The following is a 275,840-nucleotide window of genomic DNA, read 5'->3' on the forward strand; positions in this document are numbered from 1 at the left end:
ATGTGATCTTCTCAAAATGACTAAATAAATTAAGAGGTGCACATCAAAGGAATACTCTGTGTATTTGAAAGAATGAGGTAGTTCTCCATGTGCTAATATTGAACAATCATATTCAAGAATTAAGTATAAAAAGCCAAGGGCAGAGCAGTGTGGATAGTAAGCTATCATAAAAGAAAAAATGTATATGCATATATATTATTATATGTAATATATATATGGAAGACTGTCTCTGGAAGGATTGAAAGGGAAACTGATATCAGTTGCCTTCAAGAAGGAAACTCAGTGGCTAGAAGACATGGGTGGAAAAAGGTTTATTTTTTTTTTACTGTATAGCCTTTTATATCTTTTTAAAAAATTTTGTAAGACACTCATGAATTATTTCAAGGACTAATTTTTAAAAATTACAACGTTATAGTTAGTGCCTGCCTAGTACATACATTAGGTTATTTCCAATTATCACTATTATATGTAACGCTTCATGCCACACACCTTAGTAGCTAAATCTTTGCCTATATTCTAATTTCCTTCAAATAATTACTGTACGTGAACTTGCTGAATCCAAAGGTGGGAACAGTTTTAGGCTTTTGGATATGTTTTGCTAAACTCTCCAGAAATGACTGAACTTAACATATTTTATTTCGCTACACCCTCACTAACAAGAAAAAGGTTCTATTTCTTTTTACTTTGATAGGATAAAATATAATATAGATGTGTATATTTATTTATTCCATTATATTTTATACTATATATACACACACACACACATATATATGTATAATTATATGGTTTGTTTTGCTTCATAAGGAGCGCATGGATGGTAAGATTTAAGTGCTTGCATATATGAGTACATGTTCATAGTTTTTATCAATTATAGATTCTAGAGTCAGAATAATTTCCTCTCACAACTGTGAAGACAGGGCTCCATTATCTTGCTGGTCTTAAGTCTGACACTGTCTGACTTGGACCCTTTGTAAGTTACCAGATCTCTTTCTTCCCCTCTGGAAGCTTTTAGAGTTTGGGCTTCGTATTAATTGGCTTTCACTAGATTATGCTGCGTGACAACCTCAAAATCTTAGTAGCTGACAACACCAAATATTTATTTCCTGCTCATGTTACTGGTCCGTGACTGCAGTTTGGCTGCTGCAGCTCTTCTCCAGGTGGTGGATTGAGAATGGGCTCGTGTGTCTTCTCGTTCAGGGATCGAGGCTAAAGGAGTGGCTCCCATAGGGGCTATGCCCCTCTCATGGCTGAGGGCCCAGGAACAAAACGCCTGGGGGAAACTTGCAGTGCCTCTAGAATCTTCTGCTCAGAAACGGTACAAGTCACGTCTGCTCACCATGTGATGCTTAAGGCAGATCTCTGAGCCAAGCAAATCACAGGAAAGGGGGTGGTGAATAAGCCTTCTCCTTGGAATTCTCAATTTTCTTCTAGGAAGTGTCCAGACATAAGTTCAGCTCCTTAAGTTTTACAAAAATTTGACTCATCTAAAGCAATTTGTGGGTAATAGTCTTTACTAAGCATTGGAAGAAAATGAGAAGGCAGAGGTGGGGTATTTATAGCAGTGGCACAAAAAAAGTTCAAATTTGAATCTGGACATTCACGAGCATAAAAGTCCTTTGACTCCCCTCCCGCAGGGGTCTTTTTTCTCCCACCTCACCCCATGCAGCAACCGTACATCTTGCTCTCCCCTCTGTCCTCCTATCTCTCCTCCTCACCCCCTCCCTCTCTTCGGTTCTTGGAATTTGGGGATCGATATTCTGGAACTTGAGCAGGAAGCAGGTGACCTGACAGAGGAAGATTAAATGTGCCTGTCTCAGTTATCTTTTGCTGCCTAACAAACCACCCCAAAACTTAGCAGCTGAAAACAGCCCTTTTATTATCTCTCCCAATTCTGTGGGTAAGCTGGAGCCCAGCAGGATGGTGATTTCTGCTGGTCTCAAGTGGGGTTCTGATGCTGCTGCAGTCAGATAGCTGTGGGGCTGGAACCTCCAAATGGCTCCACTCACATGTCTGGCTGGGAGGCTGGGCCCAGGTGGGCCTCTCTCTCTACCCCTGTAACACCAGGCCCTTTCTCTCTCCAGGTGATCTCTCCAGAAAACGCCTCCAGCAGGGCAGCAGGCCTTCTACACGTTTCTCAGGCCTCCAAAATATGCAAGAGCAGAAGCTCCCAGGCCTGCCTAAAGCCTAGGCCCAGAGCAGGTAGGCTGTCACTTCTGCCACTTTCTGCTGGTTAAAGTGAGTCCCAGGGCCAGCCCAGGTTCAGGGTGGCAGGGAAAGCACAGAAGCATGGCTGGGGGCCACCTTTGGAGAAGAACACCGCAACGCCTAACACAGCAGCTAATAGGATTCATGCCTTTGTTAAGTGTACTTATAAAGTAGTAATCAAAGTTAACAGCATCTTAAATATTATTAAATATTATTAACTATTAAAGTTATTGATATTAAGCTGAATCTTAGTAGCTGACAACACCAAATATTTATTTCCTGCTCATGTCACTGGTCCGTGGCTGCAGGTTGGCTGCTGCAGCTCGGCTGCTGCAGCTCTTCTCCAGGTGGTGGATTGAGAATGGGCTCGTGTGTCTTCTCGTTCAGGGATCGAGGCTAAAGGAGTGGCTCCCATAGGGGCTATGCCCTTCTCATACTTACTAAATATTAAAGTATTGATATTGGGCTGAATATTATTACTTTGTTTTTGTTTGTTGACTGAAGATTTTGATCCCTTTTATCCCTCATTTCCACCATCCTTCCCTTCCAAATAGATACAACACGATTTAGTGCCTCTGCTGGATACCTTCATACCTTTAATTGATTTTTTTAATCAATCAACTACACTCAGTTCATAAGGTGAGAGATGTTTATTGCAACATCATCTCGCCTCTCTTTACCTAACGTCTGTCTGCTGTAATTTGTAACATTGAGGTTGATAACATTTACCTGTTCTGCAATCAGACTTGTTTTCCATGCCTCTCTGTAGACTGATTCTAAAAGTTCAAAAACGGTAGGCAGTCAGGGCAGGTCTTGGGGACCACTGCCAGAACTCGGACTTGGACTTTGAATGGGATGAGGAGTCCTTCCAGTCCTCTTCTGCTGTGTCCTCAGCCCTGACTCTGCTGGCCACCTGCAGTCAGTGTTTTCTAAATGAAAGGAGGGGAAGGAAAGATAGCGGGGGGAGAAGGGGGGTATCTGTGGCAATTTTAATCCACCACACCTGCTGCGGAGAGGGTGGGAGTTCCAGGTGTGACGATCTGACCAGGAGTACCATGGAGGACCATACCATACTGCCCACTGTACATCTGAATAGAATGGTATGACTGCATTTCCTTTTTCCCTAAGTGTTGCATGCAAAAAAAAAAAAAAAAAGTTTTACTTTCATTTAATTAATAGCTAAGTATGCATAGAATTCTGTATTAGAAACACCTTCCCCCATAATTTTAAAGGCATTGTTTCATAGTATTCTAGCATCCAGTCATGCTGACAAATTGATCAATTTGATTTTCACTTCTCTACAGATTACCTGTTTTTGCTTTTGTTTGTGAGTCTGTTTCCTCTGTTTTCTCAAAGTGTTTAGTGCTCCTCTCTTTACCTTTAGTCTTCAGAATTTTTACAGGGCTGAATCTAGGTGCAGGCTTGTATCCTCCCCTTCTCCCTCCCTCCCTCCCTTCCTTGTTCTTTCATGTCTTTCCATATATGGGCAAAGCTTGTTGACTGACAGGTTTCCTTGAAGGCGAGCAGCTGAGGAACAGGCTGGAGTTCCTAAATGCCGACAGGACACGTGGGGCTTTGTTCCATTCCATTAGAGGGACCCCCTGTGCTTTGTGTCAGGGTTGGGTGGGAGTGATAAACGCTTGTTGCCAGGTGTTTCTGCGAGGCTTCGGGGAGGTAGGTGCGCGGGGCTGGCTGCCCCACGTGCAGACGGGAATGAATACCAGTCTCTCCCGTTCCCCATCTTACTGCCTCTTTGTACCTGGAATTTCCAAGCCACCTTGCCTAGGTTCTTCAAGGCATATCCGCTTTCTCCAGAGCTGTATCCCTTTGTCCGTACTCCACGCTGTAACTCTTTCCACATTTCATCATTTAGCCTCTCCTTATACGTTAGCCATCTTCTGTAGACCTGTTGAAATCTCTCATCTGCTGTGGCTTCCCCTCCAGTTCTCTTTGTTATTTCAGGTTTCTTTGAAGCTACTCAAGCAGAAAGCCTGAAGTCTATCAATTTCTCTGCTTCGGAAGCACGATGTCATATAAAAGATAAAAGGGGGAAAATATCCACTATTCAAGAAACCTTTTTCTTCCTCTCCCTGTGTTCCTTTCTTGATCCCTCAAATAGCATCTATGATCTTTTGGGAGAGTGGAGGATGAGCCTCCACCTTTCCTTCCACCTTAGCTCGCCCACTCTTTCTAAAGAGGAGTAATCGTCTGATGGGTGAGGTCAAGAAAAGGGTCTTGCGGCTGGACCCCTTCTCGTCTTTCTAGGGTCAGCCTGTCCTTAGCAGACCTGAATTCTCTCTCTTTAGCCTATTGTGTCAGTGAGTCCAATGTTAGCAGAGAGCAGTGAAACAGCCCTGGGGTTTGTCTCCTGAGGCGTTTTCTCCATCTAGAAAAGAAAGTGATATCATTACCCATTTCTGATGGCATTACCCTTCAATTTTATTAAACCTGTATTAAAATATTATTAAATATTTTTTATCCATTCGGAACTTAAGTGCAGAGTGCTTACAAGGAGTGTATTAGAATGATGGATGGATTTCTTGGTTTGGGGTGGGCTTGAGCCAAAAGAAGTGTGATAACTTCCAAAAAACAGAACACAAGAGTTATGCAGAGTTATCTCCAAGTGGTTCTGGGTGTATTTTATTATCCACAAAATGGACATAAATATTTTCCGAATGCAGAAAAAGCAGAATGTCAAAACACAGTGTAACAAGGTAACTTGATGTGAGATTGAACCTCAGAATGTTTTGAACTCTTAGGGGAGAGAGACTGAAAAAGAATAGACGGAACTTGGTTTAGGCTAACAAGGGCTTTTGGTGCCTCAGCGTAATTTATGACTAAATAACTCAGACATTGAGAAATATGCTGACATCACATTTATTTTCCATTGGCTTTTGCTCTCTGTTTGGGGGGAAGAAGATTTCCCGTAGAGGAAATTGATATTCCACTATTGACCATCTTTACATCAGATAAAGAAAGGCCCAAAGTGCTTTCATTATAGGGTGGAGCCGTAGAAGGGGTAAAGCAGGCCAGCAATAAAGCAAAGCAAGGTGGGCCTGGTATGGGCACTGCAGACTTATCTGCTACGCTGCTGCCTCAGAGCAATTTCCTTCCTTTGTCCCCAGATGGTCTGTAATGTCTCATTAAAGATTGTAGCCTGGTATTGATGTACAGTGAAAAATTAGAGAACTTTCATATAGATGTGATGGGGCAGCTAAGGAAAGAACAGTCAAGGGGTAATAGCCAAAGTGACTGTATTGGAGTAAAAACCTAACATCTGTAAAGAGAGACTCCAAAATCCAGTGGTTCAAACTACATTTAAGTTGACCTCTCTGTCACATAACAGTCCAAGGTGGCAGTTCCAGATTAGTGGACATCTCTGCTCCACACAGACACTCAGGGACCCGTGTTGATGGGGGCTCTGCCATCCTTTACATGTAGCTTTCAAGGTCAGTCTAGTCATCACCAGTTAAGCCAAAAGGAATGGTGAGGAGGGAAAGTCCAGTGCCAGGAATTTCCTCCTAAGTAAGGGAGATGGAACTTCCCCACATCACCCTTACTCTTGTTCTATCTGTTGGAGCTTCGTCAGAACATCTAGGAGCAAGGGGGGCTGGGCAGTGTGCTCTCTGGATAGGCATGTCCAGGCTACATCTCTTTTCCGTGGAAGAGAGGGTACTTAGATCTTGATGGGCAACCAGCTTGCTCTGCTACTGTGGTCACAGCAGAGACCAGATGATGCCTGTGGAGTAATGAGCTCAGCAAGGGGGCTGTGATGCCAAAGGGGCAGGGTGGTTGCTTGAAGACTTGACTAGAGCAGAAGACGACAAGAGAAACCTATTCAGGGACTTGCCTGAGGCAGTAAGAGCTGGGAAACACTTTAAAGGGGGTTAATTTCATGCAACGAAGTTGGTGGGGATTCATCATCCTCATTGGAATGACAAATGATTTTTTTTCCTTTGCTTTTATTGAGAGGCAATGTGAGAGAGTGGAAGGAACAAGGGGCTTGGGATCAGAGGCTGGGCTTAAACCTTAGTTCTACCTGCCACTTAGCAACTTCGAGATTAGAAGTTGCTCATTTTCAGTTTCCTCATCTGCCAACTGATAAGACCCTTCCTCCTTAGCTTGCAAGATTGTTGGGAGAGTCAAGTGAAACAGGATTTTAAAGTCCTTTGTAAACAATAAAATATCATGCAAATATAAAAGGACTTATAATAGTAATAAACTTAGTTGGTTTATCCTGCTATGAAATAACATAATGCAAGAATCTAAGCAACAAAAGCCTCAAAACCCATAGACCTTTGGCAAACTCTACTCTGCAAGTGAGTGTCCTGGGTTGAATTTAGTAGTTCGTAGTTTTCATGCTGCCTCAGACCCATTTTGGAATGAGGGAAGGTTTATATAAAAATATTAACCAAGGATCATAAATCTGAAGGAGCTGAGACATAAGCCTTTTTGCTTCCCATTTTTTGCCATTTGGATATGTGGCCAGAAGGTATGCAATATCTAGCAGCATTGTCTTGAGCCTACCAGAGTCTTCCTTTCGCAGGTCTTGGGTAAGGAAGGAACTTTAGAAGTGGTAACTTCACCGTTCATCTTCAGCTTCTAATGGTCATCTCTAAGAAGCAGAACCTCTCTGTATATTCAATAAAAAAGGCAAAAGAGGGCTTCCCTGGTGGCGCAGTGGTTGAGAGTCCACTTGCCGATGCAGGGGACACGGGTTCGGGCCCTGGTCCAGGAAGATCCCACGTGCCACGGAGCGGCTGGGCCCATGAGCCATGGCCACTGAGCCTGCACGTCCGGAGCCTGTGCTCCGCAACGGGAGAGGCCACAACAGTGAGCCTTTTAAATTCTGTCAAAGCTAAAAAAATACTTCAAAACAGTATGTAGAAATATATTATTGGCTAAGTTTACTAAATCATAATACTTCTTTTTCAACCCTATATAATAATTATATCAATGTTTTATTGAAATTTGGTTAAGAAAGTTTTCCATTTTCCCTAAGGTCAATCAGTTATTCTTAGAAATTAATTGGATATTGTCAAATTCTTATTTTTCACAAGTAAATTATAAAACCTATTGAAACTCTTCCTTTTTAAGATTTTTAAACATGTTAGAAAGTTATGTTTCCAATTTTTTCATGTGTGTACATATGCAGGTTTTTATTTAAAGGTATAATTATATTGTTTGAGGTATTTAAAAAGTCATAAAATGACTGGGACCCACTTAAATGAGGTACCTAGAACAGACAAATTAATACAGAAGGTAGGATAGTGGTTACCAGAGGCTGGGGGAGAGAGGAATAGGGAGTTATTATTTAATGGGTACAGAGTTTCCGCTTGGGATGTTGAAAAAGTTCTGGAAATAGAAAGTGGTGATGGTTGCACCACACTGTGAATGTACTTAATGCCACTGAACTGCGCACTTAAAAATGCTTAAATGGTAAATTGTATCTTTTACCACAATAAAAAACAAAAAAGGAACAAACTACTGATACATGAACAACACAAACAAGAGACTTGTCATCTCAATGACATTATACATTATGTTGAGCAAAAGAATCCAGACACAAAAAGGAAAGTACATATTGCACGATTCCATTTACATAGGTTCAAAACAAGTCTATCTATCTAACCTATGGTAATAGAAATCCTAACAGTGGTTGCTTGGAGTTAGGCTGGGGTGAGTAAGATTGATTGGAAGGAGGCACAAAGGAACTTTCCAGAGGGATGAAAATGCTCTATACCTTGATTGGGTTTACACAGGTGTCAACTTAAAAAAAACACACAACCAAAAAGTTGAGAGTTATGTTTTATTTGGGGACATTACTGAGGACTATATAGCCCTGAGAATCAGCCTCTCAGATAGTTCTGAGGAACTGTTCCAAAGAGGTAAGGGAGGAGCCAGGCTATATAGGAGTTTTTGCTGAAAAAAACCAAAAGGAATGGGTAGTAGTCGAACATCAAAAGATTACTGCTAATCACAAAAAACAGACATCTCAAGTTAATGATTTTAGTGTTTTTCTATGTATAGAAAGATGCAAGAGTCTGGGCTGTCAATTATTCCTTTGATACGCATCTCAGCTACCTAGAGCCCTGTTCAGTTTATCTCCCCTCAGGATGCTGACTGGGGGGTGGGGTGGGGGTGGGGTGGGGGTGGGGGTGGGGGGCCTGCAGTGGCTGATGGCTTGATGGAGGGCATAACTCATTGTTTACCTGAATGGCAGGCAACAGTCTTTGTTTACTGAAATGACAGACAGCATTACTTGTCCACACAGGTGTATGCAATTGTCAAAACTCATGGAACTGCGCATCTAGTATTCATGCATTGAGTTCTATGAAACAATATGATGAAATAAAATAAAACCAAATTAAAATGTTTTAAACTGAAAATAAAATTTTAAAGATAGGGGCTTCCCTGGTGGCGCAGTGGTTGATAGTCCACCTGCCGATGCAGGGGACACGGGTTCGTGCCCCGGTCTGGGAAGATCCCACATGCCGCAGAGCGGCTGGGCCCGTGAGCCATGGCCACTGAGCCTGCGCGTCCGGAGCCTGTGCTCCGCAACGGGAGAGGTCACAACAGTGAGAGGCCCGCGTACCGAAAAAAAAATTTTTTTTTAGATAGAGTTGTGAGACATTACAAAATAAAATGGTACTGGAGGGAAGGGGGCAGGGCACAACCTTTAAAAGAATGACATCGCCCAAGGACATGACATAAACTGATTAGAACCAAATAGGTCCAAGATGGCAGACAAGTCGACTTCCACTAGACCTTAAGCCTCAGGATACATTCATTGTAACACACCAGCATGATAAATGACACACCCACCGGCACCATGACAGTTCCAGGGCAGACCATAAACGTCAAAAAGTGGGCAGTGGCCCAATTCCTGAAAATCCCCACCCCTTCCCCAAAACAGCTGGAATACTCCTCTTACTCATTAGCCTATGAAATTACCCACCTCTATAAAAACTGACATCCCCATACCCTGGAGCCGCTCTCTTCTCCTGAGATGGCCCACACTGCGTCCGTGGAGTGTATTTCTCTCTAAATAAATCCACTTCTTACCTATCACTTTGTCTCTCACTGAATTCTTTCTGTGATGAGACATCAAGAACCTGAGCTTCATTAAGTCCTGAGACCTTGTGTGTGATCTCAGTTAAAAGACCATGGGTTCATGTTCCAATCTGGGTTTTGGCCGGGCTCAAGTCCTGGCCTCTGGGTTCAAGCCCCAGTCTGAGATGCATGGTTTCAGTACAATAAAATACTGCTTCAAGAATTTAGGTTTTTTTTAAGTAGCTAGAGCTCATCTCCTCAGTGCTCAGGGGATGTCAACATGAAAAATCCACAGATCTCAAGAACTTAAAATATTTTCCATTGTGTTTTGTTTTTGTTTGTTTGCTTTAGGTATTGAGATGACTTAACATTCATCAGGAAAAAACTGAACTAGTCGAGAATGTTAATCTCAACTCCAAAGTACAGTATTCCCCCATTATCCACGGTTTTGCTTTCTGAGGTTTGTCCCCAGAGGTCAACAGTGCTCTGAAAATATGATATGGAAAATTCCAGAAACAAACAATTCATAGGTTTTAAATTGTCGGCTATTCTGAGTAGTGGGGTGAAATCTTGTGCCCACCTGCTCCATCCCATCCAGGACATGAATCATCCCTTTGTCCAGTCTATCCCTGCCTGTTAGTAGCCATCTTGGTTATCAGATTGGCTGTGCGGTATCACAGTGCTTGAGTTCAGGTCACCCTTATTTTAATTAATAATGGCCTCAAAGCACAAGAGTAGTGATATTGGCAATTGGGATATACCATAGAGAAGCTGTGGAGTGCTTTCTTTAAGTGAAAAGATGAAAGTTCTCCAAATAATAAGGAAAGAAAAAAAAAAACTTATCCTGGTGTTTCTAAGATCTGCCATAAGAACTAATCTTCTATCCGTGAAATTGTGAAAAAAGAAAAGGAAAAAGGAATTCGTGCTAGTTTTGCTGTTGCACCTCAGACTTGCAAAAGTTATGGCCACAGTGCATGGTAAGTGCTTAGTTAAGATGGAAAAGGCATTAAATTTGTACAATAAGATATTTTGAGAGAGAGACCACATTCACCTTTTATTACAGTGTATTATTATAATTCTTTTATTATTACTTACTGTTGTTCATCTCTTACTGTGCCTAATTTATAAATTAAACTTTATCATAGGTGTGTATGTATAGGAAAAAACATAGTCTATTTAGGGTTCGGTACTACCGCAGTTTCAGGCGTCCATGGGGGGTCTTGGAACATATCCCCCGCAGTTAAGGGGGGACTACCATATTGCTTTCCCAAGTTATCTCCCTTATGGTCCATGGATTCTTGAGAATTTTCTGATTTTAGAAAAATACTCCCTTACATACTAGTTTTACTCTGTGGCATTCTATTTAATGGAGTTTTAATTTCAAGAAAAAGAAATTTAGTCAGAAAAATATTCTGCTTGGGTTTCTCCCGAAAAAGGCCTAAAGGATAGATTAACTCATCAATGCAAACTAAAATGTAAATCCCAACCAAACCTTCTGGGAACCACACCCAACTTCCTGGGTAGCAGGGCAGAGCCTGGGGAAATGGGGCAGCCAGGACTGCAGGGGGTAGGAAAAGAGAAGGGGGAAGGGGATCGCATTTGTTGAACCCTTTTCCAGGACATACAGTATTTTAGGAGCTTTACTGTAATTGTGTCATTTAAAGAATATAGACAAGAGTATGGAAAAGGGATTCAAAAAGAGGTTAAAAAAAAAATTCCTTGGCTATCTTTACCTACCAAGTAGAGTCATATCTTAGCAGAAGCCAACAATGACAGATTCCAGGAAGGACTGGGTGGAAGTGGCTGCCAAGAAGAGTCACCTGCTAGGAACTCTAGCACCTCCTCACCATGCCCCACCCTCACCCCTCCAAACAGGGGGCTGAGCTTTTGCAAGACTTGTCTAAACAGCCAATAAAAGAAAGTGTGTGTTTAATTTTGGAGAAAAGGCCTGCTGTTTTACACGATTATTTTTAATTAGCTATTTTCTGGAGGTTGATTAAATTTGGAAATAATTGAATCTTGGGAACTATTTAAGAACCTCAGATTGTAAACCCAGGGCTGCCTCGGGAATCTGGGGATGCATTGTCACCCTGTGACCAATTGCCAGTCCTGAAAACAAGCATCTTTTGTCTACAGAAGAGATCGTGGTCATGCAAATTTTTCTAGTTCTTCTCTGCTTAGAAAGAGAATCCCATCTGGCTGACTTCTCTTTTTTCTCCAGTTCTCCTATATGAAATATGCAAAACACAAATGCCTGAGCCACCAGAGCAGCAGATTATGTCGCCTGTATATTGAAGATAAAATTGAAACATGGCAAAAATTTAAAACCTGCCCTTGGGAGAAGCATGTAAAAGATACTTTATTTGCATAATGATATAAAAATTTTAATAAGTCCAGGATAGAAATAATTATGGAGAAGAGAATTATCAGTTTGAAAAATTCAGTCATAAGTGAACAATAAGAGAAATAGTTGAAGAATCTAGAATATTTAAAACTAGGATGTGAACTCATTTTAAATTTTAAAAAGTTAAGATTTTTTTATATTGTTAAGATTATATATCTAATCCAATTTTCAAAGCATTTTCATACCTAATAATTTTCATATTATCTAACATTCATGCCTATGGGGTAGAGAGAGACATTATTATTAGACTTATTTTATAGATGAAGAAACTGAAGCTCAGAACAGTTTTGCCCAAGGTTATACCTGAGTTGTAGTTGGAACCCACATGCAGGTCTTGACATTCAAAATTCCTGGGCCCTTGTCACAGTATCCCACTGCTTCTGTTGTCTTCCTAAAAATATTATGAAACTAAATAATAAGTTAATCATAGAGCAAGCTCTTTAGTTAATTATAACAGCAACAACAACAAAAATCCCATTTACACAGTCAGAGGAACTGAATAGACATTTTCCCAAAGACGACATACAGATATCCAACAAGTACAAGATGAGATGCTGAACATCACTAATCATCAGGGAAATGCAAAACAAAAACCACAGTGAGCTATCCCCTCACAAGTGGCTATCATCAAAAAGACAAGAGGTAAGTCCTGGTGAGGATGTGGAGAAAATGGAACTTTTGTGCACTGTTCATGGGAATGTAAATTGGTGCAGCCATTATGACAGTGTGAAAGTTCTTCAAAAAATTAAAAACAGAACTACCATATGATCCGGCAATTCCACATCTGGGTATATATTCGAAAGAAATGAAAACAGGATATCAAAAAGATACTTGTGCTCCCATGTTTATTGCATCATTGTTCACAATAGCCAAGGTATGAAAACAACCTAAGTGTCTATCAATGGATGAATGGATAAAGAAGATGTGGTACATACACATAATGAAATATTATTCAGCCATGAGAGAGAAGGAAATCCTGCCATTTGTGACAACATGTAAAGACCTTGAAGGAATTATGCTAAGTGATGTAAATCAGAGAAAGACAAATACTATATGATAACATTATATTTGGAATCTAAAAATGCTGAACTCGTAAAAACAGAGTAGAATGGTAGTTATGAGGGGCTTGGAGTGGGCGAATTGGGGAGATATTGGTCAAAGGGTACAAACTTGTGGTTAGAAGATACGTTCTGAAGATCTGATGTACAGCATTGTGATTATAGTCAACAATACTGTGTTATATACTTCAAAGCTGCTAAGAGACCACACCTTAAATGTTCTTACCACAAACAAGAAATAATTATGTGACCTGATGGAGATGTTAGCTAACACTATATTGCAATATTAAGTGTATCTAATCATATTGCAGTGTATCAGATCAACATGTTGTATACCATACATTTATACAATGTTATTTGTCAATTATATCTCAATTTAAAAAAAAGAAAAAAAAAAGAAGAATGCCAGCTAATAAATGTTCAATGGATGATGGAAATTTACCATATTGCAACCCCAGTGTTATAATTCATCCAAGCAGGGATTATCTAAATCAGTTCTCAAATGTCAGTGTGCTGCAGAATCACCTAGACACTTGTTAAAACACAGATTACTGGATGCCATCCCCAGAATTTAGAAGGTCTCGGGTGGGGCCCAAGAACTGGCTTTTCTATCAAGCTCTCAAGTGATGCTGGTTCCAGAAATATACTTTGAGAACTACTGATGTAAACAATTGGGGGATGGGTTGTTGAGAAACAGGTTATTCACACAAACAAGGGTTATTTAAAACAGAAAGTACTTAAAAGGAAAAAAAAAAAAGAAATGAATCAGAGTGGGAGAAATTACCAACATCTTTTTCTGACTAAATTCAGTTACTGTTCACGTTGTTATCTGATTCTGGAATCTCGGGATCTGAAGAGGGCAGGCCTTCCCTAAAAAGCCAGGCAAAATCACATCTAAACTTTAAGAGCTTTTTAGGACCAACGATTCTATTTCTATTTCCACTATTAACAGACTTGTTTGACCTTGGGCAAGAACTTGGCTTTTCTTTAGGCTCTATCTAGTTTAGTTTCAAAATTAAGATCTTGAACTAAGTGTTTTCCGTGGGCTTAATGGCAGAGTGTTACAAAGCCTGAAGAAATTACGCTGGAAAAAATGACTGCATCCTGCAGCTCTGAAATCAGAAAATAGCAATACAGAGACACCATCTCTAGTGAAAATTATTTTTATAACATTGCATCAGGGATTTCTTTTTCTAAGAAAGATGCTTATCTTAGCATCTTAGCAATATAGATTTTAAAGGAATGTGAACAAGAAATATTGTTAGACAAGTTTTAAAAATCAATGTTGCTGCAGCCAGTCTGCATTATATAGGGGGTTAGAAATCACTTTACTCTGCAGAAATAAATAAGTAAATAAATAAATTGCCACTTTCTTGCTAGATGTAAAACCATAAACCACTCTTGTAAAAAGTTTTGTGCAGTAGTGAGGTAGCTTAAGGGAGACCTGATCAGGAAAAAAATATGTTTCTTTGCTACCAACTCTCTGTAAAAAGCAGCTCATTTATAATCATTGCAGTTTAGACAGGTCCCAGGTTTATCTCCTTTATAGACTCTCCATTCCAGTCTTGAGGCCATTCTGAGGAATAAATGGAGTTGGAGCTATGATGGTCATCATTTGAAGGGTCCTCAAAGACCATCTTCTCTTGACCACAACAAGGAAAACACTGCAAGGACCACCAGAAATACACAGTGACGCACAGTTCCCATCCCTGAAGTGTAGTGCCAAGCGTGTAGAAAGCTGGAAATACTGAGACTTTGTAAGGTTGACTACCTCAGATTTGCTGTGCTCATTGTGGACTGCATGTGGATCACAACTTCTGTGTAAGAAGGTTATAGCTATTAAGTGTTGATGTGAAACTTGAAAGCAGCTCTGCTGGATTCCTATCAGAAATCCTGCAGAAAGTCAGCCACCTGGGTTCTAATCTGCTGTAAAAGATGAAGATTTAGTTGACCTTAATAAACCTGTCCTGTGTCCCATCCATGAGGAATGCTCCTAGTGGGCTGTGGCTGTATCAGACTTCCTGGAACGTGCTGCTCTCAAAAGAGCTGATGTGTTCAGGTAATCTGTGTAGGGCTATGATTTATCATTTAAACTTTCAGTTGTATTCTGAGGTAACCACAAATTAAATTCAACCAAACTCGGGTCCACCAAGTGGGAAAAGGGGTGGAGGAGGGAATAATCTTGTTTCTTTTAGTAATTTTTTATTTGGGTTGTGGTTTTTTCTGTGTTCCATATTAAGGCCTTTTTTTTTTTTTTTTTTTTTTTTTTGCTTTGACTTGGAATAACTTCTCAGAGCATATTGCTTGGTTAAGTAACTTGAAATAGACATTAGAATTGCAAAGTGTCTCATGAATTTGCCAATCCCTAGATCCTAGAGTGGAACCAAATAGCCTTAATGTAAAGGGCAGTGAATGCACGGGGCTCTACTTAGGAGCTGCTAAAGCCTCCTCTAAATCAGGTCTAAATTGTATAGAAAACCATGGTGGAAAGAGTATGGTTTCTGCTCAGGCCAAGGGACTCACTGACCTGTCCTTACAAAGTCAAAGCAATGTGAGCAGAACCTCAACTAAAACCCACTTTCGTTTCATGGATCTTGCATGATCTTTGACAAGAATTCCAGATACACTTGTGCCCAAATGTTTAAGGTATTAGACATTCTGTAGATGCAGTGATTGACTAGTGTAGCTCTCTAACCAACCCTCTGGTGTGTCTTTATGTTGTTCATTTGGAGAGTCAGGGGCAAAAGAAACAGATGTAGCACTTCTGTTTTTAATAATTACGCCTTAAACTATCCAGTAATTTTTAGTCCTGAAAAGGCACATGAGGAAGCTATCCAGAATTACTGAAAAGTCTTTCCATTATAATGAGATAGTCTGGTAATTTCCTAGTTTTGTATCTTTGGTTCAATAAAAATATTTCAAAGTGGCATGGGACCACTTCATGCAGAGTCTGGGTTTCTCTATAATAATTTCTTTTGCCAAATGCAGGAGTTGCAGGCTTGCTCCTGGCAAGAGTGAAGCAAACGGGTGAGTTGAACTATCCTGATGTGGGAACATTTTCCTCTAGGAGTTCAGTCTTGATAAAAGTGTCAGTGCAGGAATCACACTCCTTGGGAGGGTTACAGTATCACCTGACAGGACCTGCCATATCTGGGCAACAGTGTCGGCATTATTTGAAGTGGCAGGCAGGATGCCTACATCCTGATGTGTTTGTGTGAGCCAGCCAAGGAGAGGTCGGATGATTGAGAAACAAGGGATTCTTGGTTAAACAGAAGACTTCATTTGGGAACCAAAAATCTTAATAAATAATCTTTTGGACCTTGAGCCACATATTTCCCCTGAAAAGTATGCATTTTTTTTTCTGCAAAATTTTGTTGGGGGTTATGTTATTGAGGGATGAACTGAGATGAATATGTGGAACTGTTATTTCATGGCATACTGTCCTAGAAATCTGAAGACCTGCAGGAGATTTGAAAATTCCAGCCCTTGTTATAACTTTTGAAAAGACTGAAATTATCAAAATGCACATGAATCAAGTTTTAATATACTATATAATGGGTGGATGAGGCTGTCCATTGTACCATTTTTTTCTTTGAATTCTCAGGCATGGTTTGGCAGTGCAAGAACTCTGTAACATTTACAAATTCAGTAAAAAGTAAATATATGGGAAAAAATACCATCATCTCTCTAGCTCCTAGCTTTTTACATGAATTTCATCATTTCATCCGCCAGGAAAGTGCAGCTCATCTTGATGAACATGCAATGGGGGAAGGGTGGTTCCCAAAGGAAAACTTTCACCGGAAGAAGCTGGGAAAGAGACTGGACAGGCAAAAGTAAGATTGCATGGTTCTGTGAAATTAGAGTCTCTGAGGAAACAGGAGTTTGGAGTTAGGCCGTAAGGCACTTGGGAAGTAAGACTTGGGTAAGGAATAGGGAGGTAGATCATAGAGAAAGCCAGGGGGGAGTGAGGTTGTGGGCAGCTTGAAGGCAGAGCCTGTCTGTAGGATGACCCAGAGAAACTGGGCTTGCTTTCATTTTTCCTTATGTTGCAAGTGGATTATAAATATCACTTTCAGAAAAGCTGATAAGGCCGAAATGATGCAGTTCTGGGAAACACTTTTGTGAATTTTTACCACATGTTCCATGAATTTTTACCACAAACAACTTCGTGAATTTTTACTTCCACCTCCCGCTACTTCACACTCTTCTAACCCAGCAAGATACCCTTTTGTCACCCTCTGTCATAGCCATATGTTATAGAGCTAGGAAAGGAGGGCAAAGCCAAGCCCTAAACTGTAGACCCACTCTTCTCGGTCTGCAGGATCCTTAGCTTTCATCTCCAAGGGGCCTTGGAATTTCCAAAGTCTAGTTGGGCTGCTGCCTTTGAAATAAAAGCTCGAACCAGAGGTGCCCGATTGAGAGCCCAGGGGGAGAAGTGTGTCTAGTCTTTGGCTCACCTGCATTCCATGATAATTATATTACAACAGAAACACATAATTAAAGACATTCCAAAGTGCACTGACACATAGACATTTATTTCTTTGACTTTAAGAAAATGTTCTAATATTTCAAAATCGAAAAGATTTCTAAAATTGTAGAAGATGGCGTTTCTTTTCTCCTTCTGATGGTGTTATACCATGCTAAATTGACTTAGCACGGCTCTCATTTTTGTGAGACTCAGTGCTGGTCTCATTTTTTAGAGCATATAAGGTGCCCCAGTACAGAGTGGTACCTGCATAGATCACAAACATGGAAATGTGGTTTTGGTTTCATGAACTTAGGCCAAGGATCCACTTTTCTAGTACTGAGTTTTAAAGGTAGGAGTTGAATTGTGACTAATGATCCTATTTACCGCCTACAAACAAAATGCTGAAGAACAAGAATGGGATTGAGCAAGGGGACCTCTTCAAGTCAGAGCCTGCCGGCAGCCCAGCTGGACCTGACAACAGCCTTACACACCGGTGTCCTTCAAAAGATTAAAGAATTAAGCTATTGGAACTTTCCTCTCTTGAACAGTCTCCTTTTTCAAAAAGATAAATCTGAAACAGCAGTGTACACCCAGTCCTTGGCATGAGGAAACCGGGACCGAGTGAAACAAGTATTGACCTTGGAGTCAGCTGACCACTTTGCACTGGGTGATGGAGAGGAGTGCACTCACACTAGCTAAGCCTCAGTTTTCTCCTCAGAAAAGTGGGGATACTAACACCCACTTCATAAGCTAAAATATAAGTAAGGAAGCTAGAAGGTTGGAAATGCTCTAAAAGTGTTAGTTTCCTTTTGCCTTAGCCAAACCAGTTCTTCGAGAGTGGAAGCTCAGGGTGATAGAGCATGGTCGGAGCATTCAGAATGAAGGAGAAGGATATGGCAGAATGAGGGAGCTCCAGGTTGATGGTTTTGATTTTCTTAATAAAAGTCAAAATTAAGAGCAAAAGGGAAGTGGAAATGGGTGAGGGAAATAAGGTATAAGAAAAGAGGGAAAGGTGTAAGTTAGGTGTTCTGAAGATTGATGTATAGAGTTTACAAGAGATTTGGTAGACTTCCCAGTGACAGTGAGTGCCCTTTGGAGGCTTGTGATCCTGAAATGAAGGTGACACCTGCTATACAATTGTATGGTTCTGTAACACAGCTCAAGTGCACATGTGCAGACACAAACTAGTGGATGTTTGGGGTTATCTGAAGCCAGACTTTTTGCAAGGCAAGTATGGTAAAAGGAGAGAGGCAAGGCAATGCAGAGTATTTTCAAGGGAGTAATCACAGTGGTAATCATGGAATTTAAGCTAAATAAGGAAAGAAGAAAAGACAGTAGGAGACTTCCCTGAAAATGCAATGGAGCAATATGGATATTTATTCCACTTCTGGTATGAATTATGTTGCCTTTACCCTTAGAAGGCCAATTTTATTTTAAAATAATAATTTTTTTAAATCTCCCTCACATTAGCAAACTAAATCCGGAAGTTTATTAACAGAATAATACAACATGAGCAAGAACAGTTTATTCTAGGAATATATGAGTACTTAAATATTACATCAACAAATGAAAGAAAAATAACCAAATGACCACATCATTAGATATGGTATCAGTTATCTATTGCTGTGTAACAAACCACCCCAAACTTTGTAGCATGAAACCATTTTGTACACTCATGGATTCTGAGGGTCAGTAATCAGGACAGAGCACAGCAGGGACCATTTATCTCTGCTCCACAATGTCCAGAGCCTGACTGGGGACGCTCAAAGCCTGAGATGACTTGATGACTGAGGGACAGAATCATCTGGAGGTGTCCTTACTTGTTTGGCACTTGATGCTGGCTATTGGCTGGGACCTCAGCTGGGCTGTCAGGTGGAAAATTTATACCTGCCTCTCTGGGTACTTTCTCCATGGGTTAATCTGAGCTTTCTCATAGCATGGCTGATGGGTTCCAAAAGTGAGCATCCCAAGAGAAGAATATAGAAGCATGGAATTTTTATGATCCAGTTTCAGAAGAACATAGTATCACTTCTGCCATACTCTATTTGTCCAGGCAATCACAAAGATCTTTCCAGGTTCAAGGAGAGATGATATAAACCCCACAACTCAATGGAAAAAGTGTCAAGCCTGTGGGATGGGAGATAATGTTGTGACATCTTAAAAAACATAATCTGCTACAGATATTAAAAACTTGTTTTCTCAAATTCAGCATCCCTTGCCTTTTTAAAGCTCCTATCAAAGGAAATAGAAGGATGGTTCTATATCCAAAATAATTGAAAGAAGGATCTCAAAAAGATACTTCCACACCCATGTTCATAGTAGCATTATTCATGATAGCCAACAGTTAGAAGGAACCCAAGTGTTCACTGACAGATGAATAAACAAAATGCGGTATATACATACAAAGGAATACTACTCAGCTTTAAAAAGGAAGGAACCTGTGACATGCGCTACAATACAGATGAACCTTGAATTCATTATGCTACGTGAAATAAGCCAGTCACAAAAAGACAAATACTGTATGATTCTACTTATATAACATAACTAGAGAAGTCAACCTCATAGAAACAGAAAGTAGAATGATGGTTGCCAGGGGCTGAGGGAAAGGGGAAATGGGGAGCAGTTATTTAATGGGTACAGAGTTTCTGTTTTGCAAGATGAAAAGAGTTGTGGAGATTGATTTCACAATAATGTGAAGATACTTAACACTACTGAACTGTACACTTAAAAACGGTAAATTTTATGTATGTGTATTTTATCACAAAAAAAAAAGAAATAGAAGGGGACTTTCTGGCTATGCTAAAGAATACTGTGGCAGATATTGCATACTGGTACGTTCTAGAATGAATGCACAGATGGAAGATAAACAAATCTGTTTCCCGGGCTCTCTTGTGGTGAGGGCTCAAGATGTGATTTGGGTCCCATCAAACAGAAGCACTCATGTGAGGCTTTGATTTGGAACTGAATCCTCTGTGGGGAAAGGTGGTGTGCAGAGCATCTGCTTTGTTGATGTCGACTGCAGTAGAGGTGGCAAGGTTCTGGAGCCAGCTGCTATAGCAGCAGCTTATTAATTTGGCAGATGACTTCTTGATTCAGCAGCTTTCAACATTGGTGGTGGAAGCATTCCCAATTTTGGTCAAAGCAGAGTGGTTATGGGGTCCAGGAGTTGCCTGGATCCTGTTCCTCCCACCTTTATGAAAAGCCTGGAGGCAAAATCATCATGGTTTGCATATAAAATGATTGTAAACAGAATCAAAGACACTGAGTTAAAAAGAAAAGTATTGGAACTAATGAAAGAGTTTAAATAAGGTAGCCAGATTGAAGTCAACTATATTTTTTAAAAAAAGCTTTTTCTTTAACTCAACAATAATCAAGTAGAAATGTAATTTTTAAATCCCATTCCAAATGACAATAAAAGTTAACAAGAACAAGGAATAGACGTACAAGAAATGCGCTAGACCTGTTCAGTACATGGGTTCCCTTTTGGTCCTTTTTTCTCTGTTTCACCTTCAGAATATGTTCCACATTCTCCTAACTAAAATTAATAAACAACTAAAAGGAATATTATAACAAAATACTTCATGAGGACTGTTTCCCCTGAAGTCTCAGTCATAAGAAAACCTATTTTTCCATGATCAGCTGAGCAAATTAAAATTCAATTCTTCTTTAGTTGTTATTGTTGTTTCCTATCCCTAGGTTTTATTGCTTTGTTTTAACTTCTACACTAGAGTTAAGAAAACAAAAACTAGACACACCGTAAATCAAGGCTAACTTTTTCATGTTTAGACAAGGGAGGTTAAGAGGAAAACAATTCTGAAGCAGCAGTGCTTCTGCCTCAGGGAGAAAAAGTTTTAATATAATCCTTATGAAACTGTGGTCCTGGCATTCTCTTCATAAGTCATGCATGTATAAGTAATTTTCAAAGATTTAGGGAAATCAACCATTGCACAAAGGATGATGGGATGTGTTATTTTGTTTTTGTGGTTTTTTTCTCTCTCTTTTTTCAGAGTTGCTCGTAGTTTATTGGACAAAAAAATGAAGAGATTTTTCTCATTATTTCTTCTCTGTCAGAAGCAGTCAAAGAAGAAGGATAGATCTGAGGAAGTTTGGAAACCTTAGCTATATGTTTCAAAAACTCTGTTTAAGGAACATAATCAAAATTAGGGTAAACTGCAAGCTCTTAGAGATTCAGAGCTATATTAATTTCTGCACATATTATGAGAAAGAAATCAGTTTTGAAAATTATCGATGTATTTCTAAAATCAATGAATTTCACAGCTTATATGGATGCATCATGATTTAAAATATCAGTTGATGTCCTTTCCATTTTTTTTTTTTTTTTTGGCCACACCATGGGGCATGTGAGATCTTAGTTCCCTGACCAGAGGTTGAACCTGCACCCCCTGGAGTGGAAGCATGGAGCTTTAACCACTGGACCACCAGGGAAGTCCAAAGGAGTCCTTTCTTGAAGGGACATCTGAGCTACACAACATCTCCATGTCTGCCACAACAAGTTAGCATCAGTGTTACATACAAAACAAATTATGTGCTGCATCCTTACAATTTTTTATTTTTAAAAAATGATATGGATGTAAAACCTATAAACAACATCAGTTTTTAAGAAATGCCAACTGACTAATTGACCTGATTTGTTCTAACATTTGCTTTATATACATTCTTGGAAGAAAACAGGGCTTTTGTAGGTCATGTGTGTTTAATAAAATCTAGAGTAACTCCACTAGTATGGCAGATCATTAAGCTCTCAATGGGGTAACAACCCTGATATACAACGAATTGACAGCAGATTTATTTGTGTAATAAATTTATCTGTTGTAATTAAGCTACGTGCTATACAAAATGAACATGGAATAAGACAATAGTATTTAAAAATCACTTGTCTTATATAGTTCATAAGGCACTACCACCTCAAGGCATGAGGTATGACTTCAGAGAAACTCAAAACATTGATTCATAGTCCTTATAGATACTAGTATAATAGGAATAGTCACTATTCGGTAACTAACTAAAATTTTCTCCTTTGTCTTATTATTACTATACCACTCCTAATGAGCACCTCTAAAGACATTAAGAACATTAAATAATTAGCCCTCTAGTTTGTCAATATTTATCAAAATTGCAAAATACTTTCCCATTGGCCCAGCAGTCCTTCTTCAGGGAATTTATCCTCAGATATACTTGAATACAAGCAAAATAATTTTACTTATTCCACCACTGTTTATAATCAAAAGTTAGGGGAAAAAACCCAGATGTCCCTCAGAAGAAAATTAATAAAATAAATTATTGTATATCCATTTAATAGAATTATATACGATAAAAACATGAGCGTGTTCTCATGTATGGATTTGGAGAAGTTTTTAAGATAAATCATTAAGTGTAGAAAAAAGGTGCAAAAAAGTGTTTGCTATGATTTGTTAATAAAAAGGGAATGTAAGAGCATATATTTTTAGGGCTTCCCTGGTGGCGCAGTGGTTGAGAGTCCGCCTGCCGATGCAGGGGACACGGGTTCGTGCCCCGGTCTGGGAGGATCCCACATGCCGCGGAGCGGCTGGGCCCGTGAGCCATGGCCGCCGAGCCTGCGCGTCCGGAGCCTGTGCTCCGCAACGGGAGAGGCCACAACAGTGAGAGGCCCGCGTACCAAAAAAAAAAAAAAAGAGTATATATTTTTAGACATAATAAATGAGTTTAGCAATGTTGCAAGATAGATAAAATTTTAAAAATCAGTTGTATTTCTATATACTACCAATAAACAATCTGACAATAATGTAGGAAAACAAGCATTTACAATAAGATCACAGAGAATAAAATATTTAGGAATACATTTAACAAAAGAAGTACAAAACTTATACTGCGAAAACTGCAAAACATTACTAAAAGAAATTTAAAATTGTACAAATGGAAAGACAGCCCATGTTCATGAATCAGGAGAGTCAATATATTTTTTAAATTAATTATATATTTATTTAGGCCGCGCCGGGTCTTAGTTGCGGCACACAGGATCTTCGTTGCAGCATCAAGTCTTAGTTGAGGCATGCATGTGGAATCTAGTTCCCCGACCAGGGATCGAATCCAGGCCCCCTGCATTGGGAGCATGGAGTCTTACCCACTGGACCACCAGGGAAGTCCCTCAATAGTAAGATGGCAAGTATTGTATCTGATAAGAGACTTGTATCCAGAATATATAGAGAACACAACTCAATAACAAAAAGACAAATAACCCAATTAAAGAATAAGCAGGGGCTTCCCTGGTGTCGCAGTGGTTGGGAGTCCACCTGCCGATGCAGGGGCACGGGTTCGTGCCCCGGTTCGGGAGGATCCCACATGCCACGGAGCGGCTGGGCCCGTGAGCCATGGCCTCTGAGCCTGCACGTCTGGAGCCTGTGCTCCGCAACGGGAGAGGCCACAACAGTGAGAGGCCCACGTACCAGGAAAAAAAAAAAAAAAAAGAATAAGCAGAGGCTCTGAATAGACATCTGTCCAAAGAATATACGAAAGGTGAATAAGTACATGAAAAGATACTCAACATCATTAGCCATCAGGGAAATGGAAATCAAAAGAAAAATGACATACCACTTCATATCTACTAGGATGCTTATAGTAAAAAAGATATACAATAACAAGGTGCTGGTGAGGATATGGAGAAATTGTAATCTTCATACATTACTGGTTGAAATGTAAAATGATGTAACCACTTTGAAAAACAGTCTGGCAGTTCTTCAAAAGATTAAACATAGGGGTACAATATGCCCCAGCAATTCTACTCCTAGATACAAACCCAGGAGAAATGAAAACATATGTTTGTACCAAAACTTGTACACGAATGTTTGTAATGACATTACAACCAAAAAGTATAGTATAACCAAAAAGTATAGCCAAAAAGTGGAAATAACACAAATGTACATCAACTGATGAATGGATAAATAAAATGTGGTATAGCCATACCATGGAATGTTATTCAATACTAAAAAGAAATGAAATACTGATATATGCTGTAATATGAAGGAACCTTGATATTATGCTAAGTAAAAGAAGCCAATCACAAAAGACCGCATTTTGTATGATTACATTTATTTGAACTCTATGGAATGGGCAAATCTATGGAGGCTGAAAGTAGATTATTGGTTGCCTGGAGCTGTGAGAGTTTGGAGAGAAATGGGGAATGGCCGCTAGTGGATATGAAGTTTCTCTTGAGGTGATAAAAATATTCCAGAATTGATTGTGGTAATGGCTGAATAAATTTGTGTATACACTAAAAATGCATCGATTTGAATGCTTTCAATTGTGAATTGTATAGTATGTGAATTATATCTCAATAAAGCTGTTTTTTAAAATAACTTATGTTTGTACAAGTTAATACTATTACGAAGAGTGAAAATAACTTTATATTGGAGAAACTTGGTTGACTCCACCTTAACCAAGTAATCAAAATTAGCATCACTACTGATGGGATAAACTGTCATCATGTACCCCCTGATGTGATACACTCAGGATACCACACATTTGCTATTCGTATCCAAAATACAAAAACCTGAATCTTATCATTGGAGAATTTCAGACAAACTCAAATTGAGGGACATTATAAGACAAAATGGCCTGTCATCTTAAGAAATGGCAATACCATGAAAGACAAAGAAAGTCTGAGGAACTGTTCCAGATTAGAGGAAACTAAAGAGACACAAAAACTAAATGCAGTATATGATCCTGCACTGGATCCTAGACCAGGAAAAACAGTCTCTGTAAAGAACATTGTAGGGACAATTAGTGAAATTTCAATAAGGTCTGTAGATCAGATGATAGTATTGAAACCATGTTAGCTTTCTGAATTTAATAATTTTATTACAGTTAGGTAAATATAAGTCCTTGTTCTTAGGAAATGCACACTGACTCACTGAAATGCTTGGGGTAGAGGGGGATGATGTGTGCAAATTGGTCTCAAATGATTCTGAAGAGATATTAGACACACACATTTATGTATGTGTGTATATATGTATGTGCGTATGTATATATGTATGTGCATATGTATGCATGTATGCATGAAGAGACAAGGACAGAGATAGAGACAGAGAGGAAATGATATAGCAAATGGGGTAAAATGTTAAAAATTGGTAAGTCTGCATGAAAGTTATATGGGAAACTTTGTCCTGTTTTTTTTTTTTAAATAAATTTATTTATTATTTTTGGCTGTGTTGGGTCTTCGTTGCTGCGCGCGGGCTTCCTCTAGTTGCGGCAAGCGGGGTCTACTGTTCGGTGCGGTGCGCGGGCTTCTCCTTGCGGTGGCTTCTCTTATTGTGGAGCACGGGCTCTAGGCATGTAGGCTTCAGTAGTTGTGGAGCGTGGGCTCAGTAGTTGTGGCGCACGGGTTTAGTTGCTCCGTGTCATGTGGGATCTTCCTGGACCAGGGCTCGAACCCATGTCCCCTGCATTAGCAGGTGGATTTCTAACCACTGTGCCACCAGGGAAGTCCCTCTGTCCTGTTTTTGAAACTTTTCTGTTAAAATATTGTATTTGTGTTTGCAGCAACAAACTCTGGAGGAATATATAAGAAACTAACAAAAAATGGTTACCTGCTAGGGAATTGGAGGGAAGCACTATAGCTGATGGGCAGGGTGAAAATGAAGACACTTCATGAATCACGTGGATGTATTACTTATTTGAATTTTTAAATGCCAAGTTATTTTTTAAAATTAACCTTTGAATATCTTTGAATTACATACCATGGTTACTCATATTCAGATATTGAACTCCTTATACAGTGGGTGCTTACCTGATGAGGTTACTTCCTCTGGACTCACATTATACAAGTTGTTTTAATAGATATTAAGCAACTTGCTTAAGGCAACAAAGAGCAATAAAGGACTTGAGTTGGTTGACCTGAGTTCAATCCAAAATGTAGCCCTTATTCTCACTCTTCAGTTGCCTTTCCAACCCTTAGTATCTGAGACTGAGAAGCTTTGGAGATGTTAGCCTTTTGCTGCTGCGGAGAGGAGGAGAAAAGAGAAACTGGCAGTCAGTACAGATGCTTCATGTGATTTGTCTTTAAACTACTGCCTACTTGTGTCTACTTCTAGCCTCTTCCAACTCTGATCTATAATTAAGAGCAGGTAGATTTTATTTCCTAAGTGCATTACTGAGATTGTCACAGTCAGTTCAGAATTGTCTATGAAGCCACTGTGCTCTCTCTCTATTGGCCCATTGTAGCCACCACCCCCCTCCTCTGTGTGTAGTGTGTGTTTGTAACATATTATGCATACAACAAAGAGTGTATGTGTTTAAATTTTAAAATAATAAGATGAATAGTTGTGTACCTACTACTCAGGTTAGAAATAGACCATTACCAGTATCTCATTAGAACCTTGTATAAAGCCTCCCCAGTTGCGAACACTTTCTACGCTATTTTTTCCTACAATTTACAATATATCTTAAAGATCTCTCCATGTGCATACAACCTTCACAAGAACCATTATGAATTCAGTATTATTTTAATGTTTTGTTATAATTTGACCGCTTATGTATGTATCCATAAAAATATTAGTTTTCTAATGTTGCATAACCCATTATCCCAAAACTTAGTGGCTTAAAACAACACACATTTATTATCTCATAGTTTCTGAGAGTTAAAGATTTTGAAATGGATCATCTGAGTGCTTCTGGCTCAGAATCCCTAAAAAAGTTGCAGTCAAAATATTAACCAGATTTCAATTATCTGAAGCCTTTACTGGAGCTGAGGGATCTATTTCCAAGACTGTCAGTGAGGGCTTCCCCTAGAGGGTTGCTTGGGTGTCCTCAGAAAATGGCAGTGATTTCTCCCAGAATGAGAGATGAGAGAGAGAGAGACAGTAAAGTGACCATGTCTTTTAAGACTTAGGCTCAGAAGCCACATACATAATTTCTGCAAAATCCTATTTTTGCAGGTGACTATTGCCTAGGATTGTCTATTCAACATGGGAGTGTTATCTATACTGGGGAAGGAATACCAGGAAGTAAGGCTCATAGGGCCGTCTTAGAGGTTGGGTATCACAATAAATAACATACAACTCAGTTCTACTTTTTTTGTTTTTTTTTGCACCTTATATAGTGAATCATATAGTGTGTAGTTTCCTGTGTGTCTTGCTTAGTGGTTTTTTTGTTTGTTTTCTCTTTTTTCTTTTGGAGGTTCACAGGCACATTTTTATATTATCAATGTTATTTTTAAAGGATTTACCTATGTTGATGTGTGTCTTAGGTCTTTTGGGCTGTTATAACAAAATACCATAGACTGAGTACCTTATAAACAATAGAAATTTATTTTTCACAGTTTTTGAGGCTGGGAGGTCCAAGATCAAGACACCTTCAGATTAAGTGTCTGGTGAAAGCCTACTTCCTGGTTCATAGATAACAGTCTTCTCTCTTGTCCGTACATGGTGGAAGGGGAGAGGCTCTCTCTGCAGTCTCTTTTATATTGGTACTAACCTCATTCATGAGGGCTCCACCTGCATGTCCTCCCCACTTCCCCAAAACCCAATCTCCACATACCTTCACATTGGAGATTGGGATTCAACATATGAATTTTGGGGGGAACATAAACATAAACTGTGGTTCCTTCATTTTTGCTGCTCTATAGTATTCCACAATTTATTTACCCATTCTACTGTTTATGCTATAACAAACAATGAAGTGAGGAATTTTCTTTGGGATATATATGCTATGGGAATAAATCTATGCCAGTTTGTATAGGACATGCCCATATTCATATTTCAAGAAAAGAAATAGTTATCTAAAGTGGTTCTTTTTCTTTTTTTTTTTTGCGGTACGCGGGCCTCTCACTGTTGGGGCCTCTCCCGTTGCAGAGCACAGGCTCCGGACGCGCAGGCCCAGCGGCCATGGCTCACGGGCTCAGCCGCTCCACAGCATGTGGGATCTTCCCGGACCGGGGCATGAACCCACGTCCCCTGCATCGGCAGGCGGACTCTCAACCACTGCGCCACCAGGGAAGCCCTCTAAAGTGGTTTTAATCATTTATTTTCCCATGGCAGTGGATGAGGATTTTAATAGCTTTACATCCTTGCCAAAGCTTAGCATTGTTCAACTTCTAAGTTTTTGCTAATTCAATGGGCATGAAATAATACCTCATTGTGGTTTTAACTTGCTTTTCCCTGATTACTAGTGAGGTGAACATCTAACCATCATTATCTCCTTTAAAGTAAACCACCTGGGGACTTCCTTGGTGGCACAGTGGTTAAGAATCCACCTGCCAATGCAGGGGACATGGGTTCGTAGTCCTGGTCCAGGAAGATCCCATCCCACATGCCGTGGAGCAACTAAGCCCGAGCGCCACAACTACTGAGCCTGCGCTCTAGAGCCTGTGAGACACAACTACTGAGCCTGCATGCCACAACTACTGAAGCCCGTGTGCCTAGAGCCTGTGTTCCGCAACAAGAGAAGCCACCGCAATGAGAAGCCCGTGCACAGGAACAAAGAGTAGCCCCCGTTCGCCGCAACTAGAGAAAGCCTGTGTGCAGCAACGAAGACCCAATGCAGCCAAAAATAAATAAATAAATAAATTTATTTTTTAAAAAATAAAGTAAACCACCTGTCCTGGATACTAATTCTTTTTCGGTTGAGTTGCAACTACTTTCTCCTACTTAATGGCTTGTGCTTTCACTTTTTGTATGCCTTATTTTGATTTACAGAGGTTCTTAGTTTTAATAAAATCAAATTTATCAATATTTCCCTTTATGGTTTGTGTTTTTTTTGTGTATTAGTTGAGAAATCTTTTCCTACTTTGAGCTCGTAAAGATATTCTTTATTTTCCTTTCACAATTTTATAATTTTGTTTTTTACATTTAAGTCTTTTATCCACATGCAGTTGTTTTGTGCCAGGTGTGAGTTAGGGATGTAATTTCACTTTTCTACATGCATTTATCAGCTGTGCATATTTCATTTATTGAGCACTATACCCTTTCCTCACTCATCTGCAATGCTTGCTGTGTCATGAATTGTTTCTGTGTATTTGGTCCTCCACAACAAGAGAAGCCACCGCAATGAGATGGGTCCACTGGTATGTTTGTCTGTTCCTTTTCTGATACCACGTTGTTTTAATTACTCTAGCTGTGTAATGTCTTCATATCTGGTAAGTCAAGTTCCCCTACCTTGCTCTTTAACAGAAGAACTTTTTTTTTTCTCTTCCATATACATTTTAGAACCAGTTTATCAAGTTCCATGACAAACTGTTGGGAATTCAATGAAAGTTGAATTGGATTGGGGTGCAATCAGTTTGAGGAGCTATTACCACTTGAATCAACTGGAAAAAGACTTTTGCCAAAAACAAGACTCTGCCGGGTTCCAGGAATAGTCCTAAATATCTTGGAGAGCTTTTGATCATGTCTTCTAATTGTACCTACCTTGCTCCCCACCATCTTTGCCCGAGAGAGAGAGAGAGAGAGAGAGAGAGAGAGAGAGAGAGAGAGAGAGGTGGGGCGTGGGGGGGAGAGGAGGGAGGATCAAAGTATTAACTAAAGATGATAAAGGATGGGTAGCCAGTGGTTTTATCAGCCACTGCTTTCTCTGGTGTATTTTTCTGGGGACATAATTGGAGAAATGGAACTGAAAGGGGGATTGGGAAGAAAGACAGGGTGAGGGGAAGCATTGAGAGGATATGCTGCTGGAAGAGAAGACCTTAACTTTATTGATGGCTGAAACCGCTGTTTCTTATGCCTATTGGACTCTAAAGTTTAAGGGTAGGAATCCTAAATGCGGGCTGAAAAAGACTTCAGAAAGAAGGAGGCATATGTGCTGGCGGCGGCAGCGTGGATAAGAGTTTCACGGTGAGCGTGTATATGGGAGGTGGGTGAAGCTGTGGTGGGATTGGAGGAAGATGATGAAGGGCATTCTAGGCAGATGGAACAGAATAGGCAAGAAACGAGACAGAAATAATGGGTTTATAGGAGGCAATAGTAGTTCATTTTGAGTGAGTGACATACCTGGAAAGATAAGTAGTGGCCCCATTGTGCAAGGCCGTGAATACAAAGCTAAGGACTTTGGACTTTATTCTGGGATGACCGTGGAGACTCGAACGGGAGAGAGTAACTGCATCTGAAGTTTGCTTCAGGAAGATCGTTGCGGCTGCACCCAGGCAGGGAACCCTGTGACTGCGTCCTGCTGCGGCGCGAGGCAAAGCGCTTAGTGCTGCACTCCCACCTGCAGGGGGCGCGCCGCCAGCCCAAAAGTCCTCCCCGCCTCCTTTCCCGCTGACCGTGTTCTGACTCGACGCGCTCAGAACTCGGCTAGCCTGCTTGGACGCTCCCCCTTCGGGCCTCGGCTAGCCTGCCTGGACGCGCCCCCGTGCGTCACGTCCGCTCAGGCTCCTGGCTCTTTAGAGTCGAAGGTGGGGCGCGAAAGGAATCTCTGCGCCTGCGCCGCGGGGCCACAGTCAGGGGTTGCAGCTGAGGGGCTTACGGGGCTTTCGCGTCTCCAGTAGCAAGTTCCTGAGTCCGCCACGGTCGTCTTCTCTCGCAGCACGCCCATAGGTTTTGATTTGGCCCAAGAGATACAAGCGAACGATGTAGAGGGGCTCGATTGCTCCCTGACCTTAGCGGCGCCGAACCCAACACCACTCCCCTTAGGTCTCTCAGCTGCGAAGAGCCGAGTCTCTTCTCTGCAGTTTCCCTCCAGCTGCTTGCTGTCAGTCTGCAGCCAAAACGTCCATACTAGTGAAAACCTGCACCGGCCGCTAAGCATGCCCAGCCGGGCTTTAATACATGTTTCTAGGGCTTGTTTACCTCTGCAGTCAAATCAGAGACTCGGAGTTGAAGGGGACCTTGGAGGTCATCAAGTCCCACCTCTTAACCCTCCCCGTCGTCCCGAGTGAGCGAATGTACGGTTTTTACTTGCACACCCCAGAAGATCACCCGTTTCTTAGGACAACTCTGATTACGTAGTCTTCCTGAAAGTTTCCGCCATTCAACTTTTATACCTTCAACAGTATTTATTGAGAACCTACTATGTGCCAAGTGCTGTAGTTCCTGGGGATACAATGATGAGCTAGAGTGAACACATAAGATTGTTGATCTTGGAGTTTACATTCCAGACGGTGGGGGCGGCGGTGGGGGGAGACCAACAACGAAAAATAAAGGCCGTGATTTATGCTTGCGAAGAAAGAAGCCAAGGCTTATGGGAGAAAAGTATAGGTGGAAACTACTTAGCGTGATCACCGAAGGCCTCTTGGAGGCGGTGACGTTTATAACCAGCCAAGTGAACAGGAACAGAATGAGTTACAGGCTGAGAGAAGAGCAAAGCCCTTGAGGCAGGAAAGAGGATGGTGTTTTCTAGGAATAGACAGAAGGCCAGTGTGACTGGAATGTGGTGAGCCAACGTTGAGAATGGTGAGAAAAAGTTGAGAATGGAAACAATAGCCAGATGCATGTTTTGTGGGTCATGGTAGGTAGTTTGAAAAGTATTCTAAGAGCAGTAGGAAGCCCAGGAATAACTTGGGGCAGAGGCTTGATCTTAATTCAATCGTTTAGAATCACACAAAACCCCATCACATATCATATATATTTTTTCATATCATTACTTTAGAGATTTGAAAATGGCTGTCATGTTTTCCTCTGAGACCCCTTCTCCTACCCCCAACCCCTCTCTAAGCTATGGTTACTTTACCTCTTTTTACCCAGAGGATTTATGGATGATTTTCAAAATGTCATTCTGAACACTTTGAAAGTGTGGAGAACTTTTAAATGTAAATCATATGTGTACATCTTTAAAGGAAAGGAACCAAGACTTTTATGAGATTCTCAAAGAGGTCCCGTAGAGATTAAGAACCGATGCTTAAACATTTCTCATCTATGTGATTCTGGTTATTGTTCTCTGAAATAGCAGGGTACAGTATCAATTTCAACTCAGGCTGGTTCTTTAAACTGTGATGCAAAAACAATAGGATTGCTCCGAGGATTAAATGAGATTATGCTCAAAAAGTGGTAATGGTAAACCATGAGGCGCCAGCCACCCAGTGCTACTGTTAAAAGCAAACACCTGCATCCCTGGGATGGAGGAACAATTAACAGATAATGCTCCTTTAGCATTCCACAAACATTCACTAAGTGCCTATTCTGTGTAGAGCCCCTAACCCTGGTGAAAAAGATCTGCCTTCCAGGAGTTTGTTATCTAGTTGAAAGGGCCTTGTAGAGATACAAAACACGTTAAGCTAAATGCCCGGAGAGAGGACTGAGTAAAGTGTTCCTGGGTTCTGGGAGCTGCAGGAACGGTGTCAATTTCCACTGGTGGTAAGTGGTTATTGGAGTTCATATTTGAAACGGGTTTCAAAGATGAACATATTGCATTTAAAAACACACACAAAATCAACATTACACGTACACATTTTATTCTTGGTGATGTGGAAAGACCGATTGGAGACATTGCGATCACTTCTATTATGCCGTAGGTTTCGTGAGAAAGGCACCTATCTTTTGTCCAGCCTGTTTACTATACATTGCATGCTCTGGGCAGTCCTTATCTTCACGCTCGGGAACAAAGTACACAGATACACACCCCTTTCCGAAACGAAAGGCCCAGGGACTCCGAGAGAGGGGTGGGATCCTTCTCGGCCCAACCACACAATGGGGGTCGCTGCACCGTAGCTCGCACCCCACCCCGCAGGCCCCACTCGGCCGGGGGTTCGACCGCTCGGGGCCCTGTCGCTCCTCCCCCTGCAGCCCTCGGGGGCGCAGCCACAGCCCGGCGGGGCGCCCTCCCTCGCTCGCTCGCGCTTCCCTCCTCCTTGGCTGGGGAGCCGGAAAACCCGGAGCGAACCGGCCCTGCCCGGCGACGCATGCTCAGTAGCAGGCAGGTTCAGTTCGCTAGTAGGAAGCTCTAGCGCTACACCGGCGTCGGCGGCGGCCGCGGCGGCACCTCAGGCAGCCGGATTCCCCAACAACGACCTCGGGCCTTTCCCCTCCCCCGCTACACCCCGCGCCCAGCCCCGCCCCGCCCCGGGTCGCTCGCGTTTCGGGGTCCCTGCCGCGCGGGCGCCGCGGCCGGAGTGTCTGTCCACACGCCCTCCCCCAGCCGCCGGCTCCGCCGCGGGGCCAGGCCGGGCCCGGGAGCGCAGCCCCGGCGGGCGGGCGGGCGGGCGGCGACCGCGGCGGAGGGCAACCCGGGGCGGCGCCAGCGGGCCGGGGAGGAGTGGGGGCCCGGCCCCGGGGCGGTGGTGCGGGATGCCACCGCCGCCGCCTCCGGGCTGCGTTCGCTCTTCGCGGCTGGTGCCCGTGTCGGGTGGGTGGCCGGGCGCGGGCTTCGCCCCCCAGCTCCCTCTCCGGGGCTAGCCCGGCCGCTCGGCGCCCCGAGGGGGCCGGGCCGTCCGGTGGTGCCGCGGCCCTGTTCCGCGCTAAGAGCTCGCCCTCTCGCGGCTCCCCGGCCCGGCCGCCGCCGCCCCTCTCCCAACCCGGAGGCGCCCCGGGGGCACCATGCAGGCGCAGCAGCTGCCGTACGAGTTTTTCAGCGAGGAGAACGCGCCCAAGTGGCGGGGGCTGCTGGTGCCTGCGCTGAAAAAGGTGAGGAGCGCGCGAGACCCCGCTTCCCGGCTGCAGCCCCTGCGAGGGCGCCGGGCCGGGGCTGGGGAAGGGCTGGGAGGCGGGGCGCGCGCGGAGCCGTCTTTCTTCCCGGTCTCACCGCCTCCCAGAAAGGACGGCGCACACCGAGAGGTTCCCTCACACTCGCTGGCTCTCCGTGTTGACATTCGCCCGGTGTGGTGTGTGGGAAGGCCGCAGGGAGCCTGGGAGAGTTTGTCCGAAGAATCCCACCGCTGAGAGCTTACTGCCCTGCCCCTGGTTCAGAGACGAGAGTTGGAGGAGCCTCCGTTTTCAGTGGAGGTCAAAGCAGGCCACTTTTCCGCCTTCTCGGTGCTCTCCCGGAGCTGCTGTCAGCCTCCGGTTTTAGGTGTCCAGTCTGCTCGTCTAAGTGGGCTCCAGAATGCTCTGGCCATAATGCTTGCTCTAAGTAATTGCAGAGCTCGCCTGCCAGCGGGAACAGGGCCTGCTTTGCTCGCCCTCTGTAATCACTCTTCACTCCCCTGAATTCCCCGACTCCTCCGATTCACAGAGGCGGGTGCGCATGCCGCTGGCCTGCCTGCCTTCCTTCCTTCCTTGCTTTCCTTCCTTCCCTTTCTCTCTCTTTTTCTCTCCCTCCCCGCGCCCCCCCCCCCCCCCGTGTCTCTCTCTCAGAATCTTGGTACTGTCATTCGGTTTGTTGATTAGAAATTTTAACATTTCTGTGTTTCTTCGAGTTTGCCACATTGTTATCTAAAGTTACATACCCCGTGATCTGTACTTTTACACGTTTTAGTATAATTAGGAAATGTTGTTACATTTTCAGAGCTTCTGAAGCAACGTTGTGACTTAATAATACACTAAAACATCAGCAGCTGATCTCTGAATGAATATTAAAAACTATCAGATTATTTTTTGTTTTCCTTTTACCTTTTCTTATAAATATAGGGATAGCTTTACTCTTTTAATAGTGTTTCTAAATCCCCATTTCTTGTTGCTCGAAGAATGTTTCATGTTATCTGATTTAAAAATATTTTTACTCCTCACTGAGAGTTGAGATTATAGTGTACCTTTTCTTTTAAACATTTATACTTTAAAAAAACTATGTTTTAAGAGGTATCTGATATTTCTCAAAGGCCAGCAACTTTTACTTTCCCTTTTGCGATGTTCTCCCTCTCCCTCTCTTGGTAGCTCACAATGGAACCTATTTGGTTTGTTAGTAGAATTTGCTCATATATTTCAAATATAAGTTCCTGACTTTTTTGCTCAGGTATCTGACTAGTCACAGATATCTCTGTGATAATGGTTTTCTAAGAAAACCAAATCTTTGCCATATGCCTTACCTGCTTTATTCATTAGAAATCCTGTCAGGCTCTCACTCTGTTTACTTTTGCTTTACCTGCAAGCTTGCCATCTTAGGTTGAAATAGAAGGGGAGTAGGAAGTCTCAGTGATGCTAGAAGCAGGTATCCTGACCAGGGTGGGGAAGAGACAAAAATTATTGAAAATATATAAAAGAACTAATAAAGCACTATCAGTTTGGGGCTGTTTTGCTTGGAAGCAAGCAGCTCCTATCCCATGGGAGTCACCATGAAACCCTATCAGTTGAGGGTCCTATGAGGTAGTGAAAAGAGCACTGGAGGATTTAGCACACCAGGTCTAACTCTGCCACACTGGTGGCCCGTGCTGAAATCTGTCCACAGAAGCATTTTTTTTGGCTGGCATAGTGTTGTTTTATTTTTAATGTAATCAGATGCCAGTATTTTCAAATGGGAGATATTACATAAAATCTGAATTTTGAGCTTTTCTTGGAGAATAGGAAGATCTCTCCACATTGGGCCAGCATTCAAGCAAGGCAGTAAGCTGCTGGAGCTGAGTAAATGGCTGCCCTCTTTAAACAAGGCATCTATCTATCTCAGATTTTCCACAGTCCCCACCAGTCCTCTTTGCTTATTTATATAAACCCGCTTTGACTTTAAGCAGAGATACCCTTGCTTGACAGTAGAAGTGATGGGAGAAGGTGGAAGTGTACACAGTCTCGCTGATGTGTGAGATTCTCCCGATTCTTATTTAAAGTATCCACTAAAGATGATTTTAAGCCACCAAAGACAGGTTGAAAATATATTTGGTAGCTCAAAACCTGCATTTTCATCTGCTTGTTAGACATTTCCTGTGGATATCTCCATATCTTCTTTTAGACTTATTGTACTTATTGTACTGTTTGCAGATGCATCAACTTGTGTTATCTAACCTGAGGCTCTTTGAACATCCAGGTTTTCTTCACCTGGACGGCCTTTTGCCTGGCCTAACACCACTCATCCTCTGGACTCTCTAGACCTCAGATCTTTTCTCAGATCCTCAGGCCTGAGTTGGATAGTCTTTCTTTCAATCTAAATATTCTTTTAGCACCCTAGCCTAGCACTTAACAATTAATTTTAAGGTCCTATTTCTTTCCTGTTTAAGTTCCCCACCCCAACTAGATTGGCTCGTCTTTGGGAACAGGGATGATATTTTACCCTCGTTTTATCTTCCATGTGTACAGTGCCTGCCACCTGGTTGGCACTTAAATTTGAATGAAAGGGTAGGGAAAACCCAAACAAAATGATCAGCTCCCTCCCTTTCACCTATTAAAAAAAATTCTTCTTGATTTATTAGCTGTATTATTTTATTTGACTGGTTCAAAACTTTGGAGTCATCTCTGATGACTTATTACTGCCCACACCCAGTCAGAGCCTGTAGCTTCATTCCCCTTGACACGTTCTTTTAATCTAGTCCCCCTACTCCCACTGCTCTTGAGTCCCCTTTCCCAGACTGCTGCTGTAGCCTCTTTACTGAGTTCACTGCCCCTCACCTCTCCTTTATCTATTTTTCAAATTTCAGAAGTTATAGGACACTTCTGAATGTGTCACACTCTTGTTCAGAACCGTTGATGTCTTTTGAGGGCATAGAATGAAGTGTATATTCTTTGGAATAAATTTGATGGTGATCTATGGTCTGGCTTCATCCTGCTTTTCTGGATGGATTGCTTACCATAGTCTTTCATATACTTTATGCTTCAGCCAGACTGGACTACTACTTTTCCTGAAAATCCCCAGAAGGTCTCAATATATCTGTTAGTCTAAGTCCTACCTTATCTATTGCATAAGCATATTGTGCCTACTGCAGACCAAGTATTGCTCTCAGCACTAAGGATTAAAAGGTAATTGACATCATCCAGAAATGACTAAGTTCAAACATGATGGGAAGTGGCAGAAGATGAGTTTGGAGAGGAAACTGATTTCTAGAGGATTTTTTGTATGTTAAGCTAAGGAGTATGAATTTTATCTTGAGGGGATAGATGGCATTGAGGAATTTTAAATAGGGGAGTAACATAAAATTTCAATTATAGAAAATCCACTTTGGCCATAGAATAGAAAATGGATTGGAGAATAATGAGACCCAAGGTAAGGAGAAAAGTTAGAAGAAGGCTAGGGTTAATAGTCCAGCCAAGAGATGATATGCATTTGAATTAGGATGGACGTGTGGAGATGGATTTTATTTGAGAGATGTTTAAAAGGTAGAATTGACAGGATCTGGTAACTCACTGATTGATTGGGGGACATGGTAAGAGTAGGAGGATTCTTAAGTTTCTGGTTTGAGTGCCTTTAGTCAGGATAGAGAATGTAGGAGGAGAACCTGCTGGGGTGGAAAGAGTGGCATTATAAGATGAGTTTTGAACTTGTTGATTTAAAAGTCATTTGGGGTTATCCAGGTGGACTTGTCAAACTGGCAACTGGTTGTTGTTATCTGGTGAAACAGATTTGGGACTTCCAGGTGTGTGAGTAGAGCCTGAGCATAGACGAAGCTTATATCCTATGAAAGACTTACATATGAATGTTCATGGCAGTTGTGTTCAGCAAAAAATTGGAAACAACCCAAATGTCCATCAGCAGGTGAATTAATAGACAAATTGTGATAGCCATACATTGGAATACTTCTCAGCAGTAAAAAGGAACGAACTATCGATATACAAGACAACGTTGCTGAATCTCAAAATAATTAAGCTGAATGAAAGAAGCCAAAGAAACCACCCCCTGCCCCCTCAAAAAAACACCATATTATATACTATAAATGTCTAGAAAATGCATCCACAGTGACAAAAAGCAAGTCAGTAGTTATTTTGGGGGGAGGCTTTTATGTTCATTTGTCTTGATTGTACCAGTAGTTTCAGGAGAGTATACATATATTAAAATTTAACAGATTATACAGCTCAGATATGTGCAATTTATTGTATGTTAATTGTACCTCAAAGAAGGTGTTAAAAAAAGTAGATGAGGCCACCCACTGAAAATAATTAGAGATAAGAATGAAATAAGGCTGACATCAGAACTGGGGAAATAGAATGGACAGTAGGGTGTAGGGGGAGAGCAGAGGGAAAGGCATGAGTAAAGGAGATTAAGGAGGAAAGAGTCAGGTAGAAAGAATGGGACCCTAGTGTCTGAGAGGCTGAGAATGGAAGGAGTTTCAAGAAAAGTGTCATTAACTGTATCAGGCTATAGAAAAGTCAAATAAGGGGCCTGAAAAGTGTTAGTTAGATTTGCCAGCTTAGGGGTCACTTATGTCCAGGCAGTTTCGGTGTGAGGATAGAAGATGGAAGAGCATGGAAAAAGAATAGCAAGAACAGATGAGTTTCTTCAGATTTTTTTTTCCCCCCTAGAAGCTTGGAAATGAAGGGGAAAGAGATACTTCTGTGACAAGAAGGGGATTCAAGTTGGGGAGGACACTTGTTTTTTATTTGAAGGTGATGGAAACTTGTGTACGTTAGGAGGCTTTGGGGAAGGAGCTGATCGAGAATGCTAGTGAAGATACTGAACAAGATGAGCTCAGGAACACAGCAGTGGGATTTGCCTTGAATTATTTGCCAGGTACTATTTTAAGTGCCTTGCATGTGTTCTCTAATCCTCACAGTATACTATTATTGTCTCTATTTTATAAGAGAGAAAACTGAGGTTTGGAAAGGATAACTTGGTTACAGAGTCTGCACTTTTAAGCAGTATTGATGATGATCCGCTGCCTCTGGCAGGAGTGACGACATCCTTTCTTCTGAGGTGGGAGGAGGTGAGATAAAATGGGTTTGTAGGTTGGGGAGCAGGTAGTTCATGCTCGGTAGCCACTATGTTCATGATGGAATGAAAGGCAAGATCCTTTACGTAGAGTGAGGAAAGAGAAATGAGTAAGGAGTTTAAGGAGCATAATCCAGTTTTGGAATTGCTGCTGTGGAGTCTGGAGAAGGAGCCAGCCAGTGAATGAGAAAGGAATTGCTCAGCAGTGCTGAGTGTGGAAGTTAGAAATTTGGAGTAGCATTCACTGGTCTAGTGGTTGTGAGATTTTCCTCGGGCAGCACTCATCAGTTTAGGTAAATGGGTAGAGAAGGGTAGTTGGTTGCAGGTGGCTGCAGTAGAGACGAAGAGAATAGAGATATTTCAGATGATTGGAAGTTAAGCTATAAGAGACATAATGGAGGTGTAAATGAAAGCTCCATGGATTAGAAATCTCAATGAGTTAGAAGATGAGGGTAATGGGAGCAGGTAAGGAATTATTTTACAATTTACACCTGGATTTTATAATTTACATTTTACTGTTTGCTTTATCACATGCCTATCCATCTCTCTATCCATCCACCAATACATCTTACGTTTTGATGGATTTCAAAGTTGTGGACGTCGGTACACTTTACCCCTAAACACTTCAGCATGTATGTCATTAACTTAGAGTTCAGTATTTGTTTGCGGTTCTTTTTGTTTTTTAGGTAAAATTTACATATAATGGAATACACAAATGTTAATTGTACCACTTAATGAATGCAAATGAATACAACCTATGCCTCTACCAAGATATCGAGACTCCTGAAATTTCCCTCATGTGCCTTCTCAGTCAGTTCCTGCCCCCAACCTCCAGAAGCAACTGCTCTTCTGATCTTCTATCATCCTACCATAGGTTAATCTTATCTGTTCTAGGATATCATATAAATAGAATCGTACAGTATATATTTTTGGAAAGGCTTTTGAGATTGTGTTTATGAAGAATTCATTCCTTTTTTCTATCATATGAACATGTCAGAAGTTTATCAAGTGGATGTATACCAGGGACGTTTCCAGTTTGGGGCCATTATGAATAAAGCTGCCATGAATGTTCTTATACAGGTTGTGTTGTAGAAATGTTTTCATTTCTCTAGGGTAAATATCAGGAGAAATGGCTCATAGTGTAAGTGTCAGCTAGTTTTATAAGAAACTCCCAGACCTTTTCTCAAAGTGGTAATACCATTTTATGTTCCCACCAACAATGTATGAGAGTTCCAGTTGCTCTACATCCTTGACAGTATTCAGTGTTATTAGTCTTTAATTTTAGTCATTGTGGTGGGTGTGTAGTGGTATCTCATTGTGGTTTTTTTTTTTTTTTTTTTTTGCGGTGTGCGGGCCTCTCACTGTTGTGGCCTCTCCCGTTGCGGAGCACAGGCTCCGGACTCACAGGCTCAGCGGCCATGGCTCACGGGCCCAGCCACTGCGCAGCATGTGGGATCTTCCCGGACTGGGGCACGAACCCGTGTCCCCTGCATAGGCAGGTGGACTCTCAACCGCTGCGCCACTAAGGAAGCCCAGAAATATTTTGTTTTTTGATGCTATTGTAAATTGTTTTAAAATTTTATTTTCCAGTTGTTTGCTACAAGTATATAAACAATACGTGAAAATTTGGAGAGCAATAAAGAGAAGTTGCAGGGTGACAGATGTGCCCAGGCCTAGAGAGAATTTAGTCCAAATGGGAGATGAAGTAGAGAGACTTCTAAGGGGAAAGAGAGAGGGAGTTTCAGAAATTTTATATTGTTATCAATTGGAAGTCCTTAAATATGCATTGAGTCCTTCAGTATGCTGAAAATGCATGAAAAAGAAAGGCATTATGAAACTCAAAAAAGTTGTTTAATAAAGATGATATATCTGAATAAAAAACAAAAGCATGTAGCTGACTTTTGTATATTGATCTTGTATCCTTTGACCTTGCTCGTAGTTGTTTTGTAGATTTTATAGAATTTTCTACACAATTATGTCATCTGCAAATAGAGTCTGATATTTATTTCTTTATTTCTTTTTCTTATTTTACTGACTAGGACTTCCATTACAGTGTTGAATCAAAGTAGTGAGAGTGCTCATCCTGCCTTGTTCTCATTTTTAAGGGAAAAGCATGTCTTATTTCACCATTAAGAATGATGTTAGTTTTCATTGATGCTCTTTATCAGATTGAGGATTTCCCCTTCCACTTGTAGTTTTCTGAGAATTTTGGGGTTTTCTAAAATCATAAATGGATATTGAAGTTTGTCAAATGATTTTTCTGTGTCTCTTAAAATAATCATAAGGTTTTTCTCCTTTATTCTGTCAATATTATGGTAAATCACATTAATTGATTTTGAATGTTAATGTACATTTTCTGGATAAGCCATAGCAGATAGTATTTTATTGATATCCTGCTTTGTGTCAGTATTCTAGGCACTATGCTTGGTACTTTACTTACTTATCTCTGTTCTACCCATTGACTTTTCAAGGTGGTGATTTTTACAGCTGAGTTTTACAGATGAGGAAATGGATCCTCAGGCAAATTGCTCAAGATCTTGTGACTAATGAGTAGAATCAAGATTTGAACTTAAGTCTGTTTAACTTCAAAGACAACTCTTTCCACTGTACTGTGTTTCTTCCTTTGGGTAGGCAGTATAATACAGACAATGGTGTTCTAATTGTCCTGCACCTTAGGTTTTAGGGAAGCAGTGTCTTAGGAGGGAAGGAGGCTGAATGAAGAGGGTTTTGAAACTCCTTGAGTTTGGCTGAGAAGCTTAACTCTTTTACATATTGGGGCTCTGTGTAGAATTGCATTTGACAAAAGGATTCTGCTGTATAAAAAAGTAATAATTTTAAAGGTGGTAGTTAATGAAAAGACAGCATAGACCATAAAGGAAAGGGCTGAGAAGTAATGGTCTTGGGATGGCAATAGGAAGCTAGGAGACTATCCTTGTATGTTTATATTTGGGAGTGAAGGAAGTGACATTTTAGTGGAAGTGGGAGTTAGCCAGGTGAGGATGAGGAGGAAGTGTGTTCCAAGGGTTTGTGGTCCAAAGAGTCTTTGGAGTCCAAGAGGAGCTCAGCATCTTAGGAATTCTGAGTAGCTGGAGTCTGGAGCGTGGGGCCAGGTCTTATGAACCAAATTGTTGCATTTTATCTTGTGAGCAGTGAGGAACCACTGAAAGATTTTAAGCAGGATATTGATAATTAGATATGAATTTTGAAGGATCACTGTCTGCTCTGTGGAGCCTGGATTAAATGGCAGCAGAACTGTAGGCAGGAAGGTAGGTTAGGGGACTTTTGCAGCAATTCATGGAAGGGATGATGGTAGTCTTGACTAGGGCAGTAGCTGTGGGGATAAAGAAAAGTGGACAGATTTTTTAAAAAAATTTTAATATTTTTTATTTTTTATTTTTCATGTTTAACAATCTTTAATTCAAATGTGAAAGTTCAATACAAGCCGTTCGTAGGGCTTGGGACTCGTTCTTTAAAAAACAAGAATGGAGGAATGCAATAAAATGATCTTTCCATTTGTTCTTCAGAAACTTTCAAGGAAAGGATAGATCATGGGGCCATAAAAGATCCATTTAAGTCATACCCACTTTCTCCCCCTACCAATAGTCTTACACCCATTCCATAATCTTAATACACATTCCTGAAGGAAGATTTACAGTTCAGCTTTGCTTACATAGCCATTTAAAAATACTTAGCACCGGCTTGCTTCCTATAATGCCAAACAAATCAAATCATGAAACTACTTCAATATGCATTTCTTCTTTTTAAAACAAGGGGGTACTTAAATGTAGAAAGCAATACTTAGCCTACAAATACATTTCCCAGAAATGGCATATGCCACTCAAAGGCCTAGACACCCTTATGCTTTCCAAGTGGAATACCTAGCCTAATGTGCATAGAAGCATGAATGGCAAAGTTGAAGATCAAAATCTTAACTATTTTTTCTATTTATTTGAAGCACAGTAAAAAAAAAAGAATTGGTACACTGTGGAAATCAGTGGCACAAGGTACACTGCCATAAATTGAGGGACAGTATACAGTTAAAAAAACAGGAAAAAAAGGAAAAAAAAATCCCACTTCAAACACTGCATTCATTACATAATTTTACCTGCCCAAATAGACCATTTACAAATATTAGGTCAATAAACTGCTAACATCCATAAAAAGGTAGCTTTCTTACTAAAATGCAAGAATTTAAAAGATTGGTATCTAAACAAGAAAAGACAAAAACAAACTGGAATGAAAGCCTAGATACCACATTGAAAATTGGGGATTTTTGTTTGGGCCTTCATACTCTTCTCTCCCTCTACCATATCCTGCCGGAGTTCCAGGCCTCATTCCTCTAGGACCTTGTCCACCCACAGGTCCCGCACCTCCCTGCCCAAAGCGCTCAGTACGCATGTCGCTTCATCATGGAACCACTCATTGTTGCCGGTGGAACTCCAGGATTAGCTTCATAACCTATGCCACCACCACCACCTAGAGGTGGAAATTTCTGGCCTCCTGAACCATAGGGATCTCCCATGTTCATTGCTCCTCCACCACCCATTCTCGTGTCTCTTTCTCTCGGATCCATGTAGCCCATCCGGATCCATGTAGCCCATCCGGCTATAACTTTCCTCTCTTTGGCGTCTCATTTGTTTTTCCATCTCACGTTGACGAATCATCATCTCTTCTTCCCTCCTACGTCGTTCCTCCTCTTGCCTTAATTGCATCTCTTTACGTTTCTGCATTTCTTGATTGTGAAGTTCTTCCATGCGTCTTAATTCTTCCTGGCATCTCATCAGATCTTGACGCAAAAGATGTGCCTGATGCTCATGATAGGCATCTTCCATTTCAAAAAGTGGACAGATTTTATTTTATTTTTATTTATTTTTGGCTGCGTTGGGTCTTCATTGCTGCGCGTAGGCTTTCTCTAGTTGTGGCGAGCGGGGGCTACTCTTCATTGCAGTGCACGGGCTTCTCATTGTGGTGGTTTCTGTTGTTGCGGAGCGCGGGCTCCAGGCGCGCAGGCTTCAGTAGTTGTGGCATGCGGGCTCAGTAGTTGTGGTTTGCGGGCTCTAGAGCGCAGGCTCAGTATTTGTGGCTCACAGGCTTAGTTGTTCCGCGGACTGTGGGATCTTCCCCGACCAGGGCTCGAACCTGTGTCCCCTGCACTGGCAGGCGGATTCTTAACCACTGCACCACCAGGGAAGTAGTGGACAGATTTTAGATTTAGAGGTAGATTGGTAGTTGAATGACAGGGTAGTGAGAGGAGTCAAAGCTGATTCCCAGGATTATGGCATAGGAGTCTAAGTGGTAATGGTGATGAAATGGGGGATAGTGGGAGAGGAACACCTTTGGAGGGGAACTAGGAAACCATCAGTACTCTGGGAATGAGAAGGTGAGAGAGAATTGTGATAGGAGGAATTTACACATTGTGGGTAGTCAAGCGTGCAAGCATGGAAGGCATCTTTGTTGGATTGTCCTTATTAATTACAGGCAGGTACAACGTGAAGGCCCTGATGATGTCTTTCAATGTACATTTCAAATACCATCTCCTCTACAAAGGCTTTCACAATTCCATCCCCTAAATAGAATGAATCTCTCAATTTCTTTAGTACTTTATACTTCAATTTTAGTACTTAATGATAATCTACCCTTTAAAGTTTGTTTGTATCTGTGGCTTCTCTCCTCCACTATATTGGGAGCTATTTGAGAGCACGATAGGACCCTACTCACCTTTGTATTCCCTGTAATGCTTAGCATATTTCTCATGTATAGCAGGTGCTCAGTACATATGTTGAATTGTATGAAGTTCTGATCTTGTCCCCTCAAGAATATACTTACTAAGGAGTTAGTTGAGATCTTTACCAGTCAAAAGGCATTGGAATTGTCATGTTTGGTGTATCCTATTTTAGCAAATAGGGAAACAAATAATTCATTTGAAATGGCAAAATAGAAAAAAAAAGTAATGCTGCAAGGGAGAAGCAGATGCCAAGATGGGATTAAGCATGCAAGAAATTTATTAGGAGAAGTGCGTGTGAGAGAAAATGAAGACAGGCAAGGAGAGTTGTCAGACTGATGTAAGTCTGACTCCAAGTGAAGGAGAGAGGTAAGGAAAGAAGTCTGGGTGAAAGTGTCATAGTTCTAAGGAAGTTCACCGAGACCTCAGAAGTCCTTGAGCCAGAGTTGCCTATCACAGAAATTCCTCATCTCCCAGGACTAGGGCTGCCTCAGTATGCCTGTGGTGCTCTTTGACTGGCAGCAGCCAGTGAGAAGTGTGGCCTCCATGCACAGTGATAGATTTCAGAGTGCAGCAGCTGGGGCCCACAGTCAAGTATTTCCCCTGGAGTCAGAGATCTGAGAGGCTCATTCTCATAGCCAGCCAGGGTCATGTCTGTGGCTATAAATTGCCTGATTTGGGAGAATTTAATTACAGTATTCCCTCAGTTAAAGTGGTAATTTGTTCCCCCCAAACCCCTTAAGCTTTAAGAAAAAAATACCTTAGAATGAGTTCTAAAAGTCAAAACTTAATTGTCATTGATATTAATAGTACACAGTTAGCTTTAGTAGTTATCAAATAAAGTTTGCGTTTCATATTCAAGTTTATTTCATAATTAAACCTTTAATGTACCAAACCACAAAGCAGTAAAGATGAAAGAAAACAATGCAAACGATACGTGTATTATTACTATATGAACTAGTGAACCAGGAGCACTTCAAGCACTTCAGCAGTACCTTGAGTAGTCCAACCATCCAGTTATGAAGATGAGTGCTTGTTGACTTTCCTTTCTAGACTGAGCTACCTCAGGCAGACAAACACAAATCAGTAAAAGAAATTACTCATAAAGTCAAATTCTGGAAATCTCCCATTGGAGTTGGGGAAGGGAGCATACACTGGAGAAAAGAAGTAATTTAAAGTTTTGGTTTTATGGACCCTGAATTACTCAGATATTATTTTTAAAGTAGGTATTTTAAAATTGTAATGGGAAGATGATTTTGAAAAGAGTTTCAAAATTTTCCTGCTGATTTTGACTGGTTTGGTTTTATTCACCAAATTTGTTGAGTATTTATTGTATGGCAAACATTATGGACAACTAAAAAATGAAACATAATTGTTGCTTTTATGAAACTTGTATATGGTGGTTAAAAGAAAATCTGTAATCTTCCCATATGTGTTAAAACACTCCAATCCTAGTATACAGAAAGTTTGGTTCAGGGTTAAAAATAAAAATTTTAAAAATAGATAAAAAATAAATAAGTCTTGGAATTAAAAAAAAGTTTTTTAAATTAGCAGAGACTTTTTGTAATAAGCTAACTTAAATTCCAGTTATTCTTTTATAATTCCTGAAACAAACTTTTCCCTTTCTTGTCCCTTATAGACAAGTCCCATTTTCTATTTTACTTACAATCTAAACCATTTGCAAGTAAATTGATTTCTGTGTATGGCTCAGTAGTTTGTAATGGAATGTACTTACTGATAATTGCATTCACAGCTGTTTTGTTTAAGGACTTTGATAGGATTCTGATTTCTGTCCATGTGTTTAATAACTTTTTCTCTTATTTATTGTGGTAAAAAATATATATATGTATAACATAAAATTAATCATTTTAGCCATTTCTAAGTGTAAATTCAGTGCCCAAAACTGCATGCATAAAGTTGTGCAACCATCACCACTATCTATTTCCAAAACTTTTCATCACCTCAAACAGAAACTCTGTACATATTAAGCAATAACTCCTAACTTCCCCCTCCCCCAGCCCCTGGTAACCTCTAATCTACTTTCTGATTTTATGAATTTGCCTATTCCAGATATTTCATGTAAGTGGAATCATACAATATTTGTCCTTTTGTGTATGATTTATTTTAGTTAGCATAATGTCTCATCCATATTGTATCAGAATTTAATTCCTTTATAAGGCTGAATAATATTTCATTGCGTGTGTATACCACATTTTGTTTATTAATTCTTCTGTTCATGGACACTTGGGTTGTTTCTACCTTTTGGTTATTGTGAGTAATGCTACAGTGAACATTGGTATACAAGTATTTGTTTGAGTTCCCATTTTCAATTCTTTTGGGTATATACCTGGAAGTGGAATTGCTGGGTCACTTGGTAATGCTATGTTTAACTTTTTGAGGCACTGTCATACTGCTTTCCACAGCAGTCACACGATTTTACATTCCTACCAGCAATGTACAAAGGTTCCAGTTTCTCCACGTCTTCACTTATATTAGTTATTTTCTGGGTTTTTTTTTTTTTTTTTTTTTTTTTTTTCTAATTGCCATCCTAGTTGATGTGAAATGATACCTCATTGTGTTTTGGTTTGTATTTCCCTAATGACTAATAATGTTGAGCATCTTTTCATGTTCTTAAAGGCCGTTTGTATATCTTCCATGGAGAAATGTCTGTTCAAGTCCATCGCCCATTTTTAAAATTAGGTTGTTTGTGTTTTTGTTGTTAAATGTTAGGACATCATTGTATATTCTTGATATTAGACCCTTATCGGCTATATGATTTTTAAATATTTTCTCCCATTAAAACACAACCAAAAAGCTGTCTTTTCAGTTTCTTGATAATGTCCTTTGCACAAAAGTTTTAAATTTTGATGAAATTCAGTTTATCTATTTTTTTCTTTCATTGTTTGTGCTTTTGGTGTCATATCTGAGAATCCATTGCAAAATCCAAGATCATGAAGATTTACCCCTAAGTTTTCTTCTAAGAAATTTATGTTTTAGCTCTTACATTTAGGTCATTGATCCTTTTGGGGTTAAATTTTGTATTTGGTGTGAGTTAGGTGGAACTCACACCGAATACATGTGGAAATCTGTGGAAAATTCATTTCCACAGATGTGGAAATGAATTCATCCTTTTGCATATAGATATCTGGTTGTCCCAGCACCATTTGTGGAAGAGCTTGATCTTTCCCCACTGAATAGACTTGGCATCATTGTCAAAAATCAATTGACCGTAGATGTATAGATTTATTTCTGGACTCTCTATTCTATTCCATTGGTCTATGAGTCTGTCTTTATGGCAGTACCACACTGTTTTGATTACTGTAGCATAGCATTAGTAAGTTTTGAAATTAGGAAGTGTGAGTCCTACAACTTTGTTTTTCTTTTTTATGATTCTTTTGGCTATTCAGCAATTCCATATGAATTTGAGAATTGGCATTTCCATTTCTGCAAAGAAGGCTATTAGAGTTTGATAGAAGTTGCATTGAATCTGTCGATTATTTTGGTTAGTATTGGCATCTTAATATAAAGTCTTCCTACCCATGAACACAGGATGTCTCTCCATTTATTTAGGTCTTCTTTAATTTTCTTCAGCAATATATTGTAGTTTTCAGGGTAAAATACTTCCACCTCTTTGGGTAAATCCATTCCTAGATATTTTATTCTTTTAGATGCTATTATTCTTTTAGTTGCTAAATGGAATTACAGTCCTAATTTCCTTTTCAGATTGTACCTTGTAGGTATATAGAAACACAACAGCTTTTTGTGTGTTGATTTTTGTTCTGCAACTTTGCTGAATTAATTTACTAGCTCTGGTAACTTTCTTATGGATTCTTTGGGACTTTTCTACATATAGGATGATGTCATCTGCAAATAAAAATAGTTTTACTTCTTCCTTTCCATTTGGATGCCTTTCATTTCTTTTTCTTGTTTGATTGCTCTGGCTAGAACATCTAGTACAGTTTTGAATAGCAGTGGTAAAGTGGGCATCCTAGTCTTATTCCTGATCTTAGGGTGAAAGCTTTCAGTTTAGCTGTGGGTTTTTCATAGATGCCCTTTGTCATGTTGAGGAAGTTCCCATCTATTTCTAGTTTTAGGAGTGTTTTTATCACGAAAGGATGTTGGGTTTTGTCAAACGCCTTTTCTGAGTTAATTGAGTGATCATGTGTGTTTTCCTTTATCCTATTAATGTCTATTATATTGATTTTTTTTTTAATGTTGAATTGCTTCTGCATTCTTGGGATAGATCCCAGTTGGTCAAGGTGCTGTTTTAATATGCTGTTGGATTCAATTTGCTAGTATTCTGTTGAGAATTTTTGCATCTATACTCATAAAGCATATTGGTCTGTAATTTTCTCGTGATGTCTTTATCTGCCTTTGGTATTAAGGTAATGCTGGCTTCACAGAATGAGTTAGGAACTGTTCCTTCTTCTGTTTTTTTTGGAATTCTTCACAGGTTGGGTAAAATTCATCTGTGCTGCTGTCTGGTCCTGCATCTTTCCTTGTTGGAAGGTTTATTTATTTATTTTTTAAAAAAAATTTTTGGCTGTGTTGGGTCTTCGTTTCTGTGCGAGGGCTTTCTCCAGTTGCGGTGAGTGGAGGCCATTCTTCATCGCAGTGCGCGGGTCTCTCACTGTCACGGCCTCTCCCGTTGTGGAGCACAGGCTCCAGACGCGCAGGCTCCGTGGTTGCTTAGTTGCAACTTAGTTGCAACCGCGGGCTTAGTTGGTCCGCGGCATGTAGGATCTTCCCAGACCAGGGCTCGAACCCGTGTCCCCTGCATTGGCAGGCAGATTCTTAACCACTGTGCCACCAGGGAAGCCCTGTTGGAAGGTTTTGATTAATGAGTCAGGTTTTGATTACTGATTTCTTGTTATATGTCGAGATTTTAAATTTCTTCTTGAGTCAGTTTAGGTTAATTTGTGTGTTTCTAGGAATTTGTTCATTTATTCTATATTATCTAGTTTTTCGGTGTGTAATTGTTCATAGTATTTTCTTACAGTCTGTTTTATTTCTGTGAGGGCAGTGGTAATAATGTCCCCACTTTCATTTCTGATTTTAGTTATTTTTGTCTTTTCTTTTTCTTAGATGGTCTATAAAAGTTTTGTCAATTTTGCTGTTTTTTTTCAAAGAAGCAGCTTTTGGTTTCATTGATTCTGTCTATTGTTTTTCTGTTCTCTGTTTCATTTATCTCTAATTTTTATTATTTCCTAGCTTTGAGTTTAATTTCTTTTCTAGTACCCCGACATGTAAAGTTAGGTTGTTGATATCTTTTTTCTTTTTTTTTTTTTTTTTTTTTTTTTGCTGTACACGGGCCTCTCACTGTTGTGGCCTCTCCCGTTGCGGAGCACAGGCTCCGGACGCGCAGGCTCAGCGGCCATGGCTCACGGGCCCAGCCGCTCCGCGGCATGTGGGATCCTCCCAGACCGGGGCACGAACCCGTGTCCCCTGCATCGGCAGGCGGACTCTCAACCACTGCGCCACCAGGGAAGCCCTCTTTTTTCTTTTTTAACGTAGACATTTATAGTCATAAATATCCATCCAAGTGCTGCTTTTGCTATATCCTGTAAGTTTTGGAATGTTGTGTTTTTCCTAAGTATTTTCTAATTTCCCTTAGGATTTCTTCTTTGAACCTTTGGATGTTTAAGAATGTGTTGTTTAACTTCTACATATTTGTGAGTTTTCCAGTTTTCCTGCTGTTGTTGATTTCTATCTTTATTCTTAGTCAGAAAAGATTCTGTCTGATTTCAATCTTTTTAAATTTATTGAGTCTTTGTTTTGTGGCCTAACATATGGCTTATCCTGGAGAATGTTCCATATGTACCTGAGAAGAATGTGTATTCTACTGTTACTGGGTGAAGTGTTCTGTATATGTCTGTTAGGATTATAGTGTTCAAGTCCTCTACTTCCTTATTGACCTTCTATCTAGATGTTCTGTTACTGAAATTGGTGTATTGAACTAATATTTCTCCCTTCAATTTGGTCAATGTTTACTTCATATCTTTTGGGGGTCTGTTGTTTATGCGTATATATTTATTTGTTTTAAAAAAATTTTTATTGAAGTATAGTTGATTTATAATGTCGTGTTAGTTTCAGGTGTACAGCACAGTGGTTCAGTTGTGTGTGTGTGTGTGTGTATGTATTCTTTTTCAGATTCTTTTCCCTTATAGGTTGTTACAAGATACTGACTGTAGTTCTGGGTGCTATACAGTAGGTACTTGTTGGTTATCTATTTTATATATAGTGGTGTGTATATGTTAACATATATGTTTACAATTGTTTTATCTTCTTGATGAATTAACCCTTTTTTCAAAATAAAATGTCCTTCTTTGTCTCCTGTAACAGTTTTTGATCTAATGCCTATTTCGTCTGATATTAGAATAACCACACTAATACTCTTTTGTTTTCTGTTTTCATGGAATATCTTTTTCCATCCTTTCACTTTGAAACTATTTATACTTTTGTGTATAAAGTGAGTATCTATAGGCAGCATATAGTTGGATCATGTTTTTTAATCCATCCTGCCAATCTCTGGCTTTGATTGGAAAGTTTAACCCAATTAAATTTAAAGTAATGGCTGATAAGGAAGGACTTCTGCCATCATTTTGCTTTTTTGTTGTGAAATTTTATACCTTTTTTGTGGCTCATTTCCTCCATTACATACCGCCTTCTTTTTTTTTTTTTTCTAATTAGTTTGTTGTAGTGAACCATTCTGATTTCCGTCTCATTTCCTTTTGTGTGTATTTTTAAAAAATATTTATTTATTTGGCAGCTCTGAGTCGTAGTTACGGCATGCAGGATCTTTAGTTGAGGCATGTGGGTTCTTAGTTGTGGCATGTGGGATCTAGTTCCCTGACCAGAGATAGAACCTGGCGGAGTCTTAACTACTGGACCACCAGCGACATCGCTTGTGTGTATTTTTTAGATATTTTCTTTGTGGTGAATTACATTTAATGTCCTAAATTTATAACAGTTTAGTTTGCATTGATATGAACTTAACTTCAATAACACAGCTCAGTCTTACCCCCTTATGTTGCTGTCATCACAAATTACATCTTTATACATTGTGTATCCAGTATCATGGACTCATAGTTATTTTTTATGCATTTGTCTTTGAAATCCTATAGGAAATACAGCAAAGTTAGAAACCAAATGTACAGTAATACTCGTTTTTATATTTGCCAGTGTATTTACCTTTACTAGAGACCTTTATTCATCATTTGACTTTGAGTTGCTGTTCAGTGTCCTTTCATTTCAGCTTGAAGGACTATCGTTAGCACTTCTTGTAGGGCAGGTCTGATGGTAGTGAATGCCCTCAGCTTTTGTTTATCTGGCAACATCTTAATTTGTACCTCATTTTTTTTTTTTTGCGGTACGCAGGCCTCTCACCGCCGTGGCCTCTCCTGTTGTGGAGCACAGGCTCCAGACCCGCAGGCTCAGCGGCCATGGCTCATGGGCCCAGCCCACTCCACGGCATGTGGGATCTTCCCAGACCGGGGCACAAACCCGTATCCCCCGCATCGGCAGGCGGACTCTCAACCACTGCGCCACCAGGGAAGCCCTGTACCTCTTTTTTTTTTTTTTTTTTTTTTTTGCGGTACATGGGCCTCTCATTGTTGTGGCCTCTCCCACTGCAGAGCACAGGCTCCAGACGTGCAGGCTCAACGGCCATGGCTCATGGGCCCAGCCGCTCCGCGGCATGTGGGATCCTCCCAGACGGGGGCACGAACCCATGTCCCCTGCATCGGCAGGTGGACTCTCAACAACTGTGTCACCAGAGAAGCCCTTGTACCTCATTTTGAAGGACAGTTTTGCCAGATATAGAATTCTTGGTTGACATTTGTTTTCTTTCCACACTTAAATATGCCATCCTACTGTATTTGGGCCTCCATGGTTTCTGATAAGAAATAAGCTGCTGATCTTATTGAGGACCCCTTGTACATGAAGAGTTGCTTCTCCTGCTGCTTTTAGGGTTTTGTCTTTGTTTTTGACAGTTGGATTATAATGTGCCTTGGTGTGTGTTTCTTGGAATTTATCCTACTTAGATTTTATTGAACATTTTGAATTTGTAGATTAATGTATTTCATCAGATTTGGGGTGTTTTCAGCCATTATTTCCTCAAATGTTATTTCTGTCCCTTTCTCTCTCTTCCTTCTGGGACTCCCATAATGCATGTTCTGGTCTACTTGTTATCTCACAGGTCCCTTAGGTTTTGTTTACTAGTTTTTAAAAAAGCATTTTGAGCATATTTAAGTTAGTTGTTTGAAAGTTTTTGCCTAGTTAGTCTGATGTCTGGGCTTCCTTAGCCAGTTTCTCTCAGTTAATTTTGTTCCTTTGAACATGCCATACTTCCCTGTTTTTTTGTATGCCATGTGATTTTTTTTCTTTTTTTAAAACTGGGCATTTGAATACTATAATATGGTAACTATTGAAGTCAGATTCTTCCCTTTCCCCAGGGTTTGCTGTTTTATTGTTTGTTTTTATTTGGTTTTGTTTTTGATTGTTGAAGGCTATCAATATGTTTGTTTAATGACTTTCATAAGTGATTGTTTTTTTCAAACACAGTATTCCTTGGTGTGTATAATCACTGAAGTCTCTGTTACTTAGCCTGTGTTTCCATAGTATTTTGACAGAGATTTCTTTGCGCTCCAGGAGCTAAAAAAATCAACCAACCAAACAACAACAGAAACCTCTCCCAGTCTGTACAGATTGGCTCTGTGCTGGTGCACTCTTGTAACACCTTGTGAATTGCCAGTGGGACATAGCACTAATAATTAGAGTAAAATTTGGATCTATATCCTGAGATTTGTCCATTGTGCTGTGTAAGATAAAGTTTTCTGCTTTTCACAAGAAAATAATTTCTATTTGGTTTAAATTAGTTGTGTCATAGTATTTGGTTTTTAAAATTCTTAGTTCTTGACTTAACAAGCAGAAGGTACTTTCAGAACCCTTGTTACCCTGTTCCACTGGAGAACCCAATTAAATTCAAGAAATATTTGAGGAGCTTCTGTATGCAAAAATCTTGTGATTGGCTTCATAGGGTAGTAAAAGGATAACCAAGATTTTGCATCAAAGTATTTATAATATAGTGAATGATAAGACAGTTCCAAATATAGATATCATTTAAAGAACTAATATAGTATCTTCAAAAAAATAATGCAGCACAAATGTGTAAATCTTTTAAATCATTGGATAAATGGTTGAATTAACTATGTTCTAGATATATACACATACATAACATAACTTTGAGGAGCTAAGGCTAGGGTAAGAAGTACTCCTGAATAGATATAGGCTGCTTCAGTATTTCTTAAACATCTTCGTTTTTTAAAGTAGTAGTCTGTGAAATTCTATCAATTGTACTTTCATTTAAATTAACAAATATACTTTTTTATAAAATCACAAATACGGTTGTCCCTTGAACAACACAGTTTTGTACTGTATGGGTACACTTATACATGGATATTTTTCAGTAGTAAATACTACAGTACAACACTGTTGTTGGTTAGTTGAATCTGCAGATGCAGTGGAACCATGGATATGGAAGGCCTGCTGTTAAGTTACATGTGGACTAAACCCCGAGTTGAATGGCCACCTGTACCTTTAGGAAAATTTAAGCTACATGTTATTTACATTAGTTTATTTAGAGTGCCTTTCTCAATATCTGTAACTGAAATCACACCTGTTCATGAGAGATTGAGAGTCTTAGTGGGTGGAAAGGGAGACAGTGGGTTATTTAAGCACATTCAGTGTATTTTGGAGGGTGGCAAGGCTTTGGGCATTTAGGACAGCATGACAAAAGGGATAGAGAGAGGAAGGTGAGACATTGATATCAAAGATGACATTTACATTGTTGGAAATTTTGACTAAGGTCACCTTATATATGGGAAAGGGGAATAATATGCTCTTACTCCTCCCTCCCTCCATTCCTTCCTTCCTTCCTTCCTTCCTTCCTTCCTTCCTTCCTTCCTTCCTTCCTTCCTTCCTTCCTTCAAAAACCACAGAATTTCCTGCTCTCAGTTTCTAGAATTCAAAGTTCTATCTTAGAACTTTGGTTATGTTATATAATTTCATTAAGTAGATTATAATTTCCTTAAGTAGACTTTTCTGAGATTCTGAGGATTTAATCTCCATTTTATAGCATATCTGTGGGTACATGTGTTCTCACCATCAAACAATCTCTAGGAATAGCAATCAGTTTATAAATTTGAAATAATTTTGAAAAGATAACTTCCATTAGAAAGTTTCTACCTTAAAATAAGCATTTCAACAATTAGTATCAAATTTACGTAACATTTTTGTTTCATATTGTATACTACAGTGTTCTTTTTTAAATTATTTATTTATTCCTGGCTGCATTGGATCTTTGTTGCTGCACGTGGGCTTTCTCTAGTTGTGGCGAGTGGGAGCTACTGTTCATTGCGGTGAGTGGGCTTCTCACTGCAGTGGCTTTTCTTGTTGCAGAGCATGGGCTCTAGGCGTGCAGGCTTCAGTAGTTGTGGCACATGGGCTTAGTTGCTCCGCAGCATGTGGGGTCTTCCCAGACTAGGGCTCAAACCCATGTCCCCTGCATTGGCAGGTAGATTCTTAACCACTGCACCACCAGGGAAGTCCCACTACAGTGTTCTTAATTGCATTGCTACTTTACATTTTTACACTTACCTGTTTGCTATTGAACTCATCAACATTTAATAATCCATAGTAGCAAATTCTTGAAAATACAATTAATTTATAAACTCATCTTAGTCTTTGGTAATTTTTTCAAATGTTTTTCATATTTACATTTTTTATATAGTTAATATACTTTTCAATATTGAACATGACAAATATAAAAAGTATCCTGTTTCATTTTTTAAATTAAAAACCATAATGCTTTTAAAAGTGATTTTAACTTATAGAACACAATCACAGAATTCAAAGCTCAAAAGATTATACAGTGAAAATCTTCCATCTCCTCTGCTCCACTTTTCTTGCATTCTACGCAGGGGCAACCAATTTACAAGTTTCTTGTGTAGAGATTTTTCCATGATAAGCTTGTGTATGTGTATATATGTGTGTGGTGTGTGTGTGTGTGTGTGTGTGTGTGTGTGTGTGTGTGTGTGTGATACACCGTTTTTTAGTACCTTTGTTTCCCCCCCCCTTTCAGTATATTTTGGAGAGCATAGCAGTTAACATTATCACCTTTATGCTTTTCAATGGCTACATACTGTTATTTAGTTGTACTATAATTTAACTAGTCTCTCTCTCTTTTTTTTAATTAGGTCATGTCTTTTATTAACTAGTGTGCAATTACTTGTCTTCTGGTTTGTTGAAACAATAGGTAAGACAACATTTGCCACAATACTGTGTGTCAAAGTGGTTCACCATAAAAACTCCAGCACCACGTTCATCTGAAGGGCGCTCCTGATGAAGGTGACTGATTTTGCCATTCTCCTCCACCTTATAGTATTTCAGAACAGCCAGCTTAACCTTCTTTCTCTTATGCTTGTTCTTCTTGAGAGTGGTGTAAGACTTCTTCCTTTTCTTAGCACCACCATGAAGTCTCAACATTAAGATGAAGAGTGGACTCCTTTTGAATGTTGTAGTCAAAGTACGTCCATCTTCCAGTTGCTTGCCAGCAAAGATCAGTCTTTGCTGGTCAGGAGGAATTCCTTCCTTATCCTGGATCTTGGCCTTTATATTTTCTGTTGTATCTGAGGGTTCAGCTTCAAGAGTGATGGTCATCCCCGGAAGGTCTTCATGAAAATCTGCACCTTGGCAGCAGTTCTGCCGCAGATGACAGATCCAAAAGCTAACTAGTCCCTTATTGAGAAACATTGAGGTCACTTTCTGTCTTTTTGTATTATAAACACTTGTAGCAAAAACTTGTATATATGTCCTATCACATATGAGTGAAATGTTTCTTCATGTCTCTTGCCCATTTTCTAGTTAGATTGTTTGCTCTTTTACTGTTGAGTTTTGAGAGGTCATTATATACTTTGGATACTAATCCTTTGTTGGGTCTGTGGCTTGGAAATGTTTTGTCCCACTACTTACCTTGTCTTTTTATCCACTTTCCAGGGGCTTTTTCAGAGCAAAAGTTTTAAATTTTGGTGAAGTCCAATTTATCAGTATTTTACTTTAAAAAAAATATTTATTTATTTATTTATTTTGACTGCACTGGGTCTTAGTTGTGGCACACGGGATCTTTGTTGCAGCATGCGGGATCATTTTAGTTGCAGCATGCGGGCTCCTTAGTTGTGGCATGCGGACTCTTAGTTGCAGCATGCACGTGGGATCTAGTTCCCCGACCAGGGGTCAAACCTGGGTCCCCTGCATTGGGAGCGTGGAGTCTTACCCACTAGACCACGAGGGAAGTCCCTGTCAGTAATTTTCTTTTATGGGTTGGTGTCAAGTCTTAAGTACTCTTTGAATATCCATGGATCCTGAAATTTTTTTCGTGTATTTTTTCCTAAAAGCTTTATAGTATTACATTTTACATTTAAGTCCATGATACATTTTGTGTTATTTTTGTATAAGGTATGAGACTTAAGTTGAAGTGCATTTTTTTGCCTATGGATGTCCATTTGCTCCAGCACCATTTGTTGGAAAGGCAGTCCCTCCTTCATTGAATTGCTTTTGTACTTTTGTCAAAAATTGGGCATATTTTTATGGGTCTATTTCTAGGTTCTCTCTTCTGTTCCATGTGTTTCTCTCTATCTGCCAATGCTACACAGTTTTTATTACTATAGCTGTAAAATAGGTCTTGAAATGGGGTAGGATGGTTCCTTTCATTTTATTCTTTTCCCAAATTATTTTAGTAATTCTAGTTACTTTTCCTTTTCATATAAATTTTAGAATAATCTTGTCAATATCTACAAAAAATCTTTCTTGGGATATTGGTAGGAGTTGTGTTAAACCCATTTATTAATCTGAGGGAGTGGGAGAATTGGCATCCTTACTATGTTGAGTCTCCCGTTCCATGAACATAGAATGTCTCTGCATTTATATTTAGATTGGTTTTCTTCATCAATATTTTGTCATTTTTAGCATACAAGTCTTGTGCTTGTTTTGTTAGATTTGCACCTAATATTTTGGGTTTGTGGGGTTTTTAAAATTTTTATTATTTTATTTTGTATGTCCATGTGTTCATTGCAAATAGAGTTGATTTTTTTACATGTTTACCTTGTATCTTATGACCTTACTGAATTCACTTATTTGTTCTAAGTTTTTATTTTTTTGATTTTGTAGATTCTTTGCAGTTTCTACCCAATCACGTAGCTGACAAATAGGGATGGTTTTATTTTTTCCTTTCAAATTTGTGTTTTTTATATCCTTTTCTTGTTTTATTGCACTGGCAAGAACTTTCAGCACTATTTCAATGAGTATGTTGAGAGTGGACATTATGTCTTTTTCCCCAGTTTAAGGGGAAAGTATTCAGTCTTTCACTCTTAAGTGTATCTTAAGTATACGTTTTTGTAGATGCTCTTTATCAAGTTGAAGAAGTTCCCTCCTATTCCTCTTTCTCTGAGAGGTTTTTTTTCCTGCATGAATGGGTACTGAGTTTCGTCAAATACTCTTTTTTTTATTTACCTCAATTGAGATGAATTATGTGGTTTTTTTCTTTAGCTTTTCAATGTGGTGGATTACATTGGTTGGTTTTAGAATATTGGTCTAGACCTGCATCCCTGGAATAAACTCTGCTTGGTCATAGTGTATGATTCTTTTTGTATATTGCCAAATTTGATTTGCTAGTATTTTGTTAAGGATCTGTAATTATGAAGGATGTTGGTCTGTAGTTTTCCTTTTTTGTTCTGTGTTTACCTGTTTTTTGTGGGTTTTTTAAATCAGGGTAATACTAGCTTAATAAAATGAATTTGAAAGTATTCCCTTCAATTCTATTTTCTAGAAGAGATTGTGGAAAATTGGTGTTAATTCTTTAAAAGTTTGCTATAATTTTCAATGAAACCATCTGGACCTGGAGAGGTTTTTGGATGTTTTGAAATTACCAATTCATTTTATTTATTTAAGAGGTATAGGACTATCCAAATTATATTATTATTATTATTATTATTTTTTGTGGTATGCGGGCCTCTCACTGTTGTGGCCTCTCCCGTTGCGGAGCACAGGCTCCGGACGCGCAGGCTCAGCGGCTATGGCTCACCGGCCTAGCCGCTCCATGGCATGTGGGATCTTCCTGGACCGGGGCACGAACCCGTGTCCCCTGCATTGGCAGGTGGACTCTCAACCACTGTGCCACCAGGGAAGCCCTATCCAAATTATTTACTTCATATTGGGTAAGTTGTGGTAGTTTTTTGTTTTGTTTCGTTTTGTGAGAAATTGGTTCATTTCTTCTAAATCATCATTATATGTTGGTGATGAGTTGTTAGGATTAGAAAGCCTCCCCTAGACACCCGAACAGTATAAGGATGAAACATTCTTCATGGTTTTATGATGAAAATTATAATCTTTTAGCTATTATGGCTCTCTGAAGAAAATGTTCAATCAAAAGATTAAATCATACAAAGCATTTAACATTTTCAAACAGTTGCCTAGTCACAAACTTTTAAAAGAGATTATTCATAGCAGTAAGTTATGTTTATCAAATATTTGAATAGTGTTTCCTTACTGTCCTTTCGTAGTTGCAGGGTGTGTAGAGATATTCATGTTTCATTCCTGATTTATTCCTTATGTTGGTAATTTGTGTCTTCACTTTTTTTTTTGTCAGTCTTGCTAGATGTTTGTTGATTTTTTTAAAATTAATTTTTATTGGAGTAGAGTTGCTTTACAACTCTGTGTTAGCTTCTGCTGTATAGCAAACTGAATCCGTTATACGTATACATATATGCACTCTTTTTTAGAGTTCCTTCCCATTTAGGTCACCACAGATCATATATGGTAGGTTCTCATTAGTTATCTATTTTATACATAGTAGTGTATATATGTCAGTCCCAATCTCCCAGTTCATCCCACCTCCCCCTTTCCCCCATGGTAGCTGTAAGTTTGTTCTCTACATCTGTGACTCTTATCTCTGCTCTGTAAATAAGTTCATCTGTACCATTTTTCTAGATTCCACATAAAAGCAATTTTATACGATATTTGTTTTTCTCTTTCTGACTTACTTCACTTACTTCACTTTGTATGTCAATTTCTAGGTCCATCCACATCTCTGCAAATGGCACTATCTTGTTCCTTTTTATGGCTGAGTAATATTCCATGGTATATATGTACCACATCTTCTTTATCCATTCTTTGATCAGTGGTCATTTAGGTAGCTTCTATGTCTTGGCTGTTATAAATAGTGCTGCAGTGAACATTGGGGTGCATGCATCCTTTTGGTTGGTTGTCAGTTTTTGATATCTTAAAAGAACCAACTGTTTCACTGATTTTTCTCTGTTTTTCTGTTTTCAGTTTTATTGATTTCTACTGTATCTTTATTATTTCCTTCCTTTCTCTTGCTTTGCTTCTAGTTTGCTCTTCTTTTTTTGAGATTCTTGAGGTGGGAACTTAGGTTATTGACTTGTGGCTTTTCCTTTTGAGGCTTTTCCTTTTTTTAAATTTCTCAGCAGTTTTACCTATGTCTCACAAATTTTGATATGCTGTATTTTCATTTTTCTTTAGTTCTGTTATATGTATTTTTAAATTTCCCCTGATAATTCCTCTTTGATCCATAGATTATTTATATAAAGTGTGTTGTTTAGAGAGCTGAGTGGCGGCCGTGGATACTCTGGGTGCCTGCTGTGCATGTGTGTGGCCACCTGGTGTGCACAGGCTCTGGCAGCAGCCACGGGCTGGCCAGACTGCGGCAGTTTTCTGGATGACAAACAATGGCCCAGCACCGTGTCTCAGTACAACCAGGAGGCCGGACAGTGGAACCAATTCTGAGCCGCCTGTTGTCAGGCCTGAGCTCCTGTGGTGGGAGTGCCAAGTCCAAACCACTGGACTAACAGAGAACCTCAGACTCCAGGGAATATTAATCAGTGTGAGCTCTCCTGGAGGTCCTCATCTTGACACCAAGACCTGGCTCCACCCAACTGCCTGCCACCTCCAGTGCTGGATGCCTCAGGCCAAACAACCAGCAAGACAGGAGCACAGCCCCACCCATCAAGAAAAATTAGGTGACAAAAAAATATGGTACAGACAAAGGAGCAAGGTAAAAACTTACAAAACCAAATAAATGAAGAGAAAATAAGCAACCTATCTGAAAAAGAATTCAGAGTAATGATAGTAAAGGTGATCTTAAATCTAGGAAATAGAATGGAGGCATGGATCAAGAAAATACAAAAAATGTTTAACAAGGACCTAGAAGAACTGAAGAACAAACAAACAGTGATGAACAGCACAGTAATTGAAATGAAAAATACACTAGAAGAACTCAGTAGAACAATTGAAGCAGAAAAATAAGTGAGCTGGAAGATAGAACGGTGGAAATAACTGCTGAGGAGCAGAATAAAGAAAAAATAATTAAAAGAAATGAGCACAGTCTCAGAGACCTCTGGGACAACATTAAACACACCAACATTCAAATTATAGGAGTCCCAGAAGAAGAAGAGAAAGAGAAAGAGTCTGAGAAAATATTTGAAGAGATTATAGTCGAAAACTTCCCTAACATGGAAAAGGAAATAGTCAACCAAGTCCAGGAAGCACAGAGTTCCATACGGGATAAACCCAAGGAGAAACATGCTGAGACACATATTAATCAAACTAACAAAAGTTAAATTCAAAGAAAAAATATTTAAAGCAGCAAGGTGAAAAGCAACAAATAACATACAAGGGAATCCCCATAAGGTTATCAGCTGATCTTTCAGCAGAAATACTGCAGGCCAGAAGGTAGTGGCAGGATATATTAAAAGTAATGAAAGGGAAAAACTTAAAACCAAGATTAGTCTACTCAGTAAGGATCTCACTCAGATTCGATGGAGAAATCAAAAGCTTTACAGACAAGCAAAAGCTAAGAGAATTCAGCACCTCCAAACCAGCTTTACAACAAATGCTAACAGAACTTCTCTAGGAGGGAATCACAAGAGAAGAAAAAGACCCCCCCCACACAAAAGTCCAAAACAATTAAGAAAATGGTAATAGGAACATACATATCGATAATTACCTTGAATGTAAATGGATTAAATGTTCCAACCAAAAGACACAGGCTGGCTGAATGGATACAAAAACAAGACCTTTATATACACTGTCTACAAGAGACCCACTTCAGACCTAGGAACACATACAGACTGAAAGTGAGGGGATGGAAAAAGATATTTCATGCAAATGGAAATCAAAAGAAAGCTGGAGTAGCAATACTCCTATCAGATAAAATAGACTTTAAAATAAAGATTGTTAAACTGTGACAAAATGAGAGAGTGGCATGGACATATATACACTACCAAATGTGAAATAGATAGCTAATGGGAAGCAGCCACATAGCACAGGGAGATCAGCTCGGTGCTTTGTGACCACCTAGAGGGGTGGGATAGGGAGGGTGGGAGGGTGGGAGACGCAAGAGGGAAGAGATACGGGAACATATGTAAATGTATAACTGATTCATTTTGTTATAAAGCAGAAACTAACACACCATTGTAAAGCAATTATACTCCAATAAAGATGTTAAAAAATAAAATAAATAAAATAAAATAAAGACTGTTACAGGAGACAAGGAAGAACACTACATAATGATCAAGGGATCAATCCAAGAAGAAGATATATAACAATTGTAAATATTTATGCACCCAACATAGGAGCACCTCAATACATAAGGCGAATGTTAACCTAAATGGGGAAATCGACAGTAGCACAATAATAGTGGGGGTTTTTAACACCCCACTTACACCAATGGACAGATCATCCAGACAGAAAATAAATAAGGAAACACAAGCTTTAAATGACACAATAGACCAGATAGACATAGTTGGTGCTTATAGAACATTCCACCCGAAAGTGGCAGAATACACTTTCTTCTCAACTGCACACCAGACATTCTCCAGGATAGATCACATCTTGGGTTACAAATCAAGCCTTGGTAAATTTAAGAAAATTGAAATCATATCAAGCATCTTTCTGACCACAATGCTATGAGATTAGAAGTCAATTACAGGAAACAAAACTATAAAAAACACAAACACATGGAGGCTAAACAATACACTACTAAGTAACCAAGAGGTCACTGAAGAAATAAAAAAGGAAGTCAAAAAATACATAAAAACAAACTACAACAAAAACATGACAACCCAACACCTATGAGACACAGCGAAAGCAGCTCTAAGAGGGCAGTTTATAGCAATTCAATCTCACCTCAAGAAACAAGAAAAATCTCAATCTAACCTTACACCTAAAGCAACTAGTGAAAGAAGAAGAAGAAGAGGAGGAGGAGAAGAAGAAAAAGAAGAAAAACCCCAACATTAGTAGAAGGAAAGAAGATTAGAGCAGAAATAAAGGAAATAGAAATGAAGAAGACGGTAACAAAGATCAATAAAACTAAAAGCTGGTTCTCTGAGAAGATAAACAAAACTGATAAGCCTTTAGCCAGGCTCATCAAGGAAAAAAGGGAGAGGTTTCAAATCAATAAAATTAGAAATGAAAAAGGTGAAATTTCAACTGACACTGCAGAAATACAAAGGATCATAAGAGACTACAATAAGCAAGTATAATGCTAATAAAATGGACAACCTGGAAGAAATGGACACATTCTTAAAAAGGTACAACCTTCCAAGACTGAACCAGGAAGAAATAGAAAATATAAACAGACCAATCACAAGTAATGAAATTGAAACTGTAATTAAAAATCTTCCAGCAGGGTCTTCCCTCATGGCACAGTGGTTAAGAATCCACCTGTCAGTGCAGGGGACACAGGTTCCATCTCTGATATGGGAAGATCCCACATGCTGTGGAGCAACTAAGCCTGTGCAGCACAACTACCGAGCCTGCACTCTAGAGCCCACAAGCCACAACTACTGAAGCCTGTGTTCCTAGAGCCTGTGCTCTGCAACAAGAGAAGCTACCACAATGAGAAGCCCACACACCACAACAAAGAGTAGCCCCTGCTTGCCACAACTAGAGAAAGCCCGCACGCAGCAACGAAGACCCAGCACAGCCAAAAATAAATAAGGAAATTAAAACAAAAAATCTTCCAACAAAGAGAAGTCCAGGACCAGATGGCTTCACAGGCAAATATTATTAAACATTTAGAGAAGAGCTAACACCTGTCTTTCTCAAGCTCTTCCAAAAAATTGCAGAGGGAGGAACACTCCCAAACTCTTTCTACAAACCACCATCACCCTGTTACCAAAACCAGACAAAGATATCACAAAGAAAATTACAGGCCAGTATCACTGATGAACATAGACGTAAAAATCCTCAACAATATACTAGGAAACAGAATCCAACAACACATTAAAAGGCTCACACACCATGATAAAGTGGGATTTATCCCAGGGATGCAAGGATTCTTCAATATACACAAATTAATGTGATATACCATATTAAGAAATTAAAGAATAAAACCATATGATCATCTCAATAGATGCAGAAAAAGCTTTTGACAAAATTCAACACCCATTTATGATAAAAACTCCAGGAAGTGTGCATAGAGGGAACCTACCTCAACATAATAAAGGCCATATATGACAAACCCACAGCCAACATCATTCTCAATGGTGAAAAACTGAAACCATTTCCACTAAGATCAGGAACAAGACAAGGTTGCCCACTCTTGCCACTCTTATTCAACATAGTTTTGGAAGTCCTAGCCATGGCAATCAGAGAAGGAAAAGAAATAAGAGGAATCCAAATTGGAAGAGAAGTAAAACTCTCACTGTTTGCAGATGTCATGATACTATGCATAGAAACTCCTAAAGATGCCACCAGAAGACTACTAGAGCTAATCATTGAATTTGGTGAAGTTGCAGGATACAAAATTAGTGCACAGAAATCTCTTGTATTCCTACACGCCTATGATGAGGGACTTCCCTGGTGGTCCAGTGGCTAAGACTCCACGCTCTCAAGGCAGGGGGCACTGGTTCAATCCCTGGTCAGGGAACTAGATCCCACATGCTGCAACTAAGAGTTCGCATGCCGCCACTAAAGATCCCACGTGCCGCAACAAAGATCCCGCATGCCACAGCTGGGACACAGTGCAGCCAAATCAATCAATCAATATTTTAAAATTAAATAAAAGATAAAATTTGCCTGTATACTAACAACGAAAGTTCGGAAGGAAATTAAGGAAACAATCCCATTTACTATTTCAACAAAAAGGATAAAATACCTAGGAATAAACCTAGCTAAGGAGACAGAAGACCTGTATGCAGAAAACTATAAGACACTGATGAAAGAAATCAAAGATGACACAAACAGATGGAGAGATACACCATGTTCTTGGATTGGAATAATCAATATTGTGAAAATGACTGTACTTCCCAAAGCAATCTACAGATTCACTGCAATCCCTATCAAGCTACCAATGGTATTTTTCACAGAACTTGAACAGAAAATTTTGCAATTGGTATGGAAACACAACAGACCCTGAATAGCCAAAGCAATCTTGAGAAAGAAAAATGGAGCTGGAAGAGTCAGGCTTCCCAACTACAGACTACACTACAAAGCTACAGTAATCAAGACAGTATGGCACTGGCACAAAAACAGAATATAGATCAATGGTACAGGATAGAAAGCCCAGCGATAAACCCACGCGCTTATGGTCACCTAATCTATGACAAAGGAGGCAAGAATATCTAATGGAGAAAAGACAGTCTCTTCTATAAGTGGTGCTGGGAAAACTGGACAGCTACATGTAAAAGAATGAAATTAGAACACTCCCTAACACCATACACAAAAGTAAACTCAAAATGGGTTAAAGACTTAAATGTAAGACCGGACACTACAAAACCTTTAGAGGAAAGCATAGGAAAAACACTCTTCGTTATAAATCACAGCAAGATCTTTCTTGAACCACCTCCTGGAGTAATTAAACTAAAAACAAAATAAACGAATGGGACCTAATTAAACTTAAAAGCTTCTGCATAGCAAAGGAAACCATAAACAAGATGAAAAGACAACCCTCAGAATGGGAGAAAATATTTACAAATGAAGCAATTGACAAGGGCTTAATCTCCAAAATATACAAAACAGCTCATGCAACTCAATATCAAAACAACAAACGACCCAATCCAAAAATGCACGGAAGACCTAAGTAAACATTTCTCCAAAGAAGACATACAGATGGCCAAGAGGCACATGAAAAGATGCTCAACATCACTAATTATTAGAGAAATGCAAATCAAAACTACAATGAGGTATCACCTTATACCGGTCAGAATGGCCATCATCAAAAAATCTACAAAGAATAAGTGGTGGAGCGGGTATGGAGAAAAGGAACCCTCTTGCACTGTTGGTGGGAATGTAAATTGATAACAGCCACTATGGAGAATGGTATGGAGGTTCCTTAAAAAACTAAGATAGAACTACCATATGACCCAGCAATCCCACTCCTGGGTGTATACCCTGAGAAAACCATAGTGCAAAAAGACACATGCATCCCAGCGTTTATTGTAGCACTATTTACAATAGCCAGGACATGGAAGCAACTTAAATGTCCATCAACAGAGGAATGGATAAAGAAGGTGTGGTACACATATACAATGGAATGTTACTCAGCCATAAAAAGGAATGAAGTTGGGTCATTTGTAGAGATGTGGATGCACCTAGAGTCTGTCATACAGAGTGAAGTTAGTCAACAAGAGAAAAACTAATATCATATATTAACACATATATGTGGAATCTAGAATAATGGTACAGATGAACCTATTTGCGGGGCGGGAATAGAGAGGCAGATGTAGAGAACGGACATGTGGACACCAGGGGAAGGGGAGGGTGGGATGAACTGGGAGATTAGGATTGACATATATACTACCTTGTGTAAAATAGTGGGAACCTGCTGTATACCACAGGGACTTCAGCTCGGTGCTCTATGATGACCTAGATGGGTGGGATGGGGGAGGTGCATGGGAGAGAGGTCCAAGAGGGTGGGGATATATGTATACCTATAGCTGATTAACTTTGATGTACAGCAGAAACTAACACAACATTGTAAAACAAGTATACTGAAATGAAATGAAATGGGTTGTTTAGTTTCCAAGTGTTTCAAGATTTTCCTGTTAACATTCTGTTATTAATTTCTAGTTTGTTTCTGTTGTGGCCAGAGAACATATTCTTTCTGATTTCAGTTCTTTTAAATTTGTTCAGATTTGTTTTGTAGTCCAAAATATATTCTATCTTATTTTGTGTTGCTTGGGCACTTGATAAGAATGTGGTTTCCTCTGTTGTTGTATGGAGTGTTTTATGAATGTTGAATAATTCTTGTTGGCTGATGGTGTTGTTGAGTTCTTTCAAATTCTTTGTGATTTTCTGTCTAGTTGTACTAATTGTTCAGATAGGGGTGTTGAATTGTTCAGCTGTAACTGTTGATTTGTCTCTATATTCTCCTTTCAGTTCTATCAGTTTTTGCTTCACATTTTAGAGATGTGTTGTTTGGTGGATACACATTTGGGAATGCTATGTCCTCTTTTTTTTCTTCCATAAAGTAAAGCCTTATTTCTTTTTTTGTTTGTTTTTACTTTATTTATTTATTTATTTATTTATGGCTGCATTGGGTCTTGGGTGCTGCACATGGGGTTTCTCTAGTTGGGGTTTCTCTAGTTGAGGTGAGCGGGGGCTACTCTTCATTGCGGTGCGCGGGCTTCTCATTGCAGTGGCTTCTCTTGTTGCGGACCATGGGCTCTAGGTGCGTGGGCTTCAGTAGTTGTGACTCACGGGCTCTGTAGGTGTTACTCGCGAGCCCAGTAGTTGTGGCTCATGGGCTCTAGAGTGCAGGCTCAGTAGCCGTGGCGCATGGGCTTAGTTGTTCTGCAGCATGTGGGATCTTCCCAGACCAGGGCTTGAACCCGTGTCCCCTGTATTGGCAGGCAGATTCTTAACCACTGCGCCACCAGGGAGGCCCATGGGAATGCTGTGTCTTCTTGATAGGTTGACCTTTTCATCATTATGTAATGTCCCTTTCTGTCCAATAAATTTCCTTGCTTTGAAGTCTACTTTATCTGATATTAATATTGCCACTTCTGCTTTCCTTTGATTAATGCTTGCATGATATATCTTTTCCTGTTCCTTTATTTTTAACCTATTTATATCACTATATTTGAAGTGACTATCATGTAGATGGTACATGGTTAGGTCATGTTTTTTAATCCACACTGTAATCTCTGCTTTTAATTGCTATGACCATTTTCATGCAGTGTAATTATTGCTATGTTATGGCTTAGCCTGCGGGGGGGGTTTTCTGGTTTTTTTTTAATGGAAGTATAGTTGATTTACAGTGTTGTGTCAATCTCTGCTGTACAGCAAAGCGACTCAGTTATACACATATATACATTCTTTTTTTATATTCTTTTCTGTTATGGTGTATCGCAGGATATTGAATATAGTTCCCTGTGCTATACATTAGCACCTTGTTGTTTATCCATTCTAAATATAATAGTTTGCATCTACCAACCCCAAATTCCCAGTTCATCCGTCTTCTTCCCCCCACCCTTGGCAACCACAAGTCTGTTCTCTTATGTCTATGAGTCTGTTTCTGTTCTGTAGATAGGTTCATTTGTGCCATATTTTAGATTCCACATATAAGTGATATCATATAGTATTTTCCTTTCTCTTTCTGACTTACTTCACTGAGTATGATAATCTCTAAGTTGCATCCGTGTTGCAAATGGCATTATTTCTTTCTTTTTTATGGCTGAGTAATATTCCATTGTATATATGTACCACATCTTTTTTATCCAGTTGTGTCGGTGGACATTTAGGTTGTTTCCATGTTTTTAGCCTGCCATTTTAGATACTATTTTCTGTTTGTTCAGCTTTTCCTTTCTGTTTTCTTTTTCCTGCCTTACTGTGGGTTACTTGAACATTTGTTAGAATTCCATTTTGATTCCTTTATTGTGTTTTTGAGTATTTCTTTGTATCACTTTTTGTGTGGTTGCTCTGAGTATTACATGATGTATACAGTCAACCCCTGAACAAAGCAGGGGTTAATCTGTGCATAACTTATTGTTGGCCCCCAGTATCTGCTGTTGCTCCGAGTCTCCAGGTTCAATCAACCATGGACTGTGAAGTACTGTAGTATTTACTATTGAAAGATATCCCCCTATAACTGTGGAGAACCATGCAGATCAAATCCACATTGTTCAAGGGTAAACTGCATAACTCATCACAGCTTATTGGTATCATTTCATCAGTTTGATTGAAGCATAGAGAAACTTTATCTCCCTCCCTTTATGAGATTCTGTTTATAGGATGATTGCCTTCGTATAGAACCACATGAGACAGTATTATAATTTTGCTTCAACAATCAAACATAATTAGAAAAGTGAAGAAGAGAAGGAAAGCCTATTGGATTTACCTATATATTTTCTTATGTGTTCTTCCTTCCTGGTGTTCTGAAATTCCTTCCTTTTGTTGTTTGCCTTCTGTTTAGATAACTTCTTTTAGCCATTCTTTTAGGGTAGGTCTGCTGGCAACAGGTTTTCTTAATTTTGTTTCATTTGAGAATGTTTTGATTTCCTCTTCATTCCAGAACAGTATTTTCATTGGGTATAGGATTCTGGGTTGATGGCTCTTTTCATTTAGCACCTAAAAAATATTATTTGACTTCCTTCTGACCTCCCTGGTTTTAGATGAGAAATCTTCTGTTATTTTAATTGTTTTTCTAATGTAGGTAAGGTGGTTTTTCCTCCAGCTGCATTCAAGCCAGTCTATTTAGGAAATCTACTCTTGCATGTGTGTATGATTTTTTTGTGTGAAAAAGAATTTTTTTCCCAGCTGAAGTTGTATTACATTGCTCTAAAATAGAAATGACTTAGAAAGTTTAGTAAAATTATTTCATAATGAAAGTACTACTTTTTAGATGCTAATGGTAGTTTTACTTAATTCTTCATAGCAGCTATAGCTACATAAACTAACTCTTAAAAAGAAGGTCTCCAGTGAAGTAAAAAAAATTACATTTATCTATTACCCACCCCACCCCTTTCTAAGCCAGGGTACTTTATATTTTCAGATTCTATTAGCAAAGGTAATTTTTCATTCCACTGACCCTATTTGAAATTTGGAATCGAATATTTCAGTCTTTAATATATGTACTGTAAAATTACCAAGGCTTGAAAGTAGTGAAATCTCTTTATGACTATATTTTAAGTTATCTGTGTTATATTAGCATTTTACCTGAGGTAGTTTAAAACTTTGCCCGGTCGGAAAAGTATAAGTAACCATTTCTGGTTCTTATTTTCAGATCTATATAATAAACCAATTCTAGTTTGCTTTTGCTTTCTTGGATTTTTGTCTTCTATTCAGTATTTAGGTTGAACAATTATGAAGTTGGTAAAAACATAACTTAATGCTCTTATTGATACCTATTAACAGTTGTATGTGGAGTGAATTCTACCTTTTAGAATGATTAAAGTGTTAAAGGACTCAACTTTTTACAGAATTTATTTTGTTGTTCTACCATTAAGTAACTCTTAATTTTTTCACATAGTCACCACTGTGGAAAAAAAATATCATGCATAAATGAAAACATTTCTTCTGTGGTTTCTTTTTTAGAGTTTGAGTATGTGATGCTTTTTAGCAATTCATAGTACTAAGCTGTTTTAGTCTGGATACTTCGGTTACAGCAAAAATACAAGTTTAAAAATAAAAGTATTTTAAAATACAAGTATTTTTTAAAAATAAAAGTTTTAAATGGTTTACATTTAATAGCTGATATGTTGGTAACTATGGGCATCTTCATATTGGTTTTATAACCTTCTTAAAAGTAAAAAAATAACTTAAAAGATTGAGACCTTCCTGTGACTCACTTTGTGGGATCTTGTTCCCTTTTAAATAGTAATAATCGTTCAGTATTCAAATTCAGATAAAAATAATACAGATACATTTGAAATAAAAGTGAAAATCCCTTCCTCTATCCCACCAGGCTTACTCCCCAGAATCTACATAGCCTAATCTTTTATACTTTAAAACCCTTGTTCTTTCCTCTCAGTAATGAGCTCTTCTCCCTTTTAAAAAATAGAAGCAAACAACAAAAAAAACCAAACAAGATCTTAAAGAAAAATTCAGTATATTACAGATCACAAAGAAAGTTTTTCTCTTTTTCAGAGTCAATGTGTAGAATTATGCCTCACCTTTACCTGGTGGTACTTGGAGAATCCCTGGGGAAGCACTCAGTTCTGTGCTCATAATTTGAAAACTCCTGCTCCCTTTGTGCTTCTGGTAATTAAAAGCAAGAAATTAGTTGAACATTTTATGAAGGAGACATACTTCTGGTTTTTAAAAACATGTATTTAAAAAGTAGCCTTATATTTCTAATGTAAATGTTGCTTTGTCAGAAGTGTCAATATTTGGAACAAACTTTGGTAATTAATTTTTAAATAAGTAAGATATAATTCAAACCAGGCTTAGTTAGGATGGGTTTCCAGAATGCTGTCAGAATTCATATAATGCTACATATAAAGTTATTTTCTATATTATCTAATCAGTTGTTTTAGGCATACTGCTGAAACTACTCCAATGAAAATATATGTTTTTCTTGATTCTTTTCATTCTTTCTTTTCTTTCTCTCTTTTTTTGGGTAAGAGCTTTACTGAGATATAATTTGTATATTATACAGTCCACCATTTAAAGTATATAATTCAGTGGTTTTTAGTATATTCACAGAGTTGTACAACCATCACTACATTCAATTATTAATCCGTTTCATCACCTCAGAAAGAAACATTGTATCCTTCAGCTGTCACCACCACCCCCCAGCCCCAGGCAACCATTAAGCTACTTTCTGTCTCTATAAATTTGCCTAGTCTGGACATTTCATATAAATGGAATCATATAATACGTGTGTTCTGTGACTGGCTTCTTTCACTTAGCAGAATGTTTTAGGTTCATCCATGTTGTAGTATGTATCAGTATTTCATTCCTTTTTACAGCCAAATAATAGTCCATTGTATGGATATACTACATTTTATTTATCTATCCATCAGTAGTTGGACATTTGACTTATTTACATCTTTTGGCTGTTAAGAATAATGTTGCTGTAAACATTTGTTTAAAAGTTTTTGTGTGGATGTAATATTTTCAGTTCTCTCAGAGTGGAATTGCTGGGACATGTGGTAAACTTCATGTTTACCTGTTTGAGGAGCTGCTAGACTGTTTTCCTAAGTGGCTGTATCAGTTTGTACTCCCACCAGCAGTGTGTAAGGGGTCCAATTCCTCCCCAGTCTCACTAACACTTAATTATCTTTTTGATTCTAGCCATCCTAGTGGGTATGAAGTGATATGTCATTGTGATTTTTATATGCATTTTCCTATCAAATAATAATGTTAGACATCTTTCATGTGCATATTGGTCATTTGTATATCTTCTTTGGAGAAATATCTATGCAGATTCTTTTCCCTTTTGTTAATTGGGTTCTCTGTCTTTTTCTTGTTGATTTGTGAGTGTTCTTTGTATATTCTGAATACAAGTTCCTTATCAGATATATGAATTGCAAAATATTCTTCCCATTATATGAAACAGAGCATTCTTATAACATTGTGATTAATACAGAAAAAATTAATTTAAAGCTTATATAAACATTTAATTTTCAGTAAGTGAAAATGTTTAGCACTTGAGCTGTTCTAATCATGGGTTCATCATTAATGTTTCAGTTTACTTCAAGCTTGTGCCTTAGGTCAGTTGTTCTCAAACATTATTAAGCATTAGAATCTCTTAGGGGGTTTGTTTTAGTACTTTGCTGGGACCCACTCCCAGAATTTCCTAGGTTCAAGAAGGTCTTGTGTAGGGTCCAAGGTTTTACATTTCTAACAAGTGATGCTGATGCTCTTGGTTCCTGAACCTCTGCTTTAATGATCTCTATGAGCCATCATAAAATATTAGAGAAATACTGATAAGTAGCAATTTCTACTTGTCTACTAGATAAAATTTAGATTTACCCTCCGTATTTGCACATATAATTTGTATATATTTGCATATACATAGTTTCTTATACTATTTAACTATGGTTAAATATTTAACCATGGTTAGTGGCTGAATTATTTAGTTTCTTTCAAAATTCTTGCATACATAAAGTATACTTTTCTTCCTAGGGTTGTCTCCCTACAGATCCTCACAAATTTCCCTGAACTTAAGAAAATATCTAATAATCAAAGAATGTTAGAACTTAAAGGAATTTTAATCATCCAATTAATCCCTTCTCTCCTTGCCTCAGGTAGAGATTAATTAACTCACTTGATCCAAGATTACATAGCTAATTAATGGTGCATATAGGTAGTTCTTAGTGAATTTATTTCCAATAATTCTTTTTTGTTTGAAGAAAAGTACAAATTTATATCAGCTCATATATTTTTAGTGATTTTCAAATATAGATCTCCTTGGTAACATTTCTTTAGATATTGATAATAAAAAGCTTAATATTTTTGAAATGACTTAAAACTTGATTCTGTGCTAAATGGTATTTTATCACTTTACTATATACCAAAAACCCCACGAATTTAGCCTGACAGATAATTAGGCTTTAAAAGGTATGATTTATAGGTGTTTTTGTTTTTTCTTTTTCTCCCAGCTTTATTGAGGTATAACTGACAAAAACTGTATATATTTAAGGTGTACAATGTAATGTGATGTTTTGATATACATTTACATTGTAAATGATTACCACAATCAAGCTAATTAACATATCCACAACTCACATAATTATCCTTTTTTGGGTCGTGAGAACATTTAAGAAGTACTCTCTTAGCAAATTTCAAGAATACAATATAGTATTATTGACTGTAGTCACTGTGCTGTATGTTAAATCTCCAGAATTTATTCATCCTTCATTACTGAAATTTTGTACCCTTTGTATAAGGGGTACATTTCCCCTTATAAGTGTCTTCTCTCTTCTGATTTTAAGCAAAGGAAGCATATGAGGAAGAAGATAGATGTTAAAAAATGTGTGCTAATGAAATATGGGACAAATTTCCATGAATAAATTCATGTAAAACAGTACAGTGAGCAGGTTAATTATTTCTTGGAGACATGTTACACCTATTAGAAAATTCAGAGGAGTGTTGAGAAAAGGACATGTAATAGAAAAAGTATAAAGCTGCCTGCCCTGTGCCCTCTCCCCATCTCCTCCCAGCGCCCCTCCGTCCCAAAAATCTCCCTGGCCAAGTCTGCTTAAGGGAAAAGACAGTCTTGCTTTCACCAGTCTAGGTTATAGGCTAGTAAATACTCACTTTAATAATTACAGAAATACTAAAATCTTTTTTTCATTTAGCCCTTCACCTTAATAGTTAAGTTTTGGGGGGGTTGCCCCCAAATTAATCTGCATTGTGTCTTTTTTTTTTAAGTTTTAAAAAAATTTTATTTATTTATTTATTTATTTATTTATTTTTGGCTGTGTTTGGTCTTCATTGCTGCATGCAGGCTTTCTCTAGTTGTGGTGAACGGGGGCTACTCTTCTTTACCATCCGTGGGCTTTTCATTACAGCGGCTTCTCTTGTTGTGGAGCACAGGCTCTAGGCATGCGGGCTTCAGTAGTTTTGGCACGCAGGCTCAATAGTTGTGGCTCACGGGCTCTAGAGCACAGGCTCAGTAGTTGTGGCACATGGGCTTAGTTGCTCTGCGGCATGTGAAATCTTCCCAGAATGGGGCACGAACCCGTGTCCCCTGCATCGGCAGGCGGACTCTCAACCACTGCGCCACCAGTGAAGCCCCAGTACTATTTTTTAATTAAAGTATAGTTGATTATGTTAGTTTATATTTACAATATTAGGCATATAACATAGTGATTCTATATTTTTATAAATTATATCCATTTAAAGTTATTATAAAATATTGGCTGTATTCCCTGTGCTGCACATTGTATCCTTGTATCTTATTTATTTTATACATAGTGGTTTGTACCTCTTAATTTCCTACCCCTATCTTGCTTCTGAGAGAACCCCCAATACAGTACTATTGTTACTTATTTTATTGCTTAGTTGTTCCAGCTTTGGCCATTAGGAGCTCTTTCATGTTGGCTTCTGTTGAAAACTGCTTTATGATTCAACTTTTTCCTCAGTTCTTCCCTTTTTTGAGGGATGCCTAATATAGGATCAGTGTTTTATGAAAAGTGGGGTCTTCTGATTAGCCACCTATATCAGAATCATCAAGGGTGTTTAAAAAAAACAAAACCACATTTAACATCACTAATCATTAGGGAAATGAAATTGAGTACTACAGTGAGATACCACTTCACACCCACTAGGATAGCTATTATCAAAAAGTCAGAAAACAATGTATTGGCAGGATTTGGAGAAATTGGAACCCTCTTGCAGTACTGATGGGAATGTAAAATGGTACAGCTGCTGCGGAAAACATTATGGTGGTTCCTCAAAAAACTAAACGTAGAATTACCATATATTCCAGCAATTCTGCTTCTAGGTGCAAGCATACCTTGGTTCTAGATCACTGCAATAAAGCAAATGTTGCAGTAAAGCTAGTCACATGAATTTTTTGGTTTCCCAGTGCTTATAAAAGTTATGTTTCTATTACACTGTGGTCTGTTAAGTATGCAATAGCATTATGTCTTTAAAAATATACATATATTAGGGCTTCCCTGGTGGCACAGTGGTTGAGAGGCTGCCTGCCGATGCAGGGGACACGGGTTCATGCCTCGGTCTGGGAAGATCCCACATGCTGCGGAGCGGCGAGGCCCGTGAGCCATGGCCGCTGAGGCTGCGCGTCCGGAGCCTGCGCTCCGCAACGGGAGAGACCACAACAGTGAGAGGCCCGCGTACCACACACACACACACACACACACACACACACACACACACACTACATATATATATATATATATATATATATATATATATATATATATACACACACATATATTAATTAAAAAATAATGCTGTTGGGAAAATGGTGTTAACTCCACACAGGGTTGCCACAGACCTTCAATCTGTTAAAAAAACAAAAAAACACAGTATCTGCTAAGCATGATAAAGTGAGGTATGCCTGTATATACCCCAAAGAGTTGAAAGCAGGGACTTAAACACACATTTGTACACCAGTGTTCATAGCAGCACTATTCACAATAGCCAAAGGTAGAAACAACCCAAATAGTCATTGCTGGATGAATAAGTGGATAAACATAATGTGCTATGTACATACAATGGAATATTATTCAGCCTTAAAAAGAAATGAATGAAAAAATTAATGTAACCTCTCACATCGCTAGGCTAAAGAAGAAAAAAATCACATGGTGATATCAGTAGAGGCAAAAAAAGTATTTGACAAAATCCAACTCTCATTCATGATAAAAACTTAGTAAACTAGGGGTACAGGGGAACTTCCTCAACTAGATAAAGAATAGGTACAAAAAAACCTACAACTAACATCATACTTAATGTTGAGAAACTCAAAGCATTTCCACTAAGATCAGGAACAATGCCAAGATGTGCCCTCTTAACACTGTTTTTCAGCATCATACTGGAAGTCCTAGCTAATGCAATTAAACAAGAAAAGGAAATAAATGGAATGCAGATTTGGAGAGAAGAAATAAAACCATCATTGCTTGCAAATGACATGATTGTTTATGTAGAAAATCTGAAAGAATGGACAAAAAAACAACTCCTGAGAATGGACAAAAAAACTCCTGGAACTAATAAGTGATTCTAGCAAGGTTGCAAGATATAAGGTTAAATTACAAAAGTCAGTCACTTTCCTGTATATCAACAATGAACAAGTGTAATTTAAATTACATAGAATGTAGAACGTATAAAACCAAGAGTGAACGCTAAGGATTTTAGGTGGTAATGATGTGTCAGTATAGATTCATCAATTGTAACAAAGGTACCACTCTGATAGGGGGATGTTGATAACAGAGGAAGCTATGCAGGTATGCAGGCAGATGGTATATGGGAAATCTCTCTACTTTCTGCTCAGTTTTGCTGTGAAACTAAAATTGCTCTAAAAAATAGTCTTTTGATTATTAGGAGTTATCAGTTTAAAAAAGAATGAAATCTGGGGCTTCCCTGGTGGTGCAGTGGTTAAGAATCTGCCTGCCAATGCAGGGGACATGGGTTCGAGCCCTGGTCTGGGAAGATCCCACATGCCGCGGAGCGGCTAGCCCCGTGTGTCACAACTACTGAGTCTGCGCGTCTGGAGCCTGTGCTCTCCAATGGGAGAGGCCGCGACAGTGAGAGGCCCGCACACTGCAATGAAGAGTGGCCCCCACTCGCCGCAACTGGAGAAAGCCCTCACACAGAAACAAAGACCCAACACAGCAATAAATAAATAAATAGATAGATAGATAGATAGAATGAAATCTGATATATGCTGCAATGTGGATGAACCTTGAAAAGATTTTGTGAAGCAAAAGAAGCCAGGCACAAAAGGATAAGTGTTGTATAATTCCACTCATATGAGGTACCTACAACAGTCAAATTCATAGAGACAAAAAGCGGTTACCAGGGACTGAGGAGAGGAGGGAATGGGGAATTATTGTTTAATGGGTACAGAATTCCATTCTGGGATGATGAAAAAGTTCTGGAGATGGATAGTGGTAATGGTTGCAAAACAGTGAATGTGCCTAATGCCATTAAATTGTGTACTTAAGAATGGTTAAATGGTAAATTTTTTGTGTATTTTACCACAATTTTAAAAAAGCAAAAAACCTCAGGTAATTGTTAAGCATGGTTTCGGTTAGAACCACTGATATATGGGATTATATAATGCAAAGTGGGATAAACTGGATTTTGTTGGTACTATATCTAAAGAGAAATTTGTCAAATTGATGAGTTCACGTACATACAATCTTCATCTGTTTTTAATGTTCAACTGCTATAATTTGTACCTCACTGCATGTGGTAATGTGAATAGTGACTACTTACAATTATTTAGCATTCTACCATTTAAAGTACTTCTCAGTTATATGACTTCATTTGATCAAGTGTCCTCTGGAGATGGGTAATGATATTGCCTTTTTCAGGTGAGAAACTTGAGATTTAGGAGATAGGATTTACCTAAGACAACAAATACGTACATACATACATACATACATACATACATACATACATACATACATACATACAGGTAAAGTCAGACCTCCAAGATAGATCTTCTGACAGCAACTCTCATTATTTCCCCCACTGGCAGTCTCCAAGAAAATAGGAGGTCTTGTTTAAGTTATTAGAAAGATCCCATGGATTTAATTGTTTTGTGAACTGAAAAAATGAAGTTTTTAAATGAATCATAAGACTTAATACTTTATTTTGCAGACTATCATTTGACAGCTCTATTGTTCTTACCATACTGCTTAATATTTACAAAATCAAGATACACTGCTTCTATATAAGGAAGTATTTTTATGAAGCAAAAACATGTGATACTTTATAATAAATACTAATTAATGCTAGTTATCAGGAAATCTGAAGCAGATCTATCATTCTGTGGTACTGTTTTCTTCTCTTGCATTGAACTAATCTCTGTACCCAACCATTTGTGCATACTATGCTTTTCATTATTCTTTTAGACCTTCCCTGTGAAGAATGTATTCATCACATTTGAGCCCAAGAGTCAGTAGGCTCCCTTCTTTGCCAGGGACATTTAACCATGTTCTAGAATAGTAGAAAGATGTAGGGAAAAGCCATTTCTGATATTCTAGTTTAATACTCATACCCCCATAGCCTTCCTAGCTACCATCATGGAATTGGTGTGGTAAGGGAACTGTGGGCTACAGTTTTCAAAGCATTAAAAAATGCCTCTAGGGGGCTTCCCTGGTGGCACAGTGGTTGAGAGTCCTCCTGCCAATGCAGGGGATGCGGGTTCATGCCCCAGTCCAGGAAGATCCCACATGCCGCAGGGCGGCTGGGCCCGTGAGCCATGGCCACTGAGCCTGTGCGTCCAGAGCCTGTGCTCCGCAACGGGAGAGGCCACAACAGTGAGAGGCCCGCGTACCGCAAAAAAAAAAAAAAAAAAAAAGCCTCTAATTTCTGCTGGATAGTATGGGATCTGTAGGAGGAAAAAAAGTTTTATTGTTTTTTTGTGACATTTTTGTTTTAACAGTGATCTGATATTTACTTCTTGCTATTTTCAGAGGAGCACAATGTGATAAACTTATTAAAAATAAAATTCCAGGCTTGTTTACCCATATATTAAACTGATTGTTTGCTAGTTTCATATCTCAAAGATACCTCAAGCATAATGAAGTCCAGATCATCCAGATTATCATATAATCATCTCAACAGATGGAGGAAAAGTGTTTGACAAAATTCACCCTCCATTTATGATAAAAACTCTCAACAAAATTGGTATAGAGGGAGTGTATCTCAATATAATAAAGACTATATATGACAAGCCCAGAGCTTACATCATACTCAACGGGGAAAAGCTAAAAGCTTTTTCCTTAAGATCAGGAACAAGACAAGGGTGTTCACTTTTGCCACTGGTATTGGTACTGGAAGTCCAAAGCAATGAGATAAGAAAAATAAAAGGCATCCAATTTGGAAAGGAAGAAGTAAAACTGTCACTCTTTGTGGATGGCATGATTTTATATTTAGAAAACCCTAAAGACTCCACCAAAAAAATAAAAACTGTTAGAACTAATAAATCAATAAAGTTGAAAGGTACAAAATCAATATACAAAAATCTATTGCATTTTTATACACTAACAGTGAACTATCAGAGAAACTAATAGAGTAATCCCATTTACCGTTGCATCAGAAAGAATAAAATAGCTAGGAATAAATTTAACCAAGGAGATGAAAGGACCTGCACACTGAAAATTATAAGACATTGACAAAAGAAATTGAAGAAGACACATGTAAATGGAAAAATATCCTGTGCTCATAGATTGGAACAATTTTTAACATATTGTTAAAATATCTATATTACCCAAAGCAATCTATAGATTCACTGCAATCCCTATCAATTCCAGTGGCATTTTTCACAGAAATAGAGCAAACAATCCTAAAATTTTTATGGAAGGAACCACAAAAGATCCCAGATAGCCAGAGCAATCATGAGAAAGAACAAAGCTGGAGACATCACGCTCCCTGGTTTCAGAATTATATTACAAAGCTATCATAATCAAGACAGTATGGTATCAACATAAAAGCCATGTAGATCAATGGAACAGAATAGAGAGTTCAGAAATAAACCCCCATATAGATGGTATGTTAATTTGCAACAAAGGAGGCAATAATATACAATGGGCAAAGGACAGTCTCTTTAATAAATAGTGATGGGAAAACTGGACTACTAACTTATCATACACAAAATTTAACTCAAAATGGATTAAAGACTTGAATTTAAGACCAGAAACCATAAAACTCCTGGAAGAAAACATAGGCAGTAAGTTCCTTGACATTGCTCTTGGAGATATATTTTTGGATCTGACTCCAAAGGCAATGGCAACAAAAGCAAAAATTAAAAAATGAGCTACATCAGGGTACCCAACCCCCAGGCCACGGACCGATACCGGTCCGTGGCCTGTTAGGAACCAGGCCGCACAGCAGGAGGTGAGCAGTGGGCGAGTGAGCGAAGCTTCATCTGTATTTACAGCCATTCCCCATTGCTCACATTACCACCTGAGCTCTGCCTCCTGTCAGCATTACGGTGAGTTGTATAATTATTTCATTACATATTACAGTATAATAATAATAATAGAAATAAAGTGCACAATGAATATAATGCGCTTGAATGTACCACTCCAGCACCCCGGTCCATGGAAAAATTGTCTTCCACAAAACTGGCCCCTGGTGCCAAAAAGTTTGGGGACCGCTGAGCTACATCACACTGAAAAGCTTATGCACAGGAAACCATTAATAAAAGGCAACCTAGTGGATGGTAGAGGATATTTGCAAATCATATACCCGACAAGGACTTAATATACAACATATGTAAGGAACTCATACAACTCAATAACAAATAAAACAACCAGTCTTATTAAAAAGTGGGTAGAGGGTCTGAATAGACATTTTTCCAAAGAAGATACACAGATGACCAACCATGCATATTAAAAGATGCTCAACATCACTAATCATCAGCGAAATGCAAATCAGAGCCACAGTCTGACACACCTTATACCTGTAAGAATGACTATAATCAAAAGGACAAGAAATAACAAGTGTTGGTGAGGATGTAGAGAATAGGGAACCTTTGTGCACTGTTGGTGGAAATGTAAATTGGTGCAGCCACTATGGAAAACCGTTTGGAGGTTCCTCAAAAAATTAAAGATAGAACTACCATATCATTCAGGAATTCCACTTCTGGGTATTTATCTGAAGAAAATGAGAACACTAATTTGAAAAGATTCATGCACCCTTATGTTCATTGCAAGCAAGATATGGAAACAATCGAAGTGTCTATCAGTGAATGAGTGGATAAATAAGATGTAGGATGTGTGTGTGTGTGTGTATTCACACACACAATGGAATACAATAGCCAAGATATGGAAACAACCGAAGTGTCTATCAATGAATGAGCAGATAAATAAGATGTGGGGCGTGTGTGTGTATACACACACACAATGGAATACTAATCAGCCATAAAATGAATGAAATTTTGCCATTTGCAGCAACGTGGATGGACGTTGAGGGTTTTATGCTAAGTGAAATAAGTCAGAGAAAGACAATTACCATATGATTTTACTTATATGTGGAATTTTAAAAACAAAACAAATGGACAAACAAAATAAAACCAAACTCATAGATACAGAGAATGAATCTGTGGTTGCCAGAGGGGAGGGGGGTTGAGGGGTGGCAAAATGGGTGAGGGGATCAAAAGGTACAAACTTCCAGTTACGGAGTAAAGTCACAGGGATGTGATGTACAGCATGGTGGCTGTGGTCAGTAATGTATTACAAACTTGAAAGTTGCTAAGAAGGTACATCTTAAAAGTTCTTATTACAAGAAAAAAGGTTTATGACTTTGTATGTGACATATGGTAACTAGTCTTATTGTGGTGATAATTTCACAATGTATACAAATGTTGCATCAATATGTTGCACACCCGAAACTAATTTAATGTATGTCGATTATACTTTTAAAAAGAAGATATCAAGCATAATGAACTGAATTCTTAATCTCCTTGTCCTCGCATTTACTAAAAAATCTGCTTCTTACAGTTTTCCTCATCTTAGTAAATGCATCTGCATCTGGTGCATCTGGCCAGTGATGTGGGCCCTACCTAACCAACCCTCTCTAATTTCATTTCCTTCACTGTCCCCTTCATGTCTGTACACGCTGTTCCCTTTGCCTAGAATATCATTCCTCTCACTTCACCAATCCACTTTTTACCTAAATTCTACTCACCCTTCAGGTTTCAGCTTTAATCTTCATTTCCAGAACCACCCGGTTAATTTAGGCCCCTTTTGTAGCTTCAGGACATCCTTTAATAAGAATACCAGTAATAGCTGCAGCTAACATTTAGTAAACCTTGACTGTGTACTGGTACATAATATTCTCAGAAGGATTAAGTAATTTTTTAGGGTTACTCCCTGATAATTTAAAGAACTGAGTTTGAATTTAGACAATTTACCCCACATTTAACCTCTTCACTACTCTGCCTCTTACTGTGTAGTTACTTTTGTGATTACTTGTCTTGTTCCCCTCTTGTACTTCTAAGCTCTGTGAAGGCAGAGACTATGTCTGTCTTATATTCCTAGTATCTAGTTGAACATATGCATAAGTGCATTGTCGTATTTGAAATGTAGCCTCATTTACTCAGAAAGTCTGAAAATGGTTAAAATTTACAAGAATGTCACCTGGAATTCACAGATGACATTGACCATTTTACCTTGTAGAAATGAAAGTATAAATGTGGAGAAATCTATTTAGTTCATCTCGTAAATCAGTTTACTGTTAGTGATTATACATCAAGGAACCCGATCTATTTGGAGAAGATTGAATTTGAAAAAAAATTTCCCCCTGCTTTTGATTCACTAGATTTTAGAATCTAATGCTTAGAGCTTATGGGCAGTCAATTGGTGAGTTTTATTAGATATTTTAGTCACAAACTGCCATCTGTTGGTATTTTGGGGAAAACTGTCAAAGAATAGACAATAGACACACATGTGTTATGACTTGGTATTCCAGCTTTAAAGATGCCTCTTAGAGATCAAAACTTAAAGTAGAATAGAATGAGTGGGAGCCCTAGGGTAAAAAAGACGGGAATATTATAAAGAGCTCCTACCTGTGTCAGGACATCACTGATAAGGGATTTCTCTTTTGGAAGATTTTTGAGTGTGAAGATTAAGGAAATGCTTTGAAGAAGAGCTAAAACTCCATCAGAGATTCTTTTCTTGAGTCAGTTCTTTGTTTTATTGATGGGAACTCTGTTATCACAGAAAGTAATAAAAATTGTCTAGGAAGGCCATACTCATTGTTTTTAAAGCAAAATAAATGAAAGATGATGTAAACTTGGCACTTGACAGGTATTTGGAATTTGATGTGCATAGTTATTTTCTGTGGGAAAGGACTTTGAATGTTGTCTTTCCCATCGCTGATGTACACAGAGCAGAAAAGCAATCATGAAATTTTTTATTTAGATGAAAAATAAAATGAAAAAATTTAAATCTACATTTTATATTTACATGAAGTGTTACCAAAGTGCATAAATATGACAGTTATTTTCAGTACAGGTTTTTTTGGGTTTTTTTTTTTGAGAGGGAGGGGTAGTTTGTTCATTCTTCCCCCCTTTTTCTTCCCTTTCATCCACATTCCTGCCCTGCCAGGTCCTTCTAACCCATATTAATAACCTAGGTTATATTATTCCATAGTTTTCTCCATGTTGTCATGTTCATGTACAGATGTATATAATACATTATACATACATACAAGTTTGTATGTGTTTGTATTGTATGTTTGTGGTTTTTTGAGTGTTCCTGTACTTTAAAGTTTTCTGTCTTACTCAAGAACACCTTAAGGAAATCTGTTAAATGGCAAAGCTCTCATTTATTCTTTTTAACAAGTACAAAGTTGTATTAGTTGACCAGGGCTGCCATAACAAAGTACCACACACTGTGTGGCTTAAACAACAGAAATGTATTTTATTACAATTCTAGAGGCTAGAAGTCCAAGATCCAGGTGCTGCCGGGGTGGATTTCTTCTGAGGCCTCTCTTCTTGTCTTATGGATAGCTATCTTATCCCTGTGTCTTCTCCACAACCCCAAAAATAAAATATAATAAAAATCACTTCATAAAAACAATTTCAACTTTGTTTCCTTAGGTATAGTACAAGAACCTTAAACTAAGGTGTTAAACTTGAATTTCTTACCTTCCTAAAAAATATTACCCTCTTCTAGTATTTCCTATCCTAGTGAAATTAGTGGTTCTCCCTCATTGCTGTTCTCACTACCCCCAAAATAATTATCCAAACTTACCTCCTCACTTCTTTTACATCTGCCACTGCTTCTACATTGTTTCAGGCCTTCATTGTATCTTTTTACACAGGCTGCAGCATCCTTCCAACTAGTTTTGCTTTCTTCACTTTCATCTTTGTTTTAACCCATCCTTTATACTGACACCAGAAAGATTCTTCAGCAAATAGATCTAATTATGTCAATGTCTGTTTGAAACCTTTCTATCATTTTCTTCTGCCCTGATCACTTCTCAGCTTCTTAGCATGACACACAAGCCTGCCCTTTCCAGTCTTAGCTTTTCCCAGGTGCAGTCTTTGATCCAACTCTTACAGTTTCCCCAATACATCATTTTGTCTTGGCCTCTATGCCTCTTTATATGTTACCTCTTTTAGTAAAAGCCCTACTTCCTTTTCTGCTTCCCTGTTGCACCTTATTCATCCTTTATAATCCAGTTCAAGTGTGTTTTACTTGTGAAGACTTCTGATACTCCTCACACACCATCAGCAAGGATCACTCTTTTTTTTGGTTATCATTGTACCATAAATATAACTCCATTGTAACCTCATAACACTGTGTTAAGTCACTTGTTGACATGTCTAGCTCCTCTGTGAGCTGAACTCTTTGAGGGCAGATGTCATGTTCTCATTCGTCTTCGTGTCCCCAGCAATGAGAGGAAATCGGCGGGGGGTGGGGGGGAGAAAAATGTTACATACATGGGGCTAAAGGCTAATTAACAAGCCGTAAGAAATGCGAAAATATTTTCAGTCAATTTTGTTTTTGGAAAAAATTTAAGTTCTCTGATTTGTTTTATTATTGTTGCTTTTAATTTTTTTTAAACAAAGGCTTTTTTGCTTTGATTTTTAAATAAACCTCAAAATGAGGAGAAATAAGAACCTAAACATTGACTAATTGTAACAATGAGAAATTGATTTAACAGTCCAAATCTTTATTATTTGCTGTGGTAAAGGTTTTGAGCATACCAGTTTTATTTCAAATTCTGTTATATGTTTAAATAAAAGTAGCAGATCTGGGCTCAAGATGTGACAAAGTACAATCCAGAAGGTTTCTAATTCTTCAGAGAGCCATTAGCTAGAAAAGGCTATGAAAGATTCATCAGAATTCAACTTAGTGTTTTCTAGCAGTTTACCCAAGGGGTTCCTGAATACAGTTAGAGGACTCATGAATCAAACAGCTAGGAACTGATACAGATCTAATCCCTTTGCTTTTCCAGATTCCATAAATCTGACAATAATAGCCACAAAGTTGCTTCTGAATTTGTTAGAAATTACTAGAGACAAAATGAACTGTCAAGACAGAAGCCAGCAGTCCTTAAGAAATGTTTAAAATTCAGTGGGTGGCATCTTTAACTGAATATGATGATTATTCCTTAATCGAATATGATGATTATACCTCAAAAGAATTACTGTCATGATCATATAAAATTCTTATTCATGACTATCATTCATTTTTTAGTGAAGTTTTTGCATTTACTTTACTTAAATTACCTAAGATAAGTGCATTTAAAGAAGCATATGAAGTTTTCTATGTCAGTAAACCTAAGTATAAAATATAATGTTTTTGAAAACTGCATGTAAAGGAAAACCCCCATCAACTTTAAACCCAAGTCTAAGTGCATATTATAATCGCTCTCATGCACACACCCTTAGTGAATGTTAGTTGTAGATAGCTTCTAAAGGCTGTCATAAAATTTGGCAGTGTAACCTATTCTGTATAGTCCTGAATAATTTGGATCATTTGATCTATTAAATATCTTTGAGTACCATTTAGATGGAATGGAACACTTTAGGTGTAACACTATCTCATAGAAGTGTTTTTTTATCCTATCTGTATAAGGAAATGGAATGCTACATCTGTCTGCTCATTAAAGAAATCTCTTAACAGCATCTTCCTTGAAAGAATAAAGAGCAAAGTCTGTATTTCAGGAATTGGTGTTCTGCTTGTCTTTAAGCATTTACCATTGTACATGTTTTTCAGTCAGAGATTTTGAAGTATTGTTTTTAGAGAATTAAAATAATTTATTAGTCTCTTGTATGAATGAACCTTATGATTCTGATTTGACAGATTTAAGATGTGATAAAGGTTAATCTCCAGAAATTTAGGTGAACATATGGCATCATGCATTATTTTCTATTTAAGCCTAATTCTTTGTTTGATTTATTTACCTGATAGGTTTTATTTGGCTATTAGTAACCATCAGTGAATAAAACTGAATTTGAATTTCTAAAATTTCGTGTATCATACAAGGTGTCAAGCTTAACATTTTAACTATAAGTGATAAGCAGTATCAACGGTTTTTGGTTTGTTTTTTTAAACCATAGCATTTCACCACTGTATTTATATACAGTTCATTTGATTCTATGTAATAAACATTGATTTTAGTTCTGACTGCCTTTATATGTTGAATGGTTTCTGCCGTAAGGGTTTATTCTTCTGAAATCAACCAGACTTCTAGCATTACCACCACCCCTTTTCACTCTTAATTCTGAGGAAGAGATATTTTCTTCTTTTCACCCCTATAACACAGAGGCTTTGAGTATTCCCTGAATGTCAGGGGTTTAGAGTGAAAAGCAAAGAGAAAATGATTCTGTAGGTAGATAAACAAGGCCTTGCGTAATGGGAGCATCAATAGAGGAAATAGACAAGGGAACATGTAATTATAACTCAGTAGGACAAACCCAATAACAAAAATGTGATACCTAGTACAAGGATTAGCACAGCGGAGTGTAAGACCCATAGAGCAGGGGCTGTTTTTTATTAATCTCTATATATCCAGTACTTAATAGGTTCAATAAATCAGTTAAATGAATGAGATTAATTCTGCCTTAGAAAGAGACAACAAGCAAGAAAATCTACCCAAATGACACAAGATCTGGGGTTTGAAAGTCAGATAGGTAGGCGAAACGGTAAGAGAATGAATGATAGTCATGGAGAACAGTGTGCGTGAAAACTGCATGCCATGTTTCACAAACTGTGAATAGTATGAATTGCTTCAGCATAAAGTGTAAATTGAAGAGCAGCTAAAGATGGAGCTATATTAGTAAAGAATTATACAGTTTCTATGGGTTTCTTTGAAAAACATTTAAAAAATATAATCTGATCAATTTACATTTTCTTGAACACTTTCTAAAATGTTTTGAGGTACCTAAACCACTTCCTCAAAAGGCTTGATATTTTTTAAAGTTAATTAGAATTATTGTTGATTAAATATTTTCATCCTTTTTATATATATATAAATATCTTTATTTTTTGGCTATGCTGGGTTTTCGTTGCTGGGCATGGGCTTCCTCTACTTGTGGTGAGCAGGGGCCAGTCTTCGCTGCAGTGTGCTGGCTTCTCATTGTGGTGGCTTCTCTTGTGGTGGAGCACGGGCTCTAGGTGCACAGGCTTCAGTAGTTGTGGCACACAGGCTCAGTAGTTGTGGCTCACCTGCTCTAGAGCGTAGGCTCAGTAGTTGTGACGCATGGGCTTAATTGCTCCGCGGCATGTGGGATCTTCCCGGACCAGGGCTCCAACCCGTGTCCCCTGCATTGGCAGGGAGATTCTTAACCACTGTGCCACCAGGGAAGTCCCTAAATATTTTCATCTTAATATTTATTATCTCTAGCAATTTAGCTTTATGTCAGATTTTTAGTATATTTACAATTTTATGTAATACATGGGATCGTTTGTGTAATCAATGATCATTTTACCCATTTTGAATGATTTTACCTTTTCAGATGATAAGATTTATAGTGCTGCATTTACATTTATGACATGCTGATGTTTCTTAAAGTATGACCGCATACTTCAAGCCAAGCTTTAGGGACTTCCCTGGCGATCCAGTGGTTAAGACTCCACACTTCCACTGCAGGAGGTGTGGGCTCGATCCCTGGTTGGGGAACTAAGATCCCATATGCTGCGTGGTGCAGCCAAAAGAAAAAAAAGCGAAGTTTTATATAGAAGCCCACTATATAAATAGATACAGTTCATGGACATTCTACTCCTTATGCTGATGGAGCTACTAGGACTCCTCCAAGTTGACAGGGGTTTAGTGGAAAGAGCTTTGGCCTAGATACCAGGAGGCCCAGGTTCAGCATTACTAGTTAGCTACAGGATTGTGGGTGTCTCCTTTTTATTATCTACTAAATAAAGGGACTGAGTGAAATGACTTCTAAAGTCTCCTTTACTTATAAAATTATGTTGTTTTATAAATCTGTAGCTATATTTTATGTGACGCTGGAGCCTTGAATAGGAATGTAACCCCAATTATAGCTACATTTTCCAGGACTACATCTTGGTGAAACCAGGGGCTGTCTGTACTGTTTTTCATTTGTGAGATATAGTTTCTCTTGTTCAACATTTATAATAAGTTCCTCCCCACTCCCCCGCCCACCCCATGTATAGTTGAGATTTTGGTAGGTTAGGTGGAGATATCTAGCAAGTAATTTGGTATATGGGTCTAAAAGTCAGGAGAAAAGTCAGGACTACAGATTTGGAGTCATCCATGCAGGTGATAAAAATGTGGAAGTAAATGAGATTAGTTGCGAGAGAGAACAGAAGAAGGGAGCAGACAGACAAGGATGGACTCCACATTTGAGGGGTGAAGGAAGATATGGAACTCTATAAGGAAAAAATGGAAAAAGAAACAAGAGAAGCAGAATAGATTGTGTCACTGATAATAAGAAAAGAGAGTTTAAAAAAGTCGAGAGCCCTCCACCAAAAAAAAAAAAAAACCCACCATGAAGTGTTAGGATTCACTTTTCATAAGTCAACCATGAAGGTAAAGGGTATCTAAGAAAACAGTTTAAGCCAATGAGGGCATGCAATTCAATGGATAAAAATAAAACTGCTGTCAAAAGTTCCAGGGGGGGTTTTGTTTTGTTTTTAAAAGGTTTTTTAAAATTATGCTTAGTGTTGAAGAGGAGTCTGTTTACAAGTTTCACTGCCTACACAGATTAGTCAGAATGTGATGACCTGGTGAATAGAAAGCTGAGAAACATGAATTCTGGGTTCTAGTCCATACTGCATTCATTATTTTAACTGCTCAACCATTCAGTCATCTCATAGGGTGAGAGATTTGTAAGCAGATCAGTTACAATCAGGTTGGTAATAGCTATACCAAAAATGACAAAAAGTACTTGGGCAGATGATTTAAGCCTTTTGGGGCTCAGTTTCTTCACCTGTAAAATAATAGTAAATTGTTTTAAACATCAGAATTAATGTAGCACCCCTCACACAGTTCTGAATTGTCATGTTATTTGCCTCTAAAATACTTCTCTTTAAAAAGTATTATAAGTGCATATATATGTTTATATGCATGTCTATGTACTTTTAATATATATTTTAAAATTCATTATATGGTATACTTTATAATAAAATTTCTCCATACATTGAGGCTGTCAAACCCTCAGCTAATGAGGTGTATGTAGTAGGACAGACCATACTAAATGCTCTTGGCTAGTGAGTACTGTATACTTTGATCCAATGAGAGCTCTGAGAGCTCTACCGGCCTTTAGAGAGTTGAGCATATTTTGAAACATGTATTGTTTGTCTCCTGAAACTGATTTTTCTGCCATTTTTTAAAGTAGGGAACAGTTTTGACCCATAGTGAATGACAAAGGAATGCAAGTAAAGACTATCATGCTGGTTATTAAAATGTAAATTTTACAAAAACCGGTGGCCTAAGATGCCTCCGAGAAATGGTCGAGGAAAATGAAGGTAAAGATTATTGGGCATTTATGAATGAGTGACCATCAAGTTATCTTCCTGAAGCATAGACAGTCTCACATTGTCAAAAGTGCCCATTTTGTGTCCTTTGATATAGGATGACTTTGTGTTCAACAGACATTTATCAAGCTTGTATTATGTGCCATGTACAGCGCTGATGCTGGAGTTACTTTGATGAATAAGATATATCCCAATTCTTTGGTGAATAAGATAAATCCCTCTTGGATTTTATCATTGTGTAGGAAAGATAGAGTTAAACAAGGGACCCATAGGAGGTCAATTTTGCCCAAGCACTATGTTGACTAAGTGTTCTAACTACCACTGGTTCTTGGCAAAAACCATATAAACTGCATCTTTTATCCCCAGCTCAGCCTCTCCCTCCCTCTCTATATTCCCACACTCCAGGATAACCATGGTTTAAGAAAAAAAAATGGAAATTATGCAATTAAGTATCTGAATCTCTAGAAACATGTTAATAAGCACGTATGGTGTGCGTGGCTGGGAAAAAGGTTAAGAATTCCAGACTTGGGTCATAACATTCAAATCTGTATTTGCAAGCCAGACCATGTTCTTGAATACAAACCCACACTTAAAAAAGCAAACTTATGGGCTTCCCTGGTGGTGCGGTGGTTGAGAGTCCGCCTGCCGATGCAGGGGACACGAGTTTGTGCCCCGGGCCGGGAAGATCCCACATGCCGCGGAGCGGCTGGGCCCGTGAGCCATGGCTGCTGAGCCTGCACGTCCAGAGCCTGTGCACTGCAATGGGAGAGGCCACAACACTGAGAGGCCCACGTACCACAAAAAAAAAAAAATTATTTGTTTCGTTTGTTCAATTAGATGAAACAAGCCTACATTTTAATTACTTTGCTTTTTGTTTATAGGTTCAGGGGCAAGTTCATCCTACTCTTGAGTCTAGTGATGATGCTCTTCAGTATGTTGAAGAATTAATTTTGCAGTTATTAAATATGCTATGCCAAGCTCAGCCCCGAAGTGCTTCAGATGTAGAGGTATGATAAATTTTGCCTTGTGTCTAATATGTGTGTTTATTGTAATGTCAGTGAAGGGGGAAAGAGTTTGCTTTTCAGTTCCACAAAATATATATATGTATTTTAAAAATAATGACTGGATTTATTTTAACTTTGTATTGAGTGTATGATAGCTTGTATATGTTTTTGCTGTCAAACTATTCCATTATTTGCTTTTAATTTAAAATGAACTTTTATTGGCCTCTAAACACTGCTTCTTGATGCTAGAATGACAAATATACCTTTAAGAGTGGAATTTGTCAAGTGTTTTTATTTGTTTGTTTTTTAAAGCCAGCTATCATTTCAAAAACATTTCAATTAATCCTTTGATCTTCAGTTGCTAGGTGTATTTTAGATAGAAGTGTACCATTTTCCACCAGTTGGAAGGGAGGGAAACATCTAAAAATCTAGGAAGGAAGTTCTGTAATCTCCTACAAAGATGACATGGCTCCTCTTTTTTTAGGGCTTATAGTTTAGTGGAGATACAGGTAGGTATATGGGTGATAACGTAATGTGATGTACTATGAGAAAAGGGTATGTGGGAAACGAAAAAATGGGTAAACTAATAACACAGGCTTTGGGGCTTAAGGTTAGCTTCTCAGAACAAGAGCCATCTAAATGGAGTTCTTGAGGAGTCAAGATTGAGAGAAGAAAGGAGGTTTGAGTACCAACTGTAGAAAACGGGAGATAGAGCTGGAAATACAAAAGGGGTTTTCTGGCGATGATGAAGGATCATTTGACTTTAAACACCTTGAATGTATAGTATACAAATCTTTGCATTTCTGTGACATTTCTTTTGCAGTACTCGTTTGGGCACAAAAAAGATGGTTGAGTTGAATGGCATTTCACCATGGATATATAATGGCAGAACAGTAGGGCAAGAGAATTGTGGAAATTGGTAGTAGCAGTGCTTTACAACCCTTTTCAGGACACAACACAGTAGAATGTAATCATGATTTTGCAGTACACAGTGACTGGGGAGGAGGTGTATCTCTGTCTACCCCAGGCCCTGCTGTGTTCCCCTGAGGGGTGAGGGATTGGTATATAGTTATATTCAATAGGAAGCTCAGCTGTGAAAAGAGCATCAGAGAATCAAATTGGATAAGGAAAAAAGTGAAATTTAAAAACAGCTGAAAAAAAAAACAGCTGATATTTGAGTGCTTGCTATAGTATCATACACTGGTTTAAACACTTCCATGTTTATATAAGTTTCATTTAAAGTTTTTAATAACCCCATGAAGATGTTGCTGTCTTTTCCTTTAATAAGATATAAGGTCCAGAATATAAGGTCTTGTTCACTACCAAATCCCCAGCACCTAGAATATTGTCTGGCACTGAGAAGGCGCTCAGAAAGTATATGTTGAATGAATTAGTGTGGAAACTGAAGCACAGAGAGGTTAAATAAGTTGCCCATGGTTACAGCTAGTAAGTAGTGAAGCCAAGACTCCAACCCAGAAAGGCTAAGCTTTCTGAGCATAAATTCTACTAAACTATTCTGCCAGGTAGGAGAGGGGAAGGTAGATTGGCAAAACGTGGAGGGAACAGTATTGGATTTCCCAATAAGATCAGAGAGCTGATAACACTAGAATACCTGAGTGATAGAAGTAGAATAGATTGAGATCAGAGACAGAGTTGTTAGAATTTAGGATTTCTAAAGTAACATAGTTACAAAAGCAGGATGTGGCCATGTAGTGGTAGCTAGACTAGACATGAAGGTCCCTATAATGAAGTGTTCAAGGAGTTAAGAGGTCAAAATATTTTATGTGTCCTTAATTTAAACAACAAAGTCACACAGGATGATGGCAGGACTTTACATGAGAGTGGAAGAGTGATATTCCAGAATCAGCTTGGGGAGTGGAAAAGATGCTAAATCCACCTTCATGTGGGTTTTGGGACAAGGGCATTTCCTGCTCTAGAAGTCTTTAGGGGAGATCCAGGTTTCAATTGAGGCAAAGAAATACTAAGCAACACTAAGTTACAGAGGTTGTGGATGTAGAAAAGATTGTGTACTATGGAATAGTAATTCACTTTGATTTTTAAAGTAATTCAAAGTAGGTTTATACATTTTTATCCCATTTTTCCATTGAATTATAAGTAAAATACCTTTTATTCATAGTTTCCTTTAGGCACTTATTAACATTGGGCTTTCAGAGTAGATCTTGAATAGAAATGGTTGCCTGACTCTCCTTGTTAACAACTCCGTTTGATCTTTTGGACCCTGATTAGGTTCTCCCACAGTGTTCATAAAATGTAGCATCCAATCCTATATGTAGTGTATTAGAATGGGGTTACAGATCGTATCATCATTCTGATGTTAGTGTATTCCAGGTATTTGCTAGTTTGAAAACACTACAAACCGAAATTCAGCTCTTTCCAAATTATGTTGTACTATACCTGTGTTTATCTAATTTTCTCCTTTTCATTAATATAAAAACTAACATAATTTTCCAGTATTGAAGGAGATCTCCATGAGTTCTCAAAAATTACTAATGAGTCTCTCAGTCTTCCACTTGCACAGATTTAATCATTATGTAGGTACTCACGATTCTAGATAATAAGGGATATTTCATGGCTTTTTAATACTCAGAAAACTTCTGAGATATTGAAGATATTTACCCTCTGCCCTGTTGTGCTATTTTTAAGCAAGTAACTTGGACGTTTAAAATAGATGTAGCCATGGGATATTCCAGTGAGCTGATGTTTTGGTTGGGAATGGACTTTTTGAAAGAGAATATATGACAGTAATAGAAGTAGCGATCAGTTGTGTAATAGGCTTTGTAATTTCAAAGTACTGTTATAGACATTTCTATGCCCTTCCAACAACCCTGTGGAGTATAGTTATTGTTCTCCTTGTTTTATATATTAGACAGTTAACCCGCAGAATGGTAGAACGGATTTTTTAAAAAGATGGAAATCTAGTTCTTTTCCAATCAATAGTCAAATACCCTTCTTTGTGTACCATTCCTGGAAGGGTATTTATTTAAGAATATGGAGATTGGAGATATTTAGATGAATATAATAGTGTCTTCAGATTCTTTTATCAGGAAATAATTTTCTTTAATTTCTCTAATGCATTTATGGAACTTTCTTTTAAAATAATAAGGGCCATGACTTTAGCAAGCCCTTCAAATAAATTTTGAGATAAGGGATAATTCATAAAAAAAATTAATTTGAAGGCCGTATAAAAAATGTGCTTTAAGAAATAGAGCAGTCTGATTTAGTGGAATATGTGAATTTTATTTCTGAAGAATACATTTTGATTACTTTAAAGTATAAGCATAATTCAAAGTAGGGTGGCAATTCTTGCTTAATATTCGGCCCCTAGGGGATTTGTTTCAATGAAAAAATAAAAGTGATTTTTAGTTGACCTATAGTTTTAGGAAAATAGATATTTCAGAAGTGCTTGAAAACTAATGGGTTACATACATATCTATAATCTTGCTTATGCTAATTTAAAAGTTTTGATAAATTGTGCTACAGATTATCACAGACTATGAACTATCGTAGTTCAAATGAATGGGATTTTGTTTTGTTGCTGTAGCTAATGTTCACTAATCCATGGCACCAATATTTGAATATCCACTATTTGTCAGGCAGTGTTCCAGATGAATAAGGTAGTATATATAAACTCCCTGGGAATGCAGAGAAGGGGTATATATTATTTGGTCCTGTCTTTTTAAAATAATGTTTTAAAAGATAGTGTATAAAAATTCCTCCAATCTGGTTTGCTCTCCCTCTCCTCATTTTGTATACTTAGTCATTTTAAAAGTAGAAGTAAAACCAGTAGTATTTTTTCTGATATATCCCTGATAAAGTATATTTTTATTTATTTATTTAAAATTTTTATTTTAGTGGAGTATAATTGAGTTACAATATTATGTTAATTTCTGCTGTACAGCAGTGATTCAATCATACATATATTGTTTTTCATATTCTTTTCCATTATGGTTTATTATGGGATATTGAATATAATAGTTCCCTGTGCTGTACAGTAGGACCTTGTTGTTTATCCATAAGTATATTCTTTTTTTTAAAATTAATTAATTTTTGGCTGCGTTGGGTCTTCAGTGCTGCTGGTGGGCTTTCTCTAGTTGCGGCGAGCGGGGGCTACTCTTCGTTGCGGTGCGCGGGCTTGTCATCGTGGTGGCTTCCCTTGTTGCAGAGCGCAGGCTCTAGGTGTGCGGGCTCAGTAGTTGTGGCTCGTGGGTTTTAGAGCACAGGCTCAGTAGTTGTGGCGCACGGGCTTAGTTGCTCTGTGGCATGTGTGATCTTCCCAGACCAGGGCTCGAACCCATGTCCCCTGCACTGGAAGGCAGATTCCTAATCACTGTGCCTCCAGGGAAGTCCCCCATAAGTATATTCTTTTAAATTTCTTAAGTCTTATTCTTTCGTAATTGTACTTGTTCTTTATTTCTCTCTGGTTGACTAGACTGATTTCCATTTGTAATATCTTTTTTTTCCTGTTTCCCTTTCTCGCCTGTGTGTCCTGTATTTAACCAACTTTAATTTCTTAGGACACTGATACATTTTTCCTCTCATTTAACTCAGGCTTTCTTGGACTCTTTTTTTTTTCATATATATATATATATATATATATATATACTCTTTCAGATTCTTTTCCCTTATAGGTTATTGCATAATACTGAGTATAGTTCCCTGTGCTATACAGTAGATCGTTGTTGGTTATCTGTTTTTTTTTAACATCTTTATTAGAGTATAATTGCTTTACAATGGTGTGTTAGTTTCTGCTTTATAACAAAGTGAATCAGCTGTATGTATACATATATCCCCATAACCCTTCCCTCTTGCATCTTGGTTATCTGTTTTATACACAGTAGTGTGTATGTTAATCCCGGCCTATTAATTTATCCCCACTCTCACCCCCTTTCCTCTTTGGTAACCATAAGTTTGTTTTCTGTGTCTGTGAGTCTCTTTCTGTTTTGGAAATAAGTTCATTTATGTCTTTTTTTCTTTCTTTTAGATCCCACATATAAGCGATATCATATAATTGTAATTGTCTTTCTCACTTAGTAGGATAATCTCTAGGTCCATCCACGTTGCTGCAAATGGAATAATTTCATTCTTTTTTATGGCTGAGTAATATTCCATTGTGTGTATATATATATATATATATATATATACCACATCTTTATCCATTCATTTGTTGATGGACAATTAGGTAGATTCCATGTCTTGGCTATTGTAAATAGTGCTGCAGTGAACATTGGGGTGCATGTATCTTTTTGAATTAAGGTTTTCTCTGGATATATGCCCAGGAGAGAGATTGTAGGATCATATGGTAGCTCTATTTTTAGTTTTTTGAGGAACTTCCATACTGTTCTCCATAGTGGCTGCACCAATTTACATTCCCACGAACAGTGTAGGAGGGTTCCTTTTTTCCATACCTTCTCCAGCATTTATTATTTGTAGACTTTTTGATGATGGCCATTCTAACCGGTGTGAGGTGGTACCTCATTGTAGTTTTGATTTGCATTTCTCTAATAATTAGCGATGTTGAGCATCTTTTCATGTGCCTTTTACCCATCTGTATGTCTTCTTTGGAATAATGTCTATTTAGGTCTTCTGCCCGTTTTTTGATTGGGTTGTTTGTTTTTTTTGATATTAAGCTGTATGAGCTGTTTGTATATTTTGTAAATTAATCCCTTGTCAGTCTCATCATTTGCAAATGTTTTCTCTCCCATTCTGTACGTTGTCTTTTCATTTTGTTTATGGTTTCCTTTGCTATACAAAAGCTTTTTAAGTTTTATTAGGTCCCATTTGTTTATTTTTGTTTTTATTTCCATTACTCTAGGAGGGGGATCCAAAGCGATACTGCTGCAATTTATGTCAGAGAGTGTCTTGTCTATGTTTTCCTCTAGGAGTTTTATAGTATCCGGTCTTACATTTAGGTCTTTAATCCATTTTGAGTTGATTTTTGTGTATGGTGTTAGAAAACGTTCTAGTTTTATTCTTTTACATGTAGCTGTCCAGTTTTCCCAGCGCCACTTATTGAAGAGACTGTCGTTTCTCCATTGTATATTTCTGCCTCCTTTGTCATAGATTAATTGACTATAGGTGAGTGGGTTTATTTCTGGGCTGTCTTGTTCCATTGATCTATATTTCTGTTTTTGTGCCTGTACCATACTGTTGTGATGAATGTAGCTTTGTAGTATAGTCTGAAGTCAGGGAGCCTGATTCCTCCAGATGTGTTTTTCTTAAGATTGCTTTGGCTATTCAGGGTCTTTTGTGTTTCCATACAAATTTAAAAAAATTTTGTTATAGTGCTTTGAAAAATGCCATTGGTAATTTGATAGGGATTGCATTGAATCCTGTAGGTTGCCTTGGGTAGTATGGTCATTTTGACAATATTGATTCATCCAGTCCAAGAACACAGTATATCTTTCCATCTGTTTGTGTCTTCTTTGATTTCTTTCATCAGTGTCTTATAATTTTTGAAGTACAGGTCTTTTGCCTCCTTAGGTAGGTTTATTCCTAGGTATTTTATTCTTTTTGATGTGATGGTAAATGGAATTGTTTCCTTAATTTCTCTTTCTGATCTTTCATTGTTAGTGTATAGAAATACAACAGATTTCTGCATATTAATTTTGCATCCTGCAACTTTCCTGAATTCATTGGTGAGCTCTAGTTGTTTTCTGTTAGTGTCTTTAGGATTTTATATGTAGAGTGTGATGTCATCTGCAAACAGTGACAGTTTTAGTTCCTTTATTCCAATTTGGATCCCTTTTATTTCTCTTTCCTTTTATCTTAGACTTTTTTCCCCATGAGCTGAATCCTTAATTTTAAAAGTTTGCTTTTCCTTTCCCATTCATTTTTTCTTTAACTTTCTTTCTTTTCCTTCACACCCTAAAGAATCTTTGTAATTTCTAATAAGTTTGCCATTCACATTTTGATTTCCCAAGTGATTTCACAATATTTTCTACCCTTCTAGACAGAAAAAAAAAAAATTCTTCTACACATTCTAAGCCTTTATTACTATTAATAGCACTTCAAAAGTACCTCCAGGTCTGAATATTTACACTGAAGTGTAGGAATTTTTATAGATCCTAGAATGTTTCTATTGGAACTGATCATCAAGATTATCTATTTAGACACCTTTATTATGTAAAGGAAAAGACAAGGTTCTGTTAATAAGAGACAGAGCTGAATTGCAAACCTAGCTCTCTATCTTTTATTTTTCCCAAAGCCACTAAATATCAATCAAGGTGGAGTTTCTCAATTTAAAACAAAACTATTAATCTTGAAAGTGGCATCTTGAAAGAGTATCTTGAAAGAGTAATAGACTTTATTTAATTCATGAATCTTTCATTGATCATTTCTTCTTGGGCTTCTTTACCTTAAATTATGTAAGATAATTATAAAAATAAATTTTATTTTGCTCTAAAATTGTAATTAAATTTGCCACTACAAGAGACAAAGTATTTCTTTCAGTCTGGCCTTTCCATATTCAAAGCATCTTTTTTGACCGTATTAATCTTTCCCATGACCTTTGGTATTACCTCATAAATATACAGTCCAGTAATACACTAATAAGTAAGTTTAAAATGTTTTCTTCATCATTATTATTTTCCTTTTCTTGCCTTCTCTTTTAGCATTCCTGACTTTCCTTCCCCTTCTTTCTCAAAACAATAGATAAATTCAGAGAGTTAGGTTGATAAAATTGAGATGGGCAAGGATTGTTGTTCTGTTTTCTTTCTCTTCTACCTCAACCCCTGCCTACAGTTTGCCTTGTAATACTACTGATGATTTTTCTTCAAAGATGTATGTTAAATGTATTTAGAATTATTAGATTGAGTTCAGCTTCTGTTCTGTTCTGCTGCTTTCTATCACCACTATTCAGCAGTGCTTTTTAGATTCTGGGTCATCACCCCTTATGCCCAACTAACATTTTTATAAGTGAATAGGAAAAATCAGTACATTGCCTGTAGTAAAAGAAGGTCTTGTTTTATGAAACTTTGTTCCAGTGTACTATGTATATGATGTATAAGGATGTAATGTAAAATGTATTAAGAACTTACTATTTCTTACTATGCATTGAGGTCCCCCCCACCAAAAAAATGTTAGTCAGCCATAGGGCTATACTATTATAAGGTTTTAATCATGGTTATACCTATTTATTCAGTTAACCATGGGTTAAACCCATCAGTATGAAATTTTTAATTGGGAATCATGGTAAAGTTAGTCCTAAATCTCTTGTCATTTTTGGATTATCAAGTCTATAGTATTGACTTGGAAAAAAGGAAAAGAATTCGTGTTTTGGACATTCTTTTCCACCCTTTTCCTCCTTCCTTTATTAGTCCTTTTTTACCTGCCGAACTCCCCCAGTATTTTGGACCTTTGTATTGCCTTTATTATATGAGGGTATAGTGTCCTAGCAAATAGCTTTTCAACTAGACATTTGAAAATGTTTGTAAACTCCATTTTTAACTACAATAATTTCTGTCATTAGATTTAAAATGATCACTTCTTATATTTAGAAGCTGACTTATCCTTGAACATAGATGAAGAGAAAATTTCTTAAATTTGAATGGGTTAAACTATTTTCAGTTTATAAATTTGTTATTAACATGTCCTGGAATCAATGTTTCCTTTCCCTCCACAGAATATCACATAGCAATCTCTTTTTCATTTTCCATCTTAATAGCAATAGGAGTGATGTTAAACAGTTTTTATATATTACTAACTAAATACGGAGCAATTTAAAATACATGTTAAAATTGTGTAATAGCGACCTCTACTGGTTTTAATTATGGTATCCTGAAAGTGGATTTTAAAAACTTCAGAGCATGAAAGTACCTTTTGTTTGAAGTGAATTATATTAGTTTATTAAAGTCGGGAAATTCAGCTTTTACATTAACATGAGTTCTTTCACTTTCAATGGGAATTCTAACTGGATAACTGCTGGATTAAAATGAAATATCTTGATAAAAATTAATAACCTGTGGAAGATTCAAACTCTAATGATAAGCTACAGTGGATTAAAGTGCTGTTGCTAATGTAAACCCTTGATTTCCATGATTTATAAATAGTTTTGAAGTCAAGTACCTTTGCATGATGGATAAAGGAAAAAATTCTTAGACGTTTCAAGTAGAAAATGCTATTTTAGCTTGTAATTGGTGTTGAAAGAAAGGACAAATGAGAACTAGATTTAGATATTTTCTTTTTGAGCTTAGGTCTTGTTCCTTGAAATTTTATATAAGTAATGTTTTAAATAGCGTCTACTCATTCTTGTCATTAGCTTTATCACAGTGAAGTTGAAATTCAGAATGTGATTTTTCCCCTAGTTAATAGAAGGAACATTAAGTCTCTTAATTGCATAATTAAGAAACTAGTACATTGGCAGTTATGGTTTTCTCTTAGCTTAGGTATGTTTGTAGTATAAATTATACTACATGTGAAAGCCTGCTTTTGGTATTCTTTGATTTTAAAAGTAAATTGTAAGTGAAGAACACTATTTAATATATTTGTTGCTTAGTTGTTATTTTCCTATTTTCCAAGGAACGTGTTCAAAAAAGTTTCCCTCATCCAATTGATAAGTGGGCAATAGCTGATGCCCAGTCGGCTATTGAAAAGAGGAAGCGAAGAAACCCTTTATCTCTCCCAGTAGAAAAAATTCATCCTTTGTTAAAGGTAAAGCTGAAATACTGCCTTCTTGCCTTTTAAAAGCAAAATAAAACCCATGATTTTCAAACACAAAGAGTATGTTTTATGGATAATAGAGTCAATTGAAGAGTGACATTCTCTTGTTTTAATTTTTCCAGGAATTTATGTCATGGGGAGGGATGATATAATAGGAAACTATAAGTTGGACAACATGACTTAAAGTAATTTCATACCAACAGTAATAATCAAGCAAATTGAAAGCACTAAGAAAAGTTATAATTGTGGATTTTGTTCATCTCAGATGTTAATAGAACCTCAAAGAGAACTTGTAAAACTCCTTTTTTTGTTGGCTAGACCTAAGTGTCCCTATAAATCCTTCACATAGTTAGATGTGTAGGGACCTCTGTGAGACTGCCATAGGGCTATGTGTAATCTCTGAACAAAAATTCCATAAAGATCACCTATACTATTTAGTCCTATTTGTCATTTATATTAGTCAGTCAGTCAGTTGAGTCTCTCCAGAACTAATAGAAAAAATAACTGCTGGAAACTCTAATAATGTGATTTCTTTTTTATTTAATACAATGGACAAACTATTGATTAACTCTCACATCAAAAATATAGGTATGATAATAATTAAAACCTTAATAATACTTCTCTGATATCAATAATTTTATGTGTACTATAGTACAAGTTAAATGCTAATGCTTGCATACATTATCTCTAGGTTTTATTATTCAACAGAGTTAATTATTATCATCCCCACTTTGTAGATGAGATAACTGAGGCAGAAAGTGATTAAGCAACTTTTAGTTCACAGGACTCTAAGTGAATAGCATTAGGAAATCCAAGTTTGTTTGCTCTTGTACAAGATTTAAGGCTGAACACTTGGGTGATTAAGACTATCAAAAGGTTACGTTTTGTCCTTTGTTGTTTGAATAGGAATATCTACCTATATCTTACTAACTGGTCTGAGGAAGTAAGTTCAAGTTATAGAAAATTACTAAGCTGTTAGTCATTGCACTTCTTTATAATTCTCTTTTCATGATTTTTATAGCCATACATTGAATTATATTCTAAGAGAATTAACAAATTGAGGTATGTGCATGCTGTATTAATGATTCTAAATGTTGCATTTTAGGGTTTAATTGTGGGTATCATTTCAATTTATTAATATATCCATATCACTATAAACAATAGTTTTTACATATTCTTGAAGGTAAATGCAACCTGTTCCCAACTTATAAGTAAACTTTTTTTTTTTAAGTATAGTTGATCTACAATGTTATATTAGTTTTAGGTGAACAACGTAGTGATTCAATATTTTTATAGATTATACTCCATTTGAAGTTGTTATAAAATATATAAGTAAACTTATTATTTTGAAGTTTTTTTCTTAATTGGATTGTTTAGAAAATAGAATTTATTTTCCTATAGGAATTGGTCGGCCCCACAAAAGCCCATACTCTCTTTGAAGTCTAATAATAGGACTATTTAATGTGCCCTTAATAACCACTGTTGTTCAGCAAGACATAGCATGAATTTTTTTCCATAGAAACAGCCCAGATACCAGGAATGAATGTACCACTAGGGTTTTTAGGAAGCCCAGGTTCCTTTGGAAAGAAGGATAGAGGTATAAGGATAGTAGATATTCCCAGATACCAATAATATATTAACTCTTGTTCTGCATAAAGGAAAAAACCCTCATTTGTCATTGTTAATTCCAGGTATTCTGAATTAGGTAACAATGAGCATTTTTCCCCTCCCCCAAACTTGGGCTTCCCTTCCTAGTTTAGGGATTAGCTATTTACTTATCTGTACTTCTTAAGTATTTTACATGATCATAGGTAATTTTGCCTTACCTTTTCTTAGTTTACATTTTCAAATAGCAATATGTATGTTATTCATAGATGAACTACTTAAAATTAAATGCTATTAATAATCACAGGCCTCAGTAAAAGTTAAGCTAAACTGTATACACTTTTAAAAAAATCAGTGTGTCAAATTTATAGTAAGTAATTTTAAACATGCTTTTCTTTTAATTTTTCAGGAGGTCCTAGGTTATAAAATTGACCACCAGGTTTCTGTTTACATAGTAGCAGTATTAGAATACATTTCTGCAGACATTTTAAAGCTGGTGGGGAATTATGTGCGAAATATACGGCATTATGAAATTACAAAACAAGATATTAAAGTGGCAATGTGTGCTGATAAGGTAGGATACTGATCTATGTGTTTTGTTCTTAAATTTTTATTCATGACATACTGGGTGCTAACATACTACTCAGAATAAAATTATATATTGTTTGTTAGGGCATACTTTTAGTAATCTAATGGCAAGAACTCCAGATATCACTTTATGTAAATAAAGTATTATATATATAGTATTAAAATGTGTTTAAGTATGTCATGTAGCTTTTCTTTTATGTGTTGCTGCATGTAAGGTTAATAACAATAATCTCTTATTAGTGAATTTCTTAAATTTTTATTTGGATTGGAAGACTTAGAAGATTATGGATTTACTTGAAAAGAATATTCAAAAATGTAAAAATACTGGGTTGGCCAAAAGGTTCATTTGTAAGATGGCTCTAGTAGAGCTTAGTTGTCTTTAACTTCATTCGAAACTCTTTTGTTAGATTGTATTGTGACAGCTGTCATTTCAGCGTGCATTTAAAAAAAACTTATCAAAATTGGTGGATTTTTGTGTAGCCATTTTAATATTGAAGATGTAAGAAAAACAACATTTTTGGCATATTATGCTGTATTATTTCAAGAAAGGTAAAAATGCAACTGAAACACAAAAAAAGATTTGTGCAGTGTATGGAGAAGGTTCTGTGACTGATTGAACATGTCAAAAGTGGTTTGGGAAATTTCGAGCTAGAGATTTCTCTCTGGATGATTCTCCACGGTCAGGTAGACCATTTGAAGTTGATAGCGATCATATGGAGACATTAAATAAGAACAGTCAACGTTATACCACGCGGGAGATAGCCGACATACTCAAAATATCCAAATCAAGCATTGAAAACCATTTGCACCAGCTTGGTTATGTTAATCGCTTTGATGTTTGGGTTCCACATAAGTTAAGTGAAAAAAATCCTTCTTGACCATATTTCGGCCTGCAATTCTCTGCTGAAACGTAATTAAAACATTCCATTTTTAAAACATATTGTGACGGGCGATGAAAAGTGGATACTATACAACAGTGTGGAATGGAAGAGATCGTGGGGCAAGTGAAATGAACCACCACCAACCACACCAAAGGCCGGTCTTCATCCAAAGAAGGTGATGTTATGTATATGGTGGGATTGGAAGGGAGTCCTCTATTATGAGCTCCTTCCGGAATACCAAACAATTAATTCCAATAAGTACTGCTCCCAACTAGACCAACTGAAAGCAGCACTCGACGAAAAGCATCCAGAATTAGTCAACAGAAAATGCATAATCTTCCATCAGAATACCGCAAGACTGCATGTTTCTTTGATGACCAGGCAAAAACTGTTACAGCTTGGCTGGGAAGTTCTGATTCATCCGCCGTATTCACCAGACATTGCACCTTCGGATTTCCATTTATTTCGGTCTTTACAAAATTCTCTTAATGGAAAAAATCTCAATTCCCTGGATGACTGTAAAAGGCACCTGGAACAGTTCTCTGCTCAAAAAGCTAAAAAGTTTTGGGAAGGTGGAATTATGTAGTTGCCTGAAAAATGGCAGAAGGTAATGGAACAAAATGGGTGAATACATTGTTCAATAAATTTCTCGGTGAAAATGAAATATGTATCTTTTATTTTTACTTTAAAACGAAGGAACTTTTTGGCCAACCCAATACTAAACTCTTGAGAGTTTAATTTCATTGCCTAGCTTTCTTTAGATACTACTTGTATGGTTTTACTATGATTATGTTAAGAGCAAACATTTATTGAAAGTTAAGCATATATGCGACTTATCTCATTTGGTCCTTATGATATCCCTCTAAGGTAGATGCTCTTATCTACATTTTATAAAAGGGAAACTGAAGTTCAGAGAGATAAAGAAATTGGTCTAGAATTTTCTGAGAAGTTTCAAAGCCTAGACGTGAACTCCAGATCTGAGTCTTAAATCATTGCACTGTACTGCCTCAGTAATTTTATTTTATAAAAATGAGTTTTCAGAAAAGAAAATATTTTCTGATGAAACGTCTCACTCCCTTTTTTCCAACTATTATTGATTCGGAATATTCTTTCTGATTGCTGAATCCACTTAAATATATTTTAGTGTATTTGTTCTTTCAGAATGTGAAAATCACCTCATCTGAAGGATTTCAAATGTTTTTATTTTTTAATGCATGAGTATTTGATTTTAAAATAGTTATTTTTCAATGAATATAAAATATTTGATACTTTTAAATGAATTGATAAAATATTTCTGAGTATGTAGTACGTACTCACACAGAGAAGGGATGCAAGAGGAATATAGAACGAGACTGTAGATTTGATGAAAGGGTACTTATATTTGTGAAACAAGCAGAAAGTAATACAAGATAAAATATTTTATTGTGTTATAGGGATAATGATGTCAAAGTTCACAGGAGGGAAAAGTTAAGGTTTAGCAAGAGTAGTAATAGTAGACTTCTTGGAAAAAAACAGGACTTATTTTGATCAATCACCAACAAATGTAGGAATTATTCAAATATGAATTATGTGAGGCCCTGGAATGAAGTGGTGATGTCAAGGTTAAGAAACAGAGGAAACTAAGAGAGAAATCCAAGACAAGGTTTGGAAACAAATTAGAAGTAATACACGGTTAACAAGAGAGACAGACAGACAGACAGATACTTGTATTGACAGAGAACTTGGAAGAGGCAGTTTGTGATACCTGATGTAGAATTTTGTCTTAGAGAAGCTGTGGAGGGGGAAATGGCATTATATCCGAGAAGAGGTAATTGTGTGTCTGCTTATTATCATTTAAGAACTGTATTCAAATAATAGCTTAGGGTGCTTAACTTCAAGTTGGACTACAGATTGATATTTTATTATACTTTTTTTCTATCTGACTGTAGGTATTGATGGATATGTTTCATCAAGATGTAGAAGATATAAATATATTATCTTTAACTGATGAAGAGCCTTCCACCTCAGGAGAGCAAACTTACTATGATTTGGTAAAAGCATTTATGGCAGAAATTCGACAATACATAAGGGAACTTAATTTAATTATAAAAGTTTTTAGAGAGCCCTTTGTCTCCAATTCAAAATTGTTTTCAGCTAATGTAAGTATCATTGAATAAATGTATATCATTGCATGTGTTGTTAATTTTACATGACCACTCAAATTTGAATTTATATAGCTCATGATTGCTAATTGGTCCATTTTTTAAAAGTAGTGGGATTTAATTCATCATGAGTGTGATCAAAAATAAAGTTGCTACAACAGTTTTGATAAATTAAACATCAGAAATTAAAAGACAAAATCTAAACTAGACTGATTGTGTAAGTACAAATGAATTCACAGACTCTTCCATGTACTCCAAAGAATAAAACCTCTTGTTTAGGTGGAAGATTTCTATGTTTAATTTGGCTCATTTGCATCATTGAACCAACGCTTCATCAGGGCTGCCTATATTTTTGATGCCATACTTGGCAATGGGGATTCAAAGATGAATAAAAAACTGTTTCTTCTGTCAAGTTTAGTCCAGTCAAGACAGAAATGTAAACTTTAAATTAAATTGCAATACAATGTGGTAATTACCATAAACAGAAGTATGACAACAGTATTTGGGGAACACAAAGGAAGGTGCCAATAACTGAAAATTAGAGAAGGGACTTCCTATCTTACAGTAGTAATTAAACCAACCTGATTGGGTCCTGGAGAAATGCTAAATGAGAACAGTTGAGATTGTCTAAGGGAGTTGCATTCTAGTAATTTCTAGAACTGTAGCTACATAGTCACAGGTGACTGATGGAGAAGTGGTGCTCACAACAGAGGCTGAGACTGGTATTCACTCACTGTTATGGCAATGAGCAGACCTTAAAAAATAAAGGAGTAGATTTTGAGTTGCACAAGTTTGTAAATATAGTAAAAAACCATTGAATTGTTCACTTTAGGATGAATTGCATGGTATGTGAATTATATTTTAATAAAGTTGTTTAAAAACAGAAGGTGGTAAAGAATAGGCAAGATTTCTTAGGACACAAAAATCAAGAACCATAAAATTAAAAATTAATGAATTAGACTTCATTAAAATGAAAAAAACTTTTGCTCTTTGAAAAGCATTGTCAGAAAAATAAAAATGTAAGCCACAGATTGTAGGAACCTGTTTGAATTACATATATCTAACAAAGAGTTTGTATTCAGAATATATAAAGAACTTTTGCAGTTCTCAATAATAAGAAAAACAGCCTGATATTTTAGGTGGGCAAAAAATTTGAACACTTTATAAAAGAAGGTATACCAATGACCAAAAAGCACATCAAAAGATGCTCAACATTAATAGTCATAAGGCAAATGCAAATTAAGACCATAATGAGACACTACTACACACTCATTAGAAAGCTAAAATTAAAAAGACTGACAGGGCTTCCCTGGTGGTGCAGTGGTTGGGAGTCCGCCTGCCGATGCAGGGGACACGGGTTCGTGCCCCGGTCCAGCAGGATCCCGCGTGCCGCGGAGCGGCTGGGCCCGTGAGCCATGGCCGCTGAGCCTGCGCATCCGGAGCCTGTGCTCCGCAACGGGAGAGGCCACGGCAGTGAGAAGCCCGTTGTACCGCAAAAAAAAAAAAAAAAAAAAAAAAGACTGACAATACTGAATGTTGAAAAGAATGTGGAGCAACTGCTTTTGGGAATGTAAAATTCCCACATTGCTTGTGAGAATGTAATCTGGTATAAATATTTAGGAAAAGAATTTGGTAATTTCATATAATATTAACCATAAGCTAGCCATACAACCTATCAATTCCACTACAAAATCACAGTTGGGTAAAACATCCATTCAAAGTTCAAAATAGACCAGTGGATTTTAATGTACAAAATTTATATAGTTTCAGATTCTACGTTGCATCTAACCTTTAAGAAACTACCATTTATTGACTTGTATAATATCATAAAAAGATATTCACTCCATATATATGAAATTTCCAGAATAGGCAAATCCATAGAGATAGAAAGTGGATTAGTAGTTGCCAGAGACTGGGAATGGGTGTGTCGGGGAAGAATGGAGAAGGCTACTACTGGATACAGCCTTTCTTTTTGAGGTGATGAAGATGTTCTAGAATTTGATGGTAGTGACGATTGAACAGGCTGTGAATATGTGAAAGTACACTTTAAAAGGGTGGATTTTATGGTACGTGACATATCTCAGTGAAGAAACTATGCAGAAAAAGAAAAGGGTATCCACAATTATTTGAATAGACTCCTCCCTTTTCCAACTATGTGTCTTTGTAAACCTAGATTTTCTTCATATGCTTTAACCAAAGCAACGTATCACAACAGATTGAATGCAGAAATATACATGAAAAGCCAGCTATCTTCTATTAAACTAGGTGTTAAGAGATTTGCAAAAATGTAAAACAGTGCCATTCTCCTCACTAAGATTTTTGGTTGTTCTAGAAAAATATAGTTACTTTTCATAAAAGAACTCTTTATTGTTATTTTTAAATGAATTAAATGTTTTATAATTTTCTTGGTTTTAATTTCTAATATAGTAAATGTTGATAGTAAATAATTTCTAATATAGTAAGCAAAAGCCCTTTGGAGTTTTCAATTATTTTTACGAGTGTGAAGGAGTCCTGAGAACAAAAAGTTTGAGAACCAGTGACCTAGAGGAATGTGTTTTGCAAACTGTACTTCATTTCCAAAGGAATTCTTTGTCTTTTACTTATATTTGTAAGTTGTTAAAATTTCTCACTGTATCTGCCATGTTAAATTTCATGATTATAAAATGACTTGTTGGCTCAAAATTTGTTTTATTATACCACCTAACTGAATTAATGTGTTTTTCATCCCAACAGGATGTAGAAAATATATTTAGTCGTATAGTGGATATACATGAACTTAGTGTAAAGTTACTGGGCCATATAGAAGATACTGTAGAAATGACAGATGAAGGCAGTCCCCATCCATTAGTAGGAAGTTGCTTTGAAGACTTAGCAGAGGTAAGTAATTATACACCAAAAAAATCTGCATCTAGAAGGCCGGACATTTGAATTAAAATTGGAATCTGAATTCTTGTTTCCAGCTAACATAGACATTAACTGCTGACTACTCAACTATATTGCCTCTTCCTCAAAGGGTCATTGTCAACAATTGTTTCCATTATCTCACGAAACTTAGAAAAGGTAGTTTCTCATCATTCTCATCATTATAAAAAACAGATCCCACAGCTGACACTTAATTGGCTATCTTATCAATGAAGAGGCCACAGAACTTGGACCTGAGGTCAAACTACTTGTGTTCCAGTCTAAAATCTGCTACTTAGTAGTTGTATGTGTCCGTGGGCAATTTACTTCATATCTCTAAACCTCTCTATCTATATTTGTAAAAGAAAGATAATAATAGGACCAGGATTTTTTGAAACTTAAATAAAATAACTTTCCTGAAATATTTAGCTAACCAGCTTCATACAGCTACTCAATATATGGTAACTGTGCATAATTATTTAGAATAGGAGGGATGAAGTGAAGAGGAAAATCAAGTCCAGGACCTAGATGATTCAGATATCATAGGGGTAGAAAAATGGTAACCTTCTCCTTGATATTTCAAGTGCTAAAATATTGAGTTAGCCCTTATAAGTTAGCATTGATAGTCATTCTGAAGTTTCTAGCTCTTGCTTTGTTCTCATTCCAAAATCAACTATATCTTTTATTATAACTCAGGGTCGAGTTTGTAAAACAAAAAATTTAAGACTTTCAGGCAAAATAATATGCTAAGTTTAAGCTTCACTACAGCGCCTCAGTGTTGCTTCAAACATACAGAAGTCATAAAGTATAAAAAGGAATATACATAACTAGACTCAAAAACAAGGATGTTCTTCAGCAAGAGGGAAAGTTGTACTCAGAGGAAAGTTGAGGAATACAAGAACTAATGCTGAGAAATGTAGTAGTAAATTTTATAAGCTACTGATTTTTTTTTTTTTTTTTTGTGGTATGTGGGCCTCTCACTGTTGTGGCCTCTCCCGTTGCGGAGCACAGGCTCCGGACGCACAGGCTCAGCGGCCATGGCTCACGGGCCCAGCCGCTCTGCGGCATGTGGGATCTTCCCAGACCGGGGCGCGAACCCGTGTCCCCTGCATCGGCAGGCGGACTCTCAACCACTGCGCCACCAGGGAAGCCCTGAATATTTTTTAAATAAATTTATTTATCTTATTTATTTATTTTTGGCTGCGTTGGGTCTTCGTTGCTGCGCGCAGGCTTTCTTCTAGTTGCGGAGAACGGGAGCTACTCTTCGTTGCGGTGCACAGGCTTCTTCTCGTTGTGTTGGCTTCTCTTGTTGCAGAGCACGGGCTCTAGGTGCATGGGCTTTAGTAGTTGTGGCGCACGGGCTCAGTAGTTGCAGCTTGCGGGATCTAGAGTGCAGGCTCAGTAGTTGTGGTGCACAGGCTTAGTTTCTCCATGGCATGTGGGATATTCCCAGACCAGGGCTCTAACCCGTGTCTCCTGCATTGGCAGGCGGATTCTTAACTGCTGTGCTCCCAGGGAAGCCCGAGCTACTGAATATTTTAAAAACCAAACTGTTTTTTTTAATTTAAAAGGGAAGGTAAACTAAACTTCTCAGCACATAAAATGGGCTTGTATTCAGAAGATAAGAAAAACTAAGCAACTGTAAACTCTCTTTAAAATTTAGAAAAATTTATAGATAATAACAAACTATATTTGATTTTAAAACATTGAGGAAAATCACCAAAAGAATAGAAATACTACCTATATCTTACAATGTACAAGAACTATAGGAACACTTTTTAATCTTTTCCATTGATAATAGGAAAGAATAATGAAGTAAAGAAAAACAGTGATAATGAAAACAAACTACAGTCATCCCTTGGTATCCATGGGGGATTGGTTCCAGAAATCCCCTCTCCAACATCAAAATCTGTGGATGCTCAAGTAACCTCATTTAAAATGGCATAGTACAGTTGGCCTTCTGTATCAGCAGATGTGGAACCCACAGATACAAAGGGCTGACTGTAATATGATACAAATAAATCCAGCTACATTATACTACTATGTTTAGTAACTCAGTATATGTAAACTGATGAAACTCGCCTATTTAAAAAAAGTACTTATTTTTTATTTTTAAAAGTCCATTTTTTGCAGCTTGTAGAGACACACCCAAAACAGAACCACAGAAATATTCCCTGGTGGTGCAGTGGTTGAGAGTCCGCCTGCCAATGCAGAGGATACGGGTTTGTGCCCTGGTCCAGGAAGATCCCACATGCCACGGAGTGGCTAGGCCTGTGAGCCGTGGCCGCTGAGCCTGCACGTCTGGAGCCTGTGCTCCACAACAGGAGAGGCCACAACAGTGAGAGGCCCGCGTACCGCAAAAAAATAAATAAATAAAAATAAAGGGATTGAAAAGTCAACATATGAAAACAAATAAAAGGAAGCTAGTATATAAATATCAATTGATATAATTAGGAAAAGTAAGCTTGGTGGGGAGGACATTAGAGTAGAGAGGAACACTACCTAAATAGGAAAAGGGACAATGTCATGAAGATATAACAATCATGAATGTATGTATACCTGATTATAAACCCTCAAAATATAAGAAATAGAAACTGACAGAATTACGAGAACTGGAAAAAATTTTACTATTATGATAGGAAATTGTAGCACATCTCTATCACAAACGGAAAAAAGATTAAGGCTATAGAAGTTAAAATAAGAAAACAGGTTTGATTATGTATATATGGATGATTCTAGATTCATTTCAAGATACCAGTTATATTTACAAAAATTGGTTATAGTATTAGATAAAAAAGGAAGTCTCAAATATTACAAAATAGCATACAAACCATCTTTTCTGACTATATGAAATTAAATTAGAAATCACAATAAAAAGTTTTTAAAATACTAGGAAATCTTAAAAATGAATTTCTAAATATCTCATGGATTAAAGAGGCAGTGACGATGAAAATTACAAAATACTTGAAATTGAGCAGAAGTGAAAGTACTATATACAAAACCCTGTAAGATGCAACTAAAGCAATGCATAAAGAAAAACTTACAGTTTTAGACATATATTTTAAAAAGTAGATATAACTAAAAATAAATGAGTAAAGGTTTCAGTCCAAGAAACAGGAAAGATAAGTTAAATTTGAGAGATGGTAATAATAGAAACAACATAAAGGAAGTAATAGAAGAACAGGATTAATGAACTAGAAAGCACACAACAGATAGAACAAAACCTCTGATAATGTTGATCAAGGGAGAAAAAAGGAAAAGCATAAATATTAGGAAGAAGTTATAACTACAGATTGCAACTTTTTTAATCATTCAGGAATGCTGAGATCCATTTGAAAATTTTTGAGAACTGGGATGGAGTAGTTTTTAAAAAATATAAAATAGGAAAATTGACAAGAAATAGATATCCTAATTAACTTAAAAACCATTAAAAATTGAATAATCAAATCTATGTTTCAACAAATGACATGAGGCATACACTAAGTATTAGGAGTTTTACCAGTCTTCAAGAAACAGGTAATCTTACTCTTGAAAACTGTCCCCTGCTCCATTCAGTTTAGAAATAGCACCATAAGGTATTCAGAAGTAAACCCAATAAACCTATGCAAGATTTTTGTTAAGAAAACCACAAAATAGATTCATAAGGAAGATAAAAAATAGGGACACAAAGGGCAACTCAATTTTTTAGGATTATATATCAATACATATATTATCAAAACTGGATAAGAGTAATACAAGAAAAAAATATGAACCACTCTCACTGACACAACTGGCAAAGAAAATTAATCAGTTTATAATCTAAATAAAAACTGTGGCCAGTATGATATATCTTAGGAAGTTTACTCTTAAGTGGTTTGAAATTTTTAAAAAGTTAATGTAATATTTCACATTAACATTAAAATCTCAACAAATAAGAAAAAGCATAGAAAAACATTCATTCAGGAATTTCTTTAAAATGTTGAGCCAAGTAGGAATAGAAGGGACCTTTCTTAATCTAATAAAGGATATCTATCAAAAACCTATAAAAGATATATTTAATGACTACGCTGTAGGAGAATGCCACCCACTACTTCTTTTCAACACTCTAATAGAGATACTAGCCAAAAGACAGAAGAAGAAGAGAAAAGATAAAATTGTCCTGTTTGTAGTCAACATAATTGTCTACACAGCAAATCCAAGAAAATGTATATAGTGTTGTAACTATTAAGCAAGTTCAGTATAGTTGCTAGATAAAAGACCAACATAAAAATTGCTAGCATTACTATACTCGGTTCCAACCAAGTGAATGTATAATATTAAAGGAAAAAGGCTCCATTCTCTCTAGAAACAAAACTGTAAGGTATTCAGAAATAAACCCAATAAACATATATATGCAAGACTTTTGTTAAGAAAATCATAAAATAATGATATTCATAAGGAAAATCTGAATAAATGGAAATACCATGTTCATGGAAAGACTCAATATTGTATTGATGCAGTTGTCCCCGAATAATCTATAAATCAGCAAGCTGATCGTAAAATTCATGTGGAAGAATGAAGGGACAAAAATAACAATTTTGAGGAAGAACAAGTTGAGGGGACTTGTCCTATCAGATTTTAAGATTTATTACAAAGCCACAGTAAATACGATTTATTACAAAGCCACAGTATTAGCTGTAGATATAGACAATTAGTGGAACAGAATAGAGCACCCTGAAAAAAAATACACATACACACGATATGTGACAGATTACATTTTAATCAGTAGAGAAATAACAAACTAATTAATAAATGATGCTGGATCAAAACTGGTTTTCCATGTGGAAAGAAAATATTCCTTCCTTAGCTCACATCATACAGGAAAAACTCTAAGTAGTTTAAATAAAATCTAAAAATGAAAAGCAAAACTTTAGAAGTTCGGAAGAAAATACAGGAGAACATATTTATCACTTTGAAGTAGGAAGGGTTTCTTAAAGAACACATAGAAAGTACAAACCATAAAAGAAGAGATTAAAAATTTTAAACTTCTGTTCATACACAAAAAAACAAAGTTACGAGAAGCACTAAAGAATGAAATTGAACTCCTTACCTCATACCATATATAAACATAAGTTCAAAATGGATCAGAGACTTAATATAAGAACTAAAATTATCAAACTCTTAGGAGAAAGCATGGCTAAGTCTTCATGACCTTGACTTTGCAAAGGATTCTTAAATATTACACCAAAGGCATGAGTGAGAAAAGAAAAAAAATACATAATTTAGACTTAAAATATAAAACTTTTGTGCTTCAAAGAGTACCATCAAAAGTGAAAGGACAGCACACAGGATGGGAGAAGATATTTGCAAATCATATGTCTGATAATATCTGATATATTCAGTGTATATAAAGAACTCTTACAAAAAAGACAAACAACTCAGTTTTTAAATGGTCAAAGGATTTGAATAGGAATTTCTCCAAAGAATATATAAAAAATGGCCAACAAGCACATAAAAAGATGTTTAGCATCATTAGTCCTAAGTAAAATGCAAATCAAAACCATTATGAAATACCACTTCACACTCACTAAGATGGCTAGAATTAAATTTTTAAAATGAAAGGAAAATACCAAGTTTTGGAGAGGATGTGGAGAAATTAGAACCTTCAAACTTTGCTGGTGGGAATGTAAATAAAACGGTACAATTGCTATGGAAAACAGTTCTTCAAAAAGTTAAAGAATTACTGTATGATCCAGCAATTCCAAAAGGTTGCATACTGTGTGCTTCCTTTTATATGGCTTTCTTGAAATGAAAAAACTATTGAGATGCAGAATAGATCAGTGGTTGCTGGGGGCTAAAGAGGCTATGATGGGAAGGAAGAAGGTGTGGCTATAAAAGGGTGGCAACAAGAGCCATCCTTGTGGTGATGGAAATATTTTATACTTTACTACATCAATGTCAATGGCCAGGTAGTGATATTGCATTATATTGTACTATTGTAAGAGGTTACCGCTGGGGAAAACTGGGTAGTGTGCAGACAGACAGAATCTTTTCGTATTATTTCTTACAACTACATGTGAAATCTAAATTATCTCAGAGTAAAAAATTTACCTAAAAAAAGATATATTTATACAGAGTTTAAAATAAATGAACTGTAAGGAACTATATGAATCAAATTGGATAAATCATTAAAACAACTTTGAATATAAAAACCAAATTGCAGAAGAATTTATTGTTACTATGTACATTACAATATTTATATAAAATTTGAAAACATTGCCTTGTTTCTTGATACATATGTAATTATGATATAAAAATATACTTGGAAATAATAAAATTCAAATTCAGGATAGTGATTTCCTCTGGGGATTAGCAGGAGAGGAAATTAGCTTCTGAAAGGGAGCCCAGGAGGATCAATTACATCTGTACTGTCTTATTTTTAAAAAAAAAAAAAAAAAAGTGAAGTGTTATAAAATGTTGAGCTTTTTTTGAGCTAGATGGTGAATATGGTTGTTAAACTGTTTTCTGTACTTTTCTGTATGTTTGGAATAGTCTATATTTTTAACTGTTATTCACAGTTGTGTGTATCAATAATTAAATTTTTAAGTGAATCCTATAAGTATTGCATTTAACCAGTAAACTGATCATAATATCATCTATTAATTTAGACGAGGATTCTTAGAAGTGCTTGCCATTCTACAAATTTATCAAGAATAAAACTACGTGATAAGAGCTTGGATTTCCAGTTAGTTGTCAATTTTTTCTCTCTCAAAATTAGCTATTTTAGAATGATAATACTAGATACCATTTATTCACCGCTTATTATGTGCATATGCTATTGCAAGCACTTTGCGTGTATCTCACTTAATTCCTAAAACAACTCCTTGAAGTAGATATCATCTACATTTTCCAATGAGGAAACTTGGCTTAGAGTAAATGTTGATAGTTTGTCAGAGGTCACACAGCTAGTAAGTACTACAATCAGAAGTGGAACCTGGGTCTCTCTGATGCTAGAGTCATGCTTTTAAGCCACTACACTGTCTGTATAGTCTTTACTTTATATGTGTAATTGTCATAAAAATTCTATAATAAATTAGAGTTTATTGAAAGGGGAGGAGGACAGACATTATCTGCTCTATATAAGTTCATGAATTCAAGAGACCCAAGATATAAGCATCCAATCACATTTTTATTCCTCTCTCCCATCCAGTCTGTTCATAACCTGACTCTCTCCTGCTGTTATTGTTGGAAACCTACTATCCATTCCTGTAAGATCTGCAATGGACTGCAATTTCCATTGTTATATTATTACAGAAATGTTCAGTTGAGAAGACAGTTGAAGGAATTGAAATGGCTCAAGGAATTTAGGATGACTTGGAACTTTATATCCCTATTGCATTTCACAGAGAACAGAACTGGGGTCTTCTGATTTCTGATCTTGTGTTGTTATTATTGAATCTTTCCTTAAAGAAAACAGTCTGAGAAACAACATAAAGGGTAATTTTAAAGTAAACATTTGTTCTGTCATTCACTCCTAACTTCATTCTTCTGCAGTCCTCCACTAGATGTCCTCTTCCTCTTTCTAGAATTACCCTTCATAGAAATGAGCTCTTGCTAGAATCTATAACACCATCTTCATAATAGTTTGGGGGTTTTGGCTTTTTATTTTTACCTGGAATAGAGCACAGGATGACGGAGAGTAGAAATCCTACCTCCTGATAAAATCACAATACCTACTCTTTTTTTCCTCAGGAATCATCAAAACCAGTAGATTCTAACCTTTAGAATTGTTTAGTTTATTAATGATTGGTGATGGTAAAATCTTTTGGCAATTTGGATTAAATTTTTATTGTTTTGTGAAAAATATGCCAATGAATTTTAGATGATATAAACAGTTACCTCTGGCTTGCAGAATGTGTTAAGTAAATCTATGAACAAGAAATAACCATGAGAAAATAAATGTCTGGCACCAATATTCTAAATGTTTATACTTTACCTGTTGTGGATATTTATGTTCTTTATTATTCAGGCTACACTTAGTTTTCCACATCTAAAAATCCCCCCATTCTTTTGACTATGTTTGTTGATAATACTCTACTAGAACCCTTTCATGAGAGGTGTCATATAAGAATCCCATTACTCATCAGAAAGAATTGATTTACTTTCTTAATTGAGAATATTAGGTTTATTCTGTTAAAATTAACAGCAATGTAATTTTGTTTAGAGGCTTTAAAAGAAATATATAATTGTGCAGGCATAGGTGTGCCCATAATTTAATCTTCTTGTGTTTATGGTGGTAGGTCATTTATACTTTACCTTGGAGAAAGATTATTTATGTTTTGCCTTCTTTATTTTCTAAGGAACTGGCATTTGATCCATATGAATCATATGCTCGAGATATTTTACGACCTGGTTTTCATGATCGTTTCCTTAGTCAGTTATCAAAGCCTGGAGCGGCACTCTATTTGCAGGTATAGTAGTTTTTAGATCAAGATATATGATGTCTGAAAAGTAAACTTAAAAATTAAATCACTTTATTTTCTAGTCAATAGGCGAAGGTTTCAAAGAAGCTGTTCAGTATGTTTTACCCAGGCTACTTCTAGCCCCTGTTTACCACTGTCTACATTACTTTGAACTTCTGAAGGTAAGAAAACTTTCTTCTACTTATAAAATATTCAAGTGTGTTACAGTTTTTTACCAGTTCATTTGTGTGTGAATCATTATGTGAGCGCTCATGAACATGTCTGTATCTATTTTCTTTTTCTAGTTAAGAAGCAAATGTAAATGAATCTACAGAAGAGTGGCATATTTTCTCCAGTTTCAATAGTGAATTTTAAAGCAATCATCAGATATTTTTATCTTGTGCCCTTACTTTTTGTTTACATGGTCGAATGTTTGGAAACAACCTTGTATTTATGCATCCAAGTCTCCATTTTGGGACCTCAACAGATTCAGGGACTTAGATAAGGAACCAGTGTGGGGATAATGCCAAAGTAATGGAGAAGATTAATCACCTAATTTTCGTAGCTTAAGTTTGCAACTGTGTCTATAGAACTGCTTACTGTTACTTTAGAAGCAGTGAACTATAGTAATCCTAGTAAAAAATTCCCATTTGATTAAAATACTCAATTTAAAAAGCACCAAAAAGAAAAAGTTGTGCTTTTTTCCCCTCTTTTCCTATTATGCACTGAAACTAACTAGGGAAAAGGGAACCTTAGTCTGTATAAATTATAATTCAATAGTGTAGCTCCAGGTGATTTACTTTTAAATATCTTATGTATCTAATGATGTCTGCTTTGGATTATGGATAATATGTCCTAAAAAAAATGAAATGTTTTTCAAAAATTTTAAATAATGAATGAGATAATAAAGATATTCTATTTAATGAACTAACCCCATAAATACAAAATAAGACATGCATTAATACTATTATTTCTTTAGTTTTTAAAAAATGTTTTATTAAAGAAAAATTCTGTTTAATATCATGATTTTGTTATGAAGCATGTATTATTAGAAATCAGATTTATAGTTTGCAGGAGTACATGAAGGCTCTCTATAATGAATCAATGAATGAATAGAAAGCCTGAATTTAGCAAACTGGAGGAACTCAGATTCTTACATTTTCCTTCCATTTTCCCAGGTCTCTCTACATTGTAGTAATTTGGAGTTCAGTTAGATTTGTTAAGTAGGAATGTTTGAAGTTGGAAAGAACTAAGGAAGTTAAAGGACTTGATCACCAGGCAGAATTATGGAGCTCTTAGCTCTCTGTTCTAGGCTGCAAACAGAATACCATTTATGGTCTTCGGTAATATAGGATGATTATTTTAAGAGGATAATCAAGAGGAAGCATTTGGTGTGTAAAATCATTCTTTATAAAAATTCATTATGACAAATCATAACCTCAGAATGGGACATTGGCAAACAAGTTTATTATATAGATACCTTCCTCATAATGGAATCTGTAATAATGAGATTTTTACCTGAGACTACAATGAAATTCTGATGGATTAAAGGCCATATAAAACCTTGAAGCAGTCATTAATTAATAAGTAAGAACAAGAAGCTTTGATGAAGTTTCAGAAGGCTATAAATCCTAACCATCTTAATGGTATAAGAGAAATTAATTATTTACTCCCCCAAGTATAGGCAATTAAATTTTTAAAAATTATAAGTTATGGTAATAAAACTTTTTTAAATTAAATTAATTCATTTATTTTTGGCTGAGTTAGGTCTTCATTGCTGTGTGCAGGCTTTCTCTAGTTGTGGCGAGCGGGGGCTACTCTTTGTTGCCGTGTGCAGGCTTCTCATTGCGGTGGCTCCTCTTGTTCAGAGCATGGGCTCTAGGCGCGTGGGCTTCAGTAGTTGCAGCACGTGGGCTCAGTAGTTGTGTCTCATGGACTCTAGAGCGCAAGCTCAGTAGTTGTGGCGCTTGAGCTTAGTTGCTCCATGGCATGTGTGATCTTCACAGACCAGGGCTTGAACCCGTGTCCCCTGCATTGGCAGGCGGATTCTTAACTACTGCACCACCAGGGAAGTCCCCCAAATTTTTATTTTATAATTGCGTCAATCAGCAACTTAAAAGATTTCTACTGGTAAGCACATGTATTCCTAGTTCATATTACTGCCTAAATTTCATTGCAAAATTAAACAGTATATTGAGCAGGAAACTTTTCCCGATTAATTCCACAAATTGTCATTTCTCCTTTTTATTCTGCATTCCCTCAGCACTAATGTACTGTTTGTATTTATTATCTTTAATTTGTATTTGTTGGTATGTTGCTTAAATAGTTTTATTGAGCAGTATTTCAAAGTGTATTCTATAGAATGCTAGTCCCATAAGATACTCTAAATTAAAAGTTTGGGGGAAGGAATTCCCTGGCGGTCCAGTGGTTAGGACTCCATGCTCTCACTGCCGAGGGCCTGGCTTCAGTCCCTGGCTGGGGAACTAAGATCCCACAAGCCACGCAGTGCAGCCAAAAAGAAAAAAATGTTTGGGAGGAATGTTCAGTGGTCAGATATGTTTGGGGAACACTGTATTCTTAATTATACTCCTAGAAATTTTCAGTGTACATTAGAATATTAAAGGCTTTGTGAAATTGTGCAATAAAGCAATCTAAAGCAATTAATTCCCAAATTAGACCATGGAACCCTTTGAAACTGTAATGTATTTCTGGAGGTTACTTTGGGAACCTATCGTAGAATTCCTCCATCAGAAGAACTGAAAGACCTTCTAACACTTAATGGTCTAAGATTTTTTCCAGTAACATGATTCTCACTAACTCTAAATTTTTTTCCTCTGGGTATTGTCATAACTTCAAGTGCCATTGTGGACTAGGTGATTCTGGACTCAACAATGATTAAATAAAATCAGCTCAGTGGGAAGCAGCAAAATGCTAAGACGTCAATGACAATTGGAAACTAACCATAATTTATCTATGGCATGGAGTGGCTTTTGAAAGACTAGATAGGACTCTGATTTTTTTTCTGACTCTAGCCTGGTAGCCTACTAGCTGAGTAGCTTGTAACAAGTCACCTCACCTTTTGAGCTCTGGTTTTCTTATCTGTGAAATGCTCTTATCTCACTGGGTGGTTCTGTCAACCAAGAGAACGTGTGTAAAAGTACTTCATATGCAGTAAAAAATATAAATACTGAGTATTGTCATTACTAGAAAATTTTCTTCTTGTCTTGCAGATATCTTAAACTAACATTTTACTACCTTCATCTTTCACCATTTCCCCACTTCTCCTGCCTGCCCAAATTTGTATTCCATTTCTTTGCTAATCAGCTCAGATCCCTTCACCAGAAGCCTCAGTACCATCTTTGATTCTTCTCAGTCCCTTATTAGCAGAGCATCATGATTAGATTACAGAAATGATTCTGGAATCCAGTCTATCCTCCCATTCCACTGACACTGCTTTAGTCCAGACCCTCAGCATGTCTTTCCTGGGTTACTGTAGCAGTTTCCTATATGGTCTTTGTGTCTCATGGAACTCCCAGTTTGAAAAGTGCAGTTGGTGCCCTGTGAAGTGGGACACAAAGTCTAAATTCTTTAGCCTCTCTCCAGCCTCATCTTTCAATATTTGATGTTACTTACCTTATGCTTTAGTGATAAAAAATTTCCAAGCAGCTCTGGTTATGTCAAATCTGTTCAGGATTCCATATCTTTCTTTTTTTCTATTTTCCTGGAATTTCTCTTCTATTTCTACCTTCCCGTTTCATCTGAAAAATTCCTGCTTGTCAAAGAGTTTGTTCAAATGTTGGTTCTCCGTCAAGTTTCCCTTGGTTTCCTAGGCTGATCCTTTGACTAAGCTCCTTTATTCTCTTCGTATCTCTTTATAGAACATGTCCCATTTTTACTGTCTACCTTGTCATTAGACTGTATACTCCATAAAGAATGGAACTGAGCCCTATGTATCTTTGAATTCTCATGCCTAGTAGTGTTTGGCACTTAGACATTCCATAAATGCTTGTTAAAAAATGAATAGCAAAAATAAACTAAGTTTTCCTTACAATTCCTATAAATGTTTTATATTTGTAGGAATAGTTTAACTGTAACTATAATTACATATATGTATATAATTACATATATATTACATATATATACATAATATGTATATAATTACATTTACTTTGGAAACTTAGAATGCCTTCAACTTTACAAATTCAGAAAATAAAAGTTTAGTTATTAATAGTATGACTTTAATGCCACTGAAACTGGAAAAAAGAAATACTCCCTCCCCCCCCACAGCAAGTTAGTTTGCAGTCAAGTCTTTGGAACCTTTGATTAATTTTTTTTCACATTAAAGCTAATTTTTATGAAGTTAAAAAAAAAAAACTTCCTTTGTGTCCTTTTGAAAACCTCATTGTTCCAGTAATTTGATTTTCCTATGTGAAGTTTAATTTGCTTTATTAAACCAATTTAGAGTTGTTTCTTGGGGCTAAGTAAATATGTTGACCAGTATTTTGAAGGTTACCAAATCAGTACATTGTTCAGTTCATCAAAAATGTTAACTTTTTCTTTGTTCTTTAGATATATTATTTTATCCTCTTAGGGTATACTCAGACAAATGTTAGAAAAAAATCATCCAGGGTGATTTTGAGCCAATCAGTTCCCTAGAAAATTACCTGTTCTCTTTCCAATTTGCTGGGTACATATAACCTAGGGGAAAGTAAGTCTCCCTCAATTTAAAAAATCAGGTTCAAATCTATATTGTTATTTGTGCATTAGTGTGTTAGTTTCCGAGGGCTGCTAGAGCAAAGCAACACAGACTGAGTGGCTTAAAAACAACAGAAATTTATTCTTTCACAGTTCTGGAGACAAAAAGTCCAAAATTAGGGTGTTGGCAGGGCCATACTCTTTATAAAGTCTCTAGGGAAGAATCCTTACTGCCTTTTCTTGGCTTCTGGTGTATCCCAGCAATCCTTGGCATCCCTTGGCTTATAAATGCCTTCACTTCAATCTTTGCCTCCATCTTCACATCACTTTCTTCATATCTTCACATTCTTCTCTGTTACCTCTGCATCCAAATCTCTTTCCTTTCTCATAAAATGCCAAGTCAGTGGATGTAGGATCCACCCTAATCCAATATGACCTCATCTCAACTTGATTATATCTGCAAAGACCCAATGTTCTTTTTTTAAAAAATTTATTTAATTTATTTATTTTTGGCTGCGTTGGGTCTTAGTTGCTGCGCACGGGCTTTCTCCAGTCGTGGCGAGTGGGGGCTACTCTTTGTTGTGGTGCGCGGGCTTCTCATTGCAGTGGCTTCTCTTGTTGCAGAGCACGGGCTCTAGGCACGTGGGCTTCAGTAGTTGTGGCTCGCAGGCTCAGTAGTTGTGGCTCGTGGGCTCTAGAGCACAGGCTCAGTAGTTGTGGTGCGTGGGCTTAGTTGCTCCGCGGCATGTGGGATCCTCCCGGACCAGGGCTCGAACCCGTGCCCCTTGCATTGACAGGCAGACTCTTAACCACTGCGCCACCAAGGAAACCCAAGACCCAATTTTCAAATAAGATTATGTTCACAGGTACCATGTGTAGAACTTCTTTGGGGAACACAGTTCAACCCATTACAGTTAGTTTTTGGTATACTATAAAAATTAAATTCATTTTTGTTTTTCTGATTCTCCAGTGTATATTGGCTTTCTTAAACCCATAAAAATATATTTTTTGCGTGGGCCAATTAATCATTTCCTCCTGATCTTAGATTTTAACATTTAATTTCAGTCCAGCAAAAATCTAGTGAAAAGCCAACAATTGCAGTATTTTTCAAATAGATGTATTATAAGCAGCTAAAAACTCATGGGAATTCAAAATTACTAACAATCTTCTGAATAAGACTAAATGTACATAACTGAGGTTGGGGTTATCATGTATGCTTTCCCTTAAATGAAAAAATAATAGAAAATTTAACACTTAAAACCTCCATACCTTTCTTAGGTTTCATTGATAATAAAAAGTACAAGATTAGGAAAATAATTGAGAGAAACATGTCCAGGTTTAATTTTAACACATCACAACAACCCTCTGTTTTTAGGTAAGATTAAATTAAGAACCAATGGAGGGCTTCCCTGGTGGCGCAGTGGTTGAGAGTCCGCCTGCCGATGCAGGGGACACGGGTTCGTGCCCCAATCCGGGAAGATCCCACATGCCGCGGAGCGGCTGGGCCCGTGAGCCATGGCTGCTGAGCCTGCGCGTCCGGAGCCTGTGCTCCGCAACGGGAGAGGCCACAACAGTGAGAGGCCCGCGTACCGCAAAAAAAAAAAAAAAAAAAAAAAAAAAAAAAAAGAACCAATGGAATAGTAAATATTTTAGTGGATGTTAATTCGTTATAACAGTGCAGTGCTTGTCTTGATCACAAGCTTTACTTTAGAAAATAAGAGACACTAAAGACTTTAATATGAATGTTCACATGGTTAGACACTTGCTATATGTTAAAAGTTAACATTAAATTTTCTAATATTCCTAGATTTTTGTGTACTGACTGACTTGAAGAATAGTCCTTAACATTTCCCCTTAGCATCATAAATATTGCCAAAATTGTAGCCCCAAATGCTTAAGTACAGAACTGTGGGAAAGGTTACAGATAAGAACTTAGAACTGAATGGTGCAGTGAGTGGGAAACTTAGGCTTAAGAACTGAGAAATGTTAAAAGTAGGAGACATTTTTCCTCGCAGAGTATTTTTTTTCAGTATATAAAACAATTGGAAAAGGCAAATATAAATTGTGCTACATCATTCACTTTAAACACCCACTAATGGCCTTCACATAGTGCACCAGAAACTCTTTGTAAAGAAATATGCTCTGAAGACCCCTACTACAGGTATCTTGTATGCATTTGTTAATGGCTTTGGTTTGTTGCTTTTTCAGTTTGGGAGCTGGACAAGTATCAAACATCTTCTACTCTAGATAATGTTTTGTCTACTTTTTTCATGTTCTGCATCTGGTTTAATTGCTGTATGTTTCAGACCATTTTTTAATACTGCCCATGAGCTGATGCTTAATACCAGCAATAAGATGAGATTTAGAAAACATAGCTTCTCTCTGAGTATCATAAAAATAAGTCCAGAAGAGGTCTGTCTAGCTTCCATTCCTTTGAACTAGCTTTCTAAATTTAGAAATTCTTTTCCAGAAACCGTGGGCTCAAAGCAGTGAGCTAAGTGGTATCATATCTGACCACAGATGTTGAATGCCTAAAGTTAAACATAGAATAGTATAATTCAGGAGCCATTATAAACAAATAGCTGACTAATATATTACTCCAGCTTTAAAATTTTAAATCAGCTAAACTGCTGTGAGGAACATTCAGTTTTGGTGATTTTTTTTTTCTCTGATAAGAAAAGAGAGATGGTTTTGAAAGGTATTTTATTCCATAAATGAGATTATCCTAACATTTTTTTAGGGTTGATTTCCTGTTTAAAGTTTCAAACTCGCTTCACCTTTCAGATTTTAACTTGCTTTTACATTACTGCATTTTCTGCCATTTTTCTCTCATTTCCTCTTTCTGGAACTCCAGTTACATGTATGTAGAACTACTTTATGTTGTCCCACAGATCTCTGAGACTGTTCATTTTTCTTAAATCTTTGTTCTTCAGAGTGGTAATTTCTATTGATCTGTCAATAGAATTGTTAGTTACTATACTTACTCTAGAATTTCCATTTGGATTTTGTTTTATAGTTTCCAGAGACTCCCTATCTGTCCACTCAATAAGACCATGTTATCCTTTGATTTTTTGAATATGATCACAAAAGCTACTTTGAAGTCTTTCCTAAACCACCCCCCATCTGGGCCGCTTGGAGTCAGTTTCTATTAACTGGGTTTTTTTCCTCAAATATGGGTCACATTTTCCCAGTATTTTTGCTAGTTAACAACTCTGGATTCTGTTGTGTTGAGGATTTCTGGGGTTCCCTTTGTGGGTTTTGGTTTTTGTTTTGTTTTGGATTGTTGGGTTTTTACTCTAGTAGTAGACAGTTAACTTTTCTGGACTCAACTGCAAATTTGTCTCTTCTGCGTTGTGCAGCAGCTAATATCTCTGTATCACTTTTTAGGATTTCCATACGCTGCTTTTTTAGCTTGACTCTTTCCTGTCTTCCTTACACATGTATGATTTGACAGACTAAATGTTTGGGCAGAGATAGTGTTCAAATTTGGGGGCACAGTATCTGGTTCCCTTACACCTGGAGATTCCCCCTTAATTTCCAGCCACTCTGCCAGCCTCAGGCTCTATTCCCTGGCACCTTAAACCAGTAACTCTTCAGCTTAATGCTCTCTGAGCTGTGTACAGTTGGGGAATAAACTCAGTTTAAGAAAAGCAGAACTTACCCATTATAGCTCTGTCTTTCAAGAGTAGATTCCTCTTTGGTCTCTGCCTACTTTTTTGCTAGACTCCTTGGGGTCTTTTCATGCATGCAGAGTTTAGGAGTCAACCAGGCATTTGAGTAGAGTTTATTCTCAGATTTTGTGTCTCAACCCTTCTGCAATTCATTCACTTCCAGATTTCCCCCTTCAGTTTCCTTTTAAATTCTGCTCTCTTTCATCTCTAGTCTGTAAAACTCCTCTTCTTCTCTCCTTCCTCCTCACTGTCATCATGGGAGGTTGGAGAAAGCCCTAATCCCACAAGTGTACACTTTCTAGTTGCAGCTTTTCAAGAGCAATAGTATTTCTGGCTTATGCTTTCTTTCAGATTTTTTCCAGTGCCTATAAATATTTTTAATCTCTTGTTTAGATTGAATAATTGTTATCTACAGAGGGTTCTCCAGACTTCTTCACTTCACCACCATTACTGGAAGTTCTTGCATTTTTATAGCTCTTCTTCAGTATTTGTTATGGCTTTGCTGTCTGTAACAATAGGAAGGGGGTACAGTGAAGGGCTGCAACTCATATTCCACAAGTAGGCAAGAGAACTGCTAATGTTAGAAAATGTATTCTAATAGATTTAAAGATATGAGTAGCTGGATCCTGTTTAAAATACAGTTTGAATATTGGGCATGTTTAAAAATCGGTTGCACTGATTATTTTTTTAATTGCTTTATTTGTTCTTAGATCATCCTTTATCTTTTTCCTCACCTAGATGACTTGCTTGAGCTTAAAATATTCCCATACAGAAACAGTACACAAATTTAATCCAATTAGCAGGAACTCTAAAAACTTTTTACAATTATCTAGGATTGTTACAATCTGAAAACATAATAGTGATACTTAGAAACATATTTCCCTGTTTTACTTTTTTTGCTGTTGTGTTATGACTTCTTCATCAAATAAACATTGTGGTATTCAACTTTTTTTTCCCTTTTTTAGCTGGAAATTCACCAAACTCTCTCTTCATTAAAAAGCTAAAAATAAACATAAATTTGGCCTTACTGTAAAAAAGTGATTCTAAGTCACAATGAAAGGAGCTTGGTAACGTTATTCACCAGCATTTTGGCCTTTCAGTTATAGTGCAGTTTCTTTCTTCTTTTTCTTTTTCTTTCTTTTTTTAAGGTGTAAGATCTTTTCTTTCATTAAGTGCTTCAAGTTTTCAGGGACTTCCCTGGTGGTCCAGTGGTTAAGATTTTGCCTTCCATTGCAGGGGGTGCGGGTTCGATCCTGGGTCAGGGAGCTAAGATCCCACATGCCTCGCAGCCAAAAAAACAAAACAAAACAGAAGCAATACTATAACAAATTCAATAAAGACTTTTAAAAATGGTCCATATTTTTTAAAATCTTAAAAAAATAAAAGTTTCCAGAATTTCTAATACTCTAATATTTAACTGGTAATTAATAGATAATAGTAAATAATACTTTTATCATTATCTGTCTCTATCATTCTTTTTTTTTTCATAAATTTATTTATTTATTATTTTATTTTTGGCTGCATTGGGTCTTCGTTGCCGTGTGTGGGCTTTCTTTAGTTGCGGTGAGCGGGCTTCTCACTGTGATGGCTTCTCTTGTTGTGGAGCACGGGCTCTAGGCGCACGGGCTTCAGAAGTTGTGGCGTGCAGGCTCAGTAATTGTGGCTCATGGGATCTTCCCAGACCAGGGCTCGAACCCATGTCCCCTGCATTGGCAGGCAGATTCTTAACCACTGCACCATCAGGGAAGCCCCTGTCTCTATCATTCTTTTGATCATATATACTGAAAAACTTTTTCATAGACAGTTTTAATTCCTATTATATATATTTAAATGTTTATATTAATTGCAGTTTTCCACCTGTCTGGATAGCAAAGAAAGACAAAAGAGATTAAAACCAATTTAGCAAAATCTTAAAAACTGCCAAATACGGATGAAGTATATGAGTATTCATCATTTTATTCTACTTTTAAGTATTTTGTCAATTTTTATAATAAAAATTATAAATACTCATTTTAATTAATTTAAGAAACCCCAAATAAAACTATATAAAATAACTATAAACTTCAGCTAGTATTAAAAAATTGTTTTTTAATTACAAACTTTAAACTCACTGAATCAACAGTAAATATTTTGTTTTCCCTTTTCTTGGTCGAATATTTTTAAAATTAATATTTGAAATCTCAATAGATAAAGTATGATGCCATTTACTTTTTAAAACCATAAAATCTTGTCATATGATTTCTTTGGTAATTGCACATTTCAGACTAGAAACTGAACTTAGCATCAGTCTGATTGCTAAAACCATTAGAAGCCCATTTTAAGAGAGAAGATACTCTGATAGGTACAGTATACAGAAAGTTGAAGAGCAGATATTTAGCTAAAAGCATTAAATTATTACTTTTTAAAAAAAACAGCTTTATTGAGACATAATTTACATGCCACAGTGTTCTCTATTAAAATATGCTTTTTTTGTTTGTTTGTTTTCAAATTATTTCTGCTCCCAAGTACCTGTAGGGGAGAAAGTTTTTTCCTCAGCCCTCTTAGAGTCTCTGGCTGGGTCTGAAAAGGAAACTGACAAAGATTAACAGGAGAAAAGCATACAGATTTATTTAATGTAAGTTTTACATGACACAGGAACCTTGGCATACTGAGTATTTTAAACTGAAGGAACTTGACAAAACAGAACCAGGGAGGTCACTGACCTTCTCCCTCCCTCCTGCTGTTTTCTCAAACTCCTTCAACTTAAAATATTTAGTATGCCAAGGTGCCAAATTGGGGAGTAGTGTGTCCTGAACCCTATCACACCCTTCTCCTCCCCCACTCCCGTCCTATCATTTACTCATGAAGTGTATCTAGAAAAGCAGTGACCCCTTTGCTATCAGGTAAGAAACCTGTCACACCCAAGGTTACTTTTAGCAGCGCATGAAGAAAATCAGGAATTTTGCTGGTCTCAATAGGATTAAAGAGATTCAATGAAGAGAGGGGTATGAAAAAGGAAATGGGGAAATGTAGACTGTTTATTGTCCAACTATCTTTTGAACTACTCTACTTCTTTATTGTGTAAACAAATCAAGTTCACTTTCCTGAAAACTTATCTTTCCCAGCAAAACTATTCTTTCTGCACTCATTCACTCAGTGAAGTGGTCCTACTATCCATCTGGTTACTCAGAATAGAAACCTGGAAGTCCTCAACTCTTCTCTGTCATTCTCCACATCACATCCACTTCGTCACCAAGTAAGTCCTTTTCATTCTTGAAAAGGATCTTCTTTTGGATTCATCTTCTGTTCATTTCCTCTCAGTACTCTTTGAGGGCCATGATCATCTCATCTCCCTTCAGTCCTGCCTTCCCCATCCTCACCCCCACCATTTGCTGTTTCCTGGGTAACCAAACCAAAGCCATCTTTCTAAAATGCAAATTTGATCACATTAGTCACTAGCTTAAAACCCTTAATGGCTCCGCATTGACCCAGGTTAATGTTCAAGTTCCTTATAAGGCTTGCAGTCCTGACTTGGTCCCTGTTGACTTCTCCAACATCTTAACTCCTCACCTCTCCCCACCCCCATCCTTCCCAGCCACCAGGTTCTACTCTTCAGCCAGTTTCTCTCAGCCTTGGTCCTGAATAACTCTTTGATTACACATGCTGTTTCTTCTTCCTAATATATTTTTTGTACCTCTGTTTCCCCATACCTAAACCATTCTTATCCTTCGAACCTTATAGTCATTTCCTTCTGGAGGCCTTCCTTGCTATCATCTCTCCCTTTATTAAGTCAGGGGCCCTTGCTGTGTATTTCCAGAGTGCCCTATATTTTCCCCATTATAGCACTTTGTCATTCATCTGTCTTCTCTTTTACACTCTAAGCTCTAACAGCAGTGACCAGATTTGGCTTGCTCACTGTCATATTTTCATTACTTATAAATAATGGATGGTTAATTAAATATTTGTTAAATTAATTCTGATTGGAACTTCACTGGCTTCCCCTGTAGATCTGCCCTTTTGAGTTTCATTCAGCTACTATTAATATTCTAAATAGTTTCTAAAAGTGTACAAAAGACCATTTAATTATCTCAATAGAACTTGTGACTTTCCTCAAAAACTTAGAGAAGTTTGCTTTTATTTCCTAATAGTGAACTGTAAGTCAGGTTATAATTTATATTTTAAGATTTCATTTTTATATTTTCAGCCATTGGCTAATTTAATAAAGATTGTTTCATTTAAATTACAATTATGGATTATGTATAGTGTTATACTATTTATTTCATGTATTATATACCACCTTGGTAATGGTCATCTCCTTGCTTGTCTTGGGGGAAAATAAGGGTTAAGTAAAAGAAGATCGAATTCTGTTAATATCATTAACATCACATACTGGTTGAAATTTTATATATTTTAGGAGAATTATCTGCATATATGAAATCACTTTAACTCAAAAAATAACATTTGGGGGAAAGGAAGGAACTAGTTATGAAATTTACTTCATGATTCCTATCTTTGCTTGTGTTCTCACATTTTGCGATGAACTCATATATGTACACAATATTTAAGATAAAGATAAATCTTTATTTTTATGTTCCAAATCTTAGACAATTATAGTGTATATTTCTTTAAAAAAATTTTTTTATTGAAGTCAGTTGATTTACAATATTGTGTAACTTTCAGGTGTTCGGCACAGCAATTTAGTTATACTATGTTTCTTGATTATATATTTTGTCATCCTTGTGCATTGCAATTTACCTATTTGAATGGAATAGGTTTTATTTGGTGAATATTTTCTAAACAAGTATTTCAAGTCATTTCAGTTCTTTGGGTAGTATATTGAAAAGGACTGAGAGTTGGGAATCCTGGGTTCTGGTCCTGCCTGCCTCCATCATCAAGTAAAATAGCAGTTTCTTTATTCTATAGTATTTCTTGTTGGAGAAAACTAATTTCTAGAAATAAAAACATATGGATTCAAGTTTGTTTTTAAAGAGAGGAGCCATTATATGTTTGTGAATTAGTTGAACTCATATAAATTGCATCAGGTACAACACTTTATTTTTTTATGTGTAAACCAATCTTGAGTTTTATTTGTCTCCTATCTTTTTCCAGTTTAAAGCTTCTTAAATTTAATACTATTTATCTCTCAGGGTTTCCTTTGGGCATGCAATATACCATATTGACTACTGCCCCTTCTACTTATTTCAAAAGGACCCCCCCCCCAAAAAAAAAAACCAAAAAATTACTGGTAAAAGTGGCTCCTTTCTTTTGAAAATGTAAATTTTATCATCTCTATAGATCATATGATTTACCATTGTGCTTTAGAATATGATGCTTTGGGTAAGTTTTAATACATTCTCATATACGGCAATGTAATATCAGGACTTGATAATTTTTTTGACTATTTAGTAAACAGCATTTGTAAAATTAAATTGTTGCTGTTACATAATGTTATTAAATAGGCACCCATGAAAAGCATGGTATTGAATATCACTTTGGTAACAAGAGGATGCTGCTTTGTGGAGTCTCATTTACATACTAATTGCCATTGCTTTGTTTCTGTAGCAACAATAAGCCACCCCTTTGATGGTGGTTAGCTTGAATTATTCTGCACCAATGCCCTGTTTAAATCAGCTATGTTAAGTAAAAGAAGCAAAGAATGCTTATAAGGAAGGTCATTTATTACATTGAAATTTGTTTTAGATGCTTGACTAATGCTGTGAAGGTAAATATTACATTTAAAAATTATTTCATCAGTAAAGTTTTATGGTTTTTAAAATAGACTTTGGGTTTGTGCTTTTAAAATATATTAAAAATATTTTTGAGATACCAGTATATTCTGTATGTGAAATGCTATAGTTAATGATAGATAAATGACCCAGAAACTTGAAACATCTTTAGAATAGAAAATCAAATGCATGTCTAAATGGATTTGTTACTTTCAGAGTTCTTTTTATGTGTTAGAATTGTGTGTTTTGTATGACTAGCTATGTTTGCCTGAATTAATAATATTAAAAATATCAAAGGATAGAATGTAAAGGACTCAATAATATTCTGTTGTTAGTGTCAACTCTTTTTTTTTTTTTGCTTTGTACCATATTGACTTAAATATTGAGTGATTAAATTCTGAAACAACTCAGTGAAGTAGTTTACTCTTTAGTGGTACTTTTATTAAACCATCTAGAATTTTGCCCTTTCTTACTGAATATTGCTTTCATTGTTAGATTGTCTGCTGCCTTTGAAGCCTAAACTTGATAAAGTTTATGGTAATATTTTATTTGTCTCCAAAAATTCTGCCATATGAGAGGTAAATAGTTTAGAATCATAGAGATGGAAGATACTTTTAGAGATTACCCAGAGTCCAGCCTTCAGCCTACCATTAATATCCATTAACTAAAAACCTAGTATCTTTCTTTATGAATACTTGGCCATTGGCTTTCTTTAATCTAGCTGGCCATGGTGAAGAGAAATACTATGAGTAAAAGATATTTGCATATTTTTTGTAAGGTAGCTATTTTTAAGTCTCTTATCCTTTAGCAACTGTCTCCCTCCCCCAACCCTTTTTTGTTGGAAATTATGTGAATAGATTTTTGTTTTACTTAACACAAATGAGACTGGATATTTTTCTAAAGAGTACAGATTATGCCTCAGTGAGTTTTAAATAATGGATATAAGAAATCTGAATAATAAAACCTGATTGTTAAATAGATATTACAATATATTTATTACTTCTGGAATATTTGAGCATTAAGATATTTTAAGCAAATTATTTTTATAAAAATTGTCTGGAGCATTGAGTAAGAATATGTTTACTTTTCATAGGTCATCAGTACACGTGTGTGTGTGTGTATGTGTGTGTGTGTATAACCTGTATCAGTTGAAACAAAAAAGGAATTTATTGTTAATCTTTAAGAGATACCTCTCCAAGAACAACGTTCTTAAAGTACTAATGGATAATGAAGCTCTTTGAAAAGTAAACCTTTGTAAATTACTATTTTTTATGGTTTTATTTCTCAAGTCTTTTTCCTTTATGACCAAGAGTAAGTGTTCTTAAATGTTGCATGAAAGCTCTATTAATAAACGTTATTTCTTAACTTTTCCTTTTTGGTGGCCACAAAGAGATTTATAAGGTTACTGAATTATTGTCACTTACTGTCACTCATACCTCAGTTAATTGCTTGCTTGAATTACCGCCACCTAGTTGCATTGATGATTAGTAGTTATTGATGACTCAATTCTTGTTAAGTACAGACTTTCTGTCTGGCACATGTGGTATCTTTAGCCACTAATTGAAAATGTGCTTGAGTTTCACTAACATGTATATTCCTAGTTTTACTCAAAATCTTAACATGTGAATACTGACAAAGTTCTTCATGATACCAATGTTAATTCTGTAGTAGAACTACAAAGGAAAGCAACTTACACCTATATTGTATGTTACCATTTACAAAGTGCTTTCATTTTTAATAACAACCCCACAAAATAGGCAAAAAGTGCTTTCATTTTTAATAACAATCCCATAAAATAGGCAAAGCAGGCGTTTTATAAGCCTCATTTGACAGATAGGAAAAGCGAGGCTCAAGTCAAGTAATTTGCCCCAAGGTCACACAGAAAGTAGAGTCAAATTTTGATCTTAGGTTTTGTGTCTTTAACTTCCTCTCCACTATATTGCATCCTTCTCTGTATATTTATCTTCCTCGGCATTCCATTGCTTACAACCATAATGTGGGAATCAGAAATCTAAGACCAAATTACACACTTCAAAAAAAATCTCATCTGTGTGTCTACCGTGGTGCCAAGACCTATGATAGTAAAAAGATAATTTATGTCCCTCATTTCCTTTCAGTAATATTTATCTGAGAAGCTGCACATTACTGCCTGTCAGAAGGTGTGACATCTGTTAATACTGTTTCTACATTTTTTGTTTTTTTTAATGTAGAAAACTTGGTTGCATGTTGATATGGATAGTAATATAAAGGAAGAAAAAGACTTCTAAAAAGAATAATAGGGACTTCCCTGGCGGTCCAGTGGTTAAGTCTCCACACTCCCAATGCAGGGGGCCCGGGTTTGATCCCTGGTCGGGGGACTAAGATCCCGCCTGCATGCCTGGCACAGCCACATAAATAAATAAAATATATCTTATGACAGGTTTAAAATTTTTATTGTGGTAGAAAGAGTTAATCAATGTTATCTTTATCCTTAAATAAAATGGGATTATTATTTACTTTTGGCCAGAACTGTTCTGCTAATTCAGATTTGTCACTTTTTACTTTGCAGCAGTTAGAAGAAAAGAGTGAAGATCAAGAAGACAAGGAATGTTTGAAACAAGCAATAACAGCTTTGCTGAATGTTCAGAGTGGTATGGAAAAAATATGTTCTAAAAGTCTTGCAAAACGAAGACTGAGGTGAATATTTTCACTTTTTTTATAATCCTCCTTTTCACCCTGAATATTGTGGTATAAATTCAGGGATCCCAGTTCCCTCCTCAAGTAAACAATGAAGAAAATACTTTTAGTGACAAGCTTGGTCTTTCAGAGGAAGTGACATCAAAGCCAAGAGAATTTGTTATTGTTTGAAAAACCTTTCATATTTGTGCATTTTCCTTGCATACTCCCAGACAAGACCTCCTGAGAGTCAACTGGTAAGCTAAAGGAGAGATAGAGCAAAACGTATTGGGTAGATTTATGTCAACGTCATTGTTCTGTCAAAGTAAAATTAGTAGTGTCTTTTATTTTAGGGATTATGTAACTCAAGGCATTAATTCAGATAATATGCTTCCAGTTTCCTAATTATAATATATACATGGTTTTTAGCTTTAGGTATTGTCTACTTAAGCATTTCTAGATAAATTTTTTAATCTTTCTTTTTTTTCACTATATTGGGCTACTTTTTAATACTTGTCATTCTAAATATTTCATAACCATGGTAGAAATAATCATTCTGTAGCTAAATTTATAGGGTAGAATTTTGTCAATTGTCAGTTCTTTTTAGAGCACTAAAAAAATGCCTCCACTGTGTTGCTTTAGTTTCCAAAACTGTGCAATTTTGTAACACTAATATATTTGGAGAAATAGTGAAAACCTTCTCAGTGCAACTTTTTAAAATATACTTTTGCACTGTCATTTATTTACATGAATTGTAGATTCCCTGTCATCTTTGTACTAACCATGTTTTTTCCTTTATCTTAGTGAATCTGCATGTCGGTTTTATAGTCAGCAAATGAAGGGGAAACAACTAGCAATCAAGAAAATGAACGAGATTCAGAAGAATATTGATGGTTGGGAGGGAAAAGACATTGGACAATGTTGCAATGAGTTTATAATGGAAGGAACTCTTACACGTGTAGGAGCCAAACATGAGAGACACATATTTCTCTTTGATGGCTTAATGATTTGCTGTAAATCAAATCATGGGCAGCCAAGACTTCCTGGTGCTAGCAATGCAGAATATCGTCTTAAAGAAAAGTTTTTTATGAGAAAGGTACAAATTAATGACAAAGATGACACCAATGAGTACAAGCATGCTTTTGAAATAATTTTAAAAGATGAAAATAGTGTTATATTTTCTGCCAAGTCAGCTGAAGAGAAAAACAACTGGATGGCAGCATTGATATCTTTACAGTACCGGAGTACACTGGAAAGGATGCTTGATGTGACAATGCTACAGGAAGAAAAGGAGGAGCAGATGAGGCTCCCTAGTGCTGATGTTTATAGATTTGCAGAGCCTGACTCTGAAGAAAATATCATATTTGAAGAAAACGTGCAGCCCAAAGCTGGAATTCCAATTATCAAAGCAGGAACTGTTATTAAACTTATAGAGAGGCTCACATACCATATGTACGCAGGTAAGGAGTATGAACTTGCCTGTCACTTTTATCCTCCTGCTTCAAGCTGATTTTTCTTTGCTGCACAGGTCATTATGCCTAAAATAGAAAGCAAACTGACAGCAAAAGACCTCCGCATTATCAGAGTTCATTTTCCTTTGACTAAAAATACCGTCACTTTATATTTCTTTGGAATTTTATAATCTTTCTACCACATTTACATATGTTACTTTTAACTTTGCAACCAGAATTATAAATAAAGTTACTGGGCTAAATTTACCCAGTTAGACAGTGGCAGAAACAAGACTAAAAGTAGTGATAAATCAATCATCACTAGGGTCTAAAAATCTTTTTAGTCCTTTACCTCTTTCTTTTCTTTCTTTTTCATTACTGAGATTATAAAATCAGTAAAAATTCTAATTGATATCCATTACCAAAATTGTGCCGGTAGTACATTATATATACAGCATTGCTTTTTCTTAATTTCCATTCCTAAAATTTATTAAATTTAGCAATCCTGGGAGTCATTTAAGTTTTCAGTGTTTTTTGCTTTTTACAACTGATGTTATTTAGAGAACAGTTTCACCTTAGCAGGGCAATTTTTAGAGACAAACATAGGAGTTTGGAGGATTCCTAGGGGGTTGAGACATGTTTGTCTTTAAATAGGCTGCATCAAATATAGTGTTTGAGAGTAAGGAACAAATAGAATGATCGATTTTTTAAAGTAATTTTATTTCTTCTAATAAAGTAACATGATAATCCAGTGTTCTTCAACTTCCCTACATAGTAGGAAGTTTGAGGATTGTAAAATACTGTGGAAAGAGCACTCACTGAATTTAGATTCACACCTTCACTCTATCACAGTTCCTTAAGGTTTTAGAACCATCTCAAAAATCAACATCACAACAGCTGTCTTAGAATATTGTTGGAAAGAATAAATGAAATATTATGTGAAAACTCTTTATAAATATAAACTTATTTTCAAAGAATGCTTTTGTTACAAAGACATATAAAATCAAACACAACTCTTATAAGTGCTATTCTTAAATAGTTGAATGTGTAAGTTAACTTCCATCCCCCAGCTTTTTGCTTAAATATATTTCTATCTCTAGGATATGTGTGTTTCTGGGGAAATTTCTCCAGTTTTTAAAGTCCTTCAAATGGGTTCTCAGTTTTCTCTGGAAACTATTCTGGCACCAGTTGAATTTGGTAGTTCTTTTGCTAGTCTTTTCCATAGTGAAATAATAGTGTTTTCCATAGGCTACTTTTAAAAGCACTTTGGGCTCTTTAAGCGTATACCATTTGGTAGTAGCGGGCAGTAACTGAAACATGTTGAATATAATGAAAGAAGATTCTGGGATTCCAATTTTACTATTGATTTTTCACCTAGAAACTTCTGTAGTCAGTGTATTCATTTTGCTGACCCAAAAATTAAAAATAAATCAAAGTACAGAAAATTTAAATAAGCTGCCGAGGATTCTACATGAAAAATAGATTATTCTGTCATCTTTTTTTACATATGAAACATTTTGAGAGGTACAATTTTCAGTAATTAATATGACCTATCTATTTAGTTGATGACCATCAGCTTCTTTAAGATCTAGAATACAGCTTAAAAAATGTTTTTATTCATTACCTGAAATTTGTAGTTGCAAAAGTTATTTCTTTGCTACTTCTGAAGGAATTTTTAAGGTTATAAAGGTTCAGGTTATTCTTCTTGCCACATTATTCTGATTTTTGTGTCTTGGAAGATTCACAGAACTTTTTATCATAAACATTCTAAACTATTCATCGTTTTATTTTAAGTACCTTTGTTTTGGGTTCTTAGACTATTTAGAGTAGAATTAATCCTTAGATTCTTATCTATGTGAGGCAGAAGTTTGTTTTTTTTTTTCTTTCTGTAGAGCAATACAAGTGGCAGGTGCTAAAGAAGACTTACTAGTGTTTACTAGTGTTTACTATTTGATTTGGAAAATATTTTCAAATTTCAAAATTTTTAATATAATTGTTTCTTTAAAACTCCTATTGTTAATGATAAAAATTTTCTTTACTGCTTGCTTTATTTCACAAAACTGACATGATTATTAATAAGCAGTTATAGAACTACAATTAAATGTTTTTTTTTCAGGGGACTGTGCCTTTTATTTATTTTTTGAATGAGGACACTTCAAAACAAGCAAAACTAGAACAAGCATAGTTTGATAGTTTTTCTTTAGTCTTGGCAGTCTTTTCTCCTTAACGTACACAATGCTAGCCATGTCTGTAGACACAGTACTTTTGCTATGGTGTTTTATTAGTTACTTTTGATAGTTGCTCTCATTTACATTAATTTTTAGCCTTTGAATAGAATAACTTAAATGGTTTTATTTCTAGTTAATATAAAACAATTTATAGAACTTTGCAAAGTTAGGTGTATTCAAATTTAAATTGACAAGATTTTTTATTTTTAAAATGTTAAAATTTTTCTAAAAATGCCTTTCATTAGTTTCTTGAGGAATAAAAAGCCACTGTTGGGTTCAGAAGTGTTGTAGCTAAGTTTTTTGACATTTTTCTTTCCTATCTTATTTTGAAGCTTAATTGAATATTTTAATTTGTCATAAATATATTACTAGTGTAACTAAAACCCATAAGCAGCTTTCATGAATTGTGATTTACCATACACACGGTATGGCTAATAATTAATAAGTATTCATTATTAGCTTATTTGACTTCTGTAAGGTCTGTGACTGAATGTATTACTGGCAATATAGAATGTGTTTTTAATAGACCATGTATGAACTTGTAAAACGTGAAAGCAGCTATTTTTTAAGGTCTTTTCCAGCTCAGATGGACTCTTAGTCCTCACTACAATGATAATAGATCAGCTATTTGTTTAAAGAACTGTTGGTCTGCTCTATTTAATTTTGGTTCAGTTGGTTGATACGTATTTTATCAGAGAACATACAGTGCAAGTTGTGGCTTACTGAAACAAAAACTAAAATTTAACTTGCATATTTTTATTACATTGTATAGAATTATAATAAAAGACATTGGCTGTAATAAATGAGAAAAATCCAATAACTAATAAGCACTACTTTCAGACATTATCATAAAAAACAGAAAACTTGTTTAACCTTACTTAATTCAGACTTCATTGTGGCTTCAACCAGCTTGATCACTCAAGTGTTTTAACAGTAATTTATGAAACAGAGCTATAGATCTTAGATGATCAGCCCTTCACTTTATAGACCAAAAAACCCAAGGCCCCTGAAGTTTGTGATTTGCCAGAAATCATATCAGTTAGTTGCAGAAAGACGACTAGAAATTAGGTTTCTTGACTCTTGAAATAGAGTGTACTTTCTACCATGTTACGCTGACTCATGAATTTTTTCATTTTTAGAATATAATTTTTATTATGTATATTGAATAGTAAAAATAAAGAGAATTACTTTCTTGGTTTGAATTGTCAGTAATATAAACAGCTTCTTCACTTATGGGCAAACACAGGTCTACTATGAAGATATAGTCAGAGTACTGTTATCTTTCTTATTGAAATAGGTAATAAATTCTGACTATAGATAACTTCTATTTTAATGCATAGATTTTAGTTTATATTTAGATGTTGGTCATTATAATTTTAGTTTTTAACAAAATCCAGTCAGTCTATTGGTGGTGTTTGCTCTGTAAATTTAGATGAATTAGAAGGTGCTTAACTGTTGCTCAAAAGAATTGCGACAGGGTTTTATGTGGGATCTAATTTATAGTGCCTCAGGTCCAGTGTTTCTGGACATAAAATAATTAGTTAACTACATCAGAACTTCAGAATTCATCTGAAATGGTGTGGGGGGAAATTGTATAGTTAGGTGGATCATTCTGCATCTGGTAAGGATGTGAAGAGACTTTTACCTACAGTAAGAAAGCACAAAGCAATATACATAAAAAGCAGAAGATGAAAGTAGGAATTTCACTTCTGTTACAGAGTTATAGGAAATAATTTAGTGCAACTTAATTATTGAGACTTTAAAACAACATGGGTGAAGAAATATGGTATGTCTGGTTTTGATAGTCTCTCTTAGAGAAATGAGATGACTTTGCGGTAGGGGTCTTTCAGAACTGACATATGGAAATAAAAGCTTTTCATACTGAATTGTGGGCAAAAGGTGTTTCCCATGCATGGTGAATTTCTCTTTTAAAGAAAATGGTATTGAAAAAATTTAAACCAGTTGATATTTTTCTTTAAAGTATTTACTGCTATTTTATGCCCTCATGTAGAAAATTTGCAAAAAACTGCATTAGATTTCTTTGGAGTTTGTGTCCTGTATAAACTCAGTTCGGGTGTTTTAACTTTAAAAAAAATCTTTTGAACAATTTTTGATCTATAGGGCAGTGCTGTTCTATTTTTAAACTCTCTGATTTTTTTTTTAAGTGTTTGTGCGTCAGCATAGCGTCTGTTTCCTTTTTTAAGGAATTCAAGAGTGATTGTTTATAAATCCTTGTTGAGGAGCTTATTGTTTCTTGTAGCGTTTTAAATGGCTGTATTAAAGGGAGAATTATCACATGAACAGACATCCTGATTAACGGTGTTTCACTATGGTGGTTGGGGGAGGGGTATTTACATAAATAACTCTCTATGTAACAAATATTTCATAAATTTATTGACCTTGCCAATAAAACTGTTAAAAAAGGATTAAATTTACCACCTCAAATCTAGTATGCTGTATTCTGAACATTAATGTAAATATACTCTAATTTCCTAAGATTTTGAAGAATTGTACAATAAAATATTATCAAAGAAAATAGCTTTAGAATGAGGGAGACAGGCAGCTAGAAGGCCAGCAGAAAATAGAAAACACGGCTCATATTTGAAATAGCCTGGGCCGAGACCGGGGACTTGATGGTAGAGTTGGCAGGTACTTGTACACACAGAGAGGTTGGGTAGACGGAGGCAGAGCAGCTAGTGAACATGGTGGACATCTGAGTCCAGGGCTTTGAGAGTAGAAAAGAGTGTTACCTAAAATGGTGAAGAAGAAAAACCACAGAGGATGTTTTTGCCATTGCTCGTATTGAAATCCATTAGGGGTTGTGTTTGAGAAAGAGGTTTTGTGGAATTACATCCACTAGCGATAAACAGAAAGAGGAGAATATCGAAATAGTTGATTTTCATTTTCTCCACAAACATTTGTGCGTATGTTTTAAAACCAAATCAGCCTGGCTTTTATATTTTTAACACATTTGCCTTCCATCTGTCTCTAAAACATCACTTTATAATACAGGTGGATAACAGAGGCAGTGTAAAACTTAGCTATTATCATTGTCTGATAAATGTAAGTAGGTACTTTGTTTTCCTACAAAATTATATAACCTGTCCTTATTGACGGGTACTTTTAAAATATCTAATTATCTTAGTCCTTTGTATCATCAATAAGATAAAGGTTTCCAGTGGTTAGTGTGACATTATATGTGTCACTATCACTGAAATGGGGAAATCAATAGAAATAAAAATAGCTTCTGGAATATGGAATTTTGTGCAAAATTTCAAATATAGATGTTATGTCCTCTCTTAATATAAGTTTTTCATTCATTAGCAATTTCCCACTGCTTTAGAAACTAGAAATAGAGCCTAAATTAATACAAGCCTGGGAATATATGCAGCCTTTAAGATGTTTTTTGAAAGTACTTAAACTCTTGCCAATTTTTCTTGGTTTATTTTTAGCTTCTGCTGGTTTTTTCTGTTGGCAAGACTGCTCTAATTTCTAATGAAGCTAAAAACAACTTAAACTTGAGTCACTTTAGAAGTTAATACAACAGTGATGATTGTGGGAGTGTTTATTTCACCGCCAGCTTCAGAAACTCCTCTTCTGAATAGTGTACAGGAAGGTACAGCTGCTACTTCCTAAAATCTGGAAGAAGGCTTAACAAGAATTACAGAATCACAATTAGACTGCTAATTTCTCAATGACTTTAGTGCCTTTAACCAAGACTAGCAGTTTACAGCTTCATTCTGAATCATTTATGTAAATTTCTGCAGTGATTATGTAACTCATGGATTCATTCTTTATATTTAGCTCTCACAGCTTTGGAAACCTTAACAGATCCTTTAATCCAGGGAGGTCAGGTGATATGGCAGAAAAAAGCAGTAAATCAGAAATCACACAATCTAGATTCTGGTTCCATCTCTTTCACTCTATTGTGTGACTTTAGATAACTCTTAGTTACTTCTGTCATATGTAGAAGGGAAAAACAGCAGCCGCCCTGCTCACTTCACAGAAATCATATGGAATGAATTATGTGAATGCTCTTTGAATTCATTACGTAACAGACATCAGGAATTGATGTGATCCCTTTTGACTGATGTGGCACTGAGGCACATCATGACTTTCCCAGCATTGTCATCAGTTAATAAAGCACTGAAATGGCCAGAAGTTTTGGTAAAAGATGAAAAGGCTGTTTTAAAATAGTTTGCCTTTAAAAATAGCCAGTTTTCTTAAAACATACTTTAATTCACTTAGAACTTGCTTTTATTGTTTTTCAACTTAAAAGTATCTTTGATATCCCACAACTTTTTAGCCTGACTTAGGTGGCATTTGAGAAGAAATGGATCTGGATATTGATTTTAGACTTTTAGACTAAAATAAACTTTTCTTTTAAAAAAGGGAGAGGTTACCCTTAATTTTGGAACACAGCTCAGGAATATTTGGAGCATTCTGTACTAAGGGTCTGGCCTCTCCAACAGTGACAGCTCAGCATCTCTACAGTGGCCACTGCTTTTGCTTCCTAAGTACATGATGTTTTGAGTAGCCTCACCTTTACATATAGATTTGCAGAACAGGAAGAAGATTCTTGAAAGGGAGGATTGTGATGAAACCGATATAAATCTCTGTTTTAAAATCTTGTACAGCCTTCTGTTTTAAAATCTTTTCTTCTGGTTGAGACATTAGTCTTTAACGTTTGAGGAACTCTGTAACTGAAGACAAACAATAAAATACCAACAAAGAGGAAATTACTAAAGGATTGTATCTATTTAAATCACTTTTATCAGTAACCCACTCTAGCCTCAGAAGGTATGAAGCTAAAGGAGAAGAGGGCCATTTAAAACCAATATATTTTTATTATGTAAATTTTTCTTTAACTTAAAAAATTATTATAATCTTAAATTGAAGGTTGTCTGATATTTAAATCAATTCATTATCTTGATGACCACATATACCAATAGATTGGAAATAGATTTCTATTTTATGATAAATCCATGAATTTGACTTTGGCCGGGGGGGAAGTTAATATAGTTATTTTATTTTAATGCTCAATTTAGGGTGATTCTTAGACAGAATCAGACTAAATACAGATTTTCCATGCAAATGAATTTGATTCTTGCTAAATCCTATGCTAATAACAGACATTGTATTTCTTATAAAGAATCCATAGTGTGTAGCCTAACAAAAATAAAGGTAGTTGCTACTCTCAATAAATTTATCATTAAATTAGAGCTTACCATTCCTTAGTGATGTGAAGCAGGAAAAGGATACTCCCAATAAAAAAACTCAAGTTAATGAATTCTCCCCTCCTCCTTTTTAAAGACTCTTACAACTAAATGTGGACCTTGATGAAATTTGAGTTACAGTGAGTGGTGAGTGTTTTTTTTTATTCCCCATCATGGGAAGATGTCTCCTGCCACCTCCAACTCCCTTTATGCAGATGATAGCCCAGGTCTCTTGTGCTGATGACAGCAGCCTTTCTCCACAACTCTGGGAGAATACTGTCAAGGAGAGACTCAAGTAGGCAGGCCTGGAGAGGTGATCACACTCAGTCAGCTTCCTGTTTTACTTCATGAAGTATGAATGAAAAGCAAATCCTCTCATGGACGGGGTTGAAGACTCCCGCTCCTATGATTGAACTCTCATTGCGTCTGCTGGCAATTAAAGTAATTAAAAGTTGCGAAGAGAGCCAAATCAACATATTCTTACACATTTAATAGTTTTAATAACTTATAGGTATTTATAAGCATCTTTTAGCAGTTTTAATTGACTTTTAGCACATAAAACAATTTAGAAACTATTTAACTTAATCTACATTATAAGATCCAATTTCCAGTTGTATGCTCTATTAACATGATTTAAAGAAATCCAGGTAACTAATCCAGATAAACTAGTCTGAAGAGCAGGAAAAGTAATGGGTTATTGCTGTGGCCTTTCTGTGTACAAGGGAGATAAACCAACTGGTGATGTTCTGAGATCCATGTAGCACATGGAAGCTTGCTTCTATGCTCTGCCTTTCTTCCCTTTGTATTCCTGTGGCCAGTAATGAGTTTAATATCAGCTAGTCAGAGTGTGCAGAGGTCAAGAAATAAGTTGATGTAAAATTTTAGTATCAATGATTTTGCCACTAATTTAGGAAGAAACTAAAGTTAGCAGTTGATTTCAAAGTCCAAAGCATTCTGTGTGGTCAAAACATTTTGAGACTTTTAAAATTGACTATTTAATCTCTTTTGAAAATGTAAATAGTAGTTTTAATCATTCTGAATAAAAGATTTTAATAAGATATTTTTCCTTTTTCTTCATAGATCCCAATTTTGTTCGGACATTTCTTACAACATATAGATCCTTTTGTAAACCTCAAGAACTACTGAGTCTTATAATAGAAAGGTCTGTCAATTTAAAATGTTTAAATTCTTTGTTCTTTTTTTTAATGAGATTGAGCTAAGATATGGAAATATATTGAATGAGCTTTAAGTTGTCGTTCATGAATACTTTAAGAAGAAAATCTCTTGGATGACCATTTATTTTATAATAATATGTTAGCTTTGATTATTTAAATACAAAAATAGGCAGACTTTTTTACATGGAAACTCAGTATGTGAAATTTCAAATTTACAGAATTAATCAAGTTAAAGACTATAAAAATGTAGAATTTAGGCTCTGGAAATTCAAATTTTAATAATTTAAATGTTTTAAACAATTTTTCAAATATACCACATGTTGAGGAAAATAGAGTGAACAAGTACTGTAATCAAGAAAAGTGTTTCATGTACCCAAAGAGCAGTCAGCTTTTCAGAACTTACCCTTAAAAAGTTTTATGTTGGCTGATTTAGAGTAATTACACAAGCCAAAAATGAATATCATTCCCTTAACTTTATAATCACACTTATTTTTAGACTTTGCGTGTATTCTTTATTATATGTCTAGTTGGTTTTATTTATATTGGCAAGTATTAATTTCTTCTTAAAAAATTAAATCATTAGTCTTTACATTATAGAATCCTCACTTGTCTTCACTGATATGTATATCCTTAGTATTTTTTACAGTGCTCTCTTGATTGTGCTGACTAGTGAAAAGATTTGTCGTTTTCTGTTTGCATAATTTGATATCATTGATCTTTTCATTAGTTTGTTCTGTTTTATGTTAGGTTTGAAATTCCAGAGCCTGAGCCAACAGAAGCTGATCGCATAGCTATAGAGAATGGAGATCAGCCCTTGAGTGCAGAACTAAAAAGGTTTAGAAAAGAATATATACAGCCTGTACAACTGCGGTAAGCATTAAATAAATAACTGAAGTAAATAAGCTTTTGTTTAATTTTTGTTTCAGAGTTAAATAAGGATGTTTCCCAAGCAAGGAGGAAGTAACATGTAAAATGAGTGAAGTAAAGAGGAATTATCAGAAATTACTGTATAAGTCTTAATTAACGTAGAACTTTGAAAGTGGTAAGCCACTTATAAGATTAAAGTTGACCCTTGAACAACATGGGGGTTAAGGACACTGACCCTTGGCACAGTAGAAAATCCACAGTCAGCCCTCTGAATCTGTGGTTCTGCATCCACAGATTGAACCACCTGCCTAGGGTGTAGTACTGTGGTATAGATTTAGTGGAAAAAAGTAGTACTGTGGTATAGATTTAGTGGAAAAAAAAAAATCCAAGTATAAGTGGAGCCATGCAGTTCAAACCCTGTTATTCAAGGGTCAGCTGTATTTAATTTGGTAAGAGTTACTCTGTTTTCATTTATACCACTCCTTGTGATAAATGTTTATGTCCGAGTTCCCATGTAATTTGATTCTTCTTCTGTGTTAATGCCACAGAGTATTAAATGTATGTCGGCACTGGGTAGAGCACCACTTCTACGATTTTGAAAGAGATGCACATCTTTTGCAGCGAATGGAGGAATTTATTGGAACAGTAAGAGGTATTTTTTTTTAAGTGCCTTAGTTTTATATGTAATAAAAGTATCAATATGGTGACTATCAACTGACATCACTACTGCTCAGTGTAGTTAAGAGGTGTTTGTAATGATGCCAGCATAACCAACTGGAAAAGTTAAAATTTTTTGCCATTTTTGACCTACAAATTGTTTAATAATCATCCTGTTGATCCAATGAATTTTCATTTAGTAAATCAACTTACTGATATTTTGGAATTGGATAGAAAAAGTCTCAATTTATGCTGTCTTAACACATCTGAAAATATGTGTACCAAAGGACAATTAGGAACTGTTGTGCCATTACAACACCACGATGAAGGTTGACTGGGACACAGTTAGGTGACTAGTGCATAACATATCAGAGAGGCAGCAGAGCGTACTGAACTGAGAGCCGAGAAACAAGAGTTCTCTTCCAAACACTGCCACTCATTAGATAAATGACTCTGGCAAAATCATTTTGATTCTTTATACTTCAGTTTCCTTTTCAGTAACATGAGGAGCTAGGCTTGATGATCTCCAGTTCCCCTTCTAGTTTTAAAGATACTTTGATTGTATAGGTCTAAGGATGTCCTAGACAAACTTGTTTCTATTTCCATCATACACTTTAAATGAGAATCAAAAAATAAAGGGTTAAATAATAGTACTTTCATGCATAGTACAGAATGAAGCCACATGAAAAGCTCACACAAAATGAAGGAGTCCTCTGCACTGTTTGGTTTATAAAATGCAAAGTTTGTTAGATTAACAGCTAATGTTGTAGGATCTTTCATTATAAATCTTATTTGTGCAAGATATATCTTTTTTGGAGAGGATTATAAAATAATATTTTGAACTGAAGTAGAACAATAGAGGTGAAAAGTTTCTACAAATAAATTACTTTCTCTTATTTAAAAAGGATGTGAAAGAATATATACCAAACTATTAACAGTGGTTATCCACTTGAAGAAAACTGAGATTGGGATAGGGAATAGGGAAATGGTAAAAGGGAACTTCATTTTTTAATTTTGATCATTTGAACTTTTTATAGCAAAGATATATTCAGGTATCACTTATACGATTTTAAACTATTTTTTAAAAATAAAATATTGACTAAAATGTTTAAACGTTCTTTTTAATGTAATGTTATTTCAGGTAAAGCAATGAAAAAGTGGGTTGAATCCATCACTAAAATAATCCAAAGGAAAAAAATTGCAAGAGACAATGGACCAGGTCATAATATTACATTTCAGAGTTCACCTCCCACAGTTGAGTGGCATATAAGCAGACCTGGGCACATAGAGACCTTTGACCTGCTCACCTTACACCCAATAGAAATTGCTCGACAACTCACTTTACTTGAATCAGATCTATATCGGTATGTAATTTGATGTTCAAGCTGAAAAATCCTTTCAAATGAGTTAACTTTTAAAATGAAATTTCTGCCATTTAAAATGATTTCTGCCATGTAGGATTGTTATAAGACATAAATGAGATAGTATATGAAGTGTCTTGTAATAAGGCCTGATGTATGGAAGGCTCCTCTTTCACTCCCTCATCCTCTTTGCTCTTATCTGGATTTACAGCTTCTCTCTTTCTGCAGTCACCCTTAGTTGGTAAAGCTAAGTTCAGATCCTGGCTTTACCAATTGTTGGCTTGGTATCCTTGGGCAACTTTAACCTTCTGGTGTAACTTTTATCCCTCTGCTGCTTAGTTTCCTCAAGAGTAAAATGGGGCTAATGATGGTACCTACTCCTGGAGCTGTTGTGCAAGGTTTAAAATAGTCCATATATTTACAGCACGTAGCACATTGCGCAGCACAGAGTAAGGGCTCAATGAGTTAGCTACTGCCATTGTCATTGAGAACTTAAGTCATTGCCATTTAGCCTTTTATAGTTTTCCTACATTGATATAATTACTATCTCAAAAAAAATGTTTCTAGTTTTAAAGTTGGACTATTTAGATTTCAAACTATTTAATTTTGTAAAAACTAAATGAAAAATGGAACTAAATTTATAGATCTCCCACCAAAAATCATCACTGTTCCCAAAATCAGTGTTAGAATGTATTTTATTTCTTTCCCAGTACCCTTCCCAGGAGGGTTTTTTTCCCCCTCCTTTAGGAGGGGAAAAAAAAAAAGATTTATGAATGCAGCGATTACTATACCCTCATTGGACTGATTATTATAACATTATCATTTATTTAAAAGAATTATCCCAAACTACTTTCTCACCCTAATTTGTTAGATAATATTTATAAGTGCTGGGAAAGATACTATGAAGAAATCCCAACCTTGCCCAAAGCAAAATGCTACAGTAAAGCAGTAAAAAAAAAAAAGTACACAGGTACATGCATACAGAGTTTTTTTAAATCTATAGAAAAACATGCAAAATTATAATGTTTTTGTTCTTGTTTTCATAAACCTTTTATCTCATTTACTTAATAATACAGTATACTAGAGGGGCAAGTATCACATAGAATTATGTCTTGATGATTTTAGAGCTGTACAGCCATCAGAATTAGTTGGAAGTGTGTGGACAAAGGAAGACAAAGAAATTAATTCTCCTAATCTTCTGAAAATGATCCGGCATACCACTAATCTCACTCTGTGGTTTGAGAAGTGAGTATTACTGATCTTCTTACATTTCATAGCAGTTATGTTATAAATTTCACTGCAGTTCTATTTGTCTCATGTCTTGTTTTGTTGTTGTTGTTCCTCTCTTCCTCCTTTTTTTTTGCACTGAGTGAATAATTTTCTAATGCAGGTTGGTTTTTTGGTTTTTTGGGGTTTTTTTTGCAGTACGCGGGCCTCTCACTGTTGTGGCCTCTCCCGTTGCGGAGCACAGGCTCCGGACGTGCAGGCTCAGGGGCCATGGCTCACAGGCCTAACCACTCCGCGGCACGTGGGATCTTCCCAGACCGGGGCACGAACCCGTGTCCCCTGCATCGGCAGGCGGACTCTCAACCACTGCGCCACCAGGGAAGCCCTCTAATGCAGCATTTTAAGTTACTTTATTAATGATTGTTTTTAGGTTTGCCACATACATCATAACAGAATTAGCTTCAGATTTATGCCAGAATTCTAGTGATATGTAGAAATGTTACTCCTCTGTGGCTCTACTCACTCCCTCCCTTTTGTAGTATTGTAATATATATGACATATAATTAACGATATAGATCTAACAATACATTGTTATAATTATTGCTTTACTACCATTTGCCATTATTTTCTTAGCCTGTTACAGCTTTGCTCTCACCCACTCTTTGTGTAGTTATTGGCAATGTATTTCACATACATTACATTTCTCTATGTTATAGGCCCAACAATATATTACATACACATTATTTTATACAATTGCTTTTTAAATCAGTTAAGAAAAGCAATAAGGAAAAAAATAGGCATTTATAGTGTTTTTTATAATCATATAATTACCTTTATCAGTGCTCTTTGTGTGGATTCATATTACCATCTGGGGTCACTTGCTTTCAGCTTGAAGAACTTGCGTTACAATTTCTTGTATGGTGGGTCTGCTAGCAACAAATTCTCTTAGTTTTTGTTTATATGGGAAGGTCTTTATTTTGCCTTCATTTTTTAAACAATACCTCTGTCTTCAAGTTTAACTATTTTTTTCTTCTGCCAGTTCAAATTGACTATTGAGTCCCTCTAGTAAAATTTTTATTTTAACTATTGTGCTTTTCAGATCCAGAGTTTCCATTTGGTTTCCTGTATAATTCCTGTGTCTTTTAGGATCCTCCCTATTGGTGCACATTGTAATCATACCTCCCTTTACTTTTTAAATCATACTTTCCTTTAGTTCTGTGAACAAATTCAGAATGGCTACTTTGAAATCTTTTTTTGTTAAATCTGACGTATCAGGTCTGTCTTCCAGGCAGTTTACTGTTGCCTGTGTTTTCCCCCGGTGAAGCCTGACATTTTAGAGGTCAGAGGGGTAGGGAGCCCTGTGTTCTTAGCTGTCTGGGCTAACTGCCCCCCCACCCTACCCAACCCCGCAAGGTTCTCTGAGGAATGAGGGTAGAGGAAGTCTTGGTTCAGACACCACAAACTCTTGCCTCTCTTACTGAATTGTTGTACATTTTCCTGACTAGATGTTTCTCTGTCTTCTTTTTTATTTATTTACTTATTTGTGGCTGCATTGGGTCTTCGTTGCTGTACGCAGACTTTCTCTAGCTGCAGCGAATATGGGGCTACTCTTCATTGCGGTGGCTTCTCTTGTTGCGGAACATGGGCTCTAGGCACGCAAGCTTCATTAGTTGTGGCACGTGGGCTCAGTAGTTGTGGCTCACAGGCTCTAGAGCACAGGCTCAGTAGCTGTGGCGCACGGGCTTAGTTGCTCTGCGGCATGTGGGATCTTCCCGGACCAGGGATCGAACCTGTGTCCCCTGCATTGGCAGGCAGATTCTTAACCGCTGCACCACCAGAGAAGTCCCAGTAGATGTTTCTTTATTTGCCATTTGCTCTTAGGGCCATTTCCAGAGACTGCTAGAACTTTATATATATAATTATATATATAATTTTCACCAGTTTCCCTGAGGAGTGAGTAAACAGAACTTCTCACACTGTCATGTCAAAAGTCCATAATCTCAATACAATTTTATAATTGGAGCCAGATATTAGAGTTTTATGTATTGGCCATATTTTTTATGATCTTGACCCATATTTTATAAGGGTGATATGAAGTTTCCACAGATCATATTGGCATTATCAGAACACAAGACCAGTGACATAAAGGAATGACTGGAATGTGAGCTAGCGTGTGGATAAAGACCAGAAAGCAATTCCTAATGAGAAATAAGTCATCTGAAAGTTAGGACTTCCTTCTATTTATGTTATTACTTCTTAGCCTTAGCCTCTAAAAAGTAAAACTTTGGAATTTGCCCACTAACTGTTGCTTCCTGATTTCTTCTTTATCAAGTCAAATAACTACACTTCAGTTGCAAAAGCGCTTTTCCATCATAATAATTAAAAATTATGTCTATAAAGAGGAAACATAATTCATAAGACATACAGACCATTTTCATTTCTGTCCTATTTTTTAATAGATTACTGAGAAGGCGACCATTTCCTGATCTTTTTCCTTTCTCTTTTTGCTTTTTTTAATTGTGGTAAGATTTTTTTTCAGTGTACAAATACAGTATTATTATCTATAGGCATAATGTGCAGCAGATCTCTAGAATTTATTTATCTTGTGTAAATAAGTGCTAATCAACATGAAAATTTATACATGTTGATTAGCAACTCCCCATTTCCCCCTCCCCCAGCCCCTGGCAACCATCATTTTGTTCTTTGCTTCTGTGAGTCTGACTATTTTAGATAACTCATATATGTAAATCATGCAATATTTGTCCTTCTATGACTGGCTTATTTCACTTAGCATAATGTCCTCAGTGTTCATCCATGTTGTCACATATTGCAAGATTTCCTTCTTTTTTGACTAATATTCCATGGTACATATATTTCTCATTTTCTTTATCCTTTCATTTGTAGATGGACATTTAGGTTGTTTCCACATTTGGCTATTGTGAATAGTGCTGCAATGAACATGGGAGTGCTAATATCTCTTTGAGATTACAGTACTTTTGGATAAATACCTAGAAGTGGGATTGCAGATCATATGACAGTTCTATTTTTATTTTTTTTTTGAGGAGCCTCCATACTGTTTTCCATAGTGGCTACATCATTTTGCATTCTCACCATTAACATTGTACAAGCGTTCCAGTTTCTGCCTTTTCAGTGGAAGAGGTTCTTGTTCATTTGCCACAGTGGTTTTTAGCCATAGATGTGCATTAGAATTGAAGTCACTTCTGGATAAATCATACCAGACTTACCTGGTTTTTATAAAAAGCTCCACAGGTGATCTCATTGTGTATACCTAGTTAATATCAACTGAATTAAAAAAAGATGTAAACATATTATACTTGTATCTTACCTTTTAAAATGTCTAGATAACTAGATAGCTGGTATGTGATTTGTAGACATCTAACGCTTTAATGCATAAACATGTTATGTTTAATTTGATAATAAGGCAAATTTATTTTGATAGTTTTGCAGTGTTTTGTTTTTCACTGTTAGATCAGCCTCACCAGGGAATAGTGTAATCCACAACTTTACATTTTTGTTAATGTTTAATATTGATTTATATTTATTTTTTCCATATGTGTATTTTATTTTTTCTTAGATTGAGTTGTTTACTATCACATTATTGAAAACCAAGTTTAAAATATTTTCTTTACTGATAAGTGATTAGTAAATAAAAATTTTTCTCAAATATTAGAAATAGAGAATAAATGCTCACTGAGGAATTCTTTTTTGAGCATAGCTTCCTTTTAGCTATTTACTTGGATATATATGTACTTTCCAAGGATTCTTGGTATCTAAATGTAAAGAGCTTTTGTTTTCATTGACTTTTTTATTCTTTCTAAGTAATTAAAAATTTTTTATTCTGAATGGTGGTAAAATATTTTCATTCACTTTTTAACATTATAGTGCTTATCTAAAGAGCTGTTCTTAGAAATGTAGGTAATTATTTCTGTATGTCAAAGAAAGAAATTAAGCACTAATCACTAAAATCTTACAATTAGATGAAGAATAAGAGGCAGAGAATTCTTAAATTTGAGAATAAGTTTCCCTAGAACACACCCACATCCTAAAGACCAGCATACATTCAACAAGATGATAGACTGATCAGAGAATTCCAATACTGAGAGAGAATGCACCAAATATAATAGGAAGAATGACTGACCGGTTGACTGTATCAGTCTGGAAGACAGTGACAAGCAGCATGCCTGACTGAAGGCATTGCCTTCTCTTCCATTCACCTACTATTTACCTGCCATTCTGAATATGTATTCTCTACTGTTACACTATAGCTGCCCTCCATTCCATTTTGTTTGCTAAATTCTTTAAATCATATCTTCGTTGGGAAAACTCCAAATTTTTTAATTCACTTTTTGTCTTTGATTCCCAGATGTATTGTAGAAACTGAAAACTTAGAAGAAAGAGTAGCTGTGGTGAGTCGAATAATTGAGATTCTGCAAGTCTTTCAAGAGCTGAACAACTTCAATGGTGTCCTTGAGGTTGTCAGTGCTATGAACTCATCACCTGTATACAGACTAGACCACACGTTTGAGGTAGGTTTGCTTATCTAAAGGTGTTTTTTCCATTCCCTGTTCCTAGGAATCAGGATGTTAACAATTATGACCTTTAATTTTTACATGCCTCATCTATCTTTTCAGTAACAGCTGAAATGATGGAATTACCTAAATTTTGTATTGAATTGGTTGCTCTTTGTAAATTAGGCAGTCTCATTAAAATGCATTCACAGGTCCTAGCCTAAGTTAGAAGAATAAAAAGATTTCAGCACCTTATTTGTAATATAATGTACAACTAAATGTTCACATACTTGTTTGAGGAATGGCAAGATAAAATAGATTTCTCTCTCACACGCACACTTTTTCTTTAAGTTTGTACTAGGGTCTATGAAGATAGTCTCTTTGAAGCAGTATTATCATTCTTAGCACCAAACTGATACTGTTGTGTTCGGGCTTTACTCTAAGCCTGGCATTTTTTGGCAAAACCTGTGATTCCTTTTGTAAACTTATATTCCCTAAACATTATTTTATTTTTATTGTAGCAAATACCAAGTCGCCAAAAGAAAATTTTAGAAGAAGCTCATGAACTAAGTGAAGATCACTATAAGAAATATTTGGCAAAACTCAGGTCTATTAATCCACCATGTGTGCCTTTCTTTGGTGAGCATTTCTTCTTAAATTTTTATCATGTTTCTGGATAAAACAAGTTATTTCATTAAATGACTGAGTAAACACATGTCTAATATACCAGCAGAAAATACTTAACAAATATTTAGCACCTGAATCCCCTTAGAATTTTTCTCTATGAGGACTTTTTTAAGATGAAGCCCAATATGTACATTCCACTTTTTATTTCCATATTGTGCAGCCATTCAATATTGTATAATGCTTACTTCTGTTTTAATATTCATAGAAATCTTTTTATCGACTTTTAGTAAACCAAACACTCTACAGAAGAGGCATGGCCATATTTACCCATACTTGATAATCATGCTGCTTATAAACAGTCTCACATGGCTAAAAATCATAGTGCATGTGCCTTTGGGCCCACACCTTCTACACATCAAAATTTTACCTATTCTTTTTTCCTTCCCTTCTGCACCAGAGTAAGGTAGTGCGTTTTCTTTCTTTTAAGACTGAAACCTACCATCTGAGTCTTCTCCCTTTCTATAGGTTCCTCTATCTTATCCCATCATTTATTTCCTGTATTTTATTTATTTAATGTCTTTATTGGAGTATAATTGCTTTACAGTGGTGTGTTAGTTTCTGCTTTATAACAAAGTGAAATCAGCTATACATACACATATATCCCCATATCCCCTCCCTCTTGCGTCTCCCTCCCACCCTCCCTATCCCACCCCTCTAGGTGGTCACAGAGCACCGAGCTTATCTCCCTGTGCTGTGTGGCTGCTTCCCACTAGCTATCTGGGTAGTGTTTGGTAGTATATATAAGTCCATGCCACCCTCTCACTTCGTCCCAGCTTATTTCCTGTTATTTTATATCTTCAGTATCTCTTTCACACTGGTTTCTTTTCTCTGCTGGTATGTATGCTCTCATGATTCTTCCTCTAAATACTTAAAAAAAAGTATGCCCTCAATTACATATCTGGTGTTTAGTCTTTTTAGTATGTGGTGTATTTTCTTCTAGCCTTTTCCTCATCTCTATTTATATATTTTCTATATAGCTTTAAGTTATACTGCATGTAACATTCTTATGTCCTGATATTTTTTCAATTGACATTTTTGTTCAGGCTTTATAACCAACCAGTTTTGTACATATACATATTGTATATAGTTGTAATTGTGTGACAGGTACACATTGTTTACTTTTTTCACTTACCATATCCTAGATATATTGTTGTGTTTTATTAGTCTTTATAATTACCATTTCTAATGGCTACATGATATTCTTTAAAGTTGGTATGACAGTTTATTTAACTGTTACCCTATGACCTGACGCATATGTTGTTTCCAGCTTTTTTGCTTTCCTAAATAATGTTATAATGAATATCTTCATATTTATACCTTTTTTATGTATTTGAGAATATTTTCTTGAGCTATCTAGCCAGTCTAACTAGATAATTTATATCTAGCTGGATATTTCTTGAGCTAGATATTTTACCAGTCTGCCTTTTAGTTGTTATTCTTTGAAATACAGTATTTTTAAAATTCTATAATCTGTCCATTTTTCCCATTATGATTTCTATTGTTTCTGACCGTAGAAAGTTCTTCCAGTCTAGTAACTTAACATTCAGTCATATTTTCTCCTAGCTTTATGATTTGACTTTTAAAATTATATTTAACTCTTCAATCAAATTGAAGTCTCTTTTAGATATCATATGAAATATTCAAATTTGTTTCTCCACCAGATTGTTTATTTGTTGACCCACGTTTATTGAATAAGTCTTCTTCATCCCCATTTACATATGGTACCTCCTTCTTTAAAAATATTGTTTCCCATTAACTTTTTATTTTATTTTATTATATTTTAATTTTATTGGAGTACAGTTGATTTACAATGTTATATTAGTTTCAGGTGTACAGCAAAGTGATTCAGTTATACCTATACATATATTCATTCTTTTTTAGATTCTTTTCTCACATAGGTTATCACAGAATATTGAGTAGAGTTCCCTGTGCTATACAGTAGGTCCTTTTTGGTTATCTGTCATATATAGTAGTGTGTGTGTGTTCATCTCAAGCTCCTGATTTATCCCTCCCCCCAACATTTCCCCTTTGGTAACCATAAGTTTGTTTGCGATTTCTGTAAGTCTGTTTCTGTTTTGTAAATAAGTTCATTTGTATCTTTTTTTAAATTAGATTCCACATGTGAGTGATATCATATATTTGTCTTTCTCTGTCTAACTTCACTTAGTATGATAATCTCTAGGTTCATTCCATTAACTTCTTATGCTAGTGCCCCAGTCTTAATGATTGGCACTTTATAATCAGTGATTCTCAACCAGGGCGATTTTTGTCCCCCAAGGAACATTCAGCAATGTCTAGAGGCATTTTTTTGTTGTTCGAGTTGGGGGGTGCTAGAGGCCTCTAGTCAGTAGGGGACAGGAATATTGCTAACAGCCTGCAGTGCACAGGACAGCCCGCACAACAAAGAAATATCCAGTTTAAGAGGTCAGTAGTCCCAAGGGTAAGACGTCCTGCTTTAGGGACTTCCCTGGCGGTCTAGTGGTTAGGACTCGCCACTCTCACTGCCGTGGGCCAGGGTTCGATCCCTGGTCGGGGAGCTAAGATCTCACAAGCCACATAGCTCGGCCACAAAAAAAAGAAAGAAAGAAAGAAATCCTGCTTTATATTTATAATATTTTCATATATAATAAGATTGGTTTGTCAACGTTTCTTCAGTATTTTCTTTGCCAATTTTGTCTCTTTATTTTTCCAAATGAACTGGGGGGGGGAGTGATTCCCCAAAATACAGTTGGAATGATCTATCAATTAATTTGGAAAGAACATTTATGATAATTAGCTTTTTCCTAGGTTTTTTTTTTTTTTTTGCGGTACGCGGGCCTCTCACTGCTGTGGCCTCTCCCGTTGCGGAGCACAGGCTCTGGACGCGCAGGCTCAGCGGCCATGGCTCACGGGCCCAGCCGCTCCGCGGCATGTGGGATCTTCCCGGACCGGGGCACGAACCCGTGTCTCCTGCATCGGCAGGCAGACTCTCAGCCACTGCGCCACCAGGGAAGCCCCCTAGGTATTTTTGATCATGAATGGTATTCATTTTTTAATAGTCAATTTCCCTTAATTCCAATAATTATTAATTTCCTGGGATTTTCTAGATATTTAATCATGTCTACCAATAACAATAGTGTTTTTTGATTTTATAAGATCAAAATCTTTTGATTTTATTTCTGTGTTAGGCCTTACAGCATTAGTCACAACTTCCCAAACAAAGGTTAAACAGTAATAAAAAGAAGTTCTGTTTTCATCTCTGTTTCAGCAGGGATAGGTATAATTTTGCTATTTGCTTGATTCGATGCTATTTATTATGTTAAGACAATTTCTTTTCATAGTTATCTTCTGTGTTTTTGTTGGCAGTATACATTCACCTTTATAGTTTGCTGTCTTAGTGAAAGCAAAATGATTTTTCTTATTTAGCAAATTAAAATTATAGGTTTGCTAATACTGGACCTTTCTGTTAACCAACATTAAGCCTTTTATATTCATGGTTGATTAATCTTTTAAATATATAAATGAATTCTATTCATTATCATTTTATTCAGGATTTTTGCATCCATCTTTATAAATGAGATTGGTTTGTGGTTTTTCTTCTTGTCCTATATTTATCAGCTTTTGTTATTATGGTTATATTTGCTTTGTAACATGAGTTAAGAGCTTTCCATCTTATTCTATTCCAGAATATCATGAAATGATCTAGCCTTTAAACTTTGAAATATTCCAACAGAAAAACCATCTGGGCCTAGAATCTTTTGTAGTACGTAATTCTATAATAACATTTTCATTTCTTCCTTAATTTTTTTTCTATTTCAGTTTTGTTTGCTACACATTTGTCTCGTTTCAGTATTTTAAAAGTACTAGCATTCAGTCTATAAATATGCTACTTTTAAAATTGCTCTTATTTGCAATATGTTTTTCTGTTTCTATTTTTACTTGTTTGTTTTACTGTGTTTTTCTTCCAAACAATAAAAGTTGAAACAGTTATTCTCTCTGATTTTATAGTTTTTATGTCATGTATTACTTTTTATCATTGTTAATTTATTCCGTTTTCTGAGGATTTTTCCCCCTAAATTCTTGATAAAACTGTTGAGTTCATTTATTTTCTCTTTCTGATAAAACACTGAAGTCTATGCATTTACTTTTAAGTGTGGTAACTATGGTGCCAGTTGATACAAGGGAGCCTGGGAAGGACCTCAGTCTGATGTTCATTTCATTCAACCTGTCAACAAATATTTCTTAAGTACCACTGAGTATCAGGGGCTATGTCAGGTGCTTAGAGAAAAGTGAAATATCATAGTCACTCAATACAGTCACTGAACTTATAGTCATGCTACTCATGATATCCTATGGCCCCTGTTACACAGAGGTGAAATGAAACCACAGGGCCTGTTCACTGTACTCATGTTTGGCCCCTGCTACTCCATTATATCACCTGATTGGTGGGCATTTATTCATACAAACGAACTGTATTCTCTTTCAGATCTTTATGAACTAATGTAATTGATTTTCGTTAACATGTTGTTAAGTGAAAAAGGAAATTTCAGACCTGTATTTAGAGTAGTATTCCATTGTTTTAAAGTGAGCCGTATGATTTAGTGAGTGATTGCAAACATGTAGGTGGTTTGATAGGTGCAGACAGCCTGCCTGCCAGCCTTCCTACCCATTTCTGCTTATCTTCCTGATTATTAAGTCCCTGGTCAGTTCTGCTGCTCTAGGAGATTTTTGCTATTTCCAAGCTAAAGGTTAGCCAGGTAGCCTTTCATGGTTCTGACCCAATAGGTAGATATTATTGCTGCTGCTTAGTTCCATTTCATCTATATGGTCAATTGTAGAAACTTCTTCTAGATTCTTATCCTTAAGTCTGGATACTGAATTTTTTTTCCCCTCTATAGGAGGCTCAGGGGTAGTATCTGACACTTACTTTCTCTATCATTTTAGCAGAATTCTTACTCAGATTTTTTGCTGGCACTGCACTATTTACAGAATAATAAAAGTCAGGCAATTTCTCCTTCTAAGCCTTCGCCAGGCTACTGGTCTATTTCCCAATTTTTCTCCATACACTGCAATTCTACTACTAGAATTAACATGTATAGGCAAACTAACATTTCCTCTCAGGTAAAAGGATGTAGATTTCTACCTCAACCAAGTCTCACCTCTCTGCACAAAACTCCAAGCCTGTAACATCAGCTTTGCTCTTTTCCTTTCACACTGCTCTAATCTTGTGTCCTCCTTCTGTTTCTTGTCAGTTTGTTTCATCTCCACTCTTGCTTTCCTGCCATTTTAGAATTGACTGTGTGTCTCTTGTATCCTGGTCTAGTCTGCAAATGCTTTCTTTTCTATTCTGAAATAGTGTGCTGCTTTTATTCATTCAGAAATACCTGTTGAATGCCTGTATGTGCCAGGCCCAGGGCTAGGTGTTGAGAATAGAGAGACAAGTAAAACATAGTCTTATCCTCGGTAAGCTCCCTTGAAAGAGCAGAAAAATAAATTATAGTGCTGTGTAGTAAATATAACACTGTATTGTAGAAACGTGTAAATCAAAGTATGAACAGAGTGCTCTGTGAACCCTGAGCAGCCACTTTTTCCCGAAAAGCTTGGGAAGGGTGTCAGCAAAGAGGTGAAACCTCACCCCTCTTCATCATTTGTCATAATGCTCCGCTTTTCCTCTCCCTAGAACAGCTGTCCCTAGAGCAGGGTATGTAAAATGATCTTTTTTAAAAAAATTAAGCTTTAACAGTTTATAATATTCACGTCTATGTACATATTTGCACTACATTTTTTATTATACATATACACAGAGAGAGAGAGTGCATGCTTAAACATTTTTTTACTGATGTAGTTTATGATCAACAAAGTTTGAACACCACCTCTTTAATTACTTGTTCTCCTTTCAACTAGCCTTTAATTTGTCATAAAATAATTACAAATTTTATCCTGAACTCTCCCAAAATGCTACTTGTAAGCATTTTCACAACTTCTTTCAAGTATACTTTTAACACCTACAATATCCCACAATTTATTATCCCCATGTTCCCCAGGTCAGTCATTACACCACCACCCAGTCAGTCCCTCAAGCACAAAGGTGAGAGTCTTCCTTCCCACTGTGCCTACCCTCTGCCCAAACCACTTAATCAGTTCTTGTGGCATTCACCTCTTAGATATTTATGCACTCCACTCTATCCCTGTGGGCCCTAAGGTAGCCCTCATCATCTCACCAAGATGACGTTTACTCTTATCTGAGCTTCCTGCTTCCAGTCTTAACTCCTTCTAACCCATCTAGCCTCACAGTACAACCAGAATAATCATTCTAGAATGTAAAGATGCTGATAGTCTCCTAATTACCTACTTGGATAAAAGCTAAGCTCTTTTAAAAAGGCTCTTTGTGACCCTGTACGGGTGCTACTACCCACAGACTCTTCATAGTTGGGCCATCAATTTGTGGCCAATATGGAAAGTTAATTTTGGCTCCCATTAAATATGTGTACTGTCACGGACGTTTGTCAGACTGAACATTGAGCTAAGTGGATCATGCAACTTAGTGTAGAGGAGAATATAACCGACTGCAAGTAAAAAAAGCCAGTGACAGGCAGATGTGGAAAATAAAAGAGCCTGTGCTTACTAGAACACATGGTCAATTTGTCTTATGGATATATAATCAAGAGTAGCCTAGGTGCTGAGAAATAGCCAAGTAACTAATACACTGAATAACTGGATGCTTTCTAGAACCAAACAGGCCTTGATGTCTATCGTGTTTCATTATTGCTAACTGTTCACTATTGATTTTGAGTTATTTAATCTTGCCAAGAATGTAGCCAGATATTCTTGTATTTAAAAATTTGCCTCGGGAATTCCCTGGCGGTCCAGTGGTTGGGACTCGGCGCTCTCACCGCCGAGGGCCTGGGTTCGATCCCTGGTCGGGGAACTGAAATCCCACAAGCAGTGCAGTGCAGCCAGAAAAAATCCAAACGTTTGCCTCTACCACAAAACCATTTAGAACCACTAATCTATGATTAGAACTAAAGTGCCTGTTGCTTTGTTCATCCCTCTCCTCATCCAGTGGCTAACCTGCAGTGATGGAGAAGGGATTAGAACTACTGATTCCTTGCCTCTGCCTATCCTCATTTCCTGCCACTCTTCCTCCACCCCACAGATCAAACCCCTAAAGTCTAGCCATTTCTGAGTATGCCTCCAAGCTTCACAAAAACCAGTGCCTTTAAACACGTGGCTGCTTTGCTTAGAATGCCCTTCTATCTTATTCTGCTTATTAAGCTTCTATTCATTTTTTGAGATTTACTTTAAGCATATTTTAATCTGTGATGCTTCTGCTACTCCCAACAGCTCAAGGCAGAGTTAGGCACAACTTGTTTGTGCTCTCATAGCATCTTATGCATTAGTACTAATTAATATAGCACTTACCAAATGGTACTGTAGTAGCCCACATTCAACACTCTGAACTCCTTGAAGTCAGGAACTGTTTGTCTTGTTCATCTTTGTATCTGCGGTCCCTAATGCAGTGCTTGGCGTACAGCAGAGACTCAGCAAATGTGTACTGAGCGAATGAACTCAGATATTCACACTTTTTTTTTTCCCAAAGCATCATAGTCAGTACTTCAGTGGAAAAGGCAGAAATAGGATAGGGCAAAAATAGCAACAACAGTATCAACAATCCCAACCACAGCTAATTAAGCATCTACTTTTGTCAGGCCCTATTCTAAGCCGGTACATAAATTTACTCATTTATTTCTCACAGCAACCCTGCTGTCCTCATTTTAGAGATGAGCAAACCAAGGCTAAGCAACGTGCACAAGATCACAAGAGGAGAAAGCAGCAGAGCTGGCTCCAGAACCTTTATGCTAGAACAGAAAGGAACTAAAATGCCTGCTATTTTGTTCATTCTCCTCCTCATCCAGTGCACAAACTGCAGTGATGGGGAAACAGGAGCTCCCTTACCAGGTTGACAATTCTAAAAGTACTGAAGACCAGAATATACATAAATCATATGCAGTCCTGTGTTTGATAGGCTTGCACATCCGCCCACATTTTCATGAGTCAGCCTACCCAAACAGTACTACCTCTGAATTACAAAGCCTAACAACCTCTTGGGGGCCTCAAGAGCTGAGTAAGCAGAAAATATGATCCTCTAAATTTGACATTATCCTGTTTTGCCAAAAATATGTGTTAATAGTGATGGGTTATTCTTAAAGTTCCTTTAACAAAACCATGACTTATGTTAAATAACATGGGTGTGGGGGTGGAAAATTGGTTATTGCTCCTGAAAATCTATTAATTTTGTTAAACTTGGTCTCCCTTTTTCCTGGGTATTTATAGAACTTAAGTCACAGAAGAATTTGATACTTATAAAAATCTTTCTCTTGATATTTACTTAGCTTGTTGTTTTTCATAGAATGGAACTTTGTGCCTTAATTCTTTGGTTATGATGGTTGAGATGGTACAGTGTAATATGCCTATAATTACTGAGAAAGAAAAAAACTAGCCTTTTCCATTTTTATCCTTGAAATAATTTATTATCTCTTCTAGGAATTTATCTAACTAATATCTTGAAAACAGAAGAAGGCAACCCTGAGGTCCTAAAAAGGCATGGAAAAGAGCTTATAAACTTTAGCAAAAGGAGGAAAGTAGCAGAAATAACAGGCGAGATCCAGCAGTACCAAAATCAGCCTTATTGTTTACGAGTAGAATCAGATATCAAAGTAAGTTGAATTATTTGAGGACACATATTTCTGATTAAGTTTAAAACCACCTGATAAGAGGCAGGTTTATTTCGGAGAAAAAGGAAAATAAAACTTAAATAATTCCAATTTTCTTACGTTAAATGTTTTCTTAAATTATTTTCATGAACTTTAAACTGAATTTAAATATTAATAATTGTTTTTCTTGGCATCTATTTTAGAGGTTCTTTGAAAACTTGAATCCAATGGGAAATAGTATGGAAAAAGAATTTACAGATTATCTTTTCAACAAATCCCTAGAAATAGAACCACGAAACCCTAAGCCTCTCCCAAGATTTGTAAGCATTCATACATTTATATTTCTTTTACATTTATATATTTTTTACAGTTGTCATCTATATCTGGTGGTTTATAGTTTTCTATAAAGGCATTTAGAGATGACGTGCACATGTAATGGATAAAAATAGTGAATAAATGCTTAATAAATATGCTCAGGATTATTCCACTTAGTTCCAGGTAAATGGGCACTAATATTAATGTGAATAAATCCTAATATGATAGATGAAGAAGTTGAGCAAATATGGCCAACTTAACAAAAAATGTTATTCAGTATTTATGTTAAGGGCAGGAAATTTGATAATTTATACTAATTCACTTATAATAAATATATGTACTTATATAAGTACTTTTTTAAAAAAATAATGACTTATGAGAACTTTTAACCATGAATCATTAGCCATAAAAATAACAGGCTTGGCTAAAGATACTTTTCTGGGGGTGAAATAAAGTTGCCATTCTTTCTTATTACTAGTAACTGCCTGGCCAAGTTTATGTACAGTATCATCATCTCACTGTTCTGAATATAATCCCTCTTATTCATAAGAAAGTCAAGAATCAAGAAGTAAACATAAATGGCTTCTAAGTAACCAAGATAAATCTCATAATGTCTGTGAACCAAAGCTTATGAAATTACATCACAAGAAAATTTCTCAAGGCCTAAAACAGTTTTTTAAAAGATGAATTAAAAACAGCAAATTGGAAATAGCTATATAGTCTGCTCCAATGAGACACACTGATATCATTGAGAAATGATCACTCTGTAAGATAAAAAACGCCATAAAACTAACATAAACTGATGAAAACTCAAGCAGTTTAATGCATTTGTAAATAGCTCAAATGATCCTGATGGCATCACTGTATTACAGCATAGTAGGCTATCATAGTTCATAACAATGATCCTGGCTTTTCTACCAAGGTTAAATTAGTTCAGCATAGTCTAAAAAGCCAGAGAAATATACACCATATCTTAGAAAGATTTCCATCAAAAATATTAAAATAACAAATACTCTGGTATTTATAGGACTAAGGCTCAGTTATTTAAAGAAATTAATTCCCTAATAATTTAGATAGCCAAGGCTTTATGGAAATGGGGTGTTAACTCTTCAACTTGGACACTTTGATTTGAATCATTATGTAACTTCTTTATTAGTGCTTTGTGGTTTTCCTAGATACTAATCGAATTTTACCAAGCATTTATAGAAGAACCTTCTTTTCCATTATGGTGTTGTAAGTGTTGTGTTTCTTTTGATATGTCTACAGCCAAAAAAATATAGCTATCCCCTAAAATCTCCTGGTGTTCGTCCATCAAACCCAAGACCAGGTACTATGAGACATCCCACACCTCTGCAGCAAGAGCCAAGGAAAATTAGTTATAGTAGGATCCCTGAAAGTGAAACAGAAAGTACAGCATCTGCACCAAATTCTCCAAGAACACCGTTAACACCTCCTCCTGCTTCTGGTGCTTCTAGTACCACAGATGTTTGCAGCGTATTTGATTCTGATCATTCAAGCCCTTTTCACTCAAGTAGGTGCTCAAGTTTTAAGTGCTTTAAGTAATTGTTAGTATTATATGTGCTAGAGGTAAAAAGGAATCTGTATATATATATATATATTTTGTAAATTTGTAGGTAAATCAAATACCATTTCAAAAGCTGTTATTATAGAAATATAAAATAAATTCTAAACTCCAGCAGTTTATCTGTTAGAACAACCCTCTTTAAATGTATTATACTTTACAGATAGGCCTGGTGATGAAATTGGTAATTGAAATCTCATTTGAGCATTTGTTTTCAATTGGTGAATTTAAAATGCATCTCTAACTTCCGGAGGAAACAAAGATAACTCCTAAAATCTGCATGGAATGTCAATCTGATACTTTAAATGCTGCCTCCAAAATTATATTTGAATACTGCTCAGTAGCTGGTTCCTTTCCAACCAAACTCTGTAGTTTCTAATTTTGCAATGTATCGAATTCAAACTCCTACTTAACACTTTTTCAGTCTACACCACCCAGCAGGTGGTGTATAGTGCCGGCTAATACACTCCTTCCTATGCTTTCAAGCCCAGCCATACAAATCTCACAGACTGCATACTATTGCTCATCCCTTTCCTAGTTCTAAATCAGTGCTGTCCAACAGAAATATAATGTGAGCCACATGTGTAACTTTAAATGATCTTTAGCCACATTTTAAAAAAAGCAAAAAGAATTAGGTGAAATTAATTTTAGTAATATATTTTATTTAACCCAGCATATGCAGAATGTTGTCATTTCAATATGAAATCAGTGTAAAAATTTACCGAGACATTTTACAATCTCTTTTTTGGTTCTAAATCTTCAAAATGCAGTATGCGTCTTACACTTATAGCACATCTCAATTTGGACTAGCCACATTCAAATGCTTAATAACCACATGTGGCTAATGGGTGCCAAACTGTACAGCCCAGCCCTAGCCCTTTGAAGAGGCTACCTTTTATATCTAGAGCACCATGCTTCCATTAATTTTTTAATCAATTTCATGTGGAGCTTTAAATCTCTACTAAGAACCCACAACCTTTTTTCATCTGCTCATTATCAAATCAGAGTTTGAATTCAGTCGGCTTTCACCCTCTCACAACCATTTCCACATGCTCTTCCCATTGGCTGTCCTAGCTCAGTGTACAGTTCAAGTTCTGCCCTAATAGTTGATGTTATAGAATCTAATAGTGAGAGGCAGCATGACGTTATTATTCGGTAGGAGGTTGAGGAGCACTGACGTAGGACTTAGGAGTCCTGGTTTGTCATCCCAGTCTGCTAGTGAGCTTTCTGATTTTCAATAAAATACTTTTTCTGTGCCTTCTGGGGATTAAACTAGATTTTTAAGATTTCTTCCAACTCAGAGAATCTAACTTAAAAAAAATTATTCTTTGGATGTATATTATTTTGAGATTTGGTCCACAATCCTGTTTATTTATTCCCGTGTTGTATATATATTTGTAGTTACCCAGCAGTTTGTCTTATCTTTTTACCACCTAAAGTGTATTTGTTTTAAGAATTACCACACCTTGGCCTTGTTTGGCTACTGAGGATTATGAAGTCATGTTATGCACATAGTAGGCTATCAGATATTTTTTATAAGTTCAAATAAACACCAGGTTAAAAAAATTCCCATTTATTTTCCCCAATTTGCCAACCTCCTAAATTAAGTAATAAAATAAAAGCAGCACTTTTCACAGTATACCTGACTTAAAATCCTTGTTTATTGTGACCCATTTAACGGTTTGAAGGGTGTTTTTCCAAGAGCAGTTGGCTGTGATCTATATTATAAAGATTCCCATGAGTGAATTATTGAAATCACATGAAGGCCATTAATTGCAAATTCTATTTCTCTTAGTTTAAGTAGCTAAAAATGGAAGATGTAGAAAAACAGGAGATAAGCCTACTACATTCCCTACTAGTGCTAAATCTTTAAATTATTAGTCAAACAGGGAAAAGGGAATCATTTTGGAATGCAGTGCTCTGGATCAGTGCTTTGTCATATGTGACAGTGGAAGAATATTAACTAAAAATAGCTAGACAAGTGGAGAAACCTTAGGCTTTGTAATCTTAGCCCTGAAGATTTTTTCAATTTCTCTTCCTTTGTGAAAAAGAAAACCCCTATTACTACTCCCTTTGTTCTTAGTAAAAATTGAAAATAACTGATTTTGAAATTAAGTAAGCCAGTATAATATAAAACCATCTGTATGCTCAGTTAGTCCCTTACTTAAAGTTCATTAGTGGCCTGTATATATTAAAGGTCCTCATCTGCTTTTGACCCCACTCTGCTTGACAGATCTGCTAGTGTTATTGCGGGGGGTGGGGGGCGGTGGATCACCAGCACGTCCAACCTGGTACTCACTGTGTTGCCACTAGAGTGAATACCTACTTCCTTGCTTCCCTCAGGGCCTGGCAGGAAAGAGCTGCTATACTTACATTCTTAAGTCATCTGAACATATTCCACTCCATACAATGAGGCAAAAAGTTCCATTGCTTACGTTTTTCAAAAGGCAGAGTTTGACTAGAATTTTTGATCAGTTATAATAGTTCTTTTTTTGCTTCTTACAGTTTTTTTCCCAAAAATAACTTACTTTAAAAACAAAGATTAATTTTTTCAGCCAGTATCTGTTGCATATCTCATTTCTTGCTAAGCAGTGACACACCTTCTCTGTAAGGGCTTGCAATCTTACTGAGATGTTAAAAAAATAATCATAGTACAAAGAAAATCATAGTTAAATGCTTAACCATTGTTAAGTGCTTGATTCTGTTTGTACTATGATTTTTTTCATCTCTCAGTAAGATTGCAGGCTTAACCAGAGAAGATGTATAAGTGCTAATTTATTAGCAAAATGGTAAATGAGTGGCAAAGACATTAATGCTGTAGAAGTTTACACAAAGATGACCACAGAGTGGGCAAGAATGGTCACGGAAAGCTTTGTGGTGAAGACAGAGAGGGAGGGAAACTGGCCACCTACCTACTGCTGCTACATACATCCTCACATTCAGAACCCTGCTCCACACCTTACCCTGACCAGGTCCACCTCTGAGGTGATGATGACAGTGGCCGGGAGAAGGGGAGAGACCACCCAGCTTTGCATCTGTGGCTATAGCATGGAGGGAGGAGGATGAAGTGCTCTTGGTACCTTCCTGTTTGAAGGTTGCCTGGTCATAAAAGGAAGCCGTAGGTCTGGCTGGTCTGTGTGCTGCAGATGAGCTTTAGCCCCATCCCTTAGTAGGGAAAGCTTTAACAAGAAAAAATGTATTCCAAGCATTTGAAGCTGGAATGCAAGGCTTTTCCTCATAGAAGATTATTATAAGTGATTAGTTTCTGATTTCATACACTTGCATTTAACAGGCTATTGTGAGTTTAAGAAGTTATTCATGATTTATATAATTTTTTTCTATAGGAAAATGCTTATTCCTATTCCAAGAAAGACTCAATTATAAATTGGAGATTATCTTCAATAGTGGCTTCAACCCTGGTTGGACATTACAATCCCCTGGGGAGCTTTAAAAAATACCTATATGTCCAGCCCACGCTTGAGTTAAGACTGGCATTGGCACGTGGGCATCAGTATTTTTTTAAAAGCTCCCTAGCAGGGTCTAATGTGCAGCCATGATGGAGAACACTGATCTGTCTGGGATTTGTATTTAACAAATTGATACTACTTTTTGATTAATTGGTTTTCACTCCTAAGTCATTATCAATAAATTTGTTCAGTACCTAGCTGACAATTCCTAGTATATATTTCTTGATATATATAATGTTTAATTCTGAGAGTTTTTAAATAGCATTTTCCAGGCAATAAGACCAAGCAATTAGTTTGAAGTGACAAATCAGAAAAGTGCCCCAAGTTTACACATGAATCTAAGCCTGTGCTATATATAAATATGATCAAAGCCAAGTCTACATCTGCGTGCACAAGTGTGTATGCATAGGTGTAATCATTCTTTCTAAAAGCCTGCAGTTGGTAACTGTCATGAGCTTTGTCTTTTGATTTTATTCCTGTATTGTACTAAGTATACGACCATGTTCTTGAGGCCTATCTCCAGAAGGCATATTTATTTCCTTTCCAAGAAAACTGGAAAATACATAAGTAGTAAACACTAGAGCAGATAACTCCCTTTAACCCCTATTATGTTAGTGAAGAGAATCTAATTTTTAGTAAACAGAATCTTTGACACAGCAGCAGCATTATTTAATATCAAAGTATAAAAATGAATTTTAATCTTTTGAGAGCTAACTTATTAGAATTAGCTGGATTGCTACCATTGGTAACCAGAGCCTCCAAATGAATATCAGTACATATGGAAAGGAGGTAATAGGATAGTTATTTGAAATTGGAGCTGTCTGGGAAATAAGAACACTGTATCTCTCTGTATAAGCAATCAAATTAATAATTCCGCCCACTGAACCTGGGACATAAAATTATCCTCATTCTGAGCAAAGAAGCTAGAAAAACAACAGCCCTAATTATTTGAGTGATTGCCTATTGTGCAAAAATGAGAGAAACCTGAATTTTTAAAAATCAGCTCAGTCTAGTGCTATAGGTATTGCTTTAGTCTCTTGGATATTATCTGTTCAGTATGTTGGTAATATGAGGCAGTGTAACCTAAACACCTATATTGATTTAGAAGCAGTATAGATCTTCTAGCCTTTGTCTCAGTTTTTCTACTTTAATGCTCTTGGGGCTAGTGTTGCTGAAATTAGACATTAAAAAATTATCAGAGTTTCCTATATAAAATGTGTCTAAGCACCAAAACTGCTTAATGATTTTTTTAAGTGTTTAAAAATATAGAAGGAAAAAAGCTATATCACTTTCAAGCTTGTTTGTAATATCCAAAGCTGTAGTTATTTTGTGATGAACATACGCCCCAAGAACATTTCCAAAACTTTATAATAATTATAGTAGTAAGAAATTTCCTTTTATGTTCACTTTTTATAACATAAATTTATTATTTACTACTTATTTTCACAAGTTTGGTTTTTCAAAATAATCCTTAGTAAATGACATATTTCTATAGGTCCAGCTGAATTCTTTGCTCACATTAGGTTTATACATTTTTTGAAAGTCTTCCTCTAATATACAGGATATTGTATATAGTTTTCTCATGAATGCTTTTCATTTAATTATTATGGCATCAAGTAGTGAATCTAAAAGGAATCTTGAAAATTCCCAATGATATTAATGCAATTTAATTCTTTATCTTTCTCAAAAGTAAGTAGTAATGAGCTTTTGCTAAACTGTTCTACCATTCTTTAAAACTAGAATGACAAAAATAACATTTCTATCATAAATAAATTTTTACAGATGAGTTTGAATATATCAGTGAAAGAAAAAATATATACTTTTTCTTGTTTCCTTTCACAGGCAGCGATACCGTCTTTATCCAAGTTACACTGCCCCATGGCCCAAGTTAGTATATTTGGTTTAAGACTCGTAATTTTCGCTTTGGCTTTAAAGATTAAACCAAATGTAACCTTTCCTGCTAAAACTCTTCTTGGGTCTGGCAGTATTGGTACCTTGCTTTGCAGCATCTTAGAAGTGAGGCCTTCACTTGTGCTATCTTTTGATCATAAATGATTTGCTTAAACTTACATATTTTTCATGCTTTTTGTAAAATCTTTTTTCTCTTTTGAAAGAACATTATTATATGGGTGGCTTCCACATTTAACCATTTCTCATTTCCAACTCTGGAGTTCTAAACATATTTTAATGCTCAACTTTTAAAAAAAAAAAAAGCAAGAGCATGCATGCGCATATGAGAATGTTGGCAGCTACGTGCAGTGTCTAAGTCACTTAGCCTGGGAACAGCACAGATTGTAGGTAAATGACTATTATTTGACTTTAGAACAGCTATCTTATCATTGTACCTATCTGTATTATATAATCTAAATATTCATCACTTATAAGCAAAATAAAGTTCCAATGTAGGTATTTGCTTTTAATTTTAAAGTAAACTAACAATTCACCAAACTATTCCATAAATTTTAAGCTAATAGATTATTTTTTGTTATTCTTCATACAAATGATTTCAGAATGTGTACAATGGAAAATATTCTTATAAGCTAAATTAACTTACATAATCTCTTAAGAAAAAAGGTAGGTGATCAAAATGTTGTTCATTTAAATAATATCAATACACAAAGTACTCTTTTTAAGTTCTATATTGTTATAACATTTAATTGGCAAAATAAAAACTGTCAATGTTTAAAGGAGAAGAAGAATCTGCCAAATATAATTTTGAACGACCATTTAAGTGTTTTTTCATATCTTTTTCATTGTGCTGATAAACTAGTTAACAACTTACATAAATGTTTTTCAAAGTGTAATTATTTATATGCCTATATTAAGTCCTTGTCATTATAAATGTCTGTAAGATATGTTACAGTTAGAGGCTTTACTTACCTTTTTGGTGCCAGTTTATCAACTTACTCGTAAATCAGGTTCACCAGATTTTAGTGTAATTTCTGTTTTTATTATCAGCACTGTCTCAGTCATCTTAAATACCTCCATCACAATGAAAATTTTTGGATTAGAGTATGATGAACCTGACTTTGCTTCCCTGCCAAGGAGAACAATATCTAAGTATACTGCGGAGAGACCTCTCCCCCAGACACTAGATTCTCTCCCTGGCATCCTTTGAGGGGATTGCTGGGAGAGACATTGGAGAGAGTGGTTAAGATCAGAAACTATCCCCAAGGACTATCCAGTGAAGGCAAGAAAATTCTGTACTAATAAAGTCAGAGGAAAAAATGAGCCCATCAAAAAAGCTTAACAGAAATTACCATTCCAAAGGTTTTTAATAGTTTGCTGTCTCTCCCAGAAATCTGAGACTCAGATCCAAATAAAAAATTCCAGTAATAGATTAACAGTGGGAATGTTATTTTGTTCAAGAAACATAATAACAGAATATCTCAGGCAGCTTTTTTTCTGAAAATTCTGCTAAGAAATTTCTGCATGCTTTTATAGCAGTTTGCTTTAGTAAAGGAAATACTATTGGTCGTTGATTTATTGAACTGCTTTTGATACTTCTGCACATTTCTTTTGATAAATATAAGCAGTTTCCAAGTTTTTTCAGGATTGATAGATGAAATAAAATTCCTGTGAACTTTTCAAAAAATCTAACATCCTACAGGATCTGCTTCAGTATCGTCTATAAGTTTAACCAAGAGCACTGAGGAAGTGCCTGTCCCCCCTCCTGTTCCTCCACGAAGACGACCAGAATCTGCCCCAGCGGAATCTTCGCCATCTAAGGTAAAGTAGAAAACCTTGTTATCTGGAAACTGGAATCATTACAGTTACATTAGAATCAATTGCTTGTGTCTTGGTTTAGTTCTAACTGAATTAATACTCAGAGTATTTGGGCTTAATAGAGTTTAAACAAGGATTAAGTATGGATTTACGATGCAGTAACGTTTATTTCCTTTCTTCTGAAAGCAGTTTTTTGGTAGGTTTTCAAAACCCTTGTAAATCTAAATTATGGGTACTGTCAAGAAAAAAGTTTAACCTCTAATGTAAGAGTAATGCAGTCTCAAGCAGTTCTTTAAAAGATACGAGAGAAGGAAAGAGGTCTGAAGCTTGATATGAAAGCATATTTTAAATGAAATGGTATCTTAGTGCTAAATATTACCTATCTGAGCCCTTAATAGGTGAATGTGACATGCTTTTAAGTGGGGTTTTCATGAAAATTCTGGGTCAGAAGAGACCTTAAAGGCTCATAATAGCTCTTTTTTCTACCTCTTTGAATTTCTTTCTTTGCCAGTTGTTAACATGATTCAGTGTTCTCAAAGTGTCCAAGAGCAGAGTACCTGGGCAAGTCAAGACACTCTTTGCAGAATATCATGAAATGTTAATATAGTAAGCTTAGAATTGTAAAGTTGACAGGTAATTTGTGTTAAATGGAAATGATCTTATATTAGATTCATTAATAGATAAGCAGTAGCAAATAACAAAATTTTGAGAAAAATAAAAACTTAACACTGAGGGAAAAATAATTTTTTTAATGAATGAACTGCCGTAACCTCCAATTTAAAACATGGCAAAACGACCTGATCCACATCTAGGGTTCTTCCAATAGCATATTTGAAAACCCTGGCTTAATTCTTAATATATTCATGGTGCTACATAAATTAAATTATTAATAAATGTCTTTTTTTTCCCATTTATGTTAGATCATGTCTAAGCATTTGGACAGCCCCCCAGCAATTCCTCCTAGGCAACCCACATCAAAAGCCTATTCACCACGATATTCAGTATCAGACCGGACCTCTATATCAGATCCTCCTGAAAGCCCTCCCTTATTACCTCCACGAGAACCCGTGAGGACACCTGATGTTTTCTCAAGCTCACCACTACATCTCCAACCTCCCCCTTTGGGCAAAAAAAGTGACCATAGTAATGCCTTCTTCCCAAACAGCCCTTCCCCCTTTACACCACCTCCTCCTCAAACACCTTCTCCTCACGGCACAAGAAGGCATCTGCCATCACCACCATTGACACAAGAAGTGGACCTTCATTCCATTGCTGGGCCGCCTGTTCCTCCACGACAAAGCACTTCTCAACATATCCCTAAACTCCCTCCAAAAACTTACAAAAGGGAGCATACACACCCATCCATGCACAGAGATGGACCACCACTGTTGGAGAATGCCCATTCTTCCTGAGTTCCTCTATACCAGGATGTACATTTTCCTGGCCCCAAATCCATTGCTGGCAATGGATGCACTGAACGTGCCAGCACTGAGGAGTTAAAATGAGAACTCCAAACACTAACGACTCTACTTCAAGATGCAGTATAAGACAATGAATTTTAACCTAGATGTAATTATAAAGTGAAAATGGTGTTCATTTAGAATATGGAAAGACTGATCTAGAGGAAGTGGACAACTGATTGCACCTGAAAATCAAGTAAAGGGAACTTTTTCCAGCCAGTAGGCAGGAGTCCTCTTTTTGTGAAGTGATCTTTATCATTAAAGGGATGAAAAACACAGTCTAGTGTCCAGCAGGCCCACATGATGACAGTTTTTGTAATTCAAAATATTATGCACTTTTTAAAAAGAAATCTTAAACAGGGATCTTCAAATCCTCCTTTGTTTTCCTTTGCTTTTGTTTGTCCTACTTTAGAATATTTTCTTAAAAATCATTCAGAGGACTGTGAGGAAAGGCTGTGGTACCTGACCTTGTTGGAATCAAGGCCCAGCACTGTACTACAGTCCTGTTTACAGATTATTACAGTGAATTGAATGGGTACCGAGGCTTCACCAAAGAGGTACTTTTTTTTTTTTTTAAGAATAATTATACTGATTTTAAGAGCATTCCCCTACCCAGCCTCCCTACACAAACAAAATGTGGTGGTGTTGCCTTCAAACAAGAGAAGTTTTGTGTCATTAACAATGACAGAAGAACTTTTAAAACAATGTAACTGTCGAGTATATGATTTACATTTAGGAGACTGTTAATCTATGCTAGATTGTCATTTTCCCCCCTTTTCCCACAAAAGTTTACTGGTAATCCATGTCATGGCTTGTAGCTGTCCCTCTAACCATACTATGGAAATGCAGTCACCCGGTGTGAAAGGAGTACTTGCTGGGCATCGCTGACACCATTCATGTTTTACTAATAGTTGAGTGATCAGCATATCTAGAATTACCTTGCATTGCCTAAATCATGTGTATATAGTGAATGTTATATAATATACCTGGCAGGTCTGTTTTAATTTAATTGAATAAAGATACAAATACTTTGTTTGGCTGGCATATATTAAATTATTATATGAGAAAATGGTTGATTCTTATTTCTTTCAGTTGAAACACACAAACACTAAGCATAAAAGCACGTATTGTGGTACGCCTTGGTTTCTAGTTCTGGATGTATGTATTCATCTTAAAGAATGATCTAAAGTTGCAGTTTGGCATGTAGGAAAATATTTGGTTAGAATAGGATGGGTATCTTTTAAGCAGAGCTTTGTAAGGTTTTTAATTTCCTAGGTAACATGTATACAGTCTGTTAAAGTTGATATTAAACATTCTACCTTGCTTGAGGTCTTTGCTCTTTCGGAACTATTCGTAATAGAACATCTACCTACATCATTAATATCATAATATGGATTATTCCTGAAGCCTATGTACTGATCTTCTGAGTCTAACAAATACTGTGATTGAAATGCATGCAACTTGTTGAAGAGAAAAAGTGTTATTAATCTCCACTATAGTATCTGTGAAGTGTGCAGTATTCCATCCTTAGAGTCATCAGTTCATCAGTATATGCATGTGTCCTCTGAATAATGAAGCAACATTTCAGCAATTCTGTTAACCATGCCATTAGAGACATTTTTAGAAGTGCTGCATCATGGTGGAAACCTAGTACTTTAATAATTTTCTGTGATATTTATTAGAGCATTTAATGTACATCACAGTAGTACAATATATAGTCCTTTAAGACCAGAGTGTTGGTTGCATCATCATTTAGCAGTCCATCCTGTCATATACTTTATTTATTTGTTAGAGTTGAGTCATTTTTTTTCTAATATTTGTACCATTCCTATTATGGTAGCCACTTTTCTCTTTGTAAAATGTCTCCTTTTAAAAGTCTCCCCCCAAATTAATTTCAAATCTCCTCTTGTATGCAAAGTGTCCATAAGACCATTCATTCAACAAGTATTTATCTAAGCCTACTTACTAGTGCTGCTACAATTAATCATAATACACATTCCAGAATTTCCATGACTTTTTATTAGACCAGCCGCATCGTCCCTAGGATTTCCCTTTATATGTCACTTCTCTTTTTAATTACCCCACCCCCACTCCAAATGAGAACCTGAGAAAAGTCCCATTGGAGCCCATTCAGTATCTCTCTGGCCAGTGTGTTAGCCTTCAACAAGGTAATGACCTCTTTTCAACCTGCCTGACTGTATAAAGAAAAAAACCTCAGATTTGAAGTTCTAATCATTACTTCTCCCAAAGGGAAGCATTCTTCTACCCTTGTGGTTCTAGGCGACCGCTTCACTGTGCATCAGCTTTACATGCATTGTGGATAGAGGATATTTTTATTCTGAAGTGTAAAATTTGGGTAAAAATATTTTCTGCAGTGGTAACTGATTAGAAAAATTCCAGTTGGATGCCCTTAAATGGAGTTGAGAAAACTGTATCCTTGCCTTCTTCACATGTGAAACATTAACTAGCTGGCAAACTTACTCTTTGTAGTAACTAAAATTTCCAGGGACAGGAAGTGGCTGAGAAGACAAATGCATCACCACAAAATTCTGCTTTTGAATTCAGGACATTACAAGACAGTCAATGCAGCGTGACTTTTCCTAAATCACGTTCCAAAATATGGAACGTTTCTTTTAGAAATGAAAGTGCTCTTAGATGTTTCATTATCTTTGGATCACAAAATGAAGAAAATATTTCAAGGTTGAATTTACCTAAATGGGCTGATAACCAATATAATAGAAAGGGAATCTTTTCACATCTAAGTACTTTTAAAAACAGGAAAAGATAAGTATATGTTTCTAAATTTATTGAAAGACAGGTTAATTACTCTTTCTAGATCTCCAAATGTGTTTTAAGACGACAAATTATCAGGAAGTGTGCAAACATCAAAAGTTTGCTTAATTAAAGGTTGTTGGGTATCAAATTATGTGTTTAGTAGGTTACTGTGCTCTAACAACTCAAGAATGTTTTAATGTATCTGAATTTAGCAAGGAGCATGCCATGCTAATTATACTCAAATTAACAGAACAGTGTAGTGAACCAGTACTATTTCAGTTGGAGGCTATATTATGGTTCTAAATTCCTTAATGTGTTTTTTCGTACATCAAAAATTAAGCAAACCAAAAATTAGTTGGTATCTATGATCACAATCTTGTCGTAATTCTCAAATTTAGCTCACATTAGTCATGTACCTCATCATTTGTCTTTTCATGACAGCTTAAATTCAGAGTTTTAAGTGGCTCAGCAAAACAGATAATGGAAATGGGGGGAGGTGTCTCAATTTATTAGTGTTATACATATTGAGGAAAACCTTTTTTTTTCCCTCCAGATTCAGAAAGAAAAATTTAACCATTTATTTCTCGGTATTCTGCTGCTATAGGTAGGTTCACTTATTCTTTTAACCTATATTGTATGACTGTACAAGTGTAGGTCCTATTGTGTTGCACATAAATCTTTACCAGTAAAATAAGCATCACAGGGTTAATACCAGTTTGTCTGAAAGAATTATGCAGTAAAATTATTTATAAGGGAAAGTGATGACTTAGCTTATTTATTCAGTATTTTTCTTTTGAAACATCTCATTACTTTTAAAATCATTTCAAAATTCCTTATACATGAGCCAATGAAATATTTTGAGCACTAGTTAAAAGCATGAAGTCTATGATAAATCTAAACAAAAGCACTTGTAACTTGTTTTGTAAATTTCATGCCTTATTTTCCATTTTTGACACCATAAAGTGCATTTTCTGTCAACTGTGAGCAAATTTCCCTTTTGCCTTTAATGAAAATAGTGCATTAAGTAGCCAATTGCTGCAAAATTATAAAGCAAGTTAGCTAAAGGTGGATCACATTGGACTACCACTCAAAGAAACAAGATGCATAGTGGATGGAAGTCACATGTGGTGTGGCTTTATAGGGAGAGTGCACCTGTGCCAGATGCATGCCACTTTCCGTAGCTGCCAAATGTGCCTTTAATTAAGAACATCTCTGATTTTTTTCTTCAGATCAAGTCAGCATTTGGGGGCGGGATCAGGGCAGGGGACTTTGGGGTGCAAATATCTGGTGAAACCCACCAGAGAAGAAGCCTTTGTTTGTCAAAGTGACACGAATAACTTCAGTTGAAACGTCTTTATGTATATATATGTGTATTTGCCTTTGTTTAGTAGCACGGTTATTTGCTAAAATAATTGTCCAAAAAATTGCTCTGTCAGTCTTACTCTGATGTAAAAACAAAGTTTGGTCTATACATCTAATATGGCCTTTGTACCTAACCATGTTCGTAGGTAATCTTTGTACTCTGTGTGCAGCAGTATTTGGTTTGCATTTAAAGTGAAAATAAAGGCTGTTATTTTTCTGGCATTACTAAGATAAACCGAAAAATAATAAAAAAAAATGCCTTACATAGCCCACAAGTGTATTATTTTTGCATGTATTTATCTTAGGAGGCAATATTTTAATGTCATTAGTGATTCTCATTTTAGCTCATACTTTCTATAGAAATAGTTTGCTCTTAATCATGGTCTTGCTTTGGAGGTGCTTTTTCCTGTATCACAGTACTATAAAAGAAGTTGAATACTTCCTTCTGTATCAAGCTCTATGATTGTAGTGAGTGGGAGGCCCTTGGGATGAAAATTAGTACTTTAGTGACCTTGGGTGTCACCTGGATGAAGCTGCAGGGGAGGGCTGAGGCATTTGTATTTCATAAAAGAAGTTTTAAGATACCACAGTTCCTTGACAGGCAGGTTTTGCTGAGACCTGCTGGAACATGGCAGCCTGACATTCAGCAGTTCTTTCTAGGCTTGGCATAAAAAGATACAGCTTACAGTTGTACGCTGTAAAGAATTATGCAAATACGAGGTCATTCATGGTGAACTACAGAACGTGAAAACTGATGAATCCTTAAGAGATCTAATACCCTTATTTTAAAATTGAAGTAAGTAACATGACTTAGCCAACATCATGTGACAGTCAGTGATTGAGACCACTGACTCAACTTTGATTGCTGGTATTTGGAGGATTGCTTTCAGGAATAGTCAAAATTCATTGTTGTTTTTTTTTCACCCCTGGTTTAAAGACACAAAATCATCAGTTTGTACAAATTCCATTTGTAGGCCACTGTGAAATCCAAGTATGTATTATTGAGTATATTCTAGATAATCAATTTAAAAGCTATAGGAAAATAACAATATTGATCAGTCAGACCTGATTCCAAATTTGCTCTTAAAACATCACTTCTTTTCAATTTTAACCAGGTGGTTTGTTTTTTTACTTATTTTAGTCACTAGCTCATCACAGATTCAGGGCACTTAAGACTCTAGGGTTCAGCCACCAGCAGAGCCTACCTTTTTGCAGATAGATGCATGTAGCAAGGAGGGCTTTGATAGAGTACAATTCCAAAAAAGCAGTTTATAGCCATTCTATTTTAGGGCTCTTGATTCTTATTGGAGGCAAGAAGAAAACTACAGCCCATTTTTAGAAGCTGGTTTCTCTACCTTCATGACTCATCTAGAAAGGAAAAATTGTGGTGGTGGAGTACAACAAGCAGGTGCTTTGGAATAAAATTTCTGTGTTCACATTCTGGTTCCATGACTTACTAGATGTGTGACTTTGGAGAAGTTATTTAAATAATCTGAGTCTGTGTTTCTTCATCAATATTTGAGGTCAATAGATCTACTCTTTGGGACTGTTGTGAGGTTTAAAGGTAATACGTATAAAACCCAATGCCTTTCACAGAGTGAGTGCTTAATAGTAACTAAAGTCATGAGGGATATATTTTCAGAGTTTGCCTGCTTTTAGATATCTTTTAAGAGGTTGATGGTTCATCCTGAAGTTCCCATGATTTGATTCTTTACCATACAGCTTCCTTTGATGTTTACACTTAAATTGGTTTTGAGTGACCTTAGTTATAAGCATTTGTTAAGGGCCCATCTGACTATTCAAATATTTATTGTTTCAGGTACAGTTTTGATGTTAGGAATATAGTGATGAACAAAACAGACAAAAATCCATATCGTGGGATTAATAATCTAGTGAGGAAATGTAGACAATAAGTAATAACAAATAGATATATGTTAGAATGTTGTAACTGCTATGAACAAAAAAGCAGGCAGGACAAGGTGACTGGGAATGTAGGGGCAGGGGAAGTGAAACCTAACCAGGATGGTGAGAGTCAGCCTCATGGAGAAGGGGGCATATGAGTAAAGACTTGAAGGAGGTGCAGGAATGAGACATGCAAGTATCTAGGAAAAGAATGTGTGAAGTCACAGGGAACAGTCAATTCAAAAGCCCAGAGGCAGGAGCATACTTAATATATCTGAGGAATAGCGAAGCTACTGGTATCTGGAGAGGAATGACTGTGAGTGAGCAGGCGGTGCCGTCAGAGGTTTAATGGGTCCAGATCACTTATAATGACTTTAGCTTCTGTTTGAGAGAAATAGAGCCCTTAGAGGGTTTGAGCAGAGAAGTGACATGATCTGATTTACATTTTAATGTTATCACTCTGACTGCAGTGTTCAGAATAATTAGGGGTTAAGTGTGGGACTAGGGAAGCTGGTCCAATAGAAGGCAGATTGGCCAGGGTGACAGCAGAGGAGGTGGTGAGAAGAGGTCACTGATAGACTGGATGTTGGGTTTAACAGAATTGTCAAGGATAACTTCCAGATTAGGGCTTGAGCAACTGGAAGGACAAAGTTACCATTAACGGATGTGGGGAAGATTTGGTTGAAGCAGGCTTGGACATGTTAAGTTCAATAAATATATAAGACACCTGAGAGGTGCCAAGGAGGCAGCTGGAGATGTGGGTCTGGAGTTTGGGAGAGAGCTAGGGGTTGAAGATATAAAATTGGGAGTCACTTTCGTAAAGATCATATTTTAAAGCCAGCAGTCCAGATAAGACCACCAAAGAAATGAGTACAGCCTGAAAAAAGAAGAGATCTAAGCAAAGAGCCCTGGGGCTTTGTAACCTTAAAAGGAGGAGAGAGCCGCCTCACTCCCGAACAAGTAGACCAGGAAGGAATGAAGGAGAAAACCAGCGCCTGTTGCATCCTTGAGGCCTAGTGAAGAAATTACTGATATTTCCGAAGAAGGAAGTGATCAGTGCCTCAAATGCTATTTGATGGGGGAGTAAAACGACTAAGAATGGACCGTTCATTTAGCAAGGGTGAAAATCACCGATGCCCTTGACAAGAGTGGTCAGGGGAGTGCTGTGGGTGGAGTGAGTTTAATGAGGAATGGGAGGAGAGACGTGGAGCAGTTTGCTCTTTCAGGTTTTACATAAAAGGAAGCCGTGAACTAAGACAGAGTTAGAACCATCAGGAGAAGGTTTCTTTTGCTTAAAATGAAAGAAATAAGAGCCTGTTTGTATGCTGAAGGGTTTGCACCACTTGAAAAGGAAAATGTGATGATGAGAAGAGGGGATACGATCTACTGTGAAGTGGAAACAACACACTTAGAAACACAGATGGGATCCACAGCGGTCCTTCACGTAGATCCCACAATCTTCAGCTGAACAGGTTTACGTACATGAGGAAGAAACACAACACATTCAGTCTTCCTGCTAAGAATTAGAGCACTGAATGCTGCTATCTCTGGAGGCAATGAGACAAGAAGAAGGAATAAAAATATCTCTATAGATATTTAATAAGTTTGATAACATTAAAGATTGTACACTAAGCTCTTTGAAAGCAACAGTAAATTTTGGAAAATAAGTTATTTGGTTTAGGTACGAAAATATTGACTATTTTGAATGTCTGACAATTTTCCAAAACAATATTTTCTGCACTGCTTACAGCACATCCTTATGTTCTTGTGTTTAAAACTTAGTCTGGTGTCACACATCAATTTCTAAATTTTTCCTTTAAAATATAGGTGTCTCTCCATCAATTTTCTCAACGTTTTTTTAACCTGTTTCCCTTTTTGAAAAACTCTCACCCATTTTTCTGTCAACCTCTCCCTACCATGTGAGATCCACTGGCCTCTCTGCATAGATATTCGGATCCTCACAGGCTGAGTGGGGCATGCACATCTTTAACTTAAATCAGCTGTCAGGATATGAGAGTCCCATGTGTCCCCAGAGCACTACTGTTTTAGGCCTAGGAAGAAAGTTATTAATGGTGATATTTCAAGAGAAAGTCTAGTCTGAAAACTAGACTTAATTTTATTATACAACTTAATGTAAGACATTCATTTTATCATGTTTCTAAGTGCATGCAATTGATTATGTAGAATATACAGTCAGTTTTACCACTTTATTATAAAAAACACTGATCATGTATATATGTATATTTTTAATCAGAATCTTACTATATATAATAGTAAAGGTCACAGATGGTAAATTAAATAATTGAAAAAGAATCATTTGGGTTTTCATGAACTATCAGTTTTCTGTAACCCAAGGTAAGTATAATCCTTTATTCTGTCCTAAAATTCAATCTATGTTTAGAATCTGAGTGCTGTGGTTTATATACTAAATCATTCAATTTATTGGTCTAAGAAGTAGTGGCTTTAAAATTTCAGTGGGCCAAAGAATCACCTGAGTGCATTAAAAATGCAGATTCATGGGCCCCACTCTGAAATATTCCAGTGGAGTGGGACTGAAATAGTACCCAGGAATCTGCATTTTACAAGTGCCCTCATAGGGAAGATAGATTAGTACAGACTTGAAGGAGGTGAGAGAATATGACAGACACGAGGTGCTATAGAAACACCGTTCAAAGGGTTTTCCCTGAGCAAGAAAGAGGCTTTGTAATTTCAAGCAAACTATGTCATATGATGAAATACCCCACCACATGGAACCCCGGAGTGTTCGTCCGTAAATCCCCAGCTCTCCAAGGTCCCAGTTCTGGCATCAGAAAAGCAGGACAATCCTTGCTTGGGGTTCCATACAGACCCCACAAGAACACAGAAGGGACCTGTGGCCACTGCCAGCCTGTGCAGAAACAGCCACTTCATCTTTTGGTAGAATGCTTCTTTCTGCTTATTCACTCAAACACTTCCAGGAGCTGTCTGTGCTCTCCTTCTCTGGAGGACTGGAGGCAACAGATTTTATCCATTGCCAAGCTCTTTCCCACCCTGACTTCATCCCTAGTGCAACATTACATTAAATATCATTAATCAATATCATTAAATATCCTATCTCCTCTGTCAATTTACAGTACTACCTAGAAAGATTATGAAATGGGTCAGTACAGCACAGAAAAGAGTAGCAAACTTTTTTCTTTTTAATGGAGAGATGTTTTCTAATGCTAGATGCTATGACAGTGGCAGTGGTGCCTTTACCTGCTTCTGAAGACAACTGTATTTTATTTCCTTTGCGATTGATAGTTTTCTTTAAAAAAAAAAAAAATGAAAGGCAGGAAAGTAAAGTTGACAACCCTGAAACTCTTTGGCAAATTATGAGTAGAAATTAATTTCTGTGGCCTCTATATTTTAGAGCACCGACATTAACGTTGGCATCAACCGCTTACTAAGCACCTAGTATTCTAGAGGTGGAAAGAATTTCAAAAGATACGGTACAGCTCCTGCCCTTGCAGAGACTTACATTGTTGTTGGGAAGACAAGACACACAGATCAAAAGATAGACAAGTTACACCACTAGAGGCCACAAAAAGATTAGGAGGCTTAAACTGGGTCTTGAACATTAGCAGAGAGGAAGGAGGCCAGAGTAAAGACATGAAGCAAGAGTGAGCCTGAGCAAGGTGCATGGCTTCCCAGGAAACAGGAACAGCCCAGCTTAGCTGAGGTACAGTAGTTCAGTAGCACTGCAAAGAGGGAGCTGGTAGCCAGAGAGAAAACCTGGAGCTGCACTGGAGAGAGAGAGCCTTGAATGTCAAGTCAAGGAGTTTGGAATTTGACCACAGACAAATCAGAACAAAGAGTTTCACACAAAGCAATATTTGGGAATATTCACATGTTAAGAGATGTGTGGGACTGATGGGGGCAGTTAGAAAGCTACCAGAAAAAAATCCAGATATCAGATGATAGAGACCCAGAGAGTAGCAGCATTAATTATTACTAGTTTTATAGGCTACTTTCCTAAAATATTACTAAATTGAGTTGTGCTACAGATGTAGCATCAAGATTTTTCAAAGGGTGTTATCAAAATGAAACTTTGGGATGTATGTGATATTTTTGAAACCATCCCAGTAATTGATCATTTTTATGATAAACAATATGAAGCGGAAAGAAATTTTGTTTTTCACATTTTATTTAAGAGGTTACTGTTTCACTTTTCATGTCCAGTCAATTTCACACTATGCTTTTAAGCACTGTCCCCCAAACATCTTTGGCCTGATAATAGAGAGAAATCTAATTTCAAAGGAGTTCATTAATTTGAAAAGCTTGGCTTCAAATATTATTGGAAACTCCAAAAAGTTGGCAGTGATCCTGTAACTGTTCCAGACGCCTACTGTTCCAAATGCTAATAGATGGGTTCCTAATTAGTCGTCAGACAAGGAGAAGAAAACTTGTAACACAAGTGAAACTTCCCCTATTTTATCAAACAGTAGTCACTAGAGGAACAGCCTCTGGAGAAGTCAGCTGGAGTACCAAGATTCTGAATGAATAGTAACCTATGCCCCTAATTAGAACTGCTGAGAAATAGAGACAGATTGTTTCAACCTAATTTTTTTCTATTATGATTCTGATGTTTGGGGCGTGTCAAGGATGTGGGCCATCTTGGGCATACCTATGTGGAAAGAGAGTACATTTTATTACCCCATAGCCAGGCAAGCCTCATTGCAATGACTTCTCTGCCTGCACTGTAAGACCTTTCTTTACAACTTACTTCTGGAAAATAGAATAAGGTAACGCTAGTGCTAACTTTTCATTCTGACTTGGTGTTTGTAGCAACCACTGTGTATAAGCCATTGAAGTACTGATGTTGGCGACAAAATGAGTGCTTTTTCCCAATCCATGTGGTCATGAGTGTGTGTGACACTCAGGATCACTGGTGGATCTTTGAATCCTCAGTACTCAATAAAACACCGACTCTGGATTCGTTCCCATCTGCAGCACAACCCACATGAGGGAAAATGTTTCTTTGGCCTCCCAGTTTCTAGAAAAATCACTGTTCCCTGCACTGATTTTCATAACCATAGAATAAGAGGAATACTACTCTTAAGGTTCTTTTCCTATTTGGAGATCAATATGTCTTTAAGCTTTGAACCTTCTGTGTCATGGTTTAAGCACAAATTTTTCCACAACTCATATTTGCAACATGTAAAATACAATTCTATTAACTGATCCTTTGCCTTAGGGATGTTAGGTATTTGCCTTGGGGTTTTTGAAAGACATATGGCAAGACAGAACTGGCCCCTAACATAGTGTATATTAGTGTGAGAACACTGGGATGAATTAATACGCTAAATGCCTAGGAAGCATAAAATTCACATCCATGTTAAATATGAACATGCTCAATATTATACTGGGGGAATGACCTCAAGGTGGAAGTTTCTGTTCTTACAAACGTTTATTTTCCTCCAAATTTATTGTGCTTTTCTGTAATGCTGTGAAGTCTTCATTTCCCTTTTCCCAGGTGGTGTTCAAAAAGCAAGCTCTCAACCACAGACTAATCTTCATCTTTTCAATGTCTTGTCTGTTGATATAGTTTCATATGTAAGTATTTATATTAGTTTTCCTCAGGGATTTATACATCAGTATATATATATATATATTCCTACACAGATATATACAAGCTTTTTATCCTCATCTTACCACTTGACAATACAACTTTAAGTATGTTTTACACAGCTGTTCCTTGGTCAAGGTCATTTGCAAGAGCAAGTCGGTTTCTGAAGAAATCTTGTTTGGTGGGTGAAGGATCCATTGAGGGATTCTCATTAGTTTTTTCCCTGTATTCTGATCCACTGGACCTAAAATCTCAGCACACAGATAAAGTACAGGTTGATTTGGTTTTAATTGTTTTCAAATATTTTATCTATCCAAATTGTTTTGCAATTGTAAAACAGTTGCCTCCTAGATCTGGAATCATTTTTACTTCCCCTGAATTTCATGACTCAGGACATGTGTAACTAAGATTTGCAGTGAACATAAAGAATTTACCTTTCTAATGCTTTATGGGGACAGTTGTGACAATTGTGTATGTCAGTGTGAGAAATTGTGTAATAACATTGTAAAAGGGGAATAAAGGCTTAGAAAATTCAATAAATCCTATTTTGATTCGATCAAGTAACTACTCCACAAATTAGCAAGGCCCTTAAATTTTAAGGGATGGAATTCATTGTTCTCAACCAAGGTTATCGAGGGCCTTTACTTAATTTGGGCATTACATTACAAACTCTTGCTTTTGCTTGTTTTCATTTTAAAATGAAAAATTTATTGAAGCCAACCACACATATATGCTACATTTGGTAGAATGCAGAAATTAGTACAGTAATCAGATTAGGGAGGTTCTATTATCTCAACCACCACATAGGAGGCCAAGCCCAATCAAGAGGCAACAACTCAGAACAGTCCAATGGAGTCCCCAGTCGAGGGTGTATTCTTCCTCTCTCTTGGTTAAGCCAGTTGGGTAATCCATTCCAGCTCTGCACCTTCTCCAGTTTGTTCATGTCAGAAGTCCCTAGAGGGAGGAGGCTTTCTGGAAATAACCTCTGATAAACTAGGCTGGGGCCCTTTGGCTAGCTTAAACCCTGAGCTAAAATGAGTAAAACTAGCCCAGTGACTTAAGAACGAATATCAAAAGACCTCATGCAAGGTGTATGACAGTGACATTAGACATGAAGTTCTTTGTCCAAAGCTCCTGCACAACTGAGCAAGTTCTCCATATGCCAAGGCAGAGTCAGGCATGCTTCCACTATCCACAAAAGAAAGATAAGTTCTTTCACTATCATTGATACGCTTTGAGTGTCCTCATTGTTGCTATTAGATAAGTTAATTACCACTATCATTTACTGAATTAATTGGGCAGAGTTCAGATTCCTTTACATTATTCAAGGAAAGAAGTTGGATCCACACAAAGGCTAAAACCCTGATGTCTGGAAGCCTGATGACTGATTAGATTTTTTTACTTTTTGCCCTGATATTTGGTATCACAGATGAAACCCTAGCTGCCTACCACACTTTCTACATCTGGTCAGTAAGGAGCACTTTTCCGCTATGTCCCAGTGCATATTCTCTATCCAACCCGAGTACATCTGGGTATTCATTCAATAAGATGACAGCTGGGTGGGGTCAAAGTCCTCTTCCTTTTCAGCACAGAAGACCCCTTGGAACTCTCCCTTGAGACCACCTCCACAGGTCCCACCCTGAAGCTCCAGGCCTTCTCTCAGAACTCCCAGCTACCTTCAGTTCAGATCTTCCCTGGTTAGTACACTGCACCCAAAATGTTAGGAAGATAGATTTTTGACCATGTCATTCTTTCCCCATATCTTCTGTTATCCAGAAGACTAAGAACGCCTAAAGTTTGGGGGGCAGGAAGTAGGAAGCAAGATTTGAATCTGGCTGGTGTTTCTTCTCAATTGTTTTCCCACATGACAGTTTCTCATCAGAAAGTCATTGCTCAAAACTTAAAATCTTTACCTTCCATTTCCCCTCTTAGCTACGTCTGATCTCTCCAAAACCCAACAACATGTCATACTTTGATGGTTCCAACATGCAACTGTTTCGTGTTTACCTGGAAATGGGAAAGCTTTGATGTCACCACCAGCCCCAAGGACCACAGAAATCTTCACCAGTTGCGTTCCCATTTCTGAAACAAATGCCAAAATCGCCCTGTCTAGTTTTCAAAGTCCACAAACTCAGCTTAGTTTTTTCTTTAACTGCTCTTCTCACAAACCACCTTCCCTATGTCTGCAGGTGTGTGAATGGCTCCACAGTTCTTGATATTAACTAACAATTTACTAATGGCTAACTTGTTAATCGTTTTCAAAATCCAGCATTCTACTGTAGCTATGACTAAAAGCTCATTTTTATCCTTTTAAAGATATTTTTAACTGATTTCTTTCTAATGAAATATGGCCACCTCAACTCATGGACTCCTCCAAAGGTGTGGCTCTCGAGTAATGCATGCCTAAATCACTGAAACATAAGCTGCAGAATCTAGGAGAAAGAGCTAGTGTATTTGCTTTTATCCCCTTTCTCGATAAAACAGAAATGGCTTTTGAGTTCCTGGGGCCATTTTGGCTGACTGCAGGGCAGACCTGGGAACACATAAAGGGCCAGGCAGGCAAACGCTTGCTGGGTAAGGGTAGGATGGCTACTAGTACATTCCGACACAGCCATCCAAATATTTGACGGAAAAGAACGGACCTGTCGCTAACTTTCCTTCCACTCAACTGACAGAGATGAAGAAAAATCACAAGTTGGGTGGGTCGTACAAGTAGCAGTTTGCTACGGTAAGCCTTAAAGTTTGTTTGGAGCCGGGGAAGGGAGGAGGGCTGGAATTAGTGCTGCAGGACCCTCTGACTTAAGAAGGGTTGGTTTTCCGATGGAAAGACTCTGCCTTGAAAGCTTTAGAAACATGCAGATGGAGAAGTAAGAGAGCAGGGGAACACCCATCCTGTCGGCCAAGTCAGTTGGCCCAGGTAATCAACAGGGTGACAAATGAACGTTCATTTAATGTATATCTGTAGAGAGGTTACTATGTTCTAGGTACTAAACCTTGTAGCTAGGTTACTCTTACATTTGGATCGTAAGCTCCTAATGACAGTACCTAGAACACTGAAGATCCTTAACTTAGTGACTGATTTCAAATGACCTACTGAGTGACATCTGTAATCAGGTTTAAGTAAATGTTATCCCTTCAGCCATCTCCTTCAGTTTTCAAGTTATACAAGGAAGTGAAATAGGAAATGAGAGAGAACCCCAAAGTGGGTAAGAATGGAGGAAGAACTTGACATAGGCTCTAAGGAGGTAGAGAATGAAGGTGAGGGTAAAGTTATCAATTGATTCTTTAGTAGTCCTTCTTTCTATTACATGGTCTGTTCCATAGCCAAGGCTGAATAGATGCAAAGACAGCTGATAGGACACAAAAGAAGTGGACTCACTGACACTCAATCATATGGGCCCCTGGAGAAGTGCTCTCTCTGCAGTGTGTGGTTAAGAAAATAAGAGATTCTGATGCGACTGGTAGAGGGAGGGTGCTGACTGGGAAGGAGACACTCTGAGGCATGTGAGTTACAAAGTGCTAAAGAGGAAGAAATGGGTGAGGAAACAGAATTAATCATTTGGAAGCCATATTCTTTGTCTTCCACTCCCCCCCAGAGTTGAGGATAAAAAGAGAAAGCATCTACATTCCCTGCCCCTAGACTGTTTTACGTAACCCTTTTTCCCCCATGCACACCCCCAACCAAGACTACTTATTAGCCTAAGTGCAAGATTTATATATAAAGATGAAGTAGCATCTGTCTCAGACTTCAGGACACTCTAGATTTAAGTTTTTGAAAGCCTCCAGAGAGATCCTTGCAGAATGGGATAGTCTGCCTACCGTCCTGCTCAAAGGCAGGGGGGCAAGGATTCAGTCCAGCATCAGTCTATCACATTAGGTCTGCTCCTGTCTTCTAAGAATCGTCATTGAAAACTTTTTAAATCATTTAACATTTTCCAACTTTAAGATATGCAGTCTTTATTCTGACCAATTCTGGGCAGCTCTCAGGGACACATGACCTGGCATCTACCCAGGACAAATGTGTCCGAGATAGAAACAATCAGAGCGTCATCCTTTTCCCCAAATATCTTGGGCATTTTTCAGGATTTTTTTTGTTTTATGATGTCAGCTTGACTCTCCCTTTTGAATTCTTGTGGGTAGGAGCATTCGGCCCTCCCAGCCTCAGAGGGAAGAGAACCCTTTCTCGGGTTTTCTGTTGCATCTGGCTCCATGCCTAGCTTCGTCCCGAAGCAGCATTCTGGGTGGGTGGGGCCACCAGCCAAACAAGCCCCTATGGATACAAAATGTGTGTCAGTGCAGACGGGAGTGAGCCTCCAGAGGGCCGTGGGAGAGGCAGGTGGCGAGCCCCTGATGTGACACACGTGGCTTTTCTGGCACTGGTCCCTTTTGGGCCTCTGAGGCCAGCCTCTGACATGACTCCAGTACCCAGGATGAACCACGTCTTGAAGTCCCAGAGCTTGCTGCCAGCCTGGCCTCCCGACACGTGGGAGGAGAATAAGCTGATTCTCCTTCTTTCTGCTTCCTCCCTGTACCTGTCCGCATGCCTGGCTTCAGGGTGCAAGTTCCTACTAACAGCTGGGACCAACCAAGCCACTCACAATTCCTAGACAAGCATCTCGCACAGCACATGCATATAATAAAGGATGTTCCATTAATGAGAAGAATCGAGGGTTCTCATCTGAGTTAAGAGCCACTGACCTTTCTGTGCTACACTGGGGCCTCCCTGCCCTTCGTCTCTACTTCAGCATAACAGAACAAACTTTCCATGGTTCTTGGATGAAAATATTCAGGAAAAGCTACTAGAGCTGCTGCTTTGTCCCATGCCAAGTCCCCAAAGTGCCCACCGCAGCACCCTGGACACGAGGCGATAAGCAAGCATCACATGATGGTGCTCACAGTTCTACACAAGATGTAAAAAGCCAGGAAAGCCTGCCAGAGGGAGCAGCCATCTGTGTGGCGCCACCTTTACTTCCATCCGTATAACACTTCAAATTTGAAATACAAAGGCAGTACCAGGATTGGTGGCAGCAATTGGATTGATGCAGGAGGCACTCATCTATGAAAAAGGATAAGAGGACTAAGGGGATCCATCTGGCCCTCTAAAAAGGATCCCAAAAAGCTGCAAGAGGGCTGAAAGCAGTTAACCAACATGAAAATTTGGAGAGTCCACAGCAAGTGCTCAGCACTGAACCAAGGGCTGTGGGAGGCTATAGAAAGACAAAATCTGGTCTTCTACATGGTGAGTCTTTAAAATTAGAGGTCCCAGGCCACATTAATTTCTTGTTTCAGGTGTTAAAAAGATGTGATCACCCAGACTGATCTACAATAAAGTCAAACTATAGATAAAGCAAATCTCAGGACTAGAAAGCACTCAAGTGGCAATGATCTCCCACCCAGCGTGGCAATCCCTTTCCCAGCATCCCTGACCAGGGTCATCTAGCTTCTCCTTAAGAGAACCCACTCCCTCATGAGGCAGCCAGCTCCAGTTCCAGGCAGCTGCAGTTTTAGAAAGTTCTTCCTCTTACCCACTGCTCCTAGTTCTGCCCCCTGGATACAGAGAGGACAAGCCCACTCCCTCTGCCTCAGGTAACTGGCAGAGTGTTTTCCTGCATCTCTGAAAAACGGGAATTTGTAAAGGAGCCGTGGTGGATCCATTACTCATTGCTCTCTAACAGACAGCACCCAGTCACTATAAATGGCAGTGGGCAAAAAGTGGCTGTTTTCCTGGGAAGTACTGTGGCTTAAAAGTAAAAATAAGTAAAAATAAAAAGATAGGCTCAGGGCTTCCCTGGTGGCACAGTGGTTAAGAATCCGCCTGCCAATGCAGGGGACACAGGTTCGGGCCCTGGTCTGGGAAGATCCCACATGCTGTGGAGCAACTAAGCCCATGTGCCACAACTACTGAGCCTGTGCTCTAGAGCCCGCGAGCCACAACTACTGAGCCCGTGCGCCATAACTACTGAAGCCCACGCACCTAGAGCCCATGCTCCACAACAAGAGAAACCACCGCAATGAGAAGCCTGAGCACCCCAACCAAGAAGAACCCCCAATCACCGCAACTAGAGAAAGCCTGTGGGCAGCAACAAAGACCCAACGCAGCCAAAAATAAATAAATAGATAGATAGATAGATAAGATAAAATAAAATAAAAAGATAGGCTCAAGCAGTGTCCTTAGGAGTTTGGAGCCCTCAGAAGATTTCAGAAGCCTAAATCTCAGGGTCAGGCTGGAGAGCTGTCTGCCTCCAGTTCTCTCCACCCTGTCAAACCTGTCAGTAGGGGGCTCTCCCTCCCAATGCAGGGGGCCCAGGTTCAATCCCTGGTCAGGGAACCAGATCCCACGTGCACACCACAACTAAAGACCCAGAGCAGCCAAAATAAATAAATATTAAAAAAAAAAACTTGACAATAGGTACTGGGTCAGGAAAGATCTAAATCTATGACCATAGAGAGAGGGGAACAATTCTCAGCTCATTACCCCCTGAATAAAGCGGATCTAGCAAAAGTCATGCATGCACGGGGCTACTTTAGCAAAACTGTAAGGGGACTCATGGAGTGGGGCTGACTGCAGTAGTGTCTCCCCCTTTCCTTCTTCTTCCAGTCACAACAGGTGGACCCAACAATCAGAGACCTACTAATCTCAGTACTACCCTCCCTATCAGAGAGAAATTAGACAAACCATCAAAAAAAAGTCCTCACTCCAGGCCTGCCCCCAATTCTTCCATCAAGACCATTATCTAAATCAGGAGAAAGTGATTTCCCTGTGCTTCGTCACTTAGCAGCGGCTCTGTAAAGTCAGCAATAGTGTCTTTAACTTTTCCATCCACTAAAATGGGAAGATTTACTGTTTAAAACTCACTTCAAGAACCTCCTCTTCCAAGAGGAACTAAGTAGCAGGCAAAATCTCTCTAAGGGAGAGGGAACAGGCCTGAGGACCAGTGGAGAGAGAGACAGCCGTCTTCCAGGCACGCGATGGCTGGACTGGAGGCCCCCCCACCATCGAATGCTAACGCTCAGCTCTTTCTTCTTACATTTCATGCTGGGGTTTGGCCATGGTCTCCCAGTCTGTGAGACAGTGCTAGTAAGTGCGGACCGAAAATGACAGGTGGGTGATTCCACACAGCAAGGACCAAGAATCTTAGAAGGACCACAGGAGGGAGAGGCCTTGTTTTTGCCTCCTATGGAGTATGGAAACTCCATTAAAGTGATTTTTAAACTAGGACCCAAGCCAAATCCATTCAATCATTTCTGCTAGGGAAAACACTGGCAGAAGTCCCCCAAAATATGCACTAGCAACCAGGATGACTATAGGCCCCTACAGGCAGAAGCGCTGTGATGCCTTAGAAAACTTTCCACAGGTGGGGAGATCCTGCTGGCGCACCCATTACACCCAACTCCAATAGTGGATCCCACTCCTCCCAGGCAAAGGGGATTTCCTAGGGGACCTCCTCTGCTCACTCCTCTCAGAACACACGACTTTGGGAACAAGGAAGTAGGGCTAAAAGACAGAAGCAGCAGAGGACAGAGCTGAGTTTACTTTTACTCTACGAGATCACAATGAGAAACATCTTCACCTGGCAGGAATCGTGGCTACTGGGTGCAGGCACTGAGCTTGAAGCAGTTGTGTGAAACCAGGCTACTTGATACTTATTACTGTTAAAACCTCAAGACTTAGCCCACAGGGAAATGAGTTACAATGCTGTCTTGTCTAAGGGCTACTCACTTCTTTTTAAAGAGCTTGCGGAAGGAGCTGCGAAAGCCCCCTTTCTGGTCTTGCCTGGGGTTTTGATCGCTGAAGGATGTTTGTTCACTTTCTCTTTCTTCCTTTGGACAGAATCTCGTGGCGTCTTCTAAATGCATCTCCTGAAAACACAAAAGAGGGGTGTATTTTTACTCTTTTCCAAAGTTAATATTGATCCTGACTATGGGACAATTTTTTTAACTTGTCACTTTCCTCTCCCAACTCCAAAAGGCTAATGGCGGGCACCCTATTCCAACCAAAGCAAACCTAGGCTAATGAAGAAACCAGTAGTTGAAAAGAGGATAATTTTCTGCTGGGTGTAGAAGTATTTTCTACATATCAAGGCAAATAGTCTAGAGTAGGGTTATGATATAACCCTATAAAATATAAAACCTATAAAACCCTATAAAATAGCTACTTAACTTTGAACCAAAAAGAGAAGCCAAGAAGTCAAAGCAAAAACCACCGTGAAACGTTCATGAATTGGATCGGTGAATGCTTGCTGATAGAGAGCAAAGAGTGGGGACAAATTTTTTTCAAGAAACATATGGGTTTGACTTTGAGACCTTAACTCAGGGTTGTAGTAGCAGATCTAGAGAGTCTCTGAGATTCTATGAAGATTCATAACTAAACCACGGAGATCAACACCTTAATGGCTTAGTGTAGCGTTTCTGAAAGTGTGGTCCTGGGGCTACAGGATCAACTGGGGCCTTTATTTAAATGTAGACTCCTGAGCCCCAAGCCAGACTATCTGAACCAGAATCTCTGAAGTTAGGCCTAATGTTTTTGCACACTTAGATTTTGAAAACCAGCAGTTTAAGGTATGTGCCAGCCCACCTGCACTTAATGTTTATACGAATCACCTGGGAATCTTGCTAAAATGCAGATTCTGATTCAGTTGGTCACGGGTGGAGCCCAAATCCTGCATTTATAACAAGCTCCCAAGTAATACATTTACTACTAGCCCAAGGACCATATTTTAAGAAGTGGGCTTTTAGGGACTTTTTAGGACTAAATCTATTAATAGTTTTAGGAAAATCTTTCTGTGGAATCATGATCTTGATAATATCTTGCATTTGTATAGCATTCCATACTTTACGAAGCATATTCACAAACTTTCTTATTTGGCCTTATCCTCACAGCAACCCTGTGAGGTAGGTATAGATTGTCTTATTTCACAGATGAGAAAACTGGAGGCACAGAGAAGCCAAATGAATTGTCCAAAAGCACACAGCTATCTGGCAGCAGGGTCAGGACTAGAACCGGGATCTCCTGACACCCAGTCAGGTTTTCTTTCCACTAAAGCATAGTGTCTTCTTTCTTGACTCTTAGAGACAGAACACTAAAGACTAGGGTTTGGTTGGCTCTGAGGGCAGGGGTGGAAGATACACAGAGTATATTTGAGGAGTTGGAACCCTAGGAACTTTGCACATCTCAGCAGGAAAGAGCTGATATCTTTAAAGATGGGGCTTTTGAAGGGTTAATCTTTTGCAACTAAAACCCCATCTCGCTCTGATTAATGTTTTTTGTCTAGCAATTGTTGAGCTTCCAATTTTTCACACAACTAGGGGAAAAAAGACATTTTTATGAACATGTGAAATAAAAGCATTCTTTGCAGCTTAGACTATACTAGTTATAAGGTTTTGTATGTATATCTCTGCCCATCCCAAGTCTCTTTGAATCGGCACTATTATTTCCTTTCTACTTCCCTTGTTAATGAACTTTTAAAATTTGACACACACCTGTGATTTGTCTAAGAAATTTTACCTAACAGAATTTTATAAAGTTCAGAGTTGAAAATCAGAGGCAGAAGGAAATCTGAGAATCCTGGGGAAACTCAGCAACCTTAGCTGGGCACACTAAGGCGTTTCTGCCCTCTCAGGAAGCAGACACAGACTTTGATTTCTGGAGTCCAGGTGGGTGGCAAGCTCCAAGGCTCTTCATGTTCCTCTGGCCTAATGTCCACCACTCCCACCTGGGACAATATTTACAAGGAAAAACTCACCCTGCCGTTTTTGTAAAAGGCCCATGAGCCTTTTTTCATATTTCCCTACCCCTCTCTTCACTTAGCCAACTTTTAAGCAGCTTTTAAAATTGAATTCAGACGTTCAAACTATCTAGGAGACTTCTCTGACCATCATCACCTTAGGAGGGTTTAAATACCCTCCCATGTGCCTCCACCGTTTATTATAAATCTGTGTTTATGCGTCTCCTTCCTGGGCTAAGCCAGTGGCCTTGGAGGGCAGAGACTGGATGCCCTTTATTTCTGAACCCTCAGCACTTGACACAGAGCCTGGTGCGAGGCAGGTGCTCAGTGTTTGCTGAAAAATGAATGAATGAAAGGAGTCAATGATCTTCGATCTCTTCCCACTCACTTGGAAATAGAAACAGGTGGAATGCAGGGCCCTCATACCTGGGAGAAACCCTTTCTCACCTAGGCAAAGGATCCCTAGTGCTGGATGCAAGGGATACGTCGTGCAGGTAAAGGCAATCCTGGACTGTCATTTTCAAGATGTATCAATCAATACAGAGTTGCCCTGTAAACCCTAACCACCACTTCTAAAATGTTTAACAGGTAGGATGGGGGCACAGGTTAAAGCCACACTGTTACTCCATTTAATCAGAAATTGCCTTTGTTCCAATCACGTGCAGAGAAATTATTTGCTCAGGAACTATTAGTCCTTTCGTGGATGTGTATTTAAATACCTCTTTAAATCTCCCAAGGCTTGCAGACACCAAGGTTAGATATCAAAATACCAAACATCGATATAGAGGCCAAAGAAGGTGTTTGTGAGTCAATGCTTCCTTGACTATTTTGTGTTGTCCTCGTCCCACTGGAGTCTGCCAAGTAAGGTGACACCCTTTTCCAGGCAAAAGGAAAGCAAGCGGAAATGAACTTTGCAGTCAATTTTGCAGGGAGTCCTCAGTGAGACAGGGCAACTTGCCTCCTTCCTAGCTACAAACAAGGGTGCAGGTCGGGGAGTACAGTAGGCTGGCACACAGGGCTCGGTATTTTGAACGTGTAAACAAGGGGTGCGCCTAACAGGCAAAGGAATAAACAGGCCTGGGACTTGTGTGCATTGCCCTGCATGTGAAGTGCAGCTGGGAGGTGCCACAGCTTAAGCAGCAAGGCAGAGAACACCTCTAACTCTTTCACTTGGGGTGGGGGGAGGCGTTTTAAGCAGGTCTACTAGGAGTCCTAGTCTTTCGGTCGTCCTACGTATATAGGTAAGGCATGCTCCTGTGTCCTGCACTGCAGAATGGGCGCTAACGCTCTCCTCCGAGGGCCACTGATAGTCAAGCCTTTAACCCGGGCTCTCCCTCAACATCCTCACCCAGCCCGGCCTCTGCGCCCCCGCCTGGCCAGCCTGCTTCCCCTCCACGCTAGGTGAGCCCAGGCTGCACCCTGGAGATCTAGGCCCGGGGTTGCCATTGCTGTGGGTTTGGGTCGGTTTTACTTTACCCTCCTTACTTCCAAATAGGTCTGCTTTTCGCTTTGGGACCTCTGTTGGGGAAAGAAGGTTCTGGGCGCGCCGCGGGCGGAGGCGGCCGAGCCGTGCGGCTGCGAAGCGCGCTCGGCCTTGAGCGGCGCGCGGCCGCCGCTGCTGCTGCGCGTGCTGTAGAGGCGCGGGGCCACGCCCTCGGGGGGCGGCGCGCGCGGGAACTCCTTGAGCGAGCGGCTCAGGGGCTTGGTCTTGCCGTGCGCATGCGCCGTCGCCTCCAGCTTGTAGGCGCCGCTGCTACCCGCCGGAGACGTGGCGCTTTTGGGCAGGGGCTGCAGCGGGTGCTCGGGCCTTTCGGCCTCCACGGCGAAGCTGACGGGCCGCAGGAAGCAGATGTCCAGGCTGGACTCGGAAGAGGCGGGCGAGCAGTTCTCGAAGAGGGCCGGCGCCTGGAAGGGCTCCTCGTCGTAGGGCGCGGGCAGCGCGAAGATCTCGCCGCCGTACTCGAACTCGTCGTAGGCCGCGGGCACGTAGCCGCGGGCGTCGGGCAGGAGCTCGGCCGGGGCGCGCAGGGAGCGCTCCACGTTGCCCAGCTGCTCAGCCGGAGAAGGCTCGAAGTCCATCTCCGGGATGGCCTGCAGGGGCCCAGCGAGCGCCTTCACGTCCTGCTCGGCGGCACAGAACTGCCCCGGCGCCAGGAGGCTCTCAGGCCTCTCGTGCTTTCTGCCCTCTATCTCCCAGTCACTGGGCTTTCCGGGCTGCATGCTCTCGATCAAGCTTTGCTGTTGTTGGCTTTTCTTCACTGGGGGCATCAAATGTCTTTAAAAGGGAAAGAGAATACAAAACAAGTGTGCTTACGGTTTGTTAGTGCACGCCTCTCACCGAGCAGCGCAAGACCGGGACCAACAAACACTGCCTGCTGGATACCACTTAGGTGCAAACTGCCGACTCCCTCCTCTCCGTCCCTCCCAGCCGCCTACGTGTGTTACCTACCAAGCGCCACAGGCTTCTCAGATTAAGGAGTCCCCACGAGCTCTGGTCCCCCAAGTGGGAGACTGAAAATGACCATCCGTGAAGGGGATGCCGGAAGTACCCGTCTGAGCCCAGAGGCACTGCTCAGAGATGGCTGGTAGGCCAAGGATGCTCATCATTCCCCATGTGGAATCTCCGACCCTTCCCACCACTTGTCAAGGCCCCAAGGCACCTCTTTTCTCTCTTCTCTCCCTTTCTTGCCCTAGCAGAGTCATGTAAAATCATGGAAACAACTTTTGTTCAACTCGTGGATCTTAATGCTTAAGAATTCCCAGATGAAGTAAGTGGAGTACAGTCTTGATAACCGTTGAATCTGAATGTTGGTGTGTGGGGTTTACTGTACATTTTACTTTTCTGTATGTTTGAAATTTTCATAATAAAACTAAAGGGCTTCCCTGGTGGCGCAGTGGTTGAGAGTCCGCCTGCCGATGCAGGGGACACGGGTTCGTGCCCCGGTCTGGGAGGATCCCACATGCCGCGGAGCGGCTGGGCCCGTGAGCCATGGCCGCCAAGCCTGCGCGTCTGGAGCCTGTGCTCCGCAACGGGAGAGGCCACAACAGTGAGAGGCCCACGTACCGGAAAAAAACAAAACTAAACTAAAAATTCCTCGTGGCTACAAAGCATGCTATATAAGTCGTCTCAAACTTCCACCCACAAAAATATTACTGAAATGAAAAGGCTGTCACTCTGAATATGCCCAATTTCATGGAGGATTTTTTGTTTAATCATAGATAAAGAATAACATTGGATACTTGGATAGAAGACCCATCAGATTGGATGTGGTTTGCCAGCTCTGCTGGAATTAATTGCCAGACAGATGTGAGTGGACTACGACACGCTGACCCAAACTGGTTGTGCTAGTTTATTTATTCATACTTAGTTCTACCACAAAAATGCATAAAGAATGCAGATGTAAACGCTAACACTGAGTATCTTTCTCTGGTGGTCTTAAGATGAAAATGAGGTCTCACATTTACAGAGATGAAACAAATAGTGAAATGAAATATTGACTTGAATTCTCTTTTAACTTGGAAGATTCTTGTTGGGTTTTTTTCTGGCTATGTTTCTAACACAGAGTGCAATGGCAGCCATCTTCTTCAGTCTGGATATAATCTCTAGGGATTTCTTTTTTGGGCTCTATTTGTCTCACTTCAAAGTAGAGAATCACTGTTTTAAGAGCTGAAGTGATCCACAAACTAAAATTCCACTTCCTGTCTCCCACTCCCCACCCAGGAAAGGTATTTTTTTCTGTAAGGAGTTCTCTCCTTATAGGACTTCCAGGATTTTCTCTATAGTAAGAAAATCATCCTGGGCTCTATTTATAGAAAAGTGAATGTCTCATAGGTTTTCAGAATGATTATAAAATTTCTCCCTTCTGCCTCCACATTTGCACTTCCATCTCTCACTGACAAGTGTTCTCAATTTTAAGAGATAAGGGCAGAAAGCAAACAGGATTTATTTTGTGTTATTGATCAGTTGCTCCTTCCAGTGACTGTAATTAGCATTCTAAAAACTGTAGGGATTAAACATTGAAGTAATCTCAACTGCCTACCTCTCACTTCATTGTAGTTTTAGAAAAGTAGCTTCTTGCATGATTTCTAAATTTTCCTTAAGATAATAAAACCCAAAGCAGAAATTATAGCCTAAGGAATTAGTTTCCTGAGAATTGTCTATATTTGGTAAATTGGGGGTTTGGAATTTTGAGTTTTGGTTTCCCTTATTCTTCCAGAAGTCCTAGTTTCAAAGGTGGCCAAGTTGACATCCTTCAGAGGTAAAATGAGTTCCAGATATGTAAATAGCCTAATCCTTACCCTAAAGATCATCAAGAAGTTGGCTGAATGAGAATCCAGCTTAGTGTGCGAGAGGGTTGTGTGCAGCGACTTTAAAAGACTGTCAAATCCATCCACTGCCCAGAACAGCTTTCAGAGAAGCTGTCATAAGTGAAGAACAGAGATCATGAAGTCCCTTTCTGAAGAAGCTTCAAGGAGAATTGGGAAGGGCTAAACAGGGTTTAGCCCTAAAGGGTTTCCACCCTTCTGAGGGGTTGTAAAATGCCTTCCTGTCATCTTACAGCACTCCCTTCCACTCTGTCATTGTCCAAACCCAGAGAGACTCATGCTGTAGGTGGAGGGTGGTTATGTGTGATAGAATTGTTGGGAGTAACCTCCAGCCTCTAGGCCTGCTCTTTAACATAAGTGCCGTCCTCTGGGATCCAAACTTCGGGTCAGCTGCTTGCCTGCCACATATGGGCCTGATGGGGCAAGAGGGAGGAAGGAGTCCCGTAGGTCATACTCCTGATACAGGCTGGCCTGCCACCCCACACGGACCACCTGGGAGGGGAGGGCATCGTCATCAACCGTTCCACAGCAACAGGTGCTTACGTGACAGCAGGGCCAGAACTGGGAGCAGAAGAGTAGGGCTGCAGCATCTCTTCGGAGTGGATCCCACTGTCACGGACAGCCTCGGGGCCTGCAGTGGGAGAAGCATCTTGCCCGGCATTTGCACACTGGGAAGCCAGCCCTTTGTACAGCTTCGCCATGGATGACCTAATGGAATGGAGGTAATTATTCTCAGGGTCTACAATGGGAAATCAGCTCTCTGAACACACGTTATACCAAGAAAGGCAGACTATTTCTCAGATGAAGCTCAGCTGTGAAGTTCTCGGTCTCTCCAGGGCTCTCTACAAACCAGGTTGCTTACATAGTAGAGTGCAAGCTGGATGCTGGGTAGGAGTAGGGATGCTGATTAATTGGCTGAATGGAGTTTGGGGGTAAGGGGAGTATAAGGAGAAGTCATCCATTAGAGGAGCCCTGGCTTGGGACATAGCATGTTTCACTGGTGTAAAGCACGCACAGAAATGATTCTGTTTTCCTCATTGGATTGGGATGAGGTTGAAAGAATTCCAGGTTATGAGGAAGCTTTGTTACGAGTTGCTTCTGTTCCCTCATAAGCCCAGATTTTCCTTAATCAGTCCTTGCTGTTTCCTCTTAGTGTGAAGTCCTTTCAACCACCACCCCCTCCCTTATTTGTTTTATTGTTATCCATAGCACTTAAACCATCTAACTTATTTATTAACTGGCTACCCAGGTCTAGAAAGTAAGCTCCATGTGGCAAAGATTCTTGTCTGTTTTGTTCTTTGCAGTATATTCAGTTTGCTGAACAGTGCCTGATATACAGTAAGTGCTCAGTAAATATTTCTTGAATTAATGAAAGAAATCACATTCTGGCCTTTAAACTGCAACTTTAAACCTGGCAAGTTTAGTGAAACAACTATTTTTGAGGTGGTTAGCAACATGAGATAATAGAAGGTCTGCATAAGCGTTAGAGTAAAAGTGCTTATTTTTCTAAATTAATTTCCACTGGGTAGTAAGTACCTCCCTCCTGTAACCAACCAGGTCACCTCTCTTCCCTCCCCTGCTCTCTCTTCTCTTCCGCCTCCATCACTGCATTTCAGCCGCTTTACATTCAATGTGGTTACTTGTGACAAACACTCACATTGACCGTCTGTATCCCTGTTCTCAGAAACCTTTGATCAGCCCTCTAGACTGTATCATCAGAACCTTACTTCTTGAGTTTTTTCCGTTTCTGAATAAGCAAATCCTCATTGCACTGAAACAGCAGGGTGTAGTGTGAGATAAATACTCGCAGGCGTTGAACACACACAAGAAGTAGGTAATAGTCAGGGTGTTCCTGCTCTGTGAACTTCAGGACGTTCTGGATGGAGGAAAAAAGGAAGCAGCATTGCATAGTTAGAATGAAAAGTTGTTTCGTCTCTTCTGTACCTTGCCTTGATCTGTTGTGAGAGTTTGGTAGGCATTTAATCAAAATGATGCAAATAGCCAATTGAATTACAAACTGAAAAGTCAAACTTGCTGTTCTCTTTGTCCATCACACCAAGGGAAAATAATAGTCACTATTGCTCCTGTTCGAGTTGAATTTGAACATAATTCCATCTGAAAAATTAGAAGGATCTACTAATTAGATCTCTGAAGTAATGGAGCCATTCTAACAATTACTCTCTATAGGCACTGCCTTACAACCCAAAGGAGTAAGACCAATGGTGAGAAGGTCAGGCATCAAGGCTGGAAGTGAGGGGATGTTTATGATCAAGCCTGGCCTAGTGGCCCCTCCTGTTACATTGCCTGCTGTGCTATAGTGGAATGTGCATGCTGGTTGGATTTGGGAAAGCTGACAGTTATTGAGTGCTTCCTATTGCCAAGCACTAAGTCCTTTACATTATTTTCTCATTTAATTTTTACCACAACCCAGTTAGATATATGCCATTGTTACTCCAATTAACAAATAAGGAAATCAAGGCACAGTGAAGTTAAGTAATCTTCACTGGGTCACACATCTAATGAGTAGCAGAGTCAGGATTTGAACTCAAGTCAGACAGCAGAATCTGGGCTCTTATTTACTTACTTACAACCTGCTTGCAAGACCTGGGTTTCAGGCCTATATTTTTTCACTGACCAGGTGTCTTAACTTGGGCAAGTTACTTCTTTGGGTCTCCATTTCCTTATCTAAAAAAATGTTAATAATGATACCTATTTCATGGGATTGTTGAAAAGATTAAATTAGATAATTACTGTGAGAATGATTTTAAGATCTAAAGCCACGTACAATTGAAAGTCTTTTTATTATTAATACTGGGCTACTTCTACCTGAGACAAATCCCAAGCATTTCTGAGATGCTTTCACTGAATTACTTAAGAAGATCAGTCAGCAATTACACCAGAACAGGTGGGTGGTGGGAAGAAGAGGGGCTGGTAGGGGTGCTGATGAGTCTCTCTTTCTCAACTCTACTGCCTCCAAGATGCTACAAACCCTGCGGGGAAATGGTGTGAAGAAGTCAGCTCATCAGCTTCTCCATGCTTCTCCTGTGACACAAGACATAAGCACAATGTATTGTAGACCCTTGGACGCAAGCCAAAAGAAAGTAGTAGTCGGGTGAATTTAGATGGCTGTAGAACCAAGGTGGAAGGGACTGAATAGGTATCCAGGGTCTGGCAGGAGCTGCCATAGAAAGATCCTGGATCAGCATAGGTGTGAATTGCTGGTCAATGAAGATAGAACTTCATTTTTGGCATCACGAGCCAAAAATTTTTAGAGAATGAGATTTTAGCTCATACCGCAAGGTGGAGATGGGGTAATCATAACAATCTAAATCATTTAAACGCTTCTTAGAAATATTAATGATTCCTTGACCCTTCACAGTGTCTTTCATTGGAAGCCAAAAACAACTGTTTAGCATGAAAATCAGTTTAGTGGCTTGACCAGCCATACCTACCTGCAGATGTATCAGATATTCAGGGATGCGCTGAACTATGTGAAAAAACAGTGTATAGATGTCAGACTTAATCTCTTCGTCACCCTGAATGAAAGAAAGTTGGAGTCAGTCTTCAGTGTCCCTCCAGCTCTGGCTGTCAAACCCCATTGTCAGTTCCCCCAGAGTAGGAAGGGTTTACTGTCTTCTCTGAAGAGAATTTTCTTCATCTAGAGTGTCATGCAGCATTGATCTGTTGGGGGACATGCTCAAAGAGACAACTCTTCTGTAGCAGGGAGCATGTCCTATACTTCTTTAGAATCCACCCAAGTTTCCCAACGACTCCCTCCTCCTCCCCACCCTCCAACACCATCTTAGCACAGTGGGCATTCAGTAAATTATGTATGAGTTGACTAAATTCATTAAGGTTCTTCAGCCAGTAATCTTTGGTTTCGTGGTTTACGAATAGGCACTAAGGGTGGACTGGAGCCTCATGAGAATGGGGAAGGGAGTATGATTAGAAACTGGTCGGCTGGCCTGGCAGCAGGAAACATGCTGGACCTTTTCCATGTCCCTTCCCCTCCTTTCCCTTTCTCAAATATTTGCTGAGCGCTAACACGTGGCTGGTATTGTACTGGGCTGGGAGCAGTAGGGGGTCGAAGTAGAAAGTTAACAGAGCCTCTCGCCTCTTGTGAAACTTGATTAACTCTTAGCTTTAGAGCTCCTGATACGGTTCTTTTCTATTGACCTAAAATAACTAGAATTGTCTTATATTTATATGTGCTTCTTGAGCACCTAATATATCATTGCAGAAGCAATACTTAAAGCAACGTGACTAGAGCCATTTTATAATCTTATAAACTGACAGATACAGGATAACATGAATTTAATATTCAGTTCGTATTGTCTGAGCCTGTAAAACCCAAAACCCCTCAAGGCTGCAAGCTGCAGTCTGAAGATCTCTGCTTAGAATAGCTGTTTACTTTGTCTGTATTTCCCATGGAATGGAACAGAAGGTCAGTAAGGAACAGCAAAGACCAAAGCAATGGCACTGATCCTTGAGTGGGCTCCTTTGACCCCAGGGAGGAGTGTCAGTGGCTCTGTTCAAGCCATTCCCCAGCCTGGAGAACAAGCTCAGAGTGCATGTGCTGTAGTTTCTGGGCAGATGAGCAACATCATATAGTCACACATGTAACCAAAGGACAGTGCACACATACCTCCTTCAGAACAACCACGTGAACCAAAGAGATGCATTCTGGCAGGTCCCTCAGGTAAGCAACATAATAATCCAAAAAATTATTCTTGAAAACAAGCAGAAAAAGGCATGGTAAGAACCTGGAGACCGGAATGATAACAACTAATATGTTTACAGAGTCATGCATATTAAATGGAGTACTTTGCAGAGATGATTTTAATCATTCATTTAATGTGTTTAGTAAATTTTTTTTATTCACCTTAAAAAATCTTTTTGGTTTTAAGGAAAATATTCCTGTGGATTTGGAAAACAAAACTCAGTATCCCTGCTTTAACGAGAGAAAGTGAAATGATAAACCAAAGCAGAGGGAAGGGGCCATGTAAGTTGAAAAATAATTTTAAAAGCTGTTCAATGATAAAAATGCATATTTTGTTTTTTAATTACTTTCATTAATGATGAAATGCTTCAATCATCTACATCTAAATGAGGAACTTTGTCCAACTCACCTCATAGTTTCTAGACCAGGGATTCTCGACTTTTTCCACTAATTGCATATTCACCTATGGAATATCCCCTCAGGAAAACAGTTCTCACCTTTCAAAGTTATACTCCCATAGATATAACAATTTTCAGCTCAAGAAAGCATACTGAATACAAATGAGTAAAAGTGATATTAGAGGGATAGTATTACATCCACTCTATACAAGTAAATAATTTGTAAATTTTGTATTATTAATCACAGCTGAGAATCCTCGCTATGCAGAGGTTAACTGCAGGCAAAATCTGGCTTGCAGACCAGTTTTAATTAGCCCACACAATGTTTTTAAAATAAGAAAATTTCATACAAAATTCTGGATTTCCAGCTTCTCTTAAAATATCATAAGTTCTGGTAACTCTAGTCCTTTTTCCCTGCATAACAATTGGATAAGCTGAGTAGCTATTCTTTGTTGAAAGCATATGTGCTCCACTTAAGCTCACTTCCCCGCAGTCCACATTGTTTTACATTCAGCTCACTTCAACTCACTAATGTCATTGTCTGGCCCTATAGGCATTTGAGTTTGCAACTTGTGGCCTAAATCATACTTTCTTTGAAGAACATTATAGAGATTTCAAACCTTAGCATCCTTTCTCCAGGGAAGTGAAAGCAAAAAACATTCCAGACAAATAACTGCCCATCACATTTTTAAAAATCTCTAGGAAATGAAATTGTGCATGAAAGTATATACATATATACAAACTCTCATATATTTATGTTATATGTATGTATGGATATATATGTGCATGTATATATATTATACACAAATACACATACATACACATACACGTGCATATTCAATGGGGGCAGTTACAGTACAGTGGAAAGTGATGATCTGGAAGTTAAAAGACTTGGGTTCTAGCCACAGACCTACAAATATCTAGATAGCTGGGTGATTTCAGCCAAGGCTTTTAGTTTCTCTGAACTTTATTTCATTATCTGTAGAATGAGGAGGTTAGACTAGATCTCAGGAGTTCCTCTAACTCTGAAATTCACTGATTCTAGATTCTCTATTAAGAGAAACAGACAAGGGAGACACAGACACATATAATTCAAGTTTATAAAGGATTAAGAAAAAAACTTACCTCATCATTTGTTAACTTAAGGAATAAATCTCCAAGGACCCCTTGGCGTGGCCACTTCAAGACCCTTTCCTGCAGAGCATGAAGCAAATCCAGGTGCTGCTGGACAAGGTACCGTAAAGAGCCAGGGAAGAGGCTTGGAACAGAATAGACACACAAACCAGGTGTAGAGAAGAAAAGGCTCTACAAGAATATATGGAGCAGGTCCCATTTTCCCAGCCATTCAAAATATGTTGAGTCACAGGTCTGCCTTTAGTATTCAAAAAAACAGTCTGTCATCATCAACCTCACAGCAGATATCCTCAGACTATAGAAAGACCCCTTTACTGATGGCTCCTATACGAATGTTATTGAACTAGTAAAGGGCACATCACTCTAATGGCCTTTTTAAAGCTTACCTGGTACACTTTTATTTACGTGACAGTGGAAATTTTAAGGGAAATCTTTTTCAAAGTTTTAAAGTTATTCCCATTTGATGTGCAAATTGTCTATTCTAATTAATGTTGCAGATGAGGACACTAAGGTGGCACTGGGTCATTCTCAGCTACTGGGTAGGAGACTGTACTTAGATAAGGAGGAATTTTGTTTAAAGCTGGCAACTGAAAGCTCAGGATGAGGGCATAAAAGTGTTCCTTTTCCCCTTTCCTTCAGTTTCTAAGAAGAATCTGGGCAAAGATGGAGTCTTGCCGGGGGAGGCTACAAACTAGGTCTGGCCTGCTACTCCCAGGAGTTTTGCTGAGCCCCCTTCCTGCTCTCACATCCCCCCAGCCATCTCAGTGTGCCTCATTGTTTTCAGAGGAAATGAAGGAAAGAAGAGAGAAGTCAGAGGAGGATGGGGTGGAGAGGAAAGACAGAAAGAGAATCATAGGAGGAAGAAGAAGGGGGATTGGATGGAGAAGGGAGGTGAGCAGAGGCCTGTAGGAGCGAGGAAGGAAGAAGCAGGAAGAGTGAAGTCTTATTGGGCGACAGCAAGGATTTCAGCTCCAGCTTGGTAACTTAGGGAAATTGAAAATAGGTTCCCCTGTGCTTTTAAGACCACAAGGTTTTTGGGGGGGTTTGTTGGCTGGTTGGTTTTTTTGTTTGTTTTTTCTTTTAGGTAAGAAGTAGATTTATTAATATCCTTTGTAAAGAGGTTGTAGGAGAATGGGGTGCAAGAGGGGCTTCCCTGGGGCGCAGTGGTTGAGAATCTGCCTGCTAATGCAGGGGACACGGGTTCGAGCCCTGGTCTGGGAGGGTCCCACATGCCGCGGAGCAGCTGGGCCCATGAGCCACAACTACTGAGCCTGCGCGTCTGGAGCCTGTGCTCCGCAATGAGAGGCCGCGATAGTGAGAGGCCCGCGCACCGCAATGAAGAGTGGCCCCCGCTTGCCACAACTAGAGAAAGCCCTCGCACAGAAACGAAGACCCAACACAGCAAAAATAAATTAATTAATTAATAAACTCCTACCAGCAACATCTTCTTTAAAAAAAAAAAAAAAAAGAGAATGGTCATGTCCCAGGTCTCGGGCGGGTCCCTGGGACAGGCTGCCAAGTAAGGGTCCTTGGCTTTGCGCAGCAAAGAATTCAAGGGCTAGCCATAGTAGAGTGAAAGCAGAGATACACATCCATAGGCAGAATGCAGTCTGTCTCAAAAGGGGAGGGCGGCCAAGACCACAAGTTTAACAAAGATGAAAGTGATGGCCTGCTTGTTGCTGAGAACCAAACTTATTTGGATATTTCCCCAGGGTCTACTGAGAGTAAATTAGTGGACAGTTGGGGTGCTTTGCCAACCGCAAACAAGCAGACCTTTGTTGAGAACAGAAGGAAGGACGCCAGTTTGAAAGGAGGTGTGTTTTCAGCCCATCTCCAGGCAAAAAAGACTCCCCCGTGGTCGTAGCTCAGAGAAGACACACAAATGCCAGAATGGGATACCCAGCCTCCTGTGAAAAGATACAAGGATTCCTTCCACGCCGATCTGACCACCCCCTGTGCCTCCACACATGCAGAGCCAGCTGATCCATAAGCATGGGACGAGAGGCCTGTGCTAGGCTGGTGCAGTGGGCTCAGAAGATCTAAGTAATCCCTGTCCAGACCAAAGGGAATTTGGAGGAGTGACTGGGAGACAGTCTTGACTGGGAGAAGACCTTAAAGCTGATGGAGGAAAGCACAACTGATCAAACTGAAAGAGTGAAACACTGCACCAGCAAAAGATCTAGATGTGAAAGATTTCTCCCCACCCAGAGGCTGACGGTGACTTTGGGTAATATTCCTGGTGTGACACTGAGACATGTTAGGGCACCGTGGTGAGATATGACTTTCTGATGGGTTGTCACTGTAGGTTATATAATATGTCTTGGGTTATCTCTTTTCTTTTTCTCTCCTTCCTTCCTTTCCTGTCCTGTCCTTTCTTTTTCTTTCCTTTCTAGAAAGCTGCCTTCTGCTACACTGTGACCAGTGTACTTGCAGAGTTGGCAGCTGATAACTTGGTTAGAGTCCAGATGTCTCCTGGACTGTCCACTGGGCTAACAGTAAGGTTTCAGGATGAAGGTCAGAAAAGGCTAAGGCTCCCATGAAGCATCATGGAAGCATGTAAGTTACATGAGGAGCAATGGTTTACAGTGGGTTCTGTACCAAATATTGAAAACAGGCTTTAAAAATTTTTTTAATTTAATAAGGTTAATATTTGAAATCAGGGAAGAGTGTGGACGAGGTAAGCCAGGAAGTGGAGAGCAGAGGGAGAAAGAAGCAAGAAGCATAGACACACTTAATCTATTTCACTATTTTGCCTGGAGCCAGACCTGACTCCCAGAAGCAAGTTTTTCATTAAGACAAAAGTATTACATGCTCAACTTATTTTCTATTCCTTACCAGGGGTGAGATTATGGCAACATGAGTAGTTTAGTCTTTCTAAAGCCTTCAAAGTAATTTCAACTCCCGCAATACAGTACCCAAGCAATGAGAAAAATAAACTAAAAGCAATCAATGAAAATCCAGTTACAGTTTCAAATTAATAACTTAGCTCTTAAGTCAAAACAGCTCCTGAGCTTCAGCTGCAGGGTGAGGCATCGATAATTAAAATATGTGCCACCTGGTGGTGATCTGAAGCACACAGCTCGCTGAGTTCTTGGTAGAGGTGGCCCTGGAGTTTAGCTTTTAAGGCTAACTGGCAATCCTGTGGAGCTGACTTTGTCCCTCCTGATAAGGGTTCAGACAGGACTGTTGGAGCCTGAGGTTGTGGCTCTGTGTGCGTGAATCATACCGGAAAAAGCCAAGAACTCCAACTTCTGTGATCCTCCTACAGATGGACAACAGCCTGCACGTTCCCCTCAGGCTTCAGCTGGCAGCCTTTGCCCCTGCAGCGTCAGGCCCTTTTAGCCAGGGGCAGGGTTGGCTTGAAACAGCCTGAGGAGACTCCTGAGTGCTTCATGTTTTTCTGCAGAAAACCTGAAGTTTTATTTTATAGGCTTGAGAAGACATGGCAACCTCAGGTTTGAGTGTCAGGTATGTAGTTGCAGTGGGTGTTGTTTTCACCCGCAGGTGACTTTTCAGTGAGGGTAGAAGATGCAGAAGGCTTGCAGTTTGTGATGGGAAAAATAGTAAATGTTAATAAATAATTTTTGTCTTTGCATGGGAGGAAAAATGCCAGTAGGGAAGAGGAATAATCTCATTCTGTTTTGTATTTCATTCAGCTGGTCTACTTAAATAAAGTACACCTGGAGGCTTCAGAAAGCTTTAAAAAAAAAAGAAACATAGTGAGTAAAGGAGGAGGATGAAGATCTAACCCCAGGTAGGAGAAGGGCAACACTGCAAACCCCAGAACCAGAGATTAGCACTAAGAGTACTAAGTTGAAGCTTTTCTCTTCTTGGGCTATGAAAACAAAAAAGAGGGTTGCTTAGCAGATAACTAACATGAATAGCATTATCATGGATATGAGAAATAGCCATTGTCTTACTTTCACTGAGGATGGCATGATAGTTTTAATTTTTTTTAATCTCAGGATTTGGGGGAAAGGCCCACTTCTTCCTCAGTAATGGGTCATGAGAAGTAGAAGTGAGGGCAAGTAGAAAAGAGCTTCCGTGAGCTAAGAATATATCCCTACCTGACAAGTCAGCTGAGATCTGAAGTAAGAACTTATGGGCGGTTAAGAGAGAAGCATAAGTTGTGAAATAGGAAGAGACAAAGTCGGCTTCTGGCTGAGGCACTTGGCATATTGCTGTTAGTCAAGGTGGTATCTTTGCAATCACGTGGTCCTTAGGGAAGCAGTGTGATGTTGAAAGAGCAGAAGACACAGGGTCAGACAGGCCTGGGCTTGAGTTCTGGCACCTATTGGTTTTGTGGCTTTAAACCTCTCTAGACCTGAGTTTCTTCATCTATAAGGTAGGATTCACAGGGTTCTTGTGAAGATTTCATGAAGTTAATATACATGAAGTGCCAAGCATGGGGCCTGGTTACTGTATTCCAGAGCAGACAATCCTCTCTTTCTCTCTCCTTGCTCCATCCCCACATTCTCAGAGACTGGAAAGAGATGCTGCTGGCTTAGAATCTTAGATGTGGAGGCAAAGCCCATCAAAAGGTATACTGGGTTTTAGATTGGTTTTTAATGTAAACTGAGCAAGTCTTTGGCAACAGCAAGGTAGCTAGAGGCCAGAGAGACTTCTCAGAGGGCTGAAGGGGCAATCTGGGAGGGTAGGACAAGCTCGATTGGGGTGAAGGAGGGGGAATCAAGTGGCCAGAAGGGAAAGGAAGGACCAGCAAGAATCTAGGTGGCCGCTGAGAGAAAGCAAAACCCAATCCAGAGCCTCTCTTGTTCACAGCTTTAAGTGTCACATTACCCTTTCTGCTCCTTGCTGCTTTCTGTTTTGTTTACTTCATAATTCTTCTTTTTAACAATGAATATTCCTTTTTTTAAAGAAATTTATTCCTTTTTATTTATTTATTTTTTACATTTTGGCCACACCGTGCGGCATGTGGGACCTTAGTTCCCCAACTAGGGATCGAATCCGCGCCCCCTGCATTGGAAGCACGGAGTCTTAACCACTGGACCGCCAGGGAAGTCCCAGTGAAACAATTCTTGAAAATAGTTAAGCCACTGGTGGATTTGTCAGGGAATATTTTCTTACCTCAATCACCCAGATAGGGGGAGCATTGCGTTTTGGTGACTGGGTGTACTGCTGGCAGCTGCAAAGCCAAGTAAGATTGGGGGGTGGTGGTGGTGATAAGAATCAGGAAAACATAGTTAGGGCATCCCACGGTTTATGAGCCACCAGTGTATATTACCCGACAGAATGCTTAGAGTCGCGATGCTGTATTTGTCTCCAGTAGTCTATCATCCAGACTTTTCATTTATTTGGATTGGCCTTTTCCTCAGTTGATCTGGATTATTACATCTTTATTACATTAGTCTTTTCCCACCAAATCATAGGTTCTCTTTCCTGCTTTCTCTCAACAGAGAGGCAAGCAGAGCAAATCTGAAGTTTGGAAAGAGATATAGATGGAGGAGTGTTGTACCGTTGGGGCTAGCAAGCTGTTGTAACACATCACAGGCCCTCTGGAAGCACTGCGCCACAACACAGGTGCACACACGCATGACTCACACGTCATCCAGGATCACGTGAACAAATAATGAAAAAGGTCCAAGTTCATAGCTATATCAGCCCTGTATCATTTATCTAATGGCCACTTCAGACCTCCATTGCATCCATTCCCTGTACTTTCATGAGAAGTGATTCCAGGGGGTCTTCCAGGACCCCAGTGGAACATGCAGATGGCAACAGACAGGAATGCCTCCCTCACTGTAGCATTTATTCCTCTTTTAGGTTCTTAACAGACAGGCCAGGGACACTGAAAGCCCCAGAGACTACACTCATTTTCTTATCTGCTCAGAATCTAAATTTGAGACTTGCCAAGGGTTACCTGCTGTCACTGATATTCTCTTTTCAAAGACTATTTCTGGAACTCTTTACAGGTCCCAGAATTCCCAAAGTGGAAACAATAAACAACTTACCTTAAATTTTAATCAATCTGAAAAGCAAAGGCAATGAATACATGGATACCTTCTCTCTTTGGAATTCCTCTTTCCATCTGACCCCTGGAATGTTGCCTTGATCTTCAGGATCAGAGAGATGTTAATGACATATTTTCTTTCTGATTCAAGCAGTTCCAAAGCCACAGTCTGTCTTTTAGCTTTAAAAACAAACCAAGGAGGGAATTTTAGTTAACCACTCTTCCCTGAAACCCCATTAAGTGTTAGAAAGCAATCAAGAGATATTGAAAGCAATATAAAGAGAAACCAACAAGTTTTTGGAAGATGTAAAACAGAATGGATGCATGTTTATTAATTCAGCAGAGTAAAGGGCACAAAACCCTTTACTTTGGTGTTTTCATCTGAGGATGGGAAATCGGCTGAGAAGCAGAAAGGCTCAAGGATTGGAGGCACCAAGGCACCACAGAACGTACAAAGAAGGGGCAATGCTGTAAGCAGGAGAAATAGTCTATATAAAGTGCAATTGAACCTCCAGCTCCCCATCCCCATGCCAGATGGCTTCCTCGTTTCCGATGGGAAATGAGAAAAATTAAACTAGAGAAGCCTGAGTCTCTGGTATCTGAGCTAAGGGACTCAGAGAAGGCTTGCATACGGGTCAGACTCCTCTCAGCCTCTTCCAATGCAGGTCCCAGAATGCCAGCAGCCAGACTTACACTGTCCAGGCAGGAGAGGGGAGGACCTTCCACTGGAGAAACTGAACTGCCCAAGTGAAAAAGATCTACAAACACTGACATAAAGAGGTCACCTATCAAAAAGGTAATTTGCCAGCTGTTTAGCAGATAATGAAGCCCACTTATTGATAAGCTTAACCAACACGAATTTTCAGGTTTATTTAAATTTAGGGCCTTTTTCTTGGATATAAATAATTAGCTAAGAATCCTCAGACATTTAATCAATTTACATCATAAAAGAAAGAGAAGGAAAAAATATACACTTATTTTTAAAAGGAGGAGGGGGACTTTCCTGGTGGTCCAACGGTTAAGACTCTGTGCTCCCAATTCCGGGGGCCCGGGTTCGATCCCTGGTCAGGGAACTAGATCCCGCATGCCACAACTAAGAGCCCACGTGCCGCAACTAAAGATCACGCATGCCACAATTAAAAGATCTCGCCAGCCACAACAAAGATCCCATGTGCTGCAACTAAGAGCTGGAACAGCCAAATAAACAACAACAACAAAAATTTTTAAAGGGACTTCCCTGGTGGTGCAGTGGTTAAGAATCTGCCTGCCAGTGCAGGGGGACACATGTCCAATCCCTGGTCCGGGAAGATCCCACATGCCATGGAGCAACTAAGCCCGTGCACTGCAACTACCGAGCTTGTGCTCTAGAGCCCTTGAGCCACAACTACTGAGCCCACGTGCCACAACTACTGCAGACCTCGCACCTAGAGCTGGTGCTCCACAACAAGAGAAGCCACCGCAATGAGAAGCCTGCGCACCGCAAAGAAGAGTAGCCCCCGCTCACCACAACTAGAGAAAGCCCATGTGCAACAACGAAGACCCAATGCAACGGAGAATAAATAATTAATAAATAAATAAATGTGTGCTTTAAAAAAAAAAAAAAGGAGGAACCATGAATAAACAGAGACAATGCAGGAAACAAAAGAAATCTTTTTTTTTTTTTTTTTTTTTTTTTGCGGTATGCAGGCCTCTCACTGCTGTGGCCTCTCCCGTTGCGGAGCACAGGCTCTGGATGCTCAGGCTCAGCAGCCATGGCTCACGGGCCCAGCCGCTCCGCGGCATGTGGGATCTTCCCAGACCGGGGCACAAACCCGTGTCCCCTGCATCGGCAGGCGGACTCTCAACCACTGCGCCACCAGGGAAGCCCCAAAAGAAATCTTTAAAAAAAAAAATCTTATGGTTAATATCCTCAAAGAGTTACCAAAAAAGTTCTAGCCATTTAATAATGACAGGACCCTATTTTTTAGAAAAGAACAATCCAAAAAAAGAAGAAACTTCTTGGCACTTTTTAAAAAGATAAAAGAGTAGAAGATAAAGTCAAGGAAATCTGTCCATCCACCTCTGCTCTTCTCCCACCCCAAGAAAGAGACATACTAAAAAAGATGGTAACAGAGAAAATCAATCCAGGAGATCCAACATCAAATTAGTAGAAGTTTCAGAGGAAAGAAAGAAAATGAATGAGAAGATATTATCAAATTAAGAATAGGAAAAAAAAAAAAAAAACCAGAACATGTATTTCCAGAAGAAAGGGCCCATTGCACTCAGTGTAATTAATGAAAAAGACTCATATCATTGTAAGGTGTACCACATCACTGTGAAACTTGAGCACACCAAAGATAAAGAGAAGATCCTAAAAGTTACCAGAGAGAAAAATCAGGTAATGTGCAAAGGACTGGGGATTAGAATGGTATTCGACTTTTCATTAGCAACATTAGAAGTTAGAAGACAATGGAACAGTTGCTTCAAAATGGTGATGGAAAATGATTTTATATTCAGCTAAATAAACTATCAATGAATTATGTGGATGCTACCAGACTTTGTGTTCCATCAAAACAAGGAGTAAACCAAGAAACCAAGAAGGATATGCAAAAAACTCCACAAAACCCCAAATAGGAATCTAACATAGGAGAAATTTGAAGGAAATTCCCAGGAAGACTGAGAAGTCCCAGGAGGGCAGCGGTGCAATGAGCCAGCATGGAGGAGGATGACAGAGGTCTCTAGGGCAAATGCTTTTTTAAAAAAAATGTAAATGATAGATTTTCTGTTACATTGCTAAGAAAAATTAAAGAAGACCTATATAAAAGGAGATACATACCATGTTCCTCAACTGGAACATCAATACTGTCAAGAGGTCAATTCTCTACTAATCGGAATAAAAAGAATATAGAGTCTAGAATTAGACCCACCCGTATATGATCACTTGACTTTCCCTATTCAGTTCAATGTGGAAAGGAAGGTATTTTCAATAAATGGAGCTGAAGCAGCTGAATAGCCATATGGGAAAAAAATGAACCTACACTTGCACCACACATCAAAATTTATTCAAGATAAGTCACAGACCTAAATGTGAAAGCTAAAACTATAAAGAGTTTATAAGAAAACATACTAGAATATCTTTATAACTTTAGAATAGGCAAAAAATTTCTTGGAAGGACGCATAAGTCACAAGCTATTTTAAAAGTTTAATATTGATAAATTGAACGTCATTAAAATTAAAAACATCTGTTATTGAAAGACTTGAGAAAGTGAAAAGGTAAGCCAGAGAATGGTCTCAACATGTCTATCTGACAGAGAACTCATATTCAAAATATATTAAGAAATCCTACTAATAGAGAATAAAAAGATAACCCAATTTAAAAGTTGGATAAAAATAGCCAATAAGCATATGAAAAGATGCTCAACATCATGAGTCCTCAGGTAAGTGCAAGTTAAAATTTCAATATGGGGACTTCCCTGATGGCGCAATGGTTAAGAATCCACCTGCCAGTGCAGGGGACACGGGTTCGAGCCCTGGTCTGGGAAGATCCCACATGCCACGGAGCAACTAAGCCCATGTGCCACAATTACTGAGCCTGCGCTCTAGAGCCCACGAGCCACAACTACTGAGCCCGCATGCTTCAACTACTGAAGCCTGTGCACCTAGAGCCCGTGCTTGGCAACAAGAGAAGCCATCGCAATGAGAAGCCCACGCACAGCAACGAAGAGTAGCCCCCGCTCGCCGCAACCAGAGAAAGCCTGTGTGCAGCAATTAAGACTCAGTGCAGCCAAAAAAAAAAAAAAACTACAGTATGATACCAGGACACCCCCACAAGCATGGTTCAAATTTAAAGGCTGGTCATACTAAATATTGAGAAGGATGTGAAGCAACTGGAACTTTCATTCATTGCTGGTAAGAGTATAAAATGTTCCAACCACTTTGGTAAACTGCTTGACAATTCCTTTTAAACTTAAACATAATCCTATTCTGTAATCTAGAGATTCTACTCCTGTGTATACACCCAAGAGAAATGAGGGCATACACTAAAAAAAAAAACAAAAAAAGGCCTGTACAGGAGTATTCATGGCAGCTTTCTTTATAATAGCCCTAAACTGGAAACAATCCATATGTCCAGTATCAGGAGAATGGAAAAATTATGGTAAATTTATTCAATATGATTAATAAAAAGGAATAAACTGCTGAATGAATTACACACAACACATTATGTTGAGAGAAAGAGGCCAGACACAAAAGACTATATATTATAATATTCCATTTATATGGAGTCAAGAACAGACAATTAATTTATAGTGACAGAAGTCAGAGTAGTTGTTCTGTGGGTGGATATTGCCTGGAAAGGTGCATGCAAGAACATTCTGGTGGTAATATTTCTATTATTAGAAATATTAATATATTTATTATATTATACAGGTCTGTATATCATGACTTGGGTAGTGATCACAAGGGGGACAGTGAGCTTAAACTTAAGCTTTGTGAATTTTACTCTGTGTAAATTAACCATCAATAAAGTACTGATAGAAAAATAGAAGCATGAGCTCTTTTTAAAACATGGAAGCAAGCACCAGAAAAAACTGTCAAAAGAATTTAAAGTGGTTGTTACTGGTCTTCATAATAAACCTTTTAGTATTATTTAATTTTTCATGTATTTTATAATAAAAAAATTTAAAAATTACCTCCCACAAAACAGAGGGATATGCCATTGTCTGACATATATCAATAGTAAGTGCTCAGTGATGATTTATGATTTGAAGGAAAGGAAAGAGGGAAAAAGGAGGAAGGGAGAACAGACCTCATTGCAGTGTTTGGTGTTTTGGTGGTGGACTCCTGATACAAGATTCGTATATTGAACATTCCCTATCACTGAATAAATAGATCACAAAGAAGATTCCCTCTTCTCCACTAACCTTATGCCTTTTTTACAAAGCACTACATTACTAAATGTCATGGATACCCAGAATCAAGGTGGTGGTCCCAGTTGCCCGTGTGACCTCAGGTGAGTCCCTTCACCTCTAAAGACTTTAGTTTGTTCATCTCAAAAGTAAACCAGAGGCTGGGTGGTCTCATAGGTCCACTGCATCTAAATTGCCCCTTGGGGGCTTCCCTGGTGGCGCAGTGGTTGAGAGTCCGCCTGCCGATGCAGGGGACACGGGTTCGTTCCCCGGTCCGGGAAGATCCCACATGCCGTGGAGCAGGTGGGCCCGTGAGCCATGGCCGCTGAGCCTGCGCGTGCGGAGCCTGTGCTCCGCAACGGAAGAGGCCACAACAGTGAGAGGCCCATGTACCGCAAAAATAATAATAATAATAATAATAAATAAATAAATAAATAAATTGCCCCTTGGGACTTACCAGCTAAAGAGGTTTCACATAAAATGTTTTCCAAGGAGCTGTGTCTGCCCTGGCCAGCTTCCTTGAGTTTATCTGGGTGGTCCTTCGTGACATATTCTTCACCCCATTCTTTACTATCCTTTGGCTGCCTCCACACACCAGGTGGAAGATGGCCCTTGTGTTGGATATCAGCCGAGAGGCAAGACTTAAGGTTTTCTTCTGCTTCTGGAGTTGTTGGGTTCATTCCTGAAAAATAACGTCTGCCATCAAGTTCTGATTGTTTAACGATTATATTTGTTACGAACTCTTAAATATTATGCCTCTGCTTGGGTACAACTATCCCTTGAGGATTAAATATATCAATTAAGGATTAAAAGCCTCCACAATTGCAAAGCATCATCTTTCTCTGTTTATGGTCTATGTTCTCACTCTTTGTACGCAGTCTCTACTGAATAAGGACATTTAAAAAATAAATTTATAAAATAGTGTAACTAACTTATAATAGTATGTATTGACTCCTCATACCTGCTGCCTTTCAGGTGAGCACACCAGGGAAGAAAATACAGACAGAGGAGGAAGAAGGTGCCAAACACAATGTCTTATTTTGGAATTTGTCCTTCTTGGCCCTAATGATGGTAAGTTTCCCAAAAGCAGGAGGAAGGGAGGGAGCGAAGATGAAATAATTTATAAAATTCTAGTGAATTACCTCTTAAATAAACAACTTTTAAATTATGTAAACTATAAGGTGTGTGGTCCACAGAACACTTATGTCATGCTACCTACACCTGTGAGTTCTCAGCAAGTGTAAGTTCATTGGTAACTAAAATGAGCCCGAAGGAACCAAGAATACTGGTTTTGTCTCAAACTTCTCTGCCCCTTCTCTGTCTTTGGGTTTAACTGAGTCACCAACCCAGTCCAGCACACGTCTTGGAATCTTAGTAACCATAGTGCTTTACCTCGCTTGGGTTCTTTCATGCCTGGTTTGGGACTTAGGGAGTGGAAACAGGGAAGGTAGAAGAAGGGAAAGGAGGGAATTGCTAGAAGAAAAAAGAGCTCAGAGAAGAGCCACTCACCAGGACCCATCATTCCCTTCACATTGCTATCTCCTACATGCATGGATCTGGCCTCTTGAGCTGCAGAAGAAGGAAAGCTTTCAGTCGGTATTCATTTCACTATCATAGACTGACACCTTCTATGAGCTGGGAACTGGGATAGACTCACAGAGCTTACCTTTGACTGGGGGAGCCAGAGCAGTTAAAAAAGAAAAAAGAGAATTACAATATAGTATGACAAGTACTATTTTCCCATTTCTAAAAAGATACAATAAGTGGTACTTAACTCATAGATAACCCTAAGAATTAAATCAGATAACATTTCTAAACTGCACACAGCAAGAGTTAATTATCGTGTAACTATGATGGTGAGGATGGTAATGCTGAGCAGAGCCAGAACAATGCTTTTAAAATGTAAGGCAGACCCTGTCAAGCCTCTGCTTAGCCCTCCAACAGCTTCTCATTTCAGTGCGAAGGCCAAAGATCTTAGATTGATCTTAAGGCCCTGAAATATCTGCCCCCCTCCCCTGCCTGATATTTTTCTTTCTTTTTAAAAAAAAAAAAAAAACCCACACCTCCTATTGTCTCCCTGTTCATTCTGCTTTAGCCCCACTGGTCTTGCTATTGCTTGGGCACATCAGTTATGTTCCTACCAGGACCTTGGGGCTGTTCCCTTCCCTCCACCCGATATCCATAAACTAACTTTCTCACTTCCTTCAGGTCTTTACCTGGCACCCTCTCTAAAATTACACCTGTGTTTCCTTATTTGTCATCTTATCACATCTAACATACTACATATTTTATTTGTCTTGTTCATTGTCTGCTTCCTTCAGAACAAGAACTCCAAGAGGGAAGAACTTTTTGTTGTTTTGTTCATTATGACATCCCACCACCTAAATCAGTGCCTGGAGTGGATGGATGGATAGAAGGAAGGGTAGTGGGATGGCTACACCTTGACTGCAACCTCATGAGAGACCTTGAGCCAGAGGCACCCAGCTAAGCTGTGCACAGATTCCTAACTCAGAAAAACTGACATAATGAATGTTTGCTATTTTAAGATACTGAATTTGGGGTCAGTAGATAACAATGGCACCATTTTATAATTAACAGTGGGTAAGCCAACCCTTTCGAAAAGTTTGGTCCTTTGACCCTGAGTTTTAACATAACCTACCACCAATCATATCCAGAATGTCTTACTACAGCACATTATCCCCAAATTTCTGTAGCAACTCAGTAGAATAAACTATGTTATATAAGCCATGCCCATATAACAAGGAAGAAAGGAGAATTTGCCACCAAACAGCAAGTTTAAATCCACCTGGGCACTTTGCAAGTATAACTTTTAACCTTTTATCTTGTGAACATGGTCGGCTGCCCCAGGCTTGACATTGATCTGACCTCTACCTTCCAAGTCCATTCTATATTCTTCCCTAACAAGATCATCCTTTTAGGTCGTGCTCTCTATGACACGGAGCAAAGAAAGTAGGACGACCTGTGATGAACCCACTGCCCAGATGGATCAAATGAGTTTTCCCAGGCTGTACCTATTGAGTCTCTAAAATAACTACTCAAATGGGTAAAAACTAAAAATAAAAAAGCAAGTCTGTACTTTGAAGTTAATACCTATTAAAAACCACTTGATTAGGAGTTTTAAATTCAGTTATCCAAAGCACATTTATTGTCTTTGAATATATGAGCCACATTGTTTCTTAAGCCATAAGGGTAGAAAACCACCAGTCCTGCCCTTGAGGAGCTTACAATTGATCTAGAAGTCATTGAGCCTCTTTTGGAGACTTTTGACATGAGACCAGAATAAGAGGAAAATTCATCCAATGTTAATATCTACATTCATGCTCCTTTGTATAAGGTGCTTGCTAGACATTGTTGAGGATACAAAGATGTAGCAAACATGTAATCGAACATGGTTAATGACATCGCTTTAAAGCCAGTCTCTTCAGTACTGACACATGCAATTATTTTCTAACATCTGTTCCATCATCCCAGATCAGGGATGTGCCTGTGGCTGTTTCAGCCCACAAACAACACCAGATCAGTTTTCCAGACAAAAGGGAGTACAGAGTTAGATTGTCACTGACATCACTGCCTGCCAGTTAGAGCAGATATGAATTTCTCATATCCGTGAAAACTTGAATGAAAAAAAAAGGAGAACACACAATTTTATGTCTATGCAGAGAGACAAGGATTGAGAATAATGAAGAGAAGAAAACAATTTATTAGAGTGAATAATTTTTAAAATTTTTTCTCCTATGGCTGGTATAGTATTATTGTGCAATAAGTTATTTCCAATCCATTTGAAACTTAGAATACCCAGATTAGTATTTTCCCCCAAAAGAAAATCTTTTAAAATTGGGCAGACTCTCCCCATCTCTTAGATCCCCTGGATTCTTCTACATTCCAGTTACAAAAAGAAAAATTCTGAGCAATACACCATTTTCCTCTAATAAGGATGGATGATGTAAGCCTATTCTCAACGTTACTTAAGCCCTAGGAACCAAGGAAGAACTACTTGGCTAATTCAGTATGATGTGTGAACTGTACCTTTTTCATAGGCCTGAGAAGGCATAAGGTTTGTAAAGTCTTCACTTGGAAGAACAGGTTCAGGGATATTGATGGAACGGAAAGGACTTCCTTGTGCTTGAGCAGGTCCGGCCTGTGAGCCATGTTCTTCTTTTTGAGTTTTCCTAAGGAAGGACAACAAAGGATCTTAATACATGATGGGGTAAAGAGAGCAAGTTCAGAATAGGTCAAGAAAACTTCTGAACCCTACAAAATTGCTGTTTTTATAAACTAAAAACAGTTAAATACTAGCAGTTCGCATGATTCATTACCAAAGCTGGAGAAAAAAAATCAAACATCTACAAATCACCTTCTAATTGTAATATCTATATTCATATTTTTCTGTTACTGGCTTCCCTGTGGTCAAGATCTTCACAGAGTTTACAGCGGTGTCAATTTGCTTGGGATGATTTACATTCTCTTCGCAAACCAACACAAAGGTAGCAGGAAGGAGCAGGTCCTCAACTGAAAACAATCAACCACTCTCCAGGGTCACACAGATATTATTTCTATTTTAAATCTGATAATGTTAAAACATGTAACAATGAGGATTATGTCTGTTTATTGGTGAAGCTTTACTTGATTCAACCTGGTTGAGATATTGTTTAACATAAATATATTTTCAAGGGTCAAAGTCAAATAATAGTATTAGAGAAATTTCAGAAAACTAATAAGGAAAGAAAATCACTGGTGACCCCACTATCTTAACACAGTCATAATTTAAATATATCTTTCTAGTTGTTATTTTACATGTTTTTACAGTTGAAATTAAATTCTACATGGCACTTTACATCCTTTTCATTTAACTTCCTATTGTATTAAGTGCGTTTTCTATTACCATTCATTTTTAGTATTAACCAACTTTTATGCTGCATAACCTCCATCACATGCTAGCCCATGGAGCCCAGTGGCCAGCTGTACACCAAGAGTGGGGAAGGTGTTCCTGGTGCCTTTGTACAAGCCATTGCTTATGGGTTTGCCTTTGGTCAATTTTTTGGTCAGACACTCACTTGGGTTTAACTTTTCGAGATTCTCTTCGCTTCTCCTGTTGAAGCTGTTCAATTTTCTGTTGCATTTCTTCTTGTTTGGAAGTGATGGCCTGGATCATTGACATGGCATTGCTCAGCTCTTCCTAAAAAATAAGAATTGATATGTATTTAACCTGGTATATGAAGTAGAAGTATATAACATGATATCTAGTACACAGTAAACTTTTAATACATACTTGTTGAATCAATGAATGAGCGATAACAATTTTACTTCTATTGTAGCTTCTAATTTTAACACAGAGATCCAAGAAAGTAAAAACATGATATAGATATTTTTCCATGAAAATCAGTGGATGGGTCAGAGGAATACTCTTGTATTTGGTTGCTAGGCAAAAAGGCAAGTTTTCTATTTCTGTTACTAAAACCAGGAATCTCTCTTCAGCAGGGAAATAGAAGAGGGGCCCACCTTAAAATAGTTCAATGAATTCTTCATCTCAGTAACTTTTTCTTCCATGGAACATCTGCAGCTCTTAACCTTCTCTTCCAAAGCATATTCTCCATGTTGAATTCTTGACAGTTCTTGCATTGCTTCTGTGAAGCCAGTTTTGAGTTCAGAGGCTAGAGCCTGCAACTAAATAATACACAAAGAGTGAATTCAGTTTGCTATAAATTATTATAAATGGTATCACTGACACCTCGGACGTTTCTCTTGTTTGAGAAATCAGGCTCTTGAACATGTGCAGAACTCATTTACTAGAAGACTAAAGTTTGGACAACTTAAGGAAACCTTGGCCCCATTCATCTAGGAAGAAGAGGATCTTCTTTATGTCACACATGCTGAAGTTTGATAGTGACAAGAAAGCAAGCAATTTTAATTAAGTTGGCAAGTGCTTCTGCAAGCTACTATTTATTCTCACACTTTTGATTAAAAAGAGATTTACTTGAAAAGCAACATATGCGTGTGAAAGACAGTGTTGATCTGTAACTCTTCAAATTCCATGAAAGAAGGGATGTTGAAGAAATTCAGATATTTTTTCCTTAAAAAGTGAAACGATAAAAAGAGTAATAATTAAGCATATCTGAATATTTCTTTGAAAGGGAATAAGTTTTTTTTTAATATTCTTGGATGATATCATGGAAAAGGAGATAATGGTATTTCCAGTGGCAGGAAATAGCTACAACAGTAGAAGTTCAGCACATTGATAGTGATGTGAATTATCTTCAGCCATCAAGCCCAGTTGTGTAGGAATGCACACTGGATTTTTATTGTCAACTTCCAACCATGAAAAGGGTGTCAATTTTGGAGTCAGGGTATAAATCCTAGCACTCTCCTACAAGTACTAAAACCTCAGGCAAGTTGGTTAACCTCTTTGTAGCAGTTTCCTCACTCATAAAATAGCTGTGATAACATTTCACTAGGCTATCTTGAGAATTAAATGAGTAAATGTAGGTAAGGTGCCTGCCACAGCATATGCTTGGTACATAAAATGTGTTCAAGAAATTTTAATTCTTTTCCCCCTTTAAGTAGCAAACCAGAAAGTTAAGCACAAACAGAAATGTAGAGAAGATGGAGCACTTCTAAAGTTCAGTTTTATTTATTGAATAAATGAAAAAAGCATTTTCAACAGACAGAAAGTTAAGATAATAATAACAATAAGATAATGATAACATTACTTTCATGATATTTATGATCTTACACTCTGCTAAGCAGAGGAATGCTTAGCTCCAGATTGCTTTTTACAACAGAACTTTTTAGAAGGTTTATTCTACAATTAAAAGTATCCACCAAGTATGCTTGTTTTAAAGGGATGGAAATTAAAGTCCAGGTACCTTAACAAAATTTCTTCAAATGTGTATTTCTAAACACTTTTAGAATCTGATTATCCAAATGGTTCCAAATTGCAGTGGCATCTCCAATTATAAAATGACTTACTCTCCTACACCGTATTTTCAAAATACAGGGTTTTGTGGTTCACTGTGCTTCACAAATTTTTCTTTCGAGGGCTAGGAGGAGGGGGAAATAAGAGAAACCAAAGGGGTCATTCTGAGGGAAAAAGCATGCCCTGTCAAGTGTTTGGAGCTGAAAGATTGGGAAACAGCATGAACAATCTGTTTTTCATTCCAGTCATTTTTAATTTTAATTAATCTCTGTGATGGATTTCGGCACATGTCCTAATTCAGTTGTCATGATTGATTAAATCACCAGATCAACTACATTTGATCTGGTAATTTTCATTATATAAATTCATCTTCTGTGAGCAAAATGAAATCGATGGCCATATAAAATCAAAGCAAAACCTAGGCAAGTTTTAAAATTGAAGGAAGGAAGCCTGACATTCACTCACATTTCCTGCTTGAAAAAAAAAAAAAAAAAGGGAACCACTTTCCAACAGAAATAGGTTTCATTTTCACTGCTCCCTTAGGTGGATGTGTGGAGTTTTCCCCAGAAGGCAAAAGGAAGCAGCAGGGTCCTGGGGAAAGGATTTTCCTCACCTGTTAGAACCCCAGTTCTCAAAAAATTATCAATACATTTCACTAACAGCCAGGTTGTATAGGGACTTTGGGAATTCTGAAACCATTTAGAGCTATGAGCCCATTTCCTTTCCATGTATTACTTTGAGCTCCCTAGATACCTGCCACTGAAGTAACACTACTGCTTTATAAACGGCTTCACAACCACTGATCAGCCAGGGAGCGGATGCCATAGTGAATACAATCACACACCTGAGACAACAGGTCATTTTTAAGGCGCTTGGGGCTCTTAAAATATTTAGCTGCTACAGACTGGTTTTCTGGTACCAACTGGCCATTCATTTGTGAATAAAAAAATACTCTGAAGACATGGACTTGTCTTTTTTCTGCTCTCTCTGCAGCTTTCTTACTTGACAGCCCGCAGCCCACCCCCAGGATTAGAAATGGGTGTCTACCTTGTTCTCCAGCGAGTTGAACACGTTCCTCATCTCGTTGATTTTTTCATGAAGCTGCTCTAGAGAGGTTATGATCCCTCCATCCTGCCGCTGGAGGCGGGCTCCCACTGGAGGCAGGTGCAGGGAAGACTTGTACTTCGAAGCCTACGGTCCACAGAGGGCATCTTAGGCTCAAAAAAATAGGGGAGGGGAGTCCGAATTCTTCCTATTTCATGCTCTTAATTTCTGTTTCTCAATTTCTTTTACTTTCTTGGCTTCTTAACTCTTCTCAGGATGAATTTTAGTCAATGTCTTCCCTTTTTGTTTTTCCACCAAAGATCCCTCAAACTAAATTTTCATAAATTATGTAAGTTGTTCCAACTTGTTTTTTACACAGACTTCTCTCTCTTTCCTTTCTGTCCCATTATTAAGGTCAGAAGGCTGCTATGAAGCAAATTCAGGGACTGGGCCTGTGCCTTGAGAACTCTGCAAAGTCATAAATGTCAAGATTTGAGAAATCTCCACAAGGTATGCCAAATTCCTGCAACACCTGACTAAAGGCTCTACAGGAGCAAAAGCCCAGGTATTTTGAAGCAGCACATGATGGCAAGGATGGCAAGGTAACTGCTTTGGCTTCCCCCTAAATTGCGGCTGCTACAGAAGGAACAGGTTCTTTCTGCCAGCTGCCACTTCCTAATTGTAGGCCTCTATTAATCCAATGCAACAAATTAATCCATTGCAATTAATTTAACGCAGTGATTTAAAACACAAAGTAGGTGAGTCATTTGAACAGTCAAGAGTAAACTTCCCAGATCTACTCGTCTACACTCCCTGCAGAGGTTGATTCTTAAAGTCATTCTTACAGGGCACTATTGAGGCTGCTGTGAAGCCCATTGGGCTGGAAATTTATCTTATCCATCCTTGGATGCACCACAGGTCTAGCAGAGTTAACATCTCTGGAGTTAGAAGAACATTCCTCAATGGTAAAAAGAGACCGAGGCTCAAACAGGGCTTACAAATCCTAGAAAATGTTCAATGGCAGTTTTGATGATGAAACCTATTACTGCAGGACTGGTTCCCATAGTTTTCCAGTTAGAGTTTCTTTGGGTACATAACTCATTTTCTTAAATTATTTTCATTACAGAGAAAAATAAAGAAGAAAAAAGAGAGTCACCTCAAATCTCATTAATATAATGATTAACATTTTGGCATCTTTCCTTGTAATTTGTTCTATGAATATAAATGCAGATATTTATATTGTTGAAATCACACTAAAGATATATTTTGATTCTGCCCTCCCTTTTTTTTTTCTTTTGGCTAACATGCTTGTAAGCCCTTTCCCTTAGCCTTCAAATTTTTTTCTAAGTAGGTATTTTTAATGGCTATATAATATTCCATCCTATAGATGTGCCAGAGTTTACCTACCCATTTACCCTTGTTGGAAATTTTTGTTGTTTGTAATTTTTCAATATAAAATAATGCATTGGAATAGAATGCTTTTTATTTAAAGATTTGTATGTATTTCAGGTTATTTCCTTAGGATAAATTCCTAAATATGAAATTACTGTGAGTCAAAGGATGTTAGGTTGTATTGACCCAAAGGACAATCTATCGTATTAGAAGGAGACAACATATTTAATTAATTAATAATTATACAAAATATATTTGACCAGAGGGTTTGAAAAGTTATAACAGTATGGTTGTATATTCTTAGAAACATTCTGTATGATGTGCAATGTCCTAAATTAGTGTATTTGGAGAAACATGTCTCAGACAAGATGTATGAAACATAGGTAGTATAATTGGTGGAAGCTGAAGAGTCTACATTGCTAAGGCTACAAGTGAGGCAAAAACACAGCTGGAGTTCAAATCATTAGTGTGAGGGTTGAGCTAGAAATAAATTGCGCAGTTGCCACATCTGTTGCCTTAATTGGGGACCCCTGACCCCCACTTCTCATGTTAATGGAATCATAATTTTAGAATACATATTCAAAATGAAGTAATCAAGGCTGAAGCAACACAGTGTGAATCTCGAGAAGATATTGGGGTGGACTTGGAGAGGGCCATGTGCAGTGGACCAAGGACAGGAAGGAAAGGGGACAGACTTGGATTCGAATAAAAGGAAGTATACTAAGCTAAGGAGCAGTCAGCGTGTCCACACTGATTCACCTGGTCCACAGTCATGCTACCTGGAATGAACTGGGAGATAGTAGTGCTCATTCTCCTGTTGCCTTCTGTGACCTGATTTAGGTCATGGTACCTTACTGTTACCGAGGAGGTCACGTCCATCGAAAGAACAGGGAACCAATTTGGGGTACAAACATTTTAACACTTTTACTGCATTTTAACTATTAATTTTCATAAAAGGTTCCACCAATTTACACACACACTCATCAGATCTAAATACTATTAATTATTGTATTTTTTTATTTGCTAATTAGGTAGTCCAAAAGTAACACTCCTTTTTTTTTTTTTTTTTTGCGGTACGCAGGCCTCTCACTGTTGTGGCCTCTCCCGTTGCGGAGCACAGGCTCCGGACGCACAGGCCCAGCGGCCATGGCTCACAAACCCAGCCGCTCCGCGGCATGTGGGATCTTCCTGGACCGGGGCACGAACCCGTGTCCCCTGCATCGGCAGGCGGACTCTCAACCAGTGCGCCACCAGGGAAGCCCAATACTCCTTGTTTTAATCATTGTTTCTTTGAGTTTCAACCTTTTATTCCATTTATTAGCCATCTGTAATCTTACTTTGGAAAATTACGTTCTTTGCCCATATTCTACCGGGGTTTCAGAAGTTTTCTTTTTATTAATTCTATGAACTATTTATACATCATTAAACCTCTGTAATATTTTGGTAGGAATTTTTCCAATTTTGTTACTTGTCTCTGAATTTGTTGAAAATATTTTTACATTGGGAAAATTTTTAATTGTGATGTGATGAACTCTCTAACCTTTCCCTTGTGATTTCTTTTCTTTTTTTTTTTTTTTTTTGCGATACTAGGGCCTCTCACTATTGTGGCCTCTCCCGTTGCGGAGCACAGGCTCCGGACGCGCAGGCTCAGCGGCCATGGCTCACGGGCCCAGCCGCTCCGTGGCTTGTGGGATCCTCCCAGACCGGGGCACGAACCCGTGTCCCCTGCATCAGCAGGCAGACTCTCAACCACTGCGCCACCAGGGAAGCCTCTCCCTTGTGATTTCTTCCAGTGCTTTTTTACTTAAAAAGACATTTCACATCCAGAGACAAAATAAATATTCACTAATTCTAAACTTTCATGGTTTTTAAAAATATTTAATCTTTCATCCACTTTTGAGTTTATTTTGATTAGAGTATGAATTGAGAATCACTTCTTTCTTTTGCAAAGAACCAGACAATTTTCCAAATACCATTTGGCACCAGCCTAAATGACTGCATCAGACCTCTTGGCTCAAAGCGATATATACATCTCACGATATTCATTCTTTCATTCAACTAACATTTATTGAATATGTGTTGTATTCCAGGCACTATACTTTATTCTGAGAGTTCCACAGGGAGCAAAATGTACTAATCCCTGCCCTTGGAGCTTACATTCTAGAGAAGGAGACAGACAGTTAAAAAATAAATCAGCAAGTTAATATTTACTATAATGTCAGGTAGGGATGGGGGAGTCTATTGAGAAAATAAAATAAGGAGATAGAAAATGGCTGAAATGTCATATGTTGCCTCAACTTTCGATGTCACAGGATTTTTTGTTTTTTAATATTTATTTATTTTGGTTGCGCCGGGTCTTAGTTGCGGCATGCTGACTTCTTCGTTGCAGCATGCATGTGGGATCTAGTTCCCTGATCAGGGATCGAACCCAGGCCTCCTGCATTGGGAGTGCAGTCTTACCCACTGGACCACCAGGAATTCCCGACACTTCAACTTTCATATTTTGCTCTCCCTTTTTAGTATAGATTGTATCTATTATAGTTAATTTCTCCCTGCATCCCTCCTTCCTCTTCCTCTTCTTCTTTCTTTACTTCTCCTCCTTTATCTTCTTTTGGTTAAATGTTGCTTGGAGTAAACAGACTGGGGCTTAGGAGACATTCTTTTAAAACAAGGATGGGGTTATAATCACAGGATCACAGAGGTCATATAGGCCAACTTCACTTCTACTGCTTCATTTGTTCCTCTGTGAACAGATGTACTTGGATTTGTGATACAATAAGAGAATGAGGCCACCCCCACTGCAGCTATATTTAGCCAACATTCAGGGAGTGACCTACATAAAATCTATAATAGACTTTAAATCATACCTGAGTTTAAAGAGATAGTCACACTCATTCAAATGCCATACAAAGGTCAGATGTTAACAGAGGGGAGGTGGGCAGGGAAGGCTTTTGGAGGTCTGGGACAAGTAAAGCATCAAATCAGCACTTAGTGAAGACTCACTCTGGTTTCCAGACCTTTGTTCAGGCTAGTCCCTCTGCCTGAAATGCCCTCCCACATATCCACTTACCAATGATCAACTCGTCCTTAAATGCCTGCTCCAAATCCTTCAGTCAATATTAATTCATCCCTTGTCCATATTCCATAGAATTTTGTTTTGTTTTTTTGTTTTTTTGCAGTATGGGGGCCTCTCACTGTTGTGGCCTCTCACATTGCGGAGCACAGGCTCCGGACGCGCAGGCTCAGCGGCCATGGCTCATGGGCCCAGCTGCTCCGCGGCATGTGGGATCTTCCCAGACCGGGGCACGAACCCGTGTCCCCTGCATTGGCAGGCGGACTCTCAACCACTGCGCCACCAGGGAAGCCCCAATATTCCATAGAATTTTATCAATACCTCTGTTGTAATTCTTCCAACAGCCTACCTTGTATGAGCTACTTATTGTACGGACACTTAAAAATCAATGAGAATGTCTGTTTCATCTGTTTCATCTCCCGTTAGGCCAAGCAGAAGACTTTGCACATAGTAACTGCTCAATAAATATGCATTTAGTTGAAATGAGGCTGTTTCCTTCGCCCCTTCTGATTGCTGGTCTGGTTCTCGGAGCAACATGATTAAAATGTTTTCATAATCTTGTGCTGGCTTGCCCTAGTTGGGTCCACAGCAATGATCTCTTGCATGATATTTTTGGGAACAAGTTGTTATTTTCACTTTACTGTTACTTAAACTCAACAAATCTAAATTACATTTCCCCCAAACTACCTGCTCCTCTGGATTCCTATATCTCTATTTGGGAGACCACTCTTTTTCCTAGTTACCAGGGCTTAAAACCTTAGAGCCAACTTTGAAATCAGCTTTTCTCCCAACCCCCATCAAACCCTGCCAGTTCTTTCTTCCTTCTCATGTATTCCAGATAACAACGTCTTAAGTCTAGAGAGAAGCATGGGTTTCCCTAACCCAAGCTACTTTTACATTACAAATTATGTCAGAATAATCTCTATGATTTTTAAGGACAGAAATTTACTTTAAATCACATGCGGAAGATAGAAGCCCAAGAAATGCTATGTAGAGAGCCAAAGCAGCCCAGTGTGACTCCCGTTGCAAACATATTACATAAAATTTTGCAGAACATTTATCTCCCTTGTAAATCAAATTATTCCCATTGTTTAAAAAGAGATTAATTTTTTTTCTGTTATCGTATTTGAACACTTGCAATATTAACCCCCTTTTATTCTCAGTTCTCCCTGCTAAAATAAGAAACTAAGAAAAATAGATCTCTCACTCCTTCTGACTGAAATGTTATCGCACAGTGTAATGGCCAGGTTGATGGAGGCAACAGGAAGAAAAGCAGCGTTGATATGGGAGTAGTGGTGCTGTAATTTATAAACTGGATAAGTTGTCCTTTAGTCATCAGTTTTCTCAGAAGTACAATGTGAATGGTACTCTCGTCCCTGCCTATCCCACAGCCTTAAGTGAACAACTACAATGATATATGTAGAAGCTTTTATGAGTGCTAAAAACATTTATATGTAAAGGACAGTCATCACTGTGACACATAGGAGAGCTCAAAACAATCTGTGTCTTTACCTGGTAAATCTGTGTGGAAGGATTATTCATCGGCTTATGTTCATTCTCTCCTGTAGGGAGAAAGAGCTTTGTTTAATCAACACAATTCATTCTATCCCTATTCTCTTCAGAAACATGCAGGGAATAAGGGGACTTATAGGATCCTAAATCTGTGCCTGCATGACAGGAAGCCAATGATTCAACCAGAACAAAAGATAAATTGGTGTAGGTGATTTTATATTACATCCTAATGACCAAACCATATCTACCTGATGTAACTCTTACAGTAGAAAACCATGCTCTACCGTGGTGGGGAAGTTTCTCAATCAAACTGAATGACGAGTAATCATTAAATAGTCAGAAGGGAATGCCCATGAAGGGTCTCTCTCTTATTTTGGGGGCTGACTGAGGTTTACTTGAGGGGATGGTTCCACAGTCAGGAAGGCATCTATTCAGTTGTCACTTTATTGTTCTCAGGAGGCCTCTGTAAAATATCCCTTACTTCTCCTGCCTCTGATCCTTGCTAAACCTCTGAACTTTGCCCTTCTGTCACTGCCCCGATCAGCTAAGGGAACCTTGCCATCCTCCTGGACAAGAGGGTTGAAAGAAGGGAACTGTCAATGCAAAGGGTCTGGGAATGATGCAGGCAGAAAGAAAACAATACTGTCTACACCAGAGACTGTGAAACACAGGTCAAACACAAAGGAAGTAGTAGGTTATAAAAACCATTTATACCTAGGGAGGAAAAAAGGATGACCTAGAATGTACCTTTTGGAATCACATTGGTTGGCTCTAAAGATGAGGCAATCCATGTAAAACATGCGGCCCACACGAAGTCCTTTACTCATCCACTTAGCTACATCTCCTTTGTATGAATTGTATGAATTGAATCACATTGTATGAATCAAGCAGTTTATAGATGAAACCCCTGGTTGCAAATATTTGGTTGTATGAATGTGTATATTGTTCTCCTAAGACATGCGGGTATAGGGAACCCTTCCTTAGAGGAACCAGCCTCGGTATGTTAAGTTCATAAATAATACGTAACCTCAGCCCAGAATTTATACACACTGAGGGCTGTCCCTATAAAATCCAGATGGTTTGAGGTTACCAAAATTCCCCACACAAGCTTGAGTAAAGATTACTTAGCCCATTTTATGCTATGTCCCAACAGCCTGGTATAATGTCAAGAACCAGAACCTGGGAACAGAGACCAGGCTCCCGAATCAAACGTTGATACGTTGTGGTTTGTAGCCTGACTTCTCTATGACTGTTTCTTCACCTATTGGAGATGATAATAGAACCTACTTTTATATGGTTGATTCTATATGGTAAAGATTAAAAGAGAAAGCCCTATGTTTCTAGGCCAGCCTAGGAGGTGTTGGATGTCTGTTAATTGAATATGTATCTTGGCCTTATTCAGCAGGTCGTTCTGAGGCAGTCCTAAAGTTATTGCTAAGAAAAGTAACATAACTACTCAAATTGTATGTATACATGTCGCATTTCCTGTTTCCCCAGCACCAAGTCTATGCTCTTCGTGGTCATTCTACTATGATAAGGAAATGAGAATAGTCAAGTTAACATATTACCATGTTTTGAGACAAGGGCAAGACAAGCCCACAACCTACATTTCTTAAATCCTGAACCTTAAAGCAAGACATAGAAGAAATCTAACCTTGCTTTGTTTTGGTTTTTTCCATGGTGCCTGTTGCTTCTCTCCTCCAGCTTATTCTTCAACATTGCATCTTCATTGTCCCTGGATCAGGCCATCCCCTCTTCCTCGGACCTGTCAATTGAAATCAAGAGTAAGGGAACAGGTGAAGTGACTGGATTTACTTTATGTGTTAACTTTAAAAAACTGAAATGAACACAGCTATTAGAAGCAACAGGCGTTATGTGCAATTTCAGAAGAGTGAAAACATTGTTGAGTAAATATTTGGCTTAAAACTCAAAGGGCTTCCCTGGTGGTGCAGTGGTTAAGAATCCACCTGCCAATGCAGGGGACATGGGTTCGAGCCCTGGTCTGGGAAGATCCCACATACCACAGAGCAACTAAGCCCATGCGCCACAACTGCTAAGCCTGTGCTCTAGAGCCTGCGAGCCACAACTGCTGAGCCCACGTGCCAAAATTACTAGAGCCTCTGCGCCGCAACAAAAGAAGCCACCACAATGAGAAGCCCGAGCGCAGCAACGAAGACCCAACGCAGCCAAAAATAAACAAACAAAACAAATAAATAAATAAACATATTAAAAAAACTCAAAGGTAAATATCTTGTCAACAAGTATGAAATTCATTACTTAAAATTATGGTAGTTTTTAAGATACTATTTTGGGGATCAAATAAATTAGACACATTGATTTTATTAGCAGGGTATAGTTTAAGGAAATTAACTTGAGCAGGCATAAAGGCTAATATATCTGTTTCTATTTAATTAAATAGTAAGTTCCTTGATGGCCTTATCCCCACTTTCTGCATCTGGTAGACTTTTTTACACCAGGAGATGCTTGTCAAATGTAGCCTGGCTGCTGTGACCATTAGACATGAAACTGCCAGTTCAGAATGAAATCTAACAAGCAAAAATAGTATCGTGGACATTGGCCCTCTTTTTATCCATCTAGAATTTCCAATGGTTGGGGAATTCCCCAACCTTATGAGGCTTGATCAGAGGCCTCCCATTATATAGAGGCTGAAAGTGCCAGGTTCTCCTAGCCTCCCTTGCAGCTAAGGTATGATGGGCACATGGTACTGCTTTGATACACCCACCCCAATTGGCAGTTGCAGAAGAATTTCCTAAGGCAGATATACTTGATATACTTTCTACTTTCTTAGAAATAGAAAGAATTCTTAAGACAGCAGCAGCAGCAGCAAGGGGGGTGGTGGTGACCATGATCTGGTACAGACACTTTAGGTAACTCAAGCTGCTGCTGTTCTTGGTCCTTTCCTCACCAGAACAGCTGTACTACATGATTTGGGGCATTGCTGTTGGCCGCATATCCCAAACTTGGTTCTCCAGTCTCCTAGCAATTCTATGAGCTGCCCATATCCTTTCAACAAATTCCTTGGCTGCATAAATTAGCCAGAGCTATTTTTTTACTGCTTTGCAACTAAGAAACCTAATTGAAACAATAAAAATATATTAACACTATCCAAGATTGAGAAGACACAAGTTAAGACTTTGTTCATTGCTCTAGGAAAGACATATCTAATCCATAGTGATAAAATGCAGATCAGTATTTGCCTAGGGCAGGAGGTGGGAGTTTAACTGGGAAAAGGCACAGTGAACTTTTTAGAGTGATAAAAATATTCTGTTGCTTAATTGTGGTGGTTACACAGATGCATAAATTTGTCAAAATTCATCAAAATGTATATTTTGACTGGGTGCATTTTATCCTGTATAATTTATACCTCAAAGTAGAATTGGTGTTTCATTCATATATTGAGGTCTGTGAAGCAAAATGATAAATTGACAGTCTGGAAGGTTCACATGGATGAAAACCTGGTCAATAGCTACACAGTTATAAATGAGGGATCTAAAGGAAGGCCCAAAGTGAAGGCCATATGCCATTTGGAATCTTGTACATTTTTCATGTGAGCATGGAAGTTATGTCAAGGTAAGGCATCTTCCCTAGCTATCTGAATCTCTTTCATAGCTTATATAAGCATTACTAAGATGAAATGTTTCTGCTCCTTAGCAATTGATTTGATATTTAATGAATTCCATGATGAATATAATTAAATCACAGAATGTTAGAGCCAAAAAGGCACTGAGAAAATTATTTGATCCGTCTTCTTCATTTATAGGAGAAGCAACTGAGGCCTGGAGAGGAGAAGAGAAGTGACCTCAAAGCCACACAGCTTTGAAAATAATTGTTAGAAGTGATTTCTGTTACTATTAGGGGGAAAAAATCTTGAAATATGTGAAGCCATATTTTAATGGGATTTTATGGATAATTAATTCCAGCAGATTTATTGATCTAATCTACAACTAATTAAAAACAAACCCCAAAACCTCCATCTATCTGAGATAAAATGTAAATTTATGCATTTTCAGAGGTAAGACATCATCAGGCTCACAAGTGTACAAATAGTTGCTGATTTCAAGAAGTAATAAAAGGTATGTGGTTACTAGAAAATAAATTAGAAATTTTATTTTATTTATTTAATTACAAAAGCAACCAAACCACATTGTAAAAAATTTTTTAAATATAGAGGGAAAAAACCAACTATAACCTCTACTTAATGATCACAGTCATTTGATTGTATTGCCAGTCAATCATTTTTCTCTTGAATGTTTTACCTGATTGTTAATGGAGCCTACCTATAATTTTTTATCTACTTTTCCACCTACATTATAACATAAGCATGTTACTTTCTTTTACAAATTGGACCATTATTATTCATGTTGTTTTTATTGTGGTCATTTGGGTAGAGGGTACGAGCGTTCCTCCTTAGTCCCAGGCAGTGTTAACAATCTGCTGGAATTCTTCCATTCCTTTCTCCATCCTCATAGAACCACATTCAAACATATATACAGAATATACATATATGGGGTGGAGCTGTCATTGTAGTTCATACTGTACCTCTCTGCATCATCTCTCTCACCTAATACATCATAGCAGTCCTTCCAAGTTAATTGGTATAGATCTAAAAATCACTTTTAATGGCTGCATAATATCCATGGTAGGAATGACCTGTGTTAATCATTCCTGTATCGATGGGCATTCCTCTTATTTCCATTTTGTCACTGAAACAATGCTGCAACAAACATCTTGGTACATAGAGCCATATATATTGGTGCTTTTATGTATGTAGGGGTTTAATAGATATGACTAGGTTGCTTTCCAAAAAGACTATATTCTTATTTCCTCCAAGAACACTGCATGAGTACCTTTTCTCCTGCATCCCAGCCAATAGTGGACGTTAACGCTTTTTAGTTCTTGCTAGTCAGATGGGTGACAAGTGATATTTCATCTTACTTTTACTAATTTCTAGTGCTATTAAGCTTATCTACATATACTTACTGGACATTTAGATTTACTCTTTTGTGATTATTCCTCTGCTTTGCATATTTTTCTATAGGGTCATCTGCCTTTTCCTTATCAATTAATGAGGGCTTTTATGTAATATAGATTAAATATTTATTTGTCACATGATTTATGAATATCCCATCTATCTTTTTGTCTTTTGACTTTGTAGACACTTTTGCTATTGACACTTTTTTTTTTTTTTTTCTGGTACGCGGGCCTCTCACTGTTGTGGCCTCTCCCGTTGCAGAGCACAGGCTCCGGACGCGCAGGCTCAGCAGCCGTGGCTCATGGGCCCAGCTGCTCCGCGGCATGTGGGATCTTCCCGGACCGGGGCACGAACCCGTGTCCCCTGCATCAGCAGGCGGACTCTCAACCACTGCGCCACCAGGGAAGCCCTATTGACACATTTTTTTAATTTATGAAGTCAAATACATTTTTTCCTTAATTGCTTCTTGGTTTCTTGAGTTGGTTTTAAAAGCTCTCCTCAGCCCCAGAGTTTTTGTTTGTTTGTTTGTTTGTTTGTTTGTTTTTTGCGGTACGCGGGCCTCTCACTGCTGTGGCCTCTCCCATTGCGGAGCACAGGCCCCGGACGCGCAGGCTCAGCAGCCATGGCTCACGAGCCCAGCCGCTCCGCAGCATGTGGGATCCTCCCGGACCAGGGCACGAACCCGTGTCCCCTGCATCAGCAGGCGGACTCCCAACCACTGCACCACCAGGGAAGCCCCCCCAGAGTTTTATGTATATATTTTTTCCTAAATTTTCTTCTAAGGTTTTTATTATTGTTAAGTATTTAATTCATCTAGAATTTGTTTTTATATATGGAGTGAGAGAGTGTTCACTTTCCTTATTTTCCAGATAGCTAGCCACTTGTAGCTACACCAGTTATTACATAAATCATCATTTTGCTCCATGGAATTCAAATACCATTTCTCATATACAGTGAGATCTATTATTTTTCTGTGGACTCTATTCCATCCTGATCTATCTAACTATTCCTATTCCAAAATCACAAATTATATGGCTCTTCAGTGTTTGAAAAATATTTGATGAGGCAAGTCAACTATTATTCTTTTTATAATTTGCTTTTCCTGACATTTATTTTTCCATATGAATAAATGTACTACATGATGATTTTACCCATTACAAAAAAAATGTTGAAATTTTCATTGGAATTGCATAGATTTATATATTAATGTGGGAGAATTGGTATTTTTCTTACATCAAATCTTGTCATCCAAGAGCAATATAGTTCTTCCCATTTGTCTGAATCTTGTTTTAGGTTTTTCAATCAGATTTTTTAGTTTTCTCTTAAAGTTCCTGTACTTTTATTGTTAAATTTATTCTTAAATAATTTATACTTTTTATTGCTACTGTGAATGGCATTTTTCCATTTCCAATTCTCTCTTGCTGGTTTTCGTATTCTATCCCTCTCTCTCTTTTTTTTTTTAATATTTATTTTATACGTAGCCACATTACTAAATTGTTTTATTAATTATGGAAGATTTTTAAAATAAGTATTTCTAGGTGACTTTTATCCTTATTTTCAAATTTTATACTGGTTATTTCATTGTTGTATTTTATTATATTTGCTAGGGCTTCTAGAATAATGTTTACTAATAATAGTGACAGTGGATATCATTATCCATCTTCTTATTTTAATGTAAATGGCTTTAAAGTCACTTAGAATCATATTTATTTTCTACCTTTGGTAAATAATCTATATCATATTTAAGTAATTTCTCTTTAGTCTTGTTTTACTAAAATTCCTTATTAGGAATTTATCAGTCCTTTCAGCAGCTGATAGAATTGCCTTTTTCTCCTTTAATTTATTATTATAATGAATTATACTGATTCCCTGATGTTGAATCATCCTTACATTCCTGGGATATTTGCTTGGTCATAGGATATAGTTTTGTTGATACTCTGCTGGGTTCTATTTGTTAATATTTAGACATTTTTGCATCTATATTCATGAGTGATTTTGATCTGTGGAGGATTTATTGCTTTTTTGTTTTTTATTCTATGGGGGGGAATTAACGTTATCCTAGCTTCTTAAAGTGAATCAAAGAGTTTTTTAATCTTTTTCTATAATCTAGAAATTTTTTAATTAAATTGCAATTATCTGTTCATTGAAAGAGAGTAGAATGTAGCTATGAAAACATTTGGTCTTAGTGCCTTTTTAAAAAAGTAGATCCTCTAGAGACTGTCCTACAGAGTGAAGTAAGTCAGAAAGAGAAAAACAAATATCGTATATTAACACATATATGTGGAACCTAGAAAAATGGTACAGATGAACCAGTTTGCAGGGCAGAAATTGAGACACAGATGTAGAGAACAAACATACAGACAGCAAGGGGGGAAAGTGGCGGGGGGTGGGATGAATTGGGAGATTGGGATTGACATGTATACACTGATGTGTATAAAATGGATGACTAATAAGAACCTGCTGTATAAAAAATAAGTAAAATAAAATTCAAAAAAAGATCCTTAAACCTTATTCAATTTCTTCAAAAGTAATTGGTCTTTTCGACTTTTTAACTTAATTTTATAATTTATATTTTCCTAGGAAATAATTTCCTTAAGTTTGTCAACAAATCTGTTGATAGAGAATAAGCATCTAACTTTTATTGAACAGCTGCTATGTGCCAAGCACTATGCTTCATGTTTTATTTATATTGTCACCTCTAACTGAATCCTCATATTGGTCCTGTTTAGTTTGGATCATTATCTTCATTTTTTAGATGAGCATATTAAGGCTTGGGAAAATGAGGTAATGAAGTACCCAGGATCACAGATAAGAAGTGGCAGAGGGAGACAGAATTGGAACTCAAATCTCTGTGCTTTCAGAACTGGTGGATTCAACTCCTAAATTTCTCCAAATAGTTTCACAATCATTATATTTAATTACTGAAAAATAGTCGTTTGAGGAAGTATATCATTGTTTTCTTTCCCTCTCCCCATTATTGAATATTAGGCTCATTCTCTATTTTTCATTATAATTAATGAATATAAAAAAGAATAGAGCTTTTTTCCCCCTTATTTAAGACCTTTTTTAGGCTAAGTTTACAGAAGAGAATTACTAGTTTGAAGAGGATGATCGTATTATTGAGTAATATATTTTGAAAAGTACATCTTAAAAGGGAAAATAACAGGATTACATGGACAAGTACTATGACTTTTTCTGGAAAGAGCTATAGTACATTATGAAATTCCCTTTGAGATCTTACTTGTAGTCTGCCTCATTGCCTATGGGCATCCCTCACTCTCTGGGCCCAGTAATTCTTTACTCTGCCCTTCATAGTCCTTGAATCACTGCCTACCTTTGAATAAATCAGATACTGCCACGTTCTTCTCACCAAGTTAGCATGCTTCTACTCCTCCCCAGCCTTCCTCCTTTCTTTCCATCTCTACAGTGGCAATTCTAGCCTCTAATTAGATCCATCTGGGCCTTGGCAGACGCTTGAAAAAATACTGGTAAGTTTTTAGAAAAAGCCTGTTTGTCTCTAAACCATGTCTGATCATTATATAGAGCAATGGTTTTTAGTCTGTTCTTTGAAGCCCTCAGGTTTTTTTGAGCCTGGCTTGGGAGGAGAGAGAGAAAGCCACCAAGCTGGTGGAGTCTCGGGCCCCCCTTCCCACCCCCTTCAACCAGAGTCTCTCCGTTCTCATCTAATTCATGTACTATAGCTTTGGGGAAGAATTTTCTTTTAAAATGGGTTCCTCCTGTTTTAAAAAGGTTCTAAAATGATCACAATAGAGAAATAAGAATGTTGAAACATTAACCTAAAAAGTTATAGCCAGATTTTTATGAAATTAATTCAAGTAATAAAATTAGTAATATTAATAAAGTTAATAGAAGCCTAAAGAATATTGAAAAATCTCCTGACCCTCCCCCAGACTGACCTAGAATGTATACTCCACACACAAATGCAGGCATAAGACCACAAAAACTTAGGATTGTCTATTACTTTCCAATTACTGCTGTGACAGAAAAGGAAAGTTTGGCACTTCGGGGAATTGAAATTAATTGAAAACAGGCTTGAGTTAATTTCCATTCCAGTGTCCTTTATTGAATGGGTCTTTAGTGCACATTTCTAATTTAGTAGAATGAGAACTTTTTATGTTAGGGGGAGGGTGATGAGGAAATATTTTCCCCTGAAACTAAAATAATTCATCAGGACAAATCTTGCAAATGGTTTCAAAGAGGAAAGTCTACATGATCTTTGTGATATAGAGAAGTACTTTGAAAAAAATTATGAAAGGGGTTGTTTGTTTTTTCCATACAGCCTAAAAGCAACATATGTTTCATGAAATGATATATTTCATGACCTTGCTTGTACCTGCGTCATAGTTTCCAAAGCACTCTCCCATACATTACCTCACCTGATGATTGTAGCAATACTGTGCAGTGGGCAGCACACTTTACCATCCATTTTATAAAAAGGGAAACAGTAGCTCTGAACAATTAAGGAAGTAGCTCCAAGTAGAACCATTATTCTTTCTAGTAGTTTCTATCTTTAAATAAACCTCTTCATGTCACAGGATTCCAAAGCACTGTAGTATCAGAAGCCACTTTTACTGTCATTAAAAACGTATCAGGGGGCTTCCCTGGTGGCGCAGTGGTTGAGAATCCGCCTGCCAATGCAGGGGACACGGGTTCGAGCCCTGGTCTGGGAAGATCCCACATGCCGCGGAGCAACTAAGCCCGTGCGCCACAACTACTGAGCCTGCGCGTCTGGAGCCTGTGCTCTGCAACAAGAGAGGCCGCGACAGTGAGAGGCCCACGCGCCGCAATAAAGAGTGGCCCCCACTCGCCGCAACTAGAGAAAGCCCTCGCACAGAAACGAAGACTCAACACAGCCGAAAATAAAATTAATTAATTAATTAATTTAAAAAAAAAAAAAAAACGCATCAGTTCCTATGTGGGGTCTGATAGCTATTTGAAAAACAGATTGAATAAATTATAAAATGAGGAAAGTTTTGACAAGTCTCATGACATATAAGGAGATTGAGAGAAAGAGAAAGAATACAAAGTAGAACAAAAAAATAGGATGTAACCACAGATTCAGAGGCTATGAAATATTGTTATTAAAATTCTATGTGCATTTTATTGCCAATAACTTTTAAAGTGAAATGAAATAGACAATTTTTTAGGAAAACATAGGTTGTTGAACTTTGTTTTAAAAACTATAAAGTCAATTACAACTCTCTATAGAAGATATTGAAAGGAGGAGGTCAAATATCTACCACCAAATAAGAAATAACCCAGGATAATATAACAGGAAATTTCTATAAATAACAATGACTGTGTTATTTAATCCATACCCCAAAATAAGATATATATGTCACTAAATCCATTCTATGAGGTTCTGATACCAAATCTACTCTAGGATAGCCTAAATAAATATACAAATATTCTAAATAAAATATCAGAAAACAAAAATACAACACTATGATCAGTGGTTTGTTCTAGGTTATAAAAAGGTCTTGATGCTTAGAAATCTATTAATATAATTCATTAATCAATATAATGCAGAAAACAAAACAAAAACAAAAGCAAAGAGCACAGTGTGACCCTGAGAAGCAAAATGATGAGATAAGACAAATTTCACAATACATAAGTACATATGCAGGTGTTTAAAATGAGGATGCCTCAGTGATAATGTAACTTTTTATACCCAATTCCCCCAAATATATATAATAAAATCATCCTTGAATACATAGCAATTTATGATGGCAAAGGCAATAAATTAAAGAATTAAAATAGGGATCTCACTAGATGACTCAAACAATAAATAGTCTTATTTTGAAAATAGTTCTTGGTCCTCAAGTCAGCCTCTTACTTGACCTTTTCTCAAATATAAGTGTTGCTAGAAACAGGATGGCCCCTGCCACTGAATCAGGTCACAAGGCCATTGTCACATCCTTGGTTAACTGCCTGAATGCTAGTTCCCTCACCAGACTGTAAGCAGAGGGTGTGTTTTATTCATCTTTGTATCCCCTGCTCCTTGCCCCATTCTGAGCTTGTGCTCAACAAATGTTTATGGAAGTGAGTTGAATTCTCATCTAATAGCCTACAGAGAAACATGATTTTTACCATGCATGCTTCACATAAGCAAAAAATAATCAGTGGTAAATACAGAAAGAGTTTAGCCTAGAGGTGATTTTTGTTAGAAAAAAAATTGTTTTATTTTATCAAGCAAAGTTTCACTAGCAGAAATATATCCCCCGCGTCCACCATTGAGCTTGACAAACCAAGAGAGAGTAAATAGGATTTCCTAACAAATGGTCCAGCACCAAAACTGTAACTGATACTCCATGGTTGCCAGCAACCTCAAAGTGCCCAGAGCCAATGAGAAGAGGGGCAAAGCACAGAGAGTGGGCAATTCTGTAGCTCATAAAGCACATAGAGGTTCTTTACATCTGAATATGGAATAGCAGAGGTCCTCTCACCTCCACTCCACAGGCACGTGAATTTTTTTGTTTTGTCTACCAAATATCAGTCAAGATATTTGCTTGAGTTGCTATGTGTCAACTCAATCAGAAAAAGAAAAAAGAAAAACAAATGCCAGCATGCTATTAACACATACAAAAAAGTCCAATGGCCAGAGATAATTATTTTAAGTTTAAGAATGCCTCATTTACGACATCAAAACTTATCAAAAGTTTCAGACCGTATTACTTCCAGAAGCTCTTCTGACTCATTAAGTGGCATACATAAAGGTGTTAGAACCTGACTTTGCAAGCCTGGACACTTCAGGGGCTACAGGTCTGGTGAGGATGATGTGCACTATCTCTTTTCTTATCCTGGTTTGACTCACTTTAATTTCAACCTTTTAAACAGGTTCTCTCCCTGGATTATCTGAGTAGAAGTTAAGAGCGTCCCGGCGCTCTGTGCAAGAGGCAGAGGGCACAGTGTTACCTGAATAGAAGGTAAATACCTACTTCAAAAGAAAATTGATTGTTGCTATATTTTCACTAGGTCAGTCCTGCTTGGAAGAGAGGGAAGATGGTGAAGGGCAAGAGAGGCTCTTGGGAGAATTTTGCAGGGAAGGAGCCCTGAGCCCCAGAGAAAGCTCCCTCCAGCCCTAGGCGTGACCCTAATTTGCAGAGGGTAAACCCTTAACTAGTCCCCAGGAAATATTCTTCCGGCTGAAGCACAGGCAGTGGCAGGGCTCACAAGATCTGAATCACGTAGCTGAGTTAATAGTACTTTGTGAAATAGAGCATCAGTTACCACTAACAGCCTACTTTAGGTAAGAGGGGAAACAAGGTTACTGCTGACACTCCTGGGAGCATATTTTTCATAGTTCAGATGAAATGACATCCAGTTTGGATCTGCCTTTAGCACTTTTAGAACTGCTAAAAAGGAAACTAGAGTAAAATACAATCTTCATAATGGCTAATTTCTCACCACCTCCCAGTGAACTCCAGGACTTGGAAATCATAGACAAATCCTGCAAATCTATGACCTCAGTTCGAATAGCCCACAGCCTGTGCACCGTTTACAGGGGTTAGCAATGTTCTCTTGAAACTACAGCATTCTCCCTGCAGAACTAGTTCCCCCACAGGCCTTAGGTATTCCTACCTGAGGATCTCAGTCCCCACAGTTCCCCTGCCTAAAACCCTCTGCCAACCCAAGTCCTGCTCACCCTTCAAAGGGCAGATCATGACTCATACCCTTCATAAGCCTTGACTTGGCCATTCTCCTCAACTGTCATCTGTCTTCACTAGGGCAAGGATCATCTAATAACCCATTATTATTAGAGTCAAACAGCATAGTAACCTAGATATAAGAAATATTCAACATTTTTACTGATTGATAACAAATGTAAATTCATCATTAGTTTGATAATTTCTTTTTAAATTTATCCTATTTCATACATGTCCTCCTTAGAGCTAAGGTATACTGAACCCAGTCAATGGGTAATTTCGTATCACATCTCGTAAGTTTGGCACAAGGATAAAAGGCCTAGGGAATTCCCTGGCGGGCCAGTGGTTAGGACTCTGTGCTGAGGGTTCGGGTTCAATCCCTGGTCAGGGAACTAAGATTCTGCAAGCCGCTCAGCAGCACGGCCAAAAAAGAAAAGAAAAGGCCTAAAAACATTCCATAAAGAGACCAGAACACATTGGGCACACTGGGTCTGGTTTTGCTAAGAAGCTATATTCTGATTCCTAAATCTCATATTGCACTATTTCAATTTCCTTTTTGGAAAAAGTTGGGACAGGAATAGGAAATAAAATATAGAATAGAAGTACTCCATCCTCCTGCCTCCAAACTGAATTACATCTCCCATCCCAGTTGGACAGCAATCCTATTCTTCAGAACCTTTAAAAATATGTATGGAAAGACACTGAACAACCTCACTTGAAATCTATCTAGGGCTACTTAAACATACTATAGTAAATCATTCCCTGTGTAGATCATGCCCATTTCATCTTGTTCTGATGTCATTTGAAAATGGCTCCCTTAACTGAAGGCAAGCTGATCTAACAGGGCACGCACATGCTGCCCCACGTCATTTCTTGCCCTCGTTGCTATGTACTTAGCGCTCTTGTTAGGCCATCCATTTTGCTTTCTGGATGACGCAATCTGTGAACATTTTCCTCAGGCTTCCTACCATAGAACTATGTAAAAATGTTCCCTAAAGAGTCAGGAAGGTAGTGCACCTCATGACCAACAGTACTGGGAAAAAGAAGGAATACTGGACTGAGATCCAGCCCTGAATTCTCATTCACTGTGGGGCTGTGGGAAAGCCAGGCACTCTCTCCAGGCTTCCATTTCCTCATATATAGTATGCGGAGTCTCTCAAAGTCCTTGCAGCTCTGAAATGCTGAGGCTAAAACCCTAGCAGGGCATCTCCAAATATTACTCAGCAATATGGTGATATGGCAACCAATGGCTTTCCTTCCCAGCCCTCAGTCCAGAGCCTTCCATAACTGTCCCTTTGTTCAATTTAAAAAAACAAAAACCAGGGACTTCCCTGGTGGTCCAGTGGCTAAGATTCTGAGCTCCCAATGCAGGGGCCTGGGTTCGATCCCTGGTCAGGGAACTAGATCCCACATGCTGCAGCTAAGAGTTCTCATGCCACAACTAAAGATCCCGCGTGTCACAACTAAGACCTGGCACAGCCAAAATAAATAAATAAATGTTAAAAAAAAAAAAGACCCTGGGCTTCCCTGGTGGTGCAGTGGTTGGGAGTCTGCCTGCCAATGCAGGGGACATGGGTTCGAGCCCTGGTCTGGGAGGATCCCGCATGCCGCGGAGCGGCTAGCCCCGTGAGCCACAATTACTGAGCCTGCGCGTCTGGAGCCTGTGCTCCGCAACAAGAGAGGCCGCGAAAATGAGAGGCCCGCGCACTGCGATGAGGAGTGGCCCCCACTTGCCGCAACTGGAGAAAGCCCTCGCACAGAAACGAAGACCCAACACAGCCATAAATAAATAAATAAAATAAAAAAAAAGCAAAAGAAATCTGAATTAAGTATGGTCTTAAAAAAAAAAAAAGACCCACTGTACCCTAAACCAAAATGATGCTAAACAGTTCACAATTTCCTAATCCCTATTTCTTCTGCTATGTCATTTTAGCTATCTTTTTAGTATTTAGGTCTTTATTTTGAGAGAAGGAAACAAAACTGTCTGTTCTTCTGATCTTTTTCTTCTGCTAAATGAATAGCCCTTGTTGGACTTATATTTCTTTCCAATGAAGATTTTCTTTTTTTTTTAACATCTTTATTGTAGTATAATTGCTTTACAATGGTATGTTAGTTTCTGCTTTATAACAAAGTGAATCAGCTATACATAAACATATATCCCCATATCCCCTCCCTCTTTTATCTTCCTCCCACTCTCCCTATCCCACCGCTCTAGGTGGTCACAAAGCACCGAGCTGATCTCCCTGTGCTATGCGGCTACTTCCCACTAGCTATCGATTTTACGTTTGGTAGTGTATATATGTCCATGCCACTCTCTCACTCCAATGAAGATTTTCACTTGGCTGTTCCATGGTCACCTCAAATTCAACCTGTTTAAATCACATTGGTCACCTTCACCCTATCCAGGTACCCCCTTCAGATTTCATTTCCCAGGCTCTGTCACTAACACTGCTATTGACTCAGACTTAAGACCTTGGAATGATTTTCCTCTCATCTATGAGCCACCATTAGTGAAATCCTTCTGAGTCTTCCTTTATATGGTTTCTTACATTTTCTCCTTCCTTTTTAAAAAAATTTATTTATTAAAAAAAATTTTTTTTGGCTGCATTGGGTCTTCATTGCTGCGCACAGGCTTTCTCTAGTTGCATCGAGCAGGGGCTACTCTTCGTTGTGGTGCGCGGGCTTCTCATTGTGGTGGCTTCTCTTGTTGCGGAGCACAGGCTCTAGAGCGCAGGCTCAGTAGTTGTGGCTCGCGGGCTCTAGAGCGCAGGCTCAGTAGGTGTGGCGCACGGGCTTAGTTGATCTGCGGCATGTGGGATCTTCCTGGACCAGGGATCGAACCCGTGTCCCCTACATTGGCAGGCAGATTCTTAACCACTGCGCCACCAGGGAAGTCCCTCTCCTTCCTTTTCATTGTCACTTCTTTGGTTCAACCTGACTGCTTTGTTCCTAAACATCTATAGGAACATCCTAATTAGTTTATCAACACTCTATGCTGCTACAGAACTAGATTATTTTCCTTTAAATATCACTTTTATCATCTTTTGCCCTTGTTCATGCTCTTGAATAGCTCTCTCCTTATTAAAATATACAACAAACCTCAAGGTCCTCCACAATGTCCCTGACCTTCCTCTCCAACCTTGTTTCTGATATTTGGGAGGTATTCCAGCCCCCTAACTCTTATTCACCGCTTGCATTCCTACCTTGTCTCTCCCCTTCCCTGCAGCCTGGTCTGCCCTCCTCATCCTACTCCAGTTGTCAAATCCTTACTCATTCCCCAAAGTCTAACTCAGGTTCCTTCCCTCTCTGGGACTTTCACCTTCAGTCCAATAGGAAATTATCCCTGTCGTGGAATATCCGTAGAACTCAGTTGGAACCAAAACCATGATTTTCTGCTGTATGTATCTTATGTTACAGTCTCATTTTCTAAATAGACTTCTTGAGAAAAGAGGCTATTTTTTTCCAACTCCCCGTATTCTTGGTGCCTGTTTTATATTCTTACATAGAATAGAAGCTCAATAAAAATTTGTTGACTGAGATGATAAGCCTGCTAAACATTGTCAATAATAACTATTTAGCACATAATCCTCCCCTAATTAATTAGGTGTTAATTACTTACTAATAATCACTTGTTAAGTGTTCTCTTACCTAACAATCTGGCAATCAACAGTCGTGGACATAGAGACAAAGGGAGAAAGAATTTGGCTGCAGAACTCCCCGCCGGGAGAGTAGAACAAAGGGGTTTAATGCTCTATCTTAGTCCTAAAGGGCATTTTCAGAGTGACAGGGTCTAAAATAAGATGATCTGTGATGGCTTAGCCTTTGTTATATATATTAGATTCTAATGTTTTGGATTTAGAGACAAAGTCAATCCTTTTCTTCTCCACCCATTTTGGAACGCACCTTAGAAACCTCACTGCCTGGGGCTTCCCACTTCTTTTCTCTTAACACTCAGGGACCTGCCTTTGGCCTGTAATATCTACCACTCATCTTCTTGGGGATCCATGCTCCTAGTCTCCAAAACAAATATGAGATAGGCAGTAAATGAGCCTGTAGACGCAAGATCTAGGAATCCAGGAAAAACAAAAACAAAAACGAAACCACACCCACCCCTTTGAAAGCAATATTTTCAGCCTGCTCCTTGAATCTTTAACTCCTTCCCACACATTCCTAAGCTTAGGTCCTTCCTCTAGCCTGTGGCTTGTGAAGCTGAGAGAAATACTGTAAATCTGGATGCAAAGTTTACATGCAAATCAAAACCCTGCTTCTTAAAATCCTGTAAATTCAGTTTTCATAGTCTTTTGAATTTACTGTTAATAGCCATAATCCCCATTGGCAAAAATTATATAAATAAGTAGATTCAGTACATTTGAAAAGTCATTAAAATGTTAATATAGAATATTTAGAATCACGGAAGCAAGAAAAGCTCATTTGTGAAAATCCTAGGACCCACAGGATGTGAGGGGAAAAAGCGAGGTTGAAACTCAAACTCTTACGCACCTTCACCAGGGCCCATTTTGCTCCTATCTCTTGACAACTTCAAAGTCTTGTCAAATTTACAATATCCCACAATCATACATTAAGGATAAAAAAAGTTCTAAGGCTCCTGGTCTCTTTAAATGTCACCTCATTAAAAGGGCCTTCCCTGACCACGCAGGTAAGAGCAGGACTCAGCTTTCACTGCCTGTCTCCTTTCCATTGCTTCAGTTTTCCCTACAGCATTTTCTACCAAATGACAATGCTCTGTTTATTTGTTTAGTGATCATCTTGGCCCATCATCTCCACTTCATGAGGGCTTGGATGTTTTTATTCACTCTGCATTCCCCGAGGTCTGAAAGAGGGTCTCTCACAGAATAGACCCCAAATCAATAGGTATGAAGTAAATGAATGAAACAGTATCAGTATCATGGTTTAGAAAGACCAAACCAAACCAAACCACACCTAACCAGAACAACTTGCAATATAAACTAAGGATTCAGCATATGTGGTAAAAAGGATCAGAGCTGAAAGATGACACAGAGATCAGCCAGCCAGACCCTGTCACTTCAAAATAGAGAAAATGAGGTCCATGGTTAAGTGACTTGACTTAAGCTCTTGTTTTGACAGAAATAATAAAATGGGTCACTACAGAGTTCCAATTTCTTGTACAAATATGGTAATTATGGAATTTGATAATACTGTTTTAATCTCAGTGAGGTGGGCCTCATAAATAAGTGGAATAAAAAGGCTTTCAGGTCAGGCCCTTTGCCCAGATAAACCAACCTCACTGTCACCAACATTATGACTTTATTCCTTTGGATCTTGAGAGATTTTTTAAAAACATACTTTACTTACTCTGTTGTCAGCTAACACTTTAACTAGTTGAGAGCAACACTGAGAGACAAGCTAGGTAGGGGGATGGGAATGGGGAGTCTGAGCTTTGAAGTATGGAGTGTCTAGACTCCAGTCCTAGCTGTATGATTTAAATAGTTGATTGACCCTGGGAAAATTACTTAATCTCTCTGAGTGTCTGATTAGCTCAGTCTGTGGTATGATTATATGTCTCTGGTAGTGATTATTACTATCCTTTGCAGTTTTGCCTAGCACAAAGCTGGAAGCTCTAGCTTAAGATCGATAGAGGTGAAAGAAAAAGCAAACTTTGGATCCTCCCAAGGAGTCTAGATTCAACGGTCTTTAAAGGTAGGAACCATATGTTAAGCTTTGTCTGTGGTCTCGAGCACCTAGCTCACAGGTAAGCACTGTGCAGGCGCTGGTTCCCACTTCAGGAGCCAGAATCAAGAGCTTGCATCCAAGGTGGCAGCCTCAGCCCAGCTGTGGAGAGGGAGGGAGCCCCGCCCCACCCCACCCCCACCAGCAATCAATTGCTTGGCAATTTCAGGCCTGAAAATGGGGCTAGAGATAGATGAAGGAGTGTGCATGCACCTATCTTTCAGAGGTGCTGAAAGGGCCTGGAAATGTGAGAGGGAGAAAACCATACTTATCAGGAATTCTCTCAAGGAAAGTATCTTGTGTGATCGAAAGGAATGCTTCGATAAGCATCTTAAGGGTGTGTATGTATGTGTGTGTGTTTGGGGTAGGTGATGGGATATCCTAGATGCAGGCTTGAATAGCAACAGATGGTTGCCAGAAAGCCTTCTTAGAAGGGTGAGTCTGGTTTGCTTGTAGGATTTTTGTTTTGCTGAGTGGTGTAGCCAGTGTGAGGCCAGAGTTGAACCGCTCTTGATCCTGAACAGGAGACTGAGTACTGCCCTTGGGAGTCCTTTTCCACTCTACCTCCGTGGAGGAATCAGCCTCTTTTCTATTCAAATGTTGAATAATGAAAGAAAATCTGTTTGAATGAATGTCAGATTTTAAGCCTGCCTCATGTCTCTTGATCAAGCTCTGCCTATGGGACCTTAATTTTATGCCTGAGTGTGGCTCCCAATATATCCCTGTAGCCAGTTAGACATTAGTTGATATGATTTTGCTACTTGTAACAGCTAATGACTGGACTGGCTGAACTTACTTGATTTGTTTCTCTGTTTCATAGTATTTCAAATAAAACTTCATAGCAGTTAGTATATATGATACAGATGTGTAGATGGTCACAGTTCATGCATTTCCTCAAATCCTTGCCTGTGTACCTTTGTTCCTTCCATCCTCTGTGCCTCAAATATCTTCCCCTACCTAATGAATATTTCTCATCCATCAAGGCTCAATTTAAGCCCCTCCTTCTCTAGTCATCATTAGTTGATCCCTCTTCTATTACATTCTCATACCATATTATTAGTGTCTCTCTCTGTTGGGATTTATAGGCAACAGGCCCTGTCTGTGTCCCACATGACACTAAGCTGCACCGGGACAGGAACTATTCATATTCATATCCATTGCACCTGGTGAGCATCTGGTTCTTATCAAACTAGACTGCTAGACTTTAAGCCTCAGGATAAACATAGATTATCTCTTTATAATAGCAATTTTACTCAATGGTAAGCAATTTTAAAAAGTATTATATATTTTATTTTATTTTATTTTTTAAATTAATTTATTTTATTTATTTATTTTTGGCTGTGTTGGGTCTTTGTTGCTGCGCGCGGGCTTTCTCTAGTTGTGGTGAGTGGGGGCTACTCTTTGTTGCGGTCCACAGGCTTCTCATTGCGGTGGCCTCTCTTGTTGCGGAGCACGGGCTCTAGGCACGCGGGCTTCAGTAGTTGTGGCTCACAGGCTCTAGAGCGCAGGCTCAGTAGTTGCGGCACATGGGCTTAGTTGCTCCGTGGCATGTGGGATCTTCCCGGACTAGGGCTCAAACCTGTGTCCCCTGTGTTGGCAGGTGGATTCCTAACCACTGCGCCACCAGGGAAGCCCGGTATTATATATTTTAAATGTTCAGATAGTTCATAGAGAGGCATGCAAGATTAGCTTGAGTTTTAAAGTTAAATACATTTATATCATTTGTTCACATTCCTCTGATATGAAAAGTTTGAGAACTTTCTGTGGTGGCCACTCAACACAAATTTGAGTTGAATTTACTTAAATTCCAGAGGATGTTTATAGTTAATGATTTCTTTCCCTAAAGAAAACAATAGGGAGAGGCTGGTAAAAGGGTACAAACTCTCAGTTATAAGAAGAATAAGGTCTGAGGATCTAATGTATAACATGGTTACTATAGTTGTTAAGATTGAATTGTAAATATAATTGAAATTTGCTAAAAGAGTAGAACTTAAATGTCCCCACCAAAAAAGGGGGGGGGAATCCTTTCACAATGAATACATATATCAAATCATCACATTTCACACTTTAAATATCTTATAATTTTATTTGGCAATAAATATCCTCAATAAATCTAGGGAAAAAAGAAAACAACATGGAAACTTATTTATTTTTATTAATAACAAGGAGATGCATTTTTTTAGAATAATGAGCTAGAAAGGCAAGCTGGAAAAATCAATGCTATATCACCTAAACTGTAAATTTTTTGTTAACAAAAGTTCACTATCTATACATGTAGACCGAGAAATCTTTCAGAGCACTACCCTTCGGCAAAGACCAAATGCTTCTTGTATTTTAAAAAGTTCGTATGATACATCATATACACAAAATATCATATATAATATATGTACAAGTTTAGTATTCAAAGCCTTTATAGCATCTGGTAAGTAAAATTTTTATTGAACAATAAATATTTATCAAGGGAAATATCTTTGAGACTTTATAGTCTTACCTCATTTATGAAGTCACTGCCAAGAAGTAGGAGGTGAGACTAATATTGCATTTTTAGGTAGGTATATCAGGTGAAGTACAAGCAAATAGAAATGAACTAGCTATGACATTATTTGTAAGCCTGGCTTTAAATCACATTACTTTAAAACAAAATTAGAAAAATAACTATAAAAGCAATACATGCTCAGTATAAACAAGTTGATAACCTTACCCATTTTACCCTCTTTCTCTTTTCCTACTCTTTGCAAAGTCAATAGGAAACCAAATGGTCCATCAGGAGTTACTGTAGGACAGTGGAAGGCAAGATGGTGTGGCAGACCAGGAGTGATACAGACACCCCGAGGGACTGACACTAGCTTGACTGTGCATGTCACTGCAGTGAGGGGGCAGATGTACTGCCCAAATTTTGAGTTTTATCTTACAGATACAGTCTCAGAGCTTCAGCCTCCCAATCTCCTTTGTGGAAGCAGTGACCTTCCACGCAATTCCATTTGATTTTAGCAACGTATCTTTTTTTTTTTTTTTTTGCAGTACTCAGGCCTCTCACTGTTGTGGCCTCTCCCGTTGCGGAGCACAGGCTCTGGCCGCACAGGCTCAGTGGCCATGGCTCACGGGGCCAGCCTCTCTGCGGCACGTGGGATCTTCCCAGACCGGGGCACAAACCCACGTCCCCTGCATCAGTAGGCGGACTCTCAACCACTGCGCCACCAGGGAAGCCCCCATATCTTTTTAATAGCATATTATTTCATCAATGATCCCCCAACAAATCTGAATCAAATGGTCTTATCTCCTTTTTTATATCTGATTCTATCATCCACATTAGTATTCCCATGATCATTTATTTAGTCATGCGTTAATTGTAGACTTCTTACCTACCAATGAAAATCTTGATCAAAATCCTTCAGTGACTCCTAAAGTTCAAACATCCTGACACAATGGACAAAACCCTTCATGATCTGGCCTCTGCCTAGCTCTGCAAACTCTTTAATCACTTTCATATACATACTGGGCTCCTAACACAAAGACAGTCTTGTGGTTCCCTGTCCTTTCTAGCCTCTAGGACTTATAAATGTTGTTTCCTCAGTGTTCATCCTTCCCCTACCCTGGGCTAGCTGTCAAACTCCTTGTGTTCTTCAAGATTTCTGTGCAAGTATCACTCTTCCCTTTCTTGACATGTCTAGTAAAGTCCTTGCTTTTCTGTGCTGCCATAGCATCTTGTCCACACTTCTATTATAGTATTTATGTTAAATTACTAATTTAAAAATTTTACTTCTACAAGATCAGGGGTCCATATACTCTCAGAGTATCCATGAATCCCCTGAATTATAGGCAGAATTTTATACAGATTTATTTCCTTCTGGGGAGAAGGTTCAGAGCTCACATCAGAGTCTCAAAGGAGTCCATATTTACTCTCTCAAAACCAAATTAAGAACCACTGCACTAGATTATGAGTCCTTAGGAAAGAAAGAGTGAATTCTATTCTTTGAGTCTCAATAGTTAGATGCCTAATGTTAGCTGAATGAGCTTTTCAGTTATTATTTAAAGATAGATATTTATACTAGTACAGATATATGGTAAATTCAACCTCCTCTATTCATTGATGTTTTTAAGTAGACAGTAATTGTGATGCAATGAAAAGCATATTGGACAAAAGGAAAGTTATGGAAGGGTTTATACCAAACTACTAACAGTGGTTATGCTTGAAAAGAGGGATGGGGTAGGGGTGGGATGGGCTTAAACATTTTTCTTACACTCTTCTGTCTTGAACGAACAAGTGTTTGTTTTATAATGTGCACTTTTTAGATTTTAAATTTAAAAATATTGCTTTGAACTATGGGACTTTTCTCTTAAGTGCATTAAACATCTAGCTTCAAATTCCAGCTCTGTGACTTATTTAGTTTTGTGAGCCTGGAACCTCACTTAATCTTCATAAACCTACTTCAACTGTAAAACGAGGGTAAGACTTATCAATTGCACATAGTTATTATGTCGCAAAGCCTAGTATAAGTAGGAACTCAGTAAATATTAGTTGAATGTAAAGTAAATGTTGTCATTCTTAAGGTTTTTTTGCAATCCCCAAAGACATCTAAAATAGAACTCAAAACATGGTCATTATTGTCTCAATACTGTGAGTAAACATAACTGCAGTACAAGTTTGATGTAACATGGCTGGTTTATTAGGTGGCTATTAGCTCTGACTACTAACTAATAAAGGAATCCCACAGTATGTCCATTTGTTTTTGTTTTTAAACAAAGAAGGGTTACAAAATTCTTCAAAACAATTTGTAATATTTGTACTTCAAGAATGAAGTACAGTTATAAAGCAGAAACTAACACACCATTGTAAAGCAATTATACTCCAATAAAGATGTTTAAAAAAAAAGAATGAAGTACAAGTACAAGTACTGGTTTAAACTAAGTAAAGTACAAGTACATTGTTTTAAAGTGGGCTCTCAGTTTATGTGTTCTTACTAGTAATAAGTTCTTTGCAGTTTTCACTCACCTCATGGCCTGTTTCCACCTGTAGACATCACACCATGTTTTGTGAAGCTTTCCTGATTTCTTTAGAGGTTCTATAAAAAATAAAATGCCATTGATAATGACAGGTACCTTGTAATGTATACCATCCTTTTTTCCTATAATTTCATAACCAAAAGTTTTTATTATATATGCAATTGATTGTTTAAATTTTCTAATAGTTAAAATACATAATGTAAAATGTAAAAGTTCTTGTTTCTCTTAGTCTTTTAGTTTTTAAGTCACTTGGTGCTGAGTAGGCACAATGATTTGTATCTTTGGGGTGACTAATAAAAATAAATTCTTATGTATTTAGAAGCATAGCTGGAATACTCTAACATGGCTTAGGGGGCTTTGCTGAATCAGAAGAATTCAAAGCAGTTCATCTGACCTGAAAATAATGAAAGCCAAAAATCTAGAGGTTTTCCTAAGTATCCCACATTAAATGAAATCACCTACATCAAGTGACAAGTGAAGTAGGTTTATAAGAGGTTTTTCTGTAGGGGCTAATTGAGGTGATCCACAGTCAAAAGTAAGTACAAATCCTTTTGGAGAACGCTCTATGAATTATATGGTTTTGTGAGCAGTACAGCAGTTTCCAAGCCAGCTGTGTGTTTTATTTATTTTTTCATTATCTGAAGCCTCTTGGGCAGTTTGGCCAAGTCTCTGAATCTCTGGGCTTTCAGTTTCTTGATCTGTATAATAGGCACAGTAGTAATAATAGGCACCTCACAGTGCAGAAGTGAGGATTAAGGGAGATGAAAGCTGAGGGTCAGGGGCCAGGATGCAGGAGTGGGTAGTGGGGGACCAAAGGCTTACTCAGTCACCTTTGTCATTTGTCTCGTCCCTGTCCTTTATCCTAAGTGAATCTGTGTTTATTCCCAGCTTGGCTTGCTCTGTTTTTCCCCTTAGCTTTACAGAAAATTTTTCTTAAAACATTCGTTTTTGTGCAAATGCTGTTCTTTGTCCTAAAGGAATATGAGAATCAATGGATGGCCTTACTGGCTCTGTCAGTCACTGCCAGTTGCCACCCAATATCCATTTTCCCTGTTTCTTATAGTAACCCAGTTAAAAAACCATATTCCCCCTTCTCCTTCACAGGTAGGTGTAACCATGGAGATAGATTCTACCCATGAGTTACAAGTAGAAATAGTGTGAGTGACTTTGGGGAAGTTTCCTTAAAAGAGGAAACACATCTTTTTCTTCCCTTTCCTCCTTCCTGCTGGCTGAACACCAGTGAGATAGGTAGAGTCCTAGCAACCTTCTTGGACCAAGAGGTGAGACACCAAGGATGGCAGAAGAGCAAGATAGAAGGAACCTTGGTCTCTCACACCAAGGAACTGCTTGAATAGCTCTAGATTGCCTATGGACTATTTTTTTTAAAATGTAAGAGAGAAATAACCTTCTAGCTTATGTAAGCCACTATTATTTTGATTTTTCCAACATATCCAAATGAGCCCAACCTTAATGATATGGTTCAAACCAAGAACCATTTTTAATTCTTAGAAGTGTTCTTACACTTCCTTTGATACTATGTGTCCTTTCTACATATCAACAGTAGATTTTCTACTCTTCAAAAGCCTCTAGTATAGCCCTCCAGTCCCTGTTTTTACCCTTTCTCTCTTGCATCACCCATATTTTGGATATTATACACTCATTTGAGCTCCTCAGATAGGAACTTGGAAAATGGGGCCACTCTACTGGGGAAGAAAGAGGGAATTTTGGCTAAAATTAAGTTTTTAGTTTTTTTGTGGATTATAGGAAAAGCAGAGTTCATTTCAACTCAGCAAACATTTATTAAGCACATACCATGTAAAAGGCATTGTGCCGGGTCCTGGGAGGAAATATAAAGATGACGTTGTTCTGGCTTCCAGGAGCTTACAGTCTAGTAGGAAAGATGAGACACACAGATAACTACAGCATATGATGGATTGAGAAAAAATGCAATAAGAAAAGTATAAAGTGCCTAAAACTTTCAGAGGAGAAAAGATGAGTTCCAGTTGTGGGGATTAGAGAAAATGTCATGAAGAAGATAGGATTTGAGCTGGGCTTTGAATAGTATGTAGAAATGGTAAAAAAAAAAAAAAAAACAAACAAAAAAACGGGGTCGGGGGGGAGCTCAGTAAAGGATCAGAGGTAGACAGTTACAATGCATCAGTGGATTTAGGGATCCCAGGCAGCATCGAGGATAGCAGAGTAGAAGGTAAGGCTAGACAGGTGGATTAGAGACAGATAAAGGGTGGTGAATATCTTCTTGGGAGCCTGCTCCGAAGTGGAGAGAATAAGGAGTCACTGAAAGATTTTAAGCAAGGGAATAACCAGACCACATGTCTTCAGTCAGAAGATGACTCTTGTGACTGTAGAGGAAAGACCAGCTGCAGAGGCGCTGGGAGTGGGCACCTTTAATCATCCGTGTAAAAGATAATGACGGCCTGAATTAGGGAAGCGACCATTAGAAAGGAAAGGAGGGCACAGATAGAAGCAATATTTCAAAGGTTACTCCATGAGCTAAATGGATGCTTTGCCCAGGAAAAAGAGTCGGACTGTAATTCCCTGATCCAGAAGTGGAAAATCTATCCATAAAAGAATTTTAAAAATTACTCTACAGTTACATAAACTGGAAAACTAAAAGGAGGCTGAATATGCTGTAATAATGAATTTATTGGTTCTACAATTTTCGCAGAGCCTTAACATTTATTTTCCTGAGACATCAGTTGGGGGTACACTGACTGACCCTGCTAGGAGATGGGGAAAGAATATTGAAAAGCATCTCAGGAAAGAAAGGCAACCATCACTTCTATCCCATTGTTCATCCTTTGCTCAGGTGTTATGGTAAATAGCAGGTGGCAGGGTATTTTACAAGGTAAGGTTCTTTCACTTCTCCTTAGTTATCCCTTTACCCACCCTTATGCACCATCTCTACTCACCCTCCCTCCCACACACACACTCCATAAGGAATCCGGTGAAAATTTAAGAGAAGGAGGTGGCTTTCTAAAGAGCATACGAATTTTCTAATATTTGCCTCTTCATCACTCACTAAAACCATGCCAGCATAGCCTCCCGCAAAATGGAAAGGGCTGGCATAGATTCATATAAGGGCATTGTTTTCTCAAATATCTTTCAGATAAATAACACCCTCCTCCCCCAAATCCTAAATAGCTACTTCCTCATTCTCAGGGGATACATTCTAGAGATTTCCTCCAGTGGACAAATTTGAGCATCTAATCAGCTGCCACTTTGTCTTTTTATTTTTCTGACTATTGAGGAAGATTTAAATAGGTGTTAATACCTAATAATCTCTCTTTTCTCAATAAGGGCAGGAGCTGACAACAAAATAATCATGAACCTACTAATCAGAATAGTGACCTGTGTAATATTTTGCAAGTTATGGTTTAGTTCATGTTATGTGGGGCACTGAGAGCAATAAATGAAATAAAATAATGAGGATTTTTTTCTTCCGTGATTCCCAAGGTGATTCCTGGCACTCTTGAAAGCAGAAGTGATTAATCAAGTCACTGGAGACAAACAGCAGAAATGTGATTGTCAAAACTATGGATATCAGTTAAACTGTGTTTCACTCATGTAAGTTGCGTGTGTGTGTGTGTGTGTGTGCATGTGTGTTGGGAGCTGGTCAGTGGGAGAATCAGCATCTTTGACATTGTCTCTGAGAGAAGATTAGCAGGAATTATTAATTTAAAAGATTCTTACATTTAATAAAAACTCAAAAGCTAAGAAAAATATTGAGCAACTTATACTCCAGTCCTAAAATTCAAAATCAAATTCCTTAACCTGGGGTCCACAGTCAGGCCATCTGTAAATCTCCTGAAATGATATACAAAATTTGGTGTGATTTTACATTTTTTTGCAGAAAAGGTGGGCTTGTTTCTAAAAATTCTTAGAGTGACCCTTGACCCTCAAAAAGGTGAGTTCCAGTCATTAAAGAAAAGCAGAGGGAGGAAGAAGGAGAGAAAGAGAGGAAAGAGAGGAATAAAGAGAATCCAGGAGTCTCATCAACTCTGTCCCAAATCAAATCAATCAAATGTATGTGAAATTTGTACAAGGCACTTATCTATTCACCTTTATATTTGTATTAAAAATTAACAACAGTATGATCATCTTCCTTTCAAAAGCCTCTGAGGTTTCAAGCTGGTTTAGATTGCATTTCAGAGCCCATGATATTAGCAAAAACATAGATATTAATTTAAATTCATGGAAACTAGAAGAAACGTGTGTTAAAAAAGTTATTTCTTTAGTATGAACTTCTGATAGTTTATGCTAAATCCTTCAGAAGTGCCTTTAGTTAAATGGCTATACCATTTGCAACAAATATAATTTTATATTAAAAGGAGCTATAAAAAGGACAAAAGGGTTATACAAAGGCAAATTTCTATATTTTTCAGAATACTATTGTTTCAGCATATAAAATACTAATTATAGTGGATTCCTATTCTCACTTAAGAATAGAAAGCTTTCAAGTGAAACCTAATTCTTCTCATCATGCTCCCAAAACCCCTGCAAAGGATTCAGAATTCTCACTAATGTTCCTATGTAACTAATTAGCACATATTTTTCTGTACATAGAGGAGTAAACTCTGATAGAATCCTCTATCCCTTTTCTGTGTTACAAAAGTCATAAATTAACCTCCTTCCATTCCTAATCTTTTCCATTCTTTATTCTTAATCCCGTAGAGGCATACACATATTGGATTTATCTGCCATGTAAAACAAGCATTCAGTCATCCTTTCTTTAAGATTACTCTCAAATTTTAATTCAGCTTCAACTAAACATGTAAATATGCAAAACTCTTCAGTCTAAATGTTTCATTAGTTAACAACCTGCAAAGACAGATTATGACATCATACAAAAATTAAGCAAGAAAATGAATATTTTACAAATTGTTTTAACTTTGAATAAAAAGTAATTTCTTTAAATGACTTCCTTAAATAAAAGTTAGCATATTTTGAATCTAAATTAGTAAGGATTTATGGGATTTCTTCTCTTATGAAAATATTTGCCCTCTCAATGCCTCTCAAAGTACATAAGAGCACATACTTACCCCATGTTGCTTGCCGTGGTTATATCGTCCTCAGATCAAGGCTTATCTGGATTCTGAATTAACTTAAATGTTATAAAAAGAAGCAGTAGAGGTTTGACTTCCCCGGAAACGAGACTGTCATATGCTAACTAGGCTTTTAAATGAGGAAAACTAGTGTCTCTTCTAATTATATAAGCTCCAGGTCAAATTCTAGCATCAACTAATCAAATAACTGAACTGCATTTAGTTTCAAGGAGTAAAAGAAAGAAAACTATTTAAGAGAAATGACTTTAGTATCTTAGAAAACTGGAGACTTGAGCATTGAAAAGTTACTTATATATCAATAAAATTTAAATAGTTTAAAAGCAAAGTATATATCTTGCTACCTTAAATAATTTGCAGAAAAATATTGGGGAAAATTTAGTTTTCAGTACAGCAGATATTTCTATATTTTCCAGAAGTTTTGAATTTGCATTATATGTCCTGGTCTCTGAAAACATCCTCTCACCTTACCTTAACTTGTCCAGTATTTATCTCCTTATAAATTCCAGTACAATAATAGTATTTAATTCTAAAGCCATACCAGTTAATGCTAAGCAACGTATCCAAAATGTCTAATTTTTAAAATGTATCTTTGAACACTTATAAATAGGGTCTTTTGAAATTAAATACAAAGTTGTTATCATGAGAAGCTATAAAAAATACCATTTTAATTTCAACATTTTAAAAGACATCTCAACCCAAATTTATAGTAGTACAACAAAAAATAAAAATAAAAAAGGATTTAGCAATGATATATTGAGAAATACAAAATTTCACAAGATTTTGAGGGAAGAAATATTATATAATATGGAAGATATCTATTACATGCACCGTCTTGCGGGGGGTCAGTTTTGGAGAAATAGTTTCAGTAAAAACACTAGGGTCTTTATTTAAATTTTTAATATGTAGCTGTCACGTACTGCTTTGGTAATTTCAAAATTATGTTATCTAAAAGGTAAAGAAGCTTTTTAGGCATAGAATATATGAGCACACACTGATCTACTTTTTAAAAATTGAGATATAAATCACCTATGTCAGAGAGAAATTTTCCTCTACCCTTCTAGATTCTTCTGGCTGCTAAGAATTACAATGAGTTTGACATGAGACAGATTAACAGGAGAAAATCAAACAAAAGTTTAATAATGTGGGAGGGAATCAAGAAAACTGAACAGCTCACTAAAATGGCCAAAGCCCTCCCTTAAAAACCATATCAGCTAAAGACAAAAGAGGATGTTGAGGGTAGTGGTTTGGGACTTCAGAGGAGGGCAGTTCAAGTGGAGATGGAAACGCAAATGCAAACGCTTGGTAAACAACTGTTTGTTGGGCCCTGCAGAGTGGACTCCAATCTCTATGCCCTCCTCAGCTTCCCCGGCCACACCTAGCCTAAATTGTTTGCCGATACCTCTATTCCGGGAAGAGGTCCTTTATCTACACTCTTTAGGCAGCTCAGGGGGGAGGTAAAAAGAAAGACTTCAGGAGTCTTCTGTTTCTTAAAAATAATCTCCCTAGATTAATCCTCATGCCAGAGAGACACATTTTGAGGTGGCAAATTTTGCTCCCCTACACATAACATACATAAAATTTGCCCTTTTTATATGAACAATGCAGTGGTTTTTCATGTTCACAAGTTGTGCAACCACTAATTCTAGAACGTTTGCATGACCCCAAAGAGAAGCCCCATGCCTCTGAATTCCTCCTCCCTGGCAACCACTAATCTACTTCCTGTCTCTATGGATTTGCCTATTCTGGACATTTCACATAAAAGGCCGTATAATATGTGGCCTTTTGTGACTGTCTTCTTTCACTTAGTACAATGTTTTCAAGGTTGATTTATGTTAGAGCATGTGTCAATACTTCATTCCTTTTTATGGCTGAATAACATTCCATTGTACAGATATATCACATTTTATTTATCCATTCATCAGTTATGGACATCTGGGTTTTCAGTATTGGGCTGGTATGAATAGTGCTGTTATAAACATTCGTATACAAGTCAATTTTCTTGGGTGCATGCTTAGGAATTGCTGGGACATATGGTAATTATATGTCAATTTTTTTTCTTTAAAGATTTATTTATTCATTTTATATTTTATTATTGCTGCATTGGGTCTTTGTTGCTGCACACAGGCCTTCTCTGGTTGCGGTGAGCGGGGGCTACTCTTCATTGATGTGTGTGCTTCACATCGTGGTGGTTTCTCTTGTTGCAGAGCACGGGCTCTAGGCGCGCAGGCTTCAGTAGTTGTGGCATATGGGCTTCAGTAGTTGTGGCTCGCGGGCTCTAGAGCGCAGGCTCAGTAGTTGTGGTGCCCGGGCTTAGTTGCTCCGCGGCATGTGGGATCTTCCCAGACCAGGACTTGAACCCGTGTCCTCTGCATTGGCAGGCGGATTCTTAACCATTGCGCCACCAGGGAAGTCCTATGTCAACTTTTTGAGAAACTGTTTTCCTCAGCGGCTGTACCATTTTTCATTCCCACCAGAAATATTTGAGGTTTCAATTTCTCCACATCCTTGCCAAGTTATTAAGTCTTTTTAAATATAGTCATCCTAGAGATTGGGAAATGGTATCTTTTTAAAAAATATTTATTTATTTGGTTGTGCCAGGTCTTAGTTGTGGCAGGCAGGCTCCTTAGTTGTGGCACATGTGCTCCTTAGTTGTGGTAGGCAGGCTCCTTAGTTGTGGCATGTGAACTCTTAATTGCAGCATGCACATGGGATCTCTAGTTCTCTGACCAGGGATCGAACCCAAGCCCCCTGCATTGGGAGCATGGAGTCTTAACCACCACGCCACCAGGGAAGTCCCAGGAAGTGGTATCTTATTGTGGGTTTAATTTGCATTTCCCTAAAGAGTAATGGTGTTGAACATCTTTCGTTTGCTTATCAGACATTTGTATATCTTCTCTGAAGAAACGTCTATGCAAATCCTTTGTCCATATTTAAACTGGGTTGTCTTTTTATTTATATATATTTATATATGAGTTCTGTATACTGAAAACTAAACCTTTACCAGATATATGATTTGCAAATGTTTTCTCCCATTCTGTGGATTGTTCTTTCATTTTCTTGATAGTTTCCTTTAACATACAGATATACTTTTTTTTTTTTTTTTTTGCGGTACACGGGCCTCTCACTGTTGTGGCCTCTCTCGTTGCGGAGCACAGGCTCCGGACGCACAGGCTCCGGACGCACAGACTCAGCGGCCATGGCTCGTGGGCCCAGCCGCTCCGCGGCATGTGGGATCTTCCTGGACTGGGTCACGAACCCGTGTCCCCTGCATTGGCAGGCGGACTCTCAACCACTGCGCCACCGGGGAAGCCCTACTTTTTATATATATATAAATTTATTTTATTTTTGGCTGCATTGGGTCTTCGTTGCTGCGTGTGGGCTTTCTCTAGTTGCGGGAGAGGGGGCTACTCTTCTTTGCGGTGCACGGGCTTCTCATTGCGGTGGCTTCTCTTGCTGCGGAGCACGGGCTCTAGGTGCGCGGGCTTCAGTAGTTGTGGCTCACGAGCTCTAGAGCGAAGGCTCAGTAGTTGGGGTGCACGAGCTTAGATGCTCTGCGGCATGTGGGATTTTCCCAGACCAGGGCTCAAACCCTTGTCCCCTGCGTTGGCAGGTGGATTCTTAACCACTGCACCACTAGGGAAGCCCAGATATACTTTTTAAAGATGACAAAACTCAGGCACAGGATTGGAAATTGACTTTGTCAAGATCTGCATAGTTTTTCGTAAAATGAGCAAAGTCTCAATTGAATCACGTTAATTTCTTTTCTTTCTCCCCCCTACCCTTTTTTGGCCACACCGTGTGGCATGCAGGATCTTAGTTCCCAGACCAGGTATCGAACCTGTGCTTCCTGTAGTGGAAGCACGGAGTCTTAACCACTGGACCGCCAGGGCAGTCCCTACATAATTTATTTTAAACTAATTATAAGATGATCAAAAGAAAGTTCAAAAAAGCATAAATGAGTGATGGTTTTATTGGCAAAATTACAATATATAGGTAGTGTATGAAGTTACTGCAGATGGCATTTAGTTGTTTTCCTTACAACTAAAAGCTGCAATTACCACATTAAAACTTTAATGCAGAATATCTACATGTGGAGCTTTAGCCTCAGGCCTGGAGCAGCTGTGAAATGAAAGTTACCACACCATTCTAGTCCTTGGATATCAGTATATTGTGCTTCACCTTCCACCCTGCAATAGTAAAAAAATAAGTGTGTTCATTAACCAAGACCAAAAATTTACGGTCCAGATATGATTGTCCAGTATATTATATACTATGTCTGAAGAATTATATCTTTCCACTATCAAATTTTGGTCTAAAACCTGACATCCTGCTTTCATAACCTACAAACAAAAAAAGAAATTACTATTCCAAACAAATATTGTCATTATACAAATTTTGGTGCCTAAGATTTTAGGATTACATATGCTTAGTTTAGACCAAAACAGTCAAAAAGTGAAAAGTTTTTATTGGTTATCTGGCTTAATTAGTTCATTCATTTATTCAACAAATGTTTATTGACCTTCAACTATGTTTGAGGTGCTGTGCTCTATGCTGGACTCTATGTTTTCTGGACTCTTCGGAGTGGTGAAAATGCACTTCACATAACCAAACAGACCTTTATCCCATGGGTTAGAGTTTTCTCCCTTTATCAACATCAGTGGGAAAAGTTTACATGTTGTCATCACAGACTTGGCATCAGAATATGTGAACACTTTCTACCCTCCTCAATATGTATCAACCACTTCATAACAATTAGGTTGCAGTTTCAATTCTGGAAATAATAAAGGGGTAGTTATAAATGAACCATGAACCTCTGGATGACACGGCATGGTATTTGGTGTGAGGATTAAGCTTGTGAAGATACATGGTGGAGGGTAGGGGTAGGGATTTGGAGGAAGGTGGTCAAAAGGTACAAACTTCCAGTTACAAGATAAATAAAGTACTAGGGATGTGATGTACAACATGATAAATATAATTAACACTGATGTATGTTATATGTAAAAGTTGTTAAGAGAGAAAATCCTTAGTTCTCATCACAAGGAAAACTATTTTTTTCTTTATTTTGTGTCAATGTGAGATGGTGAATGTTCACTAAATTTATTGCGGTAATCACTTCACGATGTATGTAAGTCGAATCATTATGCTGTATACCTTGAATTTATACAGCGGTGTATGTCAATTATATCTCAAACTGGAAGAAAAAATAAAATTTAAAACTAAAAAAAAAGTTTATCAAGATACTTCAAGTGAAAATAATTTTTGGCCTAAATTTTCTCAATAATTGCAACAAGCTTTCCATTTCCAATATGACTGCAAAAAGTTCTATAGGAACAGAAGTCAAGAGGAAATAAATGAAAAGTCTAATAGATTATCACCAAGAATGACATTTTCTTTTGGAGCCTCATGATGGCCTTAGCCTCTCTTATAACATTTTTTTTCCCCAACATATAACACAAATTTTCCAAAATATATTATAAATATATTTTAACTAAATACATTACAAAAGAAATTTAGCATTAACTAAGTTTTTAAGCAAATGTGCCTGAAAAGACTCTTTTAGAACTACAATGACATTTTATTTTAAACTTACCTATTTTCATTGAAATTTCCAGTGTACTTTGCCCCAGTTGGGAATGTATAAGTCCCCAGTCCATGAAACATATTGTCCTTAAAGTGTCCTTCATATACTGCTCCTGAAAAATGCTCAAGTCTTCCAAAACCATTCATCTGTTTGTAACAAAGGAAATTACCTCAGTAACTAATCTTCAGTTCCCTAGAACATTTCAAAAATGTACACATATGTCTATCATCTACTTTGTTATTATTTAATCTATCATCGTATCATCCTTTATTTTCACAAAAATAAGATAACATTTTATCACTGTCCTTTGTATGTATCTCTCTGTGAAGCTCACCAAGTCAATGTTTCTGATCTGGGGCACTTGAACATCTTGGGGGTCCATGATGATAATAACAGGAGTCCTCAAGATACCTTGACTATATCCAAAAGCTTAAAGGACAACCAGTTTAGTTAGCCCAGAAATGGCACAAAGAAGTTGTTAAGAACAAAAATTTGTATTCAGGCAGACCCAAGAACACATTTTTGTTTCATCACTTAACTAGCTGGGCAAGAAGTCTGAGCCTGATTTCCCTCAATTGTAAAATAGGAACATTAATGGTATCTGACTCATGAGGCTGCTATGAAGATTCAATGAGAAAACTATGTAATGAGTTCACTTTGCTCAATGAATAGGAAATAAGATAGATGATGATAATTAGCTCCCTGCATGAGTTTAATACTATTCTTATGTTCATATATGTTAAATATAATCATTTTTTATTTTTATTACATGGTCTACTCATATGTGTCTTTTGATTAATGGTGAAATGCCTGGAATCATTTAACCAACAGAGTTACTTATCCACTGTCAATGCTCAAAACAACAATAATACCTTGTCATCTTTCCAGCTTCCTGTGTAGACAATCCCATTAGGAGTGGTATAAATACCTATGCCATTTCTCTCAAAGATTCCAGAAGATGTTCTTGTACAATCCCCATCTAAACAAGAGAGAAATACTGAAGATTATAAAAGGGAACCCTGTTTGACTAAGTAATAATAAAATATTTATGTTCAGGCTTAATCAGAACTGCATCCCCTATGGGTCTCTTTGGCTTCCTAGCACTGAAATTGATGAGACCAGAGATGAGGAGCTCTGTGGACCTAGGTCTTGTAATCATTGACACTCAAGGGCCCAGAAGGTTGACATATGGCTATGGCCCTCCCATAGCTTTCCAAGGCACACTGTCTATACTTAACATTAGAGTTTAGATTTAAAATCTGTTCCTCCATTAGTATTTCTATGTTATTTTATTTAATGGAGTTAATATCTCAGTAGTAGTTTTATAAAGTGTAACAGTCTCAGTTTTGTACCCTTAAGCTATTTAATTTTAGTCTGCATAGAAAAAAGTAATTGAAATGTATGCTTACCATACTTGTCTCCATTTGGAAATATAAAGTTTATCTTAAATACTTCTGGAGCTGTTTTAAAAGATTTCAGAAAAGTCGCATAAGCTTAAATATTTTTACATCATAAGACCTATAACATATTTGCTTTAAGAGCTAACCAAATAGACTCACTTCATATGATTACAAGCATATCATGATTACTTGGCATTTCCATAGTCTAGTGTAGGGTCCTGGGGAAATAAATGATTTTGTCTAGATGATCAATTTTTACTTGTTTATTATAACAGCTTTATTAATATATAATTCACATACCACCAAAGTTACCCTTTAAAAGTATACAAAATTCATTTTTTAGCATACTCAGAGTTGTGCAACTGTCACCACAATCTAATTTTTCAATATTTTAATCACCCCCAAAAGAAATCCTGTACATATTAGCAGTTACTCTCCATTACCCTAAAACTCACCCAACCCCTGGCAACCACTAATCTACTCTCTGTCTCTATGTACTGGTGTATTCTAGATAGTTCGTAGAAATGGAATCATACAATATGTGGTCCTTTGTGATTAGCTGCTTTTACTTAGCTTCAAGGTATTCTAGATAGTTCATAGAAATGGAATCATACAATATGTGGTCCTTTGTGATTAGCTTCTTTTACTTAGCTTCAAGGTTCATCCATGTTGTAGCCTGTATCAGTATTTCACCACTTTTTATTGCCGAATAGTCCATGCCTCAAAAATAACGCATTTTGTTTATCTATTCATCAGTTGATGGCCAGTTGGGTTGTTTCCAGTTTGGGCTGTTATGAATAATGCTATGAACATTCATGTATAATTTTTTGTTTGGACATATGTTTTTATTTCTCTTGGGTATATGATCTATTGATTGTCCCACAGAGGCAAGGTAGAGTGAGCAATCTCTGATTTGGCAGTGGAAGGAAATAGAAAAGAAAGAAAGATAGTAAGTGAGAAGGGGTGGGGGAGGGAGAGGGGTCCAAACAGAATGAGATTGGAATGGAGACCAGGTGAAAAAAAGACAAAGACAACCGCAGGCCTGGGGGTGGGGGAGGGGTGGAATCTATGCCTCAGAGCCCTGGGACATTTAGTGGACTAAAACATTAGAAACTAATTTTTGCCAATACTGAAGAAAACGTATGTGAAGATAAGTAAACTATAACTTCTAGGACAATAGTCTACTAGAATGTTACTCAAAGTGTGGCCATCCATTAGAATCATCTGGGATGCTTTACAAGTTCCTACGCCCTTCCACACAGCTGAAGCAGAATCTCTGTGGGTGGGACAAGAGAACTGATCTTTTTAATTGAAAGATTAATGAGTGCCAGTTGAGAAAGGCTGGAAGCTCATCCCCTCTGAGGAAACAGAGTTAATAACACAATAGGCAGAAGACTTAAACATCGTCAGAGAGAAAGGGAGGGTATAGCAGCCTTGAGACAGGAGCGGATGCTTATGAAAAAATAATTAGCAATCTAGGAAATGAATAATGTAATTGTTGAAATAAACCTCTTTAGAAGGGCTGAATAGCAGAATGAATACCGTTGAAAAGTAAATTAGTGAACTGGAACACAAGGTTGAAAATTTTTCCCAGAAAGAGGCGTAAAGGAAAACAGAGATACCACCTGACAAGGCGTTTCACATCTCCCCTCACCCCAGACGCCTCCAGGAGCCCCCAGGAGGTCTATCCCTAATGTCGTACTTAGGGCCCTATTGAAATAACGCTTTTGTGCCGGAGTCCCTTCTCACGCTCCACTCGTCTGGGTCAGGATCACGGATTAGTTAAATCTCTTTTCCCACCCTAGTGTCCAGCTCAGTGCTTAGTACTTACTGGTAGGAACTGAAAGTTTAGTGAATGAGTGGCACTTGGGAAGCAATCGTTAAAGGCTTACTAAGCAGAGCACTAAACGTGATCATACAAGAAACCGAACTGTTTCAATTGCCCTTAAATGGTTCCACATCCGAAACTTTGGACTGTTAGAGCTAGAGGGAGGGAACCTAAGAGATCGAGACTGGCAACAGAGAGGAAACTGAAACCAGAGACGTTGGCACTTCCCCAAGGTGTCACAACAGCGAATCGACGGCCGAATGAGAGCTAGAATCCAGGTCTCCAGATTCCCACAGCACGGGTTCTCCGCGTCCCCATCCCACCAGGCTCAGGTAATATGTCACACCTGTACCGGAGTTGCCAGGGGCCGAGCTCTGGCTCAGTGCGAGCTCTACTTAAAGGGGCGTTGGGAGGATGGGACACTCACTTGACACAGGGGTGCTGGAGAGATTTTCTGGACTCTGCGATTCCCCGTGGGCCGCCAGCTCTGTGACCTGGAGGGAAGGAAGCAGTAGCTCAGCGCAGACTGCGACTTGGTTGCTAGGGCGACCAGGCACCTCTCACCCGGAAGCGAATAGGCAAGGGCCCGAGGTTGAGCCAATCAGAAGGCGCCAGGGCTGGGCCGCTGCAGCTGGGCCGCTGCGGAGCCGCTCCAGGTGAGGTCTCGGTGGGCGCCGCGTCCTAACAGACGCCCCGGGAAGCAGCGCTGTGAACCCGGGGCGGCCTCCCCTGCCGCGTATGAGGGATGTATTTCAGTGTGCGTGGTCTGCGCGTCGGCCCAGTAGTCAGTGTGCGGACCCTTCTACCGACTCCCTCTCCCGGAGTGGTCAGGGTCTGAGGAGCCTCCCGGCCCGGTGGAATACAGCCTGTCTGGCTGGGGCCGGTGAGTCTGGAGCATTAGGATCCCAGGCCCTGAGACCGGGCCCGGCGGGGGTCGGCAGCTGAGGCTGTCCACGCTCAGGCTGGAGGCGGGGGAGCTGAATTCAGGCTCGGAGCCGGATAAAGGGTGGGATTGGAGGGGCTCAGGTTTCGTTTCCTGTCTCTGTCTCCATCTCCAATGGGTGGCTATTTGGGGAGAGGATTTCCTGCGATGTATGCTGGAAGAAAGGTACCAGGTCTGGGTATCTGCAAGGAGCTGGATATATGGGGTGAGTCAGAGATTTGCCTGGGAGGGGAATGGTTTGTGGTCAGTTTTCAGCGCCCAGCTTGGTGAGTCTGTTCCTGGGAGCCAAACTTGGATGTTAAACAAAGGATACTCTTCCAGCCAAACTTAGGTTCCTGTGTCCACGGTGAACAAAGATAGTTGGAATCTTCCCAGACTAAATGGATTTATGATGTTTTGGCTTCTTGTGGGCCTACCTGGCCGGGAAGAAACTGCCATTCCCAGAGCTAGCTAATTAACAATTAACCTGTGAACACGGCTTTCGTATGCAAAACAACCAGTCCTGCATCCTTAACTTCCAACCACCTCCTTTGTCTAACCACCAAGCTAGTAGTTCCCCTGCCCTAAATCAATTTGGGGCCAGGTACCCTATGCCTCAGAGTCTGTGGGAATTACTCAAACTAGCCAATCCTAAACTGATTACCCTGCCCTGCCTTGCTTTTCCCGTGGAAAACCCAAGAAAGGCTACAGCCTATGCCTTACTCTTGTTCCTTTCTGCCTCCTCCTGACACTGGTGCTTCCCCCTGTGGCCCACCGTGGCATGGCATGCCTCTCCTTTCTAGGGGAGTTGTAAATAACATTAAACTTTTCTTTCAGTGGTATTGATCTCTCTGCGTCAGCACTCAGTCACCTTTACAAATTAAGACCCAGGCACAAATTAAGGGGGGGGGGCTGGCTTAACAGTAAGTTTTGTTTTTTTGTTTTGTTTCCTTGTTTTATTTATTTATTTATTTAGCTGCGTCGGGTCTTAGTTGTGGCACGCGGGATATTTCGTTGCAGTGCGCGGGGTCAGTAGTTGTGGCACGTGGGCTTAGTTGCCCCGTGGCATGTGGGATCTTAGTTCCCTGATCAGGGATCGAACCCACGTGCCCTGCATTGGAAGGTGGATTCTTAATCACTGGACCACCAGGGAAGTCCCAACACTAAGTTTTGAATTGAAGATACAAAGTACATGTTTGGGGGGTAAGAGGGAAATATGGGGGAAAGAATTTCATCTTTGGAGTTGAATGGATTGTTTCAAACCCTGGCTCCAGACTTTGCTTCTATAGTTGGTGACATTAGGCAAGTCGTGTAATTTATCTGTTCTCTAGTTTCCTCCACTATAAAATATAGAAAATAATATTTAACTTATAGGAGTTTTAGAGAAGTAAATGAAAAATCTTACCTTTCCCCTCAATGCAGACTTGTATTTCCAACTATTAATACCTTCGACATATCTCCATTTGAATATCTAGAAGACATCTCAGATGTAACATTCATTCTGAACTTGTGACACTCCCCGTATCTTTTCCTCCCCACTATTCCCATTTTGATCACATGGCTGAGCACAGGACCCCTGTTCACCTAGTTAATCTAGGCCCTAAAATCTTACAGTAATTCTAGACACTTCTTTCTCATACCTTGCATCTAATTCATTTACTGTTAAAATACATTGAGAATCTATGGCCACTTTTCAGCTCCACTTGCTCCCACCCTAGTCCATCTCACTGTGTTTTTGTTTGTTTGTTTGTTTTGTTTTGTTTTTTATCTGCAGACTGAACAACTGCAGTAGTTTCTAACTGGCCTCCTGGTTCTCCTCACCTCCCTAAAGACTTTTTATTCTTCACAAAACAGCTAGAGTAATTTTTTTTTTTTTTTACTTTTTTCTAGATAATTTTAATGTAAATCTGAATTTAAAAAAAATTTTTATTTTTATTGGAGTATATTTGATTGACAATGTTGTGTTAGTTTCAGGTGTACAGCAAAGTGATTCAGTTATATATATATATATATATATATATATATATATATATACACATATATATATACATGTATCTATTCTTTTTCAAATTCTTTTCCCATTTAGGTTATTACAGAATATTGAGCAGAGTTCCCTGTGCTATACAGTAAGTCCTTGTTGGTTACCTATTTTATCTTATTTTATTTTATTTTTTTTTTTGCTGTATTTGGCCTTTCACCGTTGTGGCCTCTCCCGTTGCGGAGCACAGGCTCCGGACACGCAGGCTCAATGGCCATGGCTCACGGGCCAAGCCGCTCCGCGGCACGTGGGATCCTCCCAGACCGGGGCACGAACCCGTGTCCCCTGCATCGGCGGGCGGACTCCCAACCACTGCGCCACCAGGGAAGCCCTATTTTATTTTTTAAAGATTTTATTGATATGGACCATTTTTAAAGTCTTTATTGAATTTGTTACAGTATTGCTTCTGTTTTATGTTTTGGTTTTTTGGCTGCGAGGCATGTGAGATCTTAGCTCCCCAACCAGGTATTGAACCCACACCCCCTGCATTGGAAGGTGAAGTCTCAACCACTGGACCGCCAGGAAGTCCCTGGTTATCTATTTTAAATATAGCAGTGTGTATATGTCAATCCCAAGCTCCCAGTCTATCCCTCCCCGCCACCCTTCCCTCCTGGTAACCGTAAGTTTGTTCTCTAAATCTGCGATGTTCTCTAAGTCTGTGAGACTGTTTCCGTTTTGTAAATAAGTTCATTTGTATCTTTTTTTTTTAAGATTCTGCATATAAGCCATATCATATATTTGTCTTTCTCTGTCTGACTTCACTTAGTATGATAATCTCCAGGTCCATCCATGTTGCCGCAAATGGCATTATTTCATTCTTTCTTTCTTTCTTTTTTAATATTTATTTATTTGGCTGCGCCGGGTCTTAGTTGTAGCATGTGGGATCTTCGTTGCAGCATGTGGGATCTTTAGCTCTGACATGTGGGCTCTTTTAGTTGCAGCACATGGGCTCTTAGTTGCGGCGTGCAGGATCTAGTTCCCTGATCAGGGATTGAACTTGGGTCCCCTGTGTTAGGAGCACGGAGTCTTAACCACTGGACCACCAGGGGAGTCCCCTACAGTATTTCATTCTTTTTAATGGCTGAGTAATATTCCATTATATATGTGTACCACATCTTCTTTATCCATTCATCTGTCGATAGACACTTAAGTTGCTTTCATGTCTTGGCTATTGCATACAGTGCTGCAGTGAACATTGGGGTGCCTGTATCCTTTCTAACCATGTTTTTCTATGGATATATGCCCAGGAGTGGGATTGCGGGATCATATGGTAGCTCTATTTTTAGTTTTTTAAGGAACCTCCATGCTGTTCTCCATAGTGGCTCTACCAATTTACATTCCCACCAACAGTGTAGGAGGGTTCCCTTTTTAGAGTAATTGTTTTAAAACCTAAGTCAGTCGTACCAAGCTTTTGCCTCTGCTCTCTAGTGACTTTCTATTATACTTAGAATGAAATTCAGAGTTCTTCCCAGGACCTACATGGCCGTCTACTTTCTGACCTCATCTCGTTTGCTCACTATATTGCAGACCCACCAGACTCCTTACACTTCATCCAGCCCAGTGCATTGAAGATGTTCTGGACTTGGCCCCTTTTCACCTACTATTGCTTCTGCTTACAATGTACTTTTCACAAATATTTCATGACTCATTTTCTGAATGTTCAGGTGTCTGCTCAATATGACCTCAGAAAGATGACCACTCTAACTCGACTGCTCTATCTAAAATAACACTCTCAGAGTTTTTCATTTTCTTCATAGCACTTAACTGATATTATGTATTTAGTTATTGTCTGTCTTACTCTCTAGAAGATAAGCTTCATGAGGCAGGAATTTTTGTTGTCTTTGCTGTTATACCCCTAGGACTTGGCACATAATAAGTGCTTAATAAATATTTGTGGAATGAATAAATAAATGAATGAATCTCCATTCTCATATCAGTCATTTATTCAACCTTCAGCCATTCTTCAAATACATATTGAATTTCTTCTATATGCCAGACACTGTGTTAGAGGTACATTGGTAATCAAAATAGACATAATCCTTGCCTTCAGAGAGCTTTTGGGGAGGCGGGAAGATAAACATAAAAGAAACAATAAATATGAATAATTGTGAAGGATTTTGAAGAAAAGACTATCAAGAGACCTAGTTTAATTTCTACATGTTTGTGAGTTTTCCAGATATTTCCCTGCTTTTGATTTCAAATTTCATTCCACTGTGGTTACAAAACATACTTTGTATCATTTCTGTCTTTTAAAATTTATTGAGGTTTTTATTATAGCCTAGCATATGGTCTATCCTGGAAAAGTTTCCTTATACACATAAGGAAAATGTATATTTTTATTGGGTAGAGTGTTCTATAGATGTCTCTTAGGTCTAGTTGGTTTATACTGTGTTTCAAGTCTTCTATTTCTTTATTGATCTTCTGTCTACAGTAAGTCCCCTACATACGAAGCTTCAAGTTGTGAAGTTTTAAAGAAGTGAACATGTGTTTGCATGTCCAATCACATAAGTTAGCTCGTGTCTGGCGAACATTGTCACATGTGTGCATCCTCTACAAGTAGTTGTGCTTTTGTGTACTTTACAGTACAGTACTGTATAGAGTACAGTAGTACAGTATCTTTATTTCAAGCCCAGGATGTCCAGAAGCAAGCATAAAAGCAGCAGTATATAGCCGATTGTGTTAGTTGGGTACCTAGGCTAACTTTGTTGGACTTATGAACAAATTGGACTTACGAATGAGCTCTCAGAACAGAACTCGTTCGTATGTAGGGGACTTACAATAGTTCTTTACCATTGTTGAAAGTGGGTATTGAAGTTTCCTACTGTTATGCATTGTCTATTTCTCTGTCCATTTCTTTTCTCTTTTTTTTTTTTTTTTTTTTTGGCTGCACTGGGTCTTCATTGCTGCGCGCAGGCTTTCTCTAGTTGCAAGGAGCAGGGGTTACTCTTCATTGCAGTGCATGGGCTTCTCATTGCAGCGGCTTCTCTTGTTGCGGCATAGGCTCTAGGTGCACAGGCTTCAGTAGTTGTAGCATGTAGGCCCTAGAGCTTGCGGGCTTCAGTAGTTGAGGTGCATGGGCTCAGTAGTTGCGCCGCGTGGGCTCTGGGGCACACGGGCTTCAGTAGTTGTGGCATGGAGGCTCAGTAGTTGTGGTGCACAGGCTTAGTTGCTCCGTGGCATGTGGGATCTTCCTGGGCCAGGGCTCAAACCCGTGTCCCCTGCATTGGCAGGTGGATTCTTACCCACTGTGCCACCATGGAAATCCTCTCTGTTCATTTCTGTCAGTTGCTGCTTTATGTATTCTGATACTGTGTTATTAGGTGCAGTATATTTGTAATTGTTAATATCTTCCTCATGGATTGACTCTCTTATCATTATGAAATGTTCTTCTTTATCTCTAACATTTTTTTTTTTTTTTTTTTTTTTGCGTTACGCGGGCTTCTTGCTGTTGTGGCCTCTCCTGTTGTGGAGCACAGGCTCCGGATGCACAGGCTCAGCAGCCATGGTTCATTGGCCCAGCCGCTCCGCGGCATGTGGGATCTTCCCGGACCGGGGCAAGAACCCGTGTCCCCTGCATCGGCAGGCGGACTCTCAACCACTGCGCCACCAGGGAAGCTCTCTAACAACATTTTTTGCTTTAAAGTCTATTTCGTCTGATATTAGCATAGTCACTCCAGCTTTCTTGTGGTTGCTGTTTGCATGATTTGTCTTTTTCCATCCTTTTACTTTTCATTTATTTGTATCTTTGAATTTAAAGTGATAGCATATAGTTGGTTCTTGTTTTTATACAGTCTGATAATTTGTCTTTTGATTGAATTGTTCAATCCATTCACATTTAATGTTATTGGTATAGTGGAATTTACATTTACCCTTCTACTTTTTGTTGTCTATATGTCTCTTGTCTATTTTGTTTCTCTGTTCCTACTTTACTGCTTTCTTTTGCATTATCATTAAATGAACATTTTATAATTCAGTATTTTAATTTCTTTAATGATATTTTTCACGATATTTTTTTGAGTTTTTGATTTGTTTTTTAGTGACTGCCCAAGGGTTTATCTTGTACATCTTGACATATCAGAATCAGCTTCACATTTATACTAGCTCAATTTTAGTAGTGTATTGAAATTTTACTCTCATACAGCTGTATTCCTTTCCCCTCCTTTTTGCAGTATTATTGTTATACATATTACATCTATTAATATTACAAATGCAACTGTACATTCTTTTCTATTTTTTTATTGAAATGTAGTTGATTTAAAATGTTGTGTTAGTTTCAGGTGTACAGCAAAGTGATTTAGTTATGTGTGTGTGTGTGTGTGTGTGTGTGTTTATATTCTTTTTAAGATTCTTTTCCATTATAGGTTATTATAAGATACTGAGTATAGTTGCCTGTGCTATACAATAGGTCCTTAGTGCTTATCTATCTTATATATAGTCGTGTGTATATTTTAATCCAAAACTCCTAATTTACCCCTCCCCCCTTCCCCCTTTGGTAACCATAAGTTTATTTTTTATGTCTGTGAGTCCATTTCTGTTTTGTAAATAAGTTCATTTGTATCATTTTTTTTAGATTCCTTATAAAGCAATATCGTATGATATTTGTCTTTCTCTGTCTGACTTACTTCACTTAGTATGATAATCTCTAGGTCCATCCATGTTGTTGCTAATAGAATTATTTCATTCTTTTTTATGGCTGAGTAATATTCCATTGTGTATATATTACCACATCTTCTTTATCCGTTCATCTGTCAGTGGACACTTAGGTTGCTTCCCCAGCTGTACATTGTTACACTTATTACTTTATCATCTGTAGTCATTTTCTTAACCCAATACAACTATGCTCCCACTGATCTGCTTTGTTCTGTTATTGGCAAATATATTACATTTCTGTACATCACAGGTCCAATATTACATTATATACATATTATTTTATACAATTGCTTTTTAAATCGGTTATGTGAAGAAAGGAGAAAAATATACATTTACACTGTTTTGTTGGTTTTGAGGGGAGGGGGTTGTTTTTGTTTTTTGGGATTTTTGGTTTTTTTTTTTTTTGGTACGCGGGCCTCTCGCTGCCGTGGCCTCTCCCGCTGCGGAGCACAGGCTCCGGACGCACGGGCCCAGCCGCTCCACGGCATGTGGGATCCTCCCAGACCGGGGCACGAACCCGCATCCCCTGCATTGGCAGGTGGACCCCCAACCACTGCGCCACCAGGGAAGCCCCCGGGATTTTTGGAATTACACAGTTACCTTTATTGGTGCTCCTTGTTTTTTGTGTGGATTCAAATTATCATCTAGGCTCCCTTGCTTTAGCTTGAAGAGCTTCCTTTAGTATTTTTTTGTAAAGCAGGTCTGCTGTCAACAAATTCTCTGCTTTTATCTGAGAAACTTTTAATTTCACCTTCATTCTTGAAAGGTAGCTTTTCTGGATATAGGATTATTGGTTGACAGTTCTTTTCTTTAAGTCCTTTGACTGTATTATGTCACTGTCTTCTGGCCTCCCTCGTTTCTGCCAGAAAGTCAACTGTTAATCTTACTGGGTTTATATCTGTAAGTGTCAAGTTGTTTTTCTCTAAATGCTTTCAAGATTTCTCCTTGTCTTTAACTTTCAGCATTTTTACATACTGTGTCTGTTTAGGGATCTATGGGTGTATCCTACCTGGACTCCTTAAAGCTTCCTGGCTGTGTAGGTTATTGTCTTTCAATAAATTTGAGAAGTCTTCTGCTGTTATTTCTTTTAATATTTTTTCTGCTCTTTTCTCTCTCTCTCTCCCCCCTATCCTTCTGGTGCTCCTATTATGCATACTACTAACTTTGGACTTAGTTTGGGTGTGGTTAGTTTGGCTTAGTTTGGGCTTAGTTTGTTCTTTTTTCTGGTTCCTTGAGGTGTAAATGTAGATTGTTTATTTGAAATCTTTTCTTTTTCGTAATGTAGGCATTTATTGCTCTAAACTGTCCTCTTAGAACTCCTTTTGCTGCATCCCATAAGTTTTGGTATGTTGTGTTTCCACTTTCAATTGTTTGAAGATATTTTATTTTACTTTATTTTATTATTATTATTTTTTTTGCGGTACGCGGGCCTCTCACTGTTGTGGCCTCTCCCGTTGCGGAGCACAGGCTCCGGATGCGCAGGCTCAGCGGCCATGGCCCACGGGCCCAGCCACTCCGCGGCACGTGGGATCCTCCCGGACCGGGGCACAAACCCATGTCCTCTGCATCAGCAGGCGGACTCTCAACCACTGCACCACCAGGGAAGCCCTGTTTGAAGATATTTTAAAATTTCCCTCTTGATTTTGTCTTTGACCCATTGGTTGTTCAGGAGCATGTTATTTAATGTCCACATATTTATGAGTTTTCCAGTTTTCCTTCTGTTACTGATTTCTAGTTTCATACCATTGTGGTTAGAAAAGATGCTTGATCTGATTTCAGTCTTCTTAAGTTCGTCAAGACTTGTTTTATAGCCCAAGATACGATCTATCCTGGAGAATATTCCATGTGCATTTGAGAAGAAAATGTAGTCTCCTGCTTTGAATGGAATGTTCTATATATGTCATTTAGGTCCACTTGGCTTAAATTATAGTTCAAGTCCAATATTTCTTTACTGATTTTCCTTTCTGGA

General features: G+C 38.0%; 3 protein-coding genes and 1 pseudogene across 6 annotated transcripts; 1 reads left to right on the top strand and 3 right to left on the bottom strand.

Annotated features, from left to right (window-relative positions):
* Positions 1-33,645: 33,645 nt before the first annotated feature.
* SOS1 (SOS Ras/Rac guanine nucleotide exchange factor 1) lies at positions 33,646-172,205 on the top strand (the record flags this gene model as incomplete). Of its 2 annotated transcripts, XM_079720849.1 has the most annotated exons (23): positions 33,646-33,732; positions 90,550-90,675; positions 100,210-100,341; positions 102,365-102,529; positions 105,353-105,562; positions 108,299-108,442; positions 116,785-116,895; positions 116,970-117,068; positions 133,506-133,633; positions 134,417-135,072; positions 143,588-143,669; positions 144,430-144,552; positions 145,098-145,201; positions 146,348-146,570; positions 147,693-147,812; positions 152,179-152,341; positions 152,845-152,962; positions 161,534-161,706; positions 161,907-162,023; positions 163,285-163,553; positions 168,914-168,954; positions 170,678-170,796; positions 171,714-172,205. In XM_079720849.1, the coding sequence occupies 23 exons, from the start codon at positions 33,646-33,648 to the stop codon at positions 172,203-172,205; spliced, it is 4,002 nt and encodes a 1,333-aa protein (XP_079576975.1). The 2 variants fall into 2 exon arrangements, with proteins under 2 accessions (XP_079576975.1, XP_079576976.1); XM_079720850.1 differs by lacking the exon at positions 168,914-168,954 and having other exon boundaries at positions 163,285-163,549.
* LOC307064767 (ubiquitin-ribosomal protein eS31 fusion protein-like) lies at positions 55,833-59,189 on the bottom strand (annotated as a pseudogene). The gene is made up of 2 exons: positions 59,152-59,189; positions 55,833-56,309 (listed from the first exon to the last, which is right to left on the bottom strand). The product of its transcript is annotated as a ubiquitin-ribosomal protein eS31 fusion protein-like (transcript).
* An 11,788-nt stretch (positions 172,206-183,993) lies between the features above and the next one.
* ARHGEF33 (Rho guanine nucleotide exchange factor 33) lies at positions 183,994-230,674 on the bottom strand (the record flags this gene model as incomplete). Of its 2 annotated transcripts, none has more annotated exons than XM_079720846.1 (16): positions 183,994-184,123; positions 191,600-191,739; positions 195,081-195,879; positions 198,474-198,638; positions 199,658-199,806; positions 201,383-201,466; positions 202,576-202,659; positions 204,174-204,306; positions 210,204-210,333; positions 215,498-215,722; positions 216,550-216,609; positions 219,088-219,230; positions 220,116-220,237; positions 220,561-220,725; positions 228,996-229,045; positions 230,650-230,674. In XM_079720846.1, 16 exons carry the CDS (start codon positions 230,672-230,674, stop codon positions 183,994-183,996), a joined length of 2,604 nt encoding a protein of 867 aa, XP_079576972.1. The 2 variants fall into 2 exon arrangements, with proteins under 2 accessions (XP_079576972.1, XP_079576973.1); XM_079720847.1 differs by lacking the exon at positions 183,994-184,123 and adding an exon at positions 185,910-185,961.
* A 30,756-nt stretch (positions 230,675-261,430) lies between these two features.
* MORN2 (MORN repeat containing 2) lies at positions 261,431-264,462 on the bottom strand. Its single transcript, XM_079721277.1, has 4 exons — positions 264,443-264,462; positions 263,906-264,012; positions 263,043-263,179; positions 261,431-261,639 (listed from the first exon to the last, which is right to left on the bottom strand). Exons 3-4 carry the CDS (start codon positions 263,177-263,179, stop codon positions 261,537-261,539), a joined length of 240 nt encoding a protein of 79 aa, XP_079577403.1. The 5' UTR covers positions 263,906-264,012; positions 264,443-264,462; the 3' UTR covers positions 261,431-261,536.
* Between the last annotated feature and the right edge of the window lie 11,378 nt (positions 264,463-275,840).

This window comes from Hyperoodon ampullatus, assembly GCF_949752795.1.
Source record: "Hyperoodon ampullatus genome assembly, chromosome: 15".
NCBI lineage: Eukaryota > Metazoa > Chordata > Mammalia > Artiodactyla > Ziphiidae > Hyperoodon > Hyperoodon ampullatus.

Excerpts from the sequence above, each read along its gene's own strand:
- MORN2 (XM_079721277.1), bottom strand. The coding sequence starts at position 263,179 with ATGAATGGTTTTGGAAGACTTGAGCATTTTTCAGGAGCAGTATATGAA. Across the intron at positions 261,640-263,042 it reads GGAAATTTCAATGAAAATAG|GGTGGAAGGTGAAGCACAAT; the intron begins GTAAGTTTAAAA and ends TTACTATTGCAG.